The sequence below is a fragment of the Mobula birostris genome, chromosome 24 (genome assembly GCF_030028105.1).
Source record: "Mobula birostris isolate sMobBir1 chromosome 24, sMobBir1.hap1, whole genome shotgun sequence".
Taxonomy (NCBI): domain Eukaryota; kingdom Metazoa; phylum Chordata; class Chondrichthyes; order Myliobatiformes; family Myliobatidae; genus Mobula; species Mobula birostris.
In genome coordinates this window covers 8,478,190-8,764,893 of record NC_092393.1, presented here as the reverse complement: position 1 = coordinate 8,764,893, position 286,704 = coordinate 8,478,190, and the positions used below count along the sequence as shown (strand labels likewise).

General features: G+C 48.1%; 2 protein-coding genes across 4 annotated transcripts; both read right to left on the bottom strand.

Moving 5' to 3' along the window:
• Positions 1–68,002: 68,002 nt before the first annotated feature.
• pik3cg (phosphatidylinositol-4,5-bisphosphate 3-kinase, catalytic subunit gamma) lies at positions 68,003–203,646 on the bottom strand. 3 transcript variants are annotated; one of them, XM_072242680.1, is made up of 12 exons: positions 203,629–203,646; positions 199,104–199,250; positions 188,422–190,449; positions 120,895–120,960; positions 120,578–120,803; positions 119,059–119,162; positions 91,636–91,782; positions 82,624–82,714; positions 76,915–77,045; positions 74,705–74,816; positions 74,094–74,251; positions 68,003–70,353 (listed from the first exon to the last, which is right to left on the bottom strand). In XM_072242680.1, the coding sequence occupies exons 3-12, from the start codon at positions 190,435–190,437 to the stop codon at positions 70,072–70,074; spliced, it is 3,333 nt and encodes a 1,110-aa protein (XP_072098781.1). In that variant the 5' UTR covers positions 190,438–190,449; positions 199,104–199,250; positions 203,629–203,646; the 3' UTR covers positions 68,003–70,071. The 3 variants fall into 3 exon arrangements, with proteins under 3 accessions (XP_072098781.1, XP_072098782.1, XP_072098780.1); XM_072242681.1 differs by lacking the exon at positions 203,629–203,646 and having other exon boundaries at positions 188,422–190,452; positions 199,104–199,278; XM_072242679.1 differs by lacking the exon at positions 203,629–203,646 and having other exon boundaries at positions 199,104–199,278.
• Positions 203,647–210,263: 6,617 nt separating this feature from the next.
• Positions 210,264–281,556, bottom strand: acox1 (acyl-CoA oxidase 1, palmitoyl). Its single transcript, XM_072242009.1, has 14 exons — positions 281,306–281,556; positions 274,562–274,721; positions 265,144–265,304; positions 264,022–264,129; positions 257,652–257,771; positions 255,068–255,183; positions 253,818–253,987; positions 252,787–252,949; positions 250,323–250,513; positions 245,436–245,612; positions 226,284–226,389; positions 223,283–223,426; positions 221,459–221,665; positions 210,264–216,354 (listed from the first exon to the last, which is right to left on the bottom strand). The coding sequence occupies exons 1-14, from the start codon at positions 281,502–281,504 to the stop codon at positions 216,304–216,306; spliced, it is 2,073 nt and encodes a 690-aa protein (XP_072098110.1). The 5' UTR covers positions 281,505–281,556; the 3' UTR covers positions 210,264–216,303.
• Positions 281,557–286,704: the final 5,148 nt, after the last annotated feature.

The window sequence follows — 286,704 nt, the reverse complement described above, 5'->3', positions numbered from 1 at the left end:
TCTCTGATAACACAACGATCTCACTAGTAATAAAAAGACAGTCCCTCCCCTCCCTGTGACAGCAGAGCGATCTCACTTCTAATAAAAAGGAAGTGTCTGCTCTCTGTGACAACAGAGCGCCCTCAGCATTAATAAGAAGGTAGTTTCTCCTCTCTGTGACAGCAGAGCGATCTCACTTGTAAAGAAAAGACAGTCCCCTCTCTGTGTCTACAGAGTGATCTCACTAGTAAAAAAAAGACAGCCTCTCCTGTCTCTGTGACAACAGAGCAATCTTGCTTGTAATAAAATTGCAGTCTCTCTACGCTGTGACAGCAGAGTGATCTCAATAGTAATAAAAAGGCACTCCCCTCTCTGTGACAGCAGAGCGATCTCACTGGTAATAAGAAGACAGTCTCTCCTCTCGGTGACAACACAGCGATCTCACTAGTAATAAAAAGACAGTCACTCCCCTCTCTGTAACAAAAGAGTGCTCTCACTAGTAATAAAAAGTCATTCTCTCTCCTCTCTGTGACATCTGAGCGATCTCAATAGTAATAATAAGGCAATCTCCCCCCTCTGTGTGACAACAGAGGGATCTCACTAGTAAAAAAAAGACAGCCTCTCCTGTCTCTGTGACAACAGAGCGATCTTTCTGGTAATAAAAAGGCAGTCTGCCCCCTCCGTGACAAGAGAGTAATCTCACTGGTAATAAAAAAGCAGTCGACCCTCTCTGTGACAACAGAGCTATCTCTCTAGTAAGCAACAGGCAGATACTCCTCTCTGTGACAACAGAGCAATCTTACTAGTAATAAAAAGGCAGTCACTCAACTCTCTGACAACAGATCCAACTCACTAGTACTGCATAGGCAGACTCTCTCATCTCTGTGATGACAGAATGATCTCACTAGTAATAAAAAGGCAGTGTCTCTCCTCTCTGTGACAACAGAGTGATCTCACTAGTAACAAAAAGGCAGTCTCCCCTTTGTAACAGCAGAGCGATCTCACTGGTAATAAAAGGACAGTCTCCCCTCTCTGTGTCAACCGAGCGATCTCACTAGTAATGAAAAGACAGTCCCTCCCCTCCCTGTGACAGCAGAGCGATCTCACTTCTAATAAAAAGGCAGTGTCTGCTCTCTGTGACAACAGAGCCATCACACTAGTAATAAAAAGGCAGTCACTCCTCTCTGTGACAACAGAGTAATCTCACTAGTAACAAAAGGGCAGTTTCCCCTCTCTCTGTGACAAGAGAGCGATCTCACTGGTAATAAAAAGACAGTCTCTCTCCTCTCTGTGACAGCACAGCGATCTCACTAGCAATAAAATGGCAGTCTCCCCTCCCTGTGACAACAGAGCGAACTCAGCAGTAATAAAAAGACAGTCTCTCTCCGCTTGGTGACAGCAGAGCAGTCTCACTGGTAATAAAAAGGCAGTCTCCCTTCTCTGTGACAACAGATCGATCTCACTAGTAATAAAAAGGAAGCCTCTCTCCCCTCTGTAACAACGGACTGATCTCACTAGTAACAAAAATTGTCTCTCCTGTCCGTGAGAGCAGAGCGATCTCAGTAGTAATAAAAAGGCAGTCTCCCCTTTGTGACAGCAGAGCGATCTCACTGGTAATAAAAGGACAGTCTCCCCTCTCTGTGTCAACCTAGCGATATCACTGGTAATGAAAAGGCAGTCTCTCCTCTCTGTGACAACAGAGATATCTCAGCAGTAAAAAAAAAACACAGTCTCTCCTCTCTCTGTGACAAGAGAGCAATCTCACTGGCAATAGAAAGACAGTCTCTCTCCTCTCTGTGACAGCAGAGCGATCTCACTACTAATAGAAAGACAGTCTCCCCTCTCTGTGACAACAGAACAATCTCACTGGTAATAAAAGGCAGTCTCCCCCCTGCCTGAGAAGTTGCCTTCTCTATGACAAGAGAGCAATCTCACTGACAATAAAAAGGCAGTCGCCACTCTCTGTGACAACAGGGCCATCACTCTAGTAATAAAAAGGGCAGTTACTCCTCTCTGTGACAACAGAGTGATCTCACTAGTAACAAAAAGGCAGTCTCCCCTCTCTCTGTGACAGCAGAGCGATCTCACTGGTGAGAAAAAGGCAGTCTCTCCTCTCTCTGTGACAGCTGAGCGAGCTCACTAGTAATAAAAAGGCAGTCTCACCTCTGTGACAACAGAGCCAGTTCACTAGTAATGAAAAGACAGTCACTCCCCTCCCTGTGACAACAGAGCCAACTCACTAGTAATAAAAAGGCAGTCTCGCCGCTCTCTGTGACAACAGAGCAATCTGAACATTAATAAAAAGGCAGTGTCTCTCCTCTCTGTGACTGCAGAGCAATCTCACTAGCAATAAAATGGCAGTCTCTCCTCTCTGTGACAACAGAGCAATCCCACTAGTGATAAAAAGGCAGTCTCTTTCCTCTCTGTCACAACAGAGCATTCTCATGGCAATAAAAAGGCAGTCTCTCCCCTCTGGGACAGCAGAGCATTCTCACTAGTCCTATAAAGTCAGTCTCGCCTGCCTGCGACAACAGAGCGATCTCATTAGTCATGAAAAGGCACTATCTCCTCTCTGTGACAGCAGAGCGATCTCACTAAAAATAAAAAGTCAGACTCTCTCCTCACTGTGACAACAGAGCGATCTCACTAGTAATAAAAAGTCATTCTCTCTGTCTATCTGTGACAACAGAGCGATCTCAATAGTAATAATAAGGCAATCTCCCCTCTCTGTGTGACATGAGACTGATCTCACTAGTAACAAAGAGGCCGTCTCTCTCCTCTCTGTGACAACAGAGCAATCTTACTAGTAATAAAAAGGCAGTCACTCAACTCTCTGACTACAGATCGAACTCACTAGTAATGAAAAGACAGACTCTCTCATCTCTGTGACAACAGACTGATCTCACTAGTAATAAAAAGGCAGCGTCTATCTTCTCTGTGACAAAGGAGTGATCTCACTAGTAACAAAAATGCAGTCTCCCCTTTGTGACAGCAGACCGATCTCACTGGTAATAAAAGGACAGTCTCTCCTTTCTGTGTCAACCCAGCAATATCACTGGTAATGAAAAAGCAGTCTCTCCTCTCTGTGACAACAGAGATATCTCAGTAGTAAAAATAAGGCAGTCCCTCCCCTCCCTGTGACAGCAGAGCAATCTCACGTAATAAAAAGGCAGTCTCCTCTCTCTCTGTGACAACAGAGAGACCTCATTGGTGAGAAAAAGGCAGTCTCTCCTCTCTCTGTGACAGCAGAGCAATTTCACTAGTAATTGAGACAGTCTCTCTCCTCTCTGTGATAACAGAGTGATCTCACTAGTAAAAAAAACAGAGCCTCTCCCCTCTCTATGACAACAGAGCGATCTCAATAGTAATAATAAGGCAATCTCCCCCCTCTGTGTGACAACAGAGTAATCTGACTAGTAATAAAAAGGCAGTCTCTCTCCTCTCTGTGACAACAGAGTGATCTCACTAGTAAAAAAAGGACAGCTTCTCCCGTCTCTGTGACAACAGAGTGATCTCTCTAGTAATAAATAGGCAGATACTCCTCTCTGTGACAACAGAGCCATCTCTCTAGTAATAAATAGGCAGTCACTCCTCTCTGTGACAACAGAGCAATCTTACTAGAAATAAAAAGGCAGTCACTCAACTCTCTGACAACAGATCGAACTCACTCGTAATAAAAAGGCAGACTCTCTCATCTCTGTGACAACGGGCTGATCTCACTAGTAATAAAAAGGCAGTCTCCCCTTTGTGACAAAAGAGCGATCTCAATGATAATAAAAGGACAGTCTCCCCTCTCTGTGTCAACCGAGCGATATCACTGGTAATGGAAAGGCAGTCTCTCCTCTCTGTGACAACAGAGATATCTCAGTAGTGAAAAATAAGCTGTCTCTCATCTCTGTGACAGCAGAGCGATCTCACTAGTAATAAAACGGCAGTCTCTCCTCTCTGTGAGAACACAGCGATCTCACTAGTAATAAAAAGACAGTCCCTCCCCTCCCTGAGACAGCAGAGGAATCTCACTTGTAATAAAAAGGCAGTGTCTGCTCTCTGTGACATCAGAGCGATTTCACTAGTAATTAAAAGGCAGTCTCCCCATTCAGTGACAACAGAGCGACCACACTGGTAATAGAAATGCAGTCTCCCTTCTCTGTAACAACAGAGCGATCTCACTAGTAATAAAAAGCAAGTCTCCCCCTCCTCTATGAGAACAGAGCCCCCTCACCATTAATAAGAAGGTAGTCTGTCCTCTCTGTGACAGCAGAGTGATCTCACTAGTAATAAAAAGGCAGTATCTCCTCTCTTTGACAACACAGCGATCTCACTGGTAATAAAATGGGAGTCTCCCCCCTTGCCGTGACAAAAGAGTGATCTCACTGGTAACAAAAAGGCAGTCTGCCTTCTCTATGACAAGAGAGCGATCTGACTAGCAATAAAAAGGCAGTCGCCACTCTCTGTGACAACAGAGTGACCTCATTGATGAGAAAAAGGTAGTCTCTCCTCTCTCTGTGACAGCAGAGTGATCTCACTAGTAATAGAAAGACAGTCTCTCTCCTCTCTGTGATAACAGAGTGATCTCACTAGTCAAAAAAAGACAGCCTCTCCCCTCTCTGTGACAACAGAATGATCTTTCTGGTAATAAAAAGGCAGTCTCTCTACTCTGTGATAACAGAGCGATCTCACTAGTAATAAAATGGCAGTCTCTCCTCTCTGTGACAACACAGCAATCTCACTAGTAATAAAAAGACGGTCACTCCTCTCCCTGTGACAGCAGGGCGATCTCACTAGTGATAAAAAGACAGTCCTTCCCCTCCCTGTGACAGCAGAGCGATCTCACTGGTGAGAAAAAGGCAGTCTCTCCTCTCTCTGTGCTAAGAGAGTGATTTCACTAGTAATAAAAAGGGAGTCTCCCCACTCTGTGACAACAGAGCGACCGCACTGGTAATAAAAATGCAGTTGCCTCTCACTGTGACAACAGAGCGATCTCACTAGTAATAAAAAGGCAGTGTCCCCACTTGCCGTGACAAAAGAGCGATCTCACTGGTAACAAAAAGGCAGTCTGTCCTCTCTATGACAAGAGAGCGATATCACTGGCAATAAAAAGGCAGTCGCCACTCTCTGTGACAATAGAGCCATCTCTCTAGTAATAAAAAGTCAGTCACTCTTCTCTGAGACAACAAGGTGATCTCACTAGTAACAAAAAGGCATTCTCCCCTCTCTCTGTGACAACAGAGTGACCTCATTGGTGAGAAAAGGGCAGTCTCTCCTCTCTCTGTGACAGCAGAGCGATTTCACTAGTAGTAGAAAGACAGTCTCTCTCCTCTCTGTGATAACAGAGTGATCTCACTAGTGAAAAAAAGACAGCCTCTCCCCTCTCTGTGACAACAGAGTGATCTTTCTGGTAATAAAAAGGCAGTCTCTCTACTCTGTGATAACAGAGCGATCTCACTAGTAATAAAATGGCAGTCTCTCCTCTCTGTGACAACACAGCAATCTCACTAGTAAGAAAAAGACAGTCACTCCCCTCTCTGTGACAACAGAGTGATCTCACTAGTAATAAAAAGGCAGTCTCCCCATTCTGTGACAACAGAGCGAACTCACTAGAAATAAAAAGACAGTCTCTCTCCTCTCTGTGACAACAGAACAATCTCACTAGTAAGAATAAGGCAGTCTCTCTCCTCTCTGTGACAACAGATTGCCGTCAGCCTTAATAAGAAGATAGTTTCTCCTCTCTGTGACAGCAGAGCGATCTCACAAGTAGTAGAAAGGCAGTGTCTGCTCTCAGTGACAACAGAGCAATTTCACTAGTAATAAAAAGGGAGTCTCCCCACTCTGTGACAACAGAGCGACCGCACTGGTAATAAAAATGCAGTTGCCTCTCACTGTGACAACAGAGCGATCTCACTAGTAATAAAAAGGCAGTCTCCCCACCTGCCGTGAGAAAAGAGCGATCTCACTAGTAACAAAAAGGCAGTTTGCCTTCTCTATGACAAGAGAGCGATCTCACTGGTAATAAAAAGGCAGTTTCTCTATTCTGTGACAACAGAGCGTTCTCAGTAGTAATAAAACAGCAGTCTCTCCTCCCTTTGACAACACAGCAATCTCAACTGGTAATAAAAAAAGAGTCTCTCCCCTTGCCGTGACAAAAGAGCGATCTCACTGGTAACAAAAAGGCAGTCTGCCCTCTCTATGATAAGAGAGCAATCTCACTAGCAATAAAAAGGCAGTCGCCACTCTCTGTGACAACAGAGCAATCTCTCTAGTAATAAAAAGGCAGTCACTCCTCTCTGTGACAACAGAGCAATCGTACTAGTAATAAAAAGGCAGTCACTCAACTCTCTGACAACAGATCGAACTCAATCGTAATAAAAAGGCAGACTCTCTCATCTCTGTGACAACAGACTGATCTCACTTGTAATAAAATGACACTCTCTCCTCTCTGTGACAGCAGAACGATCTCACTGATAAAGAAAAGGAAGTCTCTCCTCTCTATGACAACGGAGCGATCTCACTTGTAATAAAAAGGCAGCCTCTCTCCTCTCTGTGACAACAGTGTAATTTCACCAGTAACAAAAAGGCAGTCTCCCCTCTCTCTGTGACAACAGAGCGATCTCATTGGTGAGAAAAAGGCAGTCTCTCCTCTCTCTGTGACAAGAGAGCAATCTCACTAGTAATAGAAAGACAGTCTCTCTCCTCTCTGTGATAACAGAGTGATCTCACCAGTAAAAAAAAACAGAGCCTCTCCCCTCTCTGTGACAACAGAGCGATCTTTCTGTTAATAAAAAGGCAGTTTCTCTACTCTGTGACAACACAGCGATTTCACTAGTAATAAAAAGGCAGTCTCCCCATTCTGTGACAAAAGAGCTACCACACTGGTAATAAAAATGCAGTTTTCCCTCTCTGTAACAACAGGGCGATCTCACTAGTAATAAAAAGCCAGTCTCCCCCTTCTCTGTGACAACAGAGCGCCCTCAGCATTAATAAGAAGGTAGTTTCTCCTCTCTGTGACAGCAGAGCGATCTCACTTGTAATAAAAAGGCAGTGTCTCCTCTCTGTGACAACAGAGCGACTACACTGGTAATAAAAATGCAGTCGCCTCTCACTGTGACAACAGAGCGATTCCACTAGTAATAAAAAGGGAGTCTCCCCCCTTGCCGTGACAAAAGAGCGATCTCACTGGTAACAAAAAGGCAGTCTGCCCTCTCTATGACAAGAGAGCGATCTCACTGGCAATAAAAAGGCAGTCCCCACTCTCTGTGACAACAGAGCCATCACTCTAGTAATAAAAAGGCAGTCTCTCCTCTCTGGGACAGCAGAGCATTCTCACTAGTCCTATAAAGTCAGTCTCTCCTGTCTGCGACAACAGAGCGATCTCATTAGTCATAAAAAGGCACTATCTCATCTCTGTGACAGCAGAGCGATCGTACTAAAAATAAAAAGTCAGACTCTCTCCTCTCTGTGACAACAGAGCGATCTCACTAGTAATAAAAAGTCATTCTCTCTCTTTCTCTCTCTCTCTCTCTCTCTGTGACAACAGAGCGATCTCAATAGTTATAATAAGGAGATCTCTCCCCTCTGTGTGACAACAGAGTGATCTCACTAGTAATAAAAAGGTCGTCTCTCTCCTCTCTGTGATAACAGAGCAATCTTACTAGTAATGAAAAGGCAGTCACTCAACTCTCTGACAACAGATCGAATTCACTAGTAATGAAAAGGCAGACTCTCTCATCTCTGTGACAACAGACTGATCTCACTAGTAACAAAAAGGCAGTCTCTCCTTTGTGAAACCAGAGCGATCTCACTGGTAATAAAAGGACAGTCTCCCCTGTCTGTGTCAACCGAGCGATATCACTGGTAATGAAAAGGCAGTCTCTCCTCTCTGTGACAACAGAGATATCTCAGTAGTAAAAAAAGGCAGTCTCTCCTCTCTCTGTGACAACAGAGCGATTTCACTAGCAATAAAAAGACAGTCCCTCCCCTCCCTGTGACAGCAGAGCGATCTCGCTTCTAATAAAAAAGGCAGTGTCTGCTCTCTGTGATAACAGAGCAATTTCACTATTAATAATAGGGCAGTTTCCCCATTCTGTAATAACAGAGTGATCTCACCAGTAATAAAAAGTCATTCTCTCTCCTCTCTGTGACAACTGAGCAATCTCAATAGTAACAATAAGGCAATCTCCCCCCTCTGTGTGACAACAGAGGGATCTCACTAGTAATAAAAAGGCAGTGTCTCTCCTCTCTGTGACAACAGAGTGATCTCACTAGGAAAAAAAAGACAGCCTCTCCTGTCTCTGTGACAACAGAGCGATCTTTCTGGTAATAAAAAGGCAGTCTGCCCCCTCCGTGACAAGAGAGTGATCTCACTGGTAATAAAAAAGCAGTCGACCCTCTCTGTGACAACAGAGCTATCTCTCTAGTAAGAAACAGCCAGTTACTCCTCTCTGTGACAACAGAGCAATCTTACTAGTAGTAAGAAGGCAGTCACTCAACTCTCTGACAACAGATCCAACTCACTAGTAATGAAAAGGCAGACTCTCTCATCTCTGTGACGACAAAATGATCTCACCAGTAATAAAAAGGCAGTGTCTCTCCTCTCTGTGATAACAAAGTGATCTCACTAGTAACAAAAAGGCAGTCTCCCCTTTGTGACAGCAGAGCGATCTCACTGGTAATAAAAGGACAGTCTCCCCTCTCTGTGTCAACCGAGCGATATCACTAGTAATGAAAAGACAGTCCCTCCCCTCCCTGTGACAGCAGAGCGATCTCACTTCTAATAAAAAGGCAGTGTCTGCTCTCTGTGACAATGGAGCAATCTCATTAGTAATAAAAAGGCAGTCTCTCCTCTCTGTGACAACAGAGTGGTCTCACTAGTAAAAAAAGGACAGCCTCTCCCATCTCTGTGACAACAGAGCAATCTTTCTGGTAATAAAAAGGCAGTCTGCCCTCTCTGTGAGAAGAGAGCGATCTCACTGGGAGTAAAAAAGGCAGTCGACCCTCTCTGTGACAACAGAGCCATCTCTCTAGTAATAAACAGGCAGTCACTCCTCTCTGTGACAACAGAGCAATCTTACTAGAAATAAAAAGGCAGTCACTCAATTCTCTGACAACAGAATGAACTCACTTGTAATAAAAAGGCAGTGTCTCTCTTCTCTATGACAACAGAGTGATCTCACTAGTAACAAAAAGGCAGTCTCCCCTCTGTGACAGCACAGCGATCTCACTAGCAATAAAAATTATCTCTCCTGTCCGTGAGAGCAGAGCGATCTGACTAGTAATAAAAAGGCAGTCTCCCCTTTGTGACAGCAGAGCATCCCCACTGGTAATAAAAAGACACTCTCCCCTCTCTGTGACAACAGAGTGATCTCACTAGTAACAAAAATTGTCTCCCCTGTCCGTGAGAGCAGAGCGATCTCAATAGTAATAAAAAGACAGTCTCCCCTCTCTGTGACAACAGAGCGATCTCACTAGCAATAAAAAGGCAGTCTCCCGCCTTGCCGTGACAGAACAGCGATCTCACTGGTAACAAAAAGGCATTCTGCCCTCTCTGTGACAAGAGAGCGATCTCACTGCCAATAAAAAGGCAGTCGCCACTCTCTGTGACAATAGAGCCTTCTATCTAGTAATAAAGAGCCAGTCACTCCTCTCTGTGACAACAGAGTGATCTCACTAGTAATAAAAAGGCAGTCTCTCTCCTCTCTGTCACAACAGAGTGATCACACTGGTGAGAAAAACACAGTCTCTCCTCTCTCTGTGACAAGAGAGCAATCTCACTGGCAATAGAAAGACAGTCTCTCTCCACTCAGTGACAACAGAGCAATCTCACTGGTGATAAAAAGGCAGTCTCCCCTCTCTGTGACAACAGACTGATCTCAGTAGTAATAAAAAGGCAGTCTCCCCTTTGTGACAGCAGAGCGTTCTCACTGGTAATAAAAAGACAGTCTCCCCTCTCTGTGTCAACAGAACGAATTCATTGGTAATAAAAAGACAGTCTCCCCTCTCTGTGTCAACAGAACGAATTCATTGGTAATGAAAAGGCAGTCTCTCCTCTCTGTGACAACAGAGCGATCTCACTAGTAATGAAAATGCAGTCTCTCCTCTCTGTGACAACAGAGCGATCTCACTAGTAATGAAAATGCAGTCTCTCCTCTCTGTGACAACAGAGCGATCTCACTAGTAATGAAAATGCAGTCTCTCCTCTCTGTGACAACAGAGCAATCTCATTAGAAATAAAAAGACAGTCTCTCCTCTCTGGGACAGCAGAGCATTCTCAGTAGTAATATAAAGTCAGTCTCTCCTGTCTGTGACAACAGTGCGATCTGATTAGTCAAAAAAGGGCACTGTCTCCTCTCTGTAACAACAGAGCGTTCTCATTAGTAATAAAAAGGCAGTCTCTCTCCTCTCTGTGACAACAGTGTAATTTGACTGGCAACAAAAAGGCAGTCTCCCCTCTCTCTGTGACAGCAGAGCGATCTCACTGGTGAGAAAAAGGCAGTCTCTCCTCTCTCTGTGACAAGAGAGCAATCTCACTGATAATAAAAAGACAGTCTCTCTCTTCTCTGTGACAGCAGAGCGATCTTTCTGGTAATAAAAAGGCAGTCACTCAACTCTCTGACAAGAGATCGAACTCAATTGTAATAAAAAGGCTGTATCTCTCCTCTCTGTGACAACAGAGTGATCTAACTAGTAACAAAAAGGCAGTCTCCCCTTTGTGACAGCAGAGTGATCTCACTGGTAATAGAAGGACAGTCTCCCCTCTCCGTGTCAATAGAGCGATCTCACTGGTAATGAAAAGGCAGTCTCTCCTCTCTGTGACAACAGAGATATCTCAGTAGTAAAAAAAAAGGCAGTCTCTCCTCTCTGACAGCAGAACGATCTCACTAGTAATAAAACGGCAGTCTCCCCTCTCTGTAACAAAACAGCGATCTCACTAGTAATAAAAATACAGTCCCTCCCCTCCCTGTGACAGCAGAGCGATCTCACTTGTAATAAAAAGGCAGCGTCTGCTCTCTGTGACAACAGAGCGATTTCACTAGTAATAAAAAGGCAGTCTCCCCTTTGTGACAGCAGAGCGATCTCACTAGTAATAAAAAGACAGTCCCTCCCCTCCCTCTGACAACAGATCGAACTCACTCGTAATAAAAAGGCAGACTCTCTCATCTCTCTGACAGCAGAGCGATCTCACTAGTAATAAAAAGGCAGCGCCTCTCCTCTCTGTGACAACAGAGCAATTTCACTAGTAATAAAAAGGCTGTCTCCCCACTTGCCGTGACAACAGAGTGATCTCACTGGTAACAAAAAGGCAGTCTGCCTTCTCTATGACAAGAGAGCGATCTCACTAGCAATAGTAAGGCAGTCGCCACTCTCTGTGACAACAGAGCCATCACTCCAGTAATAAAAAGGCAGTCACTCCTCTCTGTGAGAACAGAGTGATCTCACTAGTAATAAAAAGGCAGTCTCTCTACTCTGTGACAACACAGCGATCTCACTAGTAATAAAAAGACAGTCACTCCCCACCCTGTGACAGCAGAGCGATCTCACTGGTAATGAAAAGGCAGTCTCCCCATTCTGTGTCAACAGAGCTACCACACTAGTAATAAAAATGCATTCTCCCCTCTCTGTAACAACAGAGCGATCTCACTAGTAATAAAAAACCAGTCTCCCCCTTCTCTGTGACAAGAGAGCGCCCTCAGCATTAATAAGAAGGTAGTTTCTCCTCTCTGTGACAGCAGAGCGATCTCACTATTAATAAAAAGGCGGTCTCTTTCCTCTCTGTGACAACAGTGTAATTTGACTGGTAACAAAAAGGCAGTCTCCCCTCTCTGTGTGACAGCAGAGCGATCTCACTGGTGAGAAAAAGGCAGTCTGCCCTCTCTGTGACAACAGAGCTATCTCTCTATTAATAAACGCAGTCACTTCTCTCTGTGACAACAGATTGATCTCAGTAGTAATAAAAAGGCAGTCTCTCTCCACTCTGTGATAACAGAGTGATTACACTAGTAAAAAAGGGACAGCCTCTCCTGTCTCTGTGACAACAGAGCGATCTTTCTGGTAATAAAAAGGCAGTCTGCCCTCTCTGTGACAAGAGAGCGATCTCACTAGTAATAAAAAGGCAGTGTCTCTCCTCTCTGTGACAAGAGTGATCTCACTAGTAACAAAAATTGTCTCTCCTGTCCGTGAGAGCAGAGCGATCTCAGTAGTAATAAAAAGGCAGTCTCCCCTTTGTGACAGCAGAGCGATCTCACTGGTAATAAAAAAACTGTCTCCCCTCTCTGTGTCAACAGAGTGATATCACTGGTAATGAAAAGGCAGTCTATCCTCTCTGTGACATGAGAGCAATCTCATTGGTCATAAAAAGACAGTCTTTCTCCTCTCTGTGAAAGCAGAGCGATTTCACTAGTAATAGAGAGACAGTCTCCACTCTCTGTGGCAACAGAGCGATCTCATTAGTCATAAAAAGGCACTATCTCCTCTCTGTGACAACAGAGCGTTCTCATTGGTAATAAAAAGACAGTCTCCCCTCTATGTGACAGCAGAGCGATCTCACTAGTAATAAAAAGGAAGCCTCTCTCCCCTCTGTGACAACAGACTGATCTCACTAGTAATGAAAAGGCGGTGTCTCTCCACTCTGTGAGAACAGAGTGATCTCACTAGTAACAAAAATTGGCTTTCCTGTCCGTGAGAGCAGAGCGATCTCGGTAGTAATGAAAAGGCAGTCTCCCCTTTGTGACAGCAGAGCGTTCTCACTGGTAATGAAAAGAAAGTCTCCCCTCTCTGTGTCAACAGAACGATATCACTGGTAATGAAAAGGCAGTCTCTCCTCTCTGTGACAACAGAGCAATCTCATTAGTCAAAAAAGGCACTGTCTCCTCTCTGTGACAACAGAGCGTTCTCATTGGTAATAAAAAGACTGTCTCCCCTCTCTGTGACAGCAGAGCGATCTCACTAGTAATAATAAGGCAATCTCCCCACTCTGTGTGACAACAGATTGATCTCAGTAGTAATAAAAAGGCAGTCTCTCTCCTCTATGTGACAACAGAGTGATCTCACTAGTAAAAAAGGGGCAGCCTCTCCTGTCTCTGTGACAACAGAGAGATCGTTCTGGCAATAAAAAGGCAGTCTGCCCTCTCTGTGACAAGAGAGCGATCTCACTAGTAATAAAAAGGCAGTGTCTTGCCTCTCTGTGACAACAGAGCGATTTCATTAGTCATAAAAAGTCACTAATTCCTCTCTCTGACAACAGAGCGTTCTCATTGGTAATAAAAAGACAGTCTCCCCTCTCTGTGACAACAGAGCAATCTCACTAGTTATAAAAAGTCATTCTCTCTCCTCTCTGTGATAACAGAGCGATCTCAATAGTAATAATAAGGCAATCTCCCCCCGCTGTGTGACAACAGAGTGATCTCACTGGTAATAAAAAAGCAGTCTCTCCTCTCTCTGTGACAGCAGAACGATCTCACTAGTAATAAAAAGGCAGTGTCTCTCCTCTCTGTGAGAACACAGTGATCTCACTAGTAACAAAAAGGCAGTCTCCCCTCTGTGACAGCACAGCGATCTCACTAGCAATAAAAATTATCTCTCCTGTCCGTGACAGCAGATCGATCTGACTAGTAATAAAAAGGCAGTCTCCCCTTTGTGACAGCAGAGCGTCCCCACTGGTAATAAAAAGACACTCTCCCCTCTCTGTGACAACAGAGCAATCTCATTAGTAGTAAAAATACAGACTCCCCTCTCTGTGATAGCAGAGCGATCTCACTGGTAATAAAAAGACAGTCTCCCCTCTCTATGACAACAGAGCAATCTCACTAGCAATAAAAAGTCAGTCTCCCGCCTTGCCATGACAGAACAGCGATCTCACTGGTAACAGAAAGGCAGTCTGCCCTCTCTATGACAAGAGAGCGATCTCACTGCCAATAAAAAGGCAGTCGCCACTCTCTGTCACAATAGAGCCATCTATCTAGTAATAAAGAGCCAGTCACTCCTCTCTGTGACAACAGAGTGATCTCACTAGTAATAAAAAGGCAGTCTCTCTCCTCTCTGTCACAACAGTGTAATTTCACTAGTAACAAAAAGGCAGTCTCCCCTCTCTCTGTCACAACAGAGTGATCACACTGGTGAGAAAAAGGCAGTCTCTCCTCTCTCTTTGACAAGAGAGCAATCTTACTGGTAATAAAAAAACAGTCTTTCTCCTTTCTGTGACAGCAGAGCGATCTCACTAGTAATAGAAAGGCAGTCTCCCCTCTCTGAGACAACGGAGCGATCTCTCTAGTAATAAAATGGCAGTCTCTCTTCTCTGTGACAACAGAGCAATCTCACTAGTGATAAAAAGGCAGTCTCTCTCCTCTCTGTCACAACAGAGTGATCTCACTGGTATTGAAAAGACAAGCTCCCCTCTCTGTTACTGCAGAGCGATCTCACTGGTAATAAAAAGGCAGTCTCCCCTCTCTGTGACAGCAGAGCAAACTCTCTGGAAATAAAAAGAGACTCTGTGACAACAGAGCGATCCTACTGGTAATAAAAAGGCAGTCTCTCCTCTCTGTGACAACAGAGTTATCTCACCAGTAATAAAATGTCAGACTCTCTCCTCTCTGTGACAACAAAGTTATCTCACTAGTAATAAAAAGACAGTCTGTCCTCTCTAGGACAGCCGAGCGTTCTCACTAGTAATATAAAGTCAGTCTATCTTGTCTACGACAAAAGAGCGATCTCATTAGTCATAAAAAGTCACTAACTCCTCTCCCTGACAACAGAGCATTCTCATTGGTAATAAAAAGACAGTCTCCCCTCTCTGTGACAGCAGAGTGATCTCACTAGTAATAAAAAGTCATTCTCTCTCCTCTCTGTGATAACAGAGCGATCTCAATAGTAATAATAAGGCAATCTCCCCCCTCTGTGTGACAACAGAGTGATCTCACTAGTAATAAAAAGGCAGTCTCTCCTCTCTGTGACAACAGAGATATCTCAGTAGTAAAAAGAAAGACAGTCTCTCCTCTCTGACAGCAGAACGGTCTCACTAGTAATAAAACGGCAGTCTCTGCTCTATCTGACAACACAGTGAACTCACTAGTAATAAAAAGTCAGTCTCCGCACTCAGTGACAACAGAGCGCCCTCAGCATGAATAAGAAGATATTTTCTCCTCTCTGTGACAGCAGAGCGATCTCACTAGTAATAGAAAGGCAGTCTCGTTCCTCTCTGTGACAACAGTGTAATTTCACTGGTAATAAAAAGGGATTCTCCCCTCTCTCTGACAAGAGAGCGATCTCACTGGTAATATAAATGCAGTCGACCCTCTCTGTGACAACAGAGCTGTCTCTCTAGTAATAAACAGGATGTCACTCCTTTCTGTGACAACAGATCAATCTCATTAGTAATAAAAAGGCAGTCTCCCCTCTCTGTGACAACAGAGCGATCTCACTACTAATAAAAAGGCAGTCCCCTTCTGTGACAACACAGCGATATCCCTAGTAGTGAAAAGTGTCTCTCCTGTCTGTGAGAGCAGAGTGATCTCACTGGCAATAAAAAGGCTGTCTTCCCTTTGTTACAGCACCGCGATCTCACTGGTAATAAAAAGACAGTCTCCCCTCTCTGTGTCAACAGAGCAATATCACTGGTAATATAAAGAAAGTCTCTCCTCTCTGTGACAACAAAGAAGTCTCATTAGTAATAATAAGACAGTCTCCCATCTCTGTGATAGCAGAGAGATCTCACTAGTAATAAAAAGACAGTCACTCTCCTCCCTGTGACAGCAGAACGATCTCACTTGTAATAAAAAGGCAGTCGCCCCATTCTGTGACAACAGAGCTACCACACTGAGCTACCACACTGGTAATAAAAATGCAGTCTCCCCTCTCTGTAACAACAGAGCGATCTCACTAGTAATAAAAAGGTAGTCTCCCCTCTCTGTGACAACAGAGCGATCTCACTAGCAATAAAAAGAGAGTCCATCCCCTCCCTGTGACAGCAGAGTGATCTCACTTGTAATAAAATGCAGTCTCCCCTCTCTGTGACAACGGAGCGATCTCACTAGTAATAAAAAGCCAGTCTCCCCCTTCTCTGTGACAAGGGAACGCCCTCAGCATTAATAAGAAGGTAGTCCGTCCTCTCTGTGACAGCAGAGTGATCTCACTAGTAATAATAAGGCAGTCTCTCCGCTCTTTGACAACACAGCGATCTCACTGGTAATAAAAAGGGAGTCTCCCTCTGTACCGTGAAAAAAGAGCGATATTACTGATAACAAAAAGGCAGTCTGACCTCTCTATGACAAGAGAGTGAACTCACTGGCAATAAAAAAATCAGTCACCACTCTCTGTGACAACAAAGCCATCTCTCTGGTAATAAAAAGGCAGTCTCTCCTCTCTAAGAAAACAGAGTGATCTCACTAGTAATAAAACGGCAGCTCTCCTCTCTGTGACAGCAGAGCGATCTCACTTGTAATAAAAAGGCAGTCTTTGTCCTCTCTGTGACAATAGAGCAATTTCACTAGTAATAAAAAGGGACTCTCCCCACTCTGTGACAAACAGAGCGACCGCACTGGTAATAAAAAGGCAGTCTCCCCCTTGCCGTGACAAAAGAGTGATCTCACTGGTAACAAAAAGGCAGTCTGCCTTCTCTATGACAAGAGAGCGATCTCACTGACAATAAAAAGGCAGTCGCCACTCTCTGTGACAACAGAGCCATCACTCTAGTAATAAAAAGGCAGTCACTCCTCTCTGTGACAACAGAGTGATCTCACTAGTAACAAAAAGGCAGTCTCCCCTCTGTGAGAGAAGAGCGATCTGACTGGTGAGAAAAAGGCAGTCTCTCCTCTCTCTGTGACAAGAGAGCAATCTCACTAGTAATAGAAAGACAGTCTCCCCTCTCAGTGACAACAGAGCGATCTCTCTAGTAATTAAAAGACAGTCTCTCTCCTCTCGGTGACAGCAGAGGAATCTCACTGGTAACAAAAAGGCAGTCTCCCGTCTCTGTGACAACAGAGCTATCTCTCTAGTAACATAAAGGCAGTCTCTCTTCTCTGTGACATCAAATCGATCTCACTAGTAATAAAAAGGAAGCCTCTCTCCCCTCTGTGACAACAGACTGATCTCACTAGTAATAAAAAGGCAGTGTCTCTCCTCTCTGTGACAACAGAGTGATCTCACTAGTAACAAAAATGGTCTCTCCTGTCCCTGAGAGCAGAGCGATCTCAGTAGTAATAAAAAGGCAGTCTCCCCTTTGTGACAGCAAAACGTTCTCACTGGTAATAAAAAGACAGTCTCCCCTCTCGGTGTCAACAGAGTGATGTCACTGGTAATGAAAAGACAGTCTCTCCTCTCTGGGACAGCAGAGCGTTCTCACTAGTAATATAAAGTCAGTCTCTCTTGTCTGCGACAACAGAACGATCTCATTAGTCATAAAAAGTCACTAACTCCTCTCTCTGACAACAGAGCATTGTCATTGGTAATAAAAAGACAGTCTCCCCTCTCTGTGACAGCAGAGCAATCTCACTAGTAATAAAATGTCAGACTCTCTCCTCTCTGTGACAACAGAGCGATCTCACTAGTAATAAAAAATCATTCTCTCTCCTCTTTGTGACAACAGAGTGATCTCACTAGTAATAAAAAGTCAGACTCTCTCCTCTCTGTGACAACAGAGTAATCTCACTAGTAATAAAAAGTCAGACTCTCTCCTCTCTGTGACAACAGAGCGATCTCACTAGTAATAAAAAGGCAGTGTCTCTCCTCTCTGTGACAACAGAGTGATCTCACTAGTAAAAAAAAGGACAGCTTCTCCCATCTCTGTGACAACAGAGCGATCTTCCTGGTAATGAAAAGGCACTCTGCCCTCTCTCTGACAAGAGAGCGATCTCACTGGGAATAAAAAAGCAGTTGACCCTCTCTGTGACAACAGAACAATCTTACAAGTAATAAAAAGGCAGTCACTCAACTCTCTGAGAGCAGAGCGAACTCACTCGTAATAAAAAGGCAGACTCTCTCATCTCTGTGACAACAGACTGATCTGACTAGTAATAAAAAGGCAGTGTCTCTCCTCTCTGTGACAACAGAGTGATATAACAAGTAACAAAAAAGCAGTCCCCCCTTTGTGACAGCAGAGCGATCTCACTGGTAATAAAAGGACAGTCTCCCCTCTCTGTGTCAACCGAGCGATATCACTGGTAATAAAAAGACAGTCCCTCCCCTCCCTGTGACAGCAGAGCAATCTCACTTGTAATAAAAAGGCACTGTCTCCTCTCTGTAACAACAGAGCGTTCTCATTAGTAATAAAAAGACAGCCTCCCCTCTCTGTGACAACAGAGCGATCTCAATAGTAATAATAACGCAATCTCCCCCCTCTGTGTGACAACAGAGCTATTTCACTTGTAATAAAAGGGCAGTCTCCCCTCCCTGTAACAACAGAGCGATCTCACTAGTAATAAAAAGCCAATCTCCCCCTTCTCCATGACAACAGAGTGCCCTCACCATTAATAAGAAGGTAGTCTGTCCTCTCTGTGACAGCAGAGTAATCTCACTAGTTATAAAAAGGCAGTCTCTCCTCCCTTTGACAACACAGCGATTTCACTGGTAATAAAAAGACAGTCTCCCCTCTCTGTGACAACAGAGCAATCTCACTAGTAATAATAATGCAGTCTCCCCTCTCTGTAACAACAGAGCAATCTCACTAGTAATAAAAATATCTCTCTGTGACAAGAGAGCGCCCTAAGCATTAATAAGAAGGTAGTTTCTCCTCTCTGTGACAGCAGAGCGATCTCATTATTAATAAAAAGGCAGTCTCTTTCCTCTCTGTGACAACAGTGTAATTTGACTGGTAACAAAAAGGCAGTCTCCCCTCTCTCTGTGACAGCAGAGCGATCTCACTGGTGAGAAAAAGGTAGTCTCTCCTCTCTCTGTGACAAGAGAGCAATTTCACTGGGAAGAAAAAAGCGGTCGACCCTCTCTGTGACAACAGAGCTATCTCTCTATTAATAAACTTGCAGTCACTCCTCTCTGTGACAACAGAGCAATCGTACTAGTAATAAAAAGGCAGTCACTCAACTCTCTGACAACAGATCGAACTCAATCGTAATAAAAAGGCAGACTCTCTCATCTCTGTGACAGCAGAGCGATCTCACTAGTAATAAAAAGACAGTCTCCCCTCTCTGTGTCAACAGAGTGATATCACTGGTAATAAAAAGGCAGTCTCCCCTGACATTATCAACAGTGTGATCTCACTAGAAATAAAAAGAGACTCTCCTCTCCATGATAGCACAGCGATCTCACTGGTCATAAAAAGACAGTCTCTCTCCTCTCTGTGACAGCAGAGCGATCTTTCTGGTAATAAAAAGGCAGTCTGCCCTCTCTGTGACAAGAGAGCGATCTCACTGGGAAGAAAAAAGCAGTCGACCCTCTCTGTGACAACAGAGCTATCTCTCTATTAATAAACTTGCAGTCACTCCTCTCTGTGACAACAGAGCAATCGTACTAGTAATAAAAAGGCAGTCACTCAACTCTCTGACAACAGATCGAACTCAATCGTAATAAAAAGGCAGACTCTCTCATCTCTGTGACAGCAGAGCGATCTCACTAGTAATAAAAAGACAGTCTCCCCTCTCTGTGTCAACAGAGTGATATCACTGGTAATAAAAAGGCAGTCTCCCCTGACATTATCAACAGTGTGATCTCACTAGAAATAAAAAGAGACTCTCCTCTCCATGATAGCACAGCGATCTCACTGGTCATAAAAAGACAGTCTCTCCTCTCTGTGACAGCAGAGCGATCTCACTAGTAACAAAAAGGCAGTCTCTCTCCTCTCTGTGACAACAGAGTGATCTCACTCATGATAAAAAGGTAGTCTCTCTCCTACTGTGACATCAGAGTGATCTCACAAGTAATGAAAAGGCAGTCACCCCTCACAATGACATAAGAGCGATCTAAATGGTAATAAAAAGACAGTCTCCCCTCTCTGTGACAGCAGAACGATCTCACTGGTAATGAAAAGTCAGTCTCTCCTCTCTGTGACAACAGAGCAATCTCATCAGTAATAATAAGACAGTCTCTCCCGTCTCTGTGATAGCAGATAGATCTCACTCGTGATAAAAAAGCAGTCTCTCCTGCCTGTGACAACAGAGCGATCTCATTAGTCATAAAAAGGTAGTATCCCCTCTCTGTGACAAAAGAGCGTTCTCATTGGTAATAAAAAGACAGTCTCCCCTCTCTGTGACCACAGAGTGATCTCACTAGTAATATAAAGTCAGTCTCTCTCATCTTTGTGACAACAGATCGATCTCACTAGTAATAAAAAGGAAGCATCTCTCCCCTCTGTGACAACAGACTGATCTCACTAGTAATAAAAAGGCAGTGTCTCTCCTCTCTGTGACAACAGAGTGATCTCACTAGTAAGAAAAATTGTCTCCCCTGTCCGTGAGAGCAGAGTGATCTCAATAGTAATAAAAAGGCAGTCTCCCCTTTGTGACAGCAGAGCAATCTCACTAGTAATAAAAAGACAGTCTCCCCTCTCTGTGACAACAGAGCGATCTCACTAGCAATAAAAAGGCAGTCCCCCGCCTTGCCGTGACAGAACAGCGATCTCACTGGTAACAAAAAGGCAGTCTGCCCTCTCTATGACAAGAGAGCGATCTCATTGCCAATAAAAAGGCAGTCGCCACTCTCTGTCACAATAGAGCCATCTATCTAGTAATAAAGAGCCAGTCACTCCTCTCTGTGACAACAGAGTGATCTCACTAGTAATAAAAAGGCAGTCTCTCTCCTCTCTGTCACAACAGTGTAATTTCACTAGTAACAAAAAGGCAGTCTCCCCTCTCTCTGTCACAACAGAGTGATCACACTTGTGAGAAAAAGGCAGTCTCTCCTCTCTCTTTGACAAGAGAGCAATCTCACTGGTAATAAAAAGACAGTCTCTCTCCTCTCTGTGACAGCAGAGCGATCTCACTAGTAATAGAAAGACAGTCTCCCCTCTCTGAGACAACAGAGTGATATCACTGGTAATGAAAAGTCAGTCTCTCCTCTCTGTGACAACAGAGCAATCTCATCAGTAATAATAAGACAGTCTCTCCCAACTCTGTGATTGCAGATAGATCTCACTCGTGATAAAAAGGCAGTCTCTCCTGCCTGTGACAACAGAGCGATCTCATTAGTCATAAAAAGGCAGTATCCCCTCTCTGTGACAAAAGAGCGTTCTCATTGGTAATAAAAATACAGTCTCCCCTCTCTGTGACCACAGAGTGATCTCACTAGTAATATAAAGTCAGTCTCTCTCATCTTTGTGACAACAGATCGATCTCACTAGTAATAAAAAGGAAGCATCTCTCTCCTCTGTGACAACAGACTGATCTCACTAGTAATAAAAAGGCAGTGTCTCTCCTCTCTGTGACAACAGAGTGATCTCACTAGTAACAAAAATTGTCTCTCCTGTCCGTGAGAGCAGAGCGATCTCACTGGTAATAAAAGGACAGTCTCCCCTCTCGGTGTCAACAGAGTGATATCACTGGTAATGAAAAGGCAGTCTCTCCTCTCTGTGACAACAGAGCAATCTCATTAGTAATAAAAAGACAGTCTCTCCTCTCTGGGACAGCAGAGCGATCTCACTAGCAATAAAAAGTCAGTCTCTCTTGTCTGTGACAACAGAGCGATTTCATTAGTCATAAAAAGTCACTAACTCATCTCTCTGACAACAGAGCGTTCTCATTGGTAATAAAAAGACAGTCTCCCCTCTCTATGACAACAGAGCGATCTCACTAGTTATAAAAAGTCATTCTCTCTCATCTCTGTGATAACAGAGCGATCACAATAGTAATAATAAGGCAATCTCCCCCCGCTGTGTGACAACAGAGTAATCTCACTAGTAATAAAAAGGCAGTGTCTCTCCTCTCTGTGAGAACAGAGTGATCTCACTAGTAACAAAAAGGCAGTCTCCCCTCTGTGACAACACAGCGATCTCACTAGCAATAAAAATTATCTCTCCTGTCCGTGAGAGCAGAGCGATCTGACTAGTAATAAAAAGGCAGTCTCCCCTTTGTGACAGCAGAGCGTCCCCACTGGTAATAAAAAGACACTCTCCCCTCTCTGTGACAACAGAGTGATCTCACTAGTAACAAAAATTGTCTCCCCTGTCCGTGAGAGCAGAGCGATCTCAATAGTAATAAAAAGACAGTCTCCCCTCTCTGTGACAACAGAGCGATCTCACTAGCAATAAAAAGGCAGTCTCCCGCCTTGCCGTGACAGAACAGCGATCTCACTGGTAACAAAAAGGCATTCTGCCCTCTCTGTGACAAGAGAGCGATCTCACTGCCAATAAAAAGGCAGTCGCCACTCTCTGTGACAATAGAGCCTTCTATCTAGTAATAAAGAGCCAGTCACTCCTCTCTGTGACAACAGAGTGATCTCACTAGTAATAAAAAGGCAGTTTCTCTCCTCTCTGTCACAACAGAGTGATCACACTGGTGAGAAAAAGGCAGTCTCTCCTCTCTCTTTGACAAGAGAGCAATCTCACTGGTAATAAAAAGACAGTCTCTCTCCTCTCTGTGACAGCAGAGCGATCTCACTAGTAATAGAAAGACAGTCTCCCCTCTCTGAGACAACAGAGCGATCTCTCTAGTAATAAAATGGCAGTCTCTCTTCTCTGTGACAACAGAGCAATCTCACTAGTGATAAAAAGGCAGTCTCTTTCCTCTGTCACAACAGAGTGATCTCACTGGTACTGAAAAGACAATCTCCCCTCTCTGTTACTGCAGAGTGATCTCACTGGCAATAAAAAGGCAGTCTCTCCTCTCTGTGACAACAGATCGATCTCACTGGTAATAAAAAGACAGTCTCTCCTCTCTGTGACAACAGAGATATCTCACTAGTAATAAAAAGCCAGTCTCCCCAGTCTGCGACAACAGAGCGACCACACTGGTAATAAAAATGCAGTCGCCCCTGTCAGTTGCAACAGGGCGATCTCTCCAGTAGTAAAAAGGCAGTCACCCCTCTCTGTGACAACAGAGCAATCTTACTAGTAACAAAAAGCCAGTTACTGAACTCTCTGACAACAGATCGATCTCACTAGTAATAAAAAGGTTGCCTTTCTCCCCTCTGTGACAACAGACTGATCTCACTAGTAATAAAAAGGCAGTGCCCCTCCGCTCTGTGACAGCAGAGCGATCTCACTAGTAATAAAAATTGTCTCTCCTGTCCGTGACAGCAGAACGATCTCACTAGTCATAAAAAGACAGTCTCTGCTCTCCGTGATAGCAGAGCGATCTCACTGGTAATAAAAAGACAGTCTCCCCTCTCTGTGACAACAGAGCGACCACATTGGTAATAAAAATGCAGTCGCCACTCTCTGTGACAACAGAGCCATCACTCTAGTAATAAAAAGGCAGTCACTCCTCTCTGTGACAACAGAGTGAACTCACTGGTAATAAAAACACAGTCTCTCCCCTCTATATGACAACAGAGGGAACTCACTAGTAATAAAAAGATAGTCTCTCTTCTCTGTGAGAACAGAGCGATCTCACTAGTAAGAAAAAGGCAGTCTCTCCTGTCAATGACACCAGAGCGAACTAACTGGTAATAAAAAGACAGTCTCTCCCGTCTGTGACAATAGAGCTATTTCACTAGTAATAAAAAGAGTCTCTCCCCTCGGTGACAGCAGAGCGATCTCACTGGTAATAAAAAGGCAGTCTCTCCTCTCTGTGACAGCAGAGCGATCTCACTGGTAATAAAAAAACAGTCTCTCCCCTCTCTTGACAGCAGAGTGATCTCCCTGGTTATAAAAAGGCAATCTCCCCTCTGTGAGAGAAGAGAGATCTCACTGGTAGAAAAAAGACTGTCTCCCCTCTCTGTGTCAACAGAGCGATTTCACTAGTAGTAAAAAGGCAGTCTCTCTCCTCTCTTTGACAGCAGAGCGATCTCACTAGTAATAAAAAGACTGTCTGTCCTCCCTGTGACAACAGATTGATCTCACTGGTAATGAAAAGGCAGTCTTTCCTCTCTGTGACAACAGAGTGATCTCCCTCGTTATAAAAAGGCAATCTCCCCTCTGTGAGAAAAGAGAGATCTCACTGGTAATATAAAAACTGTCTCTCCTCTCTGTGACAACAGAGCCATCTGACTGGTAATAAAACGGAAATCTCAGCACTATGTGACAACAGAGCGATCTCACTAGTAATAAAAGGCAGTCTCTGCTCTCTATGACAACGGAGCGATCTCACTCATAACAGAAAGACAGCCTCTCCGCTCTATGTGACAACAAAGTGATCTCACTGGTAATAAAAAGATAGTCTCTCTTCTGTGTGAGAACAGAGCGATCTCACTAGTAAGAAAAATGCAGTCAATCCTGTCAATGACAGCAGAGCAAACTAACTGGTAATGAAAAGACAGTCTCTCCCGTCTGTGACAATAGAACTATCTCACTAGTAATAAAAAGAGTCTCTCCTCTCTGTGACAGCAGAGCAATCTCACTGGTAATATAAAGGCAGTCTCTCTTCTCTGTGACAACAGAGCGATCTCACTGGTACTAAAAAGACAGTCTCCCCTTCTCTGTGACAGCAGATCAATCGCACTGGTAATAAAAATGCTGTCTCTCTTCCCTGTGACAACCGAGCGAACTCACTAGTAATAAAAAAACAGTCTCTCCCCTCTCTTGACAGCAGAGTGATCTCCCTGGTTATAAAAAGGCAATCTCCCCTCTGTGAGAGAAGAGAGATCTCACTGGTAGAAAAAAGACTGTCTCCCCTCTCTGTGTCAACAGAGCGATTTCACTAGTAGTAAAAAGGCAGTCTCTCTCCTCTCTTTGACAGCAGAGCGATCTCACTAGTAATAAAAAGGCTGTCTGTCCTCCCTGTGACAACAGATTGATCTCACTGGTAATAAAAAGGCAGTCTCTCCTCTCTGTGACAACAGAGTGATCTCCCTCATTATAAAAAGGCAGTCTCCCCTCTGTGAGAAAAGAGAGATCTCACTGGTAATAAAAAGACAGTCTCCCCCTCTCCGTGACAACAGAGCCATCTGACTGGTAATAAAACAGAAATCTCACCGCTATATGACAACAGAGTGATCTCACTAGTAATAAAAAGACAGTCTCCCCCTCTCTGTGACAACAGAGTGATCTCACTAGTAATAAAAAGGCAATCTCCCAGCTTTCTGTGACAACAGAATGATCTCACCATTAATAGGAAGGCAGTCTCTCATCTCTGTTACAGCAGAGCGATCTCACTAGTAATAAAAAGGCAGTCTCTCTCCTCTCTGTGACAACAGAGTGATCTCCCTAGTCATGAAAAGGCAGTCTCCCCTCTGTGACAGCAGAGAGATCTCACTAGTAATAAAAAGACAGTCTCCACTCTCTGTGTTAACCGAGCAATCCCACTGGTAATAAAAAGACGGTCTCCCCATCTCTGTGACAGCAGAGTGATCTCACTGCTAATAAAAAGTAAATCTCTCTGCTATGTGACAACAGAGCGATCTCAGTAGTAATAAAAGGCAGTCTCTCCTCTCTATGACAACGGAGCGATCTGACTCAGAAAAGAAAGACAGTCTCTCCCCTCTATGTGACAACAGAGCGATCTCACTGGTAATAAAAGGATATTCTCTCCTCTCTGTGAGAACAGAGTGATCTCACTAGTAATAAAAAGAGTCTCTCCACTCTGTGACAACAGAGTGATCTCACTAGTAATAAAAAGGTAGTCTCTCCTCTGTGCAAGAACAGAGCGATCTCACTAGTAAGAAAAAGGCAGTCTCTCCTCTCACTGACAACAGAGCGAACTAACTGGTAATAAAAAGACAGTCTCTCCCGTCTGTGACAACAGAGCGAACTCACTACTAATAAAAAGAAACTCTCTCCTCTCTGTGACAACAGAGCGATCTCACTGGTAATAAAAACAGTCTCTCCCCTCTATGTGACGACGGAACAATCTCACTGGTATTAAAAAGACAGTCTCCCCTCTGTGACAGCAGATTGATCTCACTGGTAATAAAAAGACAGTCTCCACTCTTTGTTTAACCAAGCAATCTGACTGGTAATAAAAAGACAGTCTCTCCAGTTTGTGACAATAGAGCTATCTCACTAGTAATAAAAAGATTCTCTCCCCTCGGTGACAGCAGAGCGATCTCACTGGTAATAAAAAGGCAGTCTCTCCTCTCTGTGACAATAGAGTGATCTCACTGGTAATAAAAAGGCAGTCTCTCCCCTCTATGTGACAACAGAGTGATCTCACTGGTAATAAAAAGTTAGTCTCTCCTCTCTATGACAACAGAGTGATCTCACTACTAATAAAAAGGCAGCTTTCCTCTCTGTGACAGCAGAGCTATTTCACTGGTAATAAAACAGCAGTCTCCCCACTCTCTGTGACAACAGAACAATCACACTGGTAATAAAATGCAGTCTCCCCACCTCGCTGTGACAAAAGGGTGATATCACTAGTAATAATATGGCAGTCACCCCTCTCCGTGACAGCAGAGCAATCTCACTGGTAATAAAAAGGCTGCCTCTCCTCCCTGTGACAAAAGAGCTGTCTCACTGTCAATAAAAAGACAGTCTGTCCTCTCTGTGACAACAAAGTGATCTCACTGGTAATAAAAAGACAGACTTCCCCTCTCTGGGACAACAGAGCGATCTCACTGATAATAAAAAGTCAGTCTCTCCTCTCTATGACAACGGAGCGATCTCACTCGTAATAAAAAGACAATCTCTCCCCTCGATGTGACAACAGAGCGATATCGCTAGTAATAAAAAGTCAATCTCCCCTCTGTGAGAGAAGAGAGATCTCACTGGTAATAAAAAGGCAGTCTCTCCTCTCTGTGACAACAGAGCCATCTCGCTAGTAATAAAAATGCAGTCTCTCCTCTCTGTGACAACAGAGTGATCTCACTGGTAATAAAAAGGCAGTCTCTCCTCTCTGTGACAACGGAGCGATCTCACTCATAATAGAAAGACAGTCTCTCCCCTCTATGTGACAACGGAGCAATCTCACTGGTATTAAAAAGACAGTCTCCCCTTCTCTGTGACAGCAGATTGATCTCACTGGTAATAAAAAGGCAGTCTCTCTTCCCTGTGACAACAGAGTGATCTCCTTCGTTATAAAAAGGCAATCTCCCCTCTGTGAGAGAAGAGAGATCTCACTGGTAGAAGAAAGACTGTCTCCCCTCTCTGTGTAAACAGAGCGATCTCACTAGTAGTAAAAAGGCAGTCTCTCTCCTCTCTTTGACAGCAGAGCGATCTCACTAGTAATAAAAAGACAGTCTGTCCTCTGTGAAAACAGAGCCATCTCACTGGAAATAAAAAGACAGTCTCCCCCTCTCTGTGACACAGAGTGATCTCACTGGTAATAAAAAGGTAGTCTCTCCTCTCTGTGACAACAGAGTGATCTCCTTAGTCATGAAAAGGCAGTCTCCCCTCTGTGACAGCAGAGCGATCTCACAAGTAATAAAATGACAGTCTCCCCTCTCTGTGTTAACCGAGCAATCCCACTGGTAATAAAAAGACAGTCTCTCTCCTCTCTGTGACAACAGAGCGATCTCACTCATAATAGAAAGACAATCTCTCCCGCCTATGTGACAACAGAGAGATCTCACTGGTAATAAAAAGATAGTCTCTCCTCTCTGTGAGAACAGAGCTATCTCACTAGTAAGAAAAAGGCAGTCTCTCCTCTCAATGACACCAGAGCGAACTAACTGGTAATAAAAAGACAGTCTCTCCCGTCTGTGACAAAAGAGCTATTTCACTAGTAATAAAAAGAGTCTCTTCTCTGTGTGACTGCAGAGTGATCTCACTGGTAATAAAAAGTCAGTTTGTCCTTTCTGTGACAACAGAGCCATCTCACTGGTAATAAAAAGACAGTCTCCCACTCTCTGTGACAACAGAGCGATCTCAACATTAATAAAAAGGCAGTCTCTCCTCTCTGTGACAGCAGAGCGATCTCACTCGTAATAAAAAGACAGTCCCTCCTCTCTGTGACAACAGAGTGATCTCCCTAGTCATGAAAAGGCAGTCTCCCCTCTGTGACAGCAGAGAGATCTCAGTAGTAATAAAAAGACAGTCTCCACTCTCTGTTTAACCAAGCAATCTGACTGGTAATAAAAAGACAGTCTCTCCAGTCTGTGACAATAGAGCTATCTCACTAGTAATAAAAAGATTCTCTCCCCTCGGTGACAGCAGAGCGATCTCACTGGTAATAAAAAGGCAGTCTCTCCTCTCTATGACAGCAGAGTGATCTCACTACTAATAAAAAGGCAGTTTTCCTCTCTGTGACAGCAGAGCTATTTCACTGGTAATAAAACAGCAGTCTCCCCACTCTCTGTGACAACAGAACAATCACACTGGTATAAAATGCAGTCTCCCCGCCTCGCTGTGACAAAAGGGTGATATCACTAGTAATAATATGGCAGTCACCCCTCTCCGTGACAGCAGAGCAATCTCACTGGTAATAAAAAGGCTGCCTCTCCTCCCTGTGACAAAAGAGCTGTCTCACTGTCAATAAAAAGACAGTCTGTCCTCTCTGTGACAACAAAGTGATCTCACTGGTAATAAAAAGACAGTCTTCCCCTCTCTGGGACAACAGAGCGATATCGCTAGTAATAAAAAGTCAATCTCCCCTCTGTGAGAGAAGAGAGATCTCACTGGTAATAAAAAGACTGTCTCTCCTCTCTGGGACAACAGAGCGATCTCACTGATAATAAAAAGTCAGTCTCTCCTCTCTATGACAACAGAGCGATATCGCTAGTAATAAAAAGTCAATCTCCCCTCTGTGAGAGAAGAGAGATCTCACTGGTAATAAAAAGGCAGTCTCTCCTCTCTGGGACAACAGAGTGATCTCACTGGTAATAAAAAGGCAGTCTCTCCTCTCTGGGACAACGGAGCAATCTCACTCATAATAGAAAGACAGTCTCTCCCCTCTATGTGACAACAGAGCGATCTCACTAGTAATAAAAAGATAGTCTCTCCTCTGTGTGAGAACAGAGTGATCTCACTGTTAATAAAAAGACAGTGTCCCCTCTCCGTGACAACAGAGCCATCTCACTGGGAAGAAAAAGACAGTCTCCCCTCTCTGTGTTAACCGAGCAATCTGACTGGTAATAAAAAGTAAATCTCTCCTTTATGTGATAAAAGAGCGATCTCACTAGTAATAAAAAGGCAGTCTCCCCTTTGTGACAACAGAGAAATCTCACTGGTAATAAAAAGGCAGTCTCTCTTCTCTGTGACAACAGAGCGATCTCACTGTTAATGAAAAGACAGTCTTCTCTCTCTGGGAAGGTATGAGTGATGAGCGAAAACACCGCGATATAGGGGAAGATATTGGTGGTGTGCGAAATCACAGCTATATGATGGAAGGGATGAGAGGTGCGAGAAAACACAGCGATGTAGGGGAAGCTATGGGAGGTGCGTGAAAACACAGCGATACAGGAGAAAGTATGAGAGGAGCACCAAAACACAGCGATATATGGGAATCTTTAGGTGCTGCGCGACAACAGAGCGATATACGGGAAGGTATGGGCGGTGCGCGAAAACACGGCGATATATGTGAAGGTATCAGAGGTGCGTAATAACACGTTGATATTGGGGAAGGTATGAGAGGTGAACAAAAACACGGCGATATAGGGGAAGCTGTAAAGGTGAGCGAAAACACTGTGATATAGGGGAAGGTATGAGATGTGTGCGAAAACAAGATATCGGGGAAGCAATGGGAGGTGCGCGAAAACACAGCGATATAGGGGAAGGGAAGAGAGGTGCGTGAAAACACAGCGATATAGGGGAAGCTATGGGAGGTGCATGAAACCATTGCGATATAGGAGAAGGTATGAGAAGTACTCGAAAACACAGCGATGTTGGGGAAGCTATGAGAGGTGCGTGAAAACATCGCAATATATGGCAAGTTATGAGAGGTGTGCGAGAACAGCGATATAGTGGAAGCTATCAGATGTACGCGACAACACAGCAATATAGGGGAAGGTATGGGAGGTGCGCGAAAACACGTCGATATAAGGGAAGGTATAAGAGGTGCACGAAAACACAGTGATACAGGGGAAACTATGGGACGTGTGCGTAAACACGGCGATATACGTGAAGGTATCAGGGGTCGGTGAAAACACGTCAATATACGGGAATGTATGAGAGATGCACAAAAACACGGCGATACAGGGGAAGGTGCATGAAAACAAGGCGATATAGGGGAAGCTATAAGAGGTGAGCAAAAACACAGTGTTATAGGGTAAGTATGAGAGGTACACGAAAACACAGCTATATAGGGGAAGGTGTGAAAGATGCGCGAAAACTCAGCTAAAAAGGGGACGGTATGAGAGATGTGTGAGAACACGGCAATATAGGCAAAGCTATGAGAGGTGAGCAAAAACACAGCCATATAGGGGAAGGTATGACAGGTGCGCGAAATCATGTTGATATATGGGAAACTTTGGGAGGTGCGTGAAAACATTGCAATATATGGCAAGCTATGAGAGGTGTGCGAAAAGAGCGATATAGCGGAAGCTATGGGAGGTACGCGACAACACAGCAATATAGGGGAAGGTATGAGAGGTGCACGAAAACCGGGCGATATAGGGGAAGCTATAAGAGGCGAGCGAAAACACAGCGATATAGGGGAAGTTATGAGAGGTGTGCGAAAACACAATGATACTGGGGAACCTATGGGAGGTGCGGGAAAACACAGCGATATAGAGTAACGTACGAGAGGTGCGTGAAAACACGGCAAAATACGTGAAGGTATCAGAGGTGCGTATAAACACGTCGATATTGGGGAAGGTATGAGAGGTGCGCGAAAACAAGGCGATATAGGGGAAGCTATAAGAGGTGAGCAAAAACACAGTGATATAGGGTAAGTATGAGAGGTGCGCGAAAAAACAGTGATATAAGGGAAGCTATGGAAGTTGTGCGAAATCACAGCAATATAGGGGCAGGTATGGAAGTTGCGCGAAAACACGACGATATAGGGGAATGTGTGAAAGATGCGCGAAAACTCAGCTAAAAAGGGGACGGTATGAGAGATGAGTGAGAACACGGCAATATAGGCAAAGCCATGAGAGGTGAGCAAAAACACAGCCATATAGGGGAAGGTATGAGAGGTGGGCGAAAACACAACGATATAGGGGAAAATATGCGCGATGCGCAAAAACACAGTGATATAGGGGAATCTATGAGAGGTGCACGAAAACACGGTGATCTGCGGGAAGCTATGAGAGGTGCACAAAAACATTGCAATATATGTTAAGCTATGAGAGGTGCACGAGAACACAGCGACAGAGGGGAGCTTTGAGAGGTACGCGATAACACAGCGATATAGGGGAAGGTATGAGAGTTGTGCGAAAACACTGCGATATAGTGGCAGCTATGAGAGGTGAGCGATAACACAGCGATATAGGGGAAGTTATGAGAGGTGCGCAAAAACACAGTCATCCTGGGGAAGCTATGAGAGGCGTGCGAAAACATCACAATACATGGCAAACTATGAGAGATGTGCAAAAATGGCGATATAGCGGAAGCTGTGGGAGGTACGCTACAACACAGCAATATAGGGGAAGGTATGAGAGGTCCGCTAAAACACAGCAATATAGGGGAAACTATGAGAGGTGCGCGAAAACATTGCAATATTTGGCAAGCTATGAGAGGTGTGCGAAAAGAGCGATATAACGGAAGCTATGGGAGGTACGCGACAACACAGCAATATAGGGGAAGGTATGGGAGGTGCACGTAAACAAAGCGATATACGTGAAGGTATCAGAGTTGCGTGAAAACACGTCGATATACGGGAAGGTATGAGAGGTGCACGAAAACACGGCGATATAGGGGAAGCTATAAGAGGTGAGCGAAAACACAGCGATGTTGGGGAACCTATGGGAGGTGCGGGAAAACACAGTGATATAGGGTAACGTACGAGAGGTGCGCGAAAACACAGCGATATAGGGTAAGCTACTGGAGGGGCGCGAAAATACGGCGATATAGGAGAAGGTATGAGAGGTGCGCAAAAACACAGTGATCCTGTGGAAGCTATGAGAGGTGTGCAAAAACAGCGATATAGCGGAAGCTATGGGAGGTACGTGACAACACAGCAATATAGGGGAAGGTACGGGAGGTCGGCAAAAACACGGCGATATACGTAAAGGTATCAGAGGTGCGTAAAAACACATCGATATAGGGGAAGGTATGAGAGGTGCACGAAAACACGGCGATATGGGGAAACTATAAGAGGTGAGCGAAAACACAGCAATATAGGGTAACGTACGAGAGGTGCGCGAAAACACAGCGATTTGTGGGAATCTATGAGAGATGTGCGAAAACATTGCAATATATGGAAAGCTATGAGAGGTGCGTGATAACGCAATGAAAAGGGGAGGGTATGAGAGGTGTGCAAAAACACGGCGATATATGGGAAACTATGGGAGGTGCGTGAAAACAGGGCGATATAGGGGAGGTATGAGAGGTGCTCAAAAACACAGCGATGTAGGGGAAGCTATGGGAGGTCTGTGAAAACACGGTGATATAGGGGTAGGTATGAGAGGTGCGCGAAAAGACAGTGATAAGTGGGAAACTATGAGAGGAGCGCAAAAACACGGCGATATATGTGAAGGTATCAGAGGTGCGTGAAAAAAAATTGATACGAGGAAGGTATGAGAGATGAGGGAAAACTCAGCTAAAAATGGGAAGGTATGAGTGATGCGCGAGAACACGGCAATATAGGCAAAGCTATGAAAGGTGAGCAAAAATACATCGATATAGGGGAAGGTATTAGAGGTGGGCGAAAACACAACGATATAGGGGAAGTTATGTGAAGTGCGCGAAAAACAGAGCGATATCAGGGAAGCTATGGGAGGTGTGTGAAAGCAGAGTGATATAGGGGAAGTGATGAGAGGTGCGCTAAAACACAGCAATGTAGGGGAAGGTATGATAGGTCTGCAAAACCACGGCGATATAGGGGATGCTATGGGAGTTGTGCGAAATCACAGCGATATAGAGGAAGGGATAAGAGGTGCGTGAAAACAGTGATATAGGGGAATATATGGGAGGTGCGCGACAACAGAGCGATATAGTGGAAGGTATCAGAGGTGCGCGAAAACACCGATGTTGGGGAACCTATGAGAGGTGTGTGAAAACATCGCAATATATGGCAAGTTATGAGAGGTGTGCGAGAACAGCGATATACTGGAAGCTATCGGAGGTACGTGACAACAAAGCAATATAGGGGAAGGTATGGGAGGTGCGCGAAAACACAGTGATATAGGGGAAGGTACGAGAGGTGCGCGAAAACACAGTGATACAGGGGAGGCAATGGGACGTGCGGGAAAACACAGTGATATAGGGTAAGGTATGAGAGGTGCGCAAAAACACAGCGATATAGGGGAAGCTATGGGAGTTGTGCGATATCACAGCGATATAGGGGAAGGGATGAGAGGTGCGTGAAAACAGTGATATAGGGGAAGCTATGGGAGGTGCGTGAAAACATTGCGATATAGGAGAAGGTATAAGAGGTACGCGAAAACACAGCGATGTTGGGGAAGCTATGAGAGGTGCGCGAAAACAGCGATATAGCGGAAGCTATGGGAGGTACGCGACAACACAGCAATATGGGGAAGGCAAACAACAGGAATTCTGCAGATGCTGGAAATTCAAGCAACACACATCAAAGTTGCTGGTGAATGCAGCAGGCCAAGCAGCATCTCTAGGAAGAGGTGCAGTCGACGTTTCAGGCCGAGACCCTTCGTCAGGACTGGGGAAGGTATGAGAGGTGCGCGAAAACACCGCGATTACGTGAAGGTATCGGAGGTGCGTGAAAACACGTCGATATAGGGAAAGGTATGAGAGGTGCACGAAAACACGGTGATATAGGGAAAGGTATGAGAGGTGCACGAAAACACGGTGATATAGAGGAAGCTATGGGAGTTGTGCGAAATCACAGCGATATAGGGGAAGGGAAGAGAGGTGCGAGAAAACACAGCGATATAGGGGAGGCTATGGGAGGTGCGCGAAAACATTGCAATATATGGCAAGCTATGAGAGGTGTGCGAAAACAGCGATATAGCGGAAGCTATGGGAGGTATGCGACAGCACAGCAATATAGGAGAAGGTATGAGAGGTGCACGAAAAGACAGCTATATACGTGAAGGTATCAGAGGTGCGTAATAACACGTCGATATTGGGGAAGGTATGAGAGGTGTGCGAAAACAGAATGATATTGGGGAAGCTATGGGAGGTGCGGGAAAACACAGCGATATAGGGGAAGTTATGGAAGTTGTGCAAAATCACAGCGTTATAGGGGCAGGTATGGGAGGTGCGTGAAAACACGACGATATAGGGGAAGGTGTGAAAGATACGTGAAAACTCAGCTAAAAAGGGGACGGTATGAGAGATGCGTGAGAACACAGCAATATAGGCAAAGCCATGAGAGGTGAGCAAAAACACAGCCATATCGGGGAAGGTATGAGAGGTGGGCAAAAACACGATATAGGGGAAACTATGCGAGGTGCGCGAAAACAGGGCGATATAGGGGAAGCTATGAGAGGTGCATGAAAACACAGTGATTTGGGGGAAGCTATGAGAGGTGCACGAGAACACAGCGACAGAGGGGAAGCTTTGAAAGGTACGCAATAACACAGCAATATAGGGGAAGGTATGAGAGGTGCGTGAAATCATGGTGATATATGGGAAACTTTGGGAGGTGCGTGAAAACAGGGCGATATAGGGGAAGGTATGAGAGGTGCGCAAAAACACAACGATATAGGGGAATCTATGGGAGGTGTGCGAAAACAGCGATATAGCGGAAGCGAAAACAGCGATATAGCGGAAGCTATGGGAGGTACGCTACAGCACAGCAATATAGGGGAAGGTATGAGAAGTCCGCGAAAACATGGCGATATGCATGAAGGTATCAGAGGTGCATAAAAACACGTCGATATAGGGGAAGGTATGAGAGGTGCACGAAAACACAGCGATATAGTCGACGGTATGAGAGGTGTGCGAAAACACAATGACATTGGGGAACACACATAAAAGTTGCTGGTGAACGCAGCAGGCCAGGCAGCATCTCTAGGAAGAGGTGCAGTCGACGTTTCAGGCCGAGACCCTTCGTCAGGACTAACTGAAGGAAGAGTGAGTAACGTTCACCAGCAACTTTTATGTGTGTTGCTTGAATTTCCAGCACCTGCAGAATTCCTGTTGTTTGTGATATTGGGGAAGCTATGGGAGGTGCGGGAAAACACAGTGATATAGGGTAAGGTATGAGAGGTGCGCGAAAGCACAGCGATATGGGGAATCTATGAGAGGTGCGCGATAACACAGCAATATAGGGGAAGGTATGAGAGGTGCGTGAAAACATGGCGATTTAGGGGAAGCTATGGGAGGTGCGCAAAAACACGGTGATATTAGTGATGTTATGACAGGTAAGCAAAAACACAGCGATTTGTGGGAATCTATGAGAGGTGCGCGAAGATATTGCAATATATGGAAAGCTATGAGAGGTGCACAAGAACACAGCTTTAGATGGGAATCTATGAGAGGTGCGCGATAACACAGCAAAAAAGGGGAAGGTATGAGAGGTGTGCGAAAACACGGTGATATATGGGAAACTATGGGAGGTGCGTGAAAACAGGGCGATATAGGGGAGGTATGAGAGGTGCTCAAAAACACAGCGATGCAGGGGAAGCTATGGGAGGTCTGCGAAAACACGGCGATATAGGGGTAGGTATGAGAGGTGCACGAAAAAAAATCGATACGGGGAAAGTATGAGAGATGAGCGAAAACTCAGCTAAAAATGGGAAGGTATGAGTGATGTGCGAGAACACGGCAATATAAGCAAAGCTATGAGAGGTGAGCGAAAACACAGCGATATAGGGGAAGCTATGGGAGTTGTGCGAGATCACAGCAATATAGGGGAAGGGGTGAGAGTTGCGTGAAAACGCAGCGATATATGGGCAGCTATGGGAGGTGCGCGACAGCAGAGCGATATAGGGGACGGTATGAGAGGTACGCGAAAACACAGCGATGTTGGGGAAGGTATGAGAGATGAGCGAAAACTCAGCTAAATAGGGGAAGTTATGAGTGATGTGCGAGAACAGGGCGATATAGGCAAAGCTATGAGAGGTGAGCAAAAACACAGCGATATATGGGAAGGTATTAGAGGTAGGTGAAAACACAACGGTATAGGGGAAGCTATGTGAGGTGCACGAAAACGTGGCGATTTGGGGAATGCTATGAGAGGTGCATGAAAACATTGCATAATGTGTTAAGCTATGAGAGCTGAACGAGAACACAGCAATAGAGGAGAAGCTTTCAGAGGTGCCCAAAAATACAGCGATATAGGGGAAGGTCTGGGAGGTGCGCAAAAACACGGTGATATAGGGGAAGTTCTGAGAGGTGCGCGAAAACATAGTGATATAGGGGAAGTTACGGGAGGTGCGCGAAAACACGACGATATAGGTGAAGGTATGAGAGGTGCGTGAAAACACGTCAATACAGGGGAAGCGATGCTAGGTGCATGAAAACTCAACAATATAGGGGACGGTATGAGTGGCACGTGAAAACGCAGGGATATAGGGGTAGGTATGCAAGGTGCATTGAAACACAGGGATATCAGGGAAGGTATGAGAGCTGCGCAAAAACACAACAATATAGGGGACGCTATGAGAGGTGCGCGAAAACAGAGCGATATAGAGGAATCTAAAGGAAGTGCGCGAAAACGCAGCGATAGATGGGAAGCTATGGGAGGTGCGCGATAACAGAGCGATATAGGGGAAGGTATGAGGAGTGCGAGAAATCACAGCAATATAGGGGAAGCTAAGGAAGGTGCATGAAAACATTGTGATATACGAGAAGGTATGGGAGGTACGCGACAACACAGCAATATAGGGGAAGGTAAGGGAGGTACGCGACAACACAGCAATATAGGGGAAGGTATGGGAGGTCCGCAAAAACACGGCGATATACGTAAAGGTATCAGGGGTGCGTAAAAACACATTGATATAGGGGAAGGTATGAGACGTGCATGAAAACACGGCGATATAGCGGAAGCTACGGAGGTGGGCGAAAACACAGCGATATAGGGGAATGTATGGGAGGTGCGTGTTAACACTGCGATATATGAGAAAGTATGAGGGGAGCATGATAACACAGCGATGTACGGGAAGGTATGAGAGGTGCGCGAAAACACAACGATATAGGGGAAGATATGAGAAGTGCACGAAAACACAGCGATAAAGGGGAAGCTGTAAGAGGTGAATGAAAACGCAGCGATATACGGGAAGGTATGAGAGGTGTGCGAAAACAGAATGATATTGGGGAATCTATGGGAGGTGCGGGAAAACACAGCGATATAGGGGAAGCTATGGGAGTTGTGCGAAATCACAGCGATATAGTGGAAGGGATGAGAGGTGCGTGAAAACACAACGATATAGGGGAAATTATGGGAGGTGCGTGAAAACACAGCGGTATAGGGGAAGGTATGAGAGGTGCGTGAAAACACAGTGATACAGGGGAAGCTATGGGAGGTGCGCGAAAACACGGTGATATATGTGAAGGTATCAGAGGTGCGTGAAAACATGTCGATATAGGGGAATGTATGAGAGATGAGCGAAAACTCAACTAAATAGGGGAAGTTATGAGTTATGCGCGAGAACACGGCGATATATGGGAAAGTGTTAGAGGTGGGCGAAAACACAACGGTATAGGGGAAGCTATGTGAGGTGCGCGAAAGTGCGGCGATTTGGGGAATGCTATGAGAGGTGCACGAAAAATTTGCATAATATGCTAAGCTATGAGAGCTGCACGAAAACACAGCAATAGAGGAGAACCTTTCAAAGGTGCCCGAAAATACAGCGATATAGGGGAAGGTATGGGAGGTGCACAAAAACACGGTGATATAGGGGAAGTTATGAGAGGTGCGCAAAAACACAGTGATATAGGGGAAGTTATGGGAGGTGCGCGAAAGCACGCTGATATAGGGGAAGATATGGGAGGTGCGCGAAAACACAGTGATATAGGGGAAGTTATGGGAGGTGCGCGAAAGCACGCTGATATAGGGGAAGATATGAGAGGTGCGTGAAAACACGTTGATACAGGGGAAGCCATGATAGGTGCACGAAAACTCAACAATATAGGGGACGGTATGAGTGGCGTGTGAAAACGCAGGGATGTAGGGGTAGGTATGCAAGGTGCATGAAAACACAGGGATATCGGGGAAGGTATGAGAGATGCGCGAAAACAGCGATATAGAGGAATCTAAAGGAGGTGCGCGAAAATGCAGTATATATGGGAAGCTATGGGAGGTGCGCGATAACGGCAATATAGGGGAAGGTATGAGGGGTGCGAGAAAACACAGCGATGTAAGGGAAGCAATGGGAGGTGCGTGAAAACACGGCGATATATGAGAAAGTATGAGAGGAGCACGATAACACAGCGATGTACGGGAAGGTATGAGAGGTGCGAGAAAACACAGTGATATATGGGAAGCTATGGGATGTGCGCGACAACAGAGCGATATAGGGGACGGTATCAGAGTTGCGCGAAAACACAGTGATATAGGGGAAGCTATGGGAAGTGCGCGAAAACATTGCGATATAGGAGAAGGTATGAGAGGTACGCAAAAACACAGCGATGTTGGGGAAGCTATGAGAGGTGCACGAAAACATCGCAATATATGGCAAGCTATCAGAGGTGTGCGAAAACAGCGATATAGTGGAAGCTGTGGGAGGTACTCGACAACACAGCAATATAAGGGAAGATATGGGAGATCCGCGAAAACACGACGATATAGGGGAAGGTATGAGAGGTGCGTGAAAACACAGTGATATAGGGGAAGTTATGGGAGATGCGCGAAAACACGGCGATATATGTGAAGGTATGAAAGGTGCGTGAAAATACGTCGATACAGGGGAAGCGATGAGAGGTGCACGAAAACTCAACAATATAGGGGACGGTATGAGTGACGCGTGAAAACGCAGGGATATAGGGGTAGGTATGCAAGATGCATGAAAACACAGGGATATCGAGGAAGGTATGTGAGCTGCGCGAAAACACAACAATACAGGGGACGTTATGAGAGGTGCGCGAAAACACAGCGATATAGAGGAATCTAAAGGAAGTGCGCAAAAACGCAGCGATATATGGGAAGCTATGGGAGGTGCGCGATAACATTGCGATATACGAGAAGCTATGGGAGGTACGCGACAACACAGCAATATAGGGGAAGGTATGGGAGGTACGCAAAAACACGGCGATATACGTAAAGGTATCAGAGGTGCGTAAAAACACTACGATATAGGGGAAGGTATGAGAGGTGCACGAAAACACGGTGATATAGGGGAAGCTATGGAAGGTGCGTGAAAACACAGCGATATAGGGGAAGGTGTGAGAGGTGCGCGAAAACACAGTGACACAGGGGAAGCTATGGGAGATGTGCGAAAACAGGGAGATATAGGGGAAGGTATGAGGGGTGCGAGAAAACACAGCAATGTAAGGGAAGCAATGGGATGTGAGTGAAAACGCAGCGATATATGAGAAAGTATGAGAGGAGCACGATAACACAGCGATGTACGGGAAGGTATGAGAGGTGCGCGAAAACACAGCGATATAGAGGAATTTATAGGAGGTGCACGAAAACGCAGCAATATACAGGAAGCTATCGGAGGTGCGCGATATCGGGGAAGGTATGAGGAGTGTGAGAAAACACAGCAATATCGGGGAAGGTATGAGGGGTGTGAGAAAACACAGCCATGTAGGGGATCTATGGGAGGTGCGTGAAAACACGGCGATATAGGAGAAAGTATGAGAGGAGTGCGAAAACACAGTGATGTACGGGTAGGTGTGAGAGGTGCGCGGAAACACTGATACGGGAGAAGGAATGGGAGTTGCGCGAAAACGGCGATATACGTGAAGGTATGAGAGGTGCGTGAAAACACGGCGATATACGGGACGGTATGAGCAGTGCGTGAAAACACATCAGGGCTGGGGTTCAAAGGTCATCAGTTTCTGGGCAGGAGTTTCAGGTCAATATAATCAGGGCAGGTGATGCAGGGCAGGAGTTTCAGGGAAGGTGACTCACGGCAAGAGTTTCATGTCAGGAGTTTCAGGGCATGAGTTTCAGGTCAGACATTTCAGGGCATGAGTTTCAGGGCAGGAGATTTAGGGCAGGAGATTCAGGGCAGGAGTTTCAGGGTTGGGGTTTCAGGGCAGGGGATTCAGGACAGGAGTTTCAGGGAAGGTGACTCACGGCAAGAGTTTCATGTCAGGAGTTTCAGGGCATGAGTTTCAGGTCAGACATTTCAGGGCATGAGTTTCAGGGCAGGAGATTTAGGGCAGGAGATTCAGGGCAGGAGTTTCAGGGTTGGAGTTTCAGGCGGGGGATTCAGGACAGGAGCTTCTGGGCAGTTGATTCAGGGCAGTTGTTTGAGAGCAAGAGATTCAGAGCAGGAGATTCAGGGCAGAAGTTTCAAGGTCATCAATTTCAGGGCCTGTGTTTCACGTCAGTAGTTTCAGGGCATGAGTTTAAGTGTAGGAGATTCAGGGCAGAAGTTTCAAGGTCATTAATTTCGGGGCTGGTGTTTCACGTCAGTGGTTTCGGGGCATGAGTTTAATGGTAGGAGATTCAGGGCAGGATATTCAGGGCTGAAGTTCCAATGCTGGGGTTTCAAGGTCATCAGTTTCTGGGCAGGAGTTACAGGTCAGTAGTTTCAGGGCATGAGTTTCAGGGAATGAGTTTCAGGGATGTAGTTTCAGGGCAGGAGATTCAGGTCAGGAGTTTCAGGGAAGGTGATTCATGGCAGGACTTCCATGTCAGTAGTTTTAGGACATGAGTTTAAGTGCAGGAGATTCAGGGCAGGAGTTTCATGGCAGTTGTTTCCAGGCTGTGATTTCAAGGTCATCAGTTTCTGATCTGGAGTTTCAGGTCAGAAGTTTCAGGGCATGAGTTTCAGGGCAGGGGATTCAGGGCAGGCATTTCAGGGCAGGTGATTCAGAGCTGTAGTTTCAGGGCAGGAGTTTCAAGATCATCAGTGTCCGGACAGGAGTCCAGGTCGGTAGTTCCAGGGCATGAGTTTCAGTGTAGGAGATTCAGGGCAGGAGGCTCAGGACTGGAGTTTCGGGGCAGGAGATTCAGGGCAGGAGTTTCAAGGTCATCAGTGTCCGGACAGTGGTTCAGGTCAGTAGTTTCAGGGCATGAGTTTCAGAGTAGCAGATTCAGGGCAGGAGACTCAGGGCTGGAGTTTCAGGGCAGGAGATTCAGGGCAGGAGTTTCAAGGTAGGTGATTCAGGGCTGTAGTTCCAGGGCAGGAGATTCAGGGCAGGAGTTTCATGGCAGGGGTTTCAAGGTCATCAGTTCCTGTGCAGGAGTTTCACGTCAGTAGTTTTGGGGCATGAGTTTGAGAGCAGGAGTTTGAGAGCAGCAGTGTCAGTGCATGCGCATCACCACAGTAGTTTCAGGACAGGAGACTCAGGGCAGGAGTTTCAGGGCAGGTGATTCAGGGCAAGAGATTCAGGGCAGGAGTTTCAAAGTCACCAGGTTCTGGGACGAGTTTCAGGTCAGTAGTTTAGGGGCATGAGGTTTAGGGTAGGAGATTCAGGGCAGGAGATTCACAGCAGGAGTTTCAGGGCAGGTGATTCAGGTCAGTAGTTTCAGGGCATGAGATTCAGGGAAGGAGTTCCAGGGCTGTAGTTTCAGGGCAGGAGATTCAGTGCAAAAGTTTGAAGGCAGGAGTTTGAGAGTAACAGTGTCAGTGCAGGAGATTCAGCGCAGTAGTTTCAGGGTAGGAGATTCAGGGCAGGAGTTCCAAGGTCACCAGATTCTGGGCATGGGTTGCAGGTCAGTAGTTTTGGGGCATGAGTTTCAGGGAAGGAGTTTCAGGGCTGGAGTTTCAGGGCTGGAGTTTCTGGGCAGGGTTTTCAAGGCTATCAGTTTCTGGGCAAGAATTTCAGTTCAGTAGATTCAAGGCATGAGTTTCAGGGCTGTAGTCTCAGGGCAGGAGATTCAGGGCAGGAGTTTCAGGGAAGGAGATTCACGGCAGGAGTTTCAGGGCAGGAGCCTGAGGGCTTGAGTTTCAGTGCAGGAGATTCAGGGCAGGAGTGTTAGGGGAGGAATTTCAGGGTAGGAGTCTGAGGGCTTGAGTTTCAGTTCAGGAGATTCAGGGCAGGAGTGTTAGGGGAGGAATTTCAGGGCAGGAGATTCTGTGAAAGAGTTTGAGGGCAGGAGTTTGAGGGCATCAGTTTCAGTGCAGTGGATTCAGTGCACTAGTTTCAGGGCAGCAGATTCAGGGCAGGAGTTTCAGGGCAGTGATTCAGGGCAGTAGGATCAGGGCAGGAGATTCACGGCTGGAGATTCAGGGCAGGAGATTAACAGCAGGAGTTTCATGTCAGTTATTTCAGGGCTTGAGTTTCAGTGCAGGAGATTCAGCGCAATAGTTTCAGGGCAGGAAATTCAGGGCAGGAGTTCCAAGGTCACCAGATTCTGGGCACGGGTTTCAGGTCAGTAGTTTTGGGGCATGAGTTTCAGGGAAGGAGTTTCAGGGCGGGAGATTCAGGTCAGTTGTACCGGAGCATCATTTCAGGATAGGAGATTCAGGGCAGGAGTTTCAGGGCTGGAGTTTCAGGGCAGGGTTTTCAAGGCTATCAGTTTATGGGCAGGAATTTCAATTCAGTACTTTCAAAGCATGAGTTTCAGGGATGTAGTTTCAGGGCAGAAGATTCAGGGCAGGAGTTTTAGGGAAGGAGATTCACGGCAGGAGTTTCAGGGCAGGAGTCTGAGGTCTTGAGTTTCAGTGCAGGAGATTCAGGGCAGGAGTGTTAAGGCAGGAGTTTCAGGGCAGTGATTCAGGGCAGTAGGTTCAGGGCAGGAGATTCATGGCTGGAGATTCAGGGAAGGAGTTTCAAGGTCATCAGTTTCTGGGCAGGAGTTTCAGGAGAGTAGTTTCGGGGCATGAGTTTCACGGTAAGAGATTTAGGGCAGGAGATTCAGGGCTGGAGTTTAAGGGCAGTGGTTTCAAGGTCATCAGTTTCTGGGCAGGAGATTCAGGTCAGTAGTTTAGGGGCATGAGTTTTATGGTAGGAGATTCAGGGCTGGAGTTTCAATGCAATGGTTTCAAGGTCATCAGTTTCTGGGTAAGAGTTACAAGTCAGTAGTTTCAGGGCATGATTTTCAGGGAAGGAGTTTCAGGGCAGGAGATTCAGGGCAGGAGTTCCAGGGCTGTAGTTTCGGGGCAGGAGATTCAGGGCTGGAGTCTCAGGGAAGGAGATTCACGGCAGGAGTTTCATGCCAGGCGTTTCAGGGGTTGAGTTTCAGCACAGGAGTTTCAGGTCAGGAGTTTTAGGGCAGGAGTTTCAGGGCAGAAGATTCAGTGCAGGAGTTTGAGAGCAGCAGTGTCAGTACATGAGATACAGCACAGTAGTTTCAGGGCGGGAGACTCAGGGCAGGAGTTTTAGGGCAGGTGATTCAGGGCAGTTGTTTCAGGGCAAGAGATTCAGGGCAGGAATTTCAAGGTCACCAGATTATGGGCATGACTTTCAGGTCAGTAGTTTTGGGGTATGAGTTTCAGGGCATAATTTTCAGGGAAGGGGTTTCAGGGCCGAAGATTCGGTGCAGGAGATTCAGGGCAGGAGTTTCAGGGCAGTAGTTTCAGGGCAGCGGTTTCAAGGTCATCTGTTTCTGGGCAGGAGTTTCAGGTCAGTAGTTTCGGGGCATGAGTTTCAGGGTCGGAGATTCAGGGCAGGAGATTCAGGGCTGGAGTTTCAGGGTAGGGCTTCCAAGGTCATCGGTTTCTGGGCAGTATCTTCAGATCAGTAGTATCAGGGCAGGAGATTCAGGACATGTGTTTCAGGGCAGGAGATTCAGGGCTGGAGCTTCTGGGCAGGTGATTCAGGGCAGTTGTTTGTGGGCAAGAGATTCAGAGCAGGAGATTCAGGGCAGGAGTTTCAAGGTCATCAATTTTCACATCAGTGGTTTCGGGGCATGAACGTAAGGGTAGGAGATTCACAGCAGGATATTCAGGGCTGGAGTTCCAATGCAGGGGTTCAAGGTCATCAGTTTCAGGGCATGAGTTACAGGGAATGAGTTTCAGGGATGTAGTTTCAAGGCAGGAGATTCAGGTCAGGAGTTTCAGGGAAGGTGATTCACGGCAGGAGTTTCATGTCAGTAGTTTCAGGACATGAGTTTAAGTGCAGGAGATTCAGGGCGGGAGTTTCATGGCAGTTGTTTCCAGGCCGCGATTTCAAGATCATCAGTTTCTGATCTGGAGTTTCAGGGCATGCGTTTCAGGGCAGGTGATTCAGAACTGTAGTTTCAGGGCAGGAGATGTTAATTAAGGGACGGAAGGAGAGCTGTCAAGATCGGCCCCCCTTTGAACCCTGAACTGTTTGAAGTGATGGACAGGTGATACCCCAGCAGGGGGATAAAAAGGGACAGGTTCGCTAAGGCAAGACACACACGACACCTCGAGGTAACGAGACCCTGGAAGCGGTGCGTCTCCCACAAGTTGGTGGGAAGTTTTGGAAGGCTGCACGCTGAACGCGGGACCGAGCCATAGATGCACAGGGTGGAAAGGTATGATCGGCGGGAACCTGGTGTGTGTCTGCCCTTGCCTGGGTGCCAGGTTCACCGCAGAGAAACGATCGTATCTGGAAACGGAGGGGTCACGGTCGGTGACCTCAGAAGACATCACAAAGGGCTCGCCCGAAAGCTGACTGCGAGGAATATCGAAGGTCTGTGTGGAAGCCGTTTGAATATTCATTCATTTTTGCTCTCTCTCTCCTTCCCCCCACTGTCCATCTCCCCCGGCAGTGATTACTGTGAACTGAACTGAACTCAATTGAACTGAACTTTGCGTCACTTTGAAACTGGTCATTTACCCCTAGACGATGATAGAGCTTGATTGATCCTGTTATCCTAATTCTGTGTACATGTGTGTTTATCATTGCTGAACTGTTGCATTTATTATCCTTTTCATTAGAGTACTGTGTTGCTTGTTTCTTTAATAAAACTTTCTTAGTTCTAGTAATCCGGACTCCAACTGAGTGATCCATTTCTGCTGGTTTGGCAACCCAGTTACGGGGTACGTAACACAGCAAAAAAGGGGAAGCTATGAGAGGAGTGAGAAAACATGGCGATATAAGGGAAGGTATGAGAGCTGCGTGAAAACATGGCGATATAAGGGAAGGTATGAGAGCTGCGCGAAAACACAGCAATATAGGGGAAGCTATGGGAGGTGCACGAAAACACAGTGATAAAGGGGAAGGTATGAGAGGTGCGCGAAAACACAGCGCTATCGAGGAAGCGATGGGAGGTGCGCGAAAACAGGGCGATGTTGGGGAATCTAAGGGAGGTGCGCGAGAACACAGTGATGTAGGGGAAGCTATGAGAGCTGCACGAAAACAGAGCAATGTCAGGGAAAATATGAGGGGTGCGGAAAATCACGGCGATATAGGGGCAGCTATGGAAGGTGTGCAAAAACATGGCGTTATAGGGGAACTTATGAGAGGTGCGGGAAAACACAAAGATGTAGGGGAAGCTATTGGAGGTACACGAAAACACAACGATATAGGGGAAGCTCTGAGAGGTGCGCGAAAACACGGCGATGTTGGGGAATCTATGGGACTTGCGCGAAAACGCAGCAATGTAGGGGAAGCTATGGGAGGTGTGCGACAACGCAGCGATATAGGGGAATTTATGAGAGGTGCACGAAAACACGGCGATATAGGGTGTGACAAAAGACCAAGTTATCAGAAGATTGATGCCGATAAGAGAGACAATGGGGAAACATTCAAAATGCTAATATGAGAGACGAGACAGATTAACGAAAAGAGATACAGTTCCGAGTATTGTCAGACCAGTTGCTTTGAACCTGAACTGTTTGAAGTTGTTGGACAGGCGATATCCCAGCAGGGGGATAAAAGGAACAGGTTCGCTAAGGCAAGGGACACACCACGACACCACGAGATAACGAGACCCTGGAAGTGCAGTGTGCCCCCCCACAAGTTGGTGGAAGTTTGGAGGTTTGGTCACAGGACTGACCATAGACGTACAGGGTAAAAAGGTAGGATGGGCGGGTCCCTGGTGTGTGTGTCCGCCCTTGCCTGGGTGCCGGGTTCACTGCAGAAGAACGATCGTATCCGGAACGGAGGGGTCACAGTCGGTGACATCCGAAGACATTACAAAGGGCTCGCTCAAAAACTAACTGCGAGGAATATCAAAGGTCTGTTTGAATCCAATTTGAATATCATCATTCGCTCTCTCTCTCTCTCTCTCTCTCTCTCTCTCTCTCTCTCCCCCCAACGGCACAACAGCGATTACTGCGAACTGACTTAAACTGAACTGAACTCTGCGTCACTTGAGACTGATCATTTTTCCCCTCGACTGCGATAGAGCTTGATTGATCCTATTATCCTAGTTCTGTGTACATGTGTGTTTTATCATTGCTAACCTGTTGCATTTATATCCTTATGATTAGTGTACTGTGTTACTTACTTCTTCAATAAAAATAAATCCTGAGTATGGTCTGTTTCACTACCTCATACCTCTGGGCATCTTCCACGGACAAAGCTGAGTAAGCTTGTTGGGCTTTTCCTTTAAGTATATGCTGAAGCAAAACAGCCCACTTATCCCTCGGCCAGTCCTGACTTGCTGCAACTTTTTCAAAATGGAGAAAGTACTGATCAACATCGGTCTCGTCAAATGGGGGAACCAGCCTAACCACCTGGGTCGCTCTGAACCCTCCACCTTGGTTCGGCATGGGCCCCTGCGCTGCCGTCATCTTTAACTTCTCCAGCTCAAATTCCCTTTCCCTCTGTTTCTCCAACTGCCTCTCTTCTCGCTCCAACTGCCTCTCTCTCTCTTGCCGTTCTAACTGTTTCGCTTTGTGTTCTAGCTGCCTTACCCGTAACTCGTGATCGAGTCTCAATTTTTCAATCTGCACCTGTACTGCATCTCCACCAGGTTTTCCAATAGATATCACCTCCAGCTCCCCTTGGGGAAACACATCTTTAGACACATAATGCTCTACAATAGCTCCGTGCATCTCCTCTCTCCTCATTGTCGACTTCCCCTTAAAAAGATTCAACCGTTTGGCCACAGCTGCCAATTCCGATTTCCTGGCATTCTCTAATGCCTCCAAGGTTGGCACCTTTAGAAATTCCTCAATCTCCATTTCTGCTGTTTGCCTTTTCTTTCTTTCGGGAGTTTTAACCCAATCAACTTATCCCGTCCCAAATTTAGCGTTCAAAATCGCGGACAAGAGCCCCACTTATGTTACGTACCCCGTAACTGGGTTGCCAAACCAGCAGAAATGGACCACTTAGTTGGAGTCTGGATTACTGGAACTAAGGAACAGCAAGGGGGGAGACTGACTTTTTATTACTAGTTAGATCGCTCTGTTGACACAGAGAGGGGAGTCTGCCTTTTTATTACTAGAGAGATAGCTCTGCTGTCAGAAAGAGGAGAAAGTGCCTTTTTATTAATAGTGACATCACTCTGTTGACATAGAGAGGAGAGACTGCTTTCTTATTAATGCTGAGATCGCTCTGCTGTGACAGAGAGGAGAGACTGCCTTTTTATTACCAGTGAGATCACTCTGCTGTCACGCAGAGGGGAGACTGCCTTTTTATTACCTGTGAGAGCGCTCTTTTGTCACAGCGAGGGGCTGACTGACTTTTTATTACCAGTGAGATCGCTCTGCTGTCACATAGAGGGGAGACCCTTTTTATTCTCAGTGAAATCGCTCTGTTGTCACAAAGAGGAGAGACAGCCTTTTTATCACCAGTGAGATCGCTCTGCTCTCACGGAGAGGGGTGGCTGACTTTTTATTACTAGTGAGATCGCTCTTTTGTCATAGCAAGGCAGGAAGACCGAATTTTATCACCAGTGAGATTGTTCTGTCGTCACAGAGAGTGGAGAGACTGCCTCTTTATTACCAGTGAGATCGCTCTGCTGTCACAGAGAGGAGAGACTCTTTTTATTACTAGTGAGATTGCTCTGTTGTCAGAGGAGAGAGACTGTCTTTTTATTACCAATGAGTTCGCTCTGTTGTCACAAAGGGGAGAATGCCTTTTTATTACCAATGGGATCGTTCTGCTGTCACAGAGAGGAGAGACTGCCTTTTATTACAAGAGCAATTGCTCTGTTTTCACAGAGAGGAGAATCTGTCTTTTCATTACCAGTGAGATCGCTCCGTTGTCCCACAGAGGGGAGAGACTGTCTTTTTATTACGAGTGAGATCGCTCCGTTTTCATAGAGAGGAGAGACTTCCTCTTCGTTATCAGTGAGATCGTCCTGCTGTCATAGAGAGAGGAGACTGTCTTTTTATTACCAGTGAGATCGCTCTGTTGTCACAGCGAGTGCGGAGACTGACTTTTTATTGCTAGTTAGATCGTTCTGCTGTGACAGAGAAAGGAGACTGCCTTTTTATTACCAGTGAGATCGCTCTTTTCTCACAGCGGGGAGGGAGACTGACACTTCATTGCTAGTTGGATCGTTCTGCTGTGACAGAGAGGAGAGACTGCCTTTTTATTACCAGTGAGAGCGCTCTGTTTCCACAGAGAGGGGGAGACTGTCTTTTTATTACCAGTGACTTCAATCTGTTGGCACAAAGGGGAGTCTGCCTTTTATTACCAGTGAGATCGCTCTGCTGTCGCGGAGAGGGGAAGCTGTGTTTTTATTACCAGTGAGATCGCTCGTTTGTCACAGCAACGGGGGAGACTGCCTTTTTATTACCAGTCAGATCGCTCTGCTGTCACAAAGAGGACAAAGTACCTTTTTATTAGTAGTGAGATCACTCTGTTGACATAGAGAGGAGAGACTGCCTTCTTATTAATGTTAAGATTGCTCTGTTGTCACATAGAGGGGAGAGACTGTCTTTTTATTACCAGTGAGATCGCTCTGTTGTCACAAAGGGGAGAAAGTGCCTTTTTATTGGCAGTGAGATCACTCTGTTGACATAGAGAGGAGAGACTGCTTCGTTATTAATGATGAGATCGCTCTGTTGTCACAGAGAGGAGAGACTGCCTTTTTATTACCAGTGAGATCGCTCTGTTGTCACAGAGAGGAGAGACTGCCTTTTTATTACCAGTGAGATCTCTCTTTTCTCACAGCGGGGGGGGGGGGGGGGAGACTGACACTTTATTGCTAGTTAGATTGTTCTGTTGTGACAGAGAGAGGAGACTGCCTTTTTATTACAAGAGAGATCGTTCTGCTGTCACAGAGAGGGGAGACTGCTTTTTTATTATTTGTGAGATCCCTCTTTTGTCACAGCGAGGGGGTGACTGACTTTTTATTACTAGTTAGATCGCCCTGATGTCACAGAGTGGGGAGTCTGCCTTTTTATTACTACTGAGATCGCTCTGCTGTCACAAAGAGGAGAACGTGCCTCTTTATTAGTAGTGAGATCGCTCTGTTGTCACGGAGAGGGGACACTGTGTTTATATTACCAGTGAGATCGCTCTTTTGTCACAGCAAGGGGGGAGACTGACTTTTTATTACTAGTTAGATCGCTCTGTTGACACAGAGAGGGGAGTCTGCCTTTTTATTACTAGAGAGATCGCTCTACTGTCACAAAGAGGAGAAAGTGCCTTTTTATTAGTAGTGAGATCGCTCTGTTGCCACAGAGAGGGGGAGACTGTCTTTTTATTACCAGTGAGTTCGCTCTGTTGTCACAAAGGGGAGACTGTGTTTTTATTACTAGTGAGTTCACTCTGTTGTCACATAGAGGGGAGGGATTGTCTTTTGGTTATCAGTGAGATGGCTCTGTTATTACAGAGAGGGGGAGACTGCCTTTTTATTACCAGTGAGAGCGCTCTGTTGTTTCAGAGAGGAGAGACTGTCTTTTTATTGCCAGTGAGATCGCTCTTTTGTCACAGCAATGGGGAGACTGACATTTTATTGCTAGTTAGATCGTTCTGTTGTGATAGAGAGAGGAGACTGCCTTTTTATTACTAGTGAAATCGCTCTGTTGTCAGAGAGAGGGATGACTGCCTTTTTACTACGTGAGGTCGTTCTGCTGTCACAGAGAGAAGAGACTGTCTTTTTATTACAGATGAGATCGCTCTGTTTTCATAGAGAGGAAAGACTGTCTTTTTATTACTAGTGAGTTCGCTCTGTTATCACATAGAGGGGAGAGAATATCTTTTGGTTATCAGTGAGATCGCTCTGTTATTACAGAGAGGGGAAGACTGACTTTATATTACCAGCGAGATTGCTCTGTTATCATAGAGAGGAGAGAAAGCCTTTTTATGACCAATGAGATTGCTCTGCTGTCACGGAGAGGAGAGACTGTCTTTTTATTACCAGTGAGATCTCTCTGTTGTTACAGACAGGAGAGACTGCCTTTTTATTACCAGTGAGAGAGCTCTGTTGTCACAAAGGGGAGACTGCCTTTTATTACTAGTAAGATCGCTCTGTTGTCACAGAGAGGAGAGACTGCCTCTTTATTACTAGTGAGTTCGCTCTGTTGTTTCAGCGAGGAGAGACTGCCTTTTTTATTACCAGTGAGAACGCTCTGTTGTCACAGAGGGTAGACTGTCTTATTATTACCAGTGAGTTCGCTCTGTTGTCACAAAGGGGAGACTGCCTTTTTATTACTAGTGAGATCGCTCTGCTGCCACAGAGAGGAGAGACTGCCTTTTATTACAAGAGCGATCGCTCTGTTTTCACAGAGAGGAGAATCTGTCTTTTCATCACGAGTGAGATCGCTCCGTTGTTCCACAGAGGGGAGACTGTCTTTTTATTACGAGTGAGATTGCTCTGCTGTCACAGCGAGGGGACACTGTATTTTTATTATCAGTGAGATCGCTCTGTTGTCACAGAGAGGAGAGTCTGCCTTTTTATTACCAGTGAGATCTCTCTGTTGTTACAGACAGGAGAGACTGCCTTTTTATTACCAGTGAGAGAGCTCTGTTGTCAGAGGAGAAAGTGCCTTTTTTATTAGTAGTGAGATCACTCTGTTGACATAGAGAGGAGAGACTGCCTTCTTATTAATGGTAAGATTGCTCTGTTGTCACATAGAGGGGAGAGACTGTCTTTTTATTATCAGTGAGATGGCTCTGTTGTCACAAAGGGGAGACTGCCTTTTTATTACCAGTGAGATCGCTCTGCTGTCACCGAGAGGGGAGTCTGCCTTTTTATTTCTAGAGAGATCGCTGTGCTGTCAGAAAGAGGAGAAAGTGCCTTTTTATTAGCAGTGAGATCACTCTGTTGACATAGAGAGAAGAGACTGCTTTCTTCTTAATGGTGAGATCGCTCTGTTGTCACAAAGGGGAAACTGCCTTTTTATTACCAGTGAGATCACTCTTTTCTCACAGCGGTGGGGGGGAAGACTGACACTTTATTGCTAGTTAGATCGTTCTGTTGTGACAGAGAGAGGAGACTGCCTTTTTATTACAAGTGAGATCGCTCTGCTATCACAGAGAGGGGAGACTGCCTTTTTATTATTTGTGAGATACCTGTTTGGTCACAGCGAGGGGGTTACTGACTTTTTATTACTAGTTAGATCGCTCTGATGTCACAGAGAGGGGAGTCTGCCTTTTTATTACTACTGAGATCGCTCAGCTGTCACAAAGAGGAGAACGTGCCTCTTTATTAGTAGTGAGATCACTCTGTTGACATAGAGAGGAGAGACTGCTTTCTTATTAATGGTGAGATCGCTCTGTTGTCACAGACAGGAGAGACTGCCTTTTTATTACCAGTGAGATCGCTCTGCTGTCACATAGAGGGGACACTGTCTGTTTATTATCAGTGAGATCGCTCTGTTGTCACAGAGAGCAGAGACTGCCTTTTTATTACTAGTATGATCGCTCTACTGTTACAGAGAGGGGGAGACTGTCTTTTTATTACCAGTAAGGTCATTCTTTTGTCACAGCGAGGGGGGACACTTTAATTTTATTGCTAGTTAGATCGTTCTGTTGTGACAGAGAGAGGGGAGACTGCCTTTTTATTACGTGAGGTCATTCTGCTGTCACAGAGAGCGGAAACTGAATCTTCATTACCGGTGAGATCGCTCTGTTGTCACAGAGAAGGGGGACAGTGCCTTTTCATTGCTAGTGAGATCGCTCTGCTGTCACAAAGAGGGGAGACTGCCTTTTTATTAGTAGTGCGATGACTCTGTTGTCACAGAGAGGAAAGACTGTCTTTTTATTACTAGTGAGTTCGCTCTGTTGTCACATAGAGGGGAGAGAATGTCTTTTGGTTACCAGTGAGATCGCTCTGTTATTACAGAAAGGGGGAGACTGACTTTTTATTACCAGTGAGATCGCTCTGTTGTCACAGTGAGGAGAAAGTGCCTTTTTATTAGTAGTGAGATCGCTCTGTTATTACAGAAAGGAGGAGACTGCCTTTTTATTACCAGTGAGATCACTCTGCGGTCACAGAGAGGGGGAGACTGTCTTCTTATTACCAGTGAGTTCGCTCTGTTGTCACAAAGGGGAGACTGCCTTTTATTACTAGTAAGATCGCTCTGTTGTCACAGAGAGGATAGACTGCCTCTTTATTACTAGTGAGTTCGCTCTGTTGTTTCAGCGAGGAGAGACTGCCTTTTTTATTACCAGTGAGAACGCTCTGTTGTCACAGAGGGTAGACTGTCTTATTATTACCAGTGAGTTCGCTCTGTTGTCACAAAGGGGAGACTGCCTTTTTATTACTAGTGAGATCGCTCTGCTGCCACAGAGAGGAGAGACTGCCTTTTATTACAAGAGCGATCGCTCTGTTTTCACAGAGAGGAGAATCTGTCTTTTCATCACGAGTGAGATCGCTCCGTTGTTCCACAGAGGGGAGACTGTCTTTTTATTACGAGTGAGATTGCTCTGCTGTCACAGCGAGGGGACACTGTATTTTTATTATCAGTGAGATCGCTCTGTTGTCACAGAGAGGAGAGTCTGCCTTTTTATTACTAGTGAGATTGCTCTGTTGTCACAGACGGGAGAGTCTGCCTTTTTATTACCAGTGAGATCGCTCTGCTGTCACAGAGAGGAGAAAGTGCGTTTTTATTAGTCATGAGATCACTCTGTTGACATAGAGAGGAGAGACTGCCTTCTTATTAATGGTAAGATTGCTCTGTTGTCACATAGAAGGGAGAGACTGTCTTTTTATTACCAATGAGTTCGCTCTGTTGTCACAAATGGGAGAATGCCTTTTTATTACCAATGGGATCGTTCTGCTGTCACAGAGAGGAGAGACTGCCTTTTATTACAAGAGCGATCGCTCTGTTTTCACAGAGAGGAGAATCTGTCTTTTCATTACCAGTGAGATCGCTCCGTTGTCCCACAGAGGGGAGAGACTGTCTTTTTATTACGAGTGAGATCGCTCCGTTGTCATAGAGAGGAGAGACTTCCTTTTCTTTATCAGTGAGATCGTTCTGCTGTCACAGAGAGGGGAGACTGTCTTTTTATTACCAGTGAGTTCGATCTGTTGTCACAGCGAGTGGGGAGACTGACTTTTTATTGCTAGTTAGATCGTTCTGTTGTGACAGAGAAAGGAGACTGCCTTTTTATTACCAGTGAGATCGCTCTTTTCTCACAGCGGGGAGGGAGACTGACACTTTATTGCTAGTTAGATCGTTCTGCTGTGACAGAGAGGAGAGACTGCCTTTTTATTACCAGTGAGAGCGCTCTGTTTCCACAGAGAGGAGGAGACTGTCTTTTTATTACCAGTGTGTTCGCTCTGTTGTCACAGAGAGGAGAGACTGCCTTTTTATTACCAGTGAGAGCGCTCTGTTTCCACAGAGAGGGGGAGACTGTCTTTTTATTACCAGTGAGTTCGCTCTGTTGTCACAAAGGGGAGTCTGCCTTTTATTACCAGTGAGATGGCTCTGCTCTCACGGAGAAGGGTGGCTGACTTTTTATTACTAGTGAGATCGCTCTTTTGTCATAGCGAGGCGGGAAGACTGAATTTTATCACCGGTGAGATTGTTCTGTTGTCACAGAGAGTGGAGAGACTGCCTCTTTATTACCAGTGAGATCGCTCTGTTGCACAGAGAGGAGAGACTGCCTTTTTATTGCTAGTGAGATCACGCTGTTGTCACAGAGAGGAGAGACTCTTTTTATTACCAGTGAGTTTGCTCTGTTGTCACAGAGGGGAGAGACTGTCTTTTGGTTATCAGTGAGATCACTTTGTTATTACAGAGAGGGGGAGACTGACTTTTTATTACCAGTGACAGCGCTCTGTTTCCACAGAGAGGGGGAGACAAGCCTTTTTATTACTAGTGAGTTCGCTGTGTTGTCACAGAGAGGAGAGACTGCCTTTATATTACCAGTGAGATCGCTCTACTGTCACGGAGAGGGGACACTGTGTTTTTCTTACCAGTGAGATCGCTCTTTTGTCACAGCAATAGGGGAGACTGACTTTTTATTACTAGTTAGATCGCACTGTTGACACAGAGAGGGGAGTCTGCCTTTTTAATACTAGAGAGATAGCTCTGCTGTCACAAAGAGGAGAAAGTGCCTTTTTATTAATAGTGAGATCACTCTGTTGACAGAGAGGAGAGACTGCTTTCTTATTAATGGTAAGCTTGCTCTGTTGTCACAGAGAGGAGATACTGTCTTTTTATTACCAGTGAGATCACTCTGCTGTCACGGAGAGGAGAAAGTGCCTTTTTATTAGTAGTGAGATCACTCTGTTGACATAGAGAGGAGAGACTGCCTTCTTATTAATGGTAAGATCACTCTGTTGTCACAGAGAGGAGAGAGACTGCCTTTTTATTACCAGTGAGATCGCTCTGCTGTCACAGAGAGGAGAGACTCTTTTTATTACTAGTGAGATTGCTCTGTTGTCACAGAGGGGAGAGACAGTCATTTTATTACCAATGAGTTCGCTCTGTTGTCACAAAGGGGAGAATGCCTTTTTATTACCAATGGGATCGTTCTGCTGTCACAGAGAAGAGAGACTGCCTTTTATTACAAGAGCGATCGCTCTGTTTTCACAAAAGAGGAGAATCTGTCTTTTCATTACGAGTGAGATCGCTCCGTTGTCATAGAGAGGAGAGACTTACTCTTCGTTATCAGTGAGATCGTTCTGCTGTCACAGAGAGGGGAGACTGTCTTTTTATTACCAGTGAGATCGCTCTGTTGTCACAGCGAGTGGGGTGACTGACTTTTTATTACTAGTAAGATCGCTCGGCTGTCACAGAGAGGGGACACTGTCTTTTTATTATCAGTGAGATCGCTCTGTTGTCACAGAGAGGAGAGACTGTCTTTTTATTACCAGTGAGAGCACTCTGCTGTCACTTAGAGGGGAGACTCTTTTTATTACCAGTGAGATCGCACTGCTGTCACGGAGAGGGGAGGCTGTGTTTTTATTACCAGTGAGATCGCTCTTTTGTCACAGCAAGGGGGGAGACTGCCTTTTTATTACCAGTGAGATCACTCTGCTGTCACGGAGAGGAGAGACTGCCTTTTTATTACCAGTGAGATTGCTCTGTTGCCACAGAGAGGGGGAGACTGTCTTTTTATTACCAGTGAGTACGCTGTGTTATCACAAAAGGGAGACTGCCTTTTTATTACTAGTAAGATCGCTCTGCTGTCACAGAGAGGAGAGACTGCCTTTTTATTACCAGTGAGATCTCTCTTTTCTCACAGCGGGGGGGGGGGGAGACTGACACTTTATTGCTAGTTAGATCGTTCTGTTGTGACAGAGAGAGGAGACTGCCTTTTTATTACTAGTGAAATCGATCTGTTGTCAGAGAGAGGGGAGACTGCCTTTTTATTAGTAGTGCGATGACTCTGTTGTCACAGAGAGGAAAGACTGTCTTTTTATTACTAGTGAGTTCGCTCTGTTGTCACACAGAGGGGAGAGAATGTCTTTTGGTTATCAGTGAGATCGTGTTGTTATTACAGAGAGGGGGAGACTGACTTTTTATTACCAGTGAGATCGCTCTGTTGTCAGAGAGAGGAGAAACTGCCGTTTTATTACCAGTGAGAGCGCTTTGTTTCCACAGAGAGGGGAGACTGTCTTTTTATTACCAGTGAGTTCGCTCTGTTGTCACAAAGGGGAGTCTGCCTTTTTATTACTAGTGACATTGCTCTGCTGTCACAGAGAGGAGAGACTGTCTTCTTATTACCAGTGAGATCGCTCTGCTGTCACGGAGAGGGGACACTGTTTATATTACCAGTGAGATCGCCATTTTGTCACAGTAAGTGGGGGAGACTGACTTCTTATTACTAGTTAGATCGCTCTGTTGACACAGAGAGGGGCGTCTGCCGTTTTATTACTAGAGAGATCGCTCTGCTGTCACAAAGAGGAGAAAGTGCCTTTTTATTAGTAGTGAGATCGCTCTGTTGCCACAGAGAGGGGGAGACTGTCTTTTTATTACCAGTGAGAGCACTCTGCTTTCACATAGAGGGGAGACTCTTTTTATTATCAGTGCAATCGCTCTGTTGTCACAAAGAGGAGAGACAGCCTTTTTATCACCAGTGAGATCGCTCTGCTCTCACGGAGAGGGGTGGCTGACATTATATTACTAGTGAGATCGCTCTTTTGTCATAGCGAGGCGGGAAGACCGAATTTTATCACCAGTGAGATTGTTTTGTTGTCACAGAGAGTGGAGAGACTGCCTCTTTATTACCAGTGAGATCGCTCTGCTATCACAAAGAGGAGAAACTGCCCTTTTATTAGTAGTGAGATCACTCTGTTGACATAGAGAGGAGAGACTGCCTTCTTATTAATGGTAAGATTGCTCTGTTGTCACATAGAGGGGAGAGACTGTCTTTTTATTATCAGTGAGATGGCTCTGTTGTCACAAAGGGGAGACTGCCTTTTTATTACCAGTGAGATCGCTCTGTTTTCACAGAGGGGAGAGACTGTCTTTTTATTACCAATGAGTTCGCTCTGTTGTCACAAAGGGGAGAATGCCTTTTTATTACCAATGGGATCATTCTGCTGTCACAGAGAGGAGAGACTGCCTTTTATTACAAGAGCGATCGCTCTGTTTCCACAGAGAGGAGAATCTGTCTTTTCATTACCAGTGAGATCGCTCCGTTGTCATAGAGAGGAGAGACTTCCTCTTCGTTATCAGTGAGATCGTCCTGCTGTCATAGAGAGAGGAGACTGTCTTTTTATTACCAGTGAGATCGCTCTGTTGTCACAGCGAGGGGGGAGACTGACTTTTTATTGCTAGTTAGATCGTTCTGTTGTGACAGAGAAAGGAGACGACCTTTTTATTACCAGTGAGATCGCTCTGTTGTCACTCAGAGTTGAGACAGTCTTTTTATTGCTAGTGAGATTGCTCTGTTCTCACAGAGAGGGGAGACTGTCTTTTTATTAACAGTGAGATCGCTCATGTTGTCACAAAGGGGAGACTGCCTTTTAAATGACTAGTGAGATTACTCTGTTGTTCCTGAGAGGAGAGACTGTCTTTTTATTACCAGTGAGATCAGTCTGCTGTCAAAGAGTGAGGAGACTGCCTTTTTATTACGAGTAAGTTCGCTCTGTTGTCACAGAAAGCAGAGACTGCCTTTTCATTACAAGTCAGATCGCTCTGCTATCACAGAGCGGGGAGAGTGTCTTTTTATTACTAGTGAGATCAGGCTGTTGTCACAGAGAGGTGAGACTGCATTTTTATTACTAGTGAGTTCACTCTGTTCTCACAGAGAGGGGAGACTGTCTTTTTATCACTAGTGAGATCACTCTGTTGTCAGAATGGGGAGACTGCCTTTTTATTACTAGTTAGATCGCTCTGCTGTCACAAAGGGGAGTCTGCCTTTTTAGTACTAGTGAGATCGCTCTGTTGTCACAGCGGGGGTGCAGACTTTTTATTACTAGTGAGATCACTCTGTTGTTACAGAGAGCAGAGACTGTCTTTTTATTGCTAGTGAGATCGCTCTGTTTTCACAGAGAGGGGAGTGACTCCCTTTTTCTTATGAGTGTGATCACTCTGCTGTCAGAGAGAGGGGAGACTGTCTTTGTGCTACTAGTGAGATCGCTGTGCTGTCACAAAGAGGGGAGACTGCCTTTTTATTACTAGTGAGATCACTCTGTTGTCACAGAGAGGAGAGACTGTCTTTTTATTACTTGTGAGATCAGTCTGCTGTGAAAGAGTGAGGAGACTGCCTTTTTATTACGAGTAAGTTGGCTCTGTTATCACAGAGAGGGGAGAGACTGTCTTTTTATTGCCAGTAAGATCACTCTGCTGCCACAGAGAGGGGAGACTGACTTTTTATTACCAGTGAGATCGCTCTGTTGTCAGGGAAGGGAGAGACTGCCTTTTTATTGGTAATGAGATCACTCTGTTGTCACAGTGGGAGAGACTGCCTTTTAATTACCAGTGAGATCACTCTTGTCACAGAGAGGGGAGACTGTCTTTTTATTAACAGTGAGATCGCTCATGTTGTCACAAAGGGGAGACTGCCTTTTAAATGACTAGTGAGATTACTCTGTTGTTACAGAGAGGAGAGACTCCTTTCATTACTGGTGAGATTGCTCTGTTGTCGAAGAGAGGAGAGAGAGTGTCTCTAGTCAGATCGCTCTGTTGTAACACAGATGGTGGAGACTACCATTTTATTACTAGTCAGATCGCTCGTTTGTCACTGAGAGAAGAGAGACTATCGTTTTATTAACAGTGATATCGCTCTGTTGTCACAGAGAGCAGAGACTGCCTTTTTATTACCAGTGATATAGCTCTGTTGTCACAGAGAGGAGAGACTATCATTTTATTACCAGTGAGATCACTCTGATGCAACAGAGAGGGGAGACTGCTTTTTTATTACTTCTGAGATCGCTCTGATTTCACAGAGAGGGGAGACTGCCTTTTTATTACTAGTGAGATCGCTCTGCTATCACAAAGGGGAGACTGCCTTTTTATTACTATTGAGTTCGCTCTGTTGTCACAGAGAGGAGGGAGACTGTCATTTTATTATGAGTGTGATCGCTCTGTTGTCAAAGAGTGAGGAGAGTGCCTTTTATTACGAGTATGTTCCCTCTGTTGTCACAGAGAGCAGAGACTGTCTTTAGTGAGATCGCTCTGCTGCCACAGAGAGGGGAGACTGCCTTTTTATTAATAGTTAGATGGCTCTGTTGTCACAGAGGGGAGAGACTGCCTTATTATTACTAGTGAGATCACTCTGTAGACACAGAGAGGGGAGACTGTCTTTCCATTACTAGAGAGATTGCTCTGTTGTCACAGAGAGGGGGAGAGTGTTTTTTTATTACCAGTGATAACGCTTGGTTGACACAGAGAGGAGTGACTGCCTTTTTATTACTGGAGTGATGGCTCTGTTGTTACAGAGAGTGGCGACTGCCTTTTTATTGCTAGTGAAATCGCTCTCTTGTCATAGAGAAGGCAGACTGCCTTTTTATTACTAGTGAGATCGCTCTGTAGACACAGAGAGGTGGGAGACTGCCTTTTATTACCAGTGAGATTGCTCTGTTGTCACAGAGAGGGGAGACTGTCTTTCTATTACTAGTGAGATCGCTCTGCTGTCACAGAGAGGAGAGAGACTGTCTTTCTATTGCCAGTGAGATTGCTCTCTTGTCACAGAGAGGAGAGACTGCCTTTTATTACCAGTGAGATTGCTCTGTTGTCACAGAGAGGGGAGACTGTCTTTCTATTACTAGTGAGATCGCTCTGCTGTCACAGAGAGGAGAGAGACTGTCTTTCTATTGCCAGTGAGATTGCTCTCTTGTCACAGAGAGGAGAGACTGCCTTTTCATTACCAGTGATATCGCTCGATTGACACAGAGAGGGGAGACTGTCCTTTTATTACCAGTGAGATCGCTCTGCTGTCACAAAGGGGAGACTACCTTTTTGTTACTAGTGACATCACTCTGCTGTCCCAGAGAGGAGAGACTGACCTTTTATTACTAGTGAGATCACTCTGTTGTCACAGAGAGGGGAGACTGCCTTTTTATTACAGGTGAGATCACTCTGTTGTCACAGAGGGGAGAGGCTGTCTTTTTATTAGTAGTGAGTTCGCTCTGTTGTCACAAATGGGAGACTACCTTTTTATTGCTAGTGAGATCGCACTGTTGATAATGTCAGGGGAGACTGCCTTTTTATTACCAGTGAGATCGCTCTCTTGTCACAGAGGGGAGAGAGTTTCTTTTTATTAGTAGTGAGTTTGCTCTGTTGTCACAGAGAGGGAAGAGACTGTTTTTTTATTACCAGTGAGATCGGTCTGCTATCACAGAGAGTGGAGACTGTCTTTTTATTACCAGTGAGATCACTCTGCCGTCACAGAGAGGGGGAGACTGTCTTTTTATTGCCAGGGAGATCGCTCTGTTGTCACAGAGTGAGGAGACTCTTTTTATTTCCAGATAGTTTGCTCTGCTGTCACAGAGAGGGGAGACTGTCCTTTTATTACGAGTGACATCAGTCTCTTCTCACGGAGAGGGCAGGGTCTGCCTTTTTATGACCAGTGAGATCACTCTGCTGTCACAGAGAGGAGAGACTCTTTTTATTACTAGTCAGAGAAACTCTGTTGTCACAGAGAGGAGAGACAGCCTTTTTATTGCCAGTGAGATCACTCTGCTGTTATAGAGAGGGGAGACGGTCTTTTTATGACCAGTGAGATCGTGCTGCTGTCACAGAGGGGAGAGAGTTTCTTTTTATTAGTAGTGAGTTCGCTCTGTTGTCACAGAGAGGGAAGAGACTGTTTTTTTATTACCAGTGAGTTCGCTCTGCTATCGCAGAGTCGGGGAGACTGCCTTTTTTTTAACAGTGAGATCGATCTGTTGTCACAAAGGGGATACTGCCATTCTATATTAGTGAGATCACTCTGTTGTCACAGAGAGGAGAGACTGTCTTTTTATTAATAGCGAGTTTACTCTGTTGTCACAGAGAGGAGAGAGACTGCCTTTTTATTACTAGCAAGATCGCTCTGCTGTCACAAAGGGGAGGGTCTCTTTTTATTACTAGTGAGATCGCACTGTTGTCACAGAGAGGTGGGAGACTGCCTTTTTATTACTAGTGAGAACGCTCTGTTGTAACAGAGTGGGGAGACTGCCTTTTTATTACTAGACAACAGACAATAGACAATAGGTGCAGAAGTAGACCATTCGGCCCTTCGAGCCTGCACCGCCATTCTGCGATCATGGCTGATCATCTACTATCAATACCCGGTTCCTGCCTTGTCCCCATAACCCTTGATTCCCCTATCCATAAGATACCTATCTAGCTCCTTCTTGAAAGCATCCAGAGAATTGGCCTCCACTGCCTTCTGAGGCAGCGCGTTCCACACCTCCACAACTCTCTGGGAGAAGAAGTTCCTCCTCAACTCTGTCCTAAATGACCTACCCCTTATTCTTAAACCATGCCCTCTGGTACTGGACTCTCCCAGCATCTGGAACATATTTCCTGCCTCTATCTTGTCCAATCCCTTAATAATCTTATATGTCTCAATCAGATCCCCCCTCAATCCCCTTAATTCCAGCGTGTACAAGCCCAGTCTCTCTAACCTTTCTGCGTAAGACAGTCCGGACATCCCAGGAATTAACCTAGTGAACCTACGCTGCACCTCCTCCACAGCCAGGGTGTCCTTCCTTAACCCTGGAGACCAAAACTGCACACAATACTCCAGGTGTGGTCTCACCAGGGCCCTGTACAAATGCAAAAGGATTTCCTTGCTCTTGTACTCAATTCCCTTTGTAATAAAGGCCAACATTCCATGAGCCTTCTTCACTGCCTGCTGCACTTGCTCATTCACCTTCAGAGACTGATGAACAAGTACTCCTAGATCTCTTTGTATTTCTCCCTTACCTAACTCCACACGGTTCAGATAATAATCTGCCTTCCTGTTCTTGCTCCCAAAGTGAATAACCTCACACTTATTCACATTAAACACCATCTGCCAAGTTTCTGCCCACTCACCCAGCCTATCCAAGTCACCTTGAATTCTCCTAACATCCTCAACACATGTCACACTGCCACCCAGCTTAGTATCATCAGCAAACTTGCTGATGTTATTCACAATGCCTTCCTCTAAATCATTGACGTAAATCGTAAACAGCTGTGGTCCCAATACCGAGCCCTGTGGCACCCCACTAGTCACCACCTGCCATTCCGAGAAACACCCATTCACTGCTACCCTTTGCTTTCTATCTGCCAACCAGTTTTCTATCCATGTCAATATCCTCCCCCCAATGCCATGAGCTCTGATTTTACCCACCAATCTCCTATGTGGTACCTTATCAAATGCCTTCTGAAAGTCAAGGTACACCACATCCACTGGATCTCCCGTGTCTATCTTCCTGGTTACGTCCTTGAAAAACTCCAATAGATTAGTCAAGCATGATTTGCCCTTGGTAAATCCATGCTGGCTCGGCCCAATCCTATCACTGCTATCAAGATATGCCGCTATTTCATCTTTAATAATGGACTCTAGCATCTTCCCCACTACTGATGTTAGGCTAACAGGGCGATAGTTCTCTGTTTTCTCCTTCCCTCCTTTCTTAAAAAATGGGATAACATTAGCCATTCGCCAATCCTCAGAAACTGATCCTGAATCTAAGGAACATTGGAAAATGATCACCAATGCATCCGCAATTTCCAGAGCCACCTCCTTTAGTACCCTAGGATGCAGACCATCTGGACCTGGGGATTTGTTAGCCTTCAATCCCATCAGTCTACTCATCACCGTTTCCTTCCTAATATCAATCCGTTTCAGCTCCTCTGTTACCCTATGTCCTTGGCCCATCCATACATCTGGGAGATTGCTTGTGTCTTCCCTAGTGAAGACAGATCCAAAGTACTTATTAAATTCGTCTGCCATTTCTCTGTTTCCTATAACAATTTCTCCCAATTCATTCTTCAAGGGCCCAACATTGTTCTTAACTATCTTCCTTCTCTTCACATACCTAAAAAAACTTTTGCTATCCTCCTTTATATTCCTAGCTAGCTTGCGTTCATACCTCATTTTTTCTCCCCGTATTGCCTTTTTAGTTAATTTTTGTTGCTCCTTAAAAGTTTCCCAATCATCCGTCTTCCCACTCAGCTTAGCTCTGTTATACTTCTTTTTTAATGCTATGCTATCTCTGACTTCCTTTGTCAACCACTGTGGCCACTTTCCCTCCTTTGAATCCTTCCTTCTCCGGGGGATGAACTGATTTTGCACCTTGTGCATTATTCCCAAGAATACCTGCCATTGCTGTTCCACTGTCTTTTCTGCTAGGATATCCGACCAGTCAACTTTGGCCAGCTCCTCCCTCATGGCTCCATAGTCTCCTTTGTTCAACTGCAATACTGACACTTCTGATCTGCCCTTATCCCTCTCAACTTGCAGATAAAAACTTATCATATTATGGTCACTACCTCCTAATGGCTCCTTTACTTCAAGATCACTTATCAAATCCTGTTCATTGCACAACACTAAATCCAGAATAGCCTTATCCCTGGTCAGCTCTTGTACAAGCTGCTCCAAAAATGCATCTCGTAGGCACTCTACAAACTCCCTATCCTGGGGTCCAGTACCATCCTGATTTTCCCAGTTCACCTGCATGTTGAAATCCCCCACAACTGCTGCGACATTTCCTTTGACACATGCCATTGTTAACTCCCAATATCCATGCTACTGTTTGGGGGCCTGTAGATAACACCTATTAGGATCTTTTTGCCCTTACTGTTCCTCAGTTCTATCCACACTGACTCTACTTCTCCTGATTCTATGTCTGCCCTTGCAAGGGACTGACTCTCATTCCTCACCAACAGGGCCACCCCACCCCCTCTGCCCACCTTTCTGTCCCTTCGATAGCACGTATACCCTTGTACATTCAATTCCCAGGTCTGATCCCCCTGCAGCCATGTCTCCGTTATTCCAACAACATCACAGTTACCCATTCGCACCTGAGCTTCAAGCTCATCCGCCTTATCTCTGACACTTTGCGCATTCAGATATAGAATTTTTAACCCATTTCTCCTCTCTCTGTTTAAATCACTACCTATTGTGCATAACCCAGTTCCCCGAACTCTCACCAGGCTATACGCCCCTTGAATTTTGTTGTCCTTCTTAAATTTACTTACTCTTTCTGCACATTTAACTCCGTGCTCCATCAGACCATCCCTCTGCACATGTATCCTCCTTATCACTCGTTCCGCCTCACCTTTCTCTACTTCACACTTAATATTCTGGAACCGTGTAGTCCCCACCTGTCCTTTATACTTCATCTCGCTATCCTTTCCCACATTCTGAATCCTTGCCCCCTGCAAATTTAGTTTAAACCCCGCCAAGCAGCACCAGCAAACTTTCCTGCAAGAATGTTAGTACCCCTCCAGTTCAGGTGTAAACCATCCCGTCGGAACAGATCCCACCTTCCCTGGAACAAAGCCCAATTATCTAAAAACCTGAAGCCCTCCCTCCTGCACCATCCTCTCAGCCACGTATTGATCTGTATAATCCTTCTGTTCCTCGCCTCACTCGCACGTGGCACAGGTAGCAATCCTGAGATTGTTACCCTGGAGGTCCTGCCCTTCAGCTTCGCACCTAACTCCCTGAACTCACTACGCAGGACCCCCTCACTCTTCCTACCCACGTCGTTGGTCCCTACATGGACCACAGCATCTGGATTCTTGCCCTCCCTCTCGAGGATAACCTGCACCCGATCTGAGATGTCCCAGACCCCGGCACCAGGGAGGCAACATACCATCCGAGACTCCCGATCTCCCCCACAAAATCTCCTATCTGCCCCCCTGACCATAGAATCCCCTATCACTACCGCTGTCCTCTCTTCCCTCCTCCCCTTCTGAGTCGAGGGTCCAACCTCAGTGCCAGAGACAGGACCACTACAACTTGTTCCTGGTAGGTCATCCCCACCAACAGTATCCAAAACGGTACACTTATTGTTGATGGGAATGGCCACAGGGGTGCTCTGCACTCTCTGCCTGCTCCCCCTCCATCTCCTGACAGTCACCCAGTTGCCTACCTCCCGTCTTTTCAGTGTGACTACCTCCTGATAACTCTTATCTATCTCTGTCTCTGCCTCCCAGATGGTCCGTAGTTCATCCAGCTCCAGCTCCAATTCCCTAACTCGCTCTGATAGGAGCTGCAGCTGGATGCACCTTCTGCAGGTGTGGTCTTCAGGGACAACTGCGTTGACCCTGACCTCCCACATACTGCATACAGAGCACACCACTGCTCTAACTATCTCCCCCATTACCTGATCCCAGATTAATCAGAATAAATGAAAAAGTACCTACCGACCTTACCTTTTTTCCTCAGCAAGCACATACTCAGGCTCACTGATTACCTCTCATCGAAGACCCCCTTACGCCGAAGCCCACTGAGCCAAAGCCCAGCACTCTGCTCCCCCGCACTCCGCTGCCTGCACCGACACTGCCGCACCTGAAAGTGGGCCTCTTTTTAAACTCCGCGCTCGCCACTGACGTCACCCGTGCCTGTGCAGTTTTACCTTCCTCCTCAGGTAATGCCTAGGTAGTTCCGATCTTCCTCGGCCTACCTACAATGGCTGATCCTCCGATCCTCCGATCTTCAGTCGTCCGTCGACCTCGAGCACTCCTTGCTCCCGCACCGACGCTGCCCACGCCTGAAAGTGGGCCTCTTTTTAAACTCTGTTGTCACAGACAGGAGAGACTGTCTTTTTATTACTAGTGAGATCACTCTATTGTCACAGAGAGGAGAGACTGCCTTTTTATTACTGTTGAGTTCTCTCTGCTGTCACAGAGAGGGGATACTGCCTTTTTATTACCAGTGAGATCGCTCTGTTGTCACAGAGAGGGGGGAGACTGCCTTCTTATTGCTAGTGAGATTGCTATGCTGTCACAGAGAGAGGTGACTGCATTTTCATTAGAAGTGAGATCACTCTGTTGTCACAGACAGAAGAGAGACTGTCTTTTTCATACTAGTGAGTTCGCTCTGTTGTCACAGAGTGGGGGAGACTGCCTTTAAATGACTAGTGAGATCACTCTGTTGTCACAGAGAGGGGAGACTGTCTTTTTATTACTAGCAAGTTCGCTCTGTTGTCACAGGGGAGAGACTGCCTTTTTATCACCAGTGAGATCGCTGTGCTGTCACAGAGAGGGGAGAAACTGGCTTTTTATTACCAGTGAGATCGCTCTGTTGTCACAGAGTGGAGAGACCGTCTTTTGTCGCTGGAGAGATCGCTCTGTTGTCACAGAGTGGAGAGACCACCTTTTGTCGCTGGAGAGATTGCTCTGTTGTCACAGAGTGGAGAGACCGTCTTTTGTCGCTGGAGAGGTCGCTCTGTTGTCACAGAGTGGAGAGACCGACTTTTGTCGCTGGAGAGGTCGCTCTGTTGTCACAGAGTGGAGAGACCGTCTTTTGTCGCTGGAGAGATCGCTCTGTTGTCACAGAGTGGAGAGACCCTCTTTTGTCGCTGGAGAGATCGCTCTGTTGTCACAGAGTGGAGAGACCCTCTTTTGTCGCTGGAGAGATCGCTCTGTTGTCACAGAGTGGAGAGACCGTCTTTTGTCGCTGGAGAGATCGCTCTGTTGTCACAGAGTGGAGAGACCGTCTTTTGTCGCTGGAGAGGTCGCTCTGTTGTCACAGAGTGGAGAGACCGTCTTTTGTCGCTGGAGAGGTCGCTCTGTTGTCACAGAGTGGAGAGACCGACTTTTGTCGCTGGAGAGATCGCTGTGCTACAGACAGCGAGAATGTTACCTAGGTTTTCTTCATTTTGGATGTGAACATGAACCCTGGATTTTTTTCAGCCTTATGGTTTTTTATATTCTGTATTTTACGCCCGATCTTTCGTTTTTTTGTGTGTAGGGGAGGGAGATTTGTGCATTGATGTGCCTGTTCTGTTTTTATTCACTTTTTCAGTTCAGTTTCGTTTATTGTCATTGAGAAATGCATGCTTTAAAAAATGAAACAACGTTCCTCCGGAATGATATCACAGAAACACAGGACAAACCAAGACTAAAACTGACAAAACCACATAATTATAACATATAGTTACAACAGTGCAAAGCAATACCGTAATTCGATAAAGAGCAGACCATGGGCACAGTAAAAAAAAGTCTCAAAGTCTCGATAGCCTCATCATCTCACGCTGGCGGCAGAAGGGAGGAACTCTCCCCGCCATGTACCTTCAAGCACCGCCAACTTACCGATGCAGCACCATTGGAAGCACCCGACCGCAGCGGACTCTGAGTCCGTCTGAAAACTTCGAGCCTCCGACCAGCCCTCCAACACAGCCCCTCCAAGCACCATCCTCTGCCGAGTACTTCAACCCCGCCCAGGCCGCCGAGCAACAAGCAAAGCCGAGGACTCGGGGCCTTCTCCTCCGGAGATTCCGGACCACACAGTATCAACAGCAGCAGCAAAGCGGGCTTTTCAGAAGTTTCTGCAGATGTTCCTCCGTGCTCTCACGTCCGTCTCCATCAAATCAGGATTGTGCACGGCACCCTACTTGACAAATAACAGACACGAGAGTGGCCGCTGCGAGCTGCATCGCGCCGCCATCTTCCTGCTGCTGTTTGTGTGGAGAGGAGAGATTTGGGGGTTGAATATCGTGCTGCCTTTCTTATTGTTTTCATGGCTATCTGGAGAAGAAGAATTTCAGTGTTGTACACCTTGATAATAAATGAACCTTTGAACCTTTGAATTGTATACAGCAAGTGTATTCAGAGCAATGCAGTTTTGGTTCCTATAGAAAATGGATGTTCCTGATTTACAGAGAGTTCTTAGGAAGAGTGTCCTTCAGTAATCTAAGGACTGCCTATGTTAGAATTACAACACGATATAGACAACTATGTGGTGCATGGCAAAGTGGTTAAGGCATTGGACTAGCGATCTGAAGGTCGTGAGTTCAAGCCCCAGCCGAGGGCGAGGCAGCGTGTTGTATCTTTGAGCATAGCCCCTGGCAAAATGTTGGGGGTTAACCTCGCGACAGACTGGCGTCCTATCCGGGGGGGGGGGAGTCTCGTAATCTCAGTGGCTTTACGCCATGGAAACTGGCATAAGCCTGATGAGCCTAATGGGACAGACTTTAACTTAATAGACAACTAGCCCATCTAGTCCATTAACCTCTAGACCACTCGTGCTCATTATACATGGCTGTTCAATTCTCTGTATAACAAGCTATTCAACCCATTCTTACAATCTGATATGTCTCTGCTTCAATCTCAGCCCCCCCTTGCACTTTCTCCCTCCCTATCCTAAATCTCTTCTCTTCTTTATTTGCATTCCCTGTTCTGGACTCCCTCATCAGTCGGAACAAGGGTTCTGGACTCTGGTTAGATATGCTCCTGAAGGCTGAAACAAATGACCACCCACAGTCGGCCTGTTCTCAATAGAAAATGTGCGTTGGCCTTGCTAGAAACCTACAAATAAATGCAAAGATGACTTCTAAACTTCCATAAATGTTTATTAACTCTCAGTCAATGTTTCCTTTGTTTCAATTCCAGCATTTCTCTAATTGATACAAGAATTTAAAGAAGTTCAATAGTATAATCTTTATACTTTTTCAGTAGAAAATATTTTTTCTGACTGAACCCATAATTCCAGAAATCCAACTGGGATTTATCATCACTTGATGCTATTTTGGTGCTAGAATTTGAATGCTGACCCAGATAGACTGAAAAGGCAAGGTGTCGGGACCGGAGGTGAGGGTCGGGTCGATTCTGCTCGCTCTTCCACGATGTTTGCTCCTCTCTCCGTGGTGCTGAGGCTGTAAACCTGCTCTGTCTGCTCCAAGTTTTGTTCTAAGCAAGTTTCTGCTCCAAGCAATTTGCCCCGCTATGTGATGAACTGAGGATGAGGCTATGGGCTTGCTCAGGCTTTTGGGTCAATTTTGTTCTGAATGCTGTTGCTCATTTTTATTGTTTGCAGGCTTTGTGGTTTTATTTTCTTCTCTCTCTCTTCACATTGGGTGTTGGTCTTTTTTTAAATCGGGTTCTTTCAGCTTTCTTACTTTGTGGCTGCCTATAAGCAGACGAATCTCAAGGTTGTATAATTTATACATACTCTCATAATAAATGTACTAAGAACTTTGAAAGTACCCTTCCTGATGCAGTTCTCCTATTGAAGTAGTACAGGGATTTGGACTACGTTGTTTTTGAAACAAAAACCTTGCTTGCTAAGGTTCCCTGGAATTCTTAAGAGAATTAAATTTGTTTTTAATCCTCCGTGATTTTCCCCTGAGCCATTGACTGCACTGTCCTAGGTATAAATTTTCAATGTCTAGAACTCCAGGATAATCCTAATATGTTGGTACTTCTACTGGAAATAAGTATAAACCCTGTTTCATTTTCAGAATTTTAGTTACCTCCTTGGCACCTATTTCCTCTTTTTCATGTTGTTGTTTATTTTACAAAGGGTTGCCATTTTAAACCAAATGGGTTGTGAAGGAAGTTTGGAGAAGGTTTCAGGGTGAAGCTAGTTAAAGAGGATTTACAAATGTTTAGTCTAGTTCAAACAGATTGATCTTCTAAACCTAGCTTCTGCATGCAGTGCAATTCCACTCAAGACTGTGCCAGAATCATTTGGACTCTGCTGTGTGAGTGGTTCCCTGGAGTGGAGTACAAAGACTGTAACAGAGTGCTGATGCGTTTTGCTGAAATAAGTGGGGGAGAGGGAAAGTGAGTGATGATGCTTTGTTGCTGCTTGCATGTGGGAGGGGGAGAGGGGGCTGGGGTTCTAACATGTTTACTGTCACCCATTCTTTGGGGTACTCTTCTATTTTTGTGGATGTTTGTGAAGAGTAACAATTGCAGGATGTATATTCTCTGATATTAAAGTGAGCTATTGAACTATTGAAGTTGAAACACCAGGTACATTTTAGTTATAGTCACTGAGAGATACAGCGTGGAAATGGGATCTTTGGCTGATTGAATCCATGCTGATGATCAAGCACCCATTTGTACTAGTCCTACATTTTATCAGCTCCCCTCAGATTTTGCTATGCACCCACGCACAAGGGGCAATTAACCTACTCACCCATGTGTCTTTGTGCTATGGGAAGAAACTAGAGCACCTGGGGAAACCCTCACAAGCACAACAACCAAGTGCAAATTCCAGAGAGCACCAGAGGTCAGGATTGAAGCCAGGAAACTTGAGATGTGAGGCAGTATCTCCAGCAGCTTTGCCACTGTGGAATTGGCACCTGCCATGGGTTTGTTTTCATTAATGCTTATACAAGTTACATTTTGGTCAAACCCGAGCTGAGCATATAGACTGCAGTGGATCTGGTGGGACTCCAGTGAGGCAGCTGCTCACCTCTCAGTCTGAGGGCATATTCTGCTCCTCCTCCATTTTCCCAGTTTAAGAAATTATGCAGAGTGTTTCTCAACGCCCTGTTTGATCCCCAGCACGAGGTGCAGGAACCAGTTGAACTGCACTGTCCATCCTTTGTCCCGACAGATCTCAATCTGGTCCAAGAAGTGCTTCATAGCCTCTTCCTCATTCTTGCCCACAGTCAGCGTCTCTTGGATATACTCAATATCTTCTTTGCTGGTCAGCTGCGGCATCCCCGTCATCATCATCATGGAGAAGAGTATAATCAGAAGATTGGTGTGGTGGCGCAGTGCAAGGTAGGCCTTGACACAAATATCCTGTGCAAAGAAAGAAATAAGAAATCTTTTTTTCCTGAATCCACATTAAAGAAGAAATAATTTGGCATAATTTGCATTGCCTGGGTCCACTTTGTGTATAGCACTTTGTCCCAACATGCTGAGTTCATTCAGGCAGATGCAGTATATGTCCCAATGTACCACAACAGACTTTGGATTGCAATGGTCTGTGCATTAGGCAAAGATCCAAATCCCAAAGCTTTAATTCTTTTTCCAATCTCAAAACGATTCATTAAGATTTGTCATGAATAGATATTTGTTAGGCTTGATGGGATTAATAGAGATGGATACCAGCTGATTGGCATGAACGTGATGGGCTGAATGGCCAATTTCTATGCAATATGAAACTATGATCATTTTGTGCCTACTTTACTTCACCTTCAAGTACAGAAGGCGATGCCAGTACTGGATTTGGGCTCATACATTGAGCTTTCACATTGCTTTACATATATAGAAGAGACACAGCAATACATGTTCAACTAATTCCTCCAGTAATATGTGTAAGGTAACACACAAAATGCTGGTGAACGCAGCAGGCCAGGCAGCATCTATAGGAAGAAGTACAGTCGACGTTTCGGGCCGAGACCCTTCGTCAGGACTAACTGAAAGAAGAGCTAGTAAGAGATTTGAAAGTGGGAGGGGGGAGATCTGAAATGATGGGAGAAGACAGGAGGGGGAGGGATGAAGCTAAGAGCTGGAAAGTTGATTGGCAAAAGGGATACAAGGCTGGAGAAGGGGAGGCCTAGGGAGAAAGAAACTTCCATTAATGCCCCTCCTCCCCTTCTTACCCCATCCCTTATTTATTTATTTATTTATTCCCTTTTTTTCCTCTCTCTCTCTGTCCCTCTCACAATAACTCCTTTCCTGCTCTCCATCTTCCTCCGGGCTCCCCTCCCCCTTTCTTTCTCTCTAGGCCTCCCGTCCCATGATCCTCTCCCTTCTCCAGCCTTGTATCCCTTTTGCCAATCAACTGTCCAGCTCTTGGTTCCATCCCTCCCCCTCCTGTCTTCTCCTATCATTTTGGATCTCCCCCTCCCCCTCCCACTTTCAAATCTCTTACTAACTCTTCTTTCAGTTAGTCCTGACGAAGGGTCTCGGTCCGAAACGTCGACCATACCTCTTCCAATAGATGCTGCCTGGCCTGCTGCGTTCCACCAGTGTTTTGTGTGTGTTGCTTGAATTTCCAGCATCTGCAGAATTCCCCGTGAATATGTGTAAGGTGCTGCATTTTGGAAAGTAAATGAAGGTTGGACTTCCACAGTGAATGGTAGGCTCCTCAGGAATGTTGTAGAACAGAGGGACCTTGGACTTCAGTTACACTGTTACCCCTCGAACTGGCCATCAGAGGGAGGTACAGGTTCAAAGATTCAGAAAACTTTATTGTCATTCTAACCGTACATCAGCTCTGCAGGGCAGAATGAGACAGTGTTTCCCAGCAGCAGTGCAATCATAACATAACAAACGCAACACTAAATAATAAACATAACAATAAATAGTAAAACACAACAGCCACATGTCAGCTAAAATCAAGTTATAAGTGTCCAGTGCAAGTTAAAAGTGTCCAAAGCAGAGTCAGGTGGAGCAGCTATTTAGCAGTCTGACTGCCTGTGGGAGGAAGCTGTTTAGTAGCCTTGTGGTTTTAGTTTTGATGCTCCTGTAATGTTTGCCTGATGGCAGAAGAACAAACAGTTCATGGAGAGGGTGTGAGGGGTCTTTAATGATGTACCGGTTTTCTGGAGGCATCGACTCTGAAAGAGGTCTTGGACAGAAGGTAGGGAGACCCCAATAACCTTTTCTGCTCCCCTAACCACCCTCTGCAAGGCTTTTTTGTCGACAGCACTGCAGCTGGAGTACCAGGTTGTGATGCAAAAGGTCAGCACACTCTCAACCACGCCTCTGTAGAATGTAGTTAAGATGTTAGTGGGGAGTGATGCTTGTTTAAGCTTCCTCAGAAAGAGCAATCTCTACTGGGCCCGTTTCACAATCCCAGTAGTGTTCCTGGAGCAGGTGAGATTGTCCAAGATCTGCACCCCAAGGAACTTGATGTTTTCCGCGCTCTCCACTGTGGAGCCGCTGATGCTGAGGGGTGTGTGCTCAGGCTGAGACCGTCTGAAATCGACGATCGTCTCCTTGGTTTTGGTGACATTAGGCATCAAGTTGTTATCCCTGCACCAGCTCTCTAGGTGTTTGACCTCCTCCCTGTACATTGTTTCATCATTTTTGCTGATGAGCCCCACCACTGTGGTATCATTAGCAAATTTAATGATCAGGTTCTCCTTGAATCTGGCTGCACAGTCATGTGTTAGCAGACTAAGGCTCCCTTCCTGATCTCCACCTATTAGGCTAATTATTAGTTCATTGTTATCACCTGTGCTTTGTTTGTAGCTCTATGTAAGCTCCTTGTCCCTTGTTTATTTGCTCATTCTTGGAATTATCTTCTGTAAGTGAAGAATTGTCTAAGTTTGTAGGAACCTCTAGTTTCTGAAATTATAGTTAATTTTTTTTGGATTTTGACTTTGAGAGTTTTTTGGACCCTGTGCTAAGGAATACAGTAAAACCTTGTTGGATTTTTTTCTCTAATTTTGCATGACTTTTCTCTGAAATTAGGTTCAGCACTATTCAGTGTGAGGGAAGTTAAAAATGAATAATTTACCTAGTCACACACACAAAATGCTGGAGAAACTTAGCAGGCCAGGCAGCATTTATGGAAAAAAGTACAGTTGACATTTCAGGCCGAGAGCCTTTGGCCTGTACCTTTTGCCATGAACGCTACCTGGCCTGTTGAGTTCCTACAGCCTTTTGTGTGTGTTTCTTGGATTTCTAGCATCTGAAGATTTTCTCTTGTTTGTGATATTACCTAGTCAGCTGTGACATACATGTTACACTGAAAGTGGAGAAATGGTAGACAGGCTTTTGGTATGTTAGCCTTCATTGGTCAGGGCATGGAGTATAGTAGTTGGAAGATAAGACACTGATATGGCTGCACTTAGAAGATTGTACTCAGTTTTGCTTGCTCTGCTATAGGAAAGAAACTGTTTAACTAAAAGAGTGCAGGAAAAATTCACAAGGATTTTGCCAGGACTCGGGACTCACTTGGACAGCCTAGGGCATTTTTCTTGAAGTGTAGAAGACTGACAGATCATCTTATAGAGTTGTATAAAATCAGAGGTGATATAAAGAATATAAATACTTTTTTTTTCTCTCAGGGTTGGAGAATCTAGAACTAAAGGGCATAGGTTTAAGGTAAAGGGAAAGACTTAATAGGAACTTGAGGGATAACTTTTTTAACAGAGGGTGTATGTGAAATAAGCTGCTAGAAGAAGTGGTTGAAGCAGGTGGAATAAGAAAATTTGAAACTCAGTTGGACATGTAGATGGATAGAAAAGGTTTAGAATGTTATGGGCCAAACATTAGCAATTGGACTGGCATCTTGGTCACCATGGATGAGTTGGGCTGAAGGGCCTGTTTCCATACAGTACACACAAAAATAAAATATACTCTGGGGAGCTTACATAGATGAGGAAGAGGGACAATGATGGAATTCAAATATGAGAATTTTAAAATGAAGGTTGTTCAATTGGATGCACTGCATAGAGGTAATTCTTTCTTCACATTTAGTGTAAGCTTAAAAAAAAGCTCTTTGACCAAGTACTTTGTTATCAGTAATAACTTGAGTTGCAGGTGTACCTATTGTCTAATAGCATCAACTTGGCTTTGCTCACCTGAAACTTCTGGAAATGTCCGCTTGTCTTCTTGCCAGATGTGCCCATCACGTAGAGAAAGTCGGGGGTCAGTACAAAAGGGACCCTCTCCTTATTGATCCCCAGGAAGCTTTTGTAGTTTCCAAGAATGTGACCAAAATCAATGTGGAAAAGATTTCCTGCGTGGAAGAAAATAGGAATGTCAGTTTGTGTGGTTCAACATGTGTTCATTCAACAACGGCTGCAGATGGTTTTGAGGTCTCTAGCTGTCAGGGGTTGAACAATCTAATGGCACAGACTTGTAAGTAAACGTCTACAGATGAGAGAACAGGTTTGTTTTTTTCTGCTGTATTTAATGTGCTGCCTTTCATGGTGTGGAAGCAAATTTATTTGCAATTTTCTTGCAAAAGAACATTTACTCATATTATTGCAAACAAGTATGGGAAAGGGACAAATCTGATCAGTTTCAGTAGGGTTGTGCTGAGTAGAATGGCTTCCTCCTGCACTGTAAAATTAGCACCATTCTATAATTAACACTGTTCAAGCACAAACTGGAATCAGAACTTCCCAGGACTGTGTGACAATCCAAGATACCTGTATTTGAATCATTTAATTAGATATTGTACACTCACCCAACTCTGTAATCATGATGTTGTCATTGTGCCTGTCTCCGATACCCAGGATATAGGTGGCAACACAGTACCCAGCGCATGAATAAACAAACCTTTCCACAGCTGATTGGAACTGCAAGGCAATGAACAAATCATTCAGTTGGCCTTGGAGGGAATAGAGTTGCATCAAAGAATAAAAAAAGCCAACACAATTCAGCCGAAAAAATAGTGCCAGTCAGTATCCATTTCCCTCTAAAGATACGGCCAGACCTGCTGGGTTCCTCCATGAGCTTGCTTCTTACCATAGAAACATAGAAAACCTACAGCACAGTACAGGCCCTTTGGCCCACAACATTGTGCTGACCCTTAAACCCTGCCTCCCATATAACCCCCCACCTTAAATTCCTCCATATACCTGTGGAAGGAGAAACTAAAATTGGATTTATCACTATTACAGTAGAATCAGAATCAGGTTTAATATCATCGGCATATGTCGTGAAATGGTGTACAGGATCCTCTTCCAAGCAAAGTTGCCATTGGGTGTATGTTCATGGTCTGCTGCCGTAGCCCATTCACTTCAAGGAACAATGTGTTGTGCGTTCACAGATGCTCTTCTACACATCACTGTTGTATTGTATGATTACTTTAGTTATTGTCACCATTCTGGCCACTCTCCTCTGACCTCTCTCATTAACAAGGTGATTTCACCCACAGAACTGCCACTCACACTCACTGGATTTTTTTTTGTTTTTCACACCATTCTCTAAACTCTAGAGACTTGTGTGTGAAAATTTCAGGAAATCATCAGTTTCTGAGATACTCAAGCCACCCATCTGGCACCAACAATCATTCCATGGTCAAAGTCACTTAGCTCACATTTCTTCCCCATTCTGATGTTTGGTCTGAACAACAACTGAATCTCTTGACCACGTCTGCATGCTTTTATATACCGAGTTGCTGCCACATGATTGGCTGACTAGATATTTGTATTCATAAGCAGGTGTAGCTAATAAAGTGGAAACTGAGTGTATGATAAATTTGTGGGAGTTAAGTAGTAGCGTTTTGTAGAATGTTGGCCAAATGAAATGAGTCCCACAATGTGTTCTGAAAATTAACAAAAAAACACTGCAGAATCCTGAAATCTGAAATAAAAACACAAGATTCTGGAAACACTCTGCAGGTCAGGCAGTATCTGTGGAGAATGAAAACGAGTTAATGTTTCAGGTAAAATGTCTTCACCAGAACAATTTATTATGTGGAGTTGTGGGTGTATCTGTGAACATTGGAATGCATTCTAATACAGTAAATGCTATTAAGTATTTAAGGAGTTGCTCTCACTCCACACATTAAACAAGAGTTTGCTTCATAGCCCCAGGACCCCTATTGTTTTGCATAAATTAACTGTGGTCTTAAGGCCAACTCCAATAATTTGGGAATTTTGAACTAAATCCTTTGGCTTGGCCATTACAGTGATCCCCTGCACTGAGGGAATTTTGGTAATGGAAATTTGTTTTTACAGAATTCACAAATCATAAGCAAAAATTGCAAGCAGATACAGAGGAGATGTCAGGGGTAAGTTTTTTTTACACAGAGAGTGGTGAGTCCGTGGAATGGGCTGCCGGCGGCGGTGGTGGAGGTGGAAACGATAGGGTCTTTTAAGAGACTCCTGGGTAGGTACGTGGAGGTGAGAAAAATAAGAGGGCTATGGGTAACCCTAGGTAATTTCTAAAGTAAGTACATGTTCAGCACAGCTTTGTGGGCTGAAGGGCCTGTATTGTGTTGTAGGTTTTCTATGGTTCTATGTTTTAAAAATATTTGAGACATGATAAAAATTCACTCTTATTGAATTTGTGTGAGAAAACCATAACTAAATAAACAAAGTGCAAAAGAAATACAAATTTTAACACATCTTGTCAAGGGTTCTTTTCACAGAAAATTGTGGCAATGGACATTTTAATAGGAATGTAACCCCCCACAATGTGGGGTGTACTATCTAGTACAGGGCATAATATTGCTCAGTAGTTGTGAGCTGACAAAAGTCTAAGTTAAAAATTAATTACTTTTCAACATCCTATTGAAATAGGATGTCCTGTATCTGTGAGCTGGTCAATAGCCATGAACAGATTGTGAAACGTTGACCTGGTCTAAGATTACTGAACTTATCTGGACTTGCTGCGTTATGCTTACACGAGTACTAACTCCCTTCAGCCTCTAGCAGTTAGTCTATTTACCTTGTCCTCAATTGGACATTTTTCTTTCAGCCAGTGATTCAGCACTTCATCCTTGAACGCGCCTGTGTTACCCACTGTACTCTGCTGGATCTTGGCAATGGTTGTGGCGTCTTTTACAATCTGAATCATTCCTGTGGGGGTGCAACACGATTTTCAGGTCAGTGTCCATGCACAGAACTAAAGGCTAAAAAGTTGTTTCATTAGTGTCCTGGGCGTTCACAATATTACAATAGGTTAACCATTGAGTGTGGACAATATACTCACTCTCTCAATGTCAGTCTACAGTACTTTCAAAACTGAAAGGCTGGTATCTAGTTCCCCAGTGCAGCCTTCTTTGGTTGTTTTCAGATCATTGTGAATACTGGGAATATTAAATATTACTACTTTCTATTGGCTGGTCACACTTGCCAATTCCTGTCTTTTTCAGACTGTAGGTTCATACTCACATTCAGATCTATTACACGTACAACGGAATATACAGTGAAATGTGTCATTTGCATTTACAACCCATACTCCCAAAAATGTGCCGGGGAAAGCCTGCAAGTATCACCGCATAAAGTAACATTGTTGAGCTGAAGCACATAAGCAACAGCAACAACAAAACAAGTCAACAACAGCACTTTCACGCACAGCCAGGCTTCCTACCCCAGGACAGGCCACCTCTAGCCCTTGCCTCAGTCTCACAGACATCAGGCCTCCAAGTTTGGGCTTTGTGCTAGGATTCGCCAATCGCACATTTGACCTTTGAGCCTAACCTTCCCAACTTGCACAGAACTCAGGCCCCAGTGACCCAGCACCTCGTCACTCCTTCAGGCCTCTATCTCTGAACTCACTGGCTCGGGGCTTACCGTGCTCTGGACCTTAATACTTCATCTTTGGCCTCTATCTGGATATTGACCTCAGAACTCACCAACCATGGGTTTGAACTTTGGGCCTCGACTTCCAGACCCTCACGGATCTCAGACCCTGACAACCAGGGAGGGGATACCGGCCCGTACCCGTGTTTCATTGCCTCAGACCTGCAGTCCTGGGGATTCTTAGCACATGTTGACCTGGCCTCTGGGGTCACCGATATTCGACTGCAGAACACTCAGACCAGGATTTGAACTCCTGTCCAGACACACTATTTACTGCCCCGACCTCTAATTTCCCTTCATCACTCTCCCTAAACCCAAATTCTGATCCCTAATTCCTCCACTGTCCCCTAAACCACCCCATGAACCTAAAAGGTCTGAGTCAGTGCACTGGCAGACATCACAGCTTGGCATTATCTTTCATTCTGTCCAGGATTAATACCATTCAGCCCATTGGCTCTAGCCAACTCCCAGTGGAGCTATCCCACCTCCGCAGAGATTGATAAAAGCACCAAATTTCTTGGTGTTCACCTGGCTGAGAATCTCACCTGGTCCCTCAACACCAGCTCCATAGCAAAGAAAGCCCAGCAGCGTCTCTACCTTCTACGAAGGCTGAGGAAAGTCTATCTCCCCCGCCTCCCCCCCCCCCCCCATCCTCACCACATTCTACAGAGGTTGTATTGAGAGCATCCTGAGCAGCTGCATCACTGCCTGGTTCGGAAATTGCACCATCTTGGATCGCAGGACCCTGCAGTGGATAGTGAGGTCAGCTGAGACGATCATCGGGGTCTCTTTTCCCACCATTACAGACATTTACACCACACGCTGCATCCGTAAAGCAAACAGCATTATGAAGGACCCCACGCACCCCTCATACAAACTCTTCTCCCTCCTGCCATCTGGCAAAAGGCACCGAAGTATTCCAGCTCTCATGACCAGACTATGTAACAGTTTCTTCACCCAAGCCATCAGACTCCTCAATACCCAGAGCCTGGACTGACACCAACCTACTGCCCTCTACTGTGCCTATTGTCTTGTTTATTATTTATTGTAATGCCTGCACTGTTTTGTGCACTTTATGCAGTCCTGGGTAGGTCTGTAGTCTAGTGTAGTTGTATGTTGTTTTACGTAGTTCAGTGTAGTTTTTGTATTGTTTCATGTAGCACCATGGTCCTGAAAAACATTGTCTCGTTTTTACTGTGTACTGTACCAGCAGTTATGGTCGAAATGACAATAAAAAGGGACTTGACTTGACTTGACTCTTCCATGGAGTCATAGTCAGAAGCATGGAAACAGGTCCTTCAGCCAACTGGTCCACGTCAACAAGGATGTTCATCCAAGCTAGTGCCATTTGCTAGTGTTTGGCCTGTAATCCCCTAAACATTTCCTATTCACATACTGTACAACCATCTTTTAAAAGTTGTTCTTGAACTTGCCTCAAAGACTTCCTCCGGTCCATTACACATAGATATTACCCTTTGTGGAAAAAATGTTGCCCTCAGTTTCTGAATAACTCTCTCTCCTCTCACCATATTTGTATACCCTCCAGCAACATACACAAAATGCTGGAGGAACTCAGCAGGCCAGGCAGCATCCAGGAAAAGAGTACAGTTGACATTTTGGGCTGAAACCCTTTGGCAGGAGTTCCTTTAGCATTTTATGTGTGTTGCTCGGATTTCCAGCATCTGCAGATTTTCTCGTTTGTAATTGCTATACCTCTAGCTCTTGACTCCCAGTCCTGGGAAAAAGACTGTGCACATTTACCCTATCTATGCCCCTTATGATCTCCTCAGTCTCACATGCTCCTATGCTCCAGGGAAGAGAGTTCTAGTCTGTCTCCTTCTCCTTACAGCTCTGACCCTCAAAACCTGGCAGAATCATCGTGATTTTTTTGCATTCTTTCCTGTTTCATATCTGGTGGTGGGGTGGAGATACATTTCTACCAAAGGAGGTGTAAGGTGCTCCTTCCCTCTGCTAGCCCACAGGTCACCTTGGGCACGGTGTAGCACCTGCTTAGCCTCCCCAATCACGGTCACTTGAAGCCATAAGTGCAGGTGGTGGATGGTCTTATCAGCAGCTGGTGCGTATCTCAAATCCTGGTTGAGGGATCACTGATGACAGGCAGGCAATCTCTGAAGAGTATTGATAATGGCTGAGCCACCCATATTGTAAAGACAACGCCCAGAAGGCGGCAATAGCAAACCATTGTGTGGAAAAGTTTTGCCAAGAACTTTCATGGTCATAGGAAGACCATGATCACCTACGTCATACGACATGGCACATAACTAACGAATCTGTTCCATAACATCTTTCCTACAGCAGGACGAGCAAAACTGAACACGTTACTCTAAGTGCAGCTTCACTACCATCTTGTACAACTGCACGATGACCTCTCAACATTTATACTCGGTGCCCAGACCGATGATGGTTTTGTGGTTATTCTCTCTCATTTGCCCATCACTTCCCTTCAAATTCTTTTCCCAGTTACTCACACTATGGGTTGACTTACAATAGCCAAATAGCTTACCTGCAGGTCAGTGGGAGGTGAAAAGAGCACAGAATCCAACACCACTGCTCTGATGTTTCCTGTCAGTCACTTTATGCACAGACACTCCTCTATCTGGCGTCATCTTCTGTACATATAATCAATTTATGAATCTAACCTATCTTATGCATTTTTTTTATTGTTGTATTTTTTCCATCTTAGCCTGTTTTTTTTAATATGCTGCATCGGATCTGGAGTAACAATTATTTTGTTCTCCTTTCCACTTGTACTGGAAATGATATTGAACCATCCTGAATCTTGACGTGGTGTCCAAGCTGAACTCAAAGCTGCCCCTCTCTGTACTTGCTCAGCAGAAGACAAACTGTGCTGTGTTTGGCTGCAGACTGCTGCAACATTCATGGTCTCAGGGTCTTGGACTGTACTTTTTTGTCTGACTGACCAATATATGTGCCTTGTGCTGTGTGTGATTGTTGGTACTGTGTTTTTCACCTTGGTCCCTGAGTTACGCTGTTTCGTTTGGCTGTATTCATGTAAGGTTGAATAATAATTAAACTTTTATCTTGAGAACCCATGCAGTCACAGGAAGAAGGTGTGGATTCTGTACAGAGACCATTAAGGTCGGAGCAGAGTCAAGGAGTCAACCACAGTCAATATTGACTCAATATGACTATGACCCTTGTTCTGAGAGGTAGCAGGCCAGGATCTGTGCCACTCACCAGACTGCACTGTTCATCAGACCTGTACTGATCAACTGACTAGAGTATTCACTGAGCTCCTTAACCTCTCGCTTCAGCAGTCTGACGTACCCACTCACTTCAAGCAGGCGTCAATTATACCGGTGCCTAAGAAGAATGTGGTAACCTGCCTCACTGTCTATCGTCCACTGTGATGAAGTACTTTGAGAGATTGGTGATGAAACTCTGCCTGGGAAGTGACTTGGATCCAATCATATTTGCCTACCGTCACAACAGGTCAACAGCAGATGTCATTTCATTTGCTGTGCACTTAACCCTGAAACATCTGGACAGCGAACATCAGGATGTTCTTCATTGACTACAATACTATCATCCCCTCAAAACTAACCAATAAGCTTCAAGATCTTTGCCTCTATATTTCCTTGTGCAATTGGATTCTCAATTTCCTCACACGTAGACCCCAGTCAGCTCAGATTGGCAAATACATCTCCTCCACAATCTCTGTCAGCACAGGTGCATCACAATGCTGGGTGCGTAGCCCCTGGCTCTACTCACTTGACACCTATGACTGTGAAGCTAAGCACAGCTTCAATACCATATTCAAGTTTGCTGACATCTCCACTGTCATAGGTCGAATCAAAAGTGGCGTCAAATCAGCATATAGGAGGGAGATTGAAAATCTGGCTGAGCTGTGCCACAACATCAACCTGGCGAACAGTGTCAGCATGACCAAGGAATTATCAACTTCAGCAGGAGGAAACCAGAGGTCCTCATCGGGGGATCAGAGGTAGATCATATGGTGTTGTCATTTAAGAGGACCCGTCCTGGGTCCAGCGTGTACGTGCCACATACTGTAAATGCCATTTTGAAGAACGTACACCAGCACCTCGACTCTCTTAGAAATTTGTGAAGATTCAGCATGACATCTAAAACTTTGATAAATTCCTATAGCTGTGCAGCGGAGAGTATATTGACCGGTTCTATCACGGCCTGGTATGGAAACATCAATGCCCTTGAATGAAATATCCTACAAAAAGTAGTGGATATGGTCCAGTCCATCACGGGTAAAGCCCTCCCGACCATTGAGCACATCTACGTGGAGCGTTTTAGCAGGAAAACAGGATCCATCATCAAGGACGGTGGTGGGGGGTGGTACCACTATTCAGGCCATGCTCTCTTCTCACTGCTGGCATCAGGAAGAAGGAACAGGAGCCTCAGAATCCACACCACTAGGTTCAGGAAGAGTTATTAACCTTCAACCAGGGTCTAGAACCAGAGGAGATAACTTTTCTCAACTTCACACTGAACTGTTCCACAATTTATGAACTCACCTTCAAGGACTCTTCATCTCATGTTCTCTAATTTTTGCTTGTTTCTTTACTATTATTATTTCTTTTTTCTTTTGTATTTGCAGTTTGTTGTCTTTTGAACATGGACTGTATGTCTGTCCTTTTAGGGACAGTCTTTCATCAACTCTATGGTGTTTTTTGTATTTACTGTGAATGGCTGCAAGGAAATGAATCTCAGGGTTGTATATGGTGACAGATATGTACTTCAATAATAGGTTTACTTTGAACTTTGATTTGTCAACCCTTGCCCTGTCTCGAATGACAGAAGACACACCAGCAAGTAACCATTGTGATTGGATTTTTACCGATCTTGTTTCCAGTTGCAATACAGCCATATGGCAAAAGACAAAGATCCAAGGATTCGGTTTCCCAGATAGAGTCCATGATTAGAAGGATCTGTAGGCAAATAATGATACCATTATGAAATATAAGTGTCTCTAAACTACATTCTACACCATTGTTATCAGCTCTTCTGTATCTTCCTGCAGTATTAGGTTGTCCATCACAGTAATGTGCAGGCAAGATGCCCTTTCCCATTTATTTAAAGAAATAATTTAGAATTCTCAACAAGTTTAACATTGCATTAAAGGACAAAAACTCCATGGGAAAGTTGTCAAGCTGTGGGTGGATCATAAACGTATAAGGCATCAGAGCAGTTAGGCCATTCAGCCCATTAAGTCTGCTCTGCTCTATAACTTTGATGGCCTGACTAATCAAGAACCTATCAACCTGCATTTAAAATATTTCTAATGACTTGGCCTCCGCCGATGTCTGTAGCAATGAATTCTACAGATTCACTATCTTTGATAACAGAAATTCCTCCTCACCTCTACTAAAGTGACATCCATGTACTCTGAGGCTGTGCCCTCTGGTCCTAGACTCACCCACTACAGGAAATATCCTTTCCGCATCCATGCCATCTATGCCTTTCAAATTTTAACTAGGTTTCAATGAGATTCCCCCTCATTCTTCTAAACTCTAGTGAGTACAGGCCAGAGCTATCAATCATTCCTCATGCAATGTCTTTCACTCCCAGAATCATTCCCATGAACCTCCACTGGATCCTCTTCAATGCCAGCACACTTTTTATAGATAAGGGGCTCAAAATGTTCACTATACTCCAGGTGAGGTCTTCCCTGTGCCTTATAAAGCCTCAGCATTAACTCCTTGCACGGCTTCTTGAAATGAACCATAGAACATTACAGCACAGAGACAGGCCCTTTGGCCCTTCTTGGTCGTGCCAAACCATTTTTCTGCCTAGTCCCACTGACCTGCACCTGGACCATATCCCTCCATACACCTCTCATCCATGTACCTGTCCAAGTTTTACTTAAATGTTAAAAGTGAGCCCACATTTACCACTTCATCTGGCAGCTCATTCCACACTCCCACCACTCTCTGTGTGAAGAAGCCCCCCCTAATGTTCCTTTTAAACTTTTCCCCCCTCACCCTTAACCCATGTCCTCTGGTTTTTTTTTCTCCCCTTGCCTCAGTGGAAAAAGCCTGCTTGCATTCACTCTATCTATACCCATCATAATGTCATACACCTCTATCAAATCTCCCCTCATTCTTCTATGATCCAGGGAATAAAGTCCTAACCTATTCAACCTTTCTCTGTAACTCACTTTCTCAAGTCCCAGCAACATCCTTGTAAACCTTCTCTGCACTCTGTCAACCGTATTAATATCCTTCCTGTAATTTGGTGACCAAAACTGAACACAATACTCCATATTCAGCCTCACCAATGCCTTATACAACCTCACCATAATATTCCAACTCTTATACTGAATACTTTGATTTATAAAGGCTAATGTACCAAGCTCTCTTTACGACCCTATCTACCTGTGACACCTCTTTTAGGGAATTTTGTATCTGTATTCCCAGATCCCTCTGTTCTACTGCACTCCTCAGTGCCCTACCATTTACCCTGTATGTTCTACCTTGGTTTGTCCTTCCAACGTGCAACACCTCACACTTGTCTGTATTAAACTCCATATGCCATTTTTCAGCCCATTTTTCCAGCTGGTCCAAATTCCTCTGCAAGCTTTGAAAACCTTCCTCACTGTCCACTACACCTCCAATCTTTGTATCATCAGCAAATTTGCTGATCCAATTTACCACATTATCATCCAGATCATTGATATAGATGACAAATAACAATGGACCCAGCACTGATCCCTGTGGCACACAACTAGTCACAGGCCTCCATTCTGAAAAGCAATCCTCCACTACCTCTCTCTGGCTTCTTCCATTGAGCCAATGTCTAATCCAATTTACCACCTCTCCATGTATACCTAGCAACTGAATCTTCCTAACTAACCTCCCATGTGGGACCTTGTCAAAGGCCTTACTGAAGTCCATGTAGACAACATCCACTGCCTTCCCTTCATCCACTTTCCTGGTAACCTCCTCGAAAAACTCTAATAGATGGTTAAGCATGACCTACCACGCACAAAGCCATGTTGACTCTCCCTAATAAGTCCCTGTCTATCCAAATACTTGTAGAACCTATCTCTTAGTACTCCTTCCAATAATTTACCTACTACCGACGTCAAACTTACCGGCCTATAATTTCCTGGATTACTTTTAGAGCCTTTTTTAAACAACGAACAACATGAGCCACTCTCCATTCCTCCGGCACCTCACCTGTAGATACTGACATTTTAAATATATCTGCTAGGGCCCCTGCAATTTCAGCACTTGTCTCCTTCAATGTCCAAGGGAATACCCTGTCGGTTCCTGGGGATTTATCCACTTTAATTTGCCTCAAGATAGCAAGCACCTCCTCCTCTTCAATCTGTGTGGGTTCCATGACCTCACTACTTGTTGCCTTATTTCCATAGACTCCATGCCAGTTTCCTTAGTAAATACAGAGGCAAAAAACCCATTTAAGATCTCCCCATTTCTTTTGGTTCCATACATAGCCGACCACTCTGATCTTCAAGAGGACCAATTTTATCCCTTACTATCCTTTTGCTGTTAATATACCTACAGAAGCTCTTTGGATTATCCTTCACCTTGACTGCCAAAGCAATTTCATGTCTTCTTTTAGCCCTCCTGATTTCTTTCTTAAGTATTTTTGAACTTTTTAAATTCCTCAAGCACCTTATTTGCTCCCTGTTTTCTATACATGTCATACATCTCTCCCTTCTTCTTTATCAGAGTTCCAATATCCCTTGAGAACCAAGGTTCCTTATTCTTATTCACTTTGCCTTTAATCCTGACAGGAACATACAAACTCTGCACTCTCAAAATTTCTCCTTTGAAGGCCTCCCACTTACCAATTACATCCTTGCCAGAGAACAACCTGTCCCAATCCAAGCTTTTTAGATCCTTTCTCATTTCTTCAGATTTGGCCTTTTTCCAGTTTAGAACCTCAACTTGAGGACCAGATCTATCCTTGTCCATGATCAAGTTGAAACTAATGGTGTTATGATCACTGGAACCAAAGTGTTTCACTACACATACTTCCGTCACCTGTCCTAGCTCGTTTCCTAATAGGAGATCCAATATTGCATCCTCTCTAGTTAGTACCTTTATATATTGATTTAGAAAACTTTCCTGAACACATTTTACAAACTCTAACCTATCTAGACCCTTAACATGAATGCTAATATTACATTTTCCTTCCTTACCACCAACTCAACCTGCAAGTTGATCTTTAGGGAATCCTGCACGAGGACTCCCAAGTTCCTTTGCAACTCTTATGTTTGTATTTTCTTTCTATTTAGAACATAGTCTACCCCTTTATTCCTTCTACCAAACTGCATGATCATGCACTTCCCTACCGTATATTCCATCTGCCAATTCTTTACCCTTTCTCCTAATCAAAGTCCTTCTGTAGCATCCCTGCTTCCTCAACAGTACCTGACCCTCCACCTTTCCTCATAACATCTGCAAACTTGGCCACGAAGCCATCAATTTCATCATCCAAATCATTTATATATAATATGAAAAAAGTGGTCACAACACCAACCTTGTGGGACAGCACTAGTCACCGCAGCCAATCAGAAAAGGCCCCTATATTCCAAATCTTTGCCTCCTGCCAGTCAACCAATCCTCAACCATGCTAGTATCTTTCCTGTAAAAGATACTAGCATGGTTGACACTTGACACTTTACGCTTCATGTGTGGTACCTTGTCAAAGGCTTTCTGGATATCTAAGTAAACAACATCCACTGACACTCCTTTGTCTACCCTACTTGTTATTTACTCAAAGAATTCCAATAGATTCGTGAGGTAAGATCTCCTCTTCAGAGAACTATGCTGACTTTGGTCTAAATAGACCAAATACTCTGAAACCACATTCTTAATAATAGACTCCAAAATCCTCCCAACCACTGAAGTCAGGCTAACTGGCCTATAATTTCCTTTCTTCTGCCTCCCAGCCTTCTTAAGGAGTGGAGTGACATCTGCAATTTTCTATTCTTCCAGAACCATTCCAGAATCTAGTGATTCTTGAAAGATTATTACTAATGCCTCCATAATCTCTTCAGCTACCTCCTTCAGAACCCTGGAGTGTAGTACATCTGGTCCAGGTGACTAGTCTACTGTCAGAACTTTCAGTTTCTCAAGCATGTTCTCCCTAGTAATTGCAATTGCACTCACTTCTGCCCTGACATTCTCAAATTTCTGGCATACTACTGTCTTCCACAATGAAGACTGTTATAAAATACTTACTAAGTTTGTCTGTCATTTCTTAGTCCCCTATGTCTACCTCTCTAGTGTCATTTTCCAGTGGTCCCATATCCAACTGCCTTTCTTTTACTCTTCATAATATCTGAAAAAAACTTTTGCTATCTTATTTTATATTACTGGAGTGCTTGGCTTCATATTTCACCTTTATGGCTTTATAGTTGCATTCTGTTGGTCTTTAAAAGCTTACCAATCCTCTAACTTTCCACTAATTTTTTCAATATTATATGTCCTCTCTTTTGCTTTTATGCTACCTTTGACTTCCCGTACTCCTTTTAGAATACTTCTTCATCTTTGGGATGTATCTACCCTGCGCCTTCCAAATTTCTCCCAGAAATTCCAACCACTGTTGCTGTGCCATCATCCCTTCCAATCAGCTTTGGCCAGTCCCTCTCACATGCCTCTGTAATTCCCTTTGCTCCACTATAATATTACAGAAACAGGAGAATAATTACCTCAAACTTCAGTTGTTGCCAAAAGGGATAGTTAGCCTGAATTATAGAAGGGTTTTGGAAACTGGCAAAGAATAATCAAGTCATATTAACGGTAATCATTAAAAAAAAATAAAAACGTTGTGAACAATCATAATGTCAGTCAGCACCTGTGGAAAGAGAAACAGTGAGCATTTCAGGTCGGGGTCCTTCATCAGAATTATTTCACTCACTGCTGGAATGAGGAGGTGCCTTTGAAGAAGAAATTGGGTAGAATCGCACAGAGTGGTGGGTGCGTGGAACGCACTGCCGGCAACAGTGGAGACAATAGGGTCTTTTGAGAGACTCTTTGATAGTTACAGGGAGCTTAGAAAAATAGAGGGCTGTGCAGTAGGGTCAAAGTAAGTAAAGAAATCCGTTAGTCTTGCGAGACCATGGATCTGCGCCTGGAAAGTCTTCACTCTCCAGGGTGCAGGCCTGGGCAAGGTTGTATGGAAGACCAGCAGTTGCCCATGCTGCAGGTCTTCCCTCTCCACGACACCGATGTTGTCTAAGGGAAGGGCATTAGGACCCAGTGTCCTAGCTTGGCACCAGTGTCGTTGCAGAGCACTGTGTGATTAAGTGCCTTGCTCAAGGACACAACGCGTTCCCTCGGCTGGGGCTCGAACTCACGACCTTCAGGTAGCTAGTCCAATGCCTTAACCACTTGGCCACATGCCCACACAGTAGGGTAAATCTAGATATTTTCTAGAGTAGGTTACATGGTTGGCACAACATGGTGGACCGAAGGGCCTGTAATGTGCTGTAGATTTCTATGTTCCAGAATCAGCCCGCATGCTCTGAGTATAGATAAATGAAAGGTAATCTCATATAAAATTCTGAGAGAGCTTGAATTGACAGGTGCTCGAGTGTATGTACATCTGATTCCCAAGTCAGAAACTCCTCCAGTAACTTACCTACCATTAGATTCACTGGTCTATAATTCCCAAGCTCTTATTTGGAGCCTTTCTTAAATAAAGGTGCAACATCAGCCACCCTCCACTACCCTGGCACCTCACCCGTCGATAGCGATGGATGCATATTTCTTAGCTAGGACTCCTGCAATTTTTTCCTCATTTCTCACAGTTCTTGGATATACTGTACCTAATACCTATCAAGCTTCAGGCATTTAAGACAATCAGCACCTCCTCTGCTGTAATGCAGATTATCACCAAGACATCCTCATCAAGTATCTCAAATTCCAAAGTCTTTATTCATGGTAAAAATAGAGGAGAAATACTCATTTAGGACCTTGCTTGTCTCCTGCAGCCAGGAGCGTATCTACGGAAAATAGCGCCTATGGCAAGCACTGAAATTGCGCCCCTGTCCAAATATCTGACACCCATCTTTCAGATAACTTTACCATAATATCAGCTCAAAAATACAAGTCAAGCTCATTAATCTTTTAATTAACAAATTATGGCACTACATGAAAATTATAACTGCACCTTCTTTGCTTTCACTGATGCAAATTGGTCTATGATGTGATCAAAGTCAGTTTTTTTCAGTTTCTTCTCTTTCTACACTCAGCAGAGCAAGATCACAGAGTCTGCCTTGACCCATGGAGGCTCTCCAATATGAAAGTATTAGTTTTAATTTGCTGAATGATCTCTCACAGCTGGCGATGGAAACTGCCATAGTTGGCATTATCTGAATAGCAATGTGAAGATTGGGGAAGACGCTTTCATCTCCACACTGAGCAATAAATTCAAGAAGCTCTTCAGGTCTTGATATTTTCATGTTGACCCACCTTGATAGCAACGTTCTGCAATCCAAAATTTCTTCATATAGCTGCAGTCCATCAACATCAGAGCTGTACAATTTGCCCAAATTTTCACACTTCTTCTTTAGGTTGCTGTACTACAGTCCCTCGACATGGAAAAGGAACCCAAACTTGGCGTCAGTGTCATGCAAACGAGCGAACCTTTCATCCATTTCTCTGTGAAGACGGTCGAGTGTTCCCTTCATGACTCTTTCCATTTCCTCCTTAACTGTTAACCCAGCGTCTCTCGAGTTCTCATCAGCCATTCGTTTCTTTCATCTCTGACGTCTTTCACCTTGACAGAGACAGACTCCTTCGAGTGACCAACACTTCTCTTCCATCATAAAAATGATCTTGGAGGGCTTCACATCCAGGGCCGCATCGTGGAAGTTCATGCTAGGATCCTGCAGCCTCTTTTGAATACGGACAATGCGAATGAGCACTTTGTTCCATCAGCTTTCTCGTTGCAGTTGTTATGTCCATTGGGTCTTTGTACTGATGGGCAAATCCTAGACTGATAATTGAAGAATAGCAAACATCTCCGTCAATCCTTTTAAAGGTTCTGTTGGAGGCGGACGGATATCCTGATGAGCTTTGCAGGTAGCCAACGAGCGTAAGGCTAGGGGTTGGGGGCCGTCCCGAACGACGTGAAAGAGCCAAAGGGAGAGCGGCGTGCGCGGAGGCTGAAGCCCTGGTCTTAAAGAGTACTCATCCCGGCCGAAGCATTGTGGCAGGAATAGGGATCAGACAACTCGCTACCTGTAGGTATTGGAGAGTGGAGTCCTGAAGGCTGCCTGGCAGTTGATTAAGATACATTGCAGATTGTGGAAGTTGCCTCGTTTATTTGAATGCAACATCCTGATTATTTAGTAATACCATTGATTCGGGGTTCGGGGCAACAGTATTTTAATATTTATTGAAGTTGGGAACGGATCAATGGTAGATGCCCTTTCTGTGTTGTGCGCTATACCATGAAGAGCATAAAATTGGATCCTTCATCTTTTGGTTGGGGCGCCGTTTAATCCCGGGTGGAAGTTCATCGTCACTATATCACCTGAGGATTGAAAAGTGCGGGGGGCACTTGGCTGAGGTGCAGGGTGGAGAGAGACCCCGACATTGTGGGGATCAGAAAGGGGCGGATACAAGAAGGGGGTGGGGTGAGTACCGTGGAGAGGGACCAAGAAAGTTTATGCATCCCACACTCACTCACTCCTTTTCTTTCACCAGGCAACAGCACTGGTGACAAATCTGGTACTTAATCTTTCTCTCTCTCCCTGTTCAGCTTCACGATGCTGAGGGCCGGACACCCAGTGGTGGGTGGATTGTAACTGCATTCTTGAGCTGGGAGTAAAACGTAAAACAGGAGCAACCGACCAGATAATAAAAGGGGTCGAAGACATGGCAGCAAGCAGCGTCAGCCTCAGTTACTTCATCTTCCAGCTGCTGCTGATGGTCGCCTCCGGTCGGCGGGAGTTTGTTAACCCAGAGTACAAGGCCTTCCGAGGAGAGAACGCAAACTGGGCATCCAACCACTTGGCGGTGGACGAGTGCATGGGTAGCGTGTACCTGCAAGCAGTGAACCAGATCTACAAACTCTCCAAGTGACTTGCAGCTCCTGGTGGTCCACCAAATGGGACTGGACGAGGAGAACCCGGACTATTACCCGTCCCGCATCGTGCTGCGGTCAATCTGCGACTGAAATTACACAATGGCCAGCCTCTGAAATAAGGCCATCCTACTGCTTCTCACCCATGATAATCAAAGACAGATCATACATCTGAAGAAAATTCTTTTTTCACTATCCGAGGATGGCTTGTCTGACTTTAATAGAAACTGCTCAGTGGTGCCCAGGGCACGTGTATACCTACTTGAATCCCAGAGAGACCCTATTGTCTCCGTAGTCACTCTTTGCCTCTTAATATATTTATAAAATCTCTTCAAATTCTCCTTAATCTTCACTGCCAAACCTATCTCATTCCCGATTCCGCCTTCAGTTTTTTTTTTTAAAGAGTATACTCCTGCGTCCTCATATTGAAAGCTAAAGCAACAAGGCTTTCCAAATATTATAATGACAGGACTAGGGTACTGCTACAATGAGAGTTGTGAGATACAGAGGTGTTAGAGAAAGCAGAGCAGCAGAGAATAAGAGGTGTGAGAGATAGCAGAATGTTACTGTGCAGGGTATCAGAGATTGTGGAAGAAAGCATGAATCAAGTATTACATCTGAGAGTGAGATAATACTGTGTGAGATAAGTAACAATGTATACTATAAAGGAGATGTAGGTGTATCTGTGAACTTTGGATCCATTATAGTGTATGATATTGTATTAGAAGGTTGACTTGTAGTACCAGGTGTCCAAATGTGGAGCCTGCACTGTGGTGAGTATTACCTGTATGATCAGCATGTCCTGACGCAGGTCATCTCCATGTTTAAAGAGGATGCTAATGGTGTCCTTTGATATAGAGGTAGGGTCAGCACACTTGAACTCCAGCCATAAAGGCTTCTTCTTTGACGGCATTACTTTGCATCTGTCCACCTGTAAATCAGACAATATTTTTTTCCCCATTCTGTGCGCTGGCAGGAATTTACTCTGTATTTCTGTTGTTCTGGATATTGGTCAAGGTATACTGCAATTGATGTGGCTGTACCACGGCTCACTTGATAATGTCATTAAAACAGATGAGCATTTCTCCGCTATACTGTCATAGGTACCTCACAGACAATAAATTAATCATTCTGTAGGCAACCAAGTTAATGAGGGGATGATCAAAGTTCTCACCCTACACAGTAGATGGCTTAGATTTATACAGGAATGGATAAGTAATTTTATGCTCCTTTTGGATATTGAATATTGAAAACTGGAATAATAATGATAATCAATGAGAATAATGATTTAGTCTTTCCCTATGTGTTCAGATAGGGAAAGACTAAATCATTATTAAAAACAAATCTCTCAATGGCTCACTTCTTCCTCCTTTGTCTTTACAGTGCTACGGGTTCAATGATGAATTGCTTCCATTCCAGTTCTGTGGGTGGTGAGATGACTACAGAGTTCTCTGTGATCCTGCCATGGATGGGTTTCAGGGTGCTTGAGGAGGCAGGTAGGTGAGAAGATTAGGATGCTGTTGTTTGTACCCGACCTCTGCCTCTCCCATTGCCCTGAGGCAATATTTTGACCTGAAACATTTATGGTTCCTTTCCTTCCACAGATACTGCCCAACCCACTGAGTTCCTCCAGCACATGCTTTGTTGTTCCAGGTTCCAGCATCTGCAGACTCTTTTGTCTTCTGTCTTTTCCATTATGAACAGTCATGAGCCAGAGATTCCCATGGGACAATGAAGAACACCAAGGGAATTTTGAAATCTCTTCCCATGAGCAGAGCGCCTGGTCACTGTCACTGGGTGAGTGTCATTAGATCCCCGTTACCAGGGATGTTTGGTATTGGAAGAGGGGACTGGCAATGGTTCACCTGGAGCATTTGGAAGAACCCTCACGTTTGGAGGGTTTTGCAAGGCTGGTTATTGGTGATTTCTCTCCATTCTTTGAAGTCCATACACTATATTACCTAGAAGTCCAATGCATACAGCAGGATAGAGATTACCGTTAACAAGAGAAAATCTGCAGATGCTGGAAATCCAAGCAACACACACAAAATGCTGGAGGAACTCAGCAGGTCGGGCAGCATCTTGAAGGGTCTCAGCCCGAAACGTTGACTGTACTCCTTTCCATAGATGCTGCCAGACCTGCTGAGTTCCTCCAGCGTTTTGTATGTGTTGCAGAGATTACTGCTGTTTGAAAAGCTACTAGCCTGCTGCCAAGCGCAAAGTCTTCAAACCATCTTTCCTTAGTTGGTCAAAGGTTGTGCTGGCAAAACGGTTGAGCTGAATTTTCCCACAATAGTCCATCTTCATTAAGTGGTGGATCCCAGGAGTCTTGCCATAGCAACACACATCAAAGTTGCTGGTGAACGCAGCAGGCCAGGCAGCATCTCTAGGAAAAGGTACAGTCGACGTTTCAGGCTGAGACCCTTCGTCAGGACTAACTGAAGAAAGAGCTAGTAAGAGATTTGTGAGGGGGAGGGGGAGATCCAAAATGATAGGAGAAGACAGGAGGGGGAGGAATGGAGCCAAGAGCTGGACAGATGATTGGCAAAAGGGGATACGAGAGGATCATGGGACAGGAGACCCAGGGAGAAAGAAAAGGTGGGGGGAGACCCAGAGCATGGGCAAAGGGTATAGTCAGAGGGACAGAGGGAATGATGTGTGTTGCTTGAATTTCCAGCATCTGCGGAATTCCTCGTGCTTGTCGTAGGTATTGTTTGTCAGAGGGTAGTATTGCAAGGTGAGGATCTTCATCTTTCTGATGTTTACTGGAAGACCCATCCAATAATACACGATCAGAAGAGGAGTCGGCCATAACATGGAGCTCAGCCTCTGAGTGTGAACATATACAAGCCTGTAGTAAACTGACAGCTAAATGGGTGACCTTTTCCTGAAGTAGAGACCTTCAGCTCCAACTTCGTGTATAATCATAGGTCTTCCATGCAAGAATCAGAATCAGGTTTATTATCACCGGCATGTGACGTAAAATTTGTTAACTTAGCAGCAGCAGTTCAATGCAATACATAATCTAGCAGAGAGAAAAGGAAAATATTCTATTACATATATTGAATAGATTTTTTAAAAACGTGCAAAAACAGAAATACTGTACATTAAAAAAAAGTGAGGTAGTGTCCAAGGATTCAATGTCCATTTAGGAATGGGATGGCAGAAGGGAAGGAGCTGTTCCTGAATCACTGTGTGTGTGCCTTCAGGCTTCTGTACCTCCTACCTGATGGTAACAGTGAGAAAAGGGCATGCCCTGGGTGCTGGAGGTCTTTAATAATGGACGCTGCCTTTCTGAGACACCACTCCCTGAAGATGTCCTGGGTACTTTGTAGGCGAGTATAGCCGCTGTCTTGCCTTTCTTATAACTGCATCGATATTTTGAGACCAGGTTAGATTCTCAGAGATCTTGACACCAGGAACTTGAGGCTGCTCACTCTCTCCACTTCTGATCCCTATATGAGGATTGGTATGTGTTCCTTCATCTTACCGTTCCTGAAGTCCACAATCAGCTCTTTCATCTTACTGACGTTGAGTGCCAGGTTGTTGCTGTGGCACCACTCCACTGGTTGGCATATCTCACTCCTCTTCATATCTCTTCACCATCTGAGATTCTACCAACGATAGTTGCATTGTCAGCAAATTTATAGATGGTCTTTGAGCTGTGCCTAGCCACACAGTCATGTGTATATAGAGAGTACAGCAGTGGGCTAAGAACATACCCCTGAAATGTGCCAGTGTTGATCGTCAGCGAGGAGGATATGTTATCACCAATTCACACAAATTGTGGTTTTCCGGTTAGGAAGTCGAGGATCCAATTGCAGAGGGAGGTACAGAGGCCCAGGTTCTGCAACTTCTCAATCAGGATTGTGGGAATGATGGTATTACTTTTGGAGGTATTATAATTGAGATGAGAGACAGATTGGTGCAGTAATCGAGAAATGCCTATGTAAAACTTACATATTAACTTCCCTAATATTGATTGGCACCTGATTAGTTCCAATGGTTTAGACGGGGCAGAGTTTGTTAAGTGTGTCCAGGACGGATTCCTGTCACAGTATGTTGACAGGCCGACTAGGGGGAATGCCATACTAGATCTAGTATTAGGTAATGAACCGGGTCAGGTCACAGATCTCTCAGTGGGTGAGCATCTGGGGGACAGTGACCACCGCTCCCTGGCCTTTAGCATTATCATGGAAAATGATAGAATCAGAGCGGACAGGAACATTTTTAATTGGGGAAGGGCAAATTATAAGGCTATAAGGCTAGAACTTGTGGGTGTGAATTGGGATGATGTTTTTGCAGGGAAATGTACTATGGGCATGTGGTCGATGTTTAGGGATCTCTTGCAGGATGTTAGGGATAAATTTGACCCAGTGAGAAAGATAAAGGATGGTAGGGTGAAGGAACCATGGGTGACAAGTGAGGTGGAAAATCTAGTCAGGTGGAAGAAGGCAGCATACATGAGGTTGAGGAAGCAAGGATCAGATGGGTCTATTGAGGAATATAGGGTAGCAAGAAAGGAGCTTAAGAAGGGGCTGAGAAGAGCAAGAAGGGAGCATGAGAAGGCCTTGGCGAGTAGGGTAAAGGAGACCCCAAGGCATTCTTCAATTATGTGAAGAACAAAAAGATGACAGGAGTGAAGGTAGGACCGATTAGAGATAAAGGTGGGAAAATGTGCCTGGAGGTTGTGGAAGTGAGCGAGGTCCTCAATAAATACTTCTTTTCGGTATTCACCAGTGAGAGGGAGCTTGATGATGGTGAGGACAATATGAGTGAGGTTGATGTTCTGGAGCATGTTGATATTAAGGGAGAGGAGGTGTTGGAGTTGTTAAAATACATTAGGATGGATAAGTCCCCGAGACCTGACAGAATATTCCCCAGGCTACTCCACGAGGTGAAGGAAGAGATTGCTGAGCCTCTGGCTAGGACCTTTATGTCCTCGTTGTCCATTGGAATGTTGTCCCCTTATTCAAAAAAAGGTAGTAGGGATAGTCCAGGTAATTATGATCAATGAGCCTTATGTCTGTGGTGGGAAAGCTGTTGGAAAAGTTTCTTAGAGATAGGATCTGTGGGCATTTAGAGAATCATGGTCTGATCAGGGACAGCTAGCTTGGCTTTGTGAAGGGCAGATCGTGTCTAACAAGCCTGACAGAGTTCTTTGAGGTGACCAGGCATATAGATGAGGGTAGTGCAGTGGATGTGATCTACATGGATTTTAGTATGGCATTTGACAAGGTTCCACATGGTAGGCTTATACAGAAAGTCAGAGGGCATGGGATCCAGGGAAGTTTGGCCAGATGGATTCAGAATTGGCTTGCCTGCAGATAGCAGAGGGTCGTGGTGAGGGAGAACATTCGGATTGGAGGGTTGTGACTAGTGGTGTCCCACAAGGATCTGTTCTGGGACCTCTACTTTTCGTGATTTTTATTAACGACCTGGATGTGGGAGTAGAAGGGTGGGTTGGCAAGTTTGCAGACGACAGAAAGATTGGTGGTGTTGTGGATAGTGTAGAGGATTGTCGAAGATTGCAGAGAGACATTGATAGGATGCAGAAGTGGGCTGAGAAGTGGTAGATGGAGTTCAACTCGGAGAAGTGTGAGGTGGTATACTTTGGAAGGACAAACTCTAAGGCAGAGTACAAAGTAAATGGCAGGATACTTGGTAGTGTGGAGGAGCAGAGGGATCTCGGGGTACATGTCCACAGATCCCTGAAAGTTGCCTCACAGGTAGATATGGTAGTTAAGAAAGCTTATGGAGTGTTAGCTTTCATAAGTCGAGGGATAGAGTTTAAGAGTTGCAGGGTAATGATAAATCTATAATCTATAAAGTCTATAAAACTCTGCTTAGGCCACACTTGGAGTACTGTGTCCGGTTCTGGTCACCTCACTATAGGAAGGATGTGGAAGCATTGGAAAGGGTATAGAGGAGATTTACCAGGATGCTGCTGGTTTAGAGAGTATGCATTATAATCAGAGATTAAGGGAGCTAGGGCTTTACTCTCTGGAGAGGAGGAGAGGAGACATGATAGAGGTATACAAGATAATAAGAGGAATAGATAGAGTGGATAGCCAGCGCCTCTTCCCCAGGGCACCACTGCTCAATACAAGAGGACATGGCTTTAAGGTAAGGGGTGGGAAGTTCAAGGGGGATATTAGAGGAAGGTTATTTACTCAGAGAGTGGTTGGTGCGTGGAATGCATTGCCTGAGACAGATACACTAGTGAAATTTAAGAGACTACTAGACAGGTATATGGAGGAATTTAAAGTGGGTGGTTATATGCAGGCAGGGTTTAAGGGTCAGCACAACTTTGTGAGCCAAAGGGCCTGTACTGTGCTGTACTATTCTATGTTCTATAAAAACAAATTTGCTACATTATTGCATAAGACGTTGGTGAAGCCTAATTTGGAGTATTGTGTGCAGTTTTGGTCACCTACCTACAAGAAAGACATAAATAAGATTGTAAGAGTTAGGACCTGAGTTATAAGGAAAAATTGAATAGGTTAGGACTTTATTCCTTGGAACATAGAAGATTGAGAGGAGATTTGAGAGAGGTATATTAAATTATGAGGGGTATAGAAAGGGTAAATGCAAGCAGGCTTTTTCTACTGAGATTGGGTGGGACGACAAGCAAAAGGTCATGGATTAAGGGCGAAAGGTGAAAAGCTGAAGGGGAACAGGAGGGGAAACTTCTTCATTCAGGGTGGTGAGACTGTGAAAAGAGCTGCCAGCACCAGTGATGCATGCAAGCTCGACTTCAACGTTGAAGAGAAGTTTGGATAGGTACATGGATGGTAGGGGTATGGAGGGCTATGGTCCCGGTGCAGGTCGATGGCAGATTAAATAATTTTGGCATGAACTAGATGGGCTGATGGGCTCTGTGCTGTACTTTTCTATGATTCTATGACCCTAATGATTTAAACATGCTTTCCAGCGATGAAGCTGACAGCTTTGAGTTTAAAATGCAAGCAGCTATCATGTTCCTGGAGACAAAAGAAACCACAGATGCTGGAATGTGGACCAACCCTCAAAGGGGGGAGGAAATCCAGCTGGTCAACAGCATTTATACAGAGAAGTGGACAGTCAATATTTCAGGTTGAGCCCCCTCAGGAAGCTGAGATTCCCTGAGCTATTAGCATGACGACAACTCCTTCCACAGGAACGATTGGAGTGGCATGGGTAGGAAGGAAACCAGTGTTAAATGGGTGATACTAGACAGCAACCTCTTCTTCAAGCTCATCTGCAGCATTTCTACCTTTAACGTCTCTCTTTTCCTTTTCAATGTGGATGTGGTTCTGTCGAAGAGCGTGACCCAGAGCTACACTCAAACTTTGGTTCTTTGTGGCGATGAGACCTATGCCCAGGAGTCACCAACCAGCTGTTTCTCGATGTCCCAAGGACACGGCCAAGAAGACGAGCACGCCTGAGGCTTTGCAGCTCTGGGAACAAGCCGATTCTATGCCGGTGCCACAGACTGACGCATCGCGGGAGAAAATGGAACAGTGGGAACCGCAGATCAGCTGTCGGAGGTCTCTATACTCAGTGAATCATGTACTTGCTCCCTTTCTCTCATTGGGGGAGGAAGAGTTTGTTGCCGATTCTTGAGTCAGAGACAGACTAATGAATATGGTACAGTATGCCAAATTGTCAGGTGAATGATTATTTTTTGATGTATGCAGATTATGGTCTTTCTTGGGGGCTTTGCTGATGCTTGCTTAGTGGGTCGAGGGTCCGATACTTTTTTGCTGAAGTAAACAGGGGAGGGGTAGGGTCATTGCTTTGCCGCTGCTCGTGAGTGGAGGGGAAGTGGGGGGGGTTTGGGGTTCTGACATTTCATTTGGGGCACTCTTCTGTTTTTGTGGATGTCTGAAGAATAAGAATAAGAATGAGAATTTTGGTTGTATATTGTATACATTCTCTGATATTAAATGGAACCACTGAACGGACAGGGGGCAAAGTGCACACCCTCTGAGAAGTGACACTGATGGGTGTGGTCGAGGAGGAACAAGGGGTTGATTGTGGAATTCAGGAAGGGGAAATTAAGGGAGCACATGCCAGACCTCATTGAGGGGCCAGTGGAAAGAATAAACAAAATTCCTGGGTAATGTTCTCTCTAATTTTGTTTTACAGCTGCATGGACCAATCATTGCTCTGAGCAGGAAATTTTTACACAGTCTGAAAACTGCACGGCACTTTATATTAACATTATATAAAGAAAACAGAGGCTACGTGTGCAGGAGCCTTTCGGTGTCTGCAAAGCCAGGCACCCACACAGCTTACAGGGAACAGTGATCGAGGGTGCCAACATCTCTGAAGATCGACCTTGGCCTAACATATGTATTGTTGCAATTATTAAAAAAAAGGCATGCCAGCAGCTCTATTTCATTAGGTGTTTGAAGATATTTGGTATGTCACCAAAGACTCTGGCAAATATGTACAGCCGAGCGCGTTCTGACTGGTTGCATCACCGTCTGGTTTGGAGGGGCCTTGCACAGGATCGAGAAAAGTTGCAGAGAGTTGTAAGTTCATCAAGGTCACCTTGGATAGGTGATGCATCAAGAAGACACCATCCATCATTAAGGATCCTCACCATCCAGGACATGTCCCCTTCTCATTACTACCATCAGGAAGGAGGTACAGGAGCCTGAAGACCCACACTCAATGCTTTAAGAACAGCTTCTTCCTCTCTGCCATCAGATTTCAGAATAAATAACAAACCTGTGAACGCCAGCTCACTTCTTTCACTGTATTTATATTTTACATTTCTTACTGAAACATAATTTTTTTATGTACTGCTGCAAAACAATAAATTTCATGACATATCTCAGTGGTATTAAATCTGATTTGATTTTGATTCTGAAGGAAAAGTAGATGAGGTTGCCTTCCGTTGAGTGTGGAGTTGAGAAGATATTCCTAATACTGGAATTTGCAGCAAAACATGAGACACGTCAGAGATCAGCAGCCTGGGAACCTGAGAGTGACCATGACCCAGATAGAAGAGAAAAAATGATTCAGGCACTTTGAGGAGGTGATTGAGATCTCGTCCGACACCTATATGGATGATTCAAGACAGTTGGCAATGACCAGCTTCTCAAACTGGCTACTAATAGCAATAGCATGTTGAGTCAAATGTCAGATCCACAACTTTATGCAGCCTTTTCAGTGAGGACTACCGAGCAATTAAAATTGTCATCAAAGAGAAGTTCATTCTGCAGTTCAGCTTGACACACACTCTTGACAACATGAGAAGCATTTTAGTATTTAAGGAAACTTGGAAAAGTTTCACAGAACATGTGTGATTTACTTCAGGTGAGACTTCCCATGGGTGTGACTGGCCATGGGTGTGACCTCCCTGAGGTTTAATCTCCCACAGGTGTGAACTCTCTCAGGTGTGACCTCCCTCAGGTTTAATTATCTACAGGTGTGACCTCCCTCTGGTTTAATCTCCCACAGGTGTGCCCTCCCTCTGGTTTAATCTCCCACAGGTGTGCCCTTCCTCTGGTTTAATCTCCCACAGGTGTGAACTCCCTCTGGTTTAATCTCCCACAGGTGTGACCTCCCTCTGGTTTAATCTCCCACAGATATAACCACCCTCAGGTTTAATCTCCCACAGGTGTGACCTCCCTCGGGTTTAATCTCCCACAGGTGTGACCTCCCTCTGGTTTAATCTCCCACAGGTATAACCACCCTCAGGTTTAATCTCCCACAGGTGTGACCTCCCTCAGGTATAATCTCCCACAGGTGTGACCTCTCTCAGGTTTAATCTCCCACAGGTGTGACCTCTCTCAGGTTTAATCTCCCACTGGTGTGACCTCCCTCAGGTTTGATCTCCCACAGGTGTGACCTCCCTCTGGTTTAATCTCCCACAGGTATAACCACCCTCAGGTTTAATCTCCCACAGGTGTGACCTCCCTCAAGTATAATCTCCCACAGGTGTGACCTCCCTCTGGTTTAATCTCCCACAGGTATAACCACCCTCAGGTTTAATCTCCCACAGGTGTGACCTCTCTCAGGTTTAATCTCCCACTGGTGTGACCTCCCTCAGGTTTAATCTCCCATAGGTGTGAACTGTCTCAGGTGTGACCTCCCTCAGGTTTAATTATCTACAGGTGTGACCTCCCTCTGGTTTGATCTCCCACAGGTGTGACCTCCTTCAGGTTTAATCTCCCACAGGTGTAACCTCCCTCGGGTTTAATCTCCCACAGGTGTGACCTCCCTCTGGTTTAATCTCCCACAGGTATAACCACCCTAAGGTTTAATCTCCCACTGGTGTGACCTCCCTCAGGTTTAATCTCCCACAGGTGTGAACTCTCTCAGGTGTGACCTCCCTCAGGTTTAATTATCTACAGGTGTGACCTCCCTCTGGTTTGATCTCCCACAGGTGTGACTTCCCTCTGGTTTAATCTCCCACAGGTGTGACCTCCCTCTGGTTTAATCTCCCACAGGTATAACCACCCTCAGGTTTAATCTCCCACAGGTGTGACCTATCTCAGGTTTAATCTCCCACTGGTGTGACCTCCCTCAGGTTTAATCTCCCACAGGTGTGAACTCTCTCAGGTGTGACCTCCCTCAGGTTTAATTATCTACAGGTGTGACCTCCCTCAGGTTTAATTATCTACAGGTGTGACCTCCCTCTGGTTTGATCTCCCACAGGTGTGACCTCCCTCTGTTTAATCTCCCACAGGTATAACCACCCTAAGGTTTAATCTCCCACTGGTGTGACCTCCCTCAGGTTTAATCTCCCACAGGTGTGAACTCTCTCAGGTGTGACCTCCCTCAGTTTTAATTATATACAGGTGTGACCTCCCTCTGGTTTGATCTCCCACAGGTGTGACCTCCCTCTGGTTTAATCTCCCACAGGTGTGACCTCCCTCTGGTTTAATCTCCCACACGTATAACCACCCTCAGGTTTAATCTCCCACAGGTGTGACCTCCCTCTGGTTTGATCTCCCACAGGTGTGACCTCCCTCTGGTTTAATCTCCCACAGGTGTGACCTCCCTCTGGTTTAATCTCCCACACGTATAACCACCCTCAGGTTTAATCTCCCACAGGTGTGACCTCCCTCGGGTTTAATCTCCCACAGGTGTGACATCCCTCTGGTTTAATCTCACACAGGTATAACCACCCTCAGGTTTAATCTCCCACAGGTGTGACCACCCTCAGGTGTAATCTCCCACAGGTGTGACCTCTCTCAGGTTTAATCTCCCACTGGTGTGACCTCCCTCAGGTTTAATCTCCCACAGGTGTGAACTCTCTCAGGTGTGACCTCCCTCAGGTTTAATTATCTACAGGTGTGACCTCCCTCTGGTTTAATCTCCCACAGGTATAACCACCCTCAGGTTTAATCTCCCACAGCTGTGACCTCCCCCAGGTTTAATCTCCCACAGGTGTGACCTCCCTCTGGTTTAGTCTCCCACAGGTATAACCACCCTCAGGTTTAATCTCCCACAGGTGTGACCTCTCTCAGGTTTAATCTCCCACTGGTGTGACCTCCCTCAGGTTTAATCTCCCACAGGTGTGACCTCCCTCTGGTTTAATCTCCCACAGGTATGACCACCCTCAGGTTTAATCTCCCACAGGTGTGACCTCTCTCAGGTTTAATCTCCCACAGGTGTGAACTCTCTCAGGTGTGACCTCCCTCAGGTTTAATCATCTACAGGTGTGACCTCCCTCTGGTTTGATCTCCCACAGGTGTGACCTCCCTCTGGTTTAATCTCCCACAGGTATAACCACCCTCAGGTTTAATCTCCCTCAGGTGTGACCTCCCTCGGGTTTAATTATCTACAGGTGTGACCTCCCTCTGGTTTGATCTCCCACAGGTGTGACCTCCCTCAGGTTTAATCTCCCACAGGTGTGACCTCCCTCTGGTTTAATCTCCCACAGGTATGACCACCCTCAGGTTTAATCTCCCACAGGTGTGACCTCTCTCAGGTTTAATCTCCCACAGGTGTGAACTCTCTCAGGTGTGACCTCCCTCAGGTTTAATCACCTACAGGTGTGACCTCCCTCTGGTTTGATCTCCCACAGGTGTGACCTCCCTCTGGTTTAATCTCCCACAGGTATAACCACCCTCAGGTTTAATCTCCCTCAGGTGTGACCTCCCTCGGGTTTAATTATCTACAGGTGTGACCTCCCTCTGGTTTGATCTCCCACAGGTGTGACCTCCCTCAGGTTTAATCTCCCACAGGTGTGACCTCCCTCTGGTTTAATCTCCCACAGGTATGACCACCCTCAGGTTTAATCTCCCACAGGTGTGACCTCTCTCAGGTTTAATCTCCCACAGGTGTGAACTCTCTCAGGTGTGACCTCCCTCAGGTTTAATCATCTACAGGTGTGACCTCCCTCTGGTTTGATCTCCCACAGGTGTGACCTCCCTCTGGTTTAATCTCCCACAGGTATAACCACCCTCAGGTTTAATCTCCCTCAGGTGTGACCTCCCTCGGGTTTAATCTTCCACAGGTGTGACCTCCCTCTGGTTTAATCTCTCACAGGTATAACCACCCTCAGGTTTAATCTCCCACAGGTGTGACCTCCCTCAGGTTTAATCTCCCACAGGTGTGACCTCCCTCTGGTTTAATCTCCCACAGGTATAACCACCCTCAGGTTTAATCTCCCACTGGTGTGACCTCCCTCAGGTTTAATCTCCCACAGGTGTGAACTCTCTCAGGTGTGACCTCCCTCAGGTTTAATTATCTACAGGTGTGACCTCCCTCTGGTTTGATCTCCCATAGGTGTGACCTCCCTCTGGTTTAATCTCCCACAGGTATAACCACCCTCAGGTTTAATCTCCCACTGGTGTGACCTCCCTCAGGTTTAATCTCCCACAGGTGTGAACTCTCTCAGGTGTGACCTCCCTCAGGTTTAATTATCTACAGGTGTGACCTCCCTCTGGTTTGATCTCCCACAGGTGTGACCTCCCTCTGGTTTAATCTCCCACAGGTGTGACCTCCCTCTGGTTTAATCTCCCACAGGTATAACCACCCTCAGATTTAATCTCCCACAGGTGTGACCTCCCTCGGGTTTAATCTCCCACAGGTGTGACCTCCCTCTGGTTTAATCTCCCACAGGTATAACCAGCCTCAGGTTTAATCTCCCACAGGTGTGAACTGTCTCAGGTGTGACCTCCCTCAGGTTTAATTATCTACTGGTGTGACCTCCCTCTGGTTTGATCTCCCACAGGTGTGGCCTCCCTCAGGTATAATCCCCCTCAGATGTGACATCCCTCAGGTTGAATCTCCCACAGGTGTGACCTCCCTCAGGTTTAATCTCCCACATGTGTGACCACCCTCAGGTTTATTCACCCACAGGTGTTACCACGCTCAGGTTTAATCTCCCACAGGTGTGACCTCCCTCAGGTTTAATCTCCCACAGGCGTGACCTCCCTCTGGTTTAATCTCCCACAGGTGTGACCTCTCTCAGGTTTAATCTCCCACAGGTGTGAACTCTCTCATGTTTAATCTCCCACAGGTGTGAACTCTCTCTGGTTTAATCTCCCACAGGTGTGACCTCCCTCTGGTTTAATTACCTACAGGTGTGACCTCCCTCTGGTTTGATCTCCCACAGGTGTGACCTCCCTCAAGTTTAATCCCCCTCAGATGTGACCTCCCTCAGGTTTAATCTCCCACAGATGTGACCTCCCTCAGGTTTAATCTCCCACAGGTGTGACATCCCTCTGGTTTAATCCCCCACAGGTGTGACCTCCCTCAGGATTAATCACCCACAGGTATGACCACGCTCAGGTTTAATCTCCCACAGGTGTGACCTCCCTCAGTTATAATCTCCCACAAGCGTGACCTCCCTCAGGTTTAATCTCCCACAGGTGTGACCTCCCTCTGGTTTAATCTCCCACAGGTATAACCACCCTCAGGTTTAATCTCCCACAGGTGTGACCTCCCTCGTGTTTAATCTCCCACAGGTATAACCACCCTCAGGTTTAATCTCCCACAGGTGTGACGTCCCTCAGGTTTAATCTCCCACAGGTGTGACCTCCCTCTGGTTTAATCTCCCACAGGTATAACCACCCTCAGGTTTAATCTCCCACTGGTGTGACCTCCCTCAGGTTTAATCTCCCACAGGTGTGAACTCTCTCAGGTGTGACCTCCCTCAGGTTTAATTATCTACAGGTGTGACCTCCCTCTGGTTTGATCTCCCATAGGTGTGACCTCCCTCTGGTTTAATCTCCCACAGGTATAACCACCCTCAGGTTTAATCTCCCACTGGTGTGACCTCCCTCAGGTTTAATCTCCCACAGGTGTGAACTCTCTCAGGTGTGACCTCCCTCAGGTTTAATTATCTACCGGTGTGACCTCCCTCTGGTTTGATCTCCCACAGGTGTGACCTCCCTCTGGTTTAATCTCCCACAGGTGTGACCTCCCTCTGGTTTAATCTCCCACAGGTATAACCACCCTCAGATTTAATCTCCCACAGGTGTGACCTCCCTCGGGTTTAATCTCCCACAGGTGTGACCTCCCTCTGGTTTAATCTCCCACAGGTATAACCAGCCTCAGGTTTAATCTCCCACAGGTGTGAACTGTCTCAGGTGTGACCTCCCTCAGGTTTAATTATCTACAGGTGTGACCTCCCTCTGGTTTGATCTCCCACAGGTGTGGCCTCCCTCAGGTATAATCCCCCTCAGATGTGACATCCCTCAGGTTGAATCTCCCACAGGTGTGACCTCCCTCAGGTTTAATCTCCCACATGTGTGACCGCCCTCAGGTTTATTCACCCACAGGTGTTACCACGCTCAGGTTTAATCTCCCACAGGTGTGACCTCCCTCAGGTTTAATCTCCCACAGGCGTGACCTCCCTCTGGTTTAATCTCCCACAGGTGTGACCTCTCTCAGGTTTAATCTCCCACAGGTGTGAACTCTCTCATGTTTAATCTCCCACAGGTGTGAACTCTCTCTGGTTTAATCTCCCACAGGTGTGACCTCCCTCTGGTTTAATTACCTACAGGTGTGACCTCCCTCTGGTTTGATCTCCCACAGGTGTGACCTCCCTCAAGTTTAATCCCCCTCAGATGTGACCTCCCTCAGGTTTAATCTCCCACAGATGTGACCTCCCTCAGGTTTAATCTCCCACAGGTGTGACATCCCTCTGGTTTAATCCCCCACAGGTGTGACCTCCCTCAGGATTAATCACCCACAGGTATGACCACGCTCAGGTTTAATCTCCCACAGGTGTGACCTCCCTCAGTTATAATCTCCCACAAGCGTGACCTCCCTCAGGTTTAATCTCCCACAGGTGTGACCTCCCTCTGGTTTAATCTCCCACAGGTATAACCACCCTCAGGTTTAATCTCCCACAGGTGTGACCTCCCTCATGTTTAATCTCCCACAGGTATCACCACCCTCAGGTTTAATCTCCCAGAGGTGTGACGTCCCTCAGGTTTAATCTCCCACAGGTGTGACCTCCCTCTGGTTTAATCTCCCACAGGTATAACCACCCTCAGGTTTAATCTCCCACTGGTGTGACCTCCCTCAGGTTTAATCTCCCACAGGTGTGAACTCTCTCAGCTGTGACCTCCCTCAGGTTTAATTATCTACAGGTGTGACCTCCCTCTGGTTTGATCTCCCACAGGTGTGACCTCCCTCTGGTTTAATCTCCCACAGGTATAACCACCCTCAGATTTAATCTCCCACAGGTGTGACCTCCTTCGGGTTTAATCTCCCACAGGTGTGACCTCCCTCTGGTTTAATCTCCCACAGGTATAACCAGCCTCAGGTTTAATCTCCCACAGGTGTGAACTGTCTCAGGTGTGACCTCCCTCAGGTTTAATTATCTACAGGTGTGACCGCCCTCAGGTTTATTCACCCACAGGTGTTACCACGCTCAGGTTTAATCTCCCACAGGTGTGACCTCCCTCAGGTTTAATCTCCCACAGGCGTGACCTCCCTCTGGTTTAATCTCCCACAGGTGTGACCTCTCTCAGGTTTAATCTCCCACAGGTGTGAACTCTCTCAGGTTTAATCTCCCACAGGTGTGACCACGCTCAGGTTTAATCTCCCACAGGTGTGAACTCTCTCTGGTTTAATCTCCCACAGGTGTGACCTCCCTCTGGTTTAATTACCTACAGGTGTGACCTCCCTCTGGTTTGATCTCCCACAGGTGTGACCTCCCTCAAGTTTAATCCCCCTCAGATGTGACCTCCCTCAGGTTTAATCTCCCACAGATGTGACCTCCCTCAGGTTTAATCTCCCACAGGTGTGACATCCCTCTGGTTTAATCCCCCACAGGTGTGACCTCCCTCAGGATTAATCACCCACAGGTATGACCACGCTCAGGTTTAATCTCCCACAGGTGTGACCTCCCTCAGTTTTAATCTCCCACAAGCGTGACCTCCCTCAGGTTTAATCTCCCACAGGTGTGACCTCCCTCTGGTTTAATCTCCCACAGGTGTGACCTCCCTCTGGTAAAATCTCCCACAGGTGTGACCTGTCTCAGGTTTAATCTCCCACAGGTGTGACCTCCCTCAGGTTTAATCACCCACAGGTGCGACCACGCTCAGGTTTAATCTCCCACAGGCGCGACCTCCCTCAGGTTTAATCTCCCACAGGCGTGACCTCCCTCTGGTTTAATCTCCCACAGGTATAGCCACCCTCAGGTTTAATCTCCCACTGGTGTGACCTCCCTCAGGTTTAATCTCCCACAGGTGTGAACTCTCTCAGGTGTGACCTCCCTCAGGTTTAATTATCTACAGGTGTGACCTCCCTCAGGTTTAATTATCTACAGGTGTGACCTCCCTCTGGTTTGATCTCCCACAGGTGTGACCTCCCTCTGGTTTAATCTTCCACAGGTGTGACCTCCCTCTGGTTTAATCTCCCACAGGTATAACCAGCCTCAGGTTTAATCTCCCACAGGTGTGAACTGTCTCAGGTGTGACCTCCCTCAGGTTTAATTATCTACAGGTGTGACCTCCCTCTGGTTTGATCTCCCACAGGTGTAGCCTCCCTCAGGTATAATCCCCCTCAGATGTGACATCCCTCAGGTTTAATCTCCCACAGGTGTGACCACCCTCAGGTTTAATCTCCCACAGGTGTGACCGCCCTCAGGTTTATTCACCCACAGGTGTTACCACGCTCAGGTTTAATCTCCCACAGGTGTGACCTCTCTCAGGTTTAATCTCCCACAGGTGTGAACTCTCTCAGGTTTAATCTCCCACAGGTGTGACCACGCTCAGGTTTAATCTCCCACAGGTGTGACCTCCCTCTGGTTTAATTACCTACAGGTGTGACCTCCCTCTGGTTTGATCTCCCACAGGTGTGACCTCCCTCAAGTTTAATCCCCCTCAGATGTGACCTCCCTCAGGTTTAATCTCCCACAGATGTGACCTCTCTCAGGTTTAATCTCCCACAGGTGTGACATTCCTCTGGTTTAATCCCCCACAGGTGTGACCTCCCTCAGGATTAATCACCCACAGGTATGACCACGCTCAGGTTTAATCTCCCACAGGTGTGACCTCCCTCAGTTTTAATCTCCACACAAGCGTGACCTCCCTCAGGTTTAATCTCCCACAGGTGTGACCTCCCTCTGGTTTAATCTCCCACAGGTGTGACCTCCCTCTGGTAAAATCTCCCATAGGTGTGACCTCTCTCAGGTTTAATCTCCCACAGGTGTGACCTCCCTCAGGTTTAATCACCCACAGGTGCGACCACGCTAGGGTTTAATCTCCCACAGGCGCGACCTCCCTCAGGTTTAATCTCCCACAGGCGTGACCTCCCTCTGGTTTAATCTCCCACAGGTGTGACCTCTCTCAGGTTTAATCTCCCACAAGTGTGAACTCTCAGGTGTGACCTCACTCAGGTTTAATTATCTACAGGTGTGACCTCCCTCTGGTTTGATCTCCCACAGGTGTGACCTCCCTCAAGTTTAATCCCCCTCAGATATGACCTCCCTCAGGTTTAATCTCCCACAGGTGTGACCTCCCTCTGGTTTATCCCCCACAGGTGTGACCTCCCTCAGGATTAATCACCCACAGGTGTGACCACGCTCAGGTTTAATCTCCCACAGGTGTGACCTCCCTCAGGTTTAATCTCCCACAGGTGTGAACTCTCTCAGGTGTGACCTCCCTCAGGTTTAATTATCTACAGGTGTGACCTCCCTCTGGTTTGATCTCCCACAGGTGTGACCTCCCTCTGGTTTAATCTCCCACAGGTGTGACCTCCCTCTGGTTTAATCTCCCACAGGTATAACCACCCTCAGATTTAATCTCCCACAGATGTGACCTCCCTCGGGTTTAATCACCCACAGGTGTGACCTCCCTCTGGTTTAATCTCCCACAGGTATAACCAGCCTCAGGTTTAATCTCCCACAGGTGTGAACTGTCTCAGGTGTGACCTCCCTCAGGTTTAATTATCTACAGGTGTGACCTCCCTCTGGTTTAATCTCCCACAGGTGTGACCTCCCTCAGGTTTAATCTCCCACAGGTGTGACCTCCCTCAGGTTTAATCTCCCACAGGCGTGACCTCCCTCTGGTTTAATCTCCCACAGGTGTGACCTCTCTCAGGTTTAATCTCCCACAGGTGTGAACTCTCTCAGGTTTAATCTCCCAAAGGTGTGACCACGCTCAGGTTTAATCTCCCACAGGTGTGAACTCTCTCTGGTTTAATCTCCCACAGGTCTGACCTCCCTCTGGTTTAATTACCTACAGGTGTGACCTCTCTCTGGTTTGATCTCCCACAGGTGTGACCTCCCTCAAGTTTAATCCCCCACAGGTGTGACCTCCCTCAGGATTAATCACCCACAGGTATGACCACGCTCAGGTTTAATCTCCCACAGGTGTGACCTCCCTCAGGTTTAATCTCCCACAGGTGTGACCTCCCTCAGTTTTAATCTCCCACAAGCGTGACCTCCCTCAGGTTTAATCTCCCACAGGTGTGACCTCCCTCTGGTTTAATCTCCCACAGGTGTGACCTCCCTCTGGTAAAATCTCCCATAGGTGTGACCTCTCTCAGGTTTAATCTCCCACAGGTGTGACCTCCCTCAGGTTTAATCACCCACAGGTGCGACCACGCTCAGGTTCAATCTCCCACAGGCGCGACCTCCCTCAGGTTTAATCTCCCACAGGCGTGACCTCCCTCTGGTTTAATCTCCCACAGGTGTGACCTCTCTCAGGTTTAATCTCCCACAAGTGTGAACTCTCAGGTGTGACCTCCCTCAGGTTTAATTATCTACAGGTGTGACCTCCCTCTGGTTTGATCTCCCACAGGTGTGACCTCCCTCAAGTTTAATCCCCCTCAGATATGACCTCCCTCAGGTTTAATCTCCCACAGGTGTGACCTCCCTCTAGTTTAATCCCCCACAGGTGTGACCTCCCTCAGGATTAATCACCCACAGGTGTGACCACGCTCAGGTTTAATCTCCCACAGGTGTGACCTCCCTCAGGTTTAGTCTCCCACAGGTGTGAACTCTCTCAGGTGTGACCTCCCTCAGGTTTAATTATCTACAGGTGTGACCTCCCTCTGGTTTGATCTCCCACAGGTGTGGCCTCCCTCAGGTATAATCCCCCTCAGATGTGACATCCCTCAGGTTTAATCTCCCACAGGTGTGACCTCCCTCAGGTTTAATCTCCCACAGGTGTGACCGCCCTCAGGTTTATTCACCCACAGGTGTTACCACGCTCAGGTTTAATCTCCCACAGGTGTGACCTCCTTCAGGTTTAATCTCCCACAGGCGTGACCTCCCTCTGGTTTAATCTCCCAGAGGTGTGACCTCCTTCAGGTTTAATCTCCCACAGGCGTGACCTCCCTCTGGTTTAATCTCCCACAGGTGTGACCTCTCTCAGGTTTAATCTCCCACAGGTGTGAACTCTCTCAGGTTTAATCTCCCAAAGGTGTGACCACGCTCAGGTTTAATCTCCCACAGGTGTGAACTCTCTCTGGTTTAATCTCCCACAGGTGTGACCTCCCTCTGGTTTAATTACCTACAGGTGTGACCTCTCTCTGGTTTGATCTCCCACAGGTGTGACCTCCCTCAAGTTTAATCCCCCTCAGATGTGACCTCCCTCAGGTTTAATCTCCCACAGATGTGACCTCCCTCAGGTTTAATCTCCCACAGGTGTGACATCCCTCTGGTTTAATCCCCGACAGGTGTGACCTCCCTCAGGATTAATCACCCACAGGTATGACCACGCTCAGGTTTAATCTCCCACAGGTGTGACCTCCCTCTGGTTTAATCTCCCACAGGTGTGACCTCCCTCTGGTTTAATCTCCCACAGGTGTGACCTCCCTCTGGTAAAATCTCCCACAGGTGTGACCTGTCTCAGGTTTAATCTCCCACAGGTGTGACCTCCCTCAGGTTTAATCACCCACAGGTGCGACCACGCTCAGGTTTAATCTCCCACAGGCACGACCTCCCTCAGGTTTAATCTCCCAAAGGCGTGACCTCCCTCTGGTTTAATCTCCCACAGGTGTGAACTCTCTCAGGTGTGACCTCCCTCAGGTTTAATTATCTACAGGTGTTACCTCCCTCTGGTTTGATCTCCCACAGGTGTGACCTCCCTCTGCTTTAATCACCCACAGGTGTGACCTCCCTCTGGTTTAATCTCCCACAGGTATAACCACCCTCAGATTTAATCTCCCACAGGTGTGACCTCCCTCGGGTTTAATCTCCCACAGGTGTGACCTCCCTCTGGTTTAATCTCCCACAGGTGTGACCTCCCTCAGGTTTAATCTCCCACAGGTGTGAACTGTCTCAGGTGTGACCTCCCTCAGGTTTAATTATCTACAGGTGTGACCTCCCTCTGGTTTGATCTCCCACAGGTGTGACCTCCCTCAGGTTTAATCTCCCACATGTGTGACCGCCCTCAGGTTTATTCACCCACAGGTGTTACCACGCTCAGGTTTAATCTCCCACAGGTGTGACCTCCCTCAGGTATAATCTCCCACAGGCGTGACCTCCCTCTGGTTTAATCTCCCACAGGTGTGACCTCTCTCAGGTTTAATCTCCCACAGGTGTGAACTCTCTCAGGTTTAATCTCCCACAGGTGTGACCACGCTCAGGTTTAATCTCCCACAGGTGTGAACTCTCTCTGGTTTAATCTCCCACAGGTGTGACCTCCCTCTGGTTTAATTACCTACAGGTGTGACCTCCCTCTGGTTTGATCTCCCACAGGTGTGACCTCCCTCAAGTTTAATCCCGCTCAGATGTGACCTCCCTCAGGTTTAATCTCCCACAGATGTGACCTCCCACAGGTTTAATCTCCCACAGGTGTGACATCCCTCTGGTTTAATCCCCCACAGGTGTGACCTCCCTCAGGATTAATCACCCACAGGTATGACCACGCTCAGGTTTAATCTCCCACAGGTGTGACCTCCCTCAGTTTTAATCTCCCAAAAGCGTGACCTCCCTCAGGTTTAATCTCCCACAGGTGTGACCTCCCTCTGGTTTAATCTCCCACAGGTATAACCACCCTCAGGTTTAATCTCCCACAGGTGTGACCTCCCTCGTGTTTAATCTCCCACAGGTATCACCACCCTCAGGTTTAATCTCCCACAGGTGTGACGTCCCTCAGGTTTAATCTCCCACAGGTGTGACCTCCCTCTGGTTTAATCTCCCACAGGTATAACCACCCTCAGGTTTAATCTCCCACTGGTGTGACCTCCCTCAGGTTTAATCTCCCACAGGTGTGAACTCTCTCAGCTGTGACCTCCCTCAGGTTTAACTATCTACAGGTGTGACCTCCCTCTGGTTTGATCTCCCACAGGTGTGACCTCCCTCTGGTTTAATCTCCCAGAGGTGTGACCTCCCTCTGGTTTAATCTCCCACAGGTATAACCAGCCGCAGGTTTAATCTCCCACAGGTGTGAACTGTCTCAGGTGTGACCTCCCTCAGGTTTAATTATCTACAGGTGTGACCTCCCTCTGGTTTGATCTCCCACAGGTGTGGCCTCCCTCAGGTATAATCCCCCTCAGATGTGACCTCCCTCAAGTTTAATCCCCCTCAGATGTGACCTCCCTCAGGTTTAATCTCCCACAGATGTGACCTCCCTCAGGTTTAATCTCCCACAGATGTGACCTCTCTCAGGTTTCATCTCCCACAGGTGTGACATCCCTCTGGTTTAATCCCCCACAGGTGTGACCTCCCTCAGGATTAATCACCCACAGGTATGACCACGCTCAGGTTTAATCTCCCACAGGTGTGACCTCCCTCAGTTTTAATCTCCCACAAGCGTGACCTCCCTCAGGTTTAATCTCCCACAGGTGTGACCTCCCTCTGGTTTAATCTCCCACAGGTGTGACCTCCCTCTGGTAAAATCTCCCACAGGTGTGACCTCTCTCAGGTTTAATCTCCCACAGGTGTGACCTCCCTCAGGTTTAATCACCCACAGGTGCGACCACGCTCAGGTTTAATCTCCCACAGGCGCGACCTCCCTCAGGTTTAATCTCCCACAGGCGTGACCTCCTTCTGGTTTAATCTCCCACAGGTATAACCACCCTCAGGTTTAATCTCCCACTGGTGTGACCTCCCTCAGGTTTAATCTCCCACAGGTGTGAACTCTCTCAGGTGTGACCTCCCTCAGGTTTAATTATCTACAGGTGTGACCTCCCTCTGGTTTGATCTCCCACAGGTGTGACCTCCCTCTGGTTTAATCTCCCACAGGTATAACCAGCCTCGGGTTTAATCTCCCACAGGTGTGAACTGTCTCAGGTGTGACCTCCCTCAGGTTTAATTATCTACAGGTGTGACCTCCCTCTGGTTTGATCTCCCACAGGTGTGGCCTCCCTCAGGTATAATCCCCCTCAGATGTGACATCCCTCAGGTTTAATCTCCCACAGGTGTGACCTCCCTCAGGTTTAATCTCCCACAGGTGTGACCGCCCTCAGGTTTATTCACCCACAGGTGTTACCACGCTCAGGTTTAATCTCCCACAGGTGTGACCTCCCTCAGGTTTAATCTCCCACAGGCGTGACCTCCCTCTGGTTTAATCTCCCACAGGTGTGACCTCTCTCAGGTTTAATCTCCCACAGGTGTGAACTCTCTCAGGTTTAATCTCCCACAGGTGTGACCACGCTCAGGTTTAATCTCCCACAGGTGTGACCTCCCTCTGGTTTAATTACCTACAGGTGTGACCTCCCTCTGGTTTGATCTCCCACAGGTGTGACCTCCCTCAAGTTTAATCCCCCTCAGATGTGACCTCCCTCAGGTTTAATCTCCCACAGATATGACCTCTCTCAGGTTTAATCTCCCACAGGTGTGACATCCCTCTGGTTTAATCCCCCACAGGTGTGACCTCCCTCAGGATTAATCACCCACAGGTATGACCACGCTCAGGTTTAATCTCCCACAGGTGTGACCTCCCTCAGTTTTAATCTCCCACAAGTGTGACCTCCCTCAGGTTTAATCTCCCACAGGTGTGACCTCCCTCTGGTTTAATCTCCCACAGGTGTGACCTCCCTCTGGTAAAATCTCCCACAGGTGTGACCTCTCTCAGGTTTAATCTCCCACAGGTGTGACCTCCCTCAGGTTTAATCACCCACAGTTGCGACCACGCTCAGGTTTAATCTCCCACAGGCGCGACCTCCCTCAGGTTTAATCTCCCACAGGCGTGACCTCCCTCTGGTTTAATCTCCCACAGGTGTGACCTCTGTCAGGTTTAATCTCCCACAAGTGTGAACTCTCAGGTGTGACCTCCTTCAGGTTTAATTATCTACAGGTGTGACCTCCCTCTGGTTTAATCCCCCACTGGTGTGACCTCCCTCAGGATTAATCACCCACAGGTGTGACCACGCTCAGGTTTAATCTCCCACAGGTGTGACCTCCCTCAGGTTTAATCTCCCACAGGTGTGAACTCTCTCAGGTGTGACCTCCCTCAGGTTTAATTATCTACAGGTGTGACCTCCCTCTGGTTTGATCTCCCACAGGTGTGACCTCCCTCTGGTTTAATCTCCCACAGGTGTGACCTCCCTCTGGTTTAATCTCCCACAGGTATAACCACCCTCAGATTTAATCTCCCACAGGTGTGACCTCCCTCGGGTTTAATCTCCCACAGGTGTGACCTCCCTCTGGTTTAATCTCCCACAGGTATAACCAGCCTCAGGTTTAATCTCCCACAGGTGTGAACTGTCTCAGGTGTGACCTCCCTCAGGTTTAATTATCTACAGGTGTGACCTCCCTCTGGTTTGATCTCCCACAGGTGTGGCCTCCCTCAGGTTTAATCTCCCACAGGTGTGACCTCTCTCAGGTTTAATCTCCCACAGGTGTGAACTCTCTCAGGTTTAATCTCCCACAGGTGTGACCACGCTCAGGTTTAATCTCCCACAGGTGTGATCTCCCTCTGGTTTAATTACCTACAGGTGTGACCTCCCTCTGGTTTGATCTCCCACAGGTGTGACCTCCCTCAATTTTAATCTCCCACAGGTGTGACCTCTCTCAGGTTTAATCTCCCACAGTTGTGACCTCTCTCAGGTTTAATCTCCCTCAGGTGTGACCTCCCTCAAGTTTAATCTCCCACAGGTGTGACCTCCCTCTGGTTTAATCTCCCACAGGTGTGACCTCTCTCAGGTTAAATCTCCCACAGATGTGACCATGCTCAGGTTTAATCTCCCACAGGTGTGACCTCCCTCAGGTTTAATCTCCCAGAGGTGTGACCACGCTCAGGTTTACTCTCCCACAGGTGTGACCTCCCTCAGGTTTAATCTCCCACAGGTGTGACCACGCTCAGGTTTAATATCCCACAGGTGTGACCTCTCTCAGGTTTAATCTCCCACAGGTGTGAACTCTCTGAGGTTTAATCTCCCACAGGTGTAACCTCTCTCAGGTTTAATATATCACAGGTCTGAACTCTCAGGTTAATCTCCCACAGGTGTGAACTCTCTCAGTTTTATTGCCCACAGGTATGACCTCTCTCAGGTTTAATTATCCACAGGTGAGACCTCCCTCAGGTTTAATCTCCCACAGGTGTGACCTCCCTCAGGTTTAATCTTCAACAGGTGTAACCTCCCTCTGGTTTAATCTCCCACAGGTGTGACCTCTCTCAGGTTTAATCTCCCACAGGTGTGACCTCTCTCAGGTTTAATCTCCCACAGGTGTGAACTCTCTCAGCTTTAATCTCCCACAGGTGTAACCTCCCTCAGGTTTAATTATCCACAGGTGTGACCTCTCTCAGGTTTAATCTCCCACAGGTGTGACCTTCCTCAGGTTTAATCTCCCACAGTTGTGACCTCTCTGAGGTTTAATCTCCCTCACGTCTAACCTCCCTCAGGTTTAATCTCCCACAGGTGTGACCTCTCTCAGGTTTAATCTCCCACTGGTGTGACCTCCCTCAGGTTTAATCACCCACAGGTGTGAACTGTCTCAGGTGTGACCTCCCTCAGGTTTAATTATCTACAGGTGTGACCTCCCTCTGGTTTGATCTCCCACAGGTGTGGCCTCCCTCAGGTACAATCCCCCTCAGATGTGACATCCCTCAGGTTTAATCTCCCACAGGTGTTACCACGCTCAGGTTTAATCTCCCACAGGTGTGACCTCCCTCAGGTTTAATCTCCCACAGGCGTGACCTCCCTCTGGTTTAATCTCCCACAGGTGTGACCTCTCTCAGGTTTAATCTCCCACAGGTGTGAACTATCCACAGGTGTGACCTCCCTCAGGTTTAATCCCCCTCAGGTTTAATCTCCCACAGGTGTGACCTCCCTCAGGTTTAATCCCCCTCAAGTTTAATCTCTCACAGGTGTGACCTCTCTCAGGTTTAATCTCGCACAGGGGTGACCTCCCTTAGGTTTAATCCCTCTCAGGTTTAATCACCCACTGGTGTGACTTCCCTCTGGTTTAATCTCTGACAGGTGTGACCTCTCTCAGGTTTAATCTCCCACAGGTGTGAACTCTCTCAGGTTTAATCTCCCACAGGTGTGACCTCTCTCAGGTTTAGTCTCCCACAAGTGTGAACTCTCTCAGGTTTAATCTCCCACAGGAGTGACCCACCGCAGGTTTAATCTCCCACGTGTGTGACCTCTCTCAGGTTTAATCCCCCTCAGGTTTAATCTCCACAGGTTTGAACTCTCAGGTTTAATCTCCCACAGGTGTGATCTCTCTCAGGTTTAATCTCCCTCAGGTGTGACCTCCCTCAGGTTTAATCTCCCACAGGTGTGACCTCCCTCAGGTTTAATCCCCCTCAGGGTTAATCTCCCACAGGTGTTACCTCCCACAGGTTTAATCCCCCTCAAATTTAATCTCCCACAGGTGTGACCTCCCTCAGGTTTAATTATCCACAGGTGTGACCTCCCTCAGGTTTAATCCACCTCAGGTTTAATCTCCCACAGGTGCGACCTCTCTCAGGTTTAATACCCCTCAGGTTTAATCTCCCACAGGTGTAGAAACATAGAAAATAGGTGCAGGAGTAGACCATTCGGCCCTTCGAGCCTGCACCGCCATTTATTATGATCATGGCTGATCATCGAACTCAGAACACCGCCCCAGCCTTCCCTCCATACCCCCTGACCCCCGTAGCCACAAGGACCATATCTAACTCCCTCTTAAATATAACCAATGAACTGGCCTCAACTGTTTCCTGTGGCAGAGCATTCCACAGATTCACCACGCTCTGTGTGAAGAAGTTTTTCCTAATCTCGGTCCTAAAAGGCTTCCCCTCTATCCTCAAACTGTGGCCCCTCGTTCTGGACTTCCCCAACATCGGGAACAATCTTCCTGCATCTAGCCTGTCCAATCCCTTTAGGATCTTATACGTTTCAATCAGATCCCCCCTCAATCTTCTAAATTCCAACGAGTATAAGCCTAGTTCATCCAGTCTTTCATCATATGAAAGTCCTCCCATCCCAGGAATCAATCTGTTGAACCTTCTTTGTACTCCCTCTATGGCAAGGATGTCTTTCCTCAGATTAGGGGACCAAAACTGCACACAATACTCCAGGTGCGGTCTCACCAAGGCCTTGTACAACTGCAGTAGTACCTCCCTGCTCCTGTACTCAAATCCTCTCGCTATAAATGCCAGCATACCATTCACCTTTTTCACCGCCTGCTGTACCTGCATGCCCACTTTCAATGACTGGTGTATAATGACACCCAGGTCACGTTGCACCTCCCCTTTTCCTAATCGGCCACCATTCAGATAATAATCTGTTTTCCTATTTTTGCCACCAAAGTGGACAACTTCACATTTATCCACATTAAATTGCATCTACCATGAATTTGCCCACTCACCTAACCTATCCAAGTCACCCTGCATCCTCTTAGCATCCTCCTCACAGCTAACACTGCCACCCTCAGGTTTAATTATCCACAGGTGTGACCTCCCTCAGGTTTAATCTCCCACAGGTGTGACCTCTGTCAGGTTTAATCTCCCACAGGTGTGACTACACCTCAGGTTTAATCTCCCACAGGTGTGACCTCTCTCAGGTTTAATCTCCCACAGGTGTGACCTCCCTCTGGTTGAATCTCCCACAGGTGTGACCTCTCTCAGGTTTAATCTCCCACAAGTGTGAACTCTTGCAGGTTTAATCTCCCTCAGGTGTGACCTCTCTCAGGTTTAATCTCCCACAGGTGTGTCCACGCTCAGGTTTAATTCCCACAGGTTTGACCTCCCTCAGGTGTGACCACCCTCAGGTTTAATCTCCCACAGGTGTGACCTCTCTCAGGTTTAATCTCCCACAGATGTGACCTCCCTCAGGTGTGACCACCCTCAGGTTTAATCTCCCACAGGTGTGATTTCTCTCAGGTTTAATCTCCCACAGGTTTAATCTCCCACAGGTGTGACCTCCCTCAGGTTTAATCTCCCACGGGTGTGACCTCCCTCAGGTGTGACCTCCCTCAGGTTTAATTATCCACAGGTGTGACCATGCTCAGGTTTAGTCTCCCACAGGTGTGACCACCCTCAGGTTTAATTATCCACAGGTGTGACCTCTCTCAGGTTTAATCTCCCACAGGTGTGTCCTCTCTTAGGTTTAATTATCCACAGGTGTGACCTCTCTCAGTTTTAATCCCCCACAGGTGTGACCACCCTCAGGTTTAATCTCCCACAGGTGTGACCACCCTCAGGTTTAATTATCCACAGGTGTGACCTCTCTCAGGTTTAATCTCCCACAGGTGTGTCCTCTCTTAGGTTTAATTATCCACAGGTGTGACCTCTCTCAGTTTTAATCCCCCACAGGTGTGACCACCCTCAGGTTTAATCTCCCACAGGTGTGACCACCCTCAGGTTTAATCTCCCACAGGTGTGACCTCTCTCAGGTTTAATCCCCCGCAGGCGTGACCTACCACAAGTGCACCAGCACGGAGACCAGGATCATATGGAACCCGGAAATCTTCTGGGAAATCGGTGGATTGGAGTTTCTCCAGCTTTTGCCTTAACTGCAGGATAGCTACAAATAAAATGGATTCAGTTAAGCACTGCACAGCATTTTTGAAGGCATTTCTGACTTCACAACTGCTGTCTCAGAGCGATAACGCTCTCGACTGAGCACGTGGCTTGAACACGATATTTCGATAAGTCGATATTTCAGTGCAGCACTCTGGGAGTTCTGTACCTGTGGCATGGTTTCAAAAGTAGTTAAACTGAGGCCCTGCCTACTCTGTTAGACGGCTATTAAAGATCTCCTGAAAAGAAGGGGGATGTTAGCGTTTTCAACCATCTTAATTAAACAAAAAATCTTGTCACGATTATATTGCTGATGGGGTACAAGTTGGCCCGTGAGTTTCTTACAGACATTTGAACAATATTGCATTTACCCAAAGCTATGTAGGGATAGGACTTTCAAAGTACTGAAAGATATTGAGATCTGGGGGTACTTGTAGTGCTCGGTTTGTGCTGAATTCAATGCATTGTGTTTCTCCCTTTCCTTTATGAATTTATATCCCAGTCCATACGCTGAGAGAAGTTATTCAGATCATCTCAGCAGTGCTCACACTTTGGAAGAATAATCCAACTAGCATCATCTCCTGTCTTGAACCTGAACTGTTAGTTGTCACTCCTTCCACAGATACTGCCTGATCTGAGAACTACTTCATTCATTTTTAGTTTCCCAGTTCCTTGTTTACAGTTCTGCCAGGTTCATTTTCTGATGTGTTTAGTAAGCACACACTTGATTGTCCTTAAAAACCTCAGAATATAAGAAGTACGAGGAGGAGTAGATCAATTAGCTCCACCATTGAATGAAATCGTGCCTGATCTCCCTGTGAATTTAACCCCACTTACCTACCTTTTCCCAAAAACTTAATACCCTTATTATGCAAAAATCTTTCTAACTCTGCCTTAAATATATTTAATAAGGTTCCTTGGGCAGGGAGTTCTAATTAGACCATACTTCCTCTTCCTTTAAAATAAGTCTTTCTATCTATTCCAAGGTCAGTTTAAGGAAACACTATATGAGATTGTAGGAGTTCAATTTATTTCCCAGAATTCTAACACCTAGTGATGGGAGACACCATTGTTCTCTTAGTTTGGACTGGACTTAATCATTTTCCAAAATGAGGAATATTCATTGTATAACCGGTTGCACTCTTCACTGCAGACTAACCACCTGATAAATTTTGATAGAGGCAGTCTAAACTTTCAGATCAATTTACTCATCAAACAGTGTCTATCTAAACAACTTCTCAATACAATAGACCTCATGAAGGGAACTAGAGCAATACCTCCCACCGAAGGCAGGAATATTCTTCAAATAGCAGTGTCAAGAATGGTTACACAATATAGATTTTATGTGTGAAATTAATCTCCAGTGATTGCCGAAAGAATTATTGTATCATCACTTGCAGCCAAAGATGGTCAACGTACCTTGAGCTGACACATCATATTTCTCAGCAGTGACATTCTTTATCTCCAGTATCACCTTGTGCAGAGTTTCCATCACCTGAACCTGCTTCCTGAAGTCTCTCAGCATAGCAGCACCACAGCCTCGCAGGTAGGCCTCCAGAATGACTGCGTACCGCTGGCAATAGTGCAACGATCCAGCCACTTCACTTCTCAAAAACCAGAAAAGAAAATGGCCGATGCGTTTACTCTAGGGAGCAAGAGATTTCTCACTTAAATTCTGCGAGGAATAAAAATGAAAGATGTTCTTTCAAACTGGCAATCAGCAATTCAATACTCACTCTTAATGCTCTTTTCAGGAGAAATCGTGCTAGGGCACTGTCATGGTAGGGCTCGAACTTGACTGCCTGAAATCAGATTGAAGTAACATTCGAGTCAGTAGATGCCATGCAGCTAGGGTTGCAAAACGAAAATATCCATGCACTTCAAAGTAGTGAAAGTCAAGATGATTGGGGGGGTCTGTGCTACACAGAACATGGGTCTGTCAGTCTCACAGTGAGGGGTGTGGGGTGTGTCCATGTCACAGTGAGGGGTGTGGGGTGTGTCAGTGTCGCAGTGTGGGGTGTGTGGTGTGTCGGTGTCACAGTGAGGGGTGTGGGGTGTGTCAGTCTCACAGTGAGGGGTGTGTCGGTGTTACACTGAGGGGTGTGGGGTGTGTCGGTGTCACAGTGAGGGGTGTGGGATGTGTCAGTGTCACAGTGTGGGGTGGGGTGTGTCCATGTCACAGTGAGGGGTGTGGGGTGTGTGGTGTGTCGGTGTCACAGTGAGGGGTGTGGGGTGTGTCACAGTGAGGGCTGTGGGGTGTGTCATTGTCACAGTGAGGGGTGAGAGGTGCGTTGTCACAGTGAGGGGTGTGGGGTGTGTCTGTGTCACAGTGACGGGTGTGGGGTGTGTCAGTGCCACAGTGAGGGTGTGGGGTGTGTCAGTGTCACAGTGAGGGGTGTGGGATGTGTCAGTGTCACAGTGAGGGGTGTGCGGTGTGTCATTGTCACATTGAGGGGTGTGGGGTGTGTCGGTGTCACAGTGAGGGGTGTGGGATGTGTCGGTGTTACAGTGAGGGGTGTGGGGTGTGTCAGTGTCACAGAGAAGGGTGTGGGGTGTGTCGGTGTTACAGTGAGGGGTGTGGGGTGTGTCGGTGTCACATTGAGGGGTGTAGGGTGTGTCCGTGTCACAGTGTGGGGTGTGTCGGTGTCACATTGAGGGGTGTGGGGTGTGTCTGTGTCACAGTGAGGGATGTGGGGTGTGTCGGTGTTACAGTGAGGAATGTGTGCTGTGTCAGTGTCACAATGAAGGGTGTGGGGTGTGTCCGTGTCACAGTGAGGGGTGTGGGGTGTGTCAGTGTCACAGTGAGGGGTGTGTGGTGTGTCGGTGTCACAGTGAGGGGTGTGGGGTGTGTCAGTCTCACAGTGAGGGGTGTGTCGGTGTTACACTGAGGGGTGTGGGGTGTGTCGGTGTCACAGTGAGGGGTGTGGGATGTGTCAGTGTCACAGTGTGGGGTGGGGTGTGTCCATGTCACAGTGAGGGGTGTGGGGTGTGTGGTGTGTCGGTGTCACAGTGAGGGGTGTGGGGTGTGTCACAGTGAGGGCTGTGGGGTGTGTCTGTGTCACAGTGACGGGTGTGGGGTGTGTCAGTGCCACAGTGAGGGTGTGGGGTGTGTCAGTGTCACAGTGAGGGGTGTGGGATGTGTCAGTGTCACAGTGAGGGGTGTGCGGTGTGTCATTGTCACATTGAGGGGTGTGGGGTGTGTCGGTGTCACAGTGAGGGGTGTGGGATGTGTCGGTGTTACAGTGAGGGGTGTGGGGTGTGTCAGTGTCACAGAGAAGGGTGTGGGGTGTGTCGGTGTCACAGTGAGGGGTGTGGGGTGTGTCGGTGTTACAGTGAGGGGTGTGGGGTGTGTCGGTGTCACATTGAGGGGTGTAGGGTGTGTCCGTGTCACAGTGTGGGGTGTGTCGGTGTCACATTGAGGGGTGTGGGGTGTGTCTGTGTCACAGTGAGGGATGTGGGGTGTGTCGGTGTTACAGTGAGGAATGTGTGCTGTGTCAGTGTCACAATGAAGGGTGTGGGGTGTGTCCGTGTCACAGTGAGGGGTGTGGGGTGGGTCGGTGTCACAGTGAGGGTTGTGGGGTGTGAAGTGTCACAGTGAGGGGTGTGGGGTGTGTCAGTGTCACAGTGAGGGGTGTGGGGTGGGTCAGTGTCACAGTGAGGGGTGAGGGGTGTGTCAGTGTCACAGTGAGGGGTGTGGGGTGTGTCAGTGTCACAGTGAGAGGTGTGGGGTGTGTCAGTGTCACAGTGAGGGCTGTGGGGTGTGTCGGTGTCACAGTGTGGGGTGTGTCCGTGTCACAGTGATGGGTATGGGGTGTGTCAGTGTCACAGTGAGGGGTGTGGGGTGTGTCGGTGTTACAGTGAGGGGTGAGGGGTGTGTCGGTGTCACAGTGAGGGTGTGGAGTGTGTCAGTGTCACAGTGAGGGGTGAGGGGTGGGTCAGTGTCACAGTGAGAGGTGTGGGGTGTGTCGGTGTCACAGTGAGGGGTGTGGGGTGTGTCAGTATCACAGTGTAGGGTGTGGGGTGAGTTGGTGTCACAGTAAGGGGTGTGGGGTGTGTCGGTGTCACAGTGAGGTGTGTGGGGTGTGTTGGTGTCACAGTAAGGGGTGTGGGGTGGGTCGGTGTCACAGTGAGGGTGAGGGGTGTGTCGGTGTCACAGTGAGGGGTGTGGGGTGTGTCAGTGTCACATTGAGGGGTGTGGGGTGTGAAGTGTCACAGTGAGGGGTGTGGGGTGTGAAGTGTCACAGTGAGGGATGTGGGGTGGGTCAGTGTCACAGTGAGGGGTGCGGAGTGTGTCGGTGTCACAGTGTGGGGTATGTCTGTGTCACAGTGTAGGGTGTGGGGTGCGTTGGTGTCACGGTGAGGGGTGTGTCGGTGTCACAATGAGGGGTGAGGGGTGGGTCAGTGTCACAGTGAGGGGTGCGGGATGTGTCAGTGTCACAGTGAGGGGTGTGACGGTGTCACAGTGAGGGGTGTGGGGTGTGTCAGTGTCACAGTGAGGGGTGTGTGGTGTGTCGGTGTCACAGTGAGGGGTGTGGGGTGTGTCAGTCTCACAGTGAGGGGTGTGTCGGTGTTACACTGAGGGGTGTGGGGTGTGTCGGTGTCACTGTGAGGAATGTGGGGTGTGTCATTGTCACAGTGAGGGGTGAGAGGTGCGTTGTCACAGTGAGGGGTGTGGGGTGTGACGGTGTCACAGTGAGGGGTGTGGGGTGTGTCTGTGTCACAGTGACGGGTGTGGGGTGTGTCGGTGCCACAGTGAGGATGTGGGGTGTGTCAGTGTCACAGTGAGGGTGAGGGGTGTGTCAGTGTCACAGTGAGGGGTGTGGGGTGTGTCGGTGTTACAGTGAGGGGTGAGGGGTGTGTCGGTGTCACAGTGAGGGTGTGGAGTGTGTCAGTGTCACAGTGAGGGGTGAGGGGTGGGTCAGTGTCACAGTGAGAGGTGTGGGGTGTGTCGGTGTCACAGTGAGGGGTGTGGGGTGTGTCAGTATCACAGTGTAGGGTGTGGGGTGAGTTGGTGTCACAGTGAGGGGTGAGGGGTGTGTCGGTGTCACAGTGAGGTGTGTGGGGTGTGTCGGTGTCACAGTAAGGGGTGTGGGGTGGGTCGGTGTCACAGTGAGGGTGAGGGGTGTGTCGGTGTCACAGTGAGGGGTGTGGGGTGTGTCAGTGTCACATTGAGGGGTGTGGGGTGTGAAGTGTCACAGTGAGGGATGTGGGGTGGGTCAGTGTCACAGTGAGGGGTGCGGAGTGTGTCGGTGTCACAGTGTGGGGTATGTCTGTGTCACAGTGTAGGGTGTGGGGTGCGTTGGTGTCACGGTGAGGGGTGTGTCGGTGTCACAGTGAGGGGTGAGGGGTGGGTTAGTGTCACAGTGAGGGGTGCGGGATGTGTCAGTGTCACAGTGAGGGGTGTGACGGTGTCACAGTGAGGGGTGTGGGGTGTGTCAGTGTCACAGTGAGGGGTGTGGGGTGTGTCAGTGTCACAGTGTGGGGTGTGTCGGTGTCACAGTGAGGGGTGTGGGGTGTGTCAGTGTCACAGTGAGGGGTGTGGGGTGTGTCTGTGTCACAGTGAGGGGTGTGGAGTGTGTCGGTGTCACAGTGAGGGGTGTGGGGTGTATTGCTCTCACAGTGAGGGGTGTGGGGTGTGTCGGTGTCACAGTGAGGGGTGTGGGATGTCTCAGTGTCACAGTGAGGGGTGTGGGGTGTGTCAGTGTTACAGTGAGGGGTGTGGGGTGTGTCGGTGTCACAGTGAGGGGTGTGGGGTGTGTCAGTGTCACAGTGAGGGGTGTGGGATGTGTCAGTGTCACAGTGAGGGGTGCGGGGTGTGTCAGTGTTACAGTGAGGGGTGTGGGGTGTGTCGGTGTCACAGTGAGGGGTGTGGGGTGTGTCTGTGTCACAGTGAGGGGTGTGGAGTGTGTCGGTGTCACAGTGAGGGGTGTGGGGTGTATTGCTGTCACAGTGAGGGGTGTGGGGTGTGTCTGTGTCACAGTGAGGGGTGTGGGGTGTATTGCTGTCACAGTGAGGGGTGTGTCGGTGTTACAGTGAGGGTTGTGGGGTGTGTCAGTGTCACAGTGAGGGGTGTGGGGTGTGTCGGTGTCACAGTGAGGGGTGTGGGATGTGTCAGTGTCACAGTGACGGGTGTGGGGTGTGTCAGTATCACAGTGAGGGTGTGGGGTGTGTCATTGTCACAGTAAGGGGTGTGGGATGTGTCAGTGTCACAGTGTGGGGTGTGTCGGTGTCACAGTGAGGGGTGTGGGGTGTGTCAGTGTCACAGTGAAGGGTGTGGGGTGTGTCGGTGTCACAGTGAGGGGTGTGGGGTGTGTCGGTGTCACAGTGAGGGGTGTGGGATGTGTCGGTGTCACAGTGAGGGGTGTGGGGTGTATTGCTGTCACAGTGAGGGGTGTGGGGTGTGTCTGTGTCACAGTGAGGGGTATGTGGTGTATTGCTGTCACAGTGAGGGGTGTGTCGGTGTCACAGTGAGGGGTGTGGGGTGTGTCAGCGTCACAGTGAGGGGTGTGGGGTGTGTCGGTGTCACAGTGAGGGGTGTGGGATGTGTCAGTGTCACAGTGAGGGGTGTGGGGTGTGTCAGTATCACAGTGAGGGTGTGGGGTGTGTCGGTGTCACAGTGAGGGGTGTGAGGTGTGTCAGTGTCACAGTGAGGGGTGTGGGGTGTGTCGGTGTCAAAGTGAGGGGTGTGGGGTGTGTCAGTGTCACAGTGAGGGGTGAGGGGTGTGTCGGTGTCACAGTGAGGGGTGTGGGATGTGTCGGTGTCACAGTGAGGGGTGAGGGGTGTGTCGGTGTCACAGTGAGGGGTGTCGGGTGTGTGGGTGTTACAGTGAGGGGTCTGGGGTGTGTCAGTGTCACAGTGAGGGGTATGGGGTGTGTCGGTGTTACAGTGAGGGGTGTGGGGTGTGTCGGAGTCACAGTGAGAGGTGTGGGGTGTGTCGCTGTCACAGTGAGGGGTGTGAGGTGTGTCAGTGTCACAGTGAGGGGTGTGGGATGTGTCAGTGTCACATTGAGGGGTGTGGGGTGTGTCAGTGTCACAGTGAGGGTGTGGGGTGTGTCAGTGTCACAGTGAGGGGTGTGGGGTGTGAAGTGTCACAGTGAGGGGTGTGGGGTGTGAAGTGTCACATTGAGGGGTGTGGGGTGTGTCGGTGTCACACTGAGGGTTGCGGAGTGTGTCGGTGTCACAGTGAGGGGTGTGGGGTGTGTCGGTGTCACATTGAGGGGTGTGTGGTGTGAAGTGTCACAGTGAGGGGTGCGGGATGTGTCAGTGTCACAGTGAGGGGTGTGATGGTGTCACAGTGAGGGGTGTGGGGTGTGTCAGTGTCACTGTGTGGAATGTTGGGTGTGTCATTGTCACAGTGAGGGGTGTGGGATGTGTCAGTGTCACAGTGAGGGGTGTGGGGTGTGTCAGTGTCACAGTGTGGGGTGTGTTGGTGTCACAGTGAGGGGTGTGGGGTGTGTCAGTGTCACAGTGAGGGGTGAGGGGTGTGTCGGTGTTACAGTGAGGGGGGTGGGGTGTGTCGGTGTCACATTGAGGGGTGTGGGGTGTGTCCGTGTCACATTGAAGGGTGTGGGGTGTGTCGGTGTCACATTGATGGCTGTGGGGTGAGTCGGTGTCACATTGAGGGGTGTGGGTTGTGTCGGTGTCACAGTGAGGGGTGTGGGGTGTGTAAGTGTCAAAGTGAGAGGTGTGGGGTGTGTCACTGTTACATTGAGGGGTGTGTGGTTTCTCGGTGTCACAGTGAGCGGTATGGGGTGTGTCTGTTTCACAGTATGGGGTGTGGGGTGTGTCAGTGTCACAGTGAGGGTCTGGGGTGTGTCGATGTCACAGTGTGGGCTGTGTTGGTGTCACAGTGAGGGGTTTGTGGTGTGACGGTGTCACAGTGAGGGGTGTGTCGGTGTCACAGTGAGGGGTGAGGGGTGTGTTGGTTGCACAGTGAGGGGTGAAGGGTGTGTCGGTGTCACAGTGAGGGGTGAGGGGTGTGTCGGTGTCACAGTGAGGGGTTTGTGGTGTGACGGTGTCACAGTGAGGGGTGTGTGGTGTGACAGTGAGGGGTGAGGGGTGTGTCAGTGTCACAGTGAGAGGTGTGGGGTGTGTCCGTGTCACAGTGAGGGGTGTGGGGTGTGTCTGTGTCACAGTGAGGGTGTGGGGTGTGTCGGAGTCACACTGAGGGGTGAGTGGTGTGTCCGTGTCACAGTGAGGGGTGTGGGGTGTGTCGTCACAGTGAGGGGTGCGGGGTGTGTCTGTGTCACAGTGAGGGGTGTGGGGTGTGTCAGTATCACAGTGAGGAATGTGTGGTGTGTCGGTGTCACAGTGAGGGGTTGGGAGTGTGTCGGTGTCACAGTGACGGGTGTGGGGTGTGACATTGTCACAGTGAGGGTGTGGGGTGTGTCCGTGTCACAGTGAGGGGTGTGGGGTGTGTCAGTGTCACAGTGTGGGGTGTGTCCGTGTCACAGTGAGGGGTATGGTGTGTATCGCTGTCACAGTGAGGGGCGTGGGGTGTGTCAGTGTGAGTGAGGGTGTGGGGTGTGTGATTGTCACGGTGAGGGGTGTGGGGTATGTCGGTGTCACGGTGAGGGGTCTGTCAGAGTCACACTGAGGGGTGAGGGGTGTGTCGGTGTCACAGTGAGGGGTGTAGGGTGTGTCGGTGTCATAGTGAGGGTGTGGAGTGTGTCGGAGTCACGGTGAGGGGTGTGTCCGTGTCACAGTGAGGGGTGTGGGGTGGGTCGGTGTCACATTGAGGGTGAGGGGTGTGTCGGTGTCACTGTGAGGGGTGTGGGGTGTGTCGGTGTCAGAGTGAGGGGTGTGGGGTGTGTCAGTGTCACAGTGAGAGTGTGGGGTGTGTCAGTGTCACAGTGAGAGTGTGGGGTGTGTCGGTGTCACAGTGAGTGGTGAGGGGTGTGGGATGTGTCAGTGTCACAGTGAGGGGTGTGGGGTGTGTCCGTGTCACAGTGAGGGTGAGAGGTGTGTCAGTGTCACAATGAGGGGTGTGGGGTGTGTCAGCATCACAGTGAGGGGTGTGGGATGTGTCAGTATCACAGTGAGGGGTGTGGGGTGTGTCGGTGTCACAGTGAGAGGTGTAGGGTGTGTCCGTGTCACAGTGAGGGGTGTGGGGTGTGTCCGTGTCATAATGAGGGTGTGGAGTATGTCGGAGTCACGGTGAGGGGTGTGGGGTATGTCGGTGTCACGGTGAGGGGTCTGTCAGAGTCACACTGAGGGGTGAGGGGTGTGTCGGTGTCACAGTGAGGGGTGTAGGGTGTGTCGGTGTCATAGTGAGGGTGTGGAGTGTGTCGGAGTCACGGTGAGGGGTGTGTCCGTGTCACAGTGAGGGGTGTGGGGTGGGTCGGTGTCACATTGAGGGTGAGGGGTGTGTCGGTGTCACTGTGAGGGGTGTGGGGTGTGTCGGTGTCAGAGTGAGGGGTGTGGGGTGTGTCAGTGTCACAGTGAGAGTGTGGGGTGTGTCAGTGTCACAGTGAGAGTGTGGGGTGTGTCGGTGTCACAGTGAGTGGTGAGGGGTGTGGGATGTGTCAGTGTCACAGTGAGGGGTGTGGGGTGTGTCCGTGTCACAGTGAGGGTGAGAGGTGTGTCAGTGTCACAATGAGGGGTGTGGGGTGTGTCAGCATCACAGTGAGGGGTGTGGGATGTGTCAGTATCACAGTGAGGGGTGTGGGGTGTGTCAGTGTCACAGTGAGGGGTGTGGGGTGAGTCGCTGTCACAGTGAGGGGTCAGGGGTGTGTCGGTGTCACAGTGAGGGGTTTGTGGTGTGACGGTGTCACAGTGAGGGGTGTGTCGGTGTCACAGTGAGGGGTGAGGGGTGTGTCGGTGTCACAGTGAGAGGTGTGGGGTGTGTCTGTGTCACAGTGAGGGGTGTGGGGTGTGTCTGTGTCACAGTGAGGGTGTAGGGTGTGTCGGAGTCACACTGAGGGGTGAGTGGTGTGTCCGTGTCACAGTGAGGGGTGTGGGGTGTGTCGTTGTCACATTGAGGGGTGAGTGGTGTGTCTGTGTCACTGTGTAGGGTGTGGGGTGTGTCAGTGTCACAGTGAGGGATGAAGGGTGTGTCGGTGTCACAGTGAGGGGTGAGGGGTGTGGGGTGTGTCACAGTGAGGGGTGTAGGGTGTGTCAGTGTCACAGTGAGGGTTGCGGGTTGTGTCCGTGTGACAGTGAGTGGTGGGGAGAGTGTCGGTGTCACAGTGACGGGTGTGGGGTGTGTCATTTTCACAGTGAGGGTGTGGGGTGTGTCCATGTCACAGTGAGGGGTGTGGGGTGTGTCAGTGTTACAGTGTGGGGTGTGTCCGTGTCACAGTGAGGGGTATGGTGTGTGTCGGTGTCACAATGAGGGGCGTGGGGTGTGTCAGTGTGAGTGAGGGTGTGGGGTGTGTGATTGTCCCGGTGAGGGGTGTGGGGTATGTCGGTGTCACGGTGAGGGGTGTGTCGGTGTCACAGTGAGAGGTGTAGGGTGTGTCCGTGTCACAGTGAGGGGTGTGGGGTGGGTCCGTGTCATAGTGAGGGTGCGGAGTGTGTCGGAGTCACGGTGAGGGGTGTGGGGTGTGTCAGTGTCACAGTGAGGGGTGAGGGGTGTGTCCGTGTCACAGTGAGGGGAGTGGGGTGTGTCAGTGTCACAGTGTGGGGTGTGGGGTGTTTCGGTGTCACTGTGAGGGGTGTGGGGTGTGTCGGTTTCACAGTGAGGGGTGTGTCATTGTCACAGTGTGGGGTGTGGGGTGTTTCGGTGTCACTGTGAGGGGTGTGGGGTGTGTCGGTTTCACAGTGAGGGGTGTGTCATTGTCACAGTGTGGTGTGTGTCAGTGTCACAGTGTGGTGTGTGTCCGTCTCACATTGAGGGGTGTGGGGTGTGTCGGTGTTACAGTGAGGGGTGTGGGGTGTATCAGTGTCACAGTGAGGGGTGTGGGGTGTGTCGGTGTCACAGTGAGGGGTATGGGGTGTCTCAGTGTTACTGTGAGGGGTGTGGGGTGTGTCGGTGTCACAGTGTAGGGTGTGGGGTGTGTCAGTGTCACAGTGACGGGTGTGGGGTGTGTCCGTGTGCCAGTGAGGGGTTGTGGAGTGTGTCAGTGTCGCAGTGAGGGGTGTGCGGTGTGTCGGTGTCACAGTGAGGGGTGTGGGATGTGTCAGTGTCACAGTGAGAGGTGTGGGGTGTGTCAGTGTCACAGTGAGGGGTATGGGGTGTGTCAGTGTCACAGTGAGGGGTGTGGGGTGTGTCAGTGTCACCGTGAGGGGTGTGGGGATTGTCGGTGTTACAGTGAGGGTTGTGGGGTGTGTCAGTGTCACAGTGAGAGTGTGGGGTGTGTCGGTATCACAGTGAGGGGTGAGGGGTGTGTCGGTGTCACAGCGAGGGGTGAGGGGTGTGTCGGTGTCACAGTGAGGGGTGTGGGGTGTGTCCGTGTCACAGTGAGGGGTGTGGGGTGTGTCGGTGTCACAGTGAGGGTGTGGGGTGTGTCGTTCTCACAGTGAGGGTGTGGGGTGTGTCGTTCTCACAGTGAGGGGTGTGGTGTGTGTCAGTGTGAAAGTGAGGGGTGAGGGGTGTGTCAGTGTCACAGTGAGGGGTGTGGGGTATGTCAGTGTCACAGTGAGGGGTGTGGGGTGAGTCGGTGTCACAGTGAGGGGTGTGGGGTGTGTCAGTGTCACAGTGGGGGTTGTGGGGTGTGTCAGTGTCACAGTGAGGGCTGTGGGGTGTGTCGGTGTTACAGTGAGGGCTGTGGGGTGGGTCGGTGTCACAGTGAGGGGTGAGGGGTGTGTCGGTGTCACAGTGAGGGGTGAGGGGTGTGTCAGTGTCACAGTGAGAGGTGTGGGGTGTTTCGGTGTCACAGTGAGGGTGTGGGGTGTGTCAGTGTCACTGTGAGGGGTGAGGGGTGTGTCAGTGTCACTGTGAGAGGTGTGGGGTGTGTCGGTGTCACAGTGAGGGGTGTGGGGTGTGTCAGTGTCACAGTGAGGGGTGTGGGGTGTGTCGGTGTCACAGTGAGGGGTGATGGGTGTGTCAGTGTCACTGTGAGGGGTGTGGGGCGTGTCGGTGTCACAGTGAGGGGTGAGGGGTGGGTCGGTGTCACAGTGAGGGGTGAGGGGTGTGTCGTTGTCACAGTTAGGGGTGTGGTGTGTGTCTGTGTCACAGTGAGGGGTGTGGGGTGTGTCAGTGTCACAGTGAGGGGTGAGGGGTGTGTCGGTGTCACAGTGAGGGGTGAGGGGTGTGTCGGTGTTATTGAGAGGTGTGGGGTGTGTCCGTGTCACAGTGAGGGGTGTGGGGTGGGTCGGTGTCACAGTGAGGGTGAGGGGTGTGTCGGTGTCACAGTGAGGGCTGTGGGGTGTGTCTGTGTCACAGTGTAGGGTGTGGGGTGTGTCAGTGTCACAGTGAGGGGTGTGGGGTATGTCCGTGTCACAGTGAAGGTGTGGGGTGTGTCGGTGTCACAGTGAGGGGTGAGGGGTGTGTCGGTGTTACTGAGAGGTGTGGGGTGTGTCTGTGTCACAGTGAGGGGTGTGGGGTGGGTCGGTGTCACAGTGAGGGGTGTGGTGTGTGTCTGTGTCACAGTGAGGGTTGTGGGGTGTGTCAGTGTCACAGTGAGGGGTGAGGGGTGTGTCAGTGTCACTGTGAGGGGTGTGGGGTGAGTCAGTGTTACAGTGAGGGGTGTGGGGTGTGTCGGTGTCACATTGAGGGGTGTGGGGTGTGTCGGTGTCACAGTGAGGGGAGAGTGGTGTGTCTGTGTCACAGTGAGGGGTGCGGGATGTGTCAGTGTCCAGTGAGGGGTGTGTGGTGTGTCAGTGTCACAGTGTGGGGTGTGTGTGTGTCACAGTGAGGGGTGTGGGGTGTGTCAGTGTCACAGTGAGGGGTGAGGGGTGTGTCAGTGTCACTGTGAGGGGTGTGGGGTGAGTCAGTGTTACAGTGAGGGGTGTGGGGTGTGTCGGTGTCACAGTGAGGGGTGCGGGATGTGTCAGTGTCCAGTGAGGGGTGTGTGGTGTGTCAGTGTCACAGTGTGGGGTGTGTCGGTGTCACATTGAGGGGTGTGGGGTGTGTCATTGTCACATTGAGGGGTGTGGGGTGTGTCGGTGTCACAGTGAGGGGTGTGGGTTGTGTAAGTGTCAAAGTGAGAGGTGTGGGGTGTGTCTGTGTCACAGTGAGGGGTGTGGGGTGTGTCCGTGTCACAGTGAAGGTGTGGGGTGTGTCGGTGTCACAGTGAGGGTTGTGGGGTGTGTCGGAGTCACACTGAGGGGTGAGTGGTGTGTCCGTGACACAGTGAGGGGTGTGGGGTATGTCGTTGTCACAGTGAGGGGTGTGGTGTGTGTCTGTGTCACAGTGAGGGGTGTGGGGTGTGTCAGTGTCACAGTGAGGGGTGAGGGGTGTGTCAGTGTCACTGTGAGGGGTGTGGGGTGAGTCAGTGTTACAGTGAGGGGTGTGGGGTGTGTCGGTGTCACATTGAGGGGTGTGGGGTGTGTCGGTGTCACAGTGAGGGGAGAGGGGTGTGTCTGTGTCACAGTGAGGGGTGCGGGATGTGTCAGTGTCCAGTGAGGGGTGTGTGGTGTGTCAGTGTCACAGTGTGGGGTGTGTCGGTGTCACATTGAGGGGTGTGGGGTGTGTCATTGTCACATTGAGGGGTGTGGGGTGTGTCGGTGTCACAGTGAGGGGTGTGTGGTGTGTAAGTGTCAAAGTGAGAGTTGTGGGGTGTGTCCATGTCACAGTGAGGGGTGTGGGGTGTGTCAGTGTTACAGTGAGGGTGTGGGGTGTGTCAGTGTCACAGTGAGGGTCTGGGGTGTGTCGATGTCACAGTGAGGGCTGTGGGGTCTGTCAGTGTCACAGTGAGGGCTGTGGGGTGTGTCCGTGGTACAGTGAGGGGTGTGGGGTGTGTCGGTGTCACAGTGAGGGGTGTGGGGTGTGTCGGTGTCACAGTGTGGGGTGTGTTGCTGTCACAGTGAGGGGCGTGGGGTGTGTCCGTGTGACAGTGAGGGTTGTGGAGTGCGTCGGTGTGACAGTGAGAGGTGTGGCGTGTGTCGGTGTCACAGTGAGGGGTGTGGGGTGTGTCGGTGTCACATTCAGGGGTGTGGGATGTGTCGGTGTCACAGTGAGGGGTGTGGGGTGTGTTGGTGTCACATTGAGGGGTGTGGGGTATGTCGGTGTCACAGTGAGGGGTGTGGGGTGTGTTGGTGTCACATTGAGGGGTGTGGGGTGTGTTGGTGTCACAGTGAGGGCTGTGGGGTGTGTTGGTGTCACAGTGAGGGGTGTGGGGTGTGTCTGTGTCACAGTGAGGGTTGTGGGGTGTGTTGGTGTCACAGTGAGGGGTGTGGGGTGTGTCTATGTCACAGTGAGGGTTGCGGGATATGTCAGTGTCACAGTGAGGGTGTGGGGTGTGTCGGTGTCACAGTGAGGGGTGTGGGGTGTGTCAGTGTTACAGTGAGGGGTGTGGAGTGTGTCCGTGTCACAGTGAGGGGTGAGGGGTGTGTCCGTGTCACAGTGAGGGGTGTGGGGTGTGTCAGTGTCACAATGAGGGGTGAGGGGTGTGTCGGTGTCACAGTGAGGGGTGTGGGGTGTGTCTGTGTCACAGTGTAGGGTGTGGGGTGTGTCAGTGTCACAGTGAGGGGTGTGGGGTGTGTCCGTGTCACAGTGAAGGTGTGGGGTGTGTCGGTGTCACAGTGAGGGTTGTGGGGTGTGTCGGAGTCACACTGAGGGGTGAGTGGTGTGTCCGTGACACAGTGAGGGGTGTGGGGTGTGTCGTTGTCACAGTGAGGGGTGTGGTGTGTGTCTGTGTCACAGTGAGGGGTGTGGGGTGTGTCAGTGTCACAGTGAGGGGTGAGGGGTGTGTTAGTGTCACTGTGAGGGGTGTGGGGTGAGTCAGTGTTACAGTGAGGGGTGTGGGGTGTGTCGGTGTCACATTGAGGGGTGTGGGGTGTGTCGGTGTCACAGTGAGGGGAGAGGGGTGTGTCTGTGTCACAGTGAGGGGTGCGGGATGTGTCAGTGTCCAGTGAGGGGTGTGTGGTGTGTCAGTGTCACAGTGTGGGGTGTGGGGTGTGTAGGTGTCACAGTGAGGGGTGTGGGGTGTGTAAGTGTCAAAGTGAGAGGTGTGGGGTGTGTCCGTGTCACAGTGAGGGGTGTGGGGTGTCTAAGTGTCACAGTGAGGGGTGTGGGGTGTGTCAGTGTTACAGTGAGGGTGTGGGGTGTGTCAGTGTCACAGTGAGAGTTTGGGGTGTGTCGATGTCACAGTGAGGGCTGTGGGGTGTGTCAGTGTCACAGTGAGGGCTGTGGGGTGTGTCCGTGGTACAGTGAGGGGTGTGGGGTGTGTCAGTGTCACAGTGAGGGGTGTGGCGTGTGTCGGTGTCACAGTGAGGGGTGTGGGGTGTGTCGGTGTCACATTCAGGGGTGTGGGATGTGTCGGTGTCACAGTGAGGGGTGTGGGGTGTGTTGGTGTCACATTGAGGGGTGTGGGGTATGTCGGTGTCACAGTGAGGGGTGTGAGGTGTGTTGGTGTCACATTGAGGGGTGTGGGGTGTGTTGGTGTCACAGTGAGGGCTGTGGGGTGTGTTGGTGTCACAGTGAGGGGTGTGGGGTGTGTCTGTGTCACAGTGAGGGTTGTGGGGTGTGTTGGTGTCACAGTGAGGGGTGTGGGGTGTGTCTATGTCACAGTGAGGGTTGCGGGATATGTCAGTGTCACAGTGAGGGTGTGGGGTGTGTCGGTGTCACAGTGAGGGGTGTGGGGTGTGTCAGTGTTACAGTGAGGGGTGTGGAGTGTGTCCGTGTCACAGTGAGGGGTGAGGGGTGTGTCCGTGTCACAGTGAGGGGTGTGGGGTGTGTCAGTGTCACCATGAGGGGTGAGGGGTGTGTCGGTGTCACAGTGAGGGGTGAGGGGTGTGTCGGTGTTACTGAGAGGTGTGGGGTGTGTCCGTGTCACAGTGAGGGGTGTGGGGTGGGTCGGTGTCACAGTGAGGGTGAGGGGTGTGTCGGTGTCACAGTGAGGGGTGTGGGGTGTGTCTGTGTCACAGTGTAGGGTGTGGGGTGTGTCAGTGTCACAGTGAGGGGTGTGGGGTGTGTCCGTGTCACAGTGAAGGTGTGGGGTGTGTCGGTGTCACAGTGAGGGTTGTGGGGTGTGTCGGAGTCACACTGAGGGGTGAGTGGTGTGTCCGTGACACAGTGAGGGGTGTGGGGTGTGTCGTTGTCACAGTGAGGGGTGTGGTGTGTGTCTGTGTCACAGTGAGGGGTGTGGGGTGTGTCAGTGTCACAGTGAGGGGTGAGAGGTGTGTTAGTGTCACTGTGAGGGGTGTGGGGTGAGTCAGTGTTACAGTGAGGGGTGTGGGGTGTGTCGGTGTCACAGTGAGGGGAGAGGGGTGTGTCTGTGTCACAGTGAGGGGTGCGGGATGTGTCAGTGTCCAGTGAGGGGTGTGTGGTGTGTCAGTGTCACAGTGTGGGGTGTGGGGTGTGTAGGTGTCACAGTGAGGGGTGTGGGGTGTGTAAGTGTCAAAGTGAGAGGTGTGGGGTGTGTCCGTGTCACAGTGAGGGGTGTGGGGTGTCTAAGTGTCACAGTGAGGGGTGTGGGGTGTGTCCGTGTCACAGTGAGGGGTGTGGGGTGTGTCAGTGTTACAGTGAGGGTGTGGGGTGTGTCAGTGTCACAGTGAGAGTTTGGGGTGTGTCGATGTCACAGTGAGGGCTGTGGGGTGTGTCAGTGTCACAGTGAGGGCTGTGGGGTGTGTCCGTGGTACAGTGAGGGGTGTGGGGTGTGTCAGTGTCACAGTGAGGGGTGAGGGGTGTGTCGGTGTCGGGGTGAGGGGTGTGTCGGTGTGACTGAGAGGTGTGGGGTGTGTCCGTGTCACAGTGAGGGGTGTGGGGTGGGTCGGTGTCACAGTGAGGGTGAGGGGTGTGTCGGTGTCACAGTGAGGGGTGTGGGGTGTGTCTGTGTCACAGTGTAGGGTGTGGGGTGTGTCAGTGTCACAGTGAGGGGTGTGGGGTGTGTCCGTGTCACAGTGAAGGTGTGGGGTGTGTCGGTGTCATAGTGAGGGTTGTGGGGTGTGTCGGAGTCACACTGAGGGGTGAGTGGTGTGTCCGTGACACAGTGAGGGGTGTGGGGTGTGTCGTTGTCACAGTGAGGGGTGTGGTGTGTGTCTGTGTCACAGTGAGGGGTGTGGGGTGTGTCAGTGTCACAGTGAGGGGTGAGGGGTGTGTCGGTGTCACAGTGAGGGGTTAGGGGTGTGTCGGTGTTATTGAGAGGTGTGGGGTGTGTCCGTGTCACAGTGAGGGGTGTGGGGTGGGTCGGTGTCACAGTGAGGGTGAGGGGTGTGTCGGTGTCACAGTGAGGGCTGTGGGGTGTGTCTGTGTCACAGTGTAGGGTGTGGGGTGTGTCAGTGTCACAGTGAGGGGTGTGGGGTGTGTCCGTGTCACAGTGAAGGTGTGGGGTGTGTCGGTGTCACAGTGAGGGTTGTGGGGTGTGTCGTTGTCACAGTGAGGGGTGTGGTGTGTGTCAGTGTCACAGTGAGGGGTGAGGGGTGTGTCAGTGTCACTGTGAGGGGTGTGGGGTGAGTTAGTGTTACAGTGAGGGGTGTGGGGTGTGTCGGTGTCACATTGAGGGGTGTGGGGTGTGTCGGTGTCACAGTGAGGGGAGAGTGGTGTGTCTGTGTCACAGTGAGGGGTGCGGGATGTGTCAGTGTCCAGTGAGGGGTGTGTGGTGTGTCAGTGTCACAGTGTGGGGTGTGGGGTGTGTAGGTGTCACAGTGAGGGGTGTGGGGTGTGTAAGTGTCAAAGTGAGAGGTGTGGGGTGTGTCCGTGTCACAGTGAGGGGTGTGGGGTGTCTAAGTGTCACAGTGAGGGGTGTGGGGTGTGTCCGTGTCACAGTGAGGGGTGTGGGGTGTGTCAGTGTTACAGTGAGGGTGTGGGGTGTGTCAGTGTCACAGTGAGAGTCTGGGGTGTGTCGATGTCACAGTGAGGGCTGTGGGGTGTGTCAGTGTCACAGTGAGGGCTGTGGGGTGTGTCCGTGGTACAGTGAGGGGTGTGGGGTGTGTCAGTGTCACAGTGAGGGGTGAGGGGTGTGTCGGTGTCGGGGTGAGGGGTGTGTCGGTGTGACTGAGAGGTGTGGGGTGTGTCCGTGTCACAGTGAGGGGTGTGGGGTGGGTCGCTGTCACAGTGAGGGTGAGGGGTGTGTCGGTGTCACAGTGAGGGGTGTGGGGTGTGTCTGTGTCACAGTGTAGGGTGTGGGGTGTGTCAGTGTCACAGTGAGGGGTGTGGGGTGTGTCCGTGTCACAGTGAAGGTGTGGGGTGTGTCGGTGTCACAGTGAGGGTTGTGGGGTGTGTCGGAGTCACACTGAGGGGTGAGTGGTGTGTCCGTGACACAGTGAGGGGTGTGGGGTGTGTCGTTGTCACAGTGAGGGGTGTGGTGTGTGTCTGTGTCACAGTGAGGGGTGAGGGGTGTGTCGGTGTCACAGTGAGGGGTGAGGCGTGTGTCGGTGTTATTGAGAGGTGTGGGGTGTGTCCGTGTCACAGTGAGGGGTGTGGGGTGGGTCGGTGTCACAGTGAGGGTGAGGGGTGTGTCGGTGTCACAGTGAGGGCTGTGGGGTGTGTCTGTGTCACAGTGTAGGGTGTGGGGTGTGTCAGTGTCACAGTGAGGGGTGTGGGGTATGTCCGTGTCACAGTGAAGGTGTGGGGTGTGTCGGTGTCACAGTGAGGGTTGTGGGGTGTGTCGTTGTCACAGTGAGGGGTGTGGTGTGTGTCTGTGTCACAGTGAGGGTTGTGGGGTGTGTCAGTGTCACAGTGAGGGGTGCGGGATGTGTCAGTGTCCAGTGAGGGGTGTGTGGTGTGTCAGTGTCACAGTGTGGGGTGTGTGTGTGTCACAGTGAGGGGTGTGGGGTGTGTCAGTGTCACAGTGAGGGGTGAGGGGTGTGTCAGTGTCACTGTGAGGGGTGTGGGGTGAGTCAGTGTTACAGTGAGGGGTGTGGGGTGTGTCGGTGTCACATTGAGGGGTGTGGGGTGTGTCGGTCTCACAGTGAGGGGAGAGGGGTGTGTCTGTGTCACAGTGAGGGGTGCGGGATGTGTCAGTGTCCAGTGAGGGGTGTGTGGTGTGTCAGTGTCACAGTGTGGGGTGTGTCGGTGTCACATTGAGGGGTGTGGGGTGTGTCATTGTCACATTGAGGGGTGTGGGGTGTGTCGGTGTCACAGTGAGGGGTGTGGGGTGTGTAAGTGTCAAAGTGAGAGGTGTGGGGTGTGTCCGTGTCACAGTGAGGGGTGTGGGGTGTCTAAGTGTCACAGTGAGGGGTGTGGGGTGTGTCCGTGTCACAGTGAGGGGTGTGGGGTGTGTCAGTGTTACAGTGAGGGTGTGGGGTGTGTCAGTGGCACAGTGAGGGTCTGGGGTGTGTCGATGTCACAGTGAGGGCTGTGGGGTGTGTCAGTGTCACAGTGAGGGCTGTGGGGTGTGTCCGTGGTACAGTGAGGGGTGTGGGGTGTGTCAGTGTCACAGTGAGGGGTGAGGGGTGTGTTGGTGTCACAGTGAGGGGTGAGGGGTGTGTCGGTGTTACTGAGAGGTGTGGGGTGGGTCGATGTCACAGTGAGGGGTGTGGGGTGTGTCGGAGTCACAGTGAGGGGTGAGTGGTGTGTCCGTGTCACAGTGAGGGGTGTGGGGTGTGTCGTTGTCACTGTGTGGGGTGTGTCAGTGTCACAGTGAGGGGTGCGGGGTGTGTCAGTGTCACAGTGAGGGGTGAGGGATGTGTCAGTGTCACAGTGAGGGGTGAGGGGTGTGTCGGTGTCACAGTGAGGGGTGAGGAGTGTGGGGTGTGTCACAGTGAGGGGTGTAGGGTGTGTCAGTGTCACAGTGAGGGTTGCGGGGTGTGTCCGTGTGACAGTGAGGGGTGGGGAGTGTGTCGGTGTCACAGTGACGGGTGTGGGGTGTGTCATTGTCACAGTGAGGGTGTGAGGTGTGTCCGTGTCACAGTGAGGGGTGTGGGGTGTGTCATTGTCACAGTGTGGGGTGTGTCCGTGTCACAGTGAGGGGTATGGTGTGTGTCGGTGTCACAGTGAGGGGCGTGGGGTGTGTCAGTGTGAGTGAGGGTGCGGGGTGTGTGATTGTCACAGTGAGAGGGTGTGGGGTATGTCGGTGTCACGGTGAGCGCTGTATCGGAGTCACAATGAGGGGTGAGGTGTGTGTCCGTGTCACAGTGAGGGGTGAAGGGTGTGTCGGTGTCACAGTGAGAGGTGTAAGGTGTTGGGTGTGTCCGTGTCACAGTGAGGGGTGAGGGGTGTGTCCGTGTCATAGTGAGGGTGTGGAGTGTGTCGGAGTCACGGTGAGTGGTGTGTCCGTGTCACAGTGAGGGGTGTGGGGTGGGTCGGTGTCACAGTGAGGGTGAGGGGTGTGTCGGTGTCACTGTGAGGGGTGTGGGGTGTGTCGGTGTCACAGTGAGGGGTGTGGGGTGTGTCAGTGTCACAGTGTGGGGTGTGTCCGTGTCACAGTGTGGGGTGTGTCCGTATTACATTGAGGGGTGTGGGGTGTGTCAGTGTCACAGTGAGAGTTGTGGAGTGTGTCAGTGTCACAGTGAGAGTGTGGGGTGTGTCGGTGTCACAGTGAGTGGTCAGGGGTGTGGTATGTGTCAGTGTCACAGTGAGGGGTGTGGGGTGTGTCAGTGTCACAGTGAGGGTGAGGGGTGTGTCGGTGTCACAGTGAGGGGTGAGGGGTGTGTCGGTGTCACAGTGAGGGGTTTGTGGTGTGACGGTGTCACAGTGAGGGGTGTGTCGGTGTCACAGTGAGAGGTGTGGGGTGTGTCGGTGTCACAGTGAGGGGTGTGTCTGTGTCACAGTGAGGGTGTAGGGTGTGTCGGAGTCACACTGAGGGGTGAGTGGTGTGTCTGTGCCACAGTGAGGGGTGTGGTGTGTGTCGTTGTCACAGTGAGGGGTGTGGGGTGTGTTTGTGTCACAGTGAGGGGTGCGGGGTGTGTCAGTGTCACAGTGAGGGGTGAGGGGTGTGTTGGTGTCACCGTGATGGGTGAGGGGTGTGGGGTGTGTCACAGTGAGGGGTGTAGGTTGTGTCAGTGTCACAGTGAGGGTTGCGGGGTGTGTCCGTGTGACAGTGAGGGGTGGGGAGTGTGTCGGTGTCACATTGACGGGTGTGGGGTCTGTCATTGTCACAGTGAGGGTGTGGGGTGTGTCCGTGTCACAGTGAGGGGTGTGGGGTGTGTCAGTGTCACAGTGAGGGGCGTGGGGTGTGTCAGTGTCACAGTGTGGGGTGTGTCCATGTCACAGTGAGGGGTATGGTGTGTGTCGGTGTCACCGTGAGGGGTGTGGGGTGTGTCAGTGTCACAGTGAGGGGTGTAGGGTGTGTCAGTGTCACAGTGAGGGTTGCGGGGTGTGTCCGTGTGACAGTGAGGGGTGGGGAGTGTGTCGGTGTCACAGTGACGGGTGTGGGGTGTGTCATTGTCACAGTGAGGGTGTGGGGTGTGTCCGTGTCACAGTGAGGGGTGTGGGGTGTGTCATTGTCACAGTGTGGGATGTGTCCGTGTCACAGTGAGGGGTATGGTGTGTGTCGGTGTCACAATGAGGGGCGTGGGGTGTGTCAGTGTGAGTGAGGGTGCGGGGTGTGTGATTGTCACAGTGAGAGGGTGTGGGGTATGTCGGTGTCACGGTGAGCGCTGTGTCGGAGTCACACTGAGGGGTGAGGTGTGTGTCCGTGTCACAGTGAGGGGTGAAGGGTGTGTCGGTGTCACAGTGAGAGGTGTAAGGTGTTGGGTGTGTCCGTGTCACAGTGAGGGGTGAGGGGTGTGTCCGTGTCATAGTGAGGGTGTGGAGTGTGTCGGAGTCACGGTGAGTGGTGTGTCCGTGTCACAGTGAGGGGTGTGGGGTGGGTCGGTGTCACAGTGAGGGTGAGGGGTGTGTCGGTGTCACTGTGAGGGGTGTGGGGTGTGTCGGTGTCACAGTGAGGGGTGTGGGGTGTGTCAGTGTCACAGTGTGGGGTGTGTCCGTGTCACAGTGTGGGGTGTGTCCGTATTACATTGAGGGGTGTGGGGTGTGTCAGTGTCACAGTGAGAGTTGTGGAGTGTGTCAGTGTCACAGTGAGAGTGTGGGGTGTGTCGGTGTCACAGTGAGTGGTCAGGGGTGTGGTATGTGTCAGTGTCACAGTGAGGGGTGTGGGGTGTGTCAGTGTCACAGTGAGGGTGAGGGGTGTGTCGGTGTCACAGTGAGGGGTGAGGGGTGTGTCGGTGTCACAGTGAGGGGTTTGTGGTGTGACGGTGTCACAGTGAGGGGTGTGTCGGTGTCACAGTGAGGGGTGTGTCGGTGTCACAGTGAGAGGTGTGGGGTGTGTCGGAGTCACACTGAGGGGTGAGTGGTGTGTCCGTGCCACAGTGAGGGGTGTGGGGTGTGTCGTTGTCACAGTGAGGGGTGTGGGGTGTGTTTGTGTCACAGTGAGGGGTGCGGGGTGTGTCAGTGTCACAGTGAGGGGTGAGGGGTGCGTTGGTGTCACCGTGATGGGTGAGGGGTGTGGGGTGTGTCACAGTGAGGGGTGTAGGTTGTGTCAGTGTCACAGTGAGGGTTGCGGGGTGTGTCCGTGTGACAGTGAGGGGTGGGGAGTGTGTCGGTGTCACATTGACGGGTGTGGGGTCTGTCATTGTCACAGTGAGGGTGTGGGGTGTGTCCGTGTCACAGTGAGGGGTGTGGGGTGTGTCAGTGTCACAGTGAGGGGCGTGGGGTGTGTCAGTGTCACAGTGTGGGGTGTGTCCATGTCACAGTGAGGGGTATGGTGTGTGTCGGTGTCACCGTGAGGGGTGTGGGGTGTGTCAGTATCACAGTGAGGGGTGTGGGGTGTGTCAGTGTCACAGTGAGGGCTGTGGGGTGTGTCTGTGTCACAGTGAGGGTGTGGGGTGTGTCGGAGTCACACTGAGGGGTGAGTGGTGAGTCCGTGTCACAGTGAGGGGTGAGGGGTGTGTCGGTGTCACTGTGACGGGTGAGGGGTGTGTCCGTGTCACAGTGAGGGGTGTGGGGTGTGTCCGTGTCGTAGTGAGGGTGTGGGGTGTGTCAGTGTCACAGTGTGGGGTGTGTCCGTATCACAGTGACGGGTGTGGGGTGTGTCGGTGTCACAGTGACGGGTGTGGGATGTGTCGGTGTCACTGTGAGGGCTGTGGGGTGTATCAGTGTCACAGTGAGGAATGTGTGGTGTGTTGGTGTCACAGTGAGGGGTGTAGGGTGTGTAAGTGTCACAGTGATGGGTGTGAGGTGTGTCAGTGTGACAGTGACGGGTGTGGGGTGTGTGGTGTGTCGGTGTCACAGTGAGGGGTGTGGTGTGTGTCTGTGTCACAGTGAGGGGTGTGGGGTGTGTCAGTGTCACAGTGAGGGGTGAGGGGTGTGTCAGTGTCACTGTGAGGGGTGTGGGGTGAGTTAGTGTTACAGTGAGGGGTGTGGGGTGTGTCGGTGTCACATTGAGGGGTGTGGGGTGTGTCGGTGTCACAGTGAGGGGAGAGTGGTGTGTCTGTGTCACAGTGAGGGGTGCGGGATGTGTCAGTGTCCAGTGAGGGGTGTGTGGTGTGTCAGTGTCACAGTGTGGGGTGTGGGGTGTGTAGGTGTCACAGTGAGGGGTGTGGGGTGTGTAAGTGTCAAAGTGAGAGGTGTGGGGTGTGTCCGTGTCACAGTGAGGGGTGTGGGGTGTCTAAGTGTCACAGTGAGGGGTGTGGGGTGTGTCCGTGTCACAGTGAGGGGTGTGGGGTGTGTCAGTGTTACAGTGAGGGTGTGGGGTGTGTCAGTGTCACAGTGAGAGTCTGGGGTGTGTCGATGTCACAGTGAGGGCTGTGGGGTGTGTCAGTGTCACAGTGAGGGCTGTGGGGTGTGTCCGTGGTACAGTGAGGGGTGTGGGGTGTGTCAGTGTCACAGTGAGGGGTGAGGGGTGTGTCGGTGTCGGGGTGAGGGGTGTGTCGGTGTGACTGAGAGGTGTGGGGTGTGTCCGTGTCACAGTGAGGGGTGTGGGGTGGGTCGCTGTCACAGTGAGGGTGAGGGGTGTGTCGGTGTCACAGTGAGGGGTGTGGGGTGTGTCTGTGTCACAGTGTAGGGTGTGGGGTGTGTCAGTGTCACAGTGAGGGGTGTGGGGTGTGTCCGTGTCACAGTGAAGGTGTGGGGTGTGTCGGTGTCACAGTGAGGGTTGTGGGGTGTGTCGGAGTCACACTGAGGGGTGAGTGGTGTGTCCGTGACACAGTGAGGGGTGTGGGGTGTGTCGTTGTCACAGTGAGGGGTGTGGTGTGTGTCTGTGTCACAGTGAGGGGTGAGGGGTGTGTCGGTGTCACAGTGAGGGGTGAGGCGTGTGTCGGTGTTATTGAGAGGTGTGGGGTGTGTCCGTGTCACAGTGAGGGGTGTGGGGTGGGTCGGTGTCACAGTGAGGGTGAGGGGTGTGTCGGTGTCACAGTGAGGGCTGTGGGGTGTGTCTGTGTCACAGTGTAGGGTGTGGGGTGTGTCAGTGTCACAGTGAGGGGTGTGGGGTATGTCCGTGTCACAGTGAAGGTGTGGGGTGTGTCGGTGTCACAGTGAGGGTTGTGGGGTGTGTCGTTGTCACAGTGAGGGGTGTGGTGTGTGTCTGTGTCACAGTGAGGGTTGTGGGGTGTGTCAGTGTCACAGTGAGGGGTGCGGGATGTGTCAGTGTCCAGTGAGGGGTGTGTGGTGTGTCAGTGTCACAGTGTGGGGTGTGTGTGTGTCACAGTGAGGGGTGTGGGGTGTGTCAGTGTCACAGTGAGGGGTGAGGGGTGTGTCAGTGTCACTGTGAGGGGTGTGGGGTGAGTCAGTGTTACAGTGAGGGGTGTGGGGTGTGTCGGTGTCACATTGAGGGGTGTGGGGTGTGTCGGTCTCACAGTGAGGGGAGAGGGGTGTGTCTGTGTCACAGTGAGGGGTGCGGGATGTGTCAGTGTCCAGTGAGGGGTGTGTGGTGTGTCAGTGTCACAGTGTGGGGTGTGTCGGTGTCACATTGAGGGGTGTGGGGTGTGTCATTGTCACATTGAGGGGTGTGGGGTGTGTCGGTGTCACAGTGAGGGGTGTGGGGTGTGTAAGTGTCAAAGTGAGAGGTGTGGGGTGTGTCCGTGTCACAGTGAGGGGTGTGGGGTGTCTAAGTGTCACAGTGAGGGGTGTGGGGTGTGTCCGTGTCACAGTGAGGGGTGTGGGGTGTGTCAGTGTTACAGTGAGGGTGTGGGGTGTGTCAGTGGCACAGTGAGGGTCTGGGGTGTGTCGATGTCACAGTGAGGGCTGTGGGGTGTGTCAGTGTCACAGTGAGGGCTGTGGGGTGTGTCCGTGGTACAGTGAGGGGTGTGGGGTGTGTCAGTGTCACAGTGAGGGGTGAGGGGTGTGTCGGTGTCACAGTGAGGGGTGAGGGGTGTGTCGGTGTTACTGAGAGGTGTGGGGTGGGTCGATGTCACAGTGAGGGGTGTGGGGTGTGTCGGAGTCACAGTGAGGGGTGAGTGGTGTGTCCGTGTCACAGTGAGGGGTGTGGGGTGTGTCGTTGTCACTGTGTGGAGTGTGTCAGTGTCACAGTGAGGGGTGCGGGGTGTGTCAGTGTCACAGTGAGGGGTGAGGGATGTGTCAGTGTCACAGTGAGGGGTGAGGGGTGTGTCGGTGTCACAGTGAGGGGTGAGGAGTGTGGGGTGTGTCACAGTGAGGGGTGTAGGGTGTGTCAGTGTCACAGTGAGGGTTGCGGGGTGTGTCCGTGTGACAGTGAGGGGTGGGGAGTGTGTCGGTGTCACAGTGACGGGTGTGGGGTGTGTCATTGTCACAGTGAGGGTGTGGGGTGTGTCCGTGTCACAGTGAGGGGTGTGGGGTGTGTCATTGTCACAGTGTGGGGTGTGTCCGTGTCACAGTGAGGGGTATGGTGTGTGTCGGTGTCACAGTGAGGGGCGTGGGGTGTGTCAGTGTGAGTGAGGGTGCGGGGTGTGTGATTGTCACAGTGAGAGGGTGTGGGGTATGTCGGTGTCACGGTGAGCGCTGTATCGGAGTCACAATGAGGGGTGAGGTGTGTGTCCGTGTCACAGTGAGGGGTGAAGGGTGTGTCGGTGTCACAGTGAGAGGTGTAAGGTGTTGGGTGTGTCCGTGTCACAGTGAGGGGTGAGGGGTGTGTCCGTGTCATAGTGAGGGTGTGGAGTGTGTCGGAGTCACGGTGAGTGGTGTGTCCGTGTCACAGTGAGGGGTGTGGGGTGTGTCGGTGTCACAGTGAGGGGTGTGGGGTGTGTCAGTGTCACAGTGTGGGGTGTGTCCGTGTCACAGTGTGGGGTGTGTCCGTATTACATTGAGGGGTGTGGGGTGTGTCAGTGTCACAGTGAGAGTTGTGGAGTGTGTCAGTGTCACAGTGAGAGTGTGGGGTGTGTCGGTGTCACAGTGAGTGGTCAGGGGTGTGGTATGTGTCAGTGTCACAGTGAGGGGTGTGGGGTGTGTCAGTGTCACAGTGAGGGTGAGGGGTGTGTCGGTGTCACAGTGAGGGGTGAGGGGTGTGTCAGTGTCACAGTGAGGGGCGTGGGGTGTGTCAGTGTCACAGTGTGGGGTGTGTCCATGTCACAGTGAGGGGTATGGTGTGTGTCGGTGTCACCGTGAGGGGTGTGGGGTGTGTCAGTGTCACAGTGAGGGGTGTGGGGTGTGTCAGTGTCACAGTGAGGGCTGTGGGGTGTGTCTGTGTCACAGTGAGGGTGTGGGGTGTGTCGGAGTCACACTGAGGGGTGAGTGGTGAGTCCGTGTCACAGTGAGGGGTGAGGGGTGTGTCGGTGTCACTGTGACGGGTGAGGGGTGTGTCCGTGTCACAGTGAGGGGTGTGGGGTGTGTCCGTGTCGTAGTGAGGGTGTGGGGTGTGTCAGTGTCACAGTGTGGGGTGTGTCCGTATCACAGTGACGGGTGTGGGGTGTGTCGGTGTCACAGTGACGGGTGTGGGATGTGTCGGTGTCACTGTGAGGGCTGTGGGGTGTATCAGTGTCACAGTGAGGAATGTGTGGTGTGTTGGTGTCACAGTGAGGGGTGTAGGGTGTGTAAGTGTCACAGTGATGGGTGTGAGGTGTGTCAGTGTGACAGTGACGGGTGTGGGGTGTGTGGTGTGTCGGTGTCACAGTGAGGGGTGAGGGGTGTGTCAGTGTCACTGTGAGGGGTGTGGGGTGAGTTAGTGTTACAGTGAGGGGTGTGGGGTGTGTCGGTGTCACATTGAGGGGTGTGGGGTGTGTCGGTGTCACAGTGAGGGGAGAGTGGTGTGTCTGTGTCACAGTGAGGGGTGCGGGATGTGTCAGTGTCCAGTGAGGGGTGTGTGGTGTGTCAGTGTCACAGTGTGGGGTGTGGGGTGTGTAGGTGTCACAGTGAGGGGTGTGGGGTGTGTAAGTGTCAAAGTGAGAGGTGTGGGGTGTGTCCGTGTCACAGTGAGGGGTGTGGGGTGTCTAAGTGTCACAGTGAGGGGTGTGGGGTGTGTCCGTGTCACAGTGAGGGGTGTGGGGTGTGTCAGTGTTACAGTGAGGGTGTGGGGTGTGTCAGTGTCACAGTGAGAGTCTGGGGTGTGTCGATGTCACAGTGAGGGCTGTGGGGTGTGTCAGTGTCACAGTGAGGGCTGTGGGGTGTGTCCGTGGTACAGTGAGGGGTGTGGGGTGTGTCAGTGTCACAGTGAGGGGTGAGGGGTGTGTCGGTGTCGGGGTGAGGGGTGTGTCGGTGTGACTGAGAGGTGTGGGGTGTGTCCGTGTCACAGTGAGGGGTGTGGGGTGGGTCGGTGTCACAGTGAGGGTGAGGGGTGTGTCGGTGTCACAGTGAGGGGTGTGGGGTGTGTCTGTGTCACAGTGTAGGGTGTGGGGTGTGTCAGTGTCACAGTGAGGGGTGTGGGGTGTGTCCGTGTCACAGTGAAGGTGTGGGGTGTGTCGGTGTCACAGTGAGGGTTGTGGGGTGTGTCGGAGTCACACTGAGGGGTGAGTGGTGTGTCCGTGACACAGTGAGGGGTGTGGGGTGTGTCGTTGTCACAGTGAGGTGTGTGGTGTGTGTCTGTGTCACAGTGAGGGGTGAGGGGTGTGTCGGTGTCACAGTGAGGGGTGAGGCGTGTGTCAGTGTTATTGAGAGGTGTGGGGTGTGTCCGTGTCACAGTGAGTGGTGTGGGGTGGGTCGGTGTCACAGTGAGGGTGAGGGGTGTGTCGGTGTCACAGTGAGGGCTGTGGGGTGTGTCTGTGTCACAGTGTAGGGTGTGGGGTGTGTCAGTGTCACAGTGAGGGGTGTGGGGTATGTCCGTGTCACAGTGAAGGTGTGGGGTGTGTCGGTGTCACAGTGAGGGTTGTGGGGTGTGTCGTTGTCACAGTGAGGGGTGTGGTGTGTGTCTGTGTCACAGTGAGGGTTGTGGGGTGTGTCAGTGTCACAGTGAGGGGTGCGGGATGTGTCAGTGTCCAGTGAGGGGTGTGTGGTGTGTCAGTGTCACAGTGTGGGGTGTGTGTGTGTCACAGTGAGGGGTGTGGGGTGTGTCAGTGTCACAGTGAGGGGTGAGGGGTGTGTCAGTGTCACTGTGAGGGGTGTGGGGTGAGTCAGTGTTACAGTGAGGGGTGTGGGGTGTGTCGGTGTCACATTGAGGGGTGTGGGGTGTGTCGGTCTCACAGTGAGGGGAGAGGGGTGTGTCTGTGTCACAGTGAGGGGTGCGGGATGTGTCAGTGTCCAGTGAGGGGTGTGTGGTGTGTCAGTGTCACAGTGTGGGGTGTGTCGGTGTCACATTGAGGGGTGTGGGGTGTGTCATTGTCACATTGAGGGGTGTGGGGTGTGTCGGTGTCACAGTGAGGGGTGTGGGGTGTGTAAGTGTCAAAGTGAGAGGTGTGGGGTGTGTCCGTGTCACAGTGAGGGGTGTGGGGTGTCTAAGTGTCACAGTGAGGGGTGTGGGGTGTGTCCGTGTCACAGTGAGGGGTGTGGGGTGTGTCAGTGTTACAGTGAGGGTGTGGGGTGTGTCAGTGGCACAGTGAGGGTCTGGGGTGTGTCGATGTCACAGTGAGGGCTGTGGGGTGTGTCAGTGTCACAGTGAGGGCTGTGGGGTGTGTCCGTGGTACAGTGAGGGGTGTGGGGTGTGTCAGTGTCACAGTGAGGGGTGAGGGGTGTGTCGGTGTCACAGTGAGGGGTGAGGGGTGTGTCGGTGTTACTGAGAGGTGTGGGGTGGGTCGATGTCACAGTGAGGGGTGTGGGGTGTGTCGGAGTCACAGTGAGGGGTGAGTGGTGTGTCCGTGTCACAGTGAGGGGTGTGGGGTGTGTCGTTGTCACTGTGTGGAGTGTGTCAGTGTCACAGTGAGGGGTGCGGGGTGTGTCAGTGTCACAGTGAGGGGTGAGGGATGTGTCAGTGTCACAGTGAGGGGTGAGGGGTGTGTCGGTGTCACAGTGAGGGGTGAGGAGTGTGGGGTGTGTCACAGTGAGGGGTGTAGGGTGTGTCAGTGTCACAGTGAGGGTTGCGGGGTGTGTCCGTGTGACAGTGAGGGGTGGGGAGTGTGTCGGTGTCACAGTGACGGGTGTGGGGTGTGTCATTGTCACAGTGAGGGTGTGGGGTGTGTCCGTGTCACAGTGAGGGGTGTGGGGTGTGTCATTGTCACAGTGTGGGGTGTGTCCGTGTCACAGTGAGGGGTATGGTGTGTGTCGGTGTCACAGTGAGGGGCGTGGGGTGTGTCAGTGTGAGTGAGGGTGCGGGGTGTGTGATTGTCACAGTGAGAGGGTGTGGGGTATGTCGGTGTCACGGTGAGCGCTGTATCGGAGTCACAATGAGGGGTGAGGTGTGTGTCCGTGTCACAGTGAGGGGTGAAGGGTGTGTCGGTGTCACAGTGAGAGGTGTAAGGTGTTGGGTGTGTCCGTGTCACAGTGAGGGGTGAGGGGTGTGTCCGTGTCATAGTGAGGGTGTGGAGTGTGTCGGAGTCACGGTGAGTGGTGTGTCCGTGTCACAGTGAGGGGTGTGGGGTGGGTCGGTGTCACAGTGAGGGTGAGGGGTGTGTCGGTGTCACTGTGAGGGGTGTGGGGTGTGTCGGTGTCACAGTGAGGGGTGTGGGGTGTGTCAGTGTCACAGTGTGGGGTGTGTCCGTGTCACAGTGTGGGGTGTGTCCGTATTACATTGAGGGGTGTGGGGTGTGTCAGTGTCACAGTGAGAGTTGTGGAGTGTGTCAGTGTCACAGTGAGAGTGTGGGGTGTGTCGGTGTCACAGTGAGTGGTCAGGGGTGTGGTATGTGTCAGTGTCACAGTGAGGGGTTTGTGGTGTGACGGTGTCACAGTGAGGGGTGTGTCGGTGTCACAGTGAGAAGTGTGGGGTGTGTCGGTGTCACAGTGAGGGGTGTGTCTGTGTCACAGTGAGGGTGTAGGGTGTGTCGGAGTCACACTGAGGGGTGAGTGGTGTGTCTGTGCCACAGTGAGGGGTGTGGTGTGTGTCGTTGTCACAGTGAGGGGTGTGGGGTGTGTTTGTGTCACAGTGAGGGGTGCGGGGTGTGTCAGTGTCACAGTGAGGGGTGAGGGGTGTGTTGGTGTCACCGTGATGGGTGAGGGGTGTGGGGTGTGTCACAGTGAGGGGTGTAGGTTGTGTCAGTGTCACAGTGAGGGTTGCGGGGTGTGTCCGTGTGACAGTGAGGGGTGGGGAGTGTGTCGGTGTCACATTGACGGGTGTGGGGTCTGTCATTGTCACAGTGAGGGTGTGGGGTGTGTCCGTGTCACAGTGAGGGGTGTGGGGTGTGTCAGTGTCACAGTGAGGGGCGTGGGGTGTGTCAGTGTCACAGTGTGGGGTGTGTCCATGTCACAGTGAGGGGTATGGTGTGTGTCGGTGTCACCGTGAGGGGTGTGGGGTGTGTCAGTGTCACAGTGAGGGGTGTAGGGTGTGTCAGTGTCACAGTGAGGGTTGCGGGGTGTGTCCGTGTGACAGTGAGGGGTGGGGAGTGTGTCGGTGTCACAGTGACGGGTGTGGGGTGTGTCATTGTCACAGTGAGGGTGTGGGGTGTGTCCGTGTCACAGTGAGGGGTGTGGGGTGTGTCATTGTCACAGTGTGGGATGTGTCCGTGTCACAGTGAGGGGTATGGTGTGTGTCGGTGTCACAGTGAGGGGCGTGGGGTGTGTCAGTGTGAGTGAGGGTGCGGGGTGTGTGATTGTCACAGTGAGAGGGTGTGGGGTATGTCGGTGTCACGGTGAGCGCTGTGTCGGAGTCACACTGAGGGGTGAGGTGTGTGTCCGTGTCACAGTGAGGGGTGAAGGGTGTGTCGGTGTCACAGTGAGAGGTGTAAGGTGTTGGGTGTGTCCGTGTCACAGTGAGGGGTGAGGGGTGTGTCCGTGTCATAGTGAGGGTGTGGAGTGTGTCGGAGTCACGGTGAGTGGTGTGTCCGTGTCACAGTGAGGGGTGTGGGGTGGGTCGGTGTCACAGTGAGGGTGAGGGGTGTGTCGGTGTCACTGTGAGGGGTGTGGGGTGTGTCGGTGTCACAGTGAGGGGTGTGGGGTGTGTCAGTGTCACAGTGTGGGGTGTGTCCGTGTCACAGTGTGGGGTGTGTCCGTATTACATTGAGGGGTGTGGGGTGTGTCAGTGTCACAGTGAGAGTTGTGGAGTGTGTCAGTGTCACAGTGAGAGTGTGGGGTGTGTCGGTGTCACAGTGAGTGGTCAGGGGTGTGGTATGTGTCAGTGTCACAGTGAGGGGTGTGGGGTGTGTCAGTGTCACAGTGAGGGTGAGGGGTGTGTCGGTGTCACAGTGAGGGGTGAGGGGTGTGTCGGTGTCACAGTGAGGGGTTTGTGGTGTGTCGGTGTCACAGTGAGGGGTGTGTCGGTGTCACAGTGAGGGGTGTGTCGGTGTCACAGTGAGAGGTGTGGGGTGTGTCGGTGTCACAGTGAGGGGTGTGGGGTGTGTCTGTGTCACAGTGAGGGTGTAGGGTGTGTCGGAGTCACACTGAGGGGTGAGTGGTGTGTCCGTGCCACAGTGAGGGGTGTGGGGTGTGTCGTTGTCACAGTGAGGGGTGTGGGGTGTGTTTGTGTCACAGTGAGGGGTGCGGGGTGTGTCAGTGTCACAGTGAGGGGTGAGGGGTGCGTTGGTGTCACCGTGATGGGTGAGGGGTGTGGGGTGTGTCACAGTGAGGGGTGTAGGTTGTGTCAGTGTCACAGTGAGGGTTGCGGGGTGTGTCCGTGTGACAGTGAGGGGTGGGGAGTGTGTCGGTGTCACATTGACGGGTGTGGGGTCTGTCATTGTCACAGTGAGGGTGTGGGGTGTGTCCGTGTCACAGTGAGGGGTGTGGGGTGTGTCAGTGTCACAGTGAGGGGCGTGGGGTGTGTCAGTGTCACAGTGTGGGGTGTGTCCATGTCACAGTGAGGGGTATGGTGTGTGTCGGTGTCACCGTGAGGGGTGTGGGGTGTGTCAGTGTCACAGTGAGGGGTGTGGGGTGTGTCAGTGTCACAGTGAGGGCTGTGGGGTGTGTCTGTGTCACAGTGAGGGTGTGGGGTGTGTCGGAGTCACACTGAGGGGTGAGTGGTGAGTCCGTGTCACAGTGAGGGGTGAGGGGTGTGTCGGTGTCACTGTGACGGGTGAGGGGTGTGTCCGTGTCACAGTGAGGGGTGTGGGGTGTGTCCGTGTCGTAGTGAGGGTGTGGGGTGTGTCAGTGTCACAGTGTGGGGTGTGTCCGTATCACAGTGACGGGTGTGGGGTGTGTCGGTGTCACAGTGACGGGTGTGGGATGTGTCGGTGTCACTGTGAGGGCTGTGGGGTGTATCAGTGTCACAGTGAGGAATGTGTGGTGTGTTGGTGTCACAGTGAGGGGTGTAGGGTGTGTAAGTGTCACAGTGATGGGTGTGAGGTGTGTCAGTGTGACAGTGACGGGTGTGGGGTGTGTGGTGTGTCGGTGTCACAGTGAGGGGTGTGGGGTGTGTCGTTGTCACATTGAGGGGTGTGGGGTGTGTCCATGTCACAGTGAGGGGTGTGGGGTGTGTCAGTATCACAGTGAGGGTGTGGGGTGTGTCAGTGTCACAGTGAGGGTTGTGGAGTGTGTCAGTGTCACAGTTACGGGTGTGGGGTGTGTCGTTGTCACATTGAGGGGTGTGGGGTGTGTCCGTGTGACAGTCAGAGGTGCGGGGCGTGTCGGTGTTACAGTGAGGAATGTGTGTTGCGTCAGTGTCACAGTGAGGGGTGAGGGGTGTGTCGGTGTCACAGTGAGGGGTGTGGGGTGTGTGGGTGTCACAGTGAGGGGTATGGGGTGTGTCGGTGTTACAGTGAGGGGTGTGGGGTGTGTCAGTGTTATAGTGAGGGTGTGGGGTGTGTCGGTGTCACAGTGAGGGGTGAGGGGTGTGTCGGTGTCACTGTGACGGGTGAGGGGTGTGTCCGTGTCACAGTGAGGGGTGTGGGGTGTGTCCGTGTCGTAGTGAGCGTGTGGGGTGTGTCAGTGTCACAGTGTGGGGTGTGTCCGTATCACAGTGACGGGTGTGGGGTGTGTCGGTGTCACAGTGACGGGTGTGGGATGTGTCGGTGTCACTGTGAGGGCTGTGGGGTGTATCAGTGTCACAGTGAGGAATGTGTGGTGTGTTGGTGTCACAGTGAGGGGTGTAGGGTGTGTAAGTGTCACAGTGATGGGTGTGAGGTGTGTCAGTGTGACAGTGACGGGTGTGGGGTGTGTGGTGTGTCGGTGTCACAGTGAGGGGTGTGGGGTGTGTCGTTGTCACATTGAGGGGTGCGGGGTGTGTCCATGTCACAGTGAGGGGTGTGGGGTGTGTCAGTATCACAGTGAGGGTGTGGGGTGTGTCAGTGTCACAGTGAGGGTTGTGGAGTGTGTCAGTGTCACAGTTACGGGTGTGGGGTGTGTCGTTGTCACATTGAGGGGTGTGGGGTGTGTCCGTGTGACAGTCAGAGGTGCGGGGCGTGTCGGTGTTACAGTGAGGAATGTGTGTTGCGTCAGTGTCACAGTGAGGGGTGAGGGGTGTGTCGGTGTCACAGTGAGGGGTGTGGGGTGTGTGGGTGTCACAGTGAGGGGTATGGGGTGTGTCGGTGTTACAGTGAGGGGTGTGGGGTGTGTCAGTGTTATAGTGAGGGTGTGGGGTGTGTCGGTGTCACAGTGAGGGGTGAGGGGTGTGTCAGTGTCACAGTGAGGGCTGTGGGGTGTGTCCGTGTCACAGTGCGGGATGTGTCAGTGTGACAGTGAGGGGTGGGGAGTGTTTCGGTGTTACAGTGAGGGGTGGGGAGTGTGTCAGTGTCACAGTGAGGGGTGGGGAGTGTGTCAGTGTCACAGTGAGGGGTGTGGGCTGTGTCAGTGTCACAGTGAGAGGTGTGACGGTGTCACAGTGAGGGGTATGGGGTGTGTCAGTGTCACTGTGAGGAATGTGGGGTGTGTCATTGTCACAGTGAGGGGTGTGGGGTGTGTCAGTGTCACAGTGAGGGGTGTGGAGTGCGTCGGTGTGACAGTGAGAGGTGTGGGATGTGTCAGTGTCACAGTGAGGGGTGTGGGGTGTGTCAGTGTCACAGTGAGGGGTGTGGGGTGGTCAGTGTCACAGTGTGGGGTGTGTCGGTGTCACAGTGAGGGGTGTGTCGGTGTCACAGTGAGGGGTGTGGGGTGTGTTGGTGTCACAGTGAGAGGTGTGGGGTGTGTCGGTGTCACAGTGAGGGGTGTGGGATGTGTCAGTGTCACAGTGAGGGGTGTGGGGTGTGTCTGTGTCACAGTGATGGGTGTGTGGTGTGTCGGTGTCACAGTGAGGGGTGTGGGGTGTGTCAGTGTCACAGTGAGGGTTGTGGAGTGTGTCAGTGTCACAGTGAGAGTGTGGGGTGTGTCGGTGTCACAGTGAGGGGTCTGGGGTGCGTCAGTGTCAGAGTGAGGGGTGAGGGGTCTGTCGGTGTCACAGTGAGGGGTGTGGGGTGTGTCGGTGTCATAGTGAGGGGTGAGGGGTGTGTCGGTGCCACAGTGAGAGGTGTGGGGTGTGTCCGTGTCACAGTGAGGTGTGTGGGGTGTGTCTGTGTCACAGTGAGGGTGTGGGGTGTGTCGGAGTCACACTGAGGGGTGAGTGGTGTGTCCGTGTCACAGTGATGGGTGTGGGGTGTGTCGGTGTCACAGTGAGAGGTGTGGGGTGTGTCGGTGTCATAGTGAGGGGTGAGGGGTGTGTCGGTGCCACAGTGAGGGTTGTGGAGTGTGTCGGTGTCACAGTGAAAGGTGTGGGGTGTGTCGGTGTCACAGTGAGAGGTGAGGGGTGTGTCGGTGTCACAGTGAGGGGTGTGGCATGTGTCAGTGTCGCAGTGAGGGGTGTGGGGTGTCTCAGTGTCACAGTGAGGGATGTGGGGTGTGTCGGTGTGACAGTGAGGGGTGTGGGATGTTTCAGTGTCACAGTGAGGAGTGTGGGATGTATCGGTGTCACAGTGTGGGGTGCGGAGTGTGTCAGTGTCACAGTGTGGGGTGTGTCCGTGTCACAGTGAGGGGTGTGGGGTGTGTCGGTGTCACAGTGTGGGGAGTGTCCGTGTCACAGTGACAGGTGTGGGGTGTGTCAGTGTCACAGTGACGGGTATGGGATGTGTCCGTGTCACAGTGAGGGGTGTGGGGTGTGTCAGTGTCACAGTGTGGGGTGTGTCTGTGTCACAGTGAGGGGCGTGGGGTGTGTCAGTGTGAGTGAGGGTTTGGGGTGTGTCGGTGTCACGGTGAATGGTGTGTCCGTGTCACAGTGAGGGGTGAGGGGTGTGTCCGTGTCATAGTGAGGGTGTGGAGTGTGTCGGAGTCACGGTGAGTGGTGTGTCCGTGTCACAGTGAGGGGTGTGGGGTGGGTCGGTGTCACAGTGAGGGTGAGGGGTGTGTCGGTGTCACTGTGAGGGGTGTGGGGTGTGTCAGTGTCACAGTGTGGGGTGTGTCCGTGTCACAGTGTGGGGTGTGTCCGTATTACATTGAGGGGTGTGGGGTGTGTCAGTGTCACAGTGAGAGTTGTGGAGTGTGTCAGTGTCACAGTGAGAGTGTGGGGTGTGTCGGTGTCACAGTGAGTGGTCAGGGGTGTGGTATGTGTCAGTGTCACAGTGAGGGGTGTGGGGTGTGTCAGTGTCACAGTGAGGGTGAGGGGTGTGTCGGTGTCACAGTGAGGGGTTTGTGGTGTGACGGTGTCACAGTGAGGGGTGTGTCGGTGTCACAGTGAGAGGTGTGGGGTGTGTCGGTGTCACAGTGAGGGGTGTGTCTGTGTCACAGTGAGGGTGTAGGGTGTGTCGGAGTCACACTGAGGGGTGAGTGGTGTGTCTGTGCCACAGTGAGGGGTGTGGTGTGTGTCGTTGTCACAGTGAGGGGTGTGGGGTGTGTTTGTGTCACAGTGAGGGGTGCGGGGTGTGTCAGTGTCACAGTGAGGGGTGAGGGGTGTGTTGGTGTCACCGTGATGGGTGAGGGGTGTGGGGTGTGTCACAGTGAGGGGTGTAGGTTGTGTCAGTGTCACAGTGAGGGTTGCGGGGTGTGTCCGTGTGACAGTGAGGGGTGGGGAGTGTGTCGGTGTCACATTGACGGGTGTGGGGTCTGTCATTGTCACAGTGAGGGTGTGGGGTGTGTCCGTGTCACAGTGAGGGGTGTGGGGTGTGTCAGTGTCACAGTGAGGGGCGTGGGGTGTGTCAGTGTCACAGTGTGGGGTGTGTCCATGTCACAGTGAGGGGTATGGTGTGTGTCGGTGTCACCGTGAGGGGTGTGGGGTGTGTCAGTGTCACAGTGAGGGGTGTAGGGTGTGTCAGTGTCACAGTGAGGGTTGCGGGGTGTGTCCGTGTGACAGTGAGGGGTGGGGAGTGTGTCGGTGTCACAGTGACGGGTGTGGGGTGTGTCATTGTCACAGTGAGGGTGTGGGGTGTGTCCGTGTCACAGTGAGGGGTGTGGGGTGTGTCATTGTCACAGTGTGGGATGTGTCCGTGTCACAGTGAGGGGTATGGTGTGTGTCGGTGTCACAGTGAGGGGCGTGGGGTGTGTCAGTGTGAGTGAGGGTGCGGGGTGTGTGATTGTCACAGTGAGAGGGTGTGGGGTATGTCGGTGTCACGGTGAGCGCTGTGTCGGAGTCACACTGAGGGGTGAGGTGTGTGTCCGTGTCACAGTGAGGGGTGAAGGGTGTGTCGGTGTCACAGTGAGAGGTGTAAGGTGTTGGGTGTGTCCGTGTCACAGTGAGGGGTGAGGGGTGTGTCCGTGTCATAGTGAGGGTGTGGAGTGTGTCGGAGTCACGGTGAGTGGTGTGTCCGTGTCACAGTGAGGGGTGTGGGGTGGGTCGGTGTCACAGTGAGGGTGAGGGGTGTGTCGGTGTCACTGTGAGGGGTGTGGGGTGTGTCGGTGTCACAGTGAGGGGTGTGGGGTGTGTCAGTGTCACAGTGTGGGGTGTGTCCGTGTCACAGTGTGGGGTGTGTCCGTATTACATTGAGGGGTGTGGGGTGTGTCAGTGTCACAGTGAGAGTTGTGGAGTGTGTCAGTGTCACAGTGAGAGTTGTGGAGTGTGTCAGTGTCACAGTGAGAGTGTGGGGTGTGTCGGTGTCACAGTGAGTGGTCAGGGGTGTGGTATGTGTCAGTGTCACAGTGAGGGGTGTGGGGTGTGTCAGTGTCACAGTGAGGGTGAGGGGTGTGTCGGTGTCACAGTGAGGGGTGAGGGGTGTGTCGGTGTCACAGTGAGGGGTTTGTGGTGTGACGGTGTCACAGTGAGGGGTGTGTCGGTGTCACAGTGAGGGGTGTGTCGGTGTCACAGTGAGAGGTGTGGGGTGTGTCGGTGTCACAGTGAGGGGTGTGGGGTGTGTCTGTGTCACAGTGAGGGTGTAGGGTGTGTCGGAGTCACACTGAGGGGTGAGTGGTGTGTCCGTGCCACAGTGAGGGGTGTGGGGTGTGTCATTGTCACAGTGAGGGGTGTGGGGTGTGTTTGTGTCACAGTGAGGGGTGCGGGGTGTGTCAGTGTCACAGTGAGGGGTGAGGGGTGCGTTGGTGTCACCGTGATGGGTGAGGGGTGTGGGGTGTGTCACAGTGAGGGTTGTAGGTTGTGTCAGTGTCACAGTGAGGGTTGCGGGGTGTGTCCGTGTGACAGTGAGGGGTGGGGAGTGTGTCGGTGTCACATTGACGGGTGTGGGGTCTGTCATTGTCACAGTGAGGGTGTGGGGTGTGTCCGTGTCACAGTGAGGGGTGTGGGGTGTGTCAGTGTCACAGTGAGGGGCGTGGGTGTGTCAGTGTCACAGTGTGGGGTGTGTCCATGTCACAGTGAGGGGTATGGTGTGTGTCGGTGTCACCGTGAGGGGTGTGGGGTGTGTCAGTGTCACAGTGAGGGGTGTGGGGTGTGTCAGTGTCACAGTGAGGGCTGTGGGGTGTGTCTGTGTCACAGTGAGGGTGTGGGGTGTGTCGGAGTCACACTGAGGGGTGAGTGGTGAGTCCGTGTCACAGTGAGGGGTGAGGGGTGTGTCGGTGTCACTGTGACGGGTGAGGGGTGTGTCCGTGTCACAGTGAGGGGTGTGGGGTGTGTCCGTGTCGTAGTGAGGGTGTGGGGTGTGTCAGTGTCACAGTGTGGGGTGTGTCCGTATCACAGTGACGGGTGTGGGGTGTGTCGGTGTCACAGTGACGGGTGTGGGATGTGTCGGTGTCACTGTGAGGGCTGTGGGGTGTATCAGTGTCACAGTGAGGAATGTGTGGTGTGTTGGTGTCACAGTGAGGGGTGTAGGGTGTGTAAGTGTCACAGTGATGGGTGTGAGGTGTGTCAGTGTGACAGTGACGGGTGTGGGGTGTGTGGTGTGTCGGTGTCACAGTGAGGGGTGTGGGGTGTGTCGTTGTCACATTGAGGGGTGTGGGGTGTGTCCATGTCACAGTGAGGGGTGTGGGGTGTGTCAGTATCACAGTGAGGGTGTGGGGTGTGTCAGTGTCACAGTGAGGGTTGTGGAGTGTGTCAGTGTCACAGTTACGGGTGTGGGGTGTGTCGTTGTCACATTGAGGGGTGTGGGGTGTGTCCGTGTGACAGTCAGAGGTGCGGGGCGTGTCGGTGTTACAGTGAGGAATGTGTGTTGCGTCAGTGTCACAGTGAGGGGTGAGGGGTGTGTCGGTGTCACAGTGAGGGGTGTGGGGTGTGTGGGTGTCACAGTGAGGGGTATGGGGTGTGTCGGTGTTACAGTGAGGGGTGTGGGGTGTGTCAGTGTTATAGTGAGGGTGTGGGGTGTGTCGGTGTCACAGTGAGGGGTGAGGGGTGTGTCAGTGTCACAGTGAGGGCTGTGGGGTGTGTCCGTGTCACAGTGCGGGATGTGTCAGTGTGACAGTGAGGGGTGGGGAGTGTTTCGGTGTTACAGTGAGGGGTGGGGAGTGTGTCAGTGTCACAGTGAGGGGTGGGGAGTGTGTCAGTGTCACAGTGAGGGGTGTGGGCTGTGTCAGTGTCACAGTGAGAGGTGTGACGGTGTCACAGTGAGGGGTATGGGGTGTGTCAGTGTCACTGTGAGGAATGTGGGGTGTGTCATTGTCACAGTGAGGGGTGTGGGGTGTGTCAGTGTCACAGTGAGGGGTGTGGAGTGCGTCGGTGTGACAGTGAGAGGTGTGGGATGTGTCAGTGTCACAGTGAGGGGTGTGGGGTGTGTCAGTGTCACAGTGAGGGGTGTGGGGTGGTCAGTGTCACAGTGTGGGGTGTGTCGGTGTCACAGTGAGGGGTGTGTCGGTGTCACAGTGAGGGGTGTGGGGTGTGTCGGTGTCACAGTGAGAGGTGTGGGGTGTGTCGGTGTCACAGTGAGGGGTGTGGGATGTGTCAGTGTCACAGTGAGGGGTGTGGGGTGTGTCTGTGTCACAGTGATGGGTGTGTGGTGTGTCGGTGTCACAGTGAGGGGTGTGGGGTGTGTCAGTGTCACAGTGAGGGGTGTGGAGTGCGTCGGTGTGACAGTGAGACGTGTGGGGTGTGACGGTGTCACAGTGAGGGGTGTGGGATGTGTCGCTGTCACAGTGAAGGGTGTGGGATGTGTCAGTGTCACATTGAGGGGTGTGGGGTGTGAAGTGTCACAGTGAGGGGTACGGGGTGTGTCAGTGTTACAGTGAGGGGTGTGGAGTGTGTCGGTGTCACAGTGAGAAGTGTGGGGTGTGTCCGTGTCACAGTGAGGGGTGCAGGGTGTGTCAGTGTGACAGTGAGGGGTGTGGGGTGTGTCAGTGTCACAGTGAGGGGTGTGTCAGTGTGACATTGAGGGGTGTGGGGTGTGTCGGTGTCACAGTGAGGGGTGTGGGGTGTGTCAGTGTCACAGTGAGGGTTGTGGAGTGTGTCAGTGTCACAGTGAGAGTGTGGGGTGTGTCGGTGTCACAGTGAGGGGTCTGGGGTGCGTCAGTGTCAGAGTGAGGGGTGAGGGGTGTGTCCGTGTCACAGTGAGGGGTGTGGGGTGTGTCAGTGTCACAGTAAGGGTGAGGGGTCTGTCGGCGTCACAGTGAGGGGTGTGGGGTGTGTCGGTGTCATAGTGAGGGGTGAGGGGTGTGTCGGTGCCACAGTGAGAGGTGTGGGGTGTGTCCGTGTCACAGTGAGGTGTGTGGGGTGTGTCTGTGTCACAGTGAGGGTGTGGGGTGTGTCGGAGTCACACTGAGGGGTGAGTGGTGTGTCCGTGTCACAGTGATGGGTGTGGGGTGTGTCGGTGTCACAGTGAGAGGTGTGGGGTGTGTCGGTGTCATAGTGAGGGGTGAGGGGTGTGTCGGTGCCACAGTGAGGGTTGTGGAGTGTGTCGGTGTCACAGTGAAAGGTGTGGGGTGTGTCGGTGTCACAGTGAGAGGTGAGGGGTGTGTCGGTGTCACAGTGAGGGGTGTGGCATGTGTCAGTGTCGCAGTGAGGGGTGTGGGGTGTCTCAGTGTCACAGTGAGGGATGTGGGGTGTGTCGGTGTGACAGTGAGGGGTGTGGGATGTTTCAGTGTCACAGTGAGGAGTGTGGGATGTATCGGTGTCACAGTGTGGGGTGCGGAGTGTGTCAGTGTCACAGTGTGGGGTGTGTCCGTGTCACAGTGAGGGGTGTGGGGTGTGTCGGTGTCACAGTGTGGGGAGTGTCCGTGTCACAGTGACAGGTGTGGGGTGTGTCAGTGTCACAGTGACGGGTATGGGATGTGTCCGTGTCACAGTGAGGGGTGTGGGGTGTGTCAGTGTCACAGTGTGGGGTGTGTCTGTGTCACAGTGAGGGGCGTGGGGTGTGTCAGTGTGAGTGAGGGTTTGGGGTGTGTCGGTGTCACGGTGAATGGTGTGTCGGAGTCACACTGAGGGGTGAGGGGTGTGTCCGTGTCACAGTGAGGGGTGGAGGGTGTGTCGGTGTCACAGTGAGAGGTGTAGGGTGTGTCCGTGTCACAGTGAGGGGTGTGGGGTGTGTCCGTGTCATAATGAGGGTGTGGAGTATGTCGGAGTCACGGTGAGGGGTGTGGGGTATGTCGGTGTCACGGTGAGGGGTGTGTCGGAGTCACACTGAGGGGTGAGGGGTGTTTCGGTGTCACAGTGAGAGGCGTAGGGTGTGTCCGTGTCACAGTGAGGGGTGTGGGGTGTGTCCGTGTCATAGTGAGGTGTGGAGTGTGTCCGTGTCACAGTGAGGGGTGAGGGGTGTGGTGGTGTCACAGTGAGGGGTGTGGGGTGTGTCAGTGTCACAGTGTGGGGTGTGTCCGTCTCACATTGAGGGGTGTGGGGTGCGTCGGTGTCACAGTGTGGGGTGTCTCCGTGTCACAGTGACGGGTGTGGAGTGTGTCGGTGTCACAGTGAGGGGTTTGGGGTGTGTCTGTGTCACAGTGTAGGGTGTGGGGTGAGTTGGTGTCACAGTGAGGGGTGTGGGGTGTGTCAGTGTCACAGTGAGGGGGAGGGGTGTGTCGGTGTCACAGTGAGGGGTGTGGGGTGTGTCAGTGTCACAGTGTGGGGTGTGTCCGTCTCACATTGAGGGGTATGGGGTGCGTCGGTGTCACAGTGTGGGGTGTGTCCGTGTCACAGTGACGGGTGTGGAGTGTGTCGGTGTCACAGTGAGGGGTGTGGGGTGTGTCTGTGTCACAGTGTAGGGTGTGGGGTGAGTTGGTGTCACAGTGAGGGGTGAGGGGTGTGTCGGTGTCACAGTGAGGGGTGTGGGGTGTGTCAGTGTCACAGTGAGGGGGAGGGGTGTGTCGGTGTCACAGTGAGAGGTGTGGGGTGTGTCGGTGTCACAGTGAGGGTGTGGGGTGTGTCGGTGTCACAGTGACGGGTGTGGGGTGTGTCAGTGTCACGGTGAGGGGTGTGTCAGTGTCACAGTGAGGGGTGTGGGGTGTGTCGTCACAGTGAGGGGTGAGGGGTGTGTCGGTGTCACAGTGAGGGGTGTGGGGTGTGTCAGTGTCACTGTGAGGGGTGTGGGGTGTTACATTGAGGGTGTGAGGTGTGTCGGTGTCACAGTGAGGGGTGTGGGGTGTGTCAGTGTCACAGTGAGGGGTGTGTCGGTGTCACATTGAGGGATGTGGGGTGTGAAGTGTCACAGTGAGGGGTGCGGGGTGGGTCAGTGTTACAGTGAGTGGTGAGGGGTGTGTCGGTGTCACAGTGAGGTGTGCGGAGTGTGTTGGTGTCACAGTGAGGGTTGTGGGGTGTGTCTGTGTCACAGTGTAGGGTGTGGGGTGAGTTGGTGTCACAGTGAGGGGTGAGGGGTGTGTCAGTGTCACTGTGAGGGGGAGGGGTGTGTCGGTGTCACAGTGAGAGGTGTAGGGTGTGTCGGTGTCACAGTGACGGGTGTGGGGTGTGTCAGTGTCACAGTGAGGGGTGTGGAGTGCGTCGGTGTGACAGTGAGGGGTGTGGGGTGTGTCGGTGTCACTGTGAGGGGTGTGGGGTGTGTCAGTGTCACAGTGAGGGGTGAGGGGTGTGTCAGTGTCACAGTGAGGGGTGTGTCGGTGTCACTGTGAGGGGTGTGGAGTGTGTCGGTGTCACAGTGAGTTGTGTGGGGTGTGTCGGTGTCACAGTGAGGGTGTGGGGTGTGAAGTGTCACAGTGAGGGGTGCGGAGTGTGTCGGTGTCACAGTGAGGGGTGTGGGGTGTTTCTGTGTCACAGTGTAGGGTGTGGGGTGAGTTGGTGTCACAGTGAGGGGTGAGGGGTGTGTCGGTGTCACAGTGAGGGGTGTGGGGTGTGTCGGTGTCACAGTGTAGGGTGTGGGGTGAGTTGGTGTCACGGTGAGGGGTGTGTCGGTGTCACAGTGAGGGGTGTGGGGTGTGTCAGTGTCACAGTGAGGGGTGAGAAGTGTGTTGTTGCCACAGTGAGGGGTGTGGGGTGTGTCAGTGTCACAGTGAGGGGTGTGGGGTGTGTCGGTGTCACTGTGAGCGGTGTGGGGTGTGTGAGTGTCACAGTGATGGGTGTGAGGTGTGTCAGTGTGACAGTGACGGGTGTGGGGTGTGTGGTGTGTCGGTGTCAAATTGAGTGGTGTGGGGTGTGTCCATGTCACAGTGAGGGGTGAGGGATGTGTCGGTGTCACTGTGAGGGGTGTGGGGTGTGTCAGTGTCACAGTGAGGGGTGTGGAGTGTGTCGGTGTCACAGTGAGGGGTGTGGAGTGTGTCAGTGTCACAGTGAGGGGTGAGGGGTGTGTTGGTGTCACCGTGATGGGTGAGGGGTGTGGGGTGTGTCACAGTGAGGGGTGTAGGTTGTGTCAGTGTCACAGTGAGGGTTGCGGGGTGTGTCCGTGTGACAGTGAGGGGTGGGGAGTGTGTCGGTGTCACATTGACGGGTGTGGGGTCTGTCATTGTCACAGTGAGGGTGTGGGGTGTGTCCGTGTCACAGTGAGGGGTGTGGGGTGTGTCAGTGTCACAGTGAGGGGCGTGGGGTGTGTCAGTGTCACAGTGTGGGGTGTGTCCATGTCACAGTGAGGGGTATGGTGTGTGTCGGTGTCACCGTGAGGGGTGTGGGGTGTGTCAGTGTCACAGTGAGGGGTGTAGGGTGTGTCAGTGTCACAGTGAGGGTTGCGGGGTGTGTCCGTGTGACAGTGAGGGGTGGGGAGTGTGTCGGTGTCACAGTGACGGGTGTAGGGTGTGTCATTGTCACAGTGAGGGTGTGGGGTGTGTCCGTGTCACAGTGAGGGGTGTGGGGTGTGTCATTGTCACAGTGTGGGATGTGTCCGTGTCACAGTGAGGGGTATGGTGTGTGTCGGTGTCACAGTGAGGGGCGTGGGGTGTGTCAGTGTGAGTGAGGGTGCGGGGTGTGTGATTGTCACAGTGAGAGGGTGTGGGGTATGTCGGTGTCACGGTGAGCGCTGTGTCGGAGTCACACTGAGGGGTGAGGTGTGTGTCCGTGTCACAGTGAGGGGTGAAGGGTGTGTCGGTGTCACAGTGAGAGGTGTAAGGTGTTGGGTGTGTCCGTGTCACAGTGAGGGGTGAGGGGTGTGTCCGTGTCATAGTGAGGGTGTGGAGTGTGTCGGAGTCACGGTGAGTGGTGTGTCCGTGTCACAGTGAGGGGTGTGGGGTGGGTCGGTGTCACAGTGAGGGTGAGGGGTGTGTCGGTGTCACTGTGAGGGGTGTGGGGTGTGTCGGTGTCACAGTGAGGGGTGTGGGGTGTGTCAGTGTCACAGTGTGGGGTGTGTCCGTGTCACAGTGTGGGGTGTGTCCGTATTACATTGAGGGGTGTGGGGTGTGTCAGTGTCACAGTGAGAGTTGTGGAGTGTGTCAGTGTCACAGTGAGAGTGTGGGGTGTGTCGGTGTCACAGTGAGTGGTCAGGGGTGTGTTATGTGTCGGTGTCACAGTGAGGGGTGTGTCGGTGTCACAGTGAGAGGTGTGGGGTGTGTCGGTGTCACAGTGAGGGGTGTGGGGTGTGTCTGTGTCACAGTGAGGGTGTAGGGTGTGTCGGAGTCACACTGAGGGGTGAGTGGTGTGTCCGTGCCACAGTGAGGGGTGTGGGGTGTGTCGTTGTCACAGTGAGGGGTGTGGGGTGTGTTTGTGTCACAGTGAGGGGTGCGGGGTGTGTCAGTGTCACAGTGAGGGGTGAGGGGTGCGTTGGTGTCACCGTGATGGGTGAGGGGTGTGGGGTGTGTCACAGTGAGGGGTGTAGGTTGTGTCAGTGTCACAGTGAGGGTTGCGGGGTGTGTCCGTGTGACAGTGAGGGGTGGGGAGTGTGTCGGTGTCACATTGACGGGTGTGGGGTCTGTCATTGTCACAGTGAGGGTGTGGGGTGTGTCCGTGTCACAGTGAGGGGTGTGGGGTGTGTCAGTGTCACAGTGAGGGGCGTGGGGTGTGTCAGTGTCACAGTGTGGGGTGTGTCCATGTCACAGTGAGGGGTATGGTGTGTGTCGGTGTCACCGTGAGGGGTGTGGGGTGTGTCAGTGTCACAGTGAGGGGTGTGGGGTGTGTCTGTGTCACAGTGAGGGTGTGGGGTGTGTCGGAGTCACACTGAGGGGTGAGTGGTGAGTCCGTGTCACAGTGAGGGGTGAGGGGTGTGTCGGTGTCACTGTGACGGGTGAGGGGTGTGTCCGTGTCACAGTGAGGGGTGTGGGGTGTGTCCGTGTCGTAGTGAGGGTGTGGGGTGTGTCAGTGTCACAGTGTGGGGTGTGTCCGTATCACAGTGACGGGTGTGGGGTGTGTCGGTGTCACAGTGACGGGTGTGGGATGTGTCGGTGTCACTGTGAGGGCTGTGGGGTGTATCAGTGTCACAGTGAGGAATGTGTGGTGTGTTGGTGTCACAGTGAGGGGTGTAGGGTGTGTAAGTGTCACAGTGATGGGTGTGAGGTGTGTCAGTGTGACAGTGACGGGTGTGGGGTGTGTGGTGTGTCGGTGTCACAGTGAGGGGTGTGGGGTGTGTCGTTGTCACATTGAGGGGTGTGGGGTGTGTCCATGTCACAGTGAGGGGTGTGGGGTGTGTCAGTATCACAGTGAGGGTGTGGGGTGTGTCAGTGTCACAGTGAGGGTTGTGGAGTGTGTCAGTGTCACAGTTACGGGTGTGGGGTGTGTCGTTGTCACATTGAGGGGTGTGGGGTGTGTCCGTGTGACAGTCAGAGGTGCGGGGCGTGTCGGTGTTACAGTGAGGAATGTGTGTTGCGTCAGTGTCACAGTGAGGGGTGAGGGGTGTGTCGGTGTCACAGTGAGGGGTGTGGGGTGTGTGGGTGTCACAGTGAGGGGTATGGGGTGTGTCGGTGTTACAGTGAGGGGTGTGGGGTGTGTCAGTGTTATAGTGAGGGTGTGGGGTGTGTCGGTGTCACAGTGAGGGGTGAGGGGTGTGTCAGTGTCACAGTGAGGGCTGTGGGGTGTGTCCGTGTCACAGTGCGGGATGTGTCAGTGTGACAGTGAGGGGTGGGGAGTGTTTCGGTGTTACAGTGAGGGGTGGGGAGTGTGTCAGTGTCACAGTGAGGGGTGTGGGCTGTGTCAGTGTCACAGTGAGGGGTGTGACGGTGTCACAGTGAGGGGTATGGGGTGTGTCAGTGTCACTGTGAGGAATGTGGGGTGTGTCATTGTCACAGTGAGGGGTGTGGGGTGTGTCGTTGTCACATTGAGGGGTGTGGGGTGTGTCCATGTCACAGTGAGGGGTGTGGGGTGTGTCAGTATCACAGTGAGGGTGTGGGGTGTGTCAGTGTCACAGTGAGGGTTGTGGAGTGTGTCAGTGTCACAGTTACGGGTGTGGGGTGTGTCATTGTCACATTGAGGGGTGTGGGGTGTGTCCGTGTGACAGTCAGAGGTGCGGGGCGTGTCGGTGTTACAGTGAGGAATGTGTGTTGCGTCAGTGTCACAGTGAGGGGTGAGGGGTGTGTCGGTGTCACAGTGAGGGGTGTGGGGTGTGTGGGTGTCACAGTGAGGGGTATGGGGTGTGTCGGTGTTACAGTGAGGGGTGTGGGGTGTGTCAGTGTTATAGTGAGGGTGTGGGGTGTGTCGGTGTCACAGTGAGGGGTGAGGGGTGTGTCAGTGTCACAGTGAGGGCTGTGGGGTGTGTCCGTGTCACAGTGCGGGATGTGTCAGTGTGACAGTGAGGGGTGGGGAGTGTTTCGGTGTTACAGTGAGGGGTGGGGAGTGTGTCAGTGTCACAGTGAGGGGTGTGGGCTGTGTCAGTGTCACAGTGAGGGGTGTGACGGTGTCACAGTGAGGGGTATGGGGTGTGTCAGTGTCACTGTGAGGAATGTGGGGTGTGTCATTGTCACAGTGAGGGGTGTGGGGTGTGTCGTTGTCACATTGAGGGGTGTGGGGTGTGTCCATGTCACAGTGAGGGGTGTGGGGTGTGTCAGTATCACAGTGAGGGTGTGGGGTGTGTCAGTGTCACAGTGAGGGTTGTGGAGTGTGTCAGTGTCACAGTTACGGGTGTGGGGTGTGTCGTTGTCACATTGAGGGGTGTGGGGTGTGTCCGTGTGACAGTCAGAGGTGCGGGGCGTGTCGGTGTTACAGTGAGGAATGTGTGTTGCGTCAGTGTCACAGTGAGGGGTGAGGGGTGTGTCGGTGTCACAGTGAGGGGTGTGGGGTGTGTGGGTGTCACAGTGAGGGGTATGGGGTGTGTCGGTGTTACAGTGAGGGGTGTGGGGTGTGTCAGTGTTATAGTGAGGGTGTGGGGTGTGTCGGTGTCACAGTGAGGGGTGAGGGGTGTGTCAGTGTCACAGTGAGGGCTGTGGGGTGTGTCCGTGTCACAGTGCGGGATGTGTCAGTGTGACAGTGAGGGGTGGGGAGTGTTTCGGTGTTACAGTGAGGGGTGGGGAGTGTGTCAGTGTCACAGTGAGGGGTGGGGAGTGTGTCAGTGTCACAGTGAGGGGTGTGGGCTGTGTCAGTGTCACAGTGAGAGGTGTGACGGTGTCACAGTGAGGGGTATGGGGTGTGTCAGTGTCACTGTGAGGAATGTGGGGTGTGTCATTGTCACAGTGAGGGGTGTGGGGTGTGTCAGTGTCACAGTGAGGGGTGTGGAGTGCGTCGGTGTGACAGTGAGAGGTGTGGGATGTGTCAGTGTCACAGTGAGGGGTGTGGGGTGTGTCAGTGTCACAGTGAGGGGTGTGGGGTGGTCAGTGTCACAGTGTGGGGTGTGTCGGTGTCACAGTGAGGGGTGTGTCGGTGTCACAGTGAGGGGTGTGGGGTGTGTCGGTGTCACAGTGAGAGGTGTGGGGTGTGTCGGTGTCACAGTGAGGGGTGTGGGATGTGTCAGTGTCACAGTGAGGGGTGTGGGGTGTGTCTGTGTCACAGTGATGGGTGTGTGGTGTGTCGGTGTCACAGTGAGGGGTGTGGGGTGTGTCAGTGTCACAGTGAGGGGTGTGGAGTGCGTCGGTGTGACAGTGAGACGTGTGGGGTGTGACGGTGTCACAGTGAGGGGTGTGGGATGTGTCGCTGTCACAGTGAAGGGTGTGGGATGTGTCAGTGTCACATTGAGGGGTGTGGGGTGTGAAGTGTCACAGTGAGGGGTGAGGGGTGTGTCAGTGTCACAGTGAGGGCTGTGGGGTGTGTCCGTGTCACAGTGCGGGATGTGTCAGTGTGACAGTGAGGGGTGGGGAGTGTTTCGGTGTTACAGTGAGGGGTGGGGAGTGTGTCAGTGTCACAGTGAGGGGTGTGGGCTGTGTCAGTGTCACAGTGAGGGGTGTGACGGTGTCACAGTGAGGGGTATGGGGTGTGTCAGTGTCACTGTGAGTCAGTGTCACTGTGAGGAATGTGGGGTGTGTCATTGTCACAGTGAGGGGTGTGGGGTGTGTCGTTGTCACATTGAGGGGTGTGGGGTGTGTCCATGTCACAGTGAGGGGTGTGGGGTGTGTCAGTATCACAGTGAGGTGTGGGGTGTGTCAGTGTCACAGTGAGGGTTGTGGAGTGTGTCAGTGTCACAGTTACGGGTGTGGGGTGTGTCGTTGTCACATTGAGGGGTGTGGGGGTGTGTCCGTGTGACAGTCAGAGGTGCGGGGCGTGTCGGTGTTACAGTGAGGAATGTGTGTTGCGTCAGTGTCACAGTGAGGGGTGAGGGGTGTGTCGGTGTCACAGTGAGGGGTGTGGGGTGTGTGGGTGTCACAGTGAGGGGTATGGGGTGTGTCGGTGTTACAGTGAGGGGTGTGGGGTGTGTCAGTGTTATAGTGAGGGTGTGGGGTGTGGTCGGTGTCACAGTGAGGGGTGAGGGGTGTGTCAGTGTCACAGTGAGGGCTGTGGGGTGTGTCCGTGTCACAGTGCGGGATGTGTCAGTGTGACAGTGAGGGGTGGGGAGTGTTTCGGTGTTACAGTGAGGGGTGGGGAGTGTGTCAGTGTCACAGTGAGGGGTGGGGAGTGTGTCAGTGTCACAGTGAGGGGTGTGGGCTGTGTCAGTGTCACAGTGAGAGGTGTGACGGTGTCACAGTGAGGGGTATGGGGTGTGGTCAGTGTCACTGTGAGGAATGTGGGGTGTGTCATTGTCACAGTGAGGGGTGTGGGGTGTGTCAGTGTCACAGTGAGGGGTGTGGAGTGCGTCGGTGTGACAGTGAGAGGTGTGGGATGTGTCAGTGTCACAGTGAGGGGTGTGGGGTGTGTCAGTGTCACAGTGAGGGGTGTGGGGTGGTCAGTGTCACAGTGTGGGGTGTGTCGGTGTCACAGTGAGGGGTGTGTCGGTGTCACTGTGAGGGGTGTGGGGTGTGTCGGTGTCACAGTGAGAGGTGTGGGGTGTGTCGGTGTCACAGTGAGGGGTGTGGGATGTGTCAGTGTCACAGTGAGGGGTGTGGGGTGTGTCTGTGTCACAGTGATGGGTGTGTGGTGTGTCGGTGTCACAGTGAGGGGTGTGGGGTGTGTCAGTGTCACAGTGAGGGGTGTGGAGTGCGTCGGTGTGACAGTGAGACGTGTGGGGTGTGACGGTGTCACAGTGAGGGGTGTGGGATGTGTCGCTGTCACAGTGAAGGTGTGGGATGTGTCAGTGTCACATTGAGGGGTGTGGGGTGTGAAGTGTCACAGTGAGGGGTACGGGGTGTGTCAGTGTTACAGTGAGGGGTGTGGAGTGTGTCGGTGTCACAGTGAGAAGTGTGGGGTGTGTCCGTGTCACAGTGAGGGGTGCAGGGTGTGTCAGTGTGACAGTGAGGGGTGTGGGGTGTGTCAGTGTCACAGTGAGGGGTGTGTCAGTGTGACATTGAGGGGTGTGGGGTGTGTCGGTGTCACAGTGAGGGGTGTGGGGTGTGTCAGTGTCACAGTGAGGGTTGTGGAGTGTGTCAGTGTCACAGTGAGAGTGTGGGGTGTGTCGGTGTCACAGTGAGGGGTCTGGGGTGCGTCAGTGTCAGAGTGAGGGGTGAGGGGTGTGTCCGTGTCACAGTGAGGGGTGTGGGGTGTGTCAGTGTCACAGTAAGGGTGAGGGGTCTGTCGGCGTCACAGTGAGGGGTGTGGGGTGTGTCGGTGTCATAGTGAGGGGTGAGGGGTGTGTCGGTGCCACAGTGAGAGGTGTGGGGTGTGTCCGTGTCACAGTGAGGTGTGTGGGGTGTGTCTGTGTCACAGTGAGGGTGTGGGGTGTGTCGGAGTCACACTGAGGGGTGAGTGGTGTGTCCGTGTCACAGTGATGGGTGTGGGGTGTGTCGGTGTCACAGTGAGAGGTGTGGGGTGTGTCGGTGTCATAGTGAGGGGTGAGGGGTGTGTCGGTGCCACAGTGAGGGTTGTGGAGTGTGTCGGTGTCACAGTGAAAGGTGTGGGGTGTGTCGGTGTCACAGTGAGAGGTGAGGGGTGTGTCGGTGTCACAGTGAGGGGTGTGGCATGTGTCAGTGTCGCAGTGAGGGGTGTGGGGTGTCTCAGTGTCACAGTGAGGGATGTGGGGTGTGTCGGTGTGACAGTGAGGGGTGTGGGATGTTTCAGTGTCACAGTGAGGAGTGTGGGATGTATCGGTGTCACAGTGTGGGGTGCGGAGTGTGTCAGTGTCACAGTGTGGGGGTGTGTCCGTGTCACAGTGAGGGGTGTGGGGTGTGTCGGTGTCACAGTGTGGGGAGTGTCCGTGTCACAGTGACAGGTGTGGGGTGTGTCAGTGTCACAGTGACGGGTATGGGATGTGTCCGTGTCACAGTGAGGGGTGTGGGGTGTGTCAGTGTCACAGTGTGGGGTGTGTCTGTGTCACAGTGAGGGGCGTGGGGTGTGTAAGTGTGAGTGAGGGTTTGGGGTGTGTCGGTGTCACGGTGAATGGTGTGTCGGAGTCACACTGAGGGGTGAGGGGTGTGTCCGTGTCACAGTGAGGGGAGGAGGGTGTGTCGGTGGTCACAGTGAGAGGTGTAGGGTGTGTCCGTGTCACAGTGAGGGGTGTGGGGTGTGTCCGTGTCATAATGAGGGTGTGGAGTATGTCGGAGTCACGGTGAGGGGTGTGGGGTATGTCGGTGTCACGGTGAGGGGTGTGTCGGAGTCACACTGAGGGGTGAGGGGTGTTTCGGTGTCACAGTGAGAGGTGTAGGGTGTGTCCGTGTCACAGTGAGGGGTGTGGGGTGTGTCCGTGTCATAGTGAGGTGTGGAGTGTGTCCGTGTCACAGTGAGGGGTGAGGGGTGTGGTGGTGTCACAGTGAGGGGTGTGGGGTGTGTCAGTGTCACAGTGTGGGGTGTGTCCGTCTCACATTGAGGGGTGTGGGGTGCGTCGGTGTCACAGTGTGGGGTGTGTCCGTGTCACAGTGACGGGTGTGGAGTGTGTCGGTGTCACAGTGAGGGGTGTGGGGTGTGTCTGTGTCACAGTGTAGGGTGTGGGGTGAGTTGGTGTCACAGTGAGGGGTGTGGGGTGTGTCAGTGTCACAGTGAGGGGGAGGGGTGTGTCGGTGTCACAGTGAGGGGTGTGGGGTGTGTCAGTGTCACAGTGTGGGGTGTGTCCGTCTCACATTGAGGGGTATGGGGTGCGTCGGTGTCACAGTGTGGGGTGTGTCCGTGTCACAGTGACGGGTGTGGAGTGTGTCGGTGTCACAGTGAGGGGTGTGGGGTGTGTCTGTGTCACAGTGTAGGGTGTGGGGTGAGTTGGTGTCACAGTGAGGGGTGAGGGGTGTGTCGGTGTCACAGTGAGGGGTGTGGGGTGTGTCAGTGTCACAGTGAGGGGGAGGGGTGTGTCGGTGTCACAGTGAGAGGTGTGGGGTGTGTCGGTGTCACAGTGAGGGTGTGGGGTGTGTCGGTGTCACAGTGACGGGTGTGGGGTGTGTCAGTGTCACGGTGAGGGGTGTGTCAGTGTCACAGTGAGGGGTGTGGGGTGTGTCGTCACAGTGAGGGGGTGAGGGTGTGTCGGTGTCACAGTGAGGGGTGTGGGGTGTGTCAGTGTCACTGTGAGGGGTGTGGGGTGTTACATTGAGGGTGTGAGGTGTGTCGGTGTCACAGTGAGGGGTGTGGGGTGTGTCAGTGTCACAGTGAGGGGTGTGTCGGTGTCACATTGAGGGATGTGGGGTGTGAAGTGTCACAGTGAGGGGTGCGGGGTGGGTCAGTGTTACAGTGAGTGGTGAGGGGTGTGTCGGTGTCACAGTGAGGTGTGCGGAGTGTGTTGGTGTCACAGTGAGGGTTGTGGGGTGTGTCTGTGTCACAGTGTAGGGTGTGGGGTGAGTTGGTGTCCACAGTGAGGGTGAGGGGTGTGTCAGTGTCACTGTGAGGGGGAGGGGTGTGTCGGTGTCACAGTGAGAGGTGTAGGGTGTGTCGGTGTCACAGTGACGGGTGTGGGGTGTGTCAGTGTCACAGTGAGGGGTGTGGAGTGCGTCGGTGTGACAGTGAGGGGTGTGGGGTGTGTCGGTGTCACTGTGAGGGTGTGGGGTGTGTCAGTGTCACAGTGAGGGGTGAGGGGGTGTGTCAGTGTCACAGTGAGGGGTGTGTCGGTGTCACTGTGAGGGGTGTGGAGTGTGTCGGTGTCACAGTGAGTTGTGTGGGGTGTGTCGGTGTCACAGTGAGGGTGTGGGGTGTGAAGTGTCACAGTGAGGGGTGCGGAGTGTGTCGGTGTCACAGTGAGGGGTGTGGGGTGTTTCTGTGTCACAGTGTAGGGTGTGGGGTGAGTTGGTGTCACAGTGAGGGGTGAGGGGTGTGTCGGTGTCACAGTGAGGGGTGTGGGGTGTGTCGGTGTCACAGTGTAGGGTGTGGGGTGAGTTGGTGTCACGGTGAGGGGTGTGTCGGTGTCACAGTGAGGGGTGTGGGGTGTGTCAGTGTCACAGTGAGGGGTGAGAAGTGTGTTGTTGCCACAGTGAGGGGTGTGGGGTGTGTCAGTGTCACAGTGAGGGGTGTGGGGTGTGTCGGTGTCACTGTGAGCGGTGTGGGGTGTGTGAGTGTCACAGTGATGGGTGTGAGGTGTGTCAGTGTGACAGTGACGGGTGTGGGGTGTGTGGTGTGTCGGTGTCAAATTGAGTGGTGTGGGGTGTGTCCATGTCACAGTGAGGGGTGAGGGATGTGTCGGTGTCACTGTGAGGGGTGTGGGGTGTGTCAGTGTCACAGTGAGGGGTGTGGAGTGTGTCGGTGTCACAGTGAGGGGTGTGGAGTGTGTCAGTGTCACAGTGAGGGCTGTGGGGTGCGTCCGTGTCACAGTGTGGGATGTGTCGGTGTTACAGTGATGGGTGTGTGGTGTGTCAGTGTCACTGTGAGGGGTGTGGGGTGTGTCAGTGTCACAGTGAGGGGTGTGGAGTGTGTCAGTGTCACAGTGACGGGTGTGGGATGTGTCAGTGTCACAGTGAGGGGTGTGGGGTGTGTCGGTGTCACAGTGAGGGGTGTGGGATGTGTCAGTGTCACAGTGAGGGGCGTGGGGTGTGTAAGTGTGAGTGAGGGTTTGGGGTGTGTCGGTGTCACGGTGAATGGTGTGTCGGAGTCACACTGAGGGGTGAGGGGTGTGTCCGTGTCACAGTGAGGGGAGGAGGGTGTGTCGGTGTCACAGTGAGAGGTGTAGGGTGTGTCCGTGTCACAGTGAGGGGGTGTGGGGTGTGTCCGTGTCATAATGAGGGTGTGGAGTATGTCGGAGTCACGGTGAGGGGTGTGGGGTATGTCGGTGTCACGGTGAGGGGTGTGTCGGAGTCACACTGAGGGGTGAGGGGTGTTTCGGTGTCACAGTGAGAGGTGTAGGGTGTGTCCGTGTCACAGTGAGGGGTGTGGGGTGTGTCCGTGTCATAGTGAGGTGTGGAGTGTGTCCGTGTCACAGTGAGGGGTGAGGGGTGTGGTGGTGTCACAGTGAGGGGGTGTGGGGTGTGTCAGTGTCACAGTGTGGGGTGTGTCCGTCTCACATTGAGGGGTGTGGGGTGCGTCGGTGTCACAGTGTGGGGTGTGTCCGTGTCACAGTGACGGGTGTGGAGTGTGTCGGTGTCACAGTGAGGGGTGTGGGGTGTGTCTGTGTCACAGTGTAGGGTGTGGGGTGAGTTGGTGTCACAGTGAGGGGTGTGGGGTGTGTCAGTGTCACAGTGAGGGGGAGGGGTGTGTCGGTGTCACAGTGAGGGGTGTGGGGTGTGTCAGTGTCACAGTGTGGGGTGTGTCCGTCTCACATTGAGGGGTATGGGGTGCGTCGGTGTCACAGTGTGGGGTGTGTCCGTGTCACAGTGACGGGTGTGGAGTGTGTCGGTGTCACAGTGAGGGGTGTGGGGTGTGTCTGTGTCACAGTGTAGGGTGTGGGGTGAGTTGGTGTCACAGTGAGGGGTGAGGGGTGTGTCGGGTGTCACAGTGAGGGGTGTGGGGTGTGTCAGTGTCACAGTGAGGGGGAGGGGTGTGTCGGTGTCACAGTGAGAGGTGTGTGGTGTGTCGGTGTCACAGTGAGGGTGTGGGGTGTGTCGGTGTCACAGTGACGGGTGTGGGGTGTGTCAGTGTCACGGTGAGGGGTGTGTCAGTGTCACAGTGAGGGGTGTGGGGTGTGTCGTCACAGTGAGGGGTGAGGGGTGTGTCGGTGTCACAGTGAGGGGTGTGGGGTGTGTCAGTGTCACTGTGAGGGGTGTGGGGTGTTACATTGAGGGTGTGAGGTGTGTCGGTGTCACAGTGAGGGGTGTGGGGTGTGTCAGTGTCACAGTGAGGGGTGTGTCGGTGTCACATTGAGGGATGTGGGGTGTGAAGTGTCACAGTGAGGGGTGCGGGGTGGGTCAGTGTTACAGTGAGTGGTGAGGGGTGTGTCGGTGTCACAGTGAGGTGTGCGGAGTGTGTTGGTGTCACAGTGAGGGTTGTGGGGTGTGTCTGTGTCACAGTGTAGGGTGTGGGGTGAGTTGGTGTCACAGTGAGGGGTGAGGGGTGTGTCAGTGTCACTGTGAGGGGGAGGGGTGTGTCGGTGTCACAGTGAGAGGTGTAGGGTGTGTCGGTGTCACAGTGACGGGTGTGGGGTGTGTCAGTGTCACAGTGAGGGGTGTGGAGTGCGTCGGTGTGACAGTGAGGGGTGTGGGGTGTGTCGGTGTCACTGTGAGGGGTGTGGGGTGTGTCAGTGTCACAGTGAGGGGTGAGGGGTGTGTCAGTGTCACAGTGAGGGGTGTGTCGGTGTCACTGTGAGGGGTGTGGAGTGTGTCGGTGTCACAGTGAGTTGTGTGGGGTGTGTCGGTGTCACAGTGAGGGTGTGGGGTGTGAAGTGTCACAGTGAGGGGTGCGGAGTGTGTCGGTGTCACAGTGAGGGGTGTGGGGTGTTTCTGTGTCACAGTGTAGGGTGTGGGGTGAGTTGGTGTCACAGTGAGGGGTGAGGGGTGTGTCGGTGTCACAGTGAGGGGTGTGGGGTGTGTCGGTGTCACAGTGTAGGGTGTGGGGTGAGTTGGTGTCACGGTGAGGGGTGTGTCGGTGTCACAGTGAGGGGTGTGGGGTGTGTCAGTGTCACAGTGAGGGGTGAGAAGTGTGTTGTTGCCACAGTGAGGGGTGTGGGGTGTGTCAGTGTCACAGTGAGGGGTGTGGGGTGTGTCGGTGTCACTGTGAGCGGTGTGGGGTGTGTGAGTGTCACAGTGATGGGTGTGAGGTGTGTCAGTGTGACAGTGACGGGTGTGGGGTGTGTGGTGTGTCGGTGTCAAATTGAGTGGTGTGGGGTGTGTCCATGTCACAGTGAGGGGTGAGGGATGTGTCGGTGTCACTGTGAGGGGTGTGGGGTGTGTCAGTGTCACAGTGAGGGGTGTGGAGTGTGTCAGTGTCATAGTGAGGGCTGTGGGGTGCGTCCGTGTCACAGTGTGGGATGTGTCGGTGTTACAGTGATGGGTGTGTGGTGTGTCAGTGTCACTGTGAGGGGTGTGGGGTGTGTCAGTGTCACAGTGAGGGGTGTGGAGTGTGTCAGTGTCACAGTGACGGGTGTGGGATGTGTCAGTGTCACAGTGAGGGGTGTGGGGTGTGTCGGTGTCACAGTGAGGGGTGTGGGATGTGTCAGTGTCACAGTGAGGGGTGTGTGGTGTGTCAGTGTCACAGTGAGGGGTGTGGGATGTGTCAGTGTCACAGTGAGGGGTGAGGGGTGTGTCGGTGTCACAGTGAGAGGTGTGGGGTGTGTCGGTGTCACAGTGAGGGGTGTGGGGTGTCTCGGTGTCACAGTGACGGGTGTGGGGTGTGTCGGTGTCACAGTGAGGGGTGTGTCATTGTCACAGTGTGGGGTGTGTCGGTGTTACATTGAGGGTGTGGGGTGTGTCAGTGCACAGTGAGGGGTGTGTCGCTGTCACAGTGAGGGGTGTGGGATGTGTCAGTGTCACATTGAGGGGTGTGGGGTGTGTCAGTGTCACTGTGAGGAATGTGGGGTGTGAAGTGTCACAGTGAGGGGTGTGGGGTGTGTCTGTGTTACACTGAGAGGTGTGGGGTGTGTCGGTGTCACAGTGAGGGTGTGGGGTGTGTCAGTGTCCCAGTGAGAGTTGTGGAGTGTGTCAGTGTCACAGTGAGAGTGTGGGGTGTGTCTGTGTCACAGTGAGTGGTGAGGGGTGTGGGCTGTGTCGCTGTCATAGTGAGGGGTGTGGGGTGTGTCGGTGTCACAGTGAGAGTTGTGGGGTGTGTCAGTGTCACAGTGAGAGTGGGATGTGTCAGTGTCACAGTGAGGGGTGTGGGGTGTGTCGGTGTCACAGTGAGGGGTGTGGGGTGTGTCAGTGTCACAGTGAGGGGTGAGGGGTGTGTCGGTGTCACAGTGACGGGTGTGGGATGTGTCAGTGTCACAGTGAGGGGTGTGTCGGTGTCACATGAGGGGTGTGGGGTGTATCAGTGTCACAGTGAGGAATGTGTGGTGTGTTCGTGTCACAGTGAGGGGTGTGGGGTGTGTCAGTATCACAGTGAGGGTGTGGGGTGTGTCAGTGTCAGATCAAGGGGTGTGGGGTGTGTCAGTGTCACAGTGAGGAGTGTGGGGTGTGTCAGTGTCACAGTGAGGGGTGAGGGGTGTGGGGTGTGTCACAGTGAGGGGTGTAGGGTGTGTCAGTGTCACAGTGAGGGTTGCGGGTTGTGTCCGTGTGACAGTGAGGGGTGGGGAATGTGTCAGTGTCACAGTGACGGGTGTGGGGTGTGTCATTTTCACAGTGAGGGTGTGGGGTGTGTCCGTGTCACAGTGAGGGGTGTGGGGTGTGTCAGTGTCACAGTGTGGGGTGTGTCCGTGTCACAGTGAGGGGTATGGTGTGTGTCAGTGTCACAGTGAGGGGCGTGGGGTGTGTCAGTGTGAGTGAGGGTGCGGGATGTGTGATTGTCACAGTGAGGGGTGTGGGGTATGTCGGTGTCACGGTGAGGGGTGTGTCGGAGTCACACTGAGGGGTGAGGGGTGTGTCTGTGTCACAGTGAGGGGTGAAGGGTGTGTCGGTGTCACAGTGAGAGGTGTAGGGTGTGTCCGTGTCACAGTGAGGGGTGTGGGGTGTGTCCGTGTCATAGTGAGGGTGTGGAGTGTGTCGGAGTCACGGTGAGGGGTGTGTCCGTGTCACAGTGAGAGTTGTGGGGTGTGTCAGTGTCACAGTGAGAGTGGGATGTGTCAGTGTCACAGTGACGGGTGTGGGATGTGTCAGTGTCACAGTGAGGGGTGTGGGGTGTGTCGGTGTCACAGTGAGGGGTGTGGGGTGTATCAGTGTCACAGTGAGGAATGTGTGGTGTGTCCGTGTCACAGTGAGGGGTGTGGGATGTGTCAGTGTCACAGTGAGGGTGTGGGGTGTGTCAGTGTCACAGTGAGGGGTGAGGGGTGTGGGGTGTGTCACAGTGAGGGGTGTAGGGTGTGTCAGTGTCACAGTGAGGGCTGCGGGTTGTGTCCGTGTGACAGTGAGGGGTGGGGAATGTGTCGGTGTCACAGTGAAGGGTGTGGGGTGTGTCGGTGTGACAGTGAGGGGTGTGGGATGTGTCAGTGTCACAGTGAGGGGTGTGTCGGTGTCACGGTGAGGGGTGAGGGGTGTGTCGGTGTCACTGTGAGGGTGTGGGGTGTGTCAGTGTCACAGTGTGGGGTGTGTCCGTGTCACAGTGAGGGGTGTGGGGTGTGTCGGTGTCACAGTGTGGGGTGTGTCCGTGTCACAGTGACGGGTGTGGGGTGTGTCAGTGTCACAGTGACAGGTGTGGGATGTGTCAGTGTCACTGTGAGGGGTGTGGGGTGTATCAGTGTCACTGTGAGGGGTGTGGGGTGTGTCCGTGTCACAGTGAGGGGTGTCGGGTGTGTCAGTGTTACAGTCAGGGGTGAGGGGGGTGTCGGTGTCACAGTGAGAGGTGTGGGGTGTGTCGGTGTCACAGTGAGGGGTGTGGGGTGTGTCCGTGTCACAGTGACGGGTGTGGGGTGTGTCGCTGTCACAGTGAGGGGTGTGGGATGTGTCAGTATCACATTGAGGGGTGTGGGGTGTGAAGTGTCACAGTGAGGGGTGTGGGGTGGGTCAGTGTTACAGTGAGGGGTGTGGGGTGTGTTAGTGTCACAGTGAGAGTTGTGGAGTGTGTCAGTGTCACAGTGAGAGTGTGGGGTGTGTCGGTGTCACAGTGAGTGGTGAGGGGTGTGGGCTGTGTCGCTGTCATAGTGAGGGGTGTGGGGTGTGTTGGTGTCACAGTGAGAGTTGTGGGGTGTGTCAGTGTCACAGTGAGAGTGGGATCTGTCAGTGTCACAGTGAGGGGTGTGGGGTGTGTCAGTGACACAGTGAGGGGTGAGGGGTGTGTCGGTGTCACAGTGACGGGTGTGGGATGTGTCAGTGTCACAGTGAGGGGTGTGGGGTGTGTCGGTGTCACAGTGAGGGGTGTGGGGTGTATCAGTGTCACAGTGAGGAATGTGTGGTGTGTCCGTGTCACAGTAAGGGGTGTGGGGTGTGTCAGTATCATAGTGAGGGTGTGGGGTGTGTCAGTGTCACAGTGAGGGGTGAGGGGTGTGTCGGTGTCACAGTGAGGGGTGTGGGACGTGTCAGTGTCACAGTGAGGGTGTAGGGTGTGTCAGTGTCACACTGAGGGGTGTGGGCTGTGTCAGTGTCACATTGAGGGGTGTGGGGTGTGTCAGTGTCACAGTGAGGAGTGTGGGGTGTGTCAGTGTCACAGTGAGGGGTGAGGGGTGTGGGGTGTGTCACAGTGAGGGGTGTGGGGTGTGTCAGTATCATAGTGTGGGGTGTGTCCGTGTCACAGTGAGGGGTATGGTGTGTGTCAGTGTCACAGTGAGGGGCGTGGGGTGTGTCAGTGTGAGTGAGGGTGCGGGGTGTGTGATTGTCACAGTGAGGGGTGTGGGGTATGTCGGTGTCACACTGAGGGGTGAGGGGTGTGTCCGTGTCACAGTGAGGGGTGAAGGGTGTGTCGGTGTCACAGTGAGAGGTGTAGGGTGTGTCCGTGTCACAGTGAGGGGTGTGGGGTGTGTCCGTGTCATAGTGAGGGTCTGGAGTGTGTCGGAGTCATGGTGAGGGGTGTGTCCATGTCACAGTGAGGGGTGTGGGGTGTGTCGGTGTCACAGTGAGGGTGTGGGATGTGTCGGTGTCACTGTGAGGGGTGTGGGGTGTGTCATTGTCACAGTGTGGGGTGTGTCGGTGTTACATTGAGGGTGTGGGGTGTGTCAGCGTCACAGTGAGGTGTGTGGGGTGTGAAGTGTCACAGTGAGGGGTGTGCGGTGGGTCAGTGTTACAGTGACGGGTGTGGGGTGTGTCTGTGTTACAGTGAGAGGTGTGGGGTGTGTCGGTGTCACAGTGAGGCTTGTGGGGTGTGTCAGTGTCACAGTGAGAGTTGTGGAGTGTGTCAGTGTCACAGTGAGAGTGTGGGGTGTGTCAGTGTCACAGTGAGGGGTGAGGGGTGTGTCGGTGTCACAGTGAGAGGTGTGGGGTGTGTCGGTGTCACAGTGAGGGGTGTGGGGTGTCTCGGTGTCACAGTGACGGGTGTGGGGTGTGTCGGTGTCACAGTGAGGGGTGTGTCATTGTCACAGTGTGGGGTGTGTCGGTGTTACATTGAGGGTGTGGGGTGTGTCAGTGCACAGTGAGGGGTGTGTCGCTGTCACAGTGAGGGGTGTGGGATGTGTCAGTGTCACATTGAGGGGTGTGGGGTGTGTCAGTGTCACTGTGAGGAATGTGGGGTGTGAAGTGTCACAGTGAGGGGTGTGGGGTGTGTCTGTGTTACACTGAGAGGTGTGGGGTGTGTCGGTGTCACAGTGAGGGTGTGGGGTGTGTCAGTGTCCCAGTGAGAGTTGTGGAGTGTGTCAGTGTCACAGTGAGAGTGTGGGGTGTGTCTGTGTCACAGTGAGTGGTGAGGGGTGTGGGCTGTGTCGCTGTCATAGTGAGGGGTGTGGGGTGTGTCGGTGTCACAGTGAGAGTTGTGGGGTGTGTCAGTGTCACAGTGAGAGTGGGATGTGTCAGTGTCACAGTGAGGGGTGTGGGGTGTGTCGGTGTCACAGTGAGGGGTGTGGGGTGTGTCAGTGTCACAGTGAGGGGTGAGGGGTGTGTCGGTGTCACAGTGACGGGTGTGGGATGTGTCAGTGTCACAGTGAGGGGTGTGTCGGTGTCACATGAGGGGTGTGGGGTGTATCAGTGTCACAGTGAGGAATGTGTGGTGTGTTCGTGTCACAGTGAGGGGTGTGGGGTGTGTCAGTATCACAGTGAGGGTGTGGGGTGTGTCAGTGTCAGATCAAGGGGTGTGGGGTGTGTCAGTGTCACAGTGAGGAGTGTGGGGTGTGTCAGTGTCACAGTGAGGGGTGAGGGGTGTGGGGTGTGTCACAGTGAGGGGTGTAGGGTGTGTCAGTGTCACAGTGAGGGTTGCGGGTTGTGTCCGTGTGACAGTGAGGGGTGGGGAATGTGTCAGTGTCACAGTGACGGGTGTGGGGTGTGTCATTTTCACAGTGAGGGTGTGGGGTGTGTCCGTGTCACAGTGAGGGGTGTGGGGTGTGTCAGTGTCACAGTGTGGGGTGTGTCCGTGTCACAGTGAGGGGTATGGTGTGTGTCAGTGTCACAGTGAGGGGCGTGGGGTGTGTCAGTGTGAGTGAGGGTGCGGGATGTGTGATTGTCACAGTGAGGGGTGTGGGGTATGTCGGTGTCACGGTGAGGGGTGTGTCGGAGTCACACTGAGGGGTGAGGGGTGTGTCTGTGTCACAGTGAGGGGTGAAGGGTGTGTCGGTGTCACAGTGAGAGGTGTAGGGTGTGTCCGTGTCACAGTGAGGGGTGTGGGGTGTGTCCGTGTCATAGTGAGGGTGTGGAGTGTGTCGGAGTCACGGTGAGGGGTGTGTCCGTGTCACAGTGAGAGTTGTGGGGTGTGTCAGTGTCACAGTGAGAGTGGGATGTGTCAGTGTCACAGTGACGGGTGTGGGATGTGTCAGTGTCACAGTGAGGGGTGTGGGGTGTGTCGGTGTCACAGTGAGGGGTGTGGGGTGTATCAGTGTCACAGTGAGGAATGTGTGGTGTGTCCGTGTCACAGTGAGGGGTGTGGGATGTGTCAGTGTCACAGTGAGGGTGTGGGGTGTGTCAGTGTCACAGTGAGGGGTGAGGGGTGTGGGGTGTGTCACAGTGAGGGGTGTAGGGTGTGTCAGTGTCACAGTGAGGGCTGCGGGTTGTGTCCGTGTGACAGTGAGGGGTGGGGAATGTGTCGGTGTCACAGTGAAGGGTGTGGGGTGTGTCGGTGTGACAGTGAGGGGTGTGGGATGTGTCAGTGTCACAGTGAGGGGTGTGTCGGTGTCACGGTGAGGGGTGAGGGGTGTGTCGGTGTCACTGTGAGGGTGTGGGGTGTGTCAGTGTCACAGTGTGGGGTGTGTCCGTGTCACAGTGAGGGGTGTGGGGTGTGTCGGTGTCACAGTGTGGGGTGTGTCCGTGTCACAGTGACGGGTGTGGGGTGTGTCAGTGTCACAGTGACAGGTGTGGGATGTGTCAGTGTCACTGTGAGGGGTGTGGGGTGTATCAGTGTCACTGTGAGGGGTGTGGGGTGTGTCCGTGTCACAGTGAGGGGTGTCGTGTGTGTCAGTGTTACAGTCAGGGGTGAGGGGGGTGTCGGTGTCACAGTGAGAGGTGTGGGGTGTGTCGGTGTCACAGTGAGGGGTGTGGGGTGTGTCCGTGTCACAGTGACGGGTGTGGGGTGTGTCGCTGTCACAGTGAGGGGTGTGGGATGTGTCAGTATCACATTGAGGGGTGTGGGGTGTGAAGTGTCACAGTGAGGGGTGTGGGGTGGGTCAGTGTTACAGTGAGGGGTGTGGGGTGTGTTAGTGTCACAGTGAGAGTTGTGGAGTGTGTCAGTGTCACAGTGAGAGTGTGGGGTGTGTCGGTGTCACAGTGAGTGGTGAGGGGTGTGGGCTGTGTCGCTGTCATAGTGAGGGGTGTGGGGTGTGTTGGTGTCACAGTGAGAGTTGTGGGGTGTGTCAGTGTCACAGTGAGAGTGGGATCTGTCAGTGTCACAGTGAGGGGTGTGGGGTGTGTCAGTGACACAGTGAGGGGTGAGGGGTGTGTCGGTGTCACAGTGACGGGTGTGGGATGTGTCAGTGTCACAGTGAGGGGTGTGGGGTGTGTCGGTGTCACAGTGAGGGGTGTGGGGTGTATCAGTGTCACAGTGAGGAATGTGTGGTGTGTCCGTGTCACAGTAAGGGGTGTGGGGTGTGTCAGTATCATAGTGAGGGTGTGGGGTGTGTCAGTGTCACAGTGAGGGGTGAGGGGTGTGTCGGTGTCACAGTGAGGGGTGTGGGACGTGTCAGTGTCACAGTGAGGGTGTAGGGTGTGTCAGTGTCACACTGAGGGGTGTGGGCTGTGTCAGTGTCACATTGAGGGGTGTGGGGTGTGTCAGTGTCACAGTGAGGAGTGTGGGGTGTGTCAGTGTCACAGTGAGGGGTGAGGGGTGTGGGGTGTGTCACAGTGAGGGGTGTGGGGTGTGTCAGTATCATAGTGTGGGGTGTGTCCGTGTCACAGTGAGGGGTATGGTGTGTGTCAGTGTCACAGTGAGGGGCGTGGGGTGTGTCAGTGTGAGTGAGGGTGCGGGGTGTGTGATTGTCACAGTGAGGGGTGTGGGGTATGTCGGTGTCACACTGAGGGGTGAGGGGTGTGTCCGTGTCACAGTGAGGGGTGAAGGGTGTGTCGGTGTCACAGTGAGAGGTGTAGGGTGTGTCCGTGTCACAGTGAGGGGTGTGGGGTGTGTCCGTGTCATAGTGAGGGTCTGGAGTGTGTCGGAGTCATGGTGAGGGGTGTGTCCATGTCACAGTGAGGGGTGTGGGGTGTGTCGGTGTCACAGTGAGGGTGTGGGATGTGTCGGTGTCACTGTGAGGGGTGTGGGGTGTGTCATTGTCACAGTGTGGGGTGTGTCGGTGTTACATTGAGGGTGTGGGGTGTGTCAGCGTCACAGTGAGGTGTGTGGGGTGTGAAGTGTCACAGTGAGGGGTGTGCGGTGGGTCAGTGTTACAGTGACGGGTGTGGGGTGTGTCTGTGTTACAGTGAGAGGTGTGGGGTGTGTCGGTGTCACAGTGAGGCTTGTGGGGTGTGTCAGTGTCACAGTGAGAGTTGTGGAGTGTGTCAGTGTCACAGTGAGAGTGTGGGGTGTGTCGGTGTCACAGTGACAGTTGTGGGGTGTGTCAGTGTCACAGTGAGAGTGGGATGTGTCAGTGTCACAGTGAGGGGTGTGGGGTGTGTCGGTGTCACAGTGAGGGGTGTGGGGTGTGTCAGTGTCACAGTGAGGGGTGAGGGGTGTGTCGGTGTCACAGTGACGGGTGTGGGATGTGTCAGTGTCACAGTGAGGGGTGTGGGGTGTGTCGGTGTCACAGTGAGGGGTGTGGGGTGTATCAGTGTCACAGTGAGGGTGTGGGGTGTGTCAGTGACACAGTGAGGGGTGTGGGCTGTGTCAGTGTCACATTGAGGGGTGTGGGGTGTGTCAGTGTCACAGTGAGGGGTGAGGGGTGTGGGGTGTGTCACAGTGAGGGTTGCGGGTTGTGTCCGTGTGACAGTGAGGGGTGTGGAATGTGTCGGTGTCACAGTGACGGGTGTGGGGTGTGTCATTGTCACAGTGAGGGTTTGGGGTGTGTCCGTGTCACGGTGAGGGGTGTGTCGGAGTCACACTGAGGGGTGAGGGGTGTGTCCGTGTCACAGTGAGGGGTGAAGGGTGTGTCGGTGTCACAGTGAGAGGTGTAGGGTGTGTCCGTCTCACAGTGAGGGGTGTGGGGTGTGTCCGTGTCATAGTGAGGGTGTGGAGTGTGTCGGTGTCACTGTGAGGGGTGTGGGGTGTGTCAGTGTCACAGTGTCGGGTGTGTCAGTGTCACAGTGAGGGGTGTGGGGTGTGTCGGTGTCACAGTGAGGGGTGTGGGGTGTATCAGTGTCACTGTGAGGGGTGTGGGGTGTGTCCGTGTCACAGTGAGGGGTGTCGGGTGTGTCAGTGTTACAGTGAGGGGTGTGGTGTGTGTCGGTGTCACAGTGAGGGGTGTGGGGCGTGTCGGTGTCACAGTGAGGGGTGTGGGATGTGTCAGTGTCACAGTGAGGGGTTGTGGGGTGTGTCAGTGTCACAGTGTGGGGTGGGTCAGTGTCACAGTGAGAGGTGTGGGGTGTGTCGGTGTGACAGTGAGGGGTGTGGGGTGTGTTGGTGTCAGAGTGAGAAGTGTGGGGTGTGTCCGTGTCACAGTGAGGGGTGTGGGGTGCGTCGGTGTCACAGTGAGGGGTGTGGGGTGTGTCAGTGTCACAGTGAGGGGTGTGGGGTGTGTCCTTGTCACAGTGAGGGGTGCGGGGTGTGTCAGTGTCACTGTGAGGGGTGTGGGGTGTGTCAGTGTCACAGTGTGGGGTGTGGGGTGTGTCACTGTGACAGTGAGGGGTGTGGGATGTGTCAGCGTCACAGTGAGGGTGTGGCGTGTGTCGGTGTCACAGTGAGGGGTGTGGGGTGTGTCAGTGCCACAGTGAGGGTTGTGGAGTGTGTCAGTGTCACAGTGAGAGTGTGGGGTGTGTCAGTGTCACAGTGAGGGTGTTGGGTGTGTCGGTGTCACAGTGAGGGGTGTGGGGTGTGTCAGTGTCACAGTGAGGGGTGAGGGGTGTGTCCGTGTCACGGTGAGGGGTGTGTCGGTGTTACTGAGAGGTATGGGGTGTGTCCGTGTCACAGTGATGGGTGTGGGCTGTGTCCGTGTCACAGTGAGGGTGTGGGGCGTGTCAGTGTCACAGTGAGGGGTGTGTGGTGTGTCAGTGTCACAGCGAGGGGTGTGGGATGTGTCCGTGTCACAGTTAGGGTTGTGGGGTGTGTCGGTGTCACAGTGAGGGATGTGGGGTGTGTCAGTGTCACAGTGAGGGGTGTGGGTTGTGTCGGTGTCACAGTGAGGGTTGTGGAGTGTGTCGGTGTCACAGTGAGGTGTGTGGGGTGTGTCAGTGTCACAGTGAGGGGTGTGGGGTGGGTCGGTGTCACAGTGAGGGTGAGGGGTGTGTCGGTGTCACAGTGAGGGGTGTGGGGTGTGTCTGTGTCACAGTGTAGGGTGTGGGGTGTGTCAGTGTCACAGTGAGGGGTGAGGGGTGTGTTAGTGTCACTGTGAGGGGTGTGGGGTGAGTCAGTGTCACAGTGAGGGGTGTGGGGTGTATCAGTGTCACAGTGAGGGTGTGGGGTGTGTCAGTGACACAGTGAGGGGTGTGGGCTGTGTCAGTGTCACATTGAGGGGTGTGGGGTGTGTCAGTGTCACAGTGAGGAGTGTGGGGTGTGTCAGTGTCACAGTGAGGGGTGAGGGGTGTGGGGTGTGTCACAGTGATGGTTGCGGGTTGTGTCCGTGTGACAGTGAGGGGTGTGGGATGTGTCAGTGTCACAGTGAGGGGTTGTGGGGTGTGTCAGTGTCACAGTGTGGGGTGGGTCAGTGTCACAGTGAGAGGTGTGGGGTGTGTCGGTGTGACAGTGAGGGGTGTGGGGTGTGTTGGTGTCAGAGTGAGAAGTGTGGGGTGTGTCCGTGTCACAGTGAGGGGTGTGGGGTGCGTCGGTGTCACAGTGAGGGGTGTGGGGTGTGTCAGTGTCACAGTGAGGGGTGTGGGGTGTGTCCTTGTCACAGTGAGGGGTGCGGGGTGTGTCAGTGTCACTGTGAGGGGTGTGGGGTGTGTCAGTGTCACAGTGAGGGATGTGGCGTGTGTCGGTGTCACAGTGAGGGGTGTGGGGTGTGTCAGTGCCACAGTGAGGGTTGTGGAGTGTGTCAGTGTCACAGTGAGAGTGTGGGGTGTGTCAGTGTCACAGTGAGGATGTTGGGTGTGTCGGTGTCACAGTGAGGGGTGTGGGTGGGTGTGTCGGTGTCACAGTGAGGGGTGAGGGGTGTGTCGGTGTTACTGAGAGGTGTGGGGTGTGTCCGTGTCACAGTGAGGGGTGTGGGGTGTGTCAGTGTCACAGTGAGGGTGTGGGGCGTGTCAGTGTCACAGTGAGGGGTGTGTGGTGTGTCAGTGTCACAGCGAGGGGTGTGGGATGTGTCCGTGTCACAGTGTGGGGTGTGTCCGTGTCATAGTGAGGGTGTGGAGTGTGTCGGTGTCACTGTGAGGGGTGTGGGGTGTGTCAGTGTCATAGTGTGGGGTGTGTCCGTGTCACGGTGTGGGGTGTGTCGGTGTCACAGTGAGGGGTGTGGGATGTGTCAGTGTCACAGTGAGGGGTTGTGGGGTGTGTCCGTGTCACAGTGAGGGGTGTGGGGTGTGTCAGTGTCACAGTGAGGGGTGTGGGGTGTGTCCTTGTCACAGTGAGGGGTGCGGGGTGTGTCAGTGTCACTGTGAGGGGTGTGGGGTGTGTCAGTGTCACAGTGAGGGATGTGGCGTGTGTCGGTGTCACAGTGAGGGGTGTGGGGTGTGTCAGTGCCACAGTGAGGGTTGTGGAGTGTGTCAGTGTCACAGTGAGAGTGTGGGGTGTGTCAGTGTCACAGTGAGGGTGTTGGGTGTGTCGGTGTCACAGTGAGGGGTGTGGGGTGTGTCGGTGTCACAGTGAGGGGTGAGGGGTGTGTCGGTGTTACTGAGAGGTGTGGGGTGTGTCCGTGTCACAGTGAGGGGTGTGGGGTGTGTCAGTGTCACAGTGAGGGTGTGGGGCGTGTCAGTGTCACAGTGAGGGGTGTGTGGTGTGTCAGTGTCACAGCGAGGGGTGTGGGATGTGTCCGTGTCACAGTTAGGGTTGTGGGGTGTGTCCGTGTCATAGTGAGGGTGTGGAGTGTGTCGGTGTCACTGTGAGGGGTGTGGGGTGTGTCAGTGTCACAGTGTGGGGTGTGTCCGTGTCACAGTGTGGGGTGTGGGGTGTGTCGGTGTCACAGTGTGGGGTGTGTCCGTGTCACAGTGACGGGTGTGGGGTGTGTCAGTGTCACAGTGACGGGTGTGGGATGTGTCAGTGTCACTGTGAGGGGTGTGGGGTGTATCAGTGTCACTGTGAGGGGTGTGGGGTGTGTCCGTGTCACAGTGAGGGGTGTCGGGTGTGTCAGTGTTACAGTAAGGGGTGTGGGGTGTGTCGGTGTCACAGTGAGGGGTGTGGGGCGTGTCGGTGTCACAGTGAGGGGTGTGGGATGTGTCAGTGTCACAGTGAGGGGTTGTGGGGTGTGTCAGTGTCACAGTGTGGGGTGGGTCAGTGTCACAGTGAGGGGTGTCGGGTGTGTCAGTGTTACAGTAAGGGGTGTGGGGTGTGTCGGTGTCACAGTGAGGGGTGTGGGGCGTGTCGGTGTCACAGTGAGGGGTGTGGGATGTGTCAGTGTCACAGTGAGGGGTTGTGGGGTGTGTCAGTGTCACAGTGTGGGGTGGGTCAGTGTCACAGTGAGAGGTGTGGGGTGTGTCGGTGTGACAGTGAGGGGTGTGGGGTGTGTTGGTGTCAGAGTGAGAAGTGTGGGGTGTGTCCGTGTCACAGTGAGGGGTGTGGGGTGCGTCGGTGTCACAGTGAGGGGTGTGGGGTGTGTCAGTGTCACAGTGAGGGGTGTGGGGTGTGTCCTTGTCACAGTGAGGGGTGCGGGGTGTGTCAGTGTCACTGTGAGGGGTGTGGGGTGTGTCAGTGCCACAGTGAGGGTTGTGGAGTGTGTCAGTGTCACAGTGAGAGTGTGGGGTGTGTCAGTGTCACAGTGAGGGTGTTGGGTGTGTCGGTGTCACAGTGAGGGGTGTGGGGTGTGTCGGTGTCACAGTGAGGGGTGAGGGGTGTGTCGGTGTTACTGAGAGGTGTGGGGTGTGTCCGTGTCACAGTGAGGGGTGTGGGGTGTGTCAGTGTCACAGTGAGGGTGTGGGGCGTGTCAGTGTCACAGTGAGGGGTGTGTGGTGTGTCAGTGTCACAGCGAGGGGTGTGGGATGTGTCCGTGTCACAGTTAGGGTTGTGGGGTGTGTCGGTGTCACAGTGAGGGGTGTGGGGTGTGTCAGTGTTACAGTGAGGGGTGAGGGGTTGTGTCCGTGTCACAGTGAGGGTTGTGGAGTGTGTCGGTGTCACAGTGAGGGGTGAGGGGTGTATCGGCGTCACAGTGATGGGTGTGGGGTGTGTCAGTGTCACAGTGAGGGTGTGGGGTGTGTCCGTGTCACAGTGAGGGTTGTGGGGTGTGTCGGTGTCACAGTGAGGGGTGTGGGGTGTGTTTGTGTCACAGTGACGGATGTGGGGTGTGTCGGTGTCACAGTGACGGGTGTGGGATGTGTCAGTGTCACTGTGAGAAGTGTGGGGTGTGTCCGTGTCACAGTGAGGGTGTGGGGCGTGTCAGTGTCACAGTGAGGGGTGTGTGGTGTGTAAGTGTCACAGCGAGGGGTGTGGGATGTGTCCGTGTCACAGTTAGGGTTGTGGGGTGTGTCGGTGTCACAGTGAGGGGTGTGGGGTGTGTCAGTGTCACAGTGAGAGGTGTGGGGTGTGTCAGTTTACACTGTGGCAGAGGGGTGTATCAGTGTTACACTGCAGGGTGTGGGGCCTATCAGTGTTACACTGTTGCAGTGGGGTGTTTCAGGGGCTGTTGAATTGAAAGACTTTCATTTACTGATATTCTTGCTTTTGCCTTTGGAGAACACTACTTGACAGATCCACTTGATTTGAAGCATGAAGCTTCATCCCCAAGCTAAAGTTGTTTTATATGCATCTATCGATTTTAATTTTCTTTAATTTCTCTCCTTTTTACTCCATCTCCCGAACTGTATCCCTGCCTTAGCTGACCCATGGATCTGCATTCCAAGTAAAACAGCCAAACTGCTTCCTGGAGGGTGCTGCCAAGTTAAGCCCCATTGCTGACCTAGTCCTCATTCTGCAGACATTGCGAACTGCGAGGGAAACAGATCTCAGTTGGCTTCCGTGTCCAGAATCCTTGGACAATTCAACTACCCTGCCTGACCTGTGCTTTGTTTTCAAGGGCTGGTTTATCAATCCTCAACTATCTGGCCTGCAGTAAACATTGCTACACTTATCACTCGTGTTTGAATTCGTCTTTCAGTACACTAGTGTGTAATTGGGGATTACTTTACCTGGACTAACTGTAGGAGATAACACAGCACCCCACTATTGTCAAGGGTCTCCAGCTTTCGAATAGCCAACGTCCGAACTTGCTCGTCTGAAAACCGGCAGTCCAGGAGCTGCATTGCGAGTCCCACGTCCAGGGGACTGCTGTCCCACACATCCTGATCTTCCAGCAGCTGGTGTGTCTTCAGCACCACCTCCTGCTGTCCCCACTTCACCGAGCTGAGGAACTTGGGGTAGGCTTTGGGCTGCCTCATACACTCGTTCCTAAAGTGCCAAAGTAACTCTTTGTCTTCAGTGCTCAGTGGGTTCAAGGGGTCTGTGCTGATGATCTCTTCAAACTGTTTACGCAGCTGGCTGTGCATTTCCTGGCCTGGCCTCTCCAGCTTACACGCAGGGGTGTGACGGCTTCGGGGCAGTGCAATGGGGTAATTGTACCTGTCAAACAGGATGCAGATGGCCATGGATGTCTGCTTGTCAGGGTTGGTTGCTGATGTGAGTTTGTCAGCTTCGATGGTTCCTTGCTCTTCACCTTTCTCGGGGATCTTCCACATGTGAAGCATGTACTCCCCTTGCCTGAGGAGAGACCGATGGTCGATCACCAAGAGGTTGACATAATATAGCACATGATTCTTGCTCTTGCTCTCCACCATGTTATCATCCTGCATCTGGAAAGCACTCTTGGCACTCTGCACTGGCGCCTTGCCACAGTAAACCTGGAGGTTCAGCCGTGCTCCCTTGGGCAGGTCTCTGACCTTAATGTCGAACTCCAGCCAGATATTCCACAGCACCTCTTCTGTGAAGGCTTTGGTGGACGTCTTCTGCTGTGAAAGAACCTGCTGCCCATGCAGTATGCTGGCCTCAACAAAGACCGTCAGTTCTGTGTTCCTTGGGAGAACAGGGATGTCAATTCCAACAATCTTGACCCTGAACTTTCTGACACAGTCCCAGAGGGATATGGTGAAGACTTTGTCATGATCTTTTCCTTCCAGGGTCAGCTGTTCATGTGACCCAGTCACCCCTGTGCAATCATCCACCAGTGGCCACTCTTCCTTCTGAACCACATCCAACTTTGGGTCAGGGGGCTGAACCAGCACAAAGTGGATTTCTTCACCATTCTTCAGACAGTTTCTGATCCAGCAGAAGTCCTTGATTGGATTGTCACCGACAATGTAATCCTCCCTGCCACAAACCCGGAGGACAAAATCATCCTCAGTTTGGAATTCTGAGATCCCCAGCAGCCCCATCTTGTTAGCCATCTTCTTGAAGAAGTTCTTCAGGATGGTCTGTGGGGTCTCGTCAATGGACACTTTGATAGTTAGGCTCATCGTTCCTCTGTGGATGATTATGAAGATGTGATTGTTGCAAATCTTACTCAGCAGATGTTCAGGCAAAGGTTTTGAGGTGATACAAGGGTCCATTGAGTACAGCATTGCATCCCTGCTGGACACCTCACTCAGCTGAGGTGTGATCAGCTTCCGGCGGGTAAATTCCAGCTCATCATCGTGGACGTTGCTCACATCTGTAACGTCATAGCCGATCAGATAGTTCAAGTCACTCTGCAACTGCAAGGATTCCTCAGAAGCCTTTGTCTTCTCCACCAGGTGGATCTTGCCATTGTTTCTCTGTAGTGTCTTCCAGTAGTTGATGCAATCCAGTGTCTGGATCACCTGGTGCTTGTCATATATCTCATACCACTGTCCTTCCTTTTGGTACAGCAGCCTGAAGTGGTCAGGGCTAAACTTCTGGTAGAATTCTGGGTTGGTGCTGACCCCACCAGCCTTCACCCAAATCCTTGCTTTCAGTTGTTCGACTGTGTAGTTCCCCAGCACCTCCATGGAGATCCTCTCGTGGGTGTTGTTGAACTTGTTCCGTGTGGGAAGAACAAAATCGAGAGGCAGCTGCTCCAGTGAATAGAACTGCATGTTCCTGGCAGTGTTGGCTCGCAGCTTACGTCTCCTGCCCCTGTTTTCTTCTCTCATCACAATGGGCAACTTATTATCCTCGCTGGCTGACTGTTCCATGCCAGGGGGAATCTGCTGAAGAAACACAGCATAAGTTACTCAACTACACCTGTTGAGATGTTGATGGAGTGTGGTAGATACCAGCACACTCTCCTTCAGTTTGTTTTCATTTTCAAACCATTTGTCCATTGGAAATGACTAAATAATGCTTGGGCAAAAGTTCCTGTCTAATCTTGCAAGAAACTAAATTGTCTTTACTTTACAGTCTGGTGGTGGGACTGCTCTTTCCTCTGTCCCAGAAGGTGTAACTTCACAATTCGATTGATAAAATTCATAAACTGGTTCATTAGTCCTGAAGAAAGGTCTCAGCCCAAAATGTTGACTGCTTATTCCCCTGCATAGATTGCTGAGTTCTTCTCTGTGTGTTGCTTTGGATTACCAGCATCTGCAGAATCTCTTGTGTTTAAAATTGGTTTATTATTCTCACATATAATGAGGCAGAATGGAAAATTTTGTTTTGCATGCCACACATACAGATGAAATAATTATGGTGCATTGAGGTAGGACAAGGGGAAACAACAACAGCTCGCAGAATGAGCAGTTACAGAGAAGGTGCACTGCAGGCAGGCAGTAAGGTACAAGGTCACAAGGTAGATTGTGAGTTCCACCTTATCATACTAGGGTCCATTTAATGGTCCTGTAACAGTGAGTTAGAAGCTGTTGAGCCTGGTGACGTACATGCTTTCAGACTTTTGTATCTACTGCCCGAATGTCCTGGGTGGGTGATTATGCTGGCTGCTTTACTGAGGTAGTGAGAAGGAGAGACGGGGCCCACAGAGGTAAGGCTGGGTCTCTGTGTTGTGAGGAGCTGTATCCACAACTTCCCGCAGTTTCTTCTGGTCACGTGCAGAGCGCTTGGCATAACAAGCTGTGATGCATCCTGATAGGATGCTTTCTGTGGGGAGATAGCTGATGGGCACATTGACCCCTAGAGAAGAGATAGATGGTAGGATCTTGGAATGTGGATAGGACTGTGCATGTTCTGGGTGGGGGTGGGGGGCAAGAAAGCAATGGGATTCCTCTAGGTACTCTGGATTCCTGCCACATCCCAAACATGTGCAGTATGTAGATTAATGTCCACTGTAAATTAGCCCCAGTCTGTAGGTGAGTATTGATGGGAATGTGGAGAGAATACAAATGGACTCAATGAAGGATAGGTGTAAATGGACAGCTGATAGTCAATGTAGGTTCAAAGGGCCTTCTCTGCGCTGTACCTTACCGTAGGATTCATGTTGACGTGTGTTTGACATTATGGAATCACTGAGTCTACCTCCAAGCTTTCTGAATCGTTGACAGGTCCATAGTCTAAGTTAGCACTCTAGTGCAATACTGGGTTATTGCTACGTGGGAGAAGCTGCTATCTCTCTGATGTGTTACTGCACTGAGAGCTTGTCTACACCCTCAGTGGAAACAAAAGATTCCATGGCATTACTGGCTGCCATTTACTGGATGTTATCTCACTGCATCTGTGGTACCCAGCAAGATTTCCAGTGACCCACACAAGTTCCCTTCAACTCTGGACCCTTCCAAGCATTACACCCACACTATTAACGGTATGAGTGAGCTACTTCAAAACAATAGACTAATTCAAAGGAGGACACAGGAGTCTGGGGATACGGGTCTACTTTGTCGTTACTTTCAGCGAGACGCGCACGTATCATGTGGTAACACGATGACGTATGTACTTAACGTATTTTTACATATAAACCCGTAATGAATTATTTAACCAACCAAGAATACTTAATCAACCAATATTACTCACATATTAATTACACAGCAGTGAAAATCTGGACAGAGTCATAGAGTTCTACAACAGAGAAACATGCCTATCACATGCATGCCGAGTTTTCTGCCCACTACACTCATGTATCCTCCTCTGCCTTCCTTGTTTAAATATTTGTCTAAATGCCTCTTAAAATGAACCCACCCCCTCCTCTGGCAGCAAACTTCAGATATCAACCACTCCCTTTGCAAAGAACGCAGTACTCCGACCCCTATAAAACTCAATCCACTCATCTTAAACATATGCCCTTTTGTTTTTGATACTCCTACTAGGGGAAAATTATTCCATTTACCCTGTCCACGCCCCTCATGATCTTTTACACCTCTATCATCGCCACACAGCCTCCGTAACTCCAGGGAAAACAAGCCTAGCCTATCCAATCTCTACTTGGCAACATCCCAGTGAACTGCACTTTCTCCAACATAACGGCACTCTGAAGTGACCAGAATGGCAACAGTGATCCAGGTATCTCCCCTTCATCGTGCCCTAATCATATGAGAAAAGTTAACGAGGAATTTGTTTTGTTTCCATTCACTGAGACGAATCCACAACTCTTAATATCCCCCGTGTGGGGTACTCGACCCGCTCCCTCCCCCCCCCCGGGGTACTTGACCCGCTCCCTCCCCCAGTGGGGACTCAGCCAAGAAGTTCCTGCATATTTATTTCTTTACTGATTGAGGTATCCCGCAGAATCGGCCCTTCTCGCCCTGCGAGCCACACTGCCCAGCAATCCCCCAATTTAATCCTAGCCAGATAACAAAACAATATACAGTGAGAAATTAACCTACCCACTGGTAGGTCTTTGTACTGAGGGAGGAAACCGTAGCTGCCAGAGGAAACCCGCGTGGTCACGGGGAGAACCTACAAACTCCTTACAGCCAAAGTTGAGAATTGAACCCAGGTCACTGGTACAGTAAAGCGTTGTGCTAACCACTACACAACCGTGCTGCAGATCCTTTCTGTGCAAACACGTTCCTGTGCTCCTTGTGTCATTACACAATTTCATTTGACTAACCTGATTTGTAGTTTATTCACTGTGCTCCCTGTCTTGATCTTCAGAGCACTGCGTGATGTTTGTGTACTTTTAATAACTTTTAGTACCATTTTCACCAGATACTTACCTGCTTCTTACACCAGCAGCTAGCTAACATGTCATTAAATCTCCCTGCAATAAAAATGGAAAATCTATCACCAGACAGGTAGCTTCTATGAAAAATTAGGATTTAACATTTCAGTTCACTGACCACAGTGCAGGGCAGGGAAAATGTTCCAATCTTGAAGTGAACTGGAGTATTCTACATAATAATTAATTGCTTGCATCCACATTACTGATCACCTAACGTGCTATTTGGGGTTATATACCCTTTCTAATCTATGTTCATTAAAATAAAAGTCTTACTTCTCTCAAAAGTCCTCCTGAGGAGTGCCACACCCAGTTTTGCTCTTCATTTGGCAGCCACAGGTTCCTTTCAGAAGCAAAATGCAGCCAGGATATAATCTGAAAGGAGGTAGTGTGATTTGTGACCTTCTCCCAAACTGCTGGAGAGCTTGTTTCCAGTGGCCGCAGAGTCAGTGTACATACTTTAATGTGGCTGATCTGCAGTCTCAATAGTGGTGCTGTTTCTATGCACTACACACATTGCCGCAAATAGAGAAACACACCTTATTTCCTTTTGTTTTCTCATGTTGATAGAGTATGAAAATTTTTCATTACACACTTCCTCTGCCTCCCCACCCACTGTTTGCTTTTTATGAGATGCAGCTGATGAGAGTTTCAGGCCCTTTGTCCTGAGACCTCTTTATAATGTTAGACACCAGGCTGTGTTTGTGAATGCTCCTGTTAAGTACCTTGGCAAAGTTTTGCCTTGCTAAAAGCTTTCCAGAAATAGAAGTGGTCCTTAGTGTCGGTAATGTCTGTTCCCCCTTGTGCTATTGCTTCAGTCACAGATCTCCACCACCAGGAAGCAGTTCAACCAATAATTGCTAACCAGCTGAACAAACCTTTCCTTTGGTTGGACTAAATGCAAATTCTCTATTCCAATCTTGACAGATCTCCAAAACAAAACAATCAGTAATGCAAATAAGATGTGTTTTGTTTTCTCGACATGGAAAGGACATGTGCCCTTTCTCTCGATGCACACGCATCCCTTTGACAGTCCACTGTTTCCAAACACTGACAACACTCACAGCCCGAAAGCCCAGCACGTATACAAACATAGCAAGGTGCAGCAGTGTCTTTACTTTCTGGAGAGGTTAAGGGGGTTTGGCCTGAATGGTGCAGCATGGTCCAGTACAGCAACTGCAATGCAACAAGCTGAAGAGAGTAGCTGGCTCAGCTCAAAACATCACAGACATATCCCTTTCCATCACTGGTTCTATGCACGAGGTGCTTCCCCAAGAAATCATCATCCATCATCAGAGATCCCCACCACCCGGACCATACCATCTTCTCACAGCTACCACTGAGAGGGAGGTACAGAAGCCTAAAGTCCCACACCAACTTCCCATCAACCATTCAATTATTGAACCAAATGGCAAATGTTAATCACCTCACTTCAGCAAACACTATGATGATATTGATCACTTTGCACTAAAATTGACTTTTTTGTTCAAATTGTGTTCTTTCTTGTAAAAAGTGTGAAAGACTTGTTTTCCTTGTGAACAATGATGCAATGTGCCTGTGATACTGCGGCAGGTAAGTTTTGTTTTGCAGCTGTGCTTGTGCATATGACAGTAAACTTGAGTTTGACCTCACTGTTTAGATATCCAAAATCATGTGGGGGAACTGCGGAAGTACAAATCCAACTCCAACAGCACCACACACAACTCTCCTCTACATCCATGAGAACCATTTCCTTTTTGCTTGAATACTTGCTGGAAAACCTCCAAAGTTAAACAATATATTGGATTTCCAGCTTATTGGATCTGACAGTCAGACCTGTCAAAGCCAGGTTGATCTGGTCACTGGAATGAGTACCTTCCAATACTGAGGATATTGCCTGGTGCTCAACATCTTGTGAAATGTAGGCATTATTGTCAGATTGGAACCAGGGGACTCCCACAGACAGCAGTGTGATGACAATCAGATATCTGCTCAACTGATGATTAGTTTAGCAAGGACTCCATGCCAAGTGACAGGGAAGAACTCAGCATTTCTTTGAGACTTGTGAGGGCAGGCGGGGCATCTGTTTAACATTTCACCTGAAAGGTAACATTCCCCACTAGGACCAAGACACAAAAGCTGAATTAGAAGCCACAATTATCTGCCTGATAAGGCTCAGATGCCTTCTTAGGATTAAGAACTTCTACGGACGTGCTGTGGAGAGCATTCTGACAGGCTGCATCACTGTCTGCTACGAGGGACAGCTACTGCACAGGACCGAGAGAAGCTACATAAAGTTGTAAAATTAGACAGCTCCATCCTGGGTACTTGCCTCCGCAGTATCCAAGATATCTTCAAGGAGCAGTGTCTCAGAAAGGCAGCGTCCATTATGAAGGACTCACATCACCCAGGATATGCCCTTTTCTCACTGTTACCATCAGGTAGGAGGTACAGAAGCCTGAAGGCACACATTCAGTGATTCAGGAACAGCTTCTTCCCCTCTGCCATTTGATTCCTAAATGGACTTTGAATCTATAACACTACCTCACTACTTTTATTCATTATTTCTGTTTTTGCACTGTTTTTAATTTAACTATTTAATAGACATTAACTTACTGTAATTGATTTACTTATTTTTCTATGTATTTCAGTATACTTTATACTATATATTTTTCTATATACTTCAGTAAGGCCTTTGACAAGGTCCTGCATGGGAGGTCAGTTAGGAAGCTTCAGTCACTAGGCATACATGGAGAGGTAGTAAATTGGATTAGACGTTGGCTCAATGAAAGTAGACAGAGAGTGGTAGTGGAGGATAGCTTCTCTGAGTGGAGGCCTGTGACTAGTGGTGTGCCACAGGGATCAGTGCTGGGTCCATTGTTATTTGTCATCTATATCAATGATCTGGATGATAATGTGGTAAATTGGATCAGCAAATTTGCTGATGGTGTAAAGATTGGAGGTGTAGTAGACAGTGAGGAAGGTTTTCAAAGCTGCAGAGGGATTTGAACCAGCTGGAAAAATGGGCTGAAAAATGGCATATGGAGTTTAATACAGACAAGTGTGAGGTATTTCACTTTGGAAGGACAAACCAAGGTAGAACATACAAGGTAAATGGTAGGGCACTGAGGAGTGCAGTAGAATAGAGGGATCTGGGAATACAGATACAAAATTCCCTAAAAGTGGCGTCACAGGTAGATAGGGTCATAAAGAGAGCTTTTTGGAGTATTGTGTTCCGTTTTGGTCACCAAGTTACAGGAAGGATATTAATAATGCCACATCATGAAGACCCTGGAGAGACTTGTTCTGGAGCTGCTCCGGCCTATGGTCAGGCCACACTTAGATCCCCTCCTGTTCACCTACCAGCCCCAACTAGGAGTTGAGGATGCCATCGTCTACCTGCTGAACCGTGTCTACGCCCACCTGGACAAGCCGGCAAGCACTGTGAGGGTCATGTTTTTTGACTTCTCCAGTGCATTCAATACCATCCACCCTGCTCTGCTGGGGGAGAAGCTGACAGCGATGCAGGTGGATGCTTTCCTGGTGTCATGGATTCTTGATTACCTGACTGGCAGACCACAGTACGTGTGCTTGCAACACTGTGTGTCTGACAGAGTGATCAGCAGCACTGGGGCTCCACAGGGGACTGTCTTGTCTCCCTTTCTCTTCACCATTTACACCTCGGACTTCAACAACTGCACAGAGTCTTGTCATCTTCAGAAGTTTTCTGATGACTGTGCCATAGTTGGATGCATCAGCAAGGGAGATGAGGCTGAATACAGGGCCACAGTAGGAAACTTTGTCACATGGTGTGAGCAGAATTATCTGCAGCTTAATGTGAAAAAGACTAAGGAGCTGGTGGTAGACCTGAGGAGAGCTAAGGTACCGGTGACCCCTGTTTCCATCCAGGGGGTCAGTGTGGATATGGTGGAGGATTACAAATACCTGGCGATACAAATTGACAATAAACTGGACTGGTCAAAGAACACTGAGGCTGTCTACAAGAAGGGTCAGAGCCGTTTCTATTTCCTGAGGAGACTGAGGTCCTTTAATATCTGCCGGACAATGCTGAGGATGTTCTACGAGTCTGTGGTGGCTGTGGTGTTTGCTGTTGTGTGCTGGGGCAGCAGGCTGAGGGTAGCAGACACCAACAGAATCAACGAACCCATTCGTAAGGCCAGTGATGTTGTGGGGTTGGAACTGGACTCTCTGACGGTGGTGTCTGAAAAGAGGATGCTGTCCAAGTTGCATGCCATCTTGGACAATGTCTCCCATCCACTACATAATGTACTGGTTGGGCACAGGAGTACATTCAGCCAGAGACTCATTCCACCGAGATGCAACACAGAGCGTCATAGGGAGTCATTCCTGCTTGTGGCCATCAAATTTTACAACTCCTCCCTTGGAGGGTCAGACACCCTGAGCTAATAGGCTGGTCCTGGACTTATTTCCTGGCATAATTTACATATTACTATTTAATTATTTATGGTGCAACTGTAATGAAAACCAATTTCCCCCCGGGATCAATAAAGTATGACTATGACTAATAAGGTTGAAAGAGTGCAGAGAAGGTTTACAAGGATGTTGCCGGGACTTGAAAAACTCAGTTACAGAGAAAGGTTGAATAGGTTGGGACTTTATTCCCTGGAGCGTAGAAGAATGAGGGGAGATTTGATAGAGGTATATAAAATTATGATGGGTATAGATAGAGTGAATGCAAGCAGGCTTTTTCCACTGAGGCAAGGGGAGAAAAAAAACCAGAGGACATGGGTTAAGGGTGAGGGGGGAAAAGTTTACAGGGAACATTAGGGGGGGCTTCTTCACACAGAGAGTGGTGGGAGTGTGGAATGAGCTGCCAGATGAAGTGGTAAATGTGGGCTCACTTTTAACATTTAAGAAAAACTTGGACAGGTACATGGTGAGAGGTGTATGGAGAGATATGGTCCAGGTGCAGGTTAGTGGGACTAGGCAGAAAAATGGTTCAGCACAGCCAAGGGCCAAAAGGCCTGTTTCTGTGCTGTAATGTTCTATGGTTCTATATTATCGTGTATTTTGTTGTACTGCTGCTGCTAAGTTAACGAATTTCACGACATGCTGGTGGTATTAAGCTTGATTTTGATTCTGGTGCCATGTACTACACGGACTAACTTGCCTCCAGACTCACTCTCCAACCCTCCCTGAAGAACACAGACCTCCGTGTTCTGAAGTCAGAAATGCTCCCAAGGGGATAAGGACCCAGTGTTTCAAAGGCAGAGGGCAATCAGGAAAAGTTTAAAGGGTGAAGGTGTTCCTGGACCAACCGGAGGGATTTGTTGCAGGCTGTAGTCAGGCTGAAGTTGTTTGGGATTGGAAGAAGACCTGCTTCTCCTTGAGCACAGCAGCCTGAGGTGAGTCCGATTCCTGATTTTAACAGCTCTGCACAGGGAAAGGGGAATATACTGGAGGAGGGGAAGTAATCCTGGGCCTAATTTCTGTGCTCAGCACTGGCCTAGTGCTTAAAACAGTTCCTGGAGCAAAATCTCCTCCTCATCCTCCACCCCCAAAACAAACCCAACAAAACCCTCAAGAACCAGAAGCAATTTGAACTGGCACCTCAGACCTTCTCTATGCGGTCTCTGCCTTTGTACACCGCAGCCACTGAAGGGTGACAGTGTACTCGGTTTCGCCTAAACCACCTCCCCCCAGACTCTGGGTGAGAGGGGAAGAGCAGCAGAGCCGGCCCTTGTTTCCGGCCCGGCTGCCTCGTCAGGGCCGGAGGAGATAGAGTCACGACCAGCTCACCTGCGTGTTGTCAGCCTGCAGACCCACGGGTACTCCTCCTTCCACCACGCTGACGCTCAGCTGAACCGAGCCGAGGCATGGTTCCCCCAACCTTTACACATGGCTGGACGGCATTCAAACTCTACGTGCTGACTCGGTGATTCGCATCTAGAAGCACAGACACAGAGGAAGTACTGTAGCAGGGCTCAGGAAGCGAAAGAAACCACAGTGATTCTCAAGGCGGGACACAACAACTTCACCAACGTATCCTGAGCTGCATTCTGGTCATATTGGTATTGGTTTATTATTGTCACATGTACCGAGATACAGTGGAAAAACTTCGTCTGAAAGCCATCCAGACAGATAATGCCATTTGTAAGTATATCACAGTATTAAAAAGGAAGCATTGCAGGTACAGAGAATGGGCAGAGAAGGCTGCAAACTGCAAGGACACACAAAGGTAGTTTGGGAGATTAAGTGGTTCACCTATTAGTGTGAGAGAGGAGATTACAGTGGGAAGCCATCCCTGAGCTAGGTGGTTCCTGTTCTCAAGCTTTTCCACCTTCTGTTGGACAGGAGTCAAGTCAAGTCATCACTTTTTATTGTCATTTCGACCATAACTGCTGGTACAGTACACAGTAAAAACAAGACAATGTTTTTCAGGACCATGGTGCTACATGAAACGATACAAAAACTACACTAGACTACAGACCTACATAAAGTGCACAAAACAGTGCAGGCATTACAAGACAATAGGCACAGTAGAGGGCAGTAGGTTGGTGTCAGTCCAGGCTCTGGGTATTGAGGAGTCTGATGGCTTGGGGGAAGAAACTGTTACATAGTCTGGTCGTGAGAGACCGAATGCTTCGGTGCCTTTTGCCAGATGGCAGGAGGGAGAAGAGTTTGTATGAGCGGTGCGTGGGGTCCCTCATAATGCTGTTTGCTTTACGGATGCAGCGTGTGGTGTAAATGTGCGTAATGGTGGGAAGAGAGACCCCGATGATCTTCTCAGCTGACCTCACTATCCGCTGCAGGGTCCTGCGATCCAAGATGCTTGAGGCACAGTTGGAAATTGGCAAGTATGATGTTGTGGGAATAAAAGAGACATGGCTTCAAGTGGACAGGGCCTGGGAAATGAATATTCAAGGGTATACGGCCTATCGAAAGGACAGACTGATGGGCAGAGGGGGTGGGGTGGCTCTGTTGGTGAGGAATGATATTCAGTCCCCTGCGAGGGGGGATATAGAATCAGGAGACGTAGAGTCGGTATAGATAGAACTGAGAAATTCTAAGGGTAGAAAGACCCTAATGGGAGTTATCTACAGGCCCCCAAACAGTAGTCTGGATGTAGGGTGTAAGTTGAATCAAGAGTTAAAATTGGCATGTCGCAAAGGTAATGCTACAGTTGTTATGGGGGATTTCAACATGCAGGTGTACTGGAGGAATCAGGTTAGTACTGGACCCCAAGAAAGGGAGTTTGTGGAGTGCCTCCAAGATGGATTCTTAGAACAGCTTATACTGGAGCCTACCAGAGAGAACGCAATTCTAGATTTAGTGTTGTGCAATGAACCGAATTTGATCAGGGACCTCGAGGTAAAGGAGCCATTAGGAGATAGTGACCATAATATGATAAGTTTTAATCTACAATTTGAGAGGGAGAAGGGAAACTCGGAAGTGTCAGTATTACAGTTGAACAAGGGGAACTATGGTGCTATGAGGGAGGAGCTGGCCAAAGTTCAATGGAACAATACCCTAGTAGGGATGACAGTGGAACAGCAATGGCAAGTGTTTCTGGGAATAATGCGGAAGGTGCAGGATCAGTTCATTCCAAAGAGGAAGAAAGATCCTAAGGGGAGGCCGTGGCTGACAAGAGAAGTAATGGACAGTATAAAAATAAAAGGGAAGAAGTATAACATAGCAAAGACGAGTGGGAAGCTGGAGGATTGGGAAACTTTTAAAGAGCAACAGAAGGTAACTAAAAAGGCAATACGCGGAGAAAAAATGAGGTACGAAGATAAACTAGCCAAGAATATAAAGGAGGATAGTAAAAGCTTCTTCAGGTATGTGAAAAGGAAAAAAATAATTAAGACCACAATTGGGCCCTTAAAGACAGAAGCAGGTGAATTTATTATGGGGAACAAGGAAGTGGCAGACGAGTTGAACAGGTATTTTGGATCTGTCTTCACTAGGGAAGACACAAACAATCTCCCAGATGTAATAGTGGCCAAAGGACCTAGGGTAATGGATGAATTGAAGGAAATTTATATTAGGCAGGAAATGGTGTTGGATAGGCTGTTGGGTCTGAAGGCTTTTAAGTCCCCAGGACCTGATGGTCTGCATCCCAGGGTACTTAAGGAGGTTGCTTTAGAAATCGTGGACGCATTAGTAATCATTTTCCAATGTTCTATAGATTCAGGATCAGTTCCTGTGGATTGGAGGGTGGCTAATGTTGTCCCTCTCTTCAAGAAGGGAGGAAGAGAGAAAACAGGGAATTATAGACCGGTTAGCCTGACGTCAGTGGTGGGAAAGATGCTGGAGTCAATTATAAAAGATGAAATTACGACACATCTGGATAGCAGTAACAGGATTGGTCTGAGTCAGCATGGATTTATGAAGGGGAAATCGTGCTTGACTAATCTTGTGGAATTTTTTGAGGATGTAACTATGAAAATGGATATGGGAAAGCCAGTGGATGTAGTGTACCTGGACTTTCAGAAAGCCTTTGATAAAGTCCCACATAGGAGATTAGTGGGCAAAATTAGGGCACATGGTACTGGGGGCAGAGTACTGACATGGATTGAAAATTGGCAGGCTGACAGAAAACAAAGAGTAGCGATTTAACGGGTCCCTTTCGGAATGGCAGGCGATGACCAGTGGGGTACTGCAGGGTTCAGTGCTGGGATCGCAGCTGTTTACAATATATATTAATGATTTAGATGAGGGAATTAAAAGTAACATTAGCAAAGTTGCCGATGACACAAAGCTGGGTGGCAGTGTGAAATGTGAGGAGGATGTTATGAGAATGCAGGATGACTTGGACAGGCTAGGTGAGTGGGCAGATGCATGGCAGATGCAGTTTAATGTGGATAAATGTGAGGTTATCCACTTTGGTGGTAAGAACGGGAAGGCAGATTATTATCTAAATGGAGTCAAGTTAGGAAAAGGAGAAGTACAATGAGATCTAGGTATTCTTGTACATCAGTCACTGAAAGCAAACATGCAAGTACAGAAGGCAGTGAAGAAAGTTAATGGCATGCTGGCCTTCATAACAAGGAGAATTGAGTATAGCAGCAAAGAGGTCCTTCTGCAGCTGTACAGGGCCCTGGTGAGACCACAGCTGGAGTACCGTGTGCAGTTTTGGTGTCCAAATTTGAGGAAGGACATTCTTGCTATTGAGGGAGTGCAGTGTAGGTTCACAAGGTTAATTCCCGGGATGGCGGGACTGTCATATGTCGAAAGATTAGAGCGACTGGGCTTGTATACTCTGGAATTTAGAAGGCTGAGAGGGGATCTTATTGAAACATATAAGAATATTAAGGGATTGGACTCGCTGCAGGCAGGAAGCATGTTCCCGCTGATGGGTGAGTCCAGAACCAGAGGCCACAGTTTAAGAATTGGGGGTAGGCCATTTAGAACAGAGTTGAGGAAAAACTTTTTCACCCAGAGAGTGGTGGATATATGGAATGTTCTGCCCCAGAAGGCTGTGGAGGCCAAGTTTCTGGATGCTTTCAAAAAAGAGGTGGATAGAGTTCTTAAAGATAGCGGAATCAAAGGTTATGAGGATAAGGCAGGAACTGGATACTGATAGTGGATGATCAGCCATGATCACCGTGAATGGCAGTGCTGGCTCGAAGGGCCAAATGGTCTACTCCTGCACCTATTGTCTATTGTCTATAATTTCTGACCAGGCAGTGGTGCAGCTGCTCAGGATGCTCTCAATACAACCTCTGTAGAATGTGGTGAGAATCTGGGGGTGTGAAGTGGACTTTTCTCAGCCTTCACAGAAAGTAGAGACGCTGCTGGGCTTTCTTTGCTATGGAGCTGGTGTTGAGAGACCAGGTGAACACCAAGAAATTTGGTGGGAAGATGGGAGGGGTCTTTAATTATGTTGGACATTTTCCTGAGTCAGCAGGCAGTGAAGACAGAGTCCATGCAGTGGAGATTGGTTTGTGTGACAGAGCTGTATCCACAACTTGCGGCTGGGGCACAGCAGTTGCCATTCCAAGTTGTGATGCATCCAGGTAGAGGTGGCTTTGATGGTGCATCTGTAAAAATTAGTGAGGGTTATTGGGGACATAACAAAGTTCTCTTAAACTTACAAAGAAGTAGAGGAGCTGATGTGTTTTCTTTTGGCAGTAGTGTCCATGTTGTACCAGGATAGATTGTGAGTGATTTTTATAACTGAGAGTTTGAAGCTCAGCACCACTGATACAGTCAGGGGTCTTGTACTCCGCCCTGCCTCCTGACACCAATGACCAGCTCTTCCATTGAGGGAAAGCTTGGTATCTTGACACAACTTATAGTTTTGCCTTTTTCCTACACTTACCTTGTTGTTGCTGAGATCCAGCCCTCTATGGTGGCATCATCTACAAACATGTGATTAGAGTTAGGGCAGAATTTGGCAGAGTCAACAGCAGAACCAGATATGACTGTTCCTCTTGTTGCTTTGGGAATATAAATCTGCAAAAAGCTGAGAGGTTTGGGTGAGTTTATAAGTAGAAAAATTCACAGGCAGGTTAATAAACTAGATCTAATCACCATTTAGGAGGGTCATTTTATAATTTAAAGTGAATATTAATTGCCTCCTGGGCTGATTGACATCCTGATTGACTTCAATGATTTATTTTTAAACTACAAGTACTGGAAATCTGTAATAAGAGGAAAGAGCCAACAGGTCAGTCAGCATCTGTGGAGACAGCCGTAGAGCTAATGTTTCAGGTTGGAGATACTATATCAGTCTTGGGCAAAGGACAAAACAAGTTCACATCACCTTGCAACTACTGAATGCTTCCAGAATTTCCTGCAGTCCACACACTTCCGACAACTTTGTGAATAAAGCTGTGGTTGGCTGCTGATGACAGGGGTCAGTTTTGGGACCACTCCTTTTCACATTAACTGTTAACCATTTGGATGATGGAATTGATGGAATGGGGGGCACAGCCTCAGAGTAGTCCATTTAGAGCAGAGACACAAATAAATTTCTTTAGCTAGAGGGTGGTGAATCTGCGGAATTCATTGATATGGGTGGCTGTGGAGGCCAAGTCATTGGGTATATATAAAGCAGAGGTTAATAGTTCTTGGTTCATCAGGGTATCAAAGGGTTAGGGGTGAAGGCAAGAGAATGGGGTTGGGGTTGGGAGCATTGATGGACACACATGACGGACAGGTGGAGTGGACTTGGTGGGCCGAGTACCCTAATTCTGCTCCTAAGTTTTATGGTCTCTAAGGTGTGACCATGATGGTAATTTAGGGATTGACGTGACGTGTGAGAAGAATACTCATTGCTCCCAGCTGCTTCATGGAGAGGGTTTTTGTCAGTGTTGGTGCTGAAAGGAATCACCACACACTTGGAATCTCTCATATCTGTTCTATTGAATCAGCACAAGAGCTGCTTCACCTTGTGCCTTAAAAGGATGGAAATGGTCACCAGTAACACAAGCAACGGACCAGAAGCTCGACCAGATGGAAGGTGCACCTCACCAGAGAAGATAAGTAAACTCCTTACCAGCCTGAGGAACACACCAGGAGATGTGTAACGGGACAACATTTGCAATCCACTGGAATGAGATCTGTTGCCAACTATAACGAGTCGGTGTCATTGGCTTCCTCAACACATCACAGGGTGGCATGGTAGCATAGTAGCTAGCACAACACTTTACAGTACAAGTGACCTGGGTTCAAATCCTGACACTGCCTGTAAGGAGTATGTACCTTTTCCCCTTGCCCACGTGGGTTTCCTCCCACAATCCAGACATACCGATTGATAGGTTAATTGATCATTGTAAATGGTCCTATAATTAGGCCCTAGGGTTAAATCGGTGGTTTGCTGTGTGGCATGGCTCGAGGGGCTGGAGGGGCCTACTCCATACTGTTTCTCAATGAACAAATGACTTCAATCCTGGCACACCACTGCTGGATCTCACGAGACTCCATACACTAGTTGGGTCAGAGATGAGTGAAAGGCCAAAGGCAACCCTCCACCTCCGCCTCCCCCGGTGCTCTGTCCTCTCTCCTCCTGCAAGGGTGGAAGGTTGCGGCTGATGCCATCACGTGGAAGATGAAGACCGTACGTTGAACAGCAGGGATTGGCGTGAAATTGCCTCAGGGTAAGGTTGGAAGGAGAGGCAAGGACGTAAGTGCGCGCTGAGGGCGAAAAAAGGTGACCTTACAAGGAAGACATAAAGTGACAGCACAGCAATGGGTGGAGGAGAGAGATAGGCTTAGAAAGATATATATATTATATATACATACACACACACACATTATATAGAAGATGGGGGAGAGAGAGGAAGGGAGAAGAGGAGGGAAGGGGAGAAAAGCAGGGGAAATTGGGTTGGGAAGAGCTTGTGATTGCATGGTACACACAGGATGTGGGTGACTCAAGTCATCAGTAATCAGCAGGTTTGGTTCCAGGGTTCCTCCTCACTGTGCACATGCGGTTTAATAAACTCGTTATATACCCTATACTGGAGGTGTCTGCCATGGTTTAGGAGGGGACACTTACCTCTACGTTTGAGGGTTCTGGTGTAGGTACCACTCCAGAGACTGGATTCCAGGCTTAAGATTCTATGGCTGGGCTGGGCAAGGCCACACCGCTGTCCTCCCAGGTTGATGTACAAGAACGTTGGTGGTGGGGAGTTATCCCAAGCAATGCTTTTTCCTCAACCAACATATAAAAATAAATTATCTGATATTTATAATTTTGCTGTAAGTGGAACATACGTAAATTTGATGCTACATTTTCACACTTCCAAGGTACAGTATTTTATTGGTATGTTGGGAAAGGGAAGTTCATCCCATATTTACTTTAAACTCTACACCCCTTCGGGTGAGCTGTTGGATTAAACCTCACTGCATTTTCCAATCTTATTGCTGCCTCCGTAAATGGTTCACACTTCCCCCTCTCTACAGGAACTGGACTTCAAAATAAAAAAAATCATTTCCGATAACAGAAGATCTATATAAATGCAAATTTATTTTTAATTAAAGTACTTTATTTTGAAGGGCGAGGACAGTACAGAATCCATTATCACACTAAGGAATATAAGGCAGTGACTCGTGATTTCTCAGGAATGTATAGTGTTGTTTCAATGGTGTCAAAAATAACATTTCGACTGGTGATGACTCAATTCAGCTATCACCCACATCCTGTGCAACACCATGCAATCACAAGCACAGTACAGGCCCTTCAGCCCACGAGATTGTACTGACCTTTTAACCTACTCCATGGTCAATGTGATGCTTCCCTCCCACGTAATTCCCCATTTTTCTTTCACCCCATACTCTGCCTTCAAGTTTGACCTTCAAAGTGACCATCAAGAGAAGTCAAAGCTGAAGTTAAAGCAAAGGAGAGGGCATACAAGGAAGCAAAAATTATTGGGAAGACAGAGGATTGGGAAGTTTTTAAAACCTTACAAAAGAAAACCAAGAAGGTCATTAAAAGGTAAAAGATGAACTATGAAGGGAAGCTAGCAAATAATATCAAAGAGGATACTAAAAGCTTTTTCAAGTATATAAAGAGTAAAAGACAGGTGAGAGTAGATATAGGACCGATAGAAAATGATGCTGGAGAAATTGTAATGGGAGATAAGGGGATGGCAGAGGAACTGAACGAGTATTTTGCATCAGTCTTCACTGAGGAAGACATCAGCAGTATACCGGACACTCAAGGGTGGCAGGGAAGAGAAGTTTGCGCAGTCACAATTACGACAGAGAAAGTACTCAGGAAGCTGAATAGTCTAAAGGTAGATAAATCTCCCGGACCAGATGGAATACACCCTCGTGTTCTGAAGGAAGTAGCTGGGAGATTGCGGAGGCATTAGCAATGATCTTTCAAAAGTTGATAGATTCTGGCATGGTTCCGGAGGACTGGAAGATTGCAAATATCACTCCGCTATTTAAGAAGGGGGCAAGGAAGCAAAAAGGAAATTATAGACCTGTTAGCTTGACATTGGTGGTTGGGAGGTTGTTGGAGTCGATTGTCAAGGATGAGGTTACCGAGTACCTGGAGGCATATGACAAGATAGGCAGAACTCAGCATGGATTCCTGAAAGGAAATCCTGCCTGACAAACCTATTACAATTTTTTTGAGGAAGTTACCAGTAGGCTAGACAAGGGAGATGCAGTGGATGTTGTATATTTGGATTTTCAGAAGGCCTTTGACAAGGTGCCACACATGAGGTTACTTAACAAGATAAAAGCCCATGGAATTACGGGAAAGTTACATACGTGGATAGAGCATTGGCTGATTGGCAGGAAACAGAGAGTGGGAATAAAGGGATCCTATTCTGGTTGGCTGCCGGTTACCAGTGGTGTTTCACAGGGGTCCGTGTTGGGGCCCTTTCTTTTTACATTGTACATCAACAATTTGGATTATGGAATAGATGGCTTTGTGGCTAAGTTTGCTGACGATATGAAGATAGGTGGAGGGGCCGGTAGTGCTGAGGAAACGGAGAGTCTGCAGAGAGACTTGGATAGATTGGAAGAATGGGCAGAGAAGTGGCAAATGAAGTACAATGTTGGAATGTGTACGGTTATGCACTTTGGCAGAAGAAATAAACGGGCAGACTATTATTTAAATGGGGAAAGAATTCAAAGTTCTGAGATGCAACGCGACTTGGGAGTCCTCATACAGGATACCCTTAAGGTTAACCTCCAGGTTGAGTCGGTAGTGAAGAAGGCGAATGCAATGTTGGCATTCATTTCTAGAGGAATAGAGTATAGGAGCAGGGATGTGATATTGAGGCTCTATAAGGCACTGGTGAGACCTCACTTGGAGGACTGTGGGCAGTTTTGGTTTCCTTATTTAAGAAAGGATGTGCTGACGTTGGAGAGGAACAGAGAAGGTTCACTAGGAATGATTCCGGGAATGAGAGGGTTAACATATGAGGAATGTTTGTCCACTCTTGGACTGTATTCCTTGGAGTTTAGAAGAATGAGGGGAGACCTCATAGAAACATTTTGAATGTTGAAAGGCATGGACAGAGTGGATGTGGCAAAGTTGTTTCCCATGATGGGGGCGTCTAGTACAAGTGGGCATGACTTAAGGATTGAAGGGCGCCCATTCAGAACAGAGATGCGAAGAAATTTTTTTAGCCAGAGGGTGGTGAATCTATGGAATTTGTTGCCACGGGCGACAGTGGAGGCCAAGTCATTGGGTGTATTTAATTAAGAGATTGATAGCTATCTGAGTAGCCAGGGCATCAAAGGTTATGGTGAGAAGGTGTGGGAGTGGGACTAAATGGGAGAATGGATCAGCTCATAATAAAATGGCAGAGCAGACTCGATGGGCCAAATGGACGACTTCTGCTCCTTTGTCTTATGGTCTTATCTCTTTACCATAATTAGCTCATTTTTAGGCCAGATCTAATGAACCAGTGCAAAGAATACATTTTATTGCTGCTGCTAATTCAGGATGAAATAGGAATTGTTCGCTGTGCTGTCAGGTAGCCCATGTGCCACTCAAGTTGGCTGTAGATTGTTGGCAGTGGTTGCTACATGCCCCAGCACCTGTGGAACCAGTGGACATCTGATATAGAACTGCCCGAGCTGGGAATTAAAATGTATCTTAGAGCAGTTTAGGCCACGATGTGTGATAAGTGCAGAACATTAGGGAGGTCAAGTAACGATGGGTTATTCTTCCCAAGGCTTTCCTCCACATGATGCAGTGATTACTGGCTTATTGGAGGTCATGTGCTATCGCATGCAACCACTAATCTGGTAGAAAGTATACCAGATGGTCGCAATATGAAAAATGATGCATCAGCCCATGGAGTCTGCACCAGTCACCATCCACCAAGTTACACTGGTCCCATTTTTATTCATTCCACATCCCCATCAACTCCCATGCTATCCAATTTACGCCAGCCAGTCCCCGTGTTTGGGGAGAAGAGTAGCAAGAGACATCCCGGGGAGAGAGTATGCAAGCTCTACATAGACAGAACTGGAGGTTAGGATCGGACCTGGGTCACGGGAGCTGTGGGGCAACAATTCTACCCGCCCTGCAATGCATCCCATGGCAGTCCTCCAGCACGCCACTGGTACAGCAAAGCACATTACAACCTCCACTGGGAATCAAACATTAAACCTCAAAGTACGAGATTTTATGTGTGCTGTGGTGATCAGGTAAATACATTTCTAATTAATGGAAGAAGTTCTGTAAAATAGTGACAAATGTTTTGAACTGCAACTCACCCCTCCCCCCCCAGACAGGAAAGGGGAGGGGTTAAAGGTTACGTAGAAGGTTGACTGATAGTAAAATAAGAATCCAGGCCTTCTTGCCACAAGTCGGTGAAGGACAACAAATATAGATGCTGGTGGTAGCAAGTCATCTGTGAGCCATCTCTTACACTTAAAACACGCTAAACATTCTGATGAAGCATTTGCACCCCTGTTTCACGTAGGTTCTAACCGAAAAATGGAGTGAGTCCTTCTAGTCCCGATTCAACATTTCAAGACCATTCATCGGGACTGATAGAGGGGAGCTGGCCAGAATAGAGGTGGCGTAAGTGCTGGATCCAGTTGAGATGGGATGATTGGCAAATGGACGACAAGAAGACTGGATGATGATGACGATGATGCGACAGGAAACTGAAGCATGGAAGAAAGGGAGTGAGGGTTGGGGGGAGGGGGAGAATAGTGGGGGGAAGGGCACATGCAGAGAGTGGGGTAGGGGAAGAGATGGATCAGACCAAATTAGGGGATTAAAATCAACAACTAATAGCATGTAAAATGGTAATGCAGGTTGAAAGCAATATTCCTTTATCCATCTCTGGAAACATAAGGAAATGATGAAAAGTGGTCAAGAATTAATTGAACACGCACACACCTAAACACAAGTATTAATGTTAAAGCTATTAAATACTTGCAAAAGGTCTTCTTTCTGAGGATATACAGCACAGGAAGTGACAGTTGTTATAATGTTGTTTGCCATGCCCGGGCCATGGTTTCAGTTACAGGTAAACATTCACAAAGACTCAAGGTGCCTGTTGTACTGCTATTTTATTAATCATACATATATTAAGTTGTATTTAAAACGCAGCACTGATTATATTAACAAATTCAGCATAGGATCAACAGACCACATCAGTCCCTTCAAAAGATCAAAGAAATTCATAGTTAATTCTGCAGGGTCATCCTTAGGATCATCATAATTTAAGGACAAGTGGCAGAAGGATTTTAAATATTGGTATCTGTGAAGACAGCTGACCCTGCTGGCTGAACAGCAAGTCTACTCATTGGTGTGAACATTGTATACAAAGTTCCCTTCTCAGTTTTGTGATAAAGCTTGGAATTAATAAGGTTACGAGGTTGCCTGAAGTTCTAGACTCCCCTTCACTTCCCAGAGGTTACAAAAAGTGCACGCCCAGCTTCAGGGATCAGAGTAGTCCAAAGTGGGGCAGCTAAGACTGGGAGAGACATCGTAACTGGAGCAAAATAAGAGTGCTAGGATTTTCAGTCCGATCTCTAATGGCAGAAATTCTGGTTAATTCTAAAAGCATCATTTCTTTAAAAATTTTAATAAATTGAAATTGAGAGCTATAAAACACAAACCGAAATCGAATTTGATGTAAAAGTCCCATGCTGAGCAAGTACAGCTATCTGACGCACAAGGCTTCTGGGTACAAAAAAGCCTTGTGCTTCAAGCTTTGGAAGTAACTAGATACTCAATTTCATCTTGGCTACCACCCCAGGAATTAGATGTGAATAGACTGGAGAGTAATTCATCTGCTAACAATGATTATCCCTCTCAGATAAGCAAGAGCATCTGTTTTCATTCCAAATTGTACAGCAGTCCTCAAAGTATAATAAATGAGAGTGGCAAGATAGGAATGTGTGGCAAAGAGGATGGAAGAAAAGAGAAAACAAGGTAAAGCTGAAAATAAAACAGTAGCCAGAATCATTGTGGTATGAGGGAATGAGATTCTGTGGGCTGGATTGTATATTGATATCAACTTTATACTTTATTGTCGCCAAACAATTGATACTAGAACGTACAATCATCACAGCGATATTTGAACTTACTTGATAGATAATACCAGAACAAAGGCCCAGGTCAAACAAAACCTGTATTGATTCTTCACCCCAAAAAATACTGGATCAACATATTTAACACAATTTTACATACGCCTAAAGCTGCGGTATTTTAATACTATTCATTTTTCTTACTCTATATCAGGGGTTTCCAATCTGGGTTCTACGGACTCCTTAGTTAATGGTGAGGTCCAAAGCATAAAAGAAGGTTGGGAACCCCTGCTCTATATGCAGATCTACTGCCAGATTCTCTTTCAAAAAAGTTAGTGTTTCTAATCACTGTCAGCAGGAATGCAAGAGAAAGTAGTCACTGTGAAATCCAACAGGCTTCAAATGGAATCTCTGTGCAACATCCTGGTAAGTCAATTAGTCAATAAATCTAAATATTAATGAAATAGCTAATACAATGCTCTCACAATCAATGTATGTGACTGATATCTGTGAACTATGCAGACTGGCATCAGCTGTTCCTTCTCCCCCAATTGTCATCCCCATTTGCAGCAGCACATGTTGAATCACACTCAGTTACAATGTTGAATTTGACAGCGGACATATGACAGGATGGTTTAAAATTTACCCATTTCCTCCATGTTGCTATTCAAACTGGAAAGCACCATGAAACTGATTCCAAAAACACTCAGAATATCTGAAATTGTCAAAGTCTACTTGGCTGCAAGAATGCGTTTGGAAGGAGACAGAATTTAGGGCAGTTTCTATAATGAAACCCATTCTTAACATACACAGTAAGCAGACATGCACGTTGTTTTTGGAAGCAGGGCATACCATGGAGGGATTCCAAACTCAATACCAGAAGAAACAATGGAATCTAGTTACCACTGCACCCTGGGCCACGCACCAGTGAGGGTAAGAATAAGATGATTTGGCAGATGAATGCATGGCTACGGAATTGGTGGAGGGGACAGGGTTTCAGACTTATGAGTCATTGGGATCTCTTCTGGGGAAACTATAACCTGTACACAAAGGAGGTGGTTACACCTGAACCCAAGGGGGACCAATATCTTTGCGGACAGGTTTGCTAAAGCAGTTGGGAGAGGGTTTAATTTCACTTAGCAAGGGGATGGGAACCAAAGCCCCTAGGCCTTAGGATGGGGCAGTTGATATACAAGTCAATGCTTTGTGTATAAGACTGAGGAAGGACAGGCAGATGATAAGGCAACGTTGCAGTCAGTGGGATGAGTTGAAGTGTAACATGGGGGAAAAAGCAAAAAGTGGAATAAATACAGGACTGAAGGTGTTACATTTGAATGCACGCAGTATACAGAATGAGTTTTATGATCTTGTAGCACAGTTAGAGATTGGCAGGTATGACATTGTGGGCATCATTGAGACGTGGCTTAACATCGAAGGATACATATTGTATTGTAAGGATAGGCCTGCAGGCTGAGGGAATGGGGTGGATCTGTTGGCAAAAAAAAAGAAAATCAATTCTTTAGAAAGAAGTGACAAAGGATCATAAGATGTAGATCCTTGTGGGTAGAGTTAAGAAACTGCAAAGGCACAACAACCTTGATGGGAGTTATATACAGCCCTCTGAACAGTAGCCTAGATGTGAGATGCAAATTACAAGAGATAGAAACAGCAAGTAAAAAGGGCAATGTTATGATATTCCTAATGCAGGTAGTTTGGTTAAATCAGGTTGGTGCTGGATTCCCAAGAGAGGGAATTTGTAGAATGTCTTTAAGATGGCTTTTTGGGGTAACTTTTAATTGAGCCCACTAGGCCATTCTCAATTGGGTGTTATGTAATGAACCAGATTTCATTATGGAGCTCAAAGTAAAGGAACCTTTAGAGGTTTAAGAGGGAGAAGTTAAAGTCAGATGTATCAGTATTACAGTAGATTTAAGGGAATCAAAGAGACATGAGAGAAGAGATGGTCAAAGTTAATTGGAAGGGAACACTAGCAAGGATAACAACAGAAAAGCAATGGCTGGAGTTTCTAGGAGCAACTCAGAAGGCACAGGATAGCTACATCCCAAAGATAAAGTATTCTAAAGGGAGAAAGACACAACCTTGGCTGATAAGTGAAATCATAGACAACATAAAAGCAAAGTGAAGGCATATAATATAGCAAGAAGTAGCGAGAAGAGAATTGGGAAGCTTCTAAAAACCAATAGAATGCAACTAAAAAGCCATAAAGAGCAAAACAATGAAATGTGCAAGTAAGCTAGCCAATACTACAATATTGAACATAAAAGTTTTTTCAGATATATATAAAGAGAGGAGAGAGTGGATATCGGACTGCTGGTAAATGAAGCTGGAGAGGTAGTAATAAGGGACAATGAAATGGTGGACAAACAAGTATTTTGCATCAGTTTTCACTGTGAAGGAAATTAGAGCGTGTCAGGGGTAGAAGCGAGTGTAGCTGTTATTACTAAGGAGAAGGTGCATGGGAAACTGAAAGGTCTGAGGTAGGTAAGGCACTTGGGCCAGATGGACTAGACCTCAGGGTTCTGAAAGAGTTAGCTGAAGAGATTGTGGAGGTATTAGTAATGGTCTTTCAAGAATAACCAGATACTGGAATAGATCTAGAGGACTGGAAAACTGCAAATGTCCACTCTTGAAGGGATGGAAGCAGAAGAAAAGAAATTATAGGCCAGTTAGCTTGACTTTAGTGGTTGGAAAGATGTTGGAGTCCATTACTAAGGATGTAGTTCGGGATACTTGGAGGCACACAGTAAAATAGGCCAAAGTCAGTCTGGTTTCAAGGGAAAATCTTGTCTGACAAATCTGTTGGAAATCATTGAGGAAATAACAAGCAGGATAATCAAAGGAGAGTCAATGGATGTGTAATGTGAAAAGAAGCGGTCTCACCACCGATCCCTGTGGACCACTAGTTACCAGCAGCCAACCAGAAAGGCTTCTTTTATTCCCACTCTTTGCCTCCAGTCAATCTTCTATCCATGCTAGAATCTATCCTGTGATATGCACACTTGTTAACCAGCCTCAGATATAGCACTTGTCAAAGTTCTTCTGAAAATCCCAGTACACAGTTATATGCCAATGATTTAATGTTGGAATTTATAGTTTTGTGACCAAGTTTGCAGATGATACGAAGATAGGTTGGAGGGACAGGCTGTGTTGAGGAAGCAAGGAGTCTGCAGAAGGACTAAGGCAGATTAGGAGACTGGCAAAGAAGTGGCAGATGGAATACGGTTTAGGGAAGTATATGGTTATGCACTTTGGTAGAAGGAATAAAAGTGCAGACTATTTTCTAAATGAAGGTAACTCAAAAATCAGAGATGCAAATGAACCTGGGAGTTTTTGTGCAGGATTCCCTTAAGGTTAACTTACAGGTTGTTGGTGGTAAGGAAGGCAGACGCAGTGTTAACATTCATTTTCGAGACCTAGAATACAAAAGCAAAGGTGTAATACTGAGACTTCATAAGGCATTGGTCAGAACTCACCTAGAGTATTGTGAGCAGTTTTGGGCCTCTTATCTAAAAGATGCGCTGGGATTGGAGAGGATCCAGAGAATGATCCTGGGAATGAAAAGGTTAAAGTATGAAGAACGTTTCATGGCTCTGGGCCTGTACTTGCTGGAGTTTAGAAGAATGACGGGGGAAATCTCACTGAAACCTACTGAATATTGAAAGACCTAGAGAAAGTAGATGTGGAGAATGTGTCCTTTCGTGGGTAACTCTAGCACCAGAGAGCATAGGGAGATGTCCACTTAGAACAGAGATAAAGGAAAAATTTTAGACAGAAGGTAGTTAATCTGTGGAGCTCATTGCCATAGACTGCTCTGGAGGCCAGGTCAATGGGTATATTTAAAGCAGAGTTTGATTGATTCATGATTAGTCAGGTCGTCATTGGTTATGAGGAGAATCAGGAGAATGGGATTGTGAGGGGACTCGATGGGCAGCATGGCCTAACTTTGCTCCTGTGTCTTATGGTGTCAAGTTACTCAGTTTTTTTTTAAAAACAGCAAATCTATGGCTGAGTTAAAAACATCACAATTTCAGGGTTAAGAGCAGTTTGCACCTATCACCTTCCAGGTAGTTCTCCTTTCCCTCCCTCCCATTTTTTTTTATTCTAGCATCCTCCCTCTTTCTTTTGAGTCCTGAAAGAGGGTTTTGACTCAAAACGTCAACTGTTTATTAATTTCTGTAGACGCTGCCTGACCTGCTGAGTTTCTCCAACATTTTGTGTGTGTGTTTTGCTCTGGATTTCCAGCATCTGCTGCATCGACTGTGTTTAATGACTTTGCAGTGGTTTTCCTGCTGGAAGTACAGAGAAGCTGAATTCAACTATTGCCAGCAGCAGCACATGGCAAAAATGGGATCTTTTAAACTTAAGGACAATTGAAAAAACTGTACAATTATTCTGACAACAAAAAGACATGATTAGAGTAAAGGCTTACAGACAAGAAAATACTTTGTTCTTGTGGGGGGCGGGGATTTGCTCCTTTAGATCACATGCCAATCTTCTATCTTCAGACTCTGCAAGCTTTCCTTTCTTGATTTTAACCTTTATTTCCCTAATGTAGCACTAATGTTGACATGCAGCAGGCTAGGGCAAGTAGTCGTGTTAGTATCCAGCATGCAAGAGAAAGTGCAAAGATTTAAAAAGTTTTTTTTTGAAAAAGGGTGAAAATCAGATCCACACCTTGTGGTCCCCAGTACCTGCCAGTGTTAACTTTAACCTTTGAGGAGGAGGAGGAGGAGGAGAAGAACTGAAACTCTGCTGTTTCACTGCGGGCATACTTTAAACTCCACATACAACACTATGATCAGTGAGGCAGTGGACGTGAAGTGGGCAGTAAGTCTGATTGCACAACGGTACCAAAGCACAGGATGGAGGAGGTGACTTGAATTACTCATTCCAGAGACTGTAGCTGATAAGGACTGCAACTCTAATGGCTCAGCAGCTAGAAAGACTGAAATTAAAGATTCAGAGTTTGATCTACGGCTGTGTCCAACTTCTTGTGCAAAGAACTATCAGCAGACTCTCAGAGTTTGGACTGCAGGGGCTTCAGATATTTGTAGAATGATTCATGAACCTGAAAACAAGAAACAAACCATATTCAGTTTCTGTTAAGCAAACAATCTGAAGAACCTGTCCGACTGCCTCTTACAAGTGATTTCCTTCTGGCTCGATCCATTCTCACTTATAATGATCAACAGTTATTAATAGGACAATGTATTGACTTTTATCAGTGATCCAAACTAACATCAGATAATCATTCCCACAGCCAGCTTCAGAAATTCCAGGTTTAAAGCAGCTTCAAAGTAGAAAATGTCAAATTGCACTAAATCTCTTCAGTTTGGCTGTGAGTGGAACTGAAAATACAGGTTGAAACTCTTTAGGCCAGTACCACTGAGTTCTGACTGACACTGTACCACAGAAAATTACCTCGATCTCGTCCAAACAAGACATCTCCTCGCAGTTTAGACATTCCCCAGGTTACGTAAGGGTTCCCACACCCACTTCTAACCCAAAGTGGCTGTCATTTGGCATCACAAAAACTACAGTGGTCAGTTAGTGAGCCAAAGACTAGTATAGATCCTAGTTAAGTTTAAATCTGAGTTAGATCTTAGAATTAATTAATTCTGCAAAATAGATTGAAAACATGCTGGTCCACAGGTGATTGAGCGGAGAGGTACAACCTGCACTCTATTTATAGAGATGATACTTTATACTTTATTGTCACCAAACAATTGATACTAGAATGTACAATCATCACAGCGATATTTGATTCTGTGCTTCCCGCTCCCTGGATTACAAATCGATAGTAAATATTAAAAATTTAAATTATAAATCATAAATAGAAAATAGAAAAATGGAAAGTAAGGCAGTGCAAAAAAACAGAGGCAGGTCCGGATATTTGGAGGGTACGGCCTAAATCCGGGTCAGGATCCGTTCAGCAGTCTTATCACAGTTGGAAAGAAGCTGTTCCCAAATCTGACAAACAAGCACTCACAACACGCTGGAGGAACTCAGCGGGTCGGGCAGCATCCATGGAAACAACGAGTCGACGTTTCGGGCCGGAACCCTTTGTCAGGACTGAAGAGGGAAGGGGCAGAGGCCCTATAAATAAGGTGGGGGAGGGTGGGAAGGAGAAGGCTGGTAGGTTCAGCTGAAAAACCAGTAATTTGAAAGACAAAGGGGTGGGGGAGGGGAAGCAGGGAGGTAATAGGCAGGAAAACAATGGGTAGTAGGAGGAGGCGGAACCATGAGGGAGGTGATAGGCAGCTGGGGGAGGGGGCAGAGTGAAATAGGGATAGAGGAAGGGAGGGGGAGGGAATTACCGGAAGTTGGAGAATTCGATGTTCATACCAAGGGGCTGGAGACTACCCAGACGGTATATGAGGTGTTGCTCCTCCAACCTGACTTTAGCCCCATCATGGCAGTAGAGGAGGCCACGTATGGACATATCTGAATGAGAATGGGAAGCAGAGTTGAAGTGGGTGGCTACCGGGAGATCCTGTCTGTTGTGGCAGATGGAGAGGAGGTTCCCAAATCTGGCCGTACGCAGGGTAATAAGCCGAATAAAGGTAGGTTAAATAACATTAGCTTTTACATGTTAAATGTATATCAAAGCATGGAAATATATGGTGACATGCGCTGTTTGTGTCGACAGACAACAATCGAGATGAGCTTGGGGTAGCCAGCAAGTGTCACCCTGCTTCCAGCGCCAAGATGGCGTGCCCAAAACTTGTACATCTTTGGAATGTGGGAGGAAACTGCAGCACCCAGAGGAAACACACGCAGTCCAGGGGAGAACATACAGACAGCAGCAGGAATTCAGCCTTGATCTTACAAGCGTTATGCTAACCGCTACACTACCATGCCGCCAAGTAGACTGATTTAGTCAAATAGCTTCCCCTGGAAGGCAATGAAAAGGCAGACTTGAATATTCACAAGAACAAACTTTATACAAAGGCTAGCAGGAATAAGTGTCCATCATTAAGCAGTCTCAACACCCAGCTCATACTCTCTTCTCATTACTACATCAAGGAGGAGGTACAAAAGCCTGAAGAACACACTCAACTTTCCAAAAACAGCTTCTTCCCCTCCATCATCAGATTTCTGAATGGGTAATGAATCCAAGAACACTCCCTCGCTATTCTTTTGCACTGATTATAGCTACACTCACAGCACGCTGGAGGAACTCAGCAGGTCGGGCAGCATCAGTGGAAATGATCAGTCGACGTTTCGGGCTGGAACCCTTCGTCAGGACTGGCTTATAGCAGCTTTTAAAAATATCTTGTGTTGTACTGGGTTGTCACAAAAGAACAAATTTCTGAACATACGTCAGTGATAATAAACCTGGTTCTACCATCAACTAACAAACATCAAAGTTGCTGGTGAACGCAGCAGGCCAGGCAGCATCTCTAGGAAGAGGTACAGTCGACGTTTTGAGCCAAGACCCTTCGTCAGGACTAACTGAAAGAAGAGTGAGTAAGGGATTTGAAAGTTGGAGGGGGAGGGGGAGATCCAAAATGATAGGAGAGGACAGGAGGGGGAGGGATGGAGCCAAGAGCTGGACAGGTGATTGGCAAAAGGGATACGAGAGGATCATGGGACAGGAGGTCCGGGGAGAAAGACAAGGGGGGGGAACCCAGAGAATGGGCAAGGGGTATAGTCAGAGGGACAGAGGGAGAAAAAGGAGAGTGAGAGAAAGAATGTGTGTATAAAAATAAATAACGGATGGGGTACGAGGGGGAGGTGGGGCATTAGTGGAAGTTAGAGAAGTCGATGTTCATGCCATCAGGTTGGACGCTACCCAGACGGAATATAAGGTTTTGTTCCTCCAACCTGAGTGTGGCTTCATCTTTACAGTGGAGGAGGCCGTGGATATACATGTCAGAATGGGAATGGGACGTGGAATTAAAATGTGTGGCCACTGGGAGATCCTGCTCTCTCTGGCGGACAGAGCGTAGGTGTTCAGCAAAGCGGTCTCCCAGTCTGCGTTGGATCTCGCCAATATATAGAAGGCCATATCGGGAGCACTGGACGCAGAATATCACCCCAGCCGAGTCACAGGTGAAGTGTCGCCTCACCTGGAAGGACTGTTTGGGGCCCTGAATGGTGGTAAGGGAGGAAGTGTAAGGGCATGTGTAGCACTTGTTCCGCTTACACGGATAAGTGCCAGGAGGGAGATCAGTGGGGAGGGATGGGGGGGGACGAATGGACAAGGGAGTCACGTAGAAAAGCGGAAAGCGGGGGGGGGAGGAAAGATGTGCTTAGTGGTGGGATCCCGTTGGAGGTGGCAGAAGTTACGGAGAATAATATGTTGGACCCGCAGGCTGGTGGGGTGGTAGGTGAGGACCAGGGGAACCCTATTCCTAGTGGGATGGTGGGAGGATGGAGTGAGAGCAGATGTGCGTGAAACGGGGGAGATGCGTTTGAGAGCAGAGTTGATAGTGGAGGAAGGGAAGCCCCTTTCTTTAAAAAAGAAGGACATCTCCCTCGTCCTGGAATGAAAAGCCTCATCCTGAGAGCAGATGCGGCGAAGATGGAGGAATTGTGAGAAGGGGATGGCATTTTTGCAAGAGACAGGGTGAGAAGAGGAATAGTCCAGATAGCTGAAAGCAGGATCTCCCAGTGGCCACACATTTTAATTCCACATCCCACTCCCATTCTGACATGTCTATCCACAACCTCCTCTACTGTAAAGATGAAGCCACACTCAGGTTGGACGAACACCACCTTATATTCCATCTGGGTAGCCTCCAACCTGATGGCATGAACGTCGACTTCTCTAACTTCCGCTAATGCCCCACCTCCCCCTCATACCCCATCTGTTATTTATTTTTATACACACATTCTTTCTCTCACTCTCCTTTTTCTCCCTCTGACTATACCCCTTGCCCATCCTCTGGGTCCCCCCCCCTTGTTTTTCTCCCCGAACCTCCTGTCCCATGATCCTCTCATATCCCCTTTGCCAATCACCTGTCCAGCTCTTGGCTCCATCCCTCCCCCTCCTGTCTTCTCCTATCATTTTGGATCTTCCCCTCCCCCTCCCAAATCTCTTACTAACTCTTCCTTCAGTTAGTCCTGACGAAGGGTCTCGGTCCGAAACGTCGACTGCACCTCTTCCTAGAGATGCTGCCTGGCCTGCTGCGTTCACCAGCAACTTTGATGTGTGTTGCTTGAATTTCCAGCATCTGCAGATTTCCTGTTTTCTACCATCAACTATTGTCCTTGAAGAAAACAAATTTTAAACAGGAATGAGTGAGGTCAGCCAACACATACTGATGGGGGCAAATGGTGCAACAGTGTTTGCAGAGACATTTTTGCTTGTCACATTCGCAGTACTAAACCCTAATGGAGTGGAAAAACAACCTTTCATTGCCTATTAACAGTAGAGATGAAAGATTGCACTGAGGCTGGTCAAACTCAAATTCAGCAGGGACTTTGCTCAGTCAGTCCGAACTCATTCAATCCAAGTTCCAAAGCCAACCCCTGCTGTACCATGCAGAATCACGGCAAATCAAGGCACGTAAGCAATCCATCGAGACACAAAATACATCTATCGTCCCAGTGACAGGTTCCTGCTCTTAGCCAATGGAGCTTGAGCTGACAACACCTCAAACAATTGATCATCCAAACAGATTTGTTTTTTAAAAGTTTATAAAAGATATTTACAGACTTTCATATAGCAAACTCCATCACAATCTAGTAAGAATTACCTTCCTTGACTATCCTCTACAACTCTAGCACCAAATACATTAAATCTAGCTGTAATTCATCTTCATTTAATCCAAATGTTTGCATTTATACATTTTACCCAGCGCTGCTTGGAAGAAAAGAGATAAGCACAGCCTTAACCACTCTTCTCACAGCAAACGTTCTCCCAGTCTAGCAAAGCCATGTAGATCCCCCCTATACCTCACCCAGTACTAATACATCCTTAATGAGATTAGGACTGTAAACCCTCATGCTCCAGATATCAGGGAATTCCCAACTGTTTGCTTTAATCTTCCCTCTTCACTCTCAGTCCTGCTGACATTGTTGACTTGAAGCATCAACTGGCCATAAGCCGCTCAACCTGCCGAGTTGGTCACTTTCACTTTCCATGCTCCAGATTCCAGCATCTGCAGTTTCCTGCTTACTTTAATACCCCCTGACCAACTAAAGCTTACAGATTTTTTATTTACCTCAGTTTTGTTCAGAGGTGAACGTTTTGCCCATTCGAACATGTGCTCGTAAACGTTGCCATCGTAGCGGCCGAGCACTGATGAAAGAATGGCGTCAGGGTAGTCGAAGGCATCCACGAGAGCCACGGCATTGGGTCGGATTGCAGCCAGCAGCTCCTTCACACGTTGCTGCACCTGGGAGATCTCCTGGTCGTTAAAGATCCCAGCCTGCAGAGGACAATTATGTTAAAATAGACTGCACCGATCCACATCACACCTCATGCTCTAGGACTGCACAAGGCACACATCATGATACAATCTCGCCCCAGGGATCCAAAGGGCATGTAGCACATTCCAAATCCATGCTCTAGGACTGTGGACCATAAATTCTCACAGACATAGCTGGCCCATCAAAGTCTATGCCAGCTCTCACAGCAAACCCAGCAATCACAATGCCGCATTAAATTTCCCTGTAAGCAGACCCTCCATTTCCACTGTAGATTCTTCCAATCAGCAACCTGCAGTAGGTAGCCAAGTACCCTTTTAACCCCGTCTTTCGACTGTGGGAGGAAACTGGGACAGCTGACTGAAACCCAAGTTGCCATGGGGGAGGGGGGGGAGGAATTACAAGGATGTTGCCGGGACTTGAGAAACTCAGTTACAGAGAAAGGTTGAATAGGTTAGGACTTTATTCCCTGGAGCGTAGAAGAATGAGGGGAGATTTGATAGAGGTATATAAAATTATGATGGGTATAGATAGAGTGTATGCAAGCAGGCTTTTTCCACTGAGGCAAGGGGAGAAAAAAACCAGAGGAATGGGTTAAGGGTGAGGGGGGAAAAGTTTAAAGGGAACATTAGGGGGGGCGCTTCTTCACACAGAGAGTGGTGGGAGTATGGAATGAGCTGCCAGATGAGGTGGTAAATGCGGGTTCTTTTTTAACATTTAAGAATAAATTGGACAGATACATGGATGGGAGGTGTATGGAGGGATATGGTCCGTGTGCAGGTCAGTGGGACTAGGCAGAAAATGGTTCGGCACAGCCAAGAAGGGTCAAAAGGCCTGTTTCTGTGCTGTAGTTTCTATGGTTTCTATGGAATTGCAAACATTCAGAAAAAGCGATGCAACAGACTTTTAACATCGTAAACCAGTAAGTTCTTTGTTAAGTCTCCCCTCTTGCTGTGAAACAGAGAATAGCTCTTTCTCTTTTATTAGGGAGAGAGCCTGTGATATGTCGAATACCGGGTGAATGAATAGTCTTTGGGGTACTGCAATTCTGTGTCTTTGCTGCACACTTGAGTGCTCGTGGGGGGGGGGGGGGGATCGTTGCCTGCTGCCCCTTATACGCAGGAGGGAAGGGACCTGGGGGGAACTTCGGGGTTCTAACATTTAACTGTCATTCATTCTTCGGGGGCAGTCCTGTTTTTTGTGGATGGTTGTGAAGAAAAAGCCTTTCAGAGTGTTATCGTATACACTGCTCTGACGTTAAATGTACCTTTGATTTTATAGACAACGCTGGAGGTCAGAATCAAGGTGTGAAGTAACAGCTCCACCTGGTGCACTACTCTGCTGCTCCAGTCTCAATTTTAAAATCATAGATGCTTCCTGTTTTACAATATCTCTATGTTGAAATTAAAAAGCAAATCCTGTAATCCCTGATATACACACTGTCCATCTCTTGTGGGGTTACAGGGTTTTACAAAAAGCCAGCAGTCGCTAAACATACAAGCCTCAGATAGTGTGAGGTCTTAGTGACTCCATTCACCACAAATATAGTGCTTCATCTCTAGATGCTTCTGTCAGGTCTCTATGCCTACATTCCCGTGGCTGTAACTTAACCCACTTACATGTAAAAAGTCTCCCGAATTCTTGCTGATTCCATACATGGCATACAACTGGAAAAGCGTACAGAGAACATCATGGATTGAGACGTCTGTGATCTCAGACAGCTTGGCAGCAAACAGCTTCACCACCACGTAGTGACAATGAGCCTAAAGGAGACAAGAAATAGAACACAACAGCATGCTCAGATGACATATTAGATTAAATTAGATCAGATTCAACTTTATTGTCATTGTGCCAGGTACAGATACAAAGCCAATGAAATGCATTTAGCATTTGACCAGAAATGCAAAGAATATTGTTCTTTACAAAATAACTGTGAATAAAAAAAGTGCTACAGCACACAAATATAAAAGTACTGAGACAGTACAATACGGATGCAATACTGCTTAGCGCTGTGATGTGAGGTTCAGCAGGGTCACAGCCTCAGGGAAGAAGATCTTCTTGTGCCTGCTGGTGCGGGAGCAGAGGCTCCTGTAGCACCTACCAGATGGGAGGAGAGTGAAAAGTCCATGGTTAGGGTGAGATGCATCCCTGATAATGCTTTTTGCCCTGCCCAGGCAGCGTCTATGGTAGATGTTCTCAATGCTGGGCAATTGGGTGCCGATAATCCGCAGGGCAGTTTTCACCACACGCTGGAGTGCTTTGCGGTCCGATACGGGACAATTGCCATACCACACTGAGCTGCAGTTGGTGAGTTTGCTCTCAATGGTACAGCGCACAACTAATGACTTATGGAATCAGAGCTGAACTAAACAGCACATTCAGATGACATACAGAATCAGAGCACAAACAAACACCATGTTCAGATGAATCCTTCTTACAGAAAGAAATGAGAGGGGAACAAAACAGGCGTTGGCCTTTGTTACAACCTGGAGGTTGGAACTGAACGTTTATCGCATACAGTGCGGCTGAGTAGCTTTGCTTGACTCGTAGTCACCCAAGAACAATGAGCATGTTCACACGCACAGGATTAGCAGGTCAACATTAATTGATAAATGGACAAGCCTGCAAAATCACCTAATCACATGATGTCACATGAACAGTCACATGGTGCATAGACAGGCTTCTTACTGCAACAATCAGTACCACCCATTTAAGGAAAATGTCCATGCCAGTTTCCCTGCTGTATGACTGTGATATAGCACTCTCCATATCCCTTTCAGGAAACACCAACTTGCTTTACTGTTCACAAAACATTTCTAAGGTGTAGTCAGTTTAATAAAGTAAAGACAGCTGTCAGCAGAAAGAGGAAGCTCTCCCTAATATGGTAATGGCCAAATAATCTACTTTATTAATACTCAGTGAAGGATAAATATCAGACAGGATGTTGGGGTTTACTCCCCTGATCTTTTACCTCCACCTAAGAGAATAAAGAGGAGCTACTTATCTGAAAGACAATACCCAAGTCTGAAGGACTCCCCAGGTCCACAGTGGACAATGCTCAAACCACTGGATTGGATTTCAAACCCAGCACCTCTACCTGAACCAGCTGAGCCATGATAGACTGACCATCTCTCTGCCATATTTAATAGCTCTATGTATTCTTCTCTATCCCATACATTTCCAATACATACAGTACATTATTAGCTCAGTATCATATACAAACACAATTTTCCCAAGTTCTTCCAAGTGAGCTATTGCCACTCAATACCTTGTCCCTCCATACTTCGCACTGACTGATGCAGGGCTTTAACCCATAAAATTCTAATGCAGAGTTTCAACCCATAATGCCTTTCCTCCCACAGACGTCATTTGAGTTCCTTTAGCAGATTTTTTTTGTTGTTCTAGCATAATCTTCAGCTTCAGAGAACAAGCATACCACCGTTGCTGTACTCGGTAAATGCTTCCTGCACTAGGTGTCATATGAGTTTACTAGAGCTTATTATGCATTGGTATTCCATCACACAACACAGCCAAGAGAGCAAAGATCCAGCCACCACAGAAGGCCTGGATGTGGGGGTAGAAGGGTGGGTTGGCAAGTTTGCAGATGACACAAAGGTTGGTGGTGTTGTAGATAGTGTAGAGGATTGTCGAAGATTGCCGAGAGACATTGATAGGATGCAGAAGTGGGCTGAGAAGTGGCAGATGGAGTTCAACTCGGAGAAGTGTGAGGTGGTACACCTTGGAAGGACAAACTCCAAGGCAGAGTACAAAGTAAATGGCAGGATACTTGGTAGCGTGGAGGAGCAGAGGGATCTGGGGGTACATGTCCACAGATCCCTGAAAGTTGCCTCACAGGTAGATAGGGTAGTTAAGAAAGCTTACGGGGTGTTAGCTTTCATAAGTCGAGGGACAGAGTTTAAGAGTCGCGATGTAATGATGCAGCTCTATAAAATTCTGGTTAGGCCACACTTGGAGTACTGCATCCATTTCTGGTCGCCTCACTATAGGAAGGATGTGGAAGCATTGGAAAGGGTACAGAGGAGATTTGCCAGGATGCTGCTTGGTTTAGAAAGTATGCATTATCATCAGAGATTAAGGGATCTAGGGCTTTACTCTTTGGAGAGAAGGAGGATGAGAGGAGACATGACAGAGGTGTACAAGATAATAAGGGGAATAGATAGAGTGGACAGCCCAGCCCTCTTCCCCAGGGCACCACTGCTCAATACAAGGGGACATGGCTTTAAGGTAAGGGGTGGGAAGTTCAAGGGGGATATTAGAGGAAGGTTTTTTACTCACAGAGTGGTTGGTGCGTAGAATGCACTGCCTGAGTCAGTGGTGGAGGCAGATACACTAGTGAAGTTTAAGAGACTACTAGACAGGTATATGGAGGAATTTAAGGTGGGGGGTTATATGGGAGGCAGGGTTTGAGGGTCGGCACAACATTGTGGGCCGAAGGGCCTGTACTGTGCTGTACTATTCTATGTTGACAATACCAGGGGGAAAATTATCACCTAAAACAGAACAGAAGGGAACAAAATATAGGGTAGGTGACTTTGTAAGGAAAGAGAAAAACAAATTGATCTCCCACAAGAGTGAAGTACCTTCACTAGCAGAGCTCACCTCTGATGCTCTGACCAGGTCGATGGCAGTGTTGTTCCAGGCTTCCTCCTTGCTGTTTCTGCGTCCCAGCTCCACATGGTAATTATGTGCAGCTTCCTCAACTAAACTGCACGTGTATAAGAGGACAGAGAAAAGGTTACTTAAGCTAGCAATGGGGAGGGTTAATAACATCTTTCAGGCCCTCCTTCTATATATGCTGGATTTAGTGAGAGGTGTCTGCCCCTGTTTCAATCTTCCTTTTCTCCACCAGGCAGGAAAACAAAGATTCACATTAAGTATCTCTCAAAACAAAGAGTTGTTCAGGTCATTTATGTCTGAAGTGCGAATAATCAGGGCAGAGTTGTCTGTTGGGATGGGGTGGCAGAGCTGGGTTTTAAAGTTCACATGTCTATAGACAGTCATAAAGAATCCTAACAGACAGTTACGCAGTCAATGAGCACTAAAGCACAGAAACAGCCCATGCAATCCATGCCAACGTGATTTCCTGCCTGGTTCCCTCAACCTGTACCCAGAACACATTCTTCCAAACCTTATTCATCCATCCACCGAACATTTCTCTGAAATCAGTGGTTCCTAACCAGAGGTCCAAAGATCCTTGGTTAATGCTAGGGGTCCACTGCATTTTAAAAAAAACAAATCTTAAAAGTTATAATTGAACTTGCAGTTACCATTTCTGCTGGCAACTTGTTACACACTTGCACCACCCTCAGTGAAGTTTCCCCTCAAATATTTTACCTTTCACCCTAAACTGGACTTTCTTTTGAAAGTTCAGCTCAGAATGCTATTTGCTTATTTTTATTGTTTGCAGTTTTTGTTTTCCTTCACATTGGGTGTTTGACAGTCTTTTTTTTAAAAATGGGTTCTATTGGGTTTCTTTGTTTTGTAACTGCCTGCAAAGAGACAAATCTCAAGGTTGTATATAGTCTACATACTTCGATAATAAATGTACTTTGTACCTGTATCACCCAACCTGAAGGGAAAAGCCTGCATGCATTCACCCCATAACTTTGTACACCTCTATAAAACCTCATCTCATTGTCCTGCACTCCAGCAAATGAAATCCTAACCAATTCAACCTTTCCCTATCACTCAGGTCCTCAAGTCCTGGCAACATCCCTCTACATTTTCTCTGGACTCTTTCAAGCTTATTTGTACCATTCACATAGGTAAATGACCAGAACAACACACAACACTCAAAATCCAGCCCCACCATCTCGTACAAATTCAACATAACGTGGCAACTCCTGTACTCAGTGCCTCAATTTATGAAGGGCTATGTGGTAAAAACTCTCTTTAGGGCCCTATCTACCTGTGATGCCACTTATTCAGAGTGAGGATAGAAGCAATAGTTACAAACCAATGAAAAGCCAGTTCCATGGAGATTGTTATTTAACCCGGTTCACTTAAAGCAACGTGATCTAACAACATTCATCATCTCCAACCTGAGTTTTCTGCAGACTTCATCATCATATTCCATTGACAGCACTCTGCCATTCAGTCTGCAGATTCAGCCTCTTGATAAGCCAAGTGGGATGAAAATATGGAGTTGAGGTTACAAACAGATTGGCCATGATCTTATTACACGAGCTTCTGAGTCCTGCTTGTAATTTGTAACTCGGTGACTATGGTGCTTCTGTAAACAGCAATCTCCACATGGCAGATTACAGCCTGCACTCTCACTTTACCCATTCCCTTGATGTAATTGCTTGTTTACCTTCCTCCATGGAACTCCACATGGATGCTCCACCACAGTTCTGGGGGAGATTTGCACGAGGCGTCATCCTTCAGATGTCAAGTTAAACAAAAGCTCTACATTCTCCTACTGGGGACTGCTCTCTCCTGTGGCATAAACCACAATTTTCTCCAAACACTGAAGAACTGTTTTCAGCCCACTGTGGATTCTATACCTTTCCCAGATCATTTCACCCCTCATCCTAACAGTAATAGGACAGATGTGCACCCTAGTAACACTGCATCCACAGTGATCACCTTGGCCTTCCAGTATTCCAAACCTCTGTGAATCAACACCCCATCTGGCACTAGATGAAAACTTAACACAAATTCTGCAATTGACGTCTTCTATGAAGTCATTCAAGCATTGCCAACAGACATGAGAAAATCTGCAGATGCTGGAAATCCAAGCAACAGTGTGTGTTGCTTGCCAAAAGATATTTCCTTCCAGCCACCCAAATGCTCCAACTTACAAGTTCTCAGTTATATCCCATAACTTCTGTCCATCGTAGAAACTTACTGTGGTCCGATTGGTTAATTCCTTTTGCACGTCTGTGAATTCATACTTCACCACAGACTCAGTAACTATCTTCCTACATTGGAATATGCAACTGTCTCCTTGTTATTAACTTTCATTCTTAACACATAGAATGATTAGTCTCTAATTCAACCACAGTCCTTTCACTGAAAGGCCCTAATAGCTAGAAACATAGAAAACCTGCAGCACAACACAGGCCCTTCAGCCCACAATGCTGTGCCGAACATGTTCTTACCTTAGAAATTACCTAGGGTTACCCATAGCCCTCTATTTTTTGGAGCTCCATGTACCTATCCAGCAGTTTCTTAAAAGACCCTATCGTATCTGCCTCCACCACCATCGCTGGCAGCCCATTCCACGCACTCACCACTCTGCGTAAAAAAAAATCTTACCCCTGACATCTCCTCTGTAACCACTTCCAAGCACCTTAAAAATATGCCCTCTCACGCTAGCCATTCCAGCCCTGGGTGAAAAAAGCCTCCGACTATCCACACGATCAATGCCTCTCATTATCTTGTACACATCTATCAAGTCACCGCTCATCCTCCGTCGCTCCAAGGAGAAAAGGCCGAGTTCACTCAACCTATTCTCATAAGGCATGCTCCCCAATCCAGGGAACATCCTTGTAAATCTCCTCTGCACCCTTTCTATGGTTTCCACGTCCTTCCTATAGTGAGGCGACCAGAATTGGGCACAGTACTCCCAGTGGGGTCTGACCAGGGTCCTATATAGCTGCAACATTCCCTCTCGGCTCTTAAACTCAATCCCATGGTTGATGAAGGTCAATCCAATGCCTTCATAACCACAGAGTCAACCTATGCAGCAGCTTTGAGTGTCCTATGGACTTGGACCCCAAGATCCCGCTGATCCTCCACACCGCCAAGACACTTACCATTAATACTATATTCTGCCTTCATATTTGACATACCAAAATGAACCACCGCACACTTATCTGGAATGAACTCCATCTGTCACTTCTCAGCCCAGTTTTGCATCCTATCAATATCCTGTTGTAACCTCTGACTATCCACAACACCCCCAACCTCTGTGTCATCAGCAAATTTACTAACCCATCCCTCCACTTCCTCATCCAGGTCATTTATAAAAGTCATAAACAGTAGGGTTCCCAGAACAGATGCCTCAGGCAAACCACTGGTCACTGGCCTCCATGCGAATATGACCCGTCTACAACCACTCTTTGTCTTCCGTGGGCAAGCCAGTTCTGGATCCACAAAGCAATGTCCCCTTGGATCCCATGCCTCCCTACTTTCTCAATAAGCCTTGCATGGGGTACCTTATCAAATTCCTTGCTAAAATCCACATACACAACATCTATTGCCCTACCTTCATCAATGTGCTTAGTCACATCCTCAAAAAATTAAATCAGGCTCGTAAGGCACGACTTGCCTTTGAGAAAGCCATGCTGACTATTCCTAATCATATTATACCTCTCCAAATGTTCATAAATTCTGCCTCTCAGGATCTTCTCCACCAACTTACCAACCGCTGAAGTAAGACTCACTGGCCTATAATTTCCTGGGCTATCATGAAGCAGTTCTTGGTAGCAGGAAATCATGTTGAGAACTCTTGTCTTTGCCTTATTGCTTCGGTCCCAGTCAGGGTCTTCATTGATGAACTGGTCCATTATTTGTGTGATCGTGGCAGTGCCAGTGCCAGTGCTGAGGGTTTTTGTGGTGAGGTTTCTTGCTGGTGTTTCCTCTTCTCCATCCGTGTCCTCAGATTCACCCAGGATGTACTGCTCTGCAAATTCTCGAAGCTCTTCGCTATTAAAGCTCTTGCTGTCTGCACTAGCCACTTCGCCAGAGATACGTATGCGCTCTTTAAATCTATCAAACCAACCTCTGCTGTGAGTGTTACTGACATATCATCATCCTCTTGAATATGATTGAAGATGCTTCTTGCCTTTTCAATTATCATCAGCTGGCTTAGGGACATGTTTTGTTGTGTTTGGACATCCATCCACATATTTAGTCTATTTTCCATCTTTTCAAGCAAATGGCTCCTCGAACGAGTCAACTTTGTTGATGAAAATTTTGAGGTCATCAATGCAGAAGCTTTTATCTTGTCTGCATTTTTAAATCTAATTATTCTGACTGTCGATGTAGCCACGTTCAGGGTGGGAAACGAACTGAAGAGACAGAGGAAGGGGCGGTTGGCTCACAAATAAAGAAAGCTTGTAGGCAGTGTGAGAGGGAGGATAAGCAGGTGAAAGGGAAGGGATGCACTCAGACTGATGGCTTGAGATGTGCCTATTTTAATGCAAGAAGCATCATGAACAAGCAGATGAGCTTAGAGCGTGCATCAGTAGTTATACTTTATTGTCGCCAAACAACTGATACTAGAACATACAATCATCACAGTGATATTTAATTCTGCGCTTCACACTCCCTGGATTACAAATATTAAATATTAAAAATAGTAAAAATTAGTAAATATTAAAAATTTAAGTTATAAATCATAAATAGAAAATAGAAAAATGGAAAGTAAGGTAGTGCAAAAAAAACCGAGAGGCAGGTCCGGATATTTGGAGGGTATGGCCCAGATCCGGGTCAGGATCCGTTCAGCAGTCTTATCACAGTTGGAAAGAAGCTGTTCCCAAATCTGGCCGTACGAGTCTTTAAGCTCCTGAGCCTTCTCCCGGAGGAAAGAGGGACGAAAAGTGTGTTGGCTGGGTGGGTTGTGTCCTTGATTATCCTGGCAGCACTGCTCCAACAGCGTGCGGTGTAAAGTGAGTCCACAGACGGAAAATTGGTTTGTGTGATGCGCTGCGCCGTGTTCACAATCTTCTGCAGCTTCTTTTGGTCCTGGACAGGACAACTTCCATACCAGGTTGTGATGCACCCTAGAAGAATGCTTTCTACAGTGCATCTATAAAAATTAGTGAGGGTTTTAGGGGACAGGCCAAATTTCTTTAGTTTTCTCAGGAAGTAAAGGCGCTGGTGGGCCTTCTTGGCAGTGAACTCTGCTTGGTTGGACCAAGTCAGGTCATTTGTGATATTGACCCCAAGGAACTTAAAGCTTTTGACCTGTTCCACTTGCGCACCACCGATGTAAATTGGGTCGTGCGGTCCGCTACTCCTTCTGAAGTCAACAACCAATTCCTTCGTCTTGCTGACGTTGAGGAATAGGTTATCGTCTTCGCACTATGCCACCAGGTTCTTAATTTCCTCTCTGTACTCAAACTCATCATTACCTGAGATATGGCCTACAATTCTTGTGTCATCAGCAAACTTATATATTGAGTTCAATGGAAACTTGGCTACACAATCATGGGTGTACAGTGAGTACAGCAGGGGGCTGAGTACACAGCCTTGTGGGGCACCGGTGCTCAGAGTGATTGTAGAGGAGAGCTTTTCCCCTATTTTTATAGCCTGGGTCCTATCTGTGAGGAAGTTGAAGATCCAGCTGCAGATCTGAGTGCTAAAGCCCAGGTTCCGGAGCTTAGGAATCAGTTTATTTGGAACGATCGTAGTAAAGGCAGAGCTGTAGTCAATGAAAAGGAGCCTTACGTATGCATCTTTATTCTCCAGGTGTTCTAAGGAGGAATATAAGGCCAGAGAGATGACATCTGCCGTTGACCTGTTGCTCCAGTAGGCGAATTGCAAAGCGTTGAGGTTGACCAGTAGGCTGTGGTTGATGTGTGCCATAACCAATCTCTCGAAGCACTTCATAGCAGCTATGATGTTGTGGTCATTACAGAGACTTGGATGGCTCAGGGGCAGGAATGGCTACATAGAGTGCCAGGCTTTAGATGTTTCAGAAAGGACAGGGAGGGAGGCAAAACAGGTGTGGCATGGCACTGCTGATTAGAGATAGTGTCACGGCTGCAGAAAAGGAGTAAGTCATGGAGGAATTGTCGACTGAGTCTCTGTGGGTGGACGTTATGAACAGGAAGGGGTCAATAACTCTACTGGGTGTTTTTAATAGACCACCAAGTTTCCAAGGTTGTCAAGCCGAGGAGTGGTAGTGGGGATAAGCTCCCACTACCTAAAAGTGCTCCTCACGGCATGCGCCTCAAATAGCCTCTGCCAACCAAGTCCAACTCCTGGCCTTCTCGTGTGGCTTAGTCTCTTAGCCCGGTGGAACTGTTTCTATAGGCCGGTGGAACTGTTTCTATTGACAGGAGAAGGGGCGAAGGCAGGTCCTGGCGCCTTAAAACCAGTGCTTCGGGTAGATGGAGTTCGTCTGCCTGGAAAGGCAGTCCATCAAAGAGAGGGAAAACTTGATTTCAAACCTCTGCTGCCTCGCGGCCATACCCACACGGGAAAGGCTTCGGGAGTAAACCCTCAGAACAAATCCTGGAGCTGGAGCTCTTAATGCAGTCTGACGCTCCCTTCAACCTCGTTCTGGCAACTCCTGCGACGACACTGGTGCCAAGCTGTATTGGCCCTTGCCCTTCCCTTGGACAACATTGGCATCGTGGAGAGGGGAGACTTGCTGCATGGGCAACTACCGATCTTCCGTACAACCTTGGCCAGGCCTGCGCCCTGGAGAGGACACTCAAAGAGTTTCCAGGCGCAGATCCATGGTCTCGCGAGACTAACGGATGCCACCACCCAATACTAACAGGGACACTGATAAGTGGATAGGGAGACAGATTCTGGTAAGGTGCATAATAACAGAGTCGTGGTGGTGGGAGATTTTAATTTCCTAAATATTGATCGGCATCTTCCTACAGCAAGGAATTTAGATGGGGTGGAGTTTGTCAGGTATGTTCAGGAAAGTTTCCTGACACAATATGTAGAAAAGCCCACAAAAAGAGAGGCTGTACTTGATCTTGGTATTGGGAAATAAACCTGGTCAGGTGTCAAGTCTCTCAGTGGGAGAGCATTTTGGAGACAGTGATCACAATTCTATCTCCTTTACCATAGCATTAGAGAGGGATAGGTACAGACAAGTTAGGAAAATGTTTAATTGGGATAGGGAAAATATGAAGCCATCAGGCAGGAACTAGGAAGCATGAATTGGGAACAAATGTTCTCAGGGAAATGTACGGCAGAAATATGGCAAATGTTCACGGGATATTTGTGTGGTCTTCTGCATAGGTACGTTCCAATGAGACAAGAAAAGGATGGTATGGTACAGGAACCATGGTGTACAAAGTCTGTTCAAAATCTAGTCAAGAAGAAAAGAGCTTATGAAAGGTTCAAAAAACTAGGTAATGATAGAGATCTAGAAAAGTATAAGGCTAGCAGGAAGAAGCTTAAGAATGAAATTAGGAGAGCCAGAAAGGGCCACGAGAAAGCCTCGGTGAGCAGGATTAAGGAAAACCCCAAGGCATTATACAAGTATGTGAAGAGCAAGAGGATAAGATGTGAGAGAATAGGACCAATCAAGTGTGACAGTGGAATAGTGTGTATGGAACCAGAGGAGATAGCTGAGGTACTTAATGTATACTTTGCTTCAGTATTCACTACGGAAAAGGACCTTGGCGATTGTAGGGACGACTTGCAGCGGACTGAAAGCTTCAGCATAAAGACATTAAGAAAGAGGACGTGATGGAGCTTTTGGAAAGCATCAAGTTGGATAAGTCACCGGGACTGGATGAGCTATACCCCAGGCTACTGCGGGAGGCGAGAGAGGAGATTGCTGATCCTCTGGCAATGATCTTTGTATTATCAATGGGGATGGGGGAGGTTCCAGAGGACTGGAGAGTTGCAGATGTTGTTCCCTTATTCAAGAAAGGGAGTAGAGATAAGCCCAGGAAATTATAGACCAGTAAGTCTTACTTCAGTGGTTGGCAAGTCGATGGAGAAGATCCTGACAGGCAGGATTTATGAATATTTGGAGAAGCATAATATGATTAGGAATAATCAGCATGGCTTTGTCAAAGGCAGGTCGTGCCTTACGAGCTTGATGGGATTTTTTTGAGGATGTGACTAAACACATTGATGAAGGTAGAGCAGTAGATGTAGTGTATATGGATTTCAGCAAGGCATTTGATAAGATACCCCATACAAGGCTTATTGAGAAAGTAAGGAGGCATGGAATCCAAGGGGACATTGCTCTGTGGATCCAGAATTGGCTTGCCCACAGAAGACAAAGAATGGTTGTAGTCGGGTCATATTCTGCATGGAGGCTGGTGACCAGTGGTGCACCTCAGGGATCTGATCTGGGACCCACTCTCTTTGTGATTTTTATAAATGACCTGGATGAGGAAGTGGAGGGATGGGTTAGTAAATTTCCTGATGACACAAATGTTGGTGTATTGTGGATAGTGTGGAGGGCTGTCAGAGGTTACAGCGGGACATTGATAGGATGCAAAACTGGGCTGAAAAGTGGCAAGTGGAGTTCAACCCAGAGAGGTGAAAGGTTGTTCATTCTGGTTGGTCAAATATGATGGCAGAATATAGTATTAATGGTAAGACTCTTGGCAGTGTGGAGGATCAGAGGGATCTTGGGGTCTGAGTCCATAGGACACTCAAAGCAGCTGCGCAGGTTGACTCTGTGGTTAAGAAGACATACGGTGCATCAGCCTTCATCAACTGTGGGATTGAGTTTAAGAGCCGAGAGGTAATGTTGCAGCTTTTAGGACCCTGGTCAGACCCCACTTGGAGTACTGTGCTCAGTTCTGGTCGCCTCACTATAGGAAGGACATGGAAACCATAGAAAGGGTGCAGAAGAGATTTATAAGGATGTTGCCTGGATTGGGGAGCATGCCTTATGAGAATAGGTTGAGTGAACTTGGCCTTTTCTCCTCGGAGCGACGAAGGATGAAAGACAACCTGATAGAGGTGTATAAGATGATGAACTATAGAACCATAGAAACTAAAGCACAGAAACAGGCCCTTTGGCCCTTCTTGGCTGTGCCGAACCATTTTCTGCCTAGTTCCACTGACCTGCATACGGACCATATCCCTCCATACACCTCCCATCCACGTATCTGTCCAATTTATTCTTAAATGTTAAAAAAGAACCCGCATTTACCACCTCATCTGGCAGCTCATTCCATACTCCCACCACTCTCTGTGTGAAGAAGCCCCACCCTAATGTTCCCTTTAAACTTTCCCCCCCTCACCCTTAACCCATGTCCTCTGGTTTTTTTCTCCCCTCAGTGGAAAAAGCCTGCCCTATGCCTTATAAAGCCTCAGCATTAACTCCTTGCACGGCTTCTTGAAATGAACCATAGATCATTACAGCACAGAGACAGGCCCTTTGGCCCTTCTTGGTCGTGCCAAACCGTTTTTCTGCCTAGTCCCACTGACCTGCACCTGGACCATATCCCTCCATACACCTCTCATCTATGTACCTGTCCAAGTCTTACTTAAATGTTAAAAGTGAGCCCACATTTACCACTTCATCTGGCAGCTCATTCCACACTCCCACCACTCTCTGTGTGAAGAAGCCCCCCACCAATGTTCCATTTAAACTTTTCCCCCCTCACCCTTAACCCATGTCCTCTGGGTTTATTTTCTCCCCTTGCCTCAGTGGAAAAAGCCTGCTTGCATTTACTCTATCTACACCCATCATAATTTCATACACCTCTATCAAATCTCCCCTCATTCTTCTACGCTCCAGGGAATAAAATCCTAACCTATTCAACCTTTCTCTGTAACTCACTTTCTCAAGTCCCAGCAACATCCTTGTAAACCTTCTCTGCACTCTTTCAACCGTATTAATTTCCTTCCTGTAATTTGGTGACGAAAACTGAACACAATACTCCAAATTCAGCCTCACCAATGCCTTATACAACCTCACCATAACATTCCAACTCTTATACTGAATACTTTGATTTATAAAGGCGAATGTACCAACAGCTCTCTTTACGACCCTATCTACCTGTGACACCACTTTTAGGGAATTTTGTATCTGTATTCCCAGATCCCTCTGTTCTACTGCACTCCTCAGTGCCCTACCATTAACCCTGTATGTTCTACCTTGGTTTGTCCTTCCAACGTGCAACACCTCACACTTGTCTGTATTAAACTCCATATGCTATTTTTTAGCCCATTTTTCTAGCTGGTCCAAGTCCCTCTGCAGGCTCTGAAAACCTTCCTCACTGTCTACTACACCTCCAATCTTTGTATCATCAGCAAACTTGCTGATCCAATTTACCACATTATCATCCAGATCATTGATACAGATGACAAATAACAATGGACCCAGCACTGATCCCTGTGGCACACCACTAGTCACAGGCCTCCACTCAGAGAAGCAATTCTCTACCACCACTCTCTGGCTTCTTCCATCGAGCCAATGTCTAATCCAATTTACCACCTCTCCATGTATACCTAGCGACTGAATTTTCCTAACTAACCTCCCATGCGGGACCTTGTCAAAGGCCTTACTGAAGTCCATGTAGACAATATCCACTGCCTTCCCTTCATCCACTTTCCTGGTAACCTCTTCGAAAAACTCCAACAGATTGGTCAAACATGACCTACCATGCACAAAGCCATGTTGACTCTCCCTAATAAGCCCCTGTCTATCCAAATGCTTGCAGATTCTGTCTCTTAGTACTCCCTCCAATAACTTACCTACTACTGACGTTAAACTCACCGGCCTATAATTTCCCGGATTACTTTTCGATCCTTTTTTAAACAACAGAACAACATGAGCCACTCTCCAATCTTCTGGCACTTCACCTGTAGACAGCGACATTTTAAATATTTCTGCCAGGGCCCCCGCAATTTCAACACTAGTCTCCTTCAAGGTCCGAGGGAACACTCTGTCAGGTCCTGGGGATTTATCCACTTTAATTTTCCTCAAGACAGCAAGCACCTCCTCCTTTTCAATCTGCACAGTTTCCATGGTCTCACTACTTGATTCCCTCAATTCCATAGATTTCATGCCAGCTTCCTTAGTAAATACAGACGCAAAAAACCTATTTAAGATCTCCCCCATTTCCTTTGGTTCCGCACAAAGCCGACCACTCTGATCTTCAAGAGGACCAATTTTATCCCTTACAGTCCTTTTGCTCTTAATATACTTGTAAAAGCTCTTTGGATTATCCTTCACTTTGACTGCCAAGGCAACCTCATGTCTTCTTTTAGCCCTCCTGATTTCTTTCTTAAGTATTTTCTTGCACTTCTTATACTCCTCAAGCACCTGATTTACCCCCTGTTTCCTATACATTTCATACAACTCCCTGTTCTTCTTTATCAGAGTTGCAATATCCCTTGAGAACCAAGGTTCCTTATTCCTATTCAATTTGCCTTTAATCCTGACAGGAACATACAAACTCTGCACTCTCAAAATTTCCCCTTTGAAGGCTTCCCACCTACCAATCACACCTTTACCAGAGAACAACCTGTCCCAATCCACGCTTTTTAGATCCTTTCTCATTTCTTCAAATTTGACCTTCTTCCAGTTCAGAACCTCAACCCTAGGACCAGATCCAGAGGATGAGAGGCATTGATCGTGAGAAAGTCAGAGGTTTTTTCCCAGGACTGAAATGCCTGACACGAGAGGGCACAGTTTTAAGTTTTAAGGTATAGAGGAAAAGTCAGGGCAAGTTGTTGTTGTTGTTATTATGTGTTTTTTTAAAAAAAAAAGAGAGCGGTGAGTGCATGGAATGGGCTGCTGGCGATGTTGGTGGAGTCGGATACGATAGGGTCTTTTAAGAGACTCCTGCATAGGTACATGGAGCTTAGAAAAATAGAGGGCTATGGGTAACCCTTGGCAATTTCTAAATTTCAAAGAGGCACCAACAACAACCTGACGCTCACCAGCTTCAAAATACTGTTTCACTTGCAGTCTCACATCCATGCTAATACTCTTCCTAGATATCTTTGATGTTCTACCCTCACTGGAAGTTGCAGGCCATTTTCCAGATATTATGGGTGAAAAAAATGGGATAAATTGGCGAGAGCGCAAGAACATTTCCCCATGTGGGGGAGGCAGAGCATGAACTAATACATGATTGGCTGTAAGTGGCTCAGAGCATATGTAAAGCACTTTCATTGGCTGATTGAATATTTACTGTAATGGCAGCCGCTTGAGAAGCTTTAGTGTTGTTTAGAATGAACTTTTGTCATTTTAAATTTCATTAAAGAATTGTATGAATCAACACTACACAAGGTGGCATTATACAGGGTCTGGATGGATTAGACACTTCAACCCTAGGAAACGAATACTCCCTGTCTCTCTATGCCTCTCAATCTTACAAACCTCTATTAAATCTTCCCTCAGCCTCTGCCGCTCCAGAGAAAACAACCCAAATTTATCCAGCCTCCTGTGATAGCACATGCCCTTTAAACAAGGCAGCATCCTGGAAAACCTTTTCTGTACCCTTTCCAAAGCCTCAATATCCTTCCTATAGTGGGGTGGCTCAAACTGTATACAACACTCCTTTTACTAGGAACAAATTTGACTTGATCACAAAAAGGCAGCATAAACTCAGAAATTGTTAAGTGATTTTCAGTGACCATTTTGGACGCAGTCATCCTAGTAGAAAAAGGGATGGATTACCCATACAGACTCCAAAAAGATTTTGATAAGGTTTTGTGCACAAGTCTCTTTGGGCAAAAAGCAAAACACAGACTTGACATAAACTGCATATAACAGAGGATTACAATGATTACAAGGGAGGAGATATTGTGAGTGGTGGCCAAGGGGTATCAGTATTAGACTAAATGGCAAGTTTCAGAACAAGACAGCAATGCAAAGTCATAGCCCAGGTTGTACATGGGCATTGTCAGAAGCATGGATCCATAAACACTTCAAAACACTATGAAGGCTGAGGCTCAAGTGAAAATAAAAAGTATACCAAACTTAAGATTCTCAAGTAAGACTCTCAGCCTCTCGGCGGGAGGAGAAGATGGCAGCGCGCCACGTGTGCACAGCTCTCCGGTGAAAAATGATATCGTATCTGTTAAATAGGGGCCGTGGACAATTCTGATCTGATGGATAATGGACGTGAAAGCACAGAGGAACATCTGGAGAAATTTCTGAAATGCCCATCCACTGCTGTCGTTACTGTATGGTCCGGAATCTTTTGCAGGGTAGGCCTCAAAATCCCCGGCCTTGCCTGCTTTTGGCGATTGAGAAGGAGGTCGAATCGTTCGGCAGAGCTCAGCACTCGGTGTTGGAGAGCTGATCAGAGCTCAAAGTTTTCGGATGACTCAAGAGTCGGATTGTGGTCGGGCATGGCAGGGAGAGTTTTTCTTCCTTCTCCCGTCTGCGTGAGATGTGAGACATTTGAGAAACTTTGAACTTTACTGTGCTCACGGACCTTCTTCATCAAATTATGGTATTGTTACACTGTTTGTAACTATATGTATAATTATGTGGTTTTGTCAGTGTTTTCAGTCTTGGTCTGTCCTGTGTTTTGTGATATCACACTGGAGGAAATAATGTATCATTTCTTAATGCATGCATTACTAAATGACAATAAGAGGGCACTACGTGTCTTCATAATCTAATAAAGGACATAGGTGAACAGGTCCATGGCTTTCTTCCATTTCTCCACATTGCTGCTGGGTAAGCAATTCACATTTAGATCGCAGTAGTTACAGTATTTTAGGTGCATCAGTTTTGGTTTTGTGTTATTTATTCTTAATATTCTCAATTTTTAAAAACAATTCTGCTTTTTATTATGTTTATTACAAAGTATAAAGTTTTTCTGCTGAACACAAATTATACAATTACAATAACAAACTAAAACAATCTAGACCAGGGGCTCCCAATCATTTCTATGCTATAGACCCCTACTAGTAACCGATGGGTCCGCAGACCCCTACTTGGGAACCTCTAGTCTAGTCCCTGGTTTTTAGTGGGCGTCTTTCCTCCTTGGAGCTGCTTTTATTTTTTTAGGTTTTTACTTTATGTACTTGTTCCCAGCTTTCACCATCTTGCTAGATATGATTAACTGTAGTAAAGCGATGTAAAAATTCAAAAAGGGATGCAGATTTGATATTTATCCCTAAAAATTTGTACTTAGGTACTTGCCATGGGATAATTTTTGACAGTTTGCCACCTCTCAAACAGTAAACATCAGCGTCATTCATCTCTGCTCTAGATCGTAGTGATTGCAGCACAATCTCAATTGGAGTCCTGGGACTCCTATTGACAAGGTGCCACACGAGGCTGCGAAACAAGATAAGAGCCCATGGAATTACGGGAAAGTTACATACGTGGATAGAGCGTTGGCTGATTGGCAGGAAACAGAGAGTGGGAATAAAGGGATCCTATTCTGGTTGGCTGCCGGTTACCAGTGGTGTTCCACAGGGGTCGTGTTGGGGGCCACTTCTTTTTACATTGTACATCAACAATTTGGATTATGGAATAGATGACTTTGTGGCTAAGTTTGCTGACGATACGAAGATAGGTGGAGGGGCTGGTAGTGCTGAGGAAACAGTCTGCAGAGAAACTTGGATAGATTGGAAGAACAGGCAAAGAAGTGGCAAATGAATTACAATGTTGGAAAATGTATGGTTATGCACTTTGGCAGAAGAAATAAACGGGCAGGCTATTATTTAAATGGGGAGAGAATTCAAAGTTCTGAGATGCAACGGGACTTGGGGGCCCTCGTGCAGGATACCCTTAAGGTTAACCTCCAGGTTAAGTCAGTAGTGAAGAAGGTGAATGCAATGTTGGCATTCATTTCTACAGGAATAGAGTATAGGAGCAGGGATGTGATGTTGAGGATCTAAAAGGCACTGGTGAGACCTCACTTGGAGTACTGTGGGCAGTTTTGGGCTCCTTATTTAAGAAAGGATGTGCTGACGTTGGAGAGGGATCAGAGAAGATTCACTAGAATGATTCCAGGAATGAGAGGGTTAACATATGAGGAACGTTTGTCCGCTCTTGGACTGTATTCCTTGGAGTTCAGAAGAATGAGGGGATACCTCATAGAAACAATTCGAATGTTAAAAGGCATGGACAGAGTGGATGTGGCAAAGTTGTTTCCCATGATGGGGGAGTCTAGAACAAGAGGGCATGACTTAAGGATTGAAGGGCGCCCATTCAGAACGGAGATGCGAAGAATTTTTTTTAGCCAGAGGGTGGTGAATCTGTGGAATTTGTTGCCATGGTGGCAGTGGAAGCCAAGTCATTGGGTGTATTCAAGGCAGAGATTGATAGGTATCTGAGTAGCCAGGGCATCAAAGGTTATGGTGAGGAGTCGGGGGAGTGGGACTAAATGGGAGAATGGATCAGCTCATGATAAAATGGGAGAGCAGACTTGACGGGCCGAATGGCCGACTTCTGCTCCTTTGTCTTATGGGTCTTATGGACGTCAAAACATAGCCTGTCAGCACATTTTAACCATAAGATAATAGAACATAGATGTTGTGTTGACCATGTAACGTACTCTAGAGACGGCCTAGCGAATTGCTCTCTATTTTTCTTTTTTTTTAAATATAATTTTTTAAAGATAATGTCTACACTCCCCCCTCCCCTTAACCCTTCCCCCTGGTATATACCCCTACCTGAAAAAAAAAGGGGAAAAAAAGAAAAAGAAAGAAGGAAGAAGAACTGCCTGGACATTGGAAGGTTTCCACATGCTCCATGGGATTCAAAATAAATTTAGTATATTTATTACTTTCCCCAAGGGACCAACATCTTTATCATCGGAGCAACTAAATATGCCATCCTATCTTTTATAAATAAGGGAGCCAAATATTCAAAAATGTATCATATTTATCTCTTAAATTATAAGTAATTTTTGAGTGGAATACAACTAGACATTTCATTGTTCCAACGATTCATACTTAAATACAAATCTGATTCCCAAGTGACTGCTATAGCCTTCTTGGCTACTGCCAATGCAATTTTTATGAATTCTTTCTGATATTTATTTAGTTTAAGTTTCAGTTTTATCCCTTCAATATCACCTAATAGAAATAATACAGGGTTATCTGGACAACAGGCATTCTGCAGATGCTGGAAATTCAAGCATCTCGAAGGGTCTCGGCCTGAAACGTCGACTGCACCTCTTCCTACAGATGCTGCCTAGCCTGCTGCGTTCACCAGCAACTTTGATGTGTGTTGCAGGGTTATGTGGAAGTTGAGTTCCAATAAGACTCTTAAATTTATCCAAAAAGGTTGAATTTTAGAACAAGACCAAGTAGAATGTAAGAAAGTACCAATTTCTTGATTACACCGAAAGCATTGATCAGATAAGTTTGAATTTAATCTATTTATTTTTTGCGGTGTAATAGATAATTGGTGTAAAAAGTTATGTTGTACTAATCTAAGTCGAACATTTATTGTATTTGTCATACTGTCAAGACACAGTCTTGACCAATTTGTTTCATCACTATTAATATTCAGATCCGTTTCCCATTTTTGTTTTGACTTGTGGATTCCTTGTTTAATTGTGTGTTTTTGAATCAAATTATACATACAAGAAATAAATTTTTTAATTTTTCCTTTTTGAATTAAAATTTCAATTTCATTGGGTTTTGGCAAAAACATTGTTTGATCCAGTTTGCCTTTTAAATAAACCCTTAATTGAAGGTAACAAAAGAAAGTGTTATTTGATATTTTATATTTATTCTTTAGTTGTTCAAATGACATCAATATACAGTCTCCTATAGATCTAATCCCTTTTTGGTACCAATCATATAAAAGTTGATAATCCATTGTAAAAGGAATAAGTCTGTTTTGGAACAAAGGTCTCCTTGCTAATGAAGATTTCTTTATTTCATTATCAACATTTATCTTATTCCATAGATCAATCAAATGTTTTAATATAGGAGATTCTTTCTTTCCCCGTAGCCATTTAGATTCCCATTTATATATAAAATCTTCAGCTGTATTTTCTCCTATCTTATCTAATTCTATTCTAATCCATGCCGGTTTTCGTTCATCAAAGAAAGATGCAGTAAATCTAAGTTGATTTGCTTTATAATAATTCTTACAAGTTTGGAAGTTGTAACCCTCCTAACTCAAATTTCCATGTCAATTTTTCCGATGATATTCTTGACATCTTACCTTTCCAAAGAAATTTTCTCACACATTTATTTAACTCTTGAAAAAATTTCTGTGCCAATAGTATTGGTAATGTTTGAAACAAATACTGTAACCTACGAAATATATTCATTTTTACAACATTGACTCTACCCACTAATGTTATTGGTAGTATCATCCATTTGTCAAGATCTTCTTGAATTTTTTTCAATAGTGGTAAATAATTAAATTTATATAAATTCTTTACATCATTATCAAGTCTTATACCTAAATACTTTATACCATTTACTGGCCATCTAAATTAGGTTGCTAATCGATATTGGCTATAGTCTCCTTTAGTAAGAGGTAAAATTTCACTTTCATCCTAATTTATTTTATACGCTGATACTTTCCCATATTCATCCAATCTCGAAGATAGTTTATGTAACGAATGCTGTGGGTTTGTAAAGTAAATCAAATCATCAGCAAATAGATTAATTTTATATTCCTCCTGATTAACTCTAAAAACCCTTAATATCTGGATCAATTCTAATTAGTTCTGCTAATGGCTCTATCGCCAGTACAAATAAAGCAGGTGATAATGGACAACCTTGTCTAGTTGACCTTTTTAACTGGAATGGTGTTGAAATTTGACTATTTATCACTACTTTAGTATTAGGGTTAGTATTTAAAGTTTTAATCCAGTTTATAAAAGATGTTCCTGACCCATATTTTTCTAATACTTTAAATGAAAAATCCATTCCAATCTATCAAATGCTTTTTCTGCTCTCTATTTTTCTAAGCTCCATGTACCTATCTAAGAAACTCTTAAATGACCCTATTGTATCTGCTTCCATCACCGCTGCTGGCAGTGCATTCCACGCACCCACCACTCTCTGTGTGAAAAACTTAAGCCTGACATCTCAGTACCGATTTTCAAGCACCTTAAAAGCTATGCCCCCTTGTGTTAGCAATTTCAGCCCTGGGAAAAGGCCTCTGGCTATCCCATGATCAATGCCCCTCATCACCTTATACATCTCTCACCCTCCGTCAATGCAAGGAGAAAAGGCCAAGTACACTCAACTTATTCTCATGAGGTACGCCTTCCAATTCACACGACATCCTTCTAAATCTCCTCTGCACTCTCTCTATAGTATCCATATCCTTCCTGTAGTGAGGTGACCAGAAATGAACATAGTACTCCAAGTGGGGTCTGACCAAGGTCTTATACAGCTGTAACATTACCTCACAGCTCTTGAACTCAATCCCATGGTTGATGAATGCCAACACACCATACGCCTTCTTAACAACACAGTCCACCTGTGCAGTAGCTTTGAGTGTCCTATCGACATGCACTCCAAGATCTCTCAGATTCTCCACACTGTGACGAGTCTTACCATTTATATTATATTCTGTCTTCAAATTGGACCTATCAAAATGAACCACTTCACACTTATCTGGGTTGAAGTCCGTCTGCCACTTCTCGGCCCAGTTCTGCATTTTATCGATGTCCTGCTGTAACCTCTGACAACCCTCCAGACTATCCACAACACCCCTAACCTTTGTGTCATCAGCAAACTTACTAACATACCCTTCTACTTCGTCGTCCAGGTCATTTACAAAAATCACAAAGAGGAGGGGTCGCAGAATAGATCACTGCAGAACACCACTGGTCACCGACCTCCAGGCAGAATACGAACCATCTACAACTACCCTTTGGCCATCTGTGGGCAACCCCATTCTGGATCCACAAAGCAAGGTCTCCTTAGATCCCATGCCTCCTTACTTTCTGAAGGAGCCTTGCATGGGGAACCTAACCAAATGTCTTACTGAAATCCATATACACTACATCTACTACTCTAGCTTCATCATCAATGTGTTCTGTTACATCTTTTTTTAATTTTCTATAACATTTACTGGAGCACTGCAGTGTCAGTGACAGGTGATTGTCCTACACAGGTATTCTAGGTATTTAAAAAAGACGATGAATTCAGAAGGAACAATGCTCCTGGACCGGACCAGCCACTCACCTGGCTGCTCGCAGTTTGTAGGTTTCCACTAGCCTACTGACGTCATCAATGTCGATCACTGGGGGCCGGCTCGCCACTTGCTGGGGCTGGATGTGGCTGTGCATGTCACTCAGGTACGACACAGTGCCCGACAGCCTCTGTCCAGACTTAGCCTGGGAATAACTTTTAAACAGGTATCTGTAACAATGAAGAAAACAGGTGATCCATTATAGAAGCAACACAAACCTCCAAAGGTGCACATGGTTAAGGGGAGTGAACAGTGAATGAGGGCTTCATAACAAAATGACAGGGATACGTCCACCCTGTTGAATCAGTGTAAATTGTAGGGGACAGAGGGTCCAGTGAGATGGAGGAACTGAGGGAAATACATGTTAGTAGGGAAGTGGTGTTAGGTAAATTGAAGGGATTAAAGGCAGATAAATCCCCAGGACCAGATGGTCTGCATCCCAGAGTGCTTAAGGAAGTAGCCCAAGAAATAGTGGATGCATTAGTGATAATTTTTCAAAACTCGTTAGATTCTGGACTAGTTGCTGAGGATTGGAGGGTGGCTAATGTAACCCCACTTTTTAAAAAAGGAGGGAGAGAGAAACCAGGGAATTATAGACCGGTTAGCCTAACATCGGTGGTGGGGAAACTGCTGGAGTCAGTTATCAAGGATGTGATAACAGCACATTTGGAAAGCGGTGAACTCATCAGACAAAGTCAGCATGGATTTGTGAAAGGAAAATTATGTCTGACGAATCTCATAGAATTTTTTGAGGATGTAACTAGTAGAGTGGATAGGGGAGAACCAGTGGATGTGGTATATTTGGATTTTCAAAAGGCTTTTGACAAGGTCTCACACAGGAGGTTAGTGTACAAACTTAAAGCACACGGTATTGGGGGTAAGGTATTGATGTGGATGGAGAATTGGTTGGCAGACAGGAAGCAAAGAGTGTGAATAAACGGGACCTTTTCAGAATGGCAGGCAGTGACTAGTGGGGTACCGCAAGGCTCAGTTCTGGGACCCCAGTTGTTTACAATATATATTAATGACTTGGATGAAGGAATTAAATGCAGCATCTCCAAGTTTGCGGATGACACGAAGCTGTGAGGAGGATGCTAAGAGGATGCAGGGTGACTTGGATAGGTTAGGTGAGTAGGCAAATTCATGGCAGATGCAACTTAATGCAGATAAATGTGAGGTTATCCACTTTGGTGGCAAAAACAGGAAAACAGATTATTATCTGAATGGTGGCTGATTAGGAAAAGGGGAGGTGCAACGAGACCTGGGTGTCATTGTACACCAGTCATTGAAAGTGGACATGCAGGTACAGCAGGCGGTGAAAAAGGCGAATGGTATGCTGGCATTCATAGCAAGAGGATTCGAGTACAGGAGCAGGGAGGTACTACTGCAGTTGTACAAGGCCTTGGTGAGATCACACCTGCAGTATTGTGTGCAGTTTTGGTCCTCTAATCTGAGGAAAGACATTCTTGCCATAGAGGGAGTACACAGAAGGTTCACCAGATTGATTCCTGGGATGGCAGGACTTTCATATGAGGAAAGATTAGATCGACTAAGCTTATACTCGTTGGAATTTAGAAGACTGAGAGGGGATCTTATTGAAGCGTATAAAATCCTAAAGGGATTGGACAGGCTAGATGCAGGAAGATTGTTTCCGATGTTGGGGAAGTCCAGAACGAGGGGTCACAGTTTGAGGATAAAGGGGAAGCCTTTTAGGATCGAGATTAGGAAAAACTTCTTCAGAGAGTGGTGAATCTATGGATTTCTCTGCCACAGGAAACAATTGAGGCCAGTTCATTGGCTATATTTAAGAGGGAGTTAGATATGGCCCTTGTGGCTAAAGGGATCAGGGGGTATGGAGGGAAGGCAGGTACAGGGTTCTGAGTTGGATGATCAGCCATGATCATACTGAATGGCGTTGCAGGCTCAAAGGGCCGAATGGCCTACTCCTGCACCTATTTTCTATGTTTCTAAATACTTACTGCCAGAGGATGGTAAGACATAGGAGCAGAATTGGGCCATTCAGCCAACAGGTCAGCTCTACCTTTTCATCGTGGCTGATTTATTTTCTCTCTTAATCCTATTCTTGTCATCTCTCCTCAGCTTTTGACACCCTTACTAATCAAGAACCTATTCATTTCTACTTTAAAAGATAGAAGTGGGTACAACTTCACCATTTAAAGAACATGGACAGGAAAAGTTTCGAGGGATAAGGGCCAAAAGGAAGGAAATGGGAGGTAGTGCGGTAGTGTTATGGGTTCAATGTCCATTTAGGAATCGGGTGGCAGAGGGGGAGAAGCTGTTTCTGAATTGCTGAGCGTGTGCCTTCAGGCTTCTGTACCTCCTACCTGATGGTAACAGTGAGAAAAGGGCATGCCCTGGGTGCTGGAGGTCCTTAATAATGGACACTGCCTTTCTGAGACACCACTCTCTAAAGATGTCCTGGGAACTTTGCAGGCTAGTACCCAAGATGGAACTGACTGGATTTACAACCTTCTGCAGCTTCTTTCAGTCCTGTGCAGTAGCCCCCCCACCCATGCAATACAGTGATGCAGCCTGTCAGAATGTTCTTCGTGGTACATCTATAGAAGGATCTAACAGCAATTCACTGGACAGTCTGATCAGGAGGAATCAGCAGGATTTTGTGCATGGGAAGTCACTGTTGATGCATCTTTGAGTTCCTTTGAAAATATAGCCAAAAAAGTAAATGGAGGATAGGGCAGTGGACATTGTCCACTTGTACTTTAGCAAGGCCTTCAATAATGTCCCACAAGATAGGTTAGTCTGGAAGGTTAGGTCTCCTTGGATTCCAGGCAGAGCTAGTTAGGTGCATCCAAAATTGCTTAGAGGTGGGAAGCAGAGGGTAGTGATTGAAGGTTGGTGACAAGTGGTGTGCTGCAGGGGTTGGCGTTGGGATCCTTGTTATTCATATCTATATAAATGATTTGGACGTAAATGCACAAGGTTGATCAGCAAGTTTACAGGTGACAGAATTAGGTGGGATTGTTGATAGGTTGACAGAAGGAAGGTTATCATAGATTACAGACACCTTCAATTAGTTAGGGAAGTGGGCTGAGAAGTGGCAAATGGATTTCAATACAGACAAGTGTGAGGTGATGCATTTTGCAATCTTACATTATGAATGGTAGGGTACTAGAGAGTGTAAGAGAACAGAGGGACCTAGGAGTACAAGCCCATAGTTCTTTGAAAGGGGTGTCACGGATAAGGTGGTGAAGAAAAGTGATTCGCATTCTGGTCTTCATAAGACAGGGCACTGAGTCTAGGAATTGGGACACCATTGTAGTCGTATAAGTCACTAGTACGGTTGCGCTTTGAGTACTGTATACAGTTTTGGTCAAGCTGCTTTCAGAAACTGAAATGGTTAAACTGAAAAGAGTGCAGAGAAGATTTACAAGGATGTTGCCAGGAGTAAAGGCCCTGAGGTATCTGAACTGGCTCAGCTAGGTCTTTAGTCCTTGGAACATAGGAAGATAAGGGGTGTCTCTATGGATGTGCAGAAGCATAGGTGAAGTGGATGGTAACAGTCTTTCCCCCTGGGTAGGGGAGACCAAAACCAGGGGGCATAGATTTAGGGAGAGGAGGAAAGATTTAAAAGGGACCTGAGGTGCAACTTGTTTCATGCAGAGGGTGATGAGTACATGCCAAAGGAAGTAGTTAAGGCAGGGACAATAGTATCACTTAAGAAGTACTTTGATGACACACTGAGGGGTGGGGCTTAAAAGTAATATTAGTTGAATGCCAAAAACTGGGACTAACTGGGTGGGCCACATGGTCAGGGTGGACTTATTGGCCCAAAGATAGAGCGAATATCTGTGCTATATTTCTCTATGACTCCAGTTTAAGGAGACACGTTGGCCATCATTGACGAGTTGGGTCAAAGGACCTGTTTTCATGCTCCATAATTCTGCGCCTATGACTATGTTCTCTGCAAAAAGAACATCCCTGCTAACAATTAGAAAAACTAACAAGGAATTAGATTTCAGGGAATCGAGTTTGCCTCGGATCAGAAGAGCGTGAAATAAATGCCAATACAGCAGTATGTCTGCAGCTACAGAGCAGCAGGGAACTAACACCACAACAGTTCACCCTCCTGTACAGCATCTGTGGAGTCAAAAGGCTGGTCATTATTTTGGATTGAAGCTGTTAGATTAGGGTCTAGATTGTTACTTTTCTTGTAATTTAACTTTATGCTTGCTTATATGTTTGTCTAAGTGTTGAATGGATGTTCCAGCAATTTGTAGTCTAGCTGGTTCTGTACATCTGTAGTGTCTTTGACTGTGAGCCTGAGATGTCACGGCAGCGTAAATCACAGGCTGCCCTTGTGTCTCACAGGCTGTTCTTATCAAATAAATTCCCTTTTGTCCAGCTTGAACTAGCTTTCATCACAAAGAAATATCATGGGGCAGGTTCTTAGTTAGAGTGAGCAGGTTACCCACTCACTGTGTTATACTATTATGTATTTATTATGAGCATCAAATAAAATGGCTGTGTGCCTCATTCATGACTTCTGAAGAACCTTCTGGACAATATCATCTCTCAATCCAGCAAAAACTGTGCATCAAGACTCAGTCATGATCCAAAACATGAACCATCTCTTTGCCTCCACAGATACTGCTTGACCTCTTCCAGCAGTTTATTTTTTGCTCCAGCATCCAAACTTCACTACAGTACAAGTGAGAGCATCTGCAGTCACTTGTTTCCAAATGTACCTAGTTCTGATAAAAAGGCACCAATCTGAAACATTAATTGTTTCTCCCTCCATAGATGCCGACTGACTTGCTGAGAAATCCTATAATTTTCTGTTCGCATTTAAGAATGTCCAGCACCTGAGGGATTTTGTCTTTTGCGTGCTGCCTTCTTACCTAGCAGTCTGCAGCATCATCACCGTGTTCTCTCCTTCGTAAGTGCAGGTGGGTGTGAACGTGACATAGATGTCAGGGAGACCACTGGAGCGCGAGTACCCGTGACCCCCGCAAGCCATGCGACATTCCTCAATTCCTGCAGTGGCCACCCAGGAGGTGAAGGCCTTCAGTCCAGCAGACAGGGAGTGAAGCTGGAAACAGACTAGAGTTTTCAGGTAAGGTGGTGGAGATTGGTGGGAGAAGAACAAACAAACAGATATCTAGGAGTCACAAACCACAGCTGTACATATCTTTGGATCAGACCTCATTCGGAATAGTACCTTTAGCTGGGACACTGTATCAAGGATATAGAGGTGATATAGGACCCAGAACATTAGAGGATATTCTATATCATCTACACTTCCATTTCCCCAGTGACAGAATATAAAGGTTCATCTAATTGCAGCTCTGGATGGCTGGAAATCATGAAAACTGGTGAAAAATGCACCCAAAAAAGTGCTGAATTTCTAATCTGAAGTCGTAAACATCAGGAATTCTGCAGATGCTGGAAATTCAAGCAACACGCGTCAAAGTTGCTGGTGAACGCAGCAGGGAAGGTCCTGACGAAGGGTCTCGGCCCAAAATGTCAACTGTACCTCTTCCTAGAGATGCTGCCTGGCCTGCTGGATTCACCAGCAACTTTGATGTGTGTTGCTTCTAATCTGAAGTCATGCTTTTGCCTAAACTGACCTTCAATTCACCTTCCATGAACCAGTGTAATCACCTTCTGAGGGGAACTAAACGCTTAATTAGTAAAATATCTACTGCAATACAAGCTTGTCATAAGTATTGAAGGGTTCCTGTGTTACTAAAGAAATGGGTGAATTTTATCAGCTACCAAGTGGGCAGACAGAGGAAACTTTCTGATCATTATAGCCATCTGAGGAAAACATCACCTTCAGGCACCAAGGCATTTAGAACCAGTGTTACAGATCAGTTAAAGTGATCTTGGAAAAATGTACAGTCAACGTTTCGGGCCAAAACCCTTCAGCAGGACTGTACATCCCTGAAGTTTAAACCTTCCTTTCCATAGATGCTGAGTTCCTCCAGCATTTTGTGTGTGTTGCTCAGATTTCCAGCATCTGCAGAGTTTCTCTTGCTTAAAGTGAACAGGCTTGGTTAAACTTGGTCAATCTTTCAAACGGAATTGGCAGATTTAACATATTTTGTACACATTGCAGTAGATTTTTACCAGCAATGTTTGTGTTGATTAAGGTTCCGACACAATGAAGACATAGATATTAACATGTAGGAACTGGTGAAAAGATCAGCATTTCTGCTCACGACTTTATGAAATTGAGGATGTAAGAGCAGACCCACTTGAACAGCTGCAGGCAGTGTGGTGAAGATGCCAACCACTGTTAGGTCGGAGTTCCAGATCTTCAACCCAGTGACAAGGAATAGTGACATAAACATATTAAAGCTGTCAATGACTTAGAAGTGATGCTGTATCACGCAGTCACTGCCTTTGTCCCTCCAGATAATGAAAATCGTAGCTTTAGGAACTGCTTTCAGACTCCTTAGAGAGATGCTGGAGTGCATCTTTGTACGTGAAGGTGAGTGAAATATCAGGACCATAATAAGCGTCTGTGACCCCTGAACGCCAAGCAAAATTCTTCATTTCTTGCACTGGCCACCCAGGTGGTGAAGGTCTTCAACCCAGCGGACATGGAATGAAGTTGGAAACAGACTAGAGCTGTTAGCACAGCATGTAAGGTGGCGGGGTGTGGAGATCAAAAAAGTGGACCTTTGGGGGGAGCCATTGAAATCACAGCTATACAGATCTGTGGTTAGACTTCACCTGGAAAACTGCCTTTAGTTTGACCATATTGACCCTAATCACTACAGTTTAGCAACACCATGACCACTCAGAACTTCGCACTAAAATGAACTTTGTTTTGTTCCAATTGTCTTTTTTATTTTAATAATTGTGCATAATTTATGCTTATCTTGTGAATACTGCTTATGCAATGTGCCTGTGACGCTGCTGCAAGCAAGTTTTTCATTGTACTTGTGCACATGACAATAAACTCAACTTTAAAATCAGGAAATGAAATAAAACATGGCAAGGAGACAGGTGCAAGGCATTGTTTCTCAGACAGTCTCATTTTTTAAGTCTCAGACATTAGATGGTGATGTTGTTAGGTGCGTTTGCTGAATTGGTGTCCTACCCCATGATGCTTTTGGTACGGGAGAACAAGGGTGGAAGGAGAAGGGGCAAATCTTTTTGATGTCTGTCACCGCTTCCACCAACTCCAAATTAAGGCAGGTTTGACGTAAGATGGGTTAGGGATACATGGAAAACGCTAGAACAAAGAGCACTTGTGCTTAACTCCTACAGAACGTATATAGATTGATTTTTCCCCCCCCCAAAAGATAATGCAGTCACACATCAAGCATTCCCCACCCCATCAGAGCCCAATACCTCAGGCAACTGACTGTAGTCTCCATTGTTGATGACCGCAGTGATGCGTTGGTACATCTCCCTCATGAAGTTTCCCACGAAGCGGAAGGCGTAGGCGGTCGCCAATAGGGGAAAGAGCTTGTACTGTTGAGTCTGATAATCCAGTATCTGTGGCTCTGGAGCACTAGGGAGACCAACCACCTACAGTGAATGTTACTTAAACATGAAGCCCCTGCTCCTGTAGCCATTTACTGCCATCTAAGTACAGGTTAACTTAAAAGCTTCCACATTTACTCCTTTTATTCTGTATAGCAAAGGCAAAGTAACTCTTGTACGACCCACAGTGTAACATCAAATTCACTTACAGCATCTGCTCACACAAGTGCAAGAACAATGATCCATCTCAGTGACCTTGATGAAGTTATATTGTGGGATACATGAACTCACTGCTATTGGATGTGTAAGTAGCATATTCCAAATATAGGGCTTAAAGTTTTGATATGAACAACTCTAAAACATGGCTGTTAACACGTTTGTCACAAAAAATAATTCAAAGACATTCCTAAACTCTTCTGTGGCCAGAGCAATGAGAATGCAGAACTTACTCTTATAGGGTAGTTGGGCTGTGTAGTAAAGGCTAGATGAGCATGGGAGGAGGTGGGGAACAGTCATGGAATTAATGGACAAATGCAAAGTGGCATCATATGGCCTGGTATGATCTAACCGAGCAAAATGTTTCCAAACAATAAAATGGTTGTAACTGTAAAACCAGGGTATTAATGATTGGAAAAGGGCAACCAAGTCTTGACAGGTTTGTATGCTGGTAGCAGCTTGTGTCAAGAATATTGGCTTAAGTCTCTCTTCTAGCTGAAGAGGAATGAGGTCTGTAGATATCACTGCATCTGCCCCAAGTTGAGGGTATTCAATACAAAATAGAAGGGAGCAACAAAGCTCGACAAGTCAGTGAACATCTTTCACTGTGGTGGATAGTTGGCTTGAAGCATCACAAACTTATTCTGCCAATCTCTCATACTCAAATGTTCGACACTTACCCAGGTTTCAGCTCTGACTGGTGTCGAACAGCACTGTAACGGATAGCAATGGTACATGCTTGAGACAATACTTGTGCTGATTCCCCCACTATCATGCAGCGTATGAAGACCATTGTACCGTATGTTAGCTTATCACTTGGAGGCTTCAAGTAAGTCCCATCTGGCATCACCTTTTGAAACAGAAGGGAATTGGATCCAATCACTGCACATACCAATCCTCATAGAGGGATCAGAAGTGGACAGCTTCAAGTTCCTCAGTGTCAAGGTCTCTGAGGATCTAACTTGATCCCAACATATCAATGTAGTTATAAGGAAGGCAACAGAGTGGCTATACTTCATTAGGAGTTTGAAGAGATTTGGCATATCAACAAATACACTCAAAAACTTCTATAGTTGTACTGTGGAGAGCATTCTGATAGGCTGCATCACTGTCCGGCATGGAGGGGCCACTGCACAGGACCGAAAGCTACAGCAGAAGGTTGTAAATCTAGTCAGTTCCACCTTGGGCACTACCGTACAAAGTACTCAGGACATCTTTAGGGAGCGGTGTCTCAGAAAGGCAGCGTCCATTATTAAGGACCCCCAGCACCCAGGGCATGCCCTTTTCTCACTGTTACCATCAGGTAGGAGGTACAGAAGCCTGAAGGCACACACTCAGTGATTCAGGAACAGCTTCTTCCCTTCTGCTACCCGATTCCTCAATGGACATTGAAGCTTTGGACACTAACTCAATATTTTTTTTAAAACATGCAGCATTTCTGTTTTTGCACATTTTAAAATCTATCAAAAATACGTAATTGATTTACTTGTTTTCTTATTATCATGTTTTATTTTTTTCTCTCTCTCTTTCTGCTAGATTATGTATTGCATTGAACTGGTGTTGCTGCTAAGTTAACAAATTTCAGGTCACATGCCGGTGATAATTAACCTGATTCTGATTCTGAACAAGAAATATAATTTGGAATGCATGGCAAGGATGGGGGGTAGCAGGCTGAGCAACTTGGAAAGATTAGTGGACATACTAAGTCAGTAGAGCTCTAGTGGAAGAATCAGTGGGTGGCAACATGAAGAAACTGCATTAAAGTCAGAAGATGCAGGTTGGTCGAGCAATTCCCCAATTTTAACCAGTTTATTGCTACATCAAGCACTACTTCTTGTTAGCACTGTGCAGGTGAAGGCAGAAAATAAAATATGCCAATCTGAACCATACTGCATTGACAGAAATTTGCCTCATGCACTCTACTCATTACCTTTGCATATCTCATCAGCATGTTTTCACGAGGAATTCTGATGTTCTCCAGCTTTAGGAAGCCATTGTCCAACTGATCATATCCAAACTTTGGTCCAATATCACCCACTATCACACCTAGGGAACAGAGAAGAGGGAGATTAGTGGAACGCAACATTGCCAAACAGAACCAGATCTGGCAAGTCAACCTGGCCCCAATTCAGTATCACAAGCCAAGGATCAGTGGATAAAACATCTCATCAAGACGGTGTTCCAGTCACTATTGAGCACCTGCAAGTGGACAAGCATACAGGGTCTAATGAACTCTGAATACAGCATGCAATGCTGATAAGATAGTCTGACTAATCATGTCTATCCAGTCTATGACAAATGCAGTCTCGGGGAGAAGCTCAGGTACCTTGGCATTCACAATTATGGAATCTCTACACAAGAGTGAGCCACAGAGATCAAAAGGTCCCATGACTTGTGTGAAGTGGGATCAAATTCACTTCAGACTTATCTATCACATGTACAAAACATATGGGTAACAGCATTGTTCACTTTAACACCACCGAAGGATTTGCTGGGGGCAATCCGCAACTGTCAGCAGCATCAAGATAGCATGGCCACAGCGCTCGGGAGAACAAGACAGAAAGCAACAAAACGGAACACAAGTAACAAAAACAAGCCCCTTTCTTCCCATCCTCCCTCCCCAGACATCCCACCTCTCCCGGAAGTTCCAGGAGTCTCCCGCATATTAATAGCAGCTTCCTGATGCCCGCAAATTATATACAATATCCCGGAAATGAGAGGGAGAGGGAGAGCGGGAGCGGGAGCGAGAGCAAGCATCCTGATTGGTCTCTCTTTGTGATAAGTAGACCTATCAGTTTTCTCTGTGGGCAGGCTTACAGTCGACCTCTCTCTCTCCATCAGTTCAGTTTAGCGCCCTGCACCGCCATGGCAGAGTTTTTCAAAAAAAGAAAATACAAAACGCACTTCATCCCAAATGACACTAAAGTGTACCCCTGCCTAATAGGGGTCAAAAATAACGACAGCATTGCTCGCTGCACTGTTTGCAACAGTGACTTTTCTATTGCCCATGGTGGGTTAGGACTGTAAAAGACATGTTGAGGTGATTTTAACATGTGTCATTCGTTTATTAGCATAGCTAACATTATTTGAACTAGCTGGCTAGCTGCTAAGGAGCTACTCTGTTGATGTCCTACGTGATGAGGCCAAACTCCCTGCAGATGTGCTTAAAGTTGTAATAGAATTAAAAATGACTCCATGATAATATATAAGTACATATTTTAATGTCACATTTTCTGCATATACCCAGTTCACAGATTACAGATTGGTTTACCGATTAGACAAAAATCACTAAGCAAAGTATTACATAAGAAAATATACTTTGTAATAAGGACACACCTTATGCTTTTATTTCTTTTAGGGACCACAATATATTAGGGAGGCTAATTGCAGGGAAGGCTGCTCAAGTATTTCACAGTTCTTTTCAGCAGAGCCACATCACAGTACAAGGAAAGTTTGCAAAAGAAATAGAAAAGCTATTTCTATTAGCATTGAGATTGCCAACAAAAGACTCAGGGGGAGGGGGAGGGGGAGGAAGAAAGAAATTTCAATATGTGTCAAATAAATTGTTGTGTTCTTTCATAATCAAATGTCCCGTATACATGCACCCTTGGAGGTCGACCGGGGGGGGGGGGGGGGTTCAGGGCTACCTCCCTGAAATGAGTTTTTGCAGGGGTGGGATGTCTGCCTCCCACCCACCCTGACAGTCCTCCAACTCCAGGATAGCCTTCGAGCCTCAGCCATAGGGCTACGACTGCTGATCGGCCTTCAATGTCAGTATTGACCCTCAGACTAGCCAATGACGGGACCCTGCAGCTCAAACTCCAAACACGCTGACTGACCTGCCCTCATGCTTCCTGCTCACACTCACATGCACTGACCTGGGACAGCCTGACAACCATGGATGCCCTACATCCCATATCCACATTGCTGGCCCTTTGAATGTGGAGCGGAGCCCTCAACACCAGCTGTACCTACCTCATCACTGATCTATGTCGCTGGCAAAGTGAATGCAAAGTGGAAATCTGACCTCTGACTCTTCCATATCAGTCTTTAAACTTTAACCTGACTCCTAACTTCCCTCTGTCTCCAAAACCATCCCTGTGAACTTAAAGAGCAATCAAGTCACGATCTCAATGGAGACCACCACTTGGAACAGAGAAAAGAGATGTGAAAAATTAGTCTAAAATTTAAAAAATTTTCTGCATCTACCAAACCCAATATAAAATTTCAAAAGATTAAACATTAACATTGTTGAAGCTGAATAATTGAATTAGCAGACCATATAACCCATCCTACTGTTAATTACTGGCTGATCTGCACCTCAACACAAGAAACAAGGTTTTAGTCCTTGTATCTTGCTAGCTGCTGTTGGGCACCAGTCAGACTGAATGATGAAACAACTGGGCTTCAGCAAGAATCTGTAGCTTTAGAAAAAGAAACTGGAGCATGTGCAGAGACAGGTGACATGGGGAATATGGATCAAAACCAGTGACAATGTGGATCATGTTCCTTACCAGGCAAGGGTTCGTGGGTGCCCATCTTGCGGATGGGCACAATGAAAGCATGTAGCCCCTTACACTGGCCCTGGGTGTAAAGCTGAGCAAGGACAATGGCATGGTTTGAAGTTTTTCCCACTAGAAGAAAACAAAAGGTGATAAATAACTGAGCAAATTCAAGCAGAGAAAAAGGCAAACATCTAAATTAAAAGCTTACTTCTCAAATCAGTAACAGTGCTCCTTTCACCTTTCCTCCTAAGGAGCAGAAGAATGGGATCTAAACAACAAGGAACTTGATAGTAACGTAGTTGTATAACCAAAAATCTTACAACAGTGGAGGCTGCCCATATGGTCACCGTACCAGCACTAGCTCTTTCAAAGAGCTATTCAAGCATCTCCAAATCCTACTAAAGAATTAATATTTAAAGTGTTCAATTTCTTTTTAAAAACATTAATAAATCTGTTTCTCCTATCGCCCACCATGAAAAATGACTGAAACCTTTGTAACTATAAACATTTTATCTAGGTTATAGATTATGAAAGAAAATAGTGATGAATAATTTGGTGCAAGTTTATGATGTAAAAATTTCCAGAAATTCTATTAAAAAGCTGGTGACTTCAAGGTCTGTTTCTCCTATCTACTTTCCGAACCAGTCTCTCCGAAAGCTCTGGGACTGAATTCCTGCACGTGCTGCGGAACATCTTGGGTACTTGCACCACTACTAACTCAACCACTGTTTCTACTCTACTAAACAATCCAAATCCTAGCTGCTCCACAGGGTGATAAGTAATCACAATCTGCGACAAGCAAGAATTTGATCCCTGACACTTGACGTTCAATATCATTATCACAGAACCCCTCTTATTAATATCCTGGGGTCACCACTGATCACAAATTCAAATGGACCAGCCGTGTAAATGCCTTGGCTGTAACAGTACAGTAGGTCAAGAATAATCCCCTCCCAAATCCCACCCCACCCCAAGAGGCCTCTTTGCCACCTACTGGGTGGACAGTCACCAATCAGAAGTATGACTGAATACCTTTCCACTTCCAAAGATAAATACTCTCAAGCAGCCCACACGTTTGGTATCCAATCAACCACCTTAAGCATCCATTTCCTTTAACCCCAATATACAGTGGCTGCAATGCATATCATCTACAGCAGGGGTCCCCAACTGCTTTTGCATCGTGGACTGGCCGACTGGTGGGGGGGTGGGGGGTGTTCAAGTTGGGTTAAACTCACCTCAACACGTCTTTTACAGTTGGGGTTGCCAACTTTCTCACTCCCAAATAAGGGACAAAAGTAGCAGTCAAATCCCGGGACACTTAACCCCAGGAAAGACTACTGTGACCATGAAACCTTGCGCAGGCACCTGTGTGCGCATGCGTGTACATGCCGATTTCCCCCCGCCCCCCCCCCCCCACGAATCGGTTTTGCCTTAATCTTCCCAACTACACTGTACATACATTATTTCTACTTTATACAGGCTATGTATTTATCATGTCATTCCTGCTTTTACTATATGTTAGTGTTATTATTTTTGGTTTTGTGTGTTAATTGGTATGATTTGTTAGGTTATTTTTTGGGTCTGGGAACGCTCAAAAATTTTCCCATATAAATGAATGGTAATTGCTTCTTCGCTTCACGCCATTTCGGCACGAAAGGTTTCATAGGAACGCTCTACCTTAGCGGGAGAAATATGGGACAAGCAATCAATTTAGCCCAATATACAGGATGTCCCAGCAAATACGGGACAGTTGGCAACCCTATGTTCAAGTTCAACAGTGTGACAATTTTTTCAAAGATGGATCCCGGAAGTTTTGCAAATGAAAGAGGAGGACCGATTAATTGAAATTGAGCGGACACATAGAGCTCTAAGACCAAAACCACAAGATGACCAATATCCATGAGCAATTTTAGTAAAATTCTTAAGATTTTGAGACAAGGAAAGGATTCTACAGGCAGCTGCTCGAGCTGCCAAGGATAGAAAAGGGCCATTGATGATTCAAGGGAACAAAATTTTTTTCTACCCTGACATAAGTTATGAACTTTTGAAGAGAAGGAAGAAGTTTAATCCAGTGAAAGAAATCCTACGGGATCACGGTTATCAATTTATATTGCGTTACCCTGCAACCTTGAAGATTTTTTTGACTGGTGGAGAAAAAAGATTTTTTGATGATTACCGGAAAGCGGAGCAGTTTGTCCAAGACTCTCTGAATATTCACCAGGTACAAGAACAAAACCAGGGGAGCAAGATGGATTGAAGAAGAAGACTGGGTCAAAGAATGGACTTGTTGGATTTTTGAAGGCGGATGAATATATAAATATATTACTAATTATATGAGGGAGGAGAAGTAAGGTTAAAATTTGAGGAATACTAGTTGGGAATAGTAACATTAATTTTATATATATATGTATATATATATATAAATTTTTTTTGTTACGGGGGAGCTGGAAGAAGCACTGATCAATTGCTACACTAATCATCTGTGCAAGCGTGGCTGTAGCCACGACCCGCAAAATGGAGGGGGGTAGTGTTGTGTATCCTTTCATTCACAACATTAGTGGGGGGGTATTTTGTTTTTTCTTTTTTTATATATATCTCATCTATCTTTTTTTTTCTTTTTGCCTGGATGATTGGGGGGGAACGCATAGCAACATGGTGAAGTTCAAAGAGATTCCCCAAGGAACTATGAGAGTTGAGAAGCTATGTTCTAGATTGGAGTAACTTTGTTAAAAATAATGACTAATTTATTGAATTTTTTGAGTTTTAATGTTAATGGGCTTAAGAGACCAGTGAAAAGAAAAAAAATCTTAACACATATTAAGAAAATGAAGATAGATTCAGCCTTTTTACAGGAAACGCATTTAACAGAAACAGAACATCAGAAACTAAAGAGAGATTGGGTGGGTAGTATTGTTGTAGTGGGGAGTAGCAATTTTTAAGTCAAAACAAGAATGGGAAACAGATCTGAATATTAATATTGATGAAACAAATTGGTTAAGACTGTGCCTTGACAGTATGACAAATACAATAAATGTTCGACTTAGATTAGTATAATATAACTTTTTACACCAATTATATATTACACCACAAAAAATAAATAGATTAAATTCAAACATATCTGATAAATGCTTTCGGTGTAATCAAGAAATTGGTACTTTTTTACATTCTACTTGATCTTGTTTTAAAATTCAACCTTTTTGGATTGTGACAAGAATACACATGGATCAGATGTTAGCTGTCCTGTGTGATCAGCAGTTGGTCTGCCACCTGTCTTCAAGAGAGAGATAAGGAAGACAATGGAGCAGCATTTGGAGATGTGTAATGAAGGGACGGGAGAGAGAGCTGTCTGGAGCGGCTCCCCCTTTGAACCCTGAACTGTTTGAAGTGATGGACAGGCGATACCCCAGCAGGGGGATAAAAAGGGACAGGTTCGCTAAGGCAGGACACACACGACACCACGAGGTAACGAGACCCTGGAAGCGGTGCCCCCTCGCAAGTCGGCGGGAGTCGTTTGGAAGGCTGGTTGCGGAACCAAGCCTTAGACGCATAGGGTGGAAAGGTACGATCAGCGGGAACCCGGTGTGTGTCCACCCTTACTTGGGTGCCAGGTTCACTGCAGAGGATCGACCGCATCTGGAGGAGGGGTCACAGTCGGTGACCTCAGGTGACATCACAAAGGACTCGCCCGAAAGCTGCTTGTGAGCAATATCGCAGGTCTGTGCGTGGAAGCCGTTTTGAATGATCATTCGTTCTTGTTCTCTCTCTCCTTCCCCCCCACTGTCCATCGCCATGGCAACGATTACTGCGAACTGAACTAAATTGAACTGAACTTTGTGTCACTTTGAAACTGGTCATTTGCCCCTACACAATGATAGAGCTTAGAAACATAGAAAATAGGTGCAGGAGTAGGCCATTCAGCCCTTCGAGCCTGCACTGCCATTTATTATGATCATGGCTGATCATCCAACTCAGAACACCGCCCCAGCCTTCCCTCCATACCCCCTGACCCCCGTAGCCACAAGGGCCATATCTAACTCCCTCTTAAATATAGCCAATGAACTGGCCTCAACTGTTTCCTGTGGCAGAGAATTCCACAGATTCACCACTCTCTGTGTGAAGAAGTTTTTCCTCATCTCGGTCCTAAAAGGCTTCCCCTCTATCCTCAAACTGTGACCCCTCGTTCTGGACTTCCCCAACATCGGGAACAATCTTCCTGCATCTAGCCTGTCCAATCCCTTTAGGATCTTATACGTTTCAATCAGATCCCCCCTCAATCTTCTAAATTCCAACGAGTACAAGCCCAGTTCATCCATTCTTTCTTCATATGAAAGTCCTCCCATCCCAGGAATCAATCTGGTGAACCTTCTCTGTACTCCCTCTATGGCAAGGATGTCTTTCCTCAGATTAGGGGACCAAAACTGCACACAATACTCCAGGTGCGGTCTCACCAAGGCCTTGTACAACTGCAGTAGTACCTCCTTGCTCCTGTACTCAAATCCTCTCGCTATAACTGCCAGCATACCATTCGCCTTTTTCACCGCCTGCTGTACCTGCATGCCCACTTTCAATGACTGGTGTATAATGACACCGAGGTCACGTTGCACCTCCCCTTTTCCTAATCAGCCACCATTCAGATAATAATCTGTTTTCCTGTTTTTGCCACCAAAGTGGATAACCTCACATTTATCTGCATTAAGTTGCATCTGCCATGAATTTGCCCACTCACCCAACCTATCCAAGTCACCCTGCATCCTCTTAGCATCCTCCTCACAGCTAACACTGCCACCCAGCTTCGTGTCATCCGCAAACTTGGAGATGCTGCATTTAATTCCCTCATCCAAGTCATTAATATATATTGTAAACAACTGGGGTCCCAGCACTGAGCCTTGCGGTACCCCACTAGTCACCGCCTGCCATTCTGAAAAGGTCCCGTTTATTCCCACTCTTTGCTTCCTGTCTGCTAACCAACTCTCCACGCACACCAATACCTTACCCCCAATACCGTGTGCTTTAAGTTTGCACACTAATCTCCTGTGTGGGACCTTGTCAAAAGCCTTCTGAAAATCCAAATATACCACATCCACTGGTTCTCCCCTATCCACTCTACTAGTTACATCCTCAAAAAATTCTATGAGATTCGTCAGACATGATTTTCCTTTGATTGATTGATCCTGTTATCTCTTTTCTGTGTACATGTATGTTTATCATTGCTGAACTGTTGCATTCATTATCCCTTTTGATTAGAGTACTGTGTTGCTTGTTTCTTTAATAAAACTTTCTTAGTTCTAGTAATCCAGACTCCAACTGAGTGATCCATTTCTGCTGGTTTGGCAACCCAGTTACAGGGTACGTAACAGGATAAATTTAAGAGTCTTATTGGGACAAATTACTGGAACTCAACTTTCACATAACCCTGTATTATTTCTACTAGGTGATATTGAAGGGATAAAGCCAAAACTTAAATGGAATAAGTATCAGAAAGAATTTATAAAAATTGCATTGGCAGTAGCTAAGAAGACTATAGTTGTTACTTGGAAATCTGATTCGTATTTAAGTATGAATCGTTGGAACAATGAAATGGCTAGTTCTATTCCACTCGAAAAAATTACTTATAATTTAAGAGATAAATATGGAACATTTTTGAACATCTGGCGCACTTATTTACAAAAGATAGGATGGCATATTTAATTGCTCCGATAAAGATCTTGGTCCCTTGGGGAAACTAACGAATAAGTATATTAAATTTATTTTGAAGCCCATGGAGCATGTGGAAACCTTCCAATACCCAGGCGGTTCCGTTTTTTTTCTTTCTTTTCTTTTTAGGTAGGACTATATACGGGGGGGGGGGGGTTAAGGGGAGGGGGGAGGGTAGATTTTTTTTTCTATGTATTCATTTTGAAAATATAATAAAAATTATATTAAAGAAAAAGTTCAACAGTGCATGACAGGGAATGAGGAAAGGTGCAGCGGACTCGTATCGTTTCCTCGCGGCCCAGTGGTTGGGGACCGCTGATCTACGGAATGTAGTGCAGTTACTCACCCAGCCTACTCTGACAGCACCTCCCAAACCTGTGACCTATAGCAGTAAGGACATGGGGACACCACATCCAGCAGATTCCCTTCAAAGTCACACACCATTGTGACTCAGGAATACAGCACATCTTGCATTGTCATTAGGTTGTAGTCCTTTAATTCCCTCCCACACCAGAAGGACTGTAGTAGGTCAAGGTGGCAGTTCACTACCACTCTCTGGGGAAATTAGGGATAGGCAATGAATGCCGGCCTTGCCAATGTCACCTGGATTCCAAAAATGAATGTAAAATGCTAAGTAATCCGTGCATTTATCGCTGGTGAATCTTCCACCACTGTGCTCACTTACATCCTCCAGGCCACCATTTGATTGAAGTCACAGTTGGGCTGTTCAGCACAAACTCTTGGGTGGAAGGATCATATGTTGCCGTCGTCTCCAAACCACGGATGAATGTGCCTGAAAATGACAGAACAGAAATTGGCAGGAACTACCCCACTCTCAGTGCACAACACAATAGAAGCAAAGCAACTTCACTGTTCAAGATGTAGTTGTTCTTGGGATGTGACAACACAGGAAGGGCAAATTTTGCTGCTGGGCTTAGTTCCAACTCGCCCTCAAGGAACTATCTTTTTAAATAAAAAAAACAGCTCAGGTGAATTCACTGCATAGACAGGGAGTCATGCAAGCCAGATAATGTGAACAGGACACATTAAACCAGCTATGGTTAAAGGCATTGTACTCTGGCAATCCTCCAAGACGACCAAAAATTCGTCATGATTTGGACGGTTGCGTGCCTCAATAATCTAGAGGACGATGTTGGCAGGAGTCAGGGATTTATGCTTTGGCTCTTGGTAGGGTCATCCATACCAAACAGGTCAATGGGTAGAGGCCAAACTAAGAGTGGTCCACTGGTCCTCCAGATTCAGGAGTTAAAACAAAATTGTTACAGAAACAATTGGTTATATGGTCGTTATATGGTTATAAACAGCAATGAAGAATTATTCTACATCTGAATGTGATAGTATTCTTGAGTCTCCACCCAAGACTTACATGGAGTTGTGAAAACTAAGAGATAGCTACTGACGCGATGAAGGAAGCCCTGAACACCGCCAGAGATGGAGGGCCTTCATTGCTGCCCTAAACGCCAGCGGCATAATGGGTAGTAAAACTCATTGTTATCATTATAAGATGCCGAACTAGCAGCAAAACACATAGGCAAGAACTTCAGTCCTAAATGCCTACATGCAGAACAGGTGAGGGACTGTGAGAAATAGTTAAGCAGAAGCAAAGGAAACTTCCACTACCTGACTCACAACTCTAATATATGACTATTAAGAGAATCAACATGGGAGCCATTGATATGCAAGCTAAACTATGCATTCCCTGACAAAGTAGGCAATGTGTCACTATCCCAGAGAAGCTTTATACTCTGATGTGCCCAAGTTTAGACTACTGTAGCATGTACTATACCATGGCCTATCTCAGTCTGTGCATAAGTGCCAATGATTTGAAGATTCCAAGCTGGCATGAAGAAGCGATCTTGTTGTTCAGGAGTAGCCTGGTTGAGAATGGTGGGCAGAAACATGCCTAGGTGGAGATCTAGAGGCTCAGGCCGTCCACGGTGCACATACCTATGAAAACACAGGCAAGAGATTACAGGAAGAGACAGAGGCATACAGACATAGGAATACAGAGGGTGAGAAGGAGGGACAGACACACAGCCATCAAGTTTCATTAGTGATTGGATTAACTCTTGCTTGCAGCAACAATTATTGTCTATCATGGGTGAATTCTTATCAGTTTAATGCAAAAAAAATTTCAAAAACAAAGCACAAATAGAAAACAAAGCACAAGAGTGTCATGTGTCCATCATGTTTAAGAGTCGCGAGGTAATGATGCAGCTCTATAAAACTCTGGTTAGGCTACACTTGGAGGACTGTGTCCAGTTCTGGTCGCCTCACTATAGGAAGGATGTGGAAGCATTGGAAAGGGTACAGGGGAGATTTACCAGGATGCTGCTTGGTTTAGAGAGTATGGATTATGATCAGAGATTAAAGGAGCTAGGGGTTTACTCTTTGGAGAGAAGGAGGATGAGAGGAGACATGATAGAGATGTACAAGATATTAAGAGGAATAGATAGAGTGGACAGCCAGTGCCTCTTCCCTAGGCCACCACTGCTCAATACAAGAGGATATGGCTTTGAGGTAAGGGGTGGGAAGTTCAAGGGGGATATTAGAGGAAGGTTTTTTACTCAGAGAGTGGTTGGTGTGTGGAATGCACTGCCTGAGTCAGTGGTGGAGGCAGATACACTAGTGAAATTTAAGAGACTACTAGACAGGTATATGGAGGAATTTAAGGTGGTGGGTTTTTTGGGAGGCAGGGTTTGAGGGTCGGCACAACATTGTGGGCTGAAGGGCCTGTACTGTGCTGTACTATTCTATGTTCTATGTTGCATCCTCTTCTGAAACATAACATCTCTTGGGCTCTGATCAGCTTTATTCCATTGAGTCAACTATTACGGGATGATATCCAAGTACTTTTTCCTGAGACTGTGACTAGGAACATAACCTAATAATACCACATACTATATATTATAAATATTACATATACAGTATTATACAAATAATAATTTGAGTTATAATCTTTGGTTCATATGTGATAAGCAATCAAAAAAGCTGTTCTAGTAACCTACTGGTAACATGCAAAGAACCAAAGGGATCATACAAAAAGGTCATGCAAAGTAACTCAAAACGGTTCATTGAAACATGGATCAAACAAACTGTTGAGATTAAACTATATCTCACTGTCCCAAAGACAGAATTTTCTTTTTTGGCTGCCACATATTTTGGTGATACCTGCATTTCCTAACTGTAGATTTTTTTTGTTACACTGAAACATGGGGCTCTCAAAGGTATGATATATAGGTTGCACTAAACAGACATCACATTGGGGGGCATCCTAGAATACCAACACCATTCCCTCTGCACCAATCAATAAGCTTGGCCTTTGTCCCTCCCTCTGCAACTGGATCCTTAACTCCCTCACTGAGAGACCACAGTCAGTACGGATTGGGAATACATCTCTTCGCTGACAATCTTCACAGGCACACCTCCAGAGCGTGCACTTAGCCCACTGCGCTGCTATCTCTACATCCATGACTGCGTGGCTAGGCACAGCACAAACGGCATTTATAACAGCTGCCGGCAGAATCTGGTGATGTGATGAAGACAGATCAGCTGGTTGAATGGTGTTGTAACAACCTTGCACTCAATGTCAGTAAGATTAAGGAAATGTTTGTGGACTTCAGGAAGGGGAAGTCAAGGGTCACACACCAGACCATATCAAGGGGTCAGCAATGAACACCATCTATTTTTTGCACTAATTTAATATTTACTAAAATTTACAGTACATGTATTGCACAGTACTGCTGCTGCAAAACAAATTCCGTGACAGATGACAGTGATACAGGAGAGACAGTTTGCACCTAAAGTGGAAGGGGATTAATATCCTAGCAAAAAGGTTTGCTAATACTGTACAGAGTTGGGGGCAGGGAGGGATTTAAACTAGAGTTCCGGGGGATGAGAACCAGACTGTCAGAACAGATAGTGGAGAGGCTGTGAGACTTCAGACAAAAATCAAGAATCGAATGGTTGAGCATGGTGTGTCTAATGTTCTGAGCTTCAGCATTTCAATGCAAGAAGCATCGTAGGAAAGGCAGATGAGCTCAACGCATGGATCACCTGGAATTCTGATATTGTGGCCATTAGTGAGACTTGGTTGCAGGAGGGGCAGAACTGGCAGCTCAATATTCCAGCATTCCGTTGTTTTAGATGTGACAGAGCAGGAGGGATTAAAGGAGGGGATGGTGTTACTAGCCACGGAAAACATCATGGCAGTGCTCAGTCAAGACAGCTATGACCACATCAATGGGGCTATATCACAGCCCTCTCAACAGACCAGGGATTTAAAGGAACACATTTGCAGACAAATCACGAACTGTTGCAAGAAACAAGGTTATCATCATCATCATCAGTTTGAGCTTTGACTGCCGTGGCCCACACACTCCTGTTTTGGGTCAAGTGGATCAATTCATTGGTATTCATTTCCAGTTCTCTGGCTGCTGTCTCCATCATCATTTGTCTTTGTCTTCCTCTTGCTTTCTTCCCTTCAATCTTTCCCATAATTACCATGCATTCTAACTCCTCTTTCCTAATCATGTTACGTTGCCTTTTCATGATCTCATACATTATTTCTCTTTTCGTGTTTGCTCTGTTCATGACATCCTCTTTAGATATTCCTTTCGTCCATGATATTCTTTGCATCCTCCTCAAAAACCACATCTCTGCTGCTACAATTCATCTCCTCATGTTACTAGATATTGTCCAACATTCTGAGCCATATAACATAACTGGATAAACGTAACATTTCAGTACTCTGAGGCGGGTTGTCATGCCTAGTTTAGTATTGGTCAGTATACTCTCCATTCTTGTAAAGGTGCCTTTTACCATCCCTATTCTTCTTTTGATGTCCATGTTGCACCTGCCATCTGATCTCACCCAGCTTCCCAAGTAGCAAAAGTTCTGTACTTGTTTTATGTCTTCCCCATTTATTCTCAGCCTGCAGATAGGATTCTCCTTCTTTCTGGCTATCACCATACATTCTGTATTTTTGCAATTGATAGATAGACCCATTTTTGCACTTTCTTCAACAATTATATCAATTAAGTTTTGTAGCTCTTTCTCCGTACTTGCAATTAACACACTGTCATCTGCATATCTGAAATTATTGATGTTTTCACTGCCAACTTTGATTCCTAAGATGTCTCTTATTTTTTGTAATATTGTTTCACTGTACACATTAAATAAATCAGGGGAGAAAACACACCCCTGTCTAACGCCTCTCTTGATTTTCGTAAACTGACTCACTTCTCCATCTATTCTTACAGCGGCAGTTTGTTCCCAGTACAGATTTCTGATTAGGTGGAGGTCTTTCGAATCTAGATCTAGAGTTTTCTGTAATAACGCGTTTCTTGTACCTTTGTCTTTCACAAAACCACATTGTTCTTTACCTATTTCAGCTTGTATCTTACTTCCAGCTCTTGTCATCAAAAATTCTTAGAAGTATCTTGGTGATATGACTCATTAAACTTATCGTCCTATGTAATTCACATTCTATTGCTCCAGGTTTCTTAGGAAAGTGATAAATACTGATTTTTTTCATCTCATCTAGTAGTATTCCAGTCTCATAAATGTCATTGATTAAATCAGTAAGTTTTTCAGTTCCATAATCTTCAAGGGTGATAGTTTGTTCTACAAACGTTTGTATTATTAATTCATCAGGACCTGCTGCCTTTCCTTTCTTCACCTTATTTCCTGCATTACGGACTTCAGATTTTAAAATACTTGGACCTTCGATGTTTTTCTTAATTTCTGGTTTTTCGCCTCGATTGTCTTCAAACAATTCCTGAACATACTCAGTCCATTGTTCATAATGTCATTTTTTTTCCATGATAATGGTACCGTCCTTTACTTTCAAACATCCACCTGAAGAACAGAGGAGCTTTTTACCAGTGATATTCCTGATTTGTTCATGTAACCTTTTTGGATCAGTAATAGGGATTCTTTCTATTTGCTCACATTCCTGGTTTAACCATTCTTCTTTGCCTTTTTGACATAAACTTTTAACTTTTTTTTTAATCTATGGACTTATATTCTATAGGATTTGCTTTCTTCTGTCTTCTTTCTTCCACTAGATTTTTGATTTCATCTGTCAGCCATTTATTCTTTGTGCTTTTTTCTTTTTTAGGAATCACTGACGAGTTAAATTTCATTTCTACATGATTGCTATCATCTTCAACAGATTCTATTTCTAGACTTTGAAATCTATTCCTTACTTCAATTGTAAAGTTGAAAGTTTTCTTCTTTAATTAATTGCAAGTAGTCAAGGGATTGTTCAGGTTTTTGCTTCTTTAGTTTTTTAAGTTTTACTTTGACATGACATACTACTGGGTTATGGCCACTATTACAGTCTGCACCTGGATATGTTTGGCACTGAGTCACTGAGTTTCTAAATCTTTGGTTTATAGTAATAAAGTCAATTTGATTTCTAGTGTTATCACCTGGACTTTTCCAGGTCCACAAGTGTCTTGGATTGTTTTTAAAGTAGGTATTCATAATGACCTGATTATTCATCTTGCACCATTCTACCCATTTCTCACCTCTTTCATTTCTTTCCCCTAATCCAAATTTTCCTATGGTATTTCCATCAGCACCTTGTCCTACTTTAGCATTTAGATCTCCCATGACAATAACAATATCTTGAGATTTGCATCCATTCTTTGCTTGTTCAAGCTCTTCATAGAATTTATCTATATCCTCATTTGTTCCATCTGTTGTTGGTGCATATACCTGTATAATTGCTAAATCAAATGGTTGTCCTCGGAATCTAACAAGGAGCACTCTTTCTGATATTGCCCAATGTCCTAAAACACTTTTTGCCATGTTTTCATCCATAAGAATTCCTACTCCATTAGTATGGGAAGTTCCACAAGAATAAATTAGTGTTTTATTTCTATTCTGACATGTTCCAGCACCTATCCAACGAACTTTGCTAATTCCCATGATGTTAATCTTTAATCTTTCTATTTCATTTATCACATGGTCCAATCTTCCTGCTTGATATAGGGTTCTTACATTCCAAGTGGCAATAATTTTTTTTTGTGCTACTTGAATTTTATGAGCAGTAGCTTGATGACGATCGGGGATCCCCTGCTGACCAGAATCAACCCCACTGAGCGAAGCATCTTCAGAATTGTCTTGAAGATCCTCGAAGCTGTTGTTGTGTGATACATTGAGAGTTTGACCATGGTTTTCTTAGCAAATAGATTCTAGGAAACCTAGTATCTAGCAACAGTGGTTTGCTATTGCCTTCCATTGGGCAAACTAAAGAAATCACCATTTCTCTTCCCAAATGTTCATCCGCCTGTACTCTGGCCATCGACATTTGAGGTCGTAGCTCATCCGCCTTCTCTGTCATAAGTTCAATTACTGAACCTGCTGGATCTGCTGTTGGCCTTTGCTCGTATCCTGAGCAGGAACCCTTGCAGGTGCTACCGTTCCGGGTCAGAGCGGCCTTGGGAGCAATGAATAACTAAGGGGTAACTCCACTTTCCCCAAAGCTCTGAAAGTTCCCAATCAGAGCCTCATCACTGGTTGAAGTTTAGAGTCATACCCAGGACAAAAGGTCGTTATAGAAGATGGCTTTAAACTTTCCACATAATGACTGGGATTCCCATACTGTAAAAGGACTAGATGGGATAGAGTTTGTCAAATGCATTCAGGAAAGTTTCCTTAATCACTACATAGAAGGTCCAACAAGGGAGTGTGTGACAGTTGATCTGCTGTTAGGGAATGAGACAAGGAAGGTGACAGAAGTTTGTGTTGGGGAACGCTTTGAGACTAATGGCATTGTGACCACCTGATGCAAAGTCAATATGCAAAATGATAGGTCTGGTCTGCGAGTTGAGATTCTAAATTAGAGAAAGCCCATTTTGATGGTATCAGAAAGGATCCACCAAGTGTGGATTGGGACAGGCTGTTTTCTGGCAAAGGTGTACTTTTGGTAAGTGGGAGGCGTCCAAAAGTGAGATTTATGAGAGTACAAAGCATGTATGTTCCTGTCAGAATAAAAGGTAAAGAAAACAGGTGTGGGAAACCTAGGTTTTTCAAGAGATATTAAGGCACTGGTTAAGAAAAAAAGTGTATAGCAGGTATAGGCAGGGAGGAACAAGTGAAGTGCTCGTGAGAAATTCAAGAGAACACAAATAAATCAGGAGGGCTAAAAGAAGGCATGTGGCTGCAGACAAGGTGAAAGAGAATCCCAAGGGATTCTACAGATATGTTAACAGCAATAGGGACAAAATTGGTCCTCTGGAAGACGAGAATGGTTATCCATGTGTGGAGCCAAAAGAGATGGGGGAAGATCTTAAGTGAATTTTTTGCATCTGTATTAACTCAGGAGACAGGCACAGAGTCTATAGAAATGAGGCAAAGTGGCATCAACTTCATGGACCGTATACAGATTACAGAGGAGGAGGTGTTTGCTGTTCTGAGGCAAATTAAATAGATAAATCCCCAGAGCCTGACAAGGCATTCTCTCGAACCCTGTGGAAGACAAGTGCCGAACTGCCAGGGCCCTAGCGGAGATATTTAAATCATCCTTAGCGACAGGAGAGGAGCCAGAGGATTGGAAGATAGCCAATGTTGTTCCACTGTTTAAGAAAGGCTCTAAAAATAAACAAAGAAATTGTAGACCAGTACGCCTGATATCAGTAGTGGGAAGGTTTTGGAAGGTGTTCTAAGGAACCAGATATACAAGTATTTGGATAGATACGGGCTGATTAAGGATAGTCAGCATGGCTTTGTGTGTGGTAGGAGATGAGCAAAGGGCCCATTTCTGTGCCGTACATTTCTATGACTGCTTGACTATTTAATATTGAAGTGCAATCATCATTGTAAAGGGTTTTGGAATGCACGAAAGTTATGAAAAGCAATAAAGTGTCACTCTGCATTAATAGCATTTTAAAGCAGTAATTTTACACATGGATAGGTTAATTTGGAGGCTGGATTCATATAAGCTGTTTAAAAGCTGTTGACAAAGGGGCTTTCTTCTTACCAGCCTCGGTTCCAAAAGAATTACAATAATTACTGCACAAAAGCTGTTCAGTGGATTCAAATAATGAGCATTATTTAGTTCAATTTTTAAGCACTGCAATAAATATACCAACTATAATATGACCAATTGCCTATAGGGCTATTCTGCTAAACTTCAAGACATTCAGATCCAACTTAAAATTGAAAGTTTGGAAGATTTCTATCAGGGCAGGAAAAACAGGGTTCTAACCAATTCCAAACTAAGTTCATAAAATAATGGAATAACCAGTAGATTCAAGTACAGTCTTAAAGTACTTGCTAAGGTCTTGCATATTTACCATCATAACATAATTCACTGCTCACGGAAGGGTCTCAGCCCGAAACATCAACTGTTTATTCATTTCCACAGATGCTGCCTGACCTGCTATGTTCCTTCAAAATTTATGTGCGTGTTGCTTATAGGTCACTGTTTTAAGCATATGCAATTAACCTGTTTGATCTAATTTATAAAATCTCAAACTAAGTGCCGCGAAGGTCAAAAAGTAAGGTCAGATTATATGAAGGAAACAGACACTATGAAAGAGTCCTATGTTAACATCTTCCATCATTCTCCACAAAGAGGACCTATCTTATGAACAGAATACATACGCATCCATTTCCCCATCTGGGACTAATCTTACAGTCTATCTATAATTCCATAAGATACAGGAGCAGAAGAAGGCCATTCGGCCCATCGAGGCTGCTCCACCGTTCAATCATGGGCTGATCCAATTCTTCCAGTCATCCTCACTCCCCTGCCTTCTCCCCATATCCTTTGATGCCCTGGCTAATCAAGAACCTATCTATCTCTGCCTTAAATGCACCCAATAACTTGGTCTCCACAGCCACTCGTGGCAACAAATTCCAGATTTACCACCCTCTGACTAAAGTAATTTCCCCGTATCTCTGCTCTAAATGGCCATTCTTCAAACCTGAAGTCGTGTCCTCTTGTCCTAGAGTGCATCCAATATCCTCAATGTAGTTAAATAATACAATGACACTAACAATGGATGGAATGCAGGTACTTGGAATTTACTAATTAATAATAATTAATTTGCTAATCAATTAATCTAACAGAGAAGCTGCCTTAATTTCAAACCAAAAGACAAAAGATGTTCTATTTCTAAGTACTCAGTGAAGCCTCAATTTACCACACGTTCCCATATTAACCTACACTACTTAACATCAAATCTATAATTGCACACCAAGTTCAAATCTGCAAGAGATAGATGGCAATAGAAATTATATTTAACAATATAAATGTTAACACATCTAACCTAACTTGAATAGCTTGACTTGAATTACTGGGTAGGTAAAACTTGAAAAGCTTTCTAGTAGCAGAACTGTAGACTAATTGTCAAGTGGTCAGTGACTTGTTTTTACCAGATTCTATGGCACCAAATATGCTTTTTTCCCCAAATTACTCTGTAACCTCCGAGGGGCACTGCAGGCAAACAGTATTTTTGGATGCTGGCCAGTGCAAACCACAAGAGTACTCTGACCCACTTCACATCATTCTACTTAAAAGCACACTGGCCTTAAACACCTCTATCATATTTGACTCTATCACCACCCCAAAGGTAACACATTCCAGGGATCCGAAACTTTGTGTAAAAATAAAATGCCCCACACATCGCCTTTCAACTTGCACCCATCATCTTACATCCATGGCCTCTGGTATTAGACATTTCAACCCTGGGAAAAAAATATTAGATGTCTACTCTATCTATGCCTCTTATAATCATACAAATCCATATCAAATCTCCAAATAAAACAACTCAAGTTTGTCCAGCCTCTGCTTAGACCTCTTTGTAAATGTCTTCTACACTCTCCCCAAAGGCTCAATATTCTTCCTATAATGCAGTGGACAGAACTGAATGCAGTCCCTCAGGTTTATGAAGCCTTCACTCATTTTCAGACCAATTGCTACTTTAGCTTATTTCGTCAAGAAACTATCTGAATATTGAAAACTCAAATTAAGTCTCAAAATCCAACACCATGTAAAGGGTTCTTCCTAACTTGACCCTTAATCACGTTAGCTTTAATTGCAAACTTTCAAGTTCTTTTAACATTTTTAAAAACTTCAACCAGATCCTTCTCCAAAGAACACAAGTACACAGGAACAGGTGCTTTCCAACAAGCCAGTATGCTGGGAGAATGTGTACAAATTGGATCATCGAGCTTTCTACAGTACACACCTCTTGAAGAACATGATTTCCTCTGGGTTTGAGATGGCATTTTCCCGGATCTTTTTAATCATCAGAGAACTCTTCTTCACTGCTACATCATAACGCTCACTATAGGTCATGAAGTTCGGGTCTTCATGTTGGAGCTCAGGATCATTAAGTACAAGAGATTCTAAAACAAAGAAAACAAGCATTGAAAGCACAGTTCAAGAAAATCCAATTAAGCATCAAACACAGATTATTGTGGCTGATCAATGTGGAGCTCTGATCATTGGGCCAAGTATTATATGATGGAATTCAGAATGATACCAAGTAAAAATAATTTTTCCACTCAGTATCACTTGCAGTCCACATCACGTACCAGTTACCAAGCCATTCCACTATACAACTATCTCCATAATGAGATCAAAGAACTATAGCCTAAACATTTTTAGGCATACAGGGTAAGATATACCAACTAGTTGAGTGGTGTCACAGTAACAACCTTGCACTCAACATCAGCAAGACCAAAGACTTCAGGAAGCACAAGATGAGGGAACACAAACCAATCTTCATAGATGGATCAGAAGTGGAGAGAGTGAGCAATTTCAAGAACCCTCTGAGGATCTAACCGGGTCCTAACATATCAATGCAGCTATAAAGGCAGCAAGACAGTGCTACAATTCATCAGGAGTGTGAGGAGATTCAGTTTATCTCCTAAAACACTTGAAAGCTTCTACAGATATACCATGGCGAGCATTCTGACTGGCAGCATCACGGTCTGGAATGGGGAGGGGTGGGGTAAGTTTACTGCACAGGACGCTTACGCATGAATCACAAAAGGCTGATCTGCAGGCGCAATAGGCTATCAAGGCAGCAAATGGAATATGGGCCTTCATTGGTAGAGGGATTGAATTTAAGAGCAGGGAGGTTATGCTGCTACAAGGTAGTGGTGAGACCGCACCTGGAGCATTGCATGCAATTCTAGTCTCCTTACCTGAGGAAGGATATACTGGCTTTGGAGGCGGTGCAGAGGAGGTTCAGCAGGTTGATTCCAGAGATAAGGGGGTTAGACTATGAAGAGAGATGAGTTGCTTGGGACTGTACTTGTTGGAATTCAGAAGAATGAGAGGAAATCTTACAGAAACATATAAATTTATGAAAGGAATAGATAAGATAGAGGCAAGAAAGCTGTTTCTACAGGTAGGTGAGACAAAACCTAGGGGAACTGTCTTCAAGATTCAGGGAGTAGATTTTGGACGGTGGAGCAGACTCGAAGGAGCAGGAGTAGGCCACCTGGCCCAATTTCTTATGTTCTTACGTAGCAAGCTGCAGAGAGTTGTAAAATTAGTCAGCTGCATCATGAGTACTAGCCTCCATAGTACCCAAGGCATCATCAAGGAGTGGTGCCTCAGAAAAGTGGCTTCCATCATTAAGGGCCCCCACCACCCAGGGCAAGCCCTTTTCTCACTGTTACCATCAGGAAGGAGGTGCAGAAGCCTGAAGGCACACACTCAGTGATTCAGGAACAGCTTCTTCCCCTCTGCCATCCGATTCCTAAATGGACATTGAAGCCATGAACACTACCTCACTACTTGTTCTTTTAAAGTCAGTTTTCTGCACTACTTATAACAATTTAGCAATTTTATATACATATATACCTACTGTAATTTATTTATTTTTTTTTACATTTATCATGTATTACATTGTACAACTGTCACAAAGACAAGTTTCACGACATATACTGGTGATATTAAACCTGATTCTGATTTTCTCATTAACTCCCTGGAAACCCATTTAAATGAAGCAAGACAATTTATGGGTTACAGACACAGAGTAGCAAGCAAAGATTAAAGCTACATATTTGAAAGGAAATGAAGTTCCAGGATTTATAGCTAGAGAAATACAAATCAAAGCAGGGATGTTACGTTAAATACAACTGCTTCACAGTGTGGATGCATTGCACAACTTGAGTATTCAAGTTATTAAAGTGTTTAGGAAAAGGGAAAATGAAATACACATCAATGTTGAGAAAAGAATCAAAAAGACTTGTTTTTTGGTACTTAGAGACACATTTATAGGCATCCATTAGTCTCGTGAGACCATGGATTTGTGCCTTGGCAGGTTTCCAGGGCGCAGGCCTAGGCAAGGTTGTCTGGAAGACCGGCAGTTGCCCATGCTGCAAGTCTCCCCTCTCCACGCCACTGATGTTGGAAAGATAGGGGAGATACAGCTTGGCACCAGTGTCGTCGCAGAGCAATTTGTGGTTAAGTGCCTTGCTCAAGGACACAACACGCTGCCTCAGCTAAGGCTTCAACTAGCGACCTTCAGATCACTAGACCGATGCCTTAACCACCTGGCCATGCGCCAACGCGGTATACATTAAGAGCACAGATACACATTATGATTTGATAGAAGTCTAAATCTGTAAAGGACTTTTAAGAGGTAAATGGAGAGAGATTTCCATGTGAGGGTCTCAAAACTAAAAGTTATTAACATTATAAAGACTGATAAATTAAATAAAGAATTCAAAAGCGCAAACACGAGGAGATCTGCAGATGCTGGAATTTCAAGCAGCACACATAAGAGTTGCTGGCGAACGCAACAGGCCAGGCAGCATCTATAGGAATAGGTACAGTCAACGTTTCGGGCCAAGACCCTTCGTCAGGACTAACTGAAAGAAGAGCTAGTAAGAGATTCCTTCCTCCCTCACTAAAGCGGAACAAGTGCTACACATGCCCTTACACTTCCTCCCTCACTACCATTCAGGGCCCCAGACAGTCCTTCCAGGTGAGGCGACATTTCACCTGTGAGTCGTCTGGGGTGATATACTGCGTCCGGTGCGGCCTTCTATATATTGGTGAGACCCGACGCAGACTGGGAGACCGTTTCATTGAACACCTACGCTCTGTCCGCCAGAGGAAGCAGGATCTCCCAGTGGCCAAACATTTTAATTCCATGTCCCATTCTCATTCTGACATGTCTATCCACGGCCTCCTCTACGGTAAAGATGAAGCCACACTCAGGTTGGAGGAACAACACCTTACCTGATATTCCATCTGGGTAGCCTCCAACCTGATGGCATGAACATCGACTTCTCTAACTTCCGTTAATGCCCCACCTCCCCCATCCGTTATTGCCCATCCTCTGGGTTTTCTCCCCCCCTCCCTCTCTTCTTTCTCCCTAGACCTCCCATCCCATGATCCTCTCATATCCCTTTCGCCAATCAGCTTCCAGCTCTTAGCTCCATCCCTCCCCCTCCTGTCTTCTCCTATCATTTTGGATCTCCCCCTCCCCCTCTCAAATCTCTTACTAGCTCTTCCTTCAGTTAGTCCTGATGAAGGGTCTCGGCCCGAAACGTCGACTGCACCTCTTCCTATAGATGCTGCCGGGCCTGCTGCGTTCACCAGCAACTTTTGTGTGTTGCTTGCAAAGAATTCAAAAGATTTGTTTTTACTTAGAGAGATGTCAAAATACTGATAAGAAACTGAGGGAACAATGTCAACACAGACAAGGACAATTTAAAAGCATAAAATAACATGGAATGAGACTGACTGATCGTTAGATTGGTACTTAACAGCGAGCACAGACAGAATAGGGCAGAGGAAACGTGTCTGCACATGAGGGAAAAACATGACATTGTTTAATTGAAGAGATTACAAATGCAGTTATAGAAAAAGGATCTAACAGACCCTGATTATAAACTACAGAGAAGATGCAGGTAAGGCATACAATTAGGATGGCAAATACAATGTTGGCCGTTATTGCACAAAAACCAAGTACAAAAGTAGGCAATAGTTGTTAAACTGCACAGGGCACAGGTGAGACAGTACTCTAGTGAAATGTTAGCAGCTTCACTTGCTTCCTGACCCACTGTGCATCTCCAGCATTTTTCATTCTCACTTTATAGTCATGATTACTTGTGTAGAATAGATTTAAACTGCAACTTCAGAACGCTGCATAAAACTACATTTTTAAGGTGAAGAAATTGAGAAAATATCTTTGCATAATTTTCTAGTCAACATATTTGCTAACTTTGACCAGAAACCTGACATCTACCAGACTGCTGACCTAATTAGGGTGCTTAGCAACAATACGGTTTACAAAGGGAGCCTGATTCACCAGCTGAACTTGTGCCACGTTGCAATCCTGCAAATACCCCTGGTGTTCATTTAGAAGAGGTTCAAATGCAAATTTAGCCAATTTAAAAAAAAATATTACTTTTACACAAACCATACTCTTGTTAAACAGGTCCTATTCTTCATGTGGAAGCCTAGAATATACTCCATCAATGTCATAGAATTTTCAACAGAACACAAACAGACCATTCAACCATCTCATTAATTCATCAGCACATCCTCTGATTCCTTTCTTCCTCCCATTCTTCAACTGTATCCATTTACAATAACATGGTCTCATTTTTAATCTTAATTTTGATAGACTTCTATTGCTGAGAATTGCTAGTTTAATGTTTTCTCAAGTGGAACCACCTTCTCGGCTCCATTTAAGGACCTTAGTCAGGTCAGCCTTCAATCTTCTCTTGGCTCCAGAACAATCTTTGTTCAGTTTTTATTTCTTCATTTTGTTATTCCACATATATAGGCACATTTTCCATAACCAAGGTTATTTTACAATAAGTTATTTCGGTTCTCAAAGAACCAAAGGAATCATCTGACACCAAGGCAAAACTAAAATGTTACTGTCAGTGAGGAAGGCAGAGTGTTGCAGCTTCTAGAGCCATTGCCTCTCAGCACCAGAGATCTAGGTTTGTAGGTTCACCTGACTTTGGGTGCTCTGTGTATGTAGAGCTCAGTTTCTCCTCTTCACCCTCTGGCTACTTCACCCACCCCAAAGATGAGCTGGTATGTTAATAAACCACTAAGCTTGCATCTCATGAATGGCAAAGAGATGTTTCTGAACGTAAGGCCAACAAAAATGGGATTAAAGAAGGATTAGTGTAAAAGGGTGCTTTAAGATTGGTACAGATTCACTGAACTAAAGGTACACACAAGACCATCAGATATGAGAGCAGAATCAGGCCATTTTCCATTTCAGCCCCGATCTGCTGCCCTCTCCCTGTATCCCCTCATACCCTGACTAATCCAGAACTTATCAACCTCTGCCTTAAATCTTTGTAAGGATTTGGCCTCCACAGCTGCTTTTGCTTTCTAAAAGAAGAGTCCTCTATTCTGAGGTTACTCCCCCACCACAGGAAACATCCTCTTCATATCCACTCTTTTGAGGCCTTCCAATATTCGATAGGTTTCAATGAGGTCACCCCTCATTCTTCTGAATCCCACTGAGCAGAGGCACAGCGCCATCAAACGCTCTCCATATGAAAAGCCTTTAAGACTCTGATACAAAACATTTCATATAGAAACAAAGAAAATAGGTGCAGGAGTAGGCCATTCGGCCCTTCGAGCCTGCACCGCCATTCAGTATGATCATGGCTGATCATCCAACTCAGAACCCTGTACCTGCCTTCCCTCCATACCCCCGATCCCTTTAGCACAAGGGCCATATCTAACTCCCTCTTAAATATAGCCAATGAACTGGCCTCAACTGTTTCCTGTGGCAGAGAATTCCACACATTCACCACTCTCTGTGTGAAGAAGTTTTTCCTAATCTCGGTCCTAAAAGGCTTCCCCTTTATCCTCAAACTGTGACCCCTCGTTCTGGACTTCCCCAACATCAGGAACAATATTCCTGCATCTAGCCTGTCCAATCCCTTTAAGATTTTATACGTTTCAATAAGATCCCCCCTCAATCTTCTAAATTCCAACAAGTATAAGCCTAGTTCATCCAGTCTTTCATCATATGAAAGTCCTGCCATCCCAGGAATCAATCTGGTGAAACTTCTTTGTACTCCCTCTATGGCAAGGATGTCTTTCCTCAGATTAGGGGACCAAAACTGCACACAATACTCCAGGTGTGGTCTCACCAAGGCCTTGTACAACTGCAGTAATACCTCCCTGCTCCTGTACTCGAATCCTCTCGCTATAAATGCCAGCATACCATTTGCCTTTTTCACCGTCTGCTGTACCTGCATGCCCACTTTCAATGACTGGTGTATAATGACACCCAGGTCTCGTTGCACCTCCCTTTTTCCTAATCAGCCACCATTCAGGAGTTAGCTTATTCTACAATGTCAGGTTCCCAAAAGATCTTGGACAGAATACTTTTGATTACCCTCCCCAAAGTCTCCTCAACTAGGAATTTTAAATTGTGCGCAAATGTTGGAGAGATTCCAATGACAAGGTCTGAGAAAACGGGATGGATGTCATCCATCAGACAGGGAGGTCAGAGTTCCAAAATTCAATGGAAGCTATCAAGTTACTCAGAAAACACACCTGTACCAGGCTGGTTCCAGATTGTGCTGCTAACCCACACAATAAATAGATAACCTGTTTTATTTTTATCTGTGCTGAATATGGCTGTTAACTGTTCACAGAGAACAGAGAAACTCTAAGGTTTTAATTTAACTCCGAACTGTAAGCTTCTGATTTCTGGCAGCAGCGCTTGAACACAGAGTGCACGGGGGAAGGTAAGTGACGGTGTAAATCAACGGAGAGGAAGTCTCCGCACTCTTGGAGACTGCGGGACCCGCAGCAACAGCCCCTCCAGACAGCGGCAAGGTGGCGATGAAGGTGAAGAGTGAGCGAGGAGGCGGACGGGGGAAGACTATCACCCAGCCCCTCATCGGAGGCCGGGCCGCGGGCCGCGGGGCACCCCGCACTCTGCCGCTGTGTCGGGGGCCGACGGCGGCCCGCCTCTCACCGATCTCCCGACGACGCCGGGTTTTCTCGGGCCCGCCATCCAAGAGGTGCGTGAGGCTCTCGGTGAGGAAGGTCGCCGACTCGCGCTCCCTGCGTAGATCCGAATTCATGGCGGCGACAGCTCCCCTGCTCCCCGAGGCCGCAAACAAACACTGCCACAGTGAGACTGGAGCCCTTCTTAAAGGGGTAATGCCCGCCATGGTGCCGGGACGGGCGCCCTTCTTAAAGGGGTAATGCCCGCCATGGTGCCGGGACGGGCGCCCTCCTTAAAGTGGTAATGCCCGCCATGGTGCTGGGACGGGCGCCCTTCTTAAAGGGGTAATGCCCGCCACAGTGCCGGGACGGGCGCCCTCCTTAAAGGGGTAATGACCTATTGACTTTTCAATTACTTATTTGAAGACACAGCACCGTGACGGGTCCTTCGACCTAATTAGCATGTGACCCATTGACATATTAACCGGTAAGTGGAAAAGTCCTCCTCAGAGGATGGGACCGACGCTCTCCTTAATGCCCTCCTTGGTGCTGGTGGGAGACCAGCGCTTTCCTTAAAGGTATGATGTTGATCCCAAAGAACTTCTGATGTTCTGACATTCCACAACATTCAGAAATTCACTGACAGTTAACAGATTCATTCCCAAAAGTTCTTGGGAACCATGGTTTTTTTTTCCCCTCTTAAAAATTAACTTTATTCATGGGAATGTCAATACAGAGCATTGAAGTCAATATTTTCATCATGATATGTTATTTCATTTACTTTACATTGGCACAACATCAGTTTTCATTGTTATACAACAGCCAGTTCCTGTAGTTTGACCATGGATTGTGGAATTGTGGGAGGGCTACACTACACTAGCACATTGTAAAGACTGAGGAGAGTGTATGTTGGTGGCACATGGTTATGGACAGATCAGTGGGTTTTGGTACAAAAATATTGAATACACTACTTGCTGCGTGTGGTGGTGGTAGAATTGGTTGAAACAGGGCTGCGACGTGAATGCTTCTACCTTGGCCCCAGTGCACTTGCTCTATGCTATTCCACTGCTGAATACGCCTGCCCTGCATGGGGAAGATCTACTCATGCTGAGAAGCTAGGTGCCATTCTGAATGCAAGCTGCCGACTTATCACAGGTTGTTTAAAACCAACAAACACCAACAGCCTGGTGGGTATTGCTCCCCTGATATAAGAAGAACAGTAGCCAGCAAGAAAGAATGACTCCGTCAAACATCAGATGAGGGGCACCCTCTACATGGCCATACACCTATACCCAGCCACCTAAAGTCAAGGAAGAGCTTCGTGAACAGTGTTGTTCCATTACAATCGACCCCATCTGAAGCCCGCATCACCTTGTGGAAAGACCGGATCACCAGTCTCAAACAACCCCCAACGATGGAAATTCCGCCAGAGGAAAGCCTTCCCCCAGGAGATAATTGCAACTGGGCAACCTGGAAGTGCCTTAACAGACTTAGGACTGGTGTAGGTCGTTCAAAGGTGTCACTAAGCAAATGGGGATATACAACCAGCCCAACAACTTGTAAGTCTTGTCATCTTCAGAAGTTTTCGGATGACTCTGCCACAGCTGGATGCATCAGCAAGGGAGATGAGGCTGAGTACAGGGCTACGGTAGGAAACTTTGTCACATGGTGTGAGCAGAATTATCTGCAGCTTAACGTGAAAAAGACTAAGGAGCTGGTGGTAGACCTGAGGAGAGCTAAGGTACCAGTGACCCCTGTTTCCATCCAGGGGGTCAGTGTGGACATGGTGGAGGATTACAAATACCTGGGGATACGAATTGACAATAAACTGGACTGGTCAAAGAACACTGAGGCTGTCTACAAGAAGGGTTAGAGCCATCTCTATTTCCTGAGGAGACTGAGGTCCTTTAACATCTGCCGGATGATGCTGAGGATGTTCTACGAGTCTGTGGTGGCCAGTGCTATCATGTTTGCTGTTGTGCGCTGGAGCAGCAGGCTGAGGGTGGCGGACACCAACAGAATCAACAAACTCATTCATAAGGCCAGTGATGTTCTGGGGATGGAACTGGACTCTCTGACGGTGGTGTCTGAAAAGAGGATGCTGTCTAAGTTGCATGCCATCTCGGTCAATGTCTCCCATCCACTACATAATGTACTGGGTGGGCACAGGAGTACATTCAGCCAGAGACTCATTCCACCGAGATGCAACACAGAGCGTCATAGGAAGTCATTCCTGCCTGTGGCCATCAAACTTTACAACTCCTCCCTTGGAGGGTCAGACATCCTGAGTCAATAGGCTGGTCCTGGACTTATTTCATAATTTACTGGCATAATTTACATATTACTATTTAACTATTTATGGTTTTATTACTATTTAATTATTTATGGTGTAACTGTAACAAAAACCAATTTCCCCCAGGATTAATAAAGTATGACTATGATTATGACTATATGGAATTGAACCACAAACTATGCAACCATTGAGGAGGGACTTGATAGAGGTATTTAAAATTATGAGGGGGATAGATAGAGTTAACGTGGATAGGCTTTTTCCATTGAGAGTGGGGGAGATTCAAACAAGAGGACATGAGTTGAGAGTTAAAGGGCAAAAGTTTAGAGATAACATGAGGGGGAACTTCTTTACTCAGAGAGTGGTAGCTGTGTGGAATGAGCTTCCAGCAGAAGTGGTTCAGGCAGGTTCGATGTTGTCATTTAAAGTTAAATTGGACAGCTATATGGACAGGAAAGGAATGGAGGGTTATGGGCCGAGTGCAGGTCGGTGGGACTAGGTGAGAGTAAGAGTTTGGCACGGACTAGAAGGGCCGAGACGGCCTGTTTCCGTGCTGCAATTGTTATATGGTTATATGGTATATGGTTATATCTCCTGCAATGCCCATCACTAGAGGAACCCTGTACTATTGCAGATCTTGCGGAATTCAACAACAAGGTGCAAAAATATGTCCAGTTCTGGCTGGGCCATGTATAGACTGTCTATGGACACGATAAGAAGAAGAAATGGGTTTTGGGAAGACAAGCAGCATGATTCATCGGCTTGATGGTTCTCCTGCAGCAGGTGGTATTAGAGAGAGTGTGCCCCTGGGTAGAACCCACAGGGAACTGGATTTTCAAAAGGCTTTTGACAAGGTCTCACACAGGAGATTAGTGTGCAAACTTAAAGCACACGGTATTGGGGGTATGGTATTGATGTGGATAGAGAATTGGTTGGCAGACAGGAAGCAAAAAGTGGGAATAAACGGGACCTTTTCAGAATGGCAGGCGGTGACTAGTGGGGTACCGCAAGGCTCAGTGCTGGGACCCCAGTTGTTTACAATATATATTAATGACTTGGATGAGGGAATTAAATGCAGCATCTCCAAGTTTGCGGATGACACGAAGTTGGGTGGCAGTGTTAGCTGTGAGGAAGATGCTAAGAGGATGCAGGGTGACCTGGATACGTTAGGTGAGTGGGCAAATTCATGGCAGATGCAATTTAATGTGGATAAATGTGAAGTTATCCACTTTGGTGGCAAAAACAGGAAAACAGATTATTATCTGAATGGTGGCCGATTAGGAAAAGGGGAGGTGCAACGAGACCTGGGTGTCATTATACACCAGTCATTGAAAGTGGGCATGCAGGTACAGCAGGCGGTGAAAAAGGCGAATGGTATGCTGGCATTTATAGCGAGAGGATTCGAGTACAGGAGCAGGGAGGTACTACTGAAGTTGTACAAGGCCTTGGTGAGACCACACCTGGAGTATTGTGTGCAGTTTTGGTCCCCTAATCTGAGGAAAGACATCCTTGCCATAGAGGGAGTACAAAGAAGGTTCACCAGATTGATTCCTGGGATGGCAGGACTTTCATATGATGAAAGACTGGATCGACTAGGCTTACACTCATTGGAATTTAGAAGATTGAGGGGGGATCTTATTGAAACGTATAAAATCCTAAAGGGATTGGACAGGCTAGATGCATGAAGATTACTCCCGATGTTGGGGAAGTCCAGAACGAGGGGTGACAGTTTGAGGATAGAGGGAAAGCCTTTTAGGACCGAGATGAGGAAAAACTTCTTCACACGGAAAGTGTTGAATCTGTGGAATTCTCTGCCACAGGAAACAGTTGAGGCCAGTTCATCGGCTATATTTAAGAGGGAGTTAGATATGGCCCTTGTGGCTAAAGGGATCGGGGGTATGGAGGGAAGGCTGGTACAGAGTTCTGAGTTGGATGATCAGCCATGATCATACTGAATGGCGGTGCAGGCTCGAAGGGCCGAATGGCCAACTCCTGCACTTATTTTCTATGTTTCTATGTGAGACACAACCTCTTGGCACACACCTCCTTGTGGCAATGGTGTTTGCTGGAAGGCAATGGGCAGCAGCTTCATTTCCAGACAAGAGAAAATCTGCAGGTGCTAGAAGTCTGAGCAACACACACAACATGAGCTCAGTAGGCCGGGCAGCATCTAGTAAAATAGTACATTCGACATTTCGGGACGAAACCCTTCAGCAGGACTGGTGAAAGAAAGATGAGGAGTAGATTTAAAAGGTCGGAGGGGGGGAAGGAACTCAAGGTGATAGGTGAAACCTGATGGGGGAGGGGATGAAGTAAAGGACTGGGAAAAGAGACAGGGGGACATGGAAGAAAGAAAAAGGGGGAGGAGCACCAGAGGGAGGCGATGAGTGGGCCAGAAGATGTGAGAGAGAGAAAAGGGGATGGAAAATGGTGAAGGAGTGGTGGGGTGGGGGGGGGGCATTACCAGAGGTTTGAGAAATCGATGTTCATGCCATAAGGTTGGAGGCTACCCACATGGAATATAAGGTGTTGTTCCTCCAACCTAAGTGTAGCCTCATCATGACAATGGAGGAAACCATGGATGGACATATTGGAATGGAACAAGAAGTGGAATTAAAATGGGTGGCCACTGGGAGATCCTGCTTTTTCTGACGGACTGAGTTTCATTTGCAGTATAGTTATCTTTGGGGTAGCAGGGCTGTCCACACACTCTGACCACACATGAAGTGTCCAACAGGGTGGGATTTCTCTTCAAGCAAAGTCTTGGTACTTACTGAAAGGTATGGGTGATGGCTGTGTCACAGAATTCTCAAGCAGAGACTCAGAATAAAAATTCACTCTCATGCAATTAATGTAACAATTTTACCTCTGTAAAACTGATATTTCTTGCTGTACATGCAGATGATATGGCTTTACATTACAAAAAATGTAATACAATAGTCTTCTAGGAATGTAAACCCACTCCCCCTCCCATATAACACAGGGGTTGCAAGCACTGGTACTTCTCCCAAAGGTCTTTGACTTGGGGAGCCATACCATAGTCTTTTCCTGCAGGGCTCCACAAACATTCTGTGCTAATCATTAGCGATCAAAAGATCAAGAGTCAAGCAGCACAGGGAAAAGGCCTTTGGTCCAAC

What these genes read in the sequence shown, in the direction of transcription:
- pik3cg (XM_072242680.1), bottom strand. Translation starts at nt 190,437, where the DNA reads ATGGAACAGTCAGCCAGCGAGGATAATAAGTTGCCCATTGTGATGAGA. An exon ending in ATCTCCTACAGTTAGTCCAG is followed by an intron (nt 120,961 to 188,421) that starts GTAAAGTAATCC and finishes ATCTGATTTCAG; the next exon opens with GCAGTCAAGTTCGAGCCCTA. An exon ending in GACATTTCCAGAAGTTTCAG is followed by an intron (nt 70,354 to 74,093) that starts GTGAGCAAAGCC and finishes TTCTTTGCACAG; the next exon opens with GATATTTGTGTCAAGGCCTA.
- acox1 (XM_072242009.1), bottom strand. Translation starts at nt 281,504, where the DNA reads ATGGCGGGCATTACCCCTTTAAGAAGGGCTCCAGTCTCACTGTGGCAG. An exon ending in CCGGCGTCGTCGGGAGATCG is followed by an intron (nt 274,722 to 281,305) that starts GTGAGAGGCGGG and finishes TCTTTGTTTTAG; the next exon opens with AATCTCTTGTACTTAATGAT. An exon ending in CACCTCTGAACAAAACTGAG is followed by an intron (nt 216,355 to 221,458) that starts GTAAATAAAAAA and finishes TCTTGTTTTCAG; the next exon opens with GTTCATGAATCATTCTACAA.